At 37.7% G+C, this 243,793-nt stretch overlaps 2 protein-coding genes, 1 long non-coding RNA gene and 1 pseudogene across 4 annotated transcripts; 3 read left to right on the top strand and 1 right to left on the bottom strand.

The window, feature by feature from the left end:
• Nucleotides 1-61,092: 61,092 nt before the first annotated feature.
• Nucleotides 61,093-232,739, top strand: MICU2 (mitochondrial calcium uptake 2). 2 transcript variants are annotated; one of them, XM_037799783.1, is made up of 12 exons: nucleotides 61,093-61,307; nucleotides 109,871-110,015; nucleotides 155,654-155,685; nucleotides 155,779-155,854; nucleotides 185,429-185,476; nucleotides 187,309-187,391; nucleotides 203,154-203,219; nucleotides 215,590-215,687; nucleotides 226,981-227,152; nucleotides 229,684-229,792; nucleotides 230,296-230,453; nucleotides 232,053-232,739. In XM_037799783.1, the coding sequence occupies exons 1-12, from the start codon at nucleotides 61,098-61,100 to the stop codon at nucleotides 232,155-232,157; spliced, it is 1,302 nt and encodes a 433-aa protein (XP_037655711.1). In that variant the 5' UTR covers nucleotides 61,093-61,097; the 3' UTR covers nucleotides 232,158-232,739. The 2 variants fall into 2 exon arrangements, with proteins under 2 accessions (XP_037655711.1, XP_037655712.1); XM_037799784.1 differs by lacking the exon at nucleotides 185,429-185,476.
• Nucleotides 124,781-125,726, top strand: LOC119506712 (HIG1 domain family member 1A, mitochondrial-like). Its single transcript, XM_037799785.1, has one exon. It carries the CDS (start codon nucleotides 124,819-124,821, stop codon nucleotides 125,098-125,100), a length of 282 nt encoding a protein of 93 aa, XP_037655713.1. The 5' UTR covers nucleotides 124,781-124,818; the 3' UTR covers nucleotides 125,101-125,726.
• LOC119506711 lies at nucleotides 186,194-187,302 on the top strand (annotated as a pseudogene).
• Nucleotides 227,509-243,513, bottom strand: LOC119506714. Its single transcript, XR_005211055.1, has 3 exons — nucleotides 242,922-243,513; nucleotides 240,876-240,941; nucleotides 227,509-229,064 (listed from the first exon to the last, which is right to left on the bottom strand). It is a non-coding gene; the product is annotated as an uncharacterized LOC119506714 (long non-coding RNA).
• Between the last annotated feature and the right edge of the window lie 280 nt (nucleotides 243,514-243,793).

Genomic DNA, 243,793 nt, shown 5'->3' on the forward strand with positions numbered 1-243,793 from the left:
CTGGTTTCTCCTTTAAAACGTTTGCCAAAAATTAAGACCACAATAAGATATCATCTCACACCAATTAGATTGGCTGCCATTAAAGAAACAGGAAACTACAAATACTGGAGAGGATGTGGAGAAATTGGAACTCTTGTTCATTGTTGGTGGGACTGTATAGTGGTACAGCCACTCTGGAAGACAGTCTGGCGGTTCCTTAGAAAGCTAGATATCGAGCAATTTCACTTCTCCATATATACTCGGAAGATCTCAAAGCAGTGACACAAACAGATATCCACACACCAATGCTCATAGCAGCATTATTCACAATTGCCAAGAGATGGAAACAATCCAAATGTCCTTCAACAGATGAGTGGATAAACAAAATGTGGTATATACACACGATGGAATACCATGCAGCAGTAAGAAGGAACGATGTCGTGAAACATATGACAACATGGATGAACCTTGAAGACATAATGCTGAGTGAAATAAGCCAGGCACAAAAAGAGAAATATTGTATGTTACCACTAATGTGAACTCTGTGGAAAATGTAAAATAAATGGTTTACAGTGTAGAATGTAGGGGACCTAGAGATAGACAGCAAATAGTAAAGGGGGAATGATAATCTAATAAGAATGGATAAGCTATGGAGGGTAAACTTCAATGTTCTGGGAATGCTCTGGAACAACCATGGTTTGTTAATTTTGGGGGGGTATGGTAGGAACAAGTTGGCAGCAATGTAGTTATTTTTGGGTTGTTTCTCTTATTCCTTTATTTGGTTATACTTTATTTTATTGGGATAGGGTAGGAACATATTGGAAACAATGTAGGTATTTTAGGTTATTTGTTTTTCTTATTCCTTTGTTTGATTATGGTTTGTTAATTTTCTTGAAGTATGGTGAACATGTTGGAAGCAATGTAGTTATTTTAGGTTACTTGTTTTTTTTACAGGTTTTGGTTTTGTTTGAAATGTTTTTTTAATTATTATTTGTTTTTTTAATTTTATGATAAAGTTAAAATAACAATGAGTGTTTAAAAAAAAGTAAATAAGTGGATGAACGATGCAGGGAGGTGGGGGATGGAGTGTTTGGGGTGATCTTTTTTATTTTTATCTTTATTTTATTTTTTGGAATGATGAAAATGTTCAGGGATTGATTGATGAGTATACAACTATATGATGATACTGTGGACAGCGGACTATACACTTTGGGGGATTGTATGTTGTGTGAATATGTCTCAATAAAATTGCATTTAAAAAAAAAAAGTTTGCCACATGGGGCCAGGAGGCTGGAGAGCTGGTTTGATAACCTCTAAAGGGAAGAAATAGATGTTCCACAATCTTTCAGGGCTAAGGAAACGTACCTACCAGGCTTTCCATCAAAAACCTGGGAAGGAATAGACATTTGCACACTGGTGTTTATGGTGGCATTATTCATGATTGCCAGTGGCTGGAGGTGGCCTAAGGTTACATCAACTGATGAACGGAAGGGCGAACTGTGGTGTATACAAACAACGAAATATTGAGCAGCAACAGAAAAAAAATTAAGTCATGTGACATGCAATGAGGTGAATGAACCTTGAGGACATTATGTTGAATGAAATAAGCCAGAAACAAAAGGGCAAATACTGCATGGTCTCACTAATATAAACTATCTAATATGAGAAAACTCTGAGAACTGAATTCAAGAGCATAGGTTATCCAGGGATAGAAAGTGGGCAGAGATTGGGCAATAGATGATTAAGGAGTACAGAATGTTCAGTAAGGCTCATTGTTCAATAAGGCCTTAGATTGTAAGCTCTTACAGCAGTCACATTTATTCCTGAGTTTTAACTGATATTTCTAAATTCTGAGATGCTGTGCTCTTTGAGTATAACCCTGGAACTTTAGGTATCCGTGTGACATCTGAGACTCAGAGTTAGAGTCCTGCCACTTTGAAAGTCAGCATTACTCCATACAGCAACTGTTAAAGAAGCTGAAAAAGAGATCAGACTGAATGAAGCAGATCTGATTAGGACTAAGGTAAATCAGAATACAGGGTGTTCCACTTTGCTAGAGCTGCCATTATGCAAAATACAGGATATGAATTGGCTTTTATAAAAAGGGATTTATTAGATTACAAATTTATAGTTCTAAGGCCAAAAAGTGTCCAAAATAAGGCATCAACAAGAGGATACCTCCACTGAAGAATGGCCAGTGGCGTCCGGAACACCTCTGACAGCTGGGAAGGCACGTGGCTGGTGTCTGCAAGTCCTTTGCTCCAGGGTTGTGTTTCAGTTCCTCTCTTTCAGCTCCTGTGAATCCTTGCTTCTTTCTCCCAGGGCATTTCTCTCTAAGTGCCTGGGGGTCCTCTCTTAGCTTCTCCTGGACAAACTCTGGGCTTCATCTCCTAGCTTAGCATCTCCAAACATCCTTCTGTCTGCGTCTCCAACATCTTGAAGCATCTCTGTCAGCTCTGGCTCTGGCTCTGGAGCTCTCTTAAGTAGTCCTGTGGACTAAATGAGACCCACCCTGAATGGGTGGGGTCACACCTCCATGGAAATAATTCAAAGTTTCCACCCTAATCAACAGACTAATAAATCTGCCCCCACAAGATTGCATTAAAGAATATGGCTTTTGGGGATGACATAATACATCCAAACTGGCACACAAGGTAAAGAATGATATTGTCTATATTTTAAAACTTCAATTTCAATGTGAAACCAAAGGAAAAGATGTTTGTTTGTTCAAAATTAAAATTTCCTGTGGGTCACTATCTAATTTAACCTGTCTGGTCAGTTTGGTTAAACAATCTAATTACATGGAATGTAGAATAGGGAATGAGATCTTGTTATTCTGTACAGGTTAGTGTAATACGCTGATACATACTAGAGTATTTTGAACAGAAAATAAAAAAGTATTTGTGAAGTTCCTGTGAGGGACTGGGGGAAAAATGTGGAACTACTGAACTTCCCCACCTGGGAAATTCCTGATATTCTCTCAAGCATTAGAGATTCCCAATTAATAAGCCAAGCCCTTGATCTTGAGGCCTGCCTTTATGAAATTCATTTCTGCAATGGCAAAGCTAAGCCTACTTATAATTATTCCTAAGAGTCATCCCCAGAGAACCTCTTTTTTTTTGCTCAGATGTGGACTTTTTCTCTAAGCCAACTCTGCAAATAAAATAAAATAAATTACTACCCTCACCCATACATGGAACATGACTCCCAGGGGTGTAAGTCTCTCTGGCAATGTGGGACATGACTCTAGGGGTAATCCTGGCCCTGGCGTAATGGGATTGAGAATGCCTTCTTGACCAAAAGGGGGAAAAGAAATGAAACAAAATAAAGTTTCATTGGATGAGAGATTTAAAATAGATCAAGAGGTCTTTCTGGAGGTTACTCTTATGCAGCCTTCAGCCAGATATTGCAAATTGCCACAGTATGCCAAGTCCCAGCCTACAGTATTCCTGAAAACCCAAAGAATATCCTGGTCTCTATCTAAGCCTCTATGAAAGTTTTACTTAATAAGTTTATTTTTTCAGAAACTTAAGGCCTCTAGATTGTTCTAATGCCAGATAAGCCCTGAAACCCAAAGGACCAGTCTTTCCAAGAACATCAACCAGTTTCATTCCTCTACACCACTAGGTCAACAACCTTGTTCTGCACGAAGAAGTTAGAATGGTCATTGCTCAGATATCCCTGAAGACTGAGAGAATGATCAAATGAGAGGGAGGGGGTGTAACTGAGAAGTTAGGATTTAAGAAATGATTATGACCACGGACTCATCATATAGATTTTTTTTTAGTTTCTAGTATATTAGAACAGTCAGAAGGAAATTCCTGAAATTGTTGAACTGTAATACAGTAGCCTTGATCTTTGATAATGATTGTATAGCTATATAGCTTTTATCATGTGACATGTGATTATAAAAACCTTGTACCTGATACTCCCTTTATCCAATGTATGGTTAGATGAGTAATAAAAAAGACATGACTTGAAAAAAAACCTGGGAAGGCTACATCAACAAAGGTCAATGGAGTCTTAGGAAGACTGCATCCCAGCCCTAACTCATCTCAAAACCCGACTGGATTGAGATGGTCGTCCCCTCACCAATCAGTTTTAAAGAAGAAAAGGGATACTCCAGAGAAATATAACATCCTTTGGAGCTCTCAATTTTTATATAAAATGTCTGGCACGTAATCAACAATATCTATCATACATAGAGGCAATAAAATATGAATGATAATAATAAAGAGAAAACCCATCAAAAGATAGAAGCAGACCATATGATAAATTTATTGGAATTAGTAGACAAGAACCTAAAATGGCTGTGATTAATATGCTCAAGAAAATAGAGGGAAAGATGGATAAAATAAGTGAAAATATGGATAATTTCACCATATAATGGAAATCTATTTAGAAAAATGAACATTCTAGGACTGAAAGAAACCAATATCTGAAATAAAGAATGTAATGAATCAGTTAAACAGCAAAATGTATATAGCAGAAGATAGGATTAGTGAAATGGAAGAAAGATCAATAGAAAATACCTGAACTGAAGCATAGAGACAAAAACTGATAGAGAAAAAATGTCTAACAGAAACAAAAAAAAGAGAAAAGAAAGAATAGGGAAGAAGCAATCTTCAAAAACATAATGACCAACAATTTTCCAAAACTGGTGAAGGACATCAATCAGGTATTTAAGAAACTCAGTAAACCCCTCGCAGAATTAAGGACCAAACTAGCCCTTCCCAAAAGTGTAATGTGCAACCTCTTTAAGTGACTTCTTCTAGACAGCTTTTGCAGTTCAACAAAGTCTCTTTCACTGTGGCAGGGGAGCTGCTGTTCAGCTGAGCTGGTTTTTGGCATGGTGGTCAGCAATGTTTATATAGTATCCTCCAAAGGAGATCCAGAAAGTCCCTATGCTTGAAACTTCTCCCTCGAAATTAACTCAATTTTTTATTTTTTTAATCAGAGGGGAGAGGAGAGAACACAGACTAATTCGTGAACTGAACAGACCCAGAAGACACAATTAATATGAAATTGTGTATGAGCATTTACACAAGAATAATTGAATAGCATGATTTCAAAGAATAGGAAAATATGGCCAGTCTCAGCATACTACATCATTGTGAACAATGTTGGCATGACATTCTTATTTGCAATATACAGGAGCTACTTGAGGGTAAAGGAAGTAAAATCAGATTAAACATGCCAACAGTGGTTATACTTCCTACTACATATTGCTGTAATTTAATCATGTACATATTTTCATTGATCTACCATATTTGGGGTTGTTTACTTTAGTGCGCTATTGCTTACTTCAATGCAATGAACACACAGAAAAATAAAAATTGATTAGTATTTCTAAGCATACCCAAATATGGAGAGAATTCTGTATTTTGAACCACTTCTCATCCGAAAAACTAAGAGAAGATACAACTGACAGTGCTCATTATAAATCTTTGATGATAGCTGATTTTTTAATGTCCTTCAATTAAGTTGGATGAACTAAGTGACACTTCTTCTGTCAGCCTCAAGTATGCATCTGATTATGTGGATTTCAAGTGGGTTAGTTATCAGGGACTAACCAAAAGCCTAAAAATTCTATGGCTGTTTTTCCTCAGCAAAAATTATTGCAATGTAAACCAAATTTGAAAACATGAATTGCAGTGAAACATCAATGTCATGCACCTCAAAAAAAAAGGGGGACTTCACTTTGCTGAGTTTTAGAAAAAAACATTACACTACATGTTAAAATAGGGAGCCAGATGTTAAGTCTTTGCACATATTCTTTTCCACAGAACAAGATGAAAGAAATGCTCTCCCACAATTCATATACCCTTTATCCACAAAGGGAAAAAGAAAATGAGCCAAATGAGACTGGAAAAAGCAACTTCCTCAGAAATTCCCCCATCTGGTAGGACAGGCGGGCACTTTCATTGTTCCAGGGTGAATTTCCTCACCGGTGCAATGGGGACAGTAATACTTGCCACTCACTTGTTTTGGGAATAAAAAGAGATAAGCTATGGAAATTGCATGGAACAGTACCTGGTACCTACAAAGGGCTCAATAAATGGTCATTCTTATTAATGAGCAAAAAGTAGTATTACATAAACAGTAAAGCTATTTTCAAAAGGAAAAAAAAAAAGAGAGAAAATTAAGTTTATGAAAACTAAGTAAAAACCAGGAGAAATCCAGGAAAAAAACATCTAAATACAGATGATTACCACTACACAAAAACAATGTGTTTGTGCCTGGGGCAGGACTGGGGAGGAAGCCTGCAGAAGATACACCAAACTGCTGGCAGTGGTTCTGTTAGGGTCATGAACTTATTGTCGTTTTGGCCCTCTATTTTCCAGATTTTTCAATAGTGTGATTATATCACTTACATAATGAAAAAATACAGTTTGAAATTTGAAAGCTAAGTGATGCCTTTTTTCATAACAAATTGCATACTTCCTAACAGATGAACTATGCGGCATTCAGAATAGTGTTTTATATGCCGCAGAACTGTTTGCAGCGATTGCTAATAATGATTTCATTCTATTCATCATTTATCAAGAGCCATGTACTGAACTCCCCAGTCCTCATCACATCATCTGATGATAATAATGCTGATGGTTCTGCTATAAATCAGTTTGAGCCACTGTGTCAGTCAGGGTTCCACCAGAGAGGCAGAACCAGATAAGTAATTGGTTTACATGATTAAGTCCAGAATCCACAGGGCAAGCTGGCAGGCTGGACATTCTGGGGCAGGAGTTGAGGCTACTGTCCAGAGGCAGAATTTCTTCCACTTCAGGGAAATCTCCATCTGCTCTTGAGGACTTTCAACTGCTGGGTTCTAGAGCCAAGTTGACACATCAAACTAACCATCACAGTCACTCAGCCTTTGTCTTTACTTTCTCCTACTTCTTAGTTTATATAAAGCCACTAGTATCTCAGCTCATTTCAGACCTCAGGGAAAACTGTGCTTTCAGGAAATAATGCCCTCAGGTAAAAGGGAAATCCCTCACTTCCTTCCCAAGGCCTGCTCAGCACATGTTGGTGAGTTAGGGCACGTCACACTTAGCTGGACCATCCTGAAGACAAACACAGAGGTTTAAAAACTCCCTCGCTAGAGAATGGCTTAGAAAGTTAGGACAGCATGAAAAGAAACTAATCACAGCATCAAACGTGAAGAGGCAAAAGGTGGAGGCTAGCTGTGATTCCCACACCTAGGCTCTAAATTCTTTGTGATTGTTGTCCTTTTTTAAAACTTTCTTTTTATTGGGCAAACTCTTATGCAAATTTATTTTAGGCCCTGGTGCCTTAGAAATTTACATGACTGGCTTTATTCCTGCTTTAGGTATCAGAGGTTCCCAGCCGGGGTGCTTTGGCCCCCAGGGGACATTTGGCAGTGTCTAGGGACTTTTTGGTTGTCATGAGTGGGGGGCCTCGTGGGTAGAAGCCAGGGGTGCTGCTAAACATGCTACAATACAAACAACAACCTCCAAGAACCAGAAGTACCCAACCTAAACTCTGATCTAGACAATACTACCATGAATTCTGCCACGGATTTCAATCAAGTTCCTCAAAAACCGGGATCTGTGTTGGAAATAACCCTGCTGAGTTTTCTTAATCCTTAGTTTCCAGGCTTTGCTGAAATTGCTCTTTAAAATTTGGTCCCAGACTTTAGTGATTTTGAAAGGGTAAGATGAAGTAAACATAGCAGTTTTTAAAATAGCTGAAAATACTAATTTTCTGAGCTAATGAAAGTTGATTGTATAAAGCTATTAACCTTAAATATGTATACACATTAATGAATTTATAATGACACATAAATTATGCTATCAATTTAGAAGTTAATGTATTTCAAGTAAGTTATTCAATTTTCACTAAATATTTTCAAACTGAACTTACATTAAATATCATTTGCTTATTTCAAAAATCTATTTCATTTCAGAAGTGTAATAACGAAGAGAAAATTTCCTAGACTGTAACTGTAGCATCTTCCTCTACTATGAATCTAATTTACAAGTAATACAACACATTTTTTCTGTTAACACCCCCAATATGTTTGTCACTCGAAAAAAAAAGAAAAGAAAAGCTGAAAATCGTGTGTTTTTCATTGCCCATCAAGGGGGTGGGGCATCAGGGAAAAGGAAGAAAATCTGAAAATAACTTAAATATTCAGTAATAGAGAATCAGTTAATAGACTAGTTCAAACCATGCACTGGTGTTTCAGAAATCACTATTTTTGAATGTGGCAGATTATTTGTGCTATGGAAAGTTTTCTTAAATACCATTAACTGGGGCTCTGCCATTATTACATATATGAATTCTTTTATTTTTATGAAAATAAGGCAAAATAGAATTCATCAGAATCTATGTATTTGTAGGGTTGTACTATAAACTTTGGGTACATCCATGTAAGAAGTCGAGTATTTTATGCATACCAATCATCAATATTTTAAAAAAAACTACTTTTGCTCAGCCAAATGAGAAGACTGAATTTTCTTTCTATTCTTCCTATATAAAATGATAATGCAAAATTATTATCATATAGAGATTATCCAAAAGTATTATGTTGGTTTGTTGTTTTGTGTGTGTGTGTGTGTGTGTGTGGATTTTATGATGTTTGTATCATCAGCTTTTAAAAATTTATTTGTGGTAATTTATTTTTTCATTCAAAATAAATATTTACTTTTGCACCTAATTTTGTGTTTGTAACATTGTCTTCTTTTTCTTAAAGAAAAAGCTTCAAGCCCCACAAAACTTGGATCTGCCCCTGATTGAGCAACTGCCATCTGCCCAGCGACATATTAGGTTCTTGGGGTGCAGAGAAGAGTATGACAATTTTTTCCATCAAGTTTATAGTCCAGGCAAGGATGCAGATGGGTAAACCAATAAAGCCACTACATTGTTGCAGTTTCCATATATAGAAGATGTGAATCTCAGTCCACAAACTCAGATGCACAACAAGTATCAACTAATTTTCTTTATGTCAACTAATTCCAGCCCTGATCAAGAATGGTGGGAAACACCAACACAGTTCCTGCCAGAATTGCCCCAGATGTAAAGACACTTACCAGGTGCCTAGAAAATGGCAAAGAGCTTCTCATTTCTCTCCTGTCGCAGTTGCCACTGCCATTCTCGTGGACCCAGCCTTAAGGTCAGCCGCATTCCGCTTCCACGTACCCAGCACTCAGGCCCTGGAATCTTCGCTAAGGCTGGGACCCCAGTGCCAAGGGCCTGACTCCTTAGATACAGCGTGCAGCTGTGTATGAATTCTTGCGATGTACCCAGGCCTAGACCAGAGTCATAAAATAGAATAGTATAGCTGGAAGGAAACTTTGTGATCATCTCAGCTAAACTCCTTCCCTACCTCCTACAAAGATTGACATAAAGAAAAACAAACCAATGATTCAGATTTATTCTAAATTATCAATGGAGTTTTGCTTTCTGACATTTTGAAAATAATAAGCATTTAAATATCAAACTAGGAATTGATATCAACCACTAAAGTGAATGGGGAAATGGCTCACCTGTGTTGGTATAATAATGTACCGCTATTTCTTTTTTTAACTCGAGATTGCATAGAAGAGACTGATTTACATTCTGAAGTGTATTATTACAATCAAAGAAACCACAGGAGTGGCTCTCCATTTCTTGCTATGCATCAGAATTACTTGTGAAGCCACATAAAAAATACAAGCCCTGGGGACCCACCTCACAGTTACCACGGCTGATTTCCCACCCCCTTCTGCTGAAAACACTCACCTAGACCTTTACTTGAACTTTTGATTTGCTTTATTTTAGACTCATCCAAAGCAAAAAAAGGTTATTGGTCATGCAAACTATGATAAAAAGCACACAGTTTCAAGAACAATGTTTTCACAACTACTTTTCTCCACCTATAAAATGTAACTTTGGATCAGACAAAGTCTCACTAACGTCATTTCTGAAGTTAATGGCAAAGAAATAAAAATACAGAATGTTGATTTTAACTCAATCAATATCTAGGACCAGTCTTTCACAATTCAGTTATAAATGTATAATGTGTCTGTTAACAATACTTGTGCTGGTTTGGATATATTATGTTCCCCCAAATCCATGTCCTTTAATGCAATCTTGTGACGGCAGACATTAATCTTTTGATTGAGTGTTTCCATGGAGATGTGACTCAATCGACTGTGGGCAAGACCTTTGATTAAATTATTTCCATGGAGATATGGACCCCGCCCATCCAGGTGGGTCTTAATTAAATCCTGGGAGTCCTTTACAAAGAGCTCACACAGAGAGTAGAAAGGAAAAAACTCCCCAAGAGAAGCTGAGAAAGACATTTTGGAGACAGCCGTTGAAAGCAGACGTTTGGAGACGTTTGGAGATGCTAGCTCACAGTTTCCCTGGGAGAAACTAAGAGAGGACCCCCAGACGGTTTGATGCACAGGAGCTGAAGAGGCTAAGAGAGACAAACTCAGAGAAATTTTGGAGAACACCATTTTGAAACCAGAACCCAGGAGCAAAGGATCAGCAGACACCAGCCACATGCCTTCCCAGCTGACAGAGTGTTTCGGACACCATCGGCCTTTCTTCAGCGAAAGTATTCTCTTGTTGATGCCCTCATTTGGACACCTTTATGGCTAAACTGTGAATTTGTAACCTAATAAATCCCCTTTATAAAAGCCAATCCATTTCTGCTATTTTGCATAAAGGCAGCATTAGCAAACTGAAACAGCACTTAAACATTTGAATGCCACCCCATTAGCATTTAGAGCTCTGATATTAAGGATAAAAATATTCTTATTGTAACATGTGGTGTATGGAATTCCAAAGAAGTCTAAAAATACACTGATTTTTATCTCCAGGATATGAATTTTAATGACTAATCTGTTACTCTTGGACTTAAAAGTGAAGACAATAATTTACAATCTGTGACAGAATCTTTATGAGCAGACTGTAGATAAAATTCATTAAGATCCTTGGATAAAAGATACCAAGTAAATATAAACAATAAAGCTACACTAATCAAAATTATCAGAAAATTTTACTTTAGTTTTGCAAAATTAATTACTGAAATACATCACCACTATTAGGAAGGGTGATGAATTAATTCAGCTTAGATCTAATTCAGTAATTTATCAAAGAACTCTTCTTCCCACAAAGAATGGCTTCCTATAATGGACTGCCAAAGCAGAGGTTAGTATTGAACCCAAGTTTCTAGAAATTTACATGAAAATCACCTGGGATACTTGCTTAAAATGCACATTCCTGAGATCAATCCCATGGAGACTCTAGTTCAATCTGTCTGGGAGTGGAGCCTAAACATCTGCATTTTGAGTGTACACCCCCAGTGACTCTGAGTGCTGATCAGGGAACCCAATTTGGAGAGACACTGCAATAGGGAGTTGGCTTTGAATTGTTTCACCAGTAGTTGCTTTTGCTGATTGATTCACATTCCCTTACCTAGTTTTCTTCTTAATGCAGTGGTTGTCAAACCTAGCTGTACATTGTAATTACCTGGGACCCAGGCCCCACACTCAAAACTGTTGAGTTATTTGGTCTAGCGTGGAGCTTGGCATCTATATGGTATATTTAAAGCTCCCCAGGTAAATAATCCAACTAGAGGGTATGATCTCAGGTCAACAGGCCCCCAGCAGCCAGCCTGTTCACCAACATCTGACTACCTGAGCAAATGGCCTGGTAAGATCCCCAAGGCCGAGACCCCAGCTCCAGGGAACAGCTAGGTCTTAGAGATTAAGGACTTCCTGCCAAGGAGACAGCGGTCTTTCTAAACAGAAGCATCCCCATCCTAGACACAATCCCTAAGAGGCCCTTTGGAAACACTGTCCCCTAATCCAAGCCAATCAAATGATACAGCTTTTAGTAATAGAAAATGGGTTTTTCTAACTATGAACAAATATGTGTATATAATATTTACTTTTCAAATGTTTTATTAGATAAAGAAGTATATTTACATATAATATTTATTTAATATTTATTAAATATATATTCTTGGCTAGCTAAAGCAGAACAACTCCATGAGCAAGAGGGACCCTGTCTCTTTCTCTCTCTTTGTGTATATATATCTATATATTTATGCACATACATTCAGAAACAATACATATAATTACAAATGTAATAGAATCTTGTTATAATGTACTTCAATAATGTAGACGGTATGGAAGAAAAATGAAAGATCTCTCCCGTAGGTAATTATTGGTACTTGATGTGCATCCTTCTAGACCTTTTCCTAAGTACCTACAAACATTCACATATGCACACACATTTGTACACATATTCATAGGTTTGTTTCTTTACATGGATCATACCATACTTATTGATATGTAACTTGCTTTTTAAAAAAATCAGTACTATACCATGGATAACCTCCTCTATCAGAACACACAGATCTACCTCATTATTTTCAAATGGCCATTTCATTTTCTAAGTATTGATGTGCCATAACTTAACCATTTTCTCCCAAGAATGGGCATTTGGATTGTTAACAGTTTTTCCCTCTTCTAGACATTGCCCTGATGAACATGCAAGGTCCTTTCAAAATGGGCAGAGGTCCATCCTGGGAGCAGAACCCCTCTTGGCACAACTGCTGAGAGAGATGCTCCAGGACTGTGAATGAGCCTGGAGCAGTTCAACCCCGGGCCTTGCCAAATGGGCTCTCTGAGCTGTTGGATCCAGCACCTCACAGGAATTCCTGCCCAAAGAGCCTGTGCTCTAGCTGAGTCCTTGGTGTTGCAGTTCTCCCCACGAAGCTTTCCTTGCCTGTCTGTAAAATCAGTTTAGTTCGATGAACACAGATTAAGCACACTCATGTCCACAGCTTCATTCATCGTAGCCAAAAGGTAGAAGCGATCCAATTGTTTACCAACAGATGAATAAACAAAATGTGAACTATACATACAATGGAATGTTACGGAGCCATAACAAGGAAAGAAGTCCTGATATATGCTGCAGCATGGATGAATCTTGAAATCATTTTGTTGAGTGAAATAAGCCAGACACAAAAGGACAAATATTGTATGATTTCATTTATATGAAATATCTAAAATAGGCAAGTAGAGAGAGAGAGGAAGTAGATTAGAGTTTACCAAGGGCTGGGAGGAGGCGGAATAGAGAGTTATTGCTTAGTGGGCAGAGTTTCTGCTTGGGGTGGTGAAAAAGTTGTGTTACTGGATGTTGATGGTGGCACAAGATTGTGAATGTAATTAATGCCACTGAATTGTACATATGAAAGTGGTTAAAATGGAAAATTTTATGTCACTATGGAACCATGATTTTTTATCAAGTCCAAAAAACTAAACAAAATATGTGTATTAAGCTCCTACTGAGTGCATATCCCTGAACTACAAGCTTGGGATTCAAAGCTACCTGAGATGTGGTCCCTGACCTCAAGGAAAGCACCAAGATGCTGTGTGTTAGGTGACATTCTAGTAGTAGAAACCAAATACATGGAGGGGCGGGGGTGGTTTCAGCTGGCCCTGATCTTAGCCTGGGCTTGAATCTTTACTAATTATGCCTCCCAGGCTATTCTAAGTGCTATATTAGTACCTGCCTGACTTTCAAGAGATTAAATCACTTTAAAAACCTCTCAAACATTTCTCCTATGGGAGACAGGTTGACTGTACATCTTGTAAAAGCATAAACAATATGTTTATATACACAAACATATGCACATAAACATATATTACACACACATATATATGTATCACGCCTAGGGGTGATGTACATTCTGATCCAGCTTCACACCTGGATGTTGCATTACTTCAGATGGAAGAAAAATTTTTCCTCTTAGTTAGTGAACCCACTAACCTACTTACACATTAGAAACGCAACATATTCGTTCTCTAATGTACAGAATTATGCATGGTTTCCGTGGTTTACCATGTTCATCTCTTTGAGACAATGAATAAGCATTTGTGTATGTTAAATAAGTTTGCATCTGTTGCAAGTTTCAAAGATAGAATAAGGTAAAGCTTCAAGATACTTCATGACCATCTAGCCCACCCACTGCCAGTGTTCAGGAACACTTCCTCTATCTCATTGTTTCCCCCTCCATTGGAATTGCATTCCAATTCTCGGTTGCCATGCTTCCATTTCTTTGAATTTAGATGTCTTTCATAACAGATTGCTTGGTTCCTTTTGTACTTTTCTCAATGGAGTTGGTCACTGTCTTCTTGAAGATCACAATTCTTCATGTGTTTGAATGTCATCTCAAGTCTCAGGCCAACTGTGCCTTCCCAAGCTAAGGAACACTGATTTCCTTATTTCTTGTTCATTTTCCTCACCTTCCAACCTTGAATTACATTTTCAGCTTTCCTCTGAACTTACTTTTCAGTGTTGCTCCCCAACACACTGTGTTCACTGACATATCCCAAGAAGAGGCATAATACATAGTAGGTACTCAATAAATATTTGCTGAGCGGATGAATGAATGTTCCACCTCACATTTCTCTGTTCCAGGTCCGATTATATCTGATAAGTGTATTTATTAAGGTTATACGCCAAAAAATGAAATTCTTCCCCTCCTGATGAAGGTTGTGTTGATTATCATGATGCTTGAGTACACTTTACGCCCATGTGCTTGAATGCAAGGGGATACATTTTCAAGTTCTATAAAATACTTCTTAGGGCTATTTTCTAAAACTTTTTCATTCACTCAAGGCATTTTATATGGATTAGTCTTTATGTTACAGCATTGTTGGCCTTCAACCATGTTGCATTCCTGGTTTCTAAAAAGCAACATGATATTTTTGCTCCAAGTCCTGGTTCTGCCATTACTGATAAGCAAGCAAATTATTTAGCTTTATAGGCCAATGAACGTTGAGACTTGGATCAGAAACCAATTTTTGAACAAAAGGAAAATGCTAACACTTGTATTTTCCTTTGTGAATAATCATCTTCTGTTTGACTTTTGTTATAGAGCATTGTGATCTCTAGAAGAATGTCCTTGGCTTGAAAAATCTGTAGTAGATTGACTCTCAGATAAAATAAAAACTAGCCCCTTCACTTTTCCCTTTACTCTAGGTGGGTTTACTGTTGCTACCTTAGATTACACAGAGAGGAGGAAAAAAATTATAGAAGGAATCTGAACAACCACGAAGGCTCCATTAGACCTTGGCAGAGGCCCAAAGAGACCACCAAGCTTGCTCATAAATGCAGTGTCTAATAAAAATGTGATTATTATTATTATACATTTATGGAGCAGCAAAAATGCACTAAATTTAAAAAAATGTATGCACTAAATTTAAAAAAATGTATCTCCTGATGGGCGTGTAGAAACTGCTTGCTGTTTGTTTTCCCCAGAAGTTGGCACATTGTTCTCACTGCCTGACAGTTGCCGGGGCAGTCAGCATTCTGCACAAATGTGTGAAGCGTTCTGTGGACCTAGCAACCTGCCTGTACCCATCACCTTACCTTGGTACCACTTAATTATCAATTAAGTCCCATTCTATGGATTTAACCAATGTGAAACAAGGATGTTTACTGAGTCCACCGGATCTTTTTTTTTTTTTTTTTTCTGTTTCTCCAAAAAAGAGCATCATGTTGAGCTTTCAAAATGAAGAATTTGCTTCTTAGCCCCAAAAATCATATACAAAAGTGACTTAGTTTCCTAGATCTACTTCTCATTTAGAACCCACTGCAGGAAATCACTGCAATCTTCGGCAAACTCCCATTCTATTTGCAAAAGAGCAGCAACAAAAATTAGTTCCTTGGAGAATTTCAGAACTCCCCCAACAACCATTACTTTATAAGCACTTTATCAACTCTTAGCCGAAGTGTCTTAAAAATATAGCAAACATTTAATGAGTGAGAAACCACAACCTGTATTTCAAACTAGAAATAGGGGCTTTGTGAACTGCTTGCTTTCCCCAAATTCTGCAATGAAGAGTCAAATGAAATCAATTGAAAGCTCTTATTTTAAATAAGCTGAGGTCTGTTATTTTTCTTTGTGCTTCCTCCTCTTTAAAGCTACAAGTTACTGAAATGACTCAAGCCAAGGCAGAGCTAGTATTACAGGACCCAACTAGCCTGGGCATCATAGCCCAACACACCATCTATTTAAGGCCAGTTTTTTCGAAAGTTCCCCTCCCTTTTTTGCACCTGCAATTATTTTCATGCACAAATAATGTAAGTTGAATTGGTCATTTGAGAACTGAATTCAGCACTGGCTGCTTATTTTGACTGAATAAAGGATCATCTTCCAATGAAATATTTTATGACCAATTTTCGAGTCTCATGTGATAGCTGAAACAAACACCTAACCCTAAAAATGACAGCAAGGACCCTTTTAAAACACTGTATCCTAAACGTACTTGTGATTTTCTCCCATCCTCACTTTTCTAAGATGATAAATCAACAGGTATACTTATACACATTCAAAGAAACGAAAACAAATCCAACATCCCACATTTTTCTTCTTTTCCAAGCAAATATGTCCAGACTTGAGTCAATTATGCTCAAGAAAAAGTATTATGGTGAAAAAGATCCAGCTTATTTCTGAATCTTCCCAGTAAACAAATTGTCATCTTAATTTTTTACTTATATAATTTTTACATTTAAAAAAAAAAAAGCCTCTTTTGCATCACATTCAATACCTATGTGAGCATATTGTGCCAAAACTACCAATGTATTAAATTCAGTAAAAATAAATTAATCAAATCATTAAGAGTGGTTTCATGACTGAAAATTAAGTGGTTCTTCCCAGGGCTGAGACTCAGGTGAGGCAAGTGTGGTAGGGACCTAGGGTGCAAAATTTAAGAAGCACTTGCTCTCAGGTACTGACCCTGCACTTGCACGACCATGAGTGAGAGCCTCCCTAAGTTTTGCACGCTAGGTGTCTCACCCACTTCCCCCTAGTTCTAGCCTTGAAAGGGGTCAAGTCCATGCTGCTGCAATTGGGCGAGGTTAGGCATTCTAAAAGATTAGGTAAAGTTCAGCCACATTCTCGTAGATCACAGTAAACCATGCTGGGAATTTGAAATATGGTGACTCTCATTGCTGGGAACTGCAAGCACATTTATCACATGCATGGTGTTAAAACCTGTGCTGGTAAACAGGTTCAATCCTTTTAAATAGCATTGAACAGCTCTGACTCACAGCCGGAGTGAGTCCAACCCTCTCTGTGGATTTTCATTATGTGAACCCTCTTCAGCTCACCTGCCCTCCATTTCTCTGTCTAAAGTGTGACTGATAAATCAGAAGTCAGAAGCTGGGGGAGGGCAAGTGGTTTTGTTTTCCATTTCCAGCTTTGGTCTTGTTAAATGGGGTGCCTTTGTGGACAAAGGTTTTTTGAGAGGAGGCACGCTTCTTTTTTCACTTGGTATTCCACCCTTTTTCTGCAGACGGGAGGAGGTCAGCACCACATTATATCTGTTTTTGCTTTCTCAGGAGCTCCTCCACCTCTGGGTGACACGAAACCCACTTCTAGCCAACAAAGCCCACGTACTAGTCACTGAAAAGACGTTATCTCGGGCCTGTTGTTGCTCAATGAGATTAGTCTCTAACTAATGCACGCTGGCCTGATTGAAATGGCTCTCCTGTAATTGTTGCCATTATTGAGGCTACCATTAGGCCGTTGCCTAAAACTTCCTGGAGGGGCTCGCACTGGGGGCTCGGCGGCCACTCTTCACCCCTAGAACAGCGGGAGCCGCACTAATTTCCATTCTCCCGTCCATTAGGGAAGAGAAGCAGCTCATTAGAGGTCCTACCCTCTCAACTCCAATTACCCCTAGATAATGACAAAACATGGAACACACTAGAAACTTTCAGGGGTTCCAACAACCATTCCTCTCATTCGTGATCTCTGTTGATTACATCCACAGAAATAAACTCCGGACCCCCAAATCTTCTCACAGCCAGGCATGTCAACCTGATAATCAGCCATGTGAAGGCTGGGTCACGGTAATTTAAAGGAAGGCTGAGTGTTTTCATCTACAAATAAGACTTTGAGAGGAAATGTTTAGTATAATAGAAAGTTCTTTTTTTTTCAAATCCTCTTCATCATGCAAGGAAAGAAATGCTTCTTTCTTCTGTACTAACCTTTGACATTCATCTAGGAAATTTTAATATCTCTAACCTTTGTAGAAAACTGTAGAGAACATAAAATCTAACCTGAATATCCCCTCTGCATGTCTTTTTAATTTAGGAACAAAAAGGTATGGGAGGGGGAGCTGGGAGGGAAGGAAGTGTTTCCCAGGGAAGATGAAAATTGCAAAAATCTGCTCTAAAAATTGCATCTTTATCCATGTGCCTAAAACGTATGAGACCACTGGGCAGAGCCGAACCCCTGAGCGCAACAGACTGATTTTCTCACACTTCTGTTTCTTTGCTCTCTTATCTGCTCTGTTCATTATCTATGTTGCAAATTCATAATAAGTTTAAAAAGCCACAGTTTGCTGATTTTCAGATTTCTTTACCCACTATCTTTTGTTAACTGGACTTTCTTCAGTTTTCTACTGGATATTTCACTCCACCTTTTTGCCACTTAAGAGGGTTTGTGTGTGTGTGTGTGTGTGTGTGTGTGTGTGTGTATGCACACCACCAGCACCACATCTGGGGCAGACAGCTCCTTTCTTACTCCTGGGTGCGATCTGAAAAAGAGTCTCATATTACTCATGTTTAAACTTATTCTTGCTCATATCTCCTTAATGCTGTAACTGTTTGAATAAGAAAACCTATCATTCAATTCTCTCTCGATTTTAAATGAATCAACCAGATGTTTTCGGTGTTATGTAAATATTCTTTCAAATATGCAGAAGTATATTTTGGAGACTGTTATTGTGCTGACAGATCTTTTTCATAAGTACTAATGAAGGGGAGATTTTTGAAAATAATCCAAATAGCCGAGTGCCAATATATTTTAAAGACACTATGGGGAGACACATAGACATCATGGTTTTCTATTGTCCTAATCTACTGGAATGTAATAGGTCTTTCAAAATTACATGAAATCAGCTCTGTAAACAACAAAACTTAAGTCAGACTTCCATTTATTCTGAGGCAGCATGAAAATATAAATTGTTACTTCAAGAGACAAAATAAAAACAAAGAATATAGGCTCCCTCTCGTGGAGAGACCTAACATTACCACTTCTAGATTTCAGACTGTCACAGACGCATTTTTTTTTTTTTAAGTTCACCTTCCTAATTATTGCTCAAGTGAATACTTGAAAATTGCTAGATGAAGGCATTAGGGTTTCGTTTGCTCTGCAATCAGAAGCCTTGCCTCCCAAAATTCCAGCTTTGGGTTAATTTAACAAACTTACCTGTGAATTTTCATAGCCCCGAATTTGCTGAGGCTGCCATGGAGGTAGCGTTTCCTCTACTGGAATTTCAGACAAGATCTGGGACCCACCTGCCTTGGGGAGATTCCTGCTTGCCTCACATCAGGCTCTGCCCCTTCCAGGACGTACTGAAGCCATCGTAATAGCCTTATCACTTCATGTCTAATGGCACTGGCCTTTCCCTTTAGCAAACATGGTACGTCAATTTTATCTTCGTTATGTGAAAAAGAAAACTTGATATGCATAAATTTTGTGGTCATTCATCTGAGAGCAATAACAGAGCTGTGCTTAGTTTGGAAGACATATGACAGGGCAAGAGCTCTTTTCAGAGCATTTGGAATATTTTAATTGCTTAGCAACTTGTCCATCTCTCTCTTTAGACCATAACCTCTGTGAAGAAAGACGCTCTCTCCTCTTTTACTACCACACTCTCAGTTCCTTGCACAGTTTGCAGCTGTGATTAATAACTATAGGTTGCACAAATAAATCCCATTTTGATGTCCAAATTTTGCCTGCTGGAAATAGCAGCCAAGAGAACCATCTAGAGAGTAACATGCATGTGGTAACAGCAAGTATGTGAATAAACAGTGCTTGGAATCACAAGAAGTTCCCCCTTTCCCAGTCACCGGATAGCTGAGGCGACGGGAGGGAGAAAGCCAGGGCAGCTAAACCTCTGTGGGCAAAGTATGGCACGAAGTGCTCCAACTGTCGTGTTTGTCACACCCTAGGCTATAGTAAGAGAGCATTCAACAGGATCCTGAAGACAGGGCAGTGCTGTTTCGAGAACCTGACAACAGTATAGCCCAAAGAAGTAGCATCACTACTGACATCGAGGCATCAGGTACAGACTGGGCCCCCCAAATATTATCACCAATATGATCAGGTTGGTGACCACAAGATAAGGATGTCAATGAGGTAAAATGTTTTCTGAAGGCTTTTCAGGTACATGTAGGACATTCATTTTTGTATCATTATTTTTTATTATCAATCAAAAACGGCAGATTCATCTTCTTGCTACCTTCCATTTCAACAATCTGGGATGCTCAGTATATCAGAATTAATCAGTAAAGGCAGCTAAGGAAAAAAAAGTGCTAAAGATAGGACATAGAGCTTTCTTGATTATTTGGTAAGAATTAAACAAAACTTTCATCGTTAGCAACCTAACATGATGTGCTGTTTTTATTAGGATGCCTTATAGAATGCTAAATTATTAAGTCTCAGAACAAACTGGGGTCTGTAGACTCAGTTATATTGGAGGATGTGGTGCAAATAACTTGAAGTCTCTGGGTTCATTTCATTTCATTTGTAAAATAAGAAAGTAGACAAATAATTTCAAAGTTTTCTCCCAGATTTAAAATTGTTTAATTCCTTTAAAAATCTAGAAAGAAAGGCCAAATGTTTCACCTTTTCTTTTTATTATCAAATATATTGTTTTATTTGTTGTGTGCTCATAAGTCAACTATTATCCCACTGAAAATTAATTAGCTGGGGATGGAGGTTAGGTTTAAAAAGAGCAATATATTGACAACATAGTTTAATGACTTTTTCCACGAAAGGGAACACACCACCAAAGTTAAGAAAGAAATGGGGCTCAAGAAATGGGGGATAAGGAGGAAAATATGCTCCTTGTTCTTCAAGCCTGGGATCAGTTTTGTGCAGGAAAAGACTTGAAGATACAAGGCACTCCTGGTGGAGTATGGATCTGTGGGTTGCAACACGGAAAAGAGGAAGAAAGAAGGAATCTTTGAAATCAGACTAACTGGGTTTGAATCTTGGTCCTGCCATTACTTTGTGTCCCCAGGCAACTTACCTAACCTCTCTGTGCCTCAGTTCCCTCATGAGTAAAATGTAGTAACTAACCTCATAGTGCTTTGGGGAAGATTAAATGGGCTCATATATATGTAGCATTATATCAGTGCCAGGCCTGTGGTGATCACTTACATGAGCTATTAAACCAGACTTGATTTCTAAAAACAATGTTTTTGTTGTTGTTAGTTAGTATTTAAGAAATTTTCAAAATCTTATAGCCAAATGTTTCATGGAAAAGAGTACTTTAAATGTTGAAGGTCAGTTAAATAGCCATTCAAAAATGAAAGAACTTCTAGAGAATTCAAGCATTCATAGTGATACATGCAATGGACAAACAGGTCTTTTCCTCTTGTTATATGTACAAGTATTAGGATAATAGTACCTTTTTCCAAAGAGTTTGGTGTATTTTTGTAAGTACTTTCTTTAAATATCTTGACTAGAGGAAGGAATTGCAGTTAAAATACAATGTGCTTTGTAGGAAATAATTATGATTTAGTTTTACAACCTTAAAGTTTATTGAGGGAAAAAATTATATACACTGTCATCGTCAATATTATTTTTAAAAGCATCACATTTTAAGACAGACTTTGCTATTAATTATTATTATTAACAATAATAATACTAATTATAATCATTAGCCCTTGGCAGCTGCTCAGACAAAGAAACTAGAGACTCAATAAGCTTCTTCAAGTTTAGCATTTTCATGCAACATATAATTTTAAAATACTGAAAATAGATTTAAACACTAGTAATTCTATATTTGTTTCCTTAATAGTGTTGTGACGTAATAGATTTCTTCCCTTTTTAAGTTGTTTCTCCCAGCTGCAGAGATAGCAATTATTCAAAACTCTGTAACTCACATTGCCCTTGGAGATCCTAATAAATCTTACTAGAGTTTGGAGTAACATATATCATATTAACTTTGTTAATCTTGACATGTTTTATTATGCCTCTTAAATTCGGTTCATGTCACAGCCTAGAGAGAAATATATATATATATATATATAATAGAGTGATAGATACTTTCACAGTATAACACTATGTTCAAAAGAAACAGTCAGTAAAAGGAATAACAAAGGTAAATAATTTTAAAAGAATTAATACCATTCATGTTACCCATCCTAAGTTTTCTAGGATTAGTCATTGTACCTGAGTCCCATTATATCAACATTTTAAGAGGAATGTGAAAATCCTGAAGTGCTTCAAAAGATCAATGGTGAATGATATCATGGAGATCTTGTAAATTTTTCTCCAAATTATTTAACTTTCCCAATCCTGTTTGACTCAAAATTTTTTGGATATCTTCCTTTATACACACTATTCTGTGCTGCCTCTATCCAAACTCATGTCCACTGCATTTGCTTTCATTAAATTTAAAGAAAATAAACATTTGCTCTTGGGAAAATTAAATTAGGTAACATCTCGTTATCCCATACCTCAGCAAAAGTTGTCAACTGGAATTTTAAAAATCAAAGTGGGTTTTATGACATCTACTGGCTCTCAAATTTTAGTGTATATAAGAATGGCCTGGGAACTTCTGATCCAGCAGAGTGGGAGGTTAGATAGTTTGAGAAGCTCTCACCCTATGAAACAAATAAATTCTGCAGAACATACAATTCTTGCAGCACTGCTGGACTAGTAAGAATTAATGAGGTAAGTATTCCCAGGGCTCACCAATGTGTGACTTTCCTTTCTTGGGCATATGGAAGACTTTACTTCCCAGGCCCCTACAGCTGGAGGGAGTCATGTAACTCATTCTGACTCATGAAATATGAGCAGAATGACAAGTGTCACTTTTAAGTTGACAGAGTAAAGATTTCATCTATAATTCTCCATGCTCTTTTCCCTTTATGCCATGAAGGCAGAGCCCTCACATCACAATGGTAGAACATTAACAGCAAAGTAACCTTGATTGCTCAATCATAGCATGAAGAAGCTGTAGGTATTCCATAGGAGCTGCAAGTCCTCTGGTCTGCAACAGTCATTGTGTGGGTGAGAAATCAAGTTTTGCTTTTTTAAGCCACTGAGATTTTTTGGAATTGTTTGTTAACACAATGCAACCTAGTCTATTCTAACTCATAATGGAAATCCACAAAGGGAAAAAAACAAACAAACAATGAGCTATAAGAATAGGCAAAGCAGCATTGCCTGGAGGATAAATATTAGTATCAGACTAGCCAGTAACAAAGGCAAGAGAGTTGAGCAAGAAACACAAAGATTTATTTGGAGACTCTATGAGAGTCCAGTGAAAACGCTGGTGCCTGACACAAACAAACATCCTCAATTTAGATCCCCAGCTTTTCTACCTAGTAAGATCAACCAGATGTGAGCTCCCAATCAAAAATGACAAAACCCAAAAAGAAAAAATAAGTTACAATGAGTGAGAGTCAGCAGAAGCAACAAACATTGGAATTGGACTTTTAGGAACTTCAGATATTTAAATTAGCATCTGTGGTGGATAATTTCATGTGTCCACTTGGTTGGGTTATGCTGTCCTGTTGTTTGGTCAAACAAGAACTGACCTCAGTGTTACTGTAAAGGGATTTCATAGTCAGATTTTAATCATTAGTCAGTTGATTGCATCTATGGCTGACTGCATATACAATCAACAAAGGAGATTGCCTCCTGCAAGGAGAGAAGTCTCATCCAATCAATAGGAGGCCTTAAAGGGAGAACTGATGATTTTGGCAGTCAGGAAGAGGAATTTCTGTCTATACTTCAGTCAGCCAGATTCTCCTTTGGTATTCATTGTCACATTCATCAGAGTTCCCAGCTTGCAGCTTCTCCTGGGGAATTCAATGTTACCATCAAGTTCCCATCCAGCAGCATGCCCTATAAAATTTGGACTTGCCAATCCCCACCATTGTGTGAGCCAATTCCTATAATAAATCTCTTAATATTTATATGTATATATATATAATCTTGGTGGTTCTGTTTCTCTAGAGAACACTGACTAATATGCCACACTTAGACTATAAAATAATTATGCATACAATGCTTAAATGGAATTTCAAAAAAATTATCAAGCAATAACATATCATCAAAAATAAAATATTTATAATTTATAAATAAAAAATAAAACTTGAAAGAAATCAACTCAATGAATTAAACAGCAGAAAGAATAGGTGAAGAGACAATCAACAAACTGGAAGATGGATCTGAAGAAATACTCAGGATGCGGTATAGAGGAACAAGAAAGTGGAAAATTTGAAAGTGGCATTAAGAGATATGGGAAATAGAAAAAAAATGTCTAAAAGAAGGAAAAAACAGAGTGGATAAAAGACAACAGTTGAAAATAAAATTGAGAATTTTCCAGGACTAATGAAAGGCATGAATTCATAGATATTGGAAGGAAAACATGGATTGAGCAAGAAAATAAAAATAAATCCACACCTCAACACATTTTAATAAACTACTATTGACCACAGAGACTATCTTAACAGCAAAAAGGAAGATCACCTACCAACAATTACAGCAAAAATATAAATCACCAAGAACCAACAATTAGATAGTAAGCAGACTTCTCAGAAGCAATAATGGAAGCAAAAAGGCAGTCAGACATCTTCAAAATACTAAGAATAGATAATTAACAATCTAGAATTGTGTACCTAGAAAATCATTAAGCATTTGAAATAAAGATATGTTTGATAAATAAAAAACTGACTGTGTTTATCCACCAATAGACCTGCCCTAGAGAAACTTCTCAAAGATGTGTTCAGGAAAAAGAAAAATGATCTTTAAGGAAGGACTGAGACGCAAGAAGGAATGGTAGGCAAATAACTTGTTTAAAGTGCAGGAAAGTCTAAGTAAATGTTTTCTTTTGAATAAATAATAGTGTCTTATTTGTAAAAATAAGAAAACGGGTAAAATAAAATACTGGATGAAAATAACATGTAAATTGGGAGAAAATGATCAGGGCTAAAATGTTCTAAGAACTTGAATTGTTCAAAAGAGTGCTAAAATGTTAACTGGATGTTGAGAAATTATGTGTAGTAAAATATGTTGTATAATTTCCAACCAGTGGACAGAGAGAAAATGTATGAAATGAATAAATTTTTAAAATCAATATTTAATATTTAATATTTAATATTTAAAAAGCTGCAGCCAACAGAGATATTTTGAAGACAGCTGTTGAAAGTAGACTTTTGCTAGTCCAGAGTTTGCCTGGAAGAAACTAAGAGAATACCTCCAGATGCCTAGAGAAAAACGTCCTGGGAGAAAGCCATTTTGAAACCAGAACTCCGGAGCAGATGCCAGCCATGTGCCTTCCCAGCTAACAGAGGTTTTCCAGATGCCATTGGCCATCCTTCAGCGAAGGTACCCCATTGTTGTTACCTTACCTTGGAAACTTTATGGCCTGAAGACTGTAAGTTTGTAACCAAATAAGCTCCCTTTATAAAAGTCAATCCACTTCTGGTGTTTTGCAAAATGGCAGCATTAGCAAACTGGAACATAGCATAACAAAACTTATGGAATGCAGCAAAGGCAGTGATCAAAGGGAAATTTACAGCTGTGAATGCTTACATTAAAAAGAAGAAAGATCTCAAGTCAGCAACCTAACCTCACACTTGGAGGAATTAGAAAAAATAAGAGTAACTCTACCCTAAGTTAGTGGAAGGAAGGAAATAATACCGATTAGAGTGGAGATGAATGAAATAGAGAATAGAAAATGATAGAGAGAATCAACAAAACCAAAAGTTGTTTCCTTAAAAAGATCAATAAAATTGACAAATATTTAGCTAGTTTTAAAAAAGAAAAAGAGAGAGGACACAAATAACTAAAATCAGAAATGGGGGGTTGGGGGGTTGGCATTACTACATGCGTACCAAAATAAAAAGGAATATAAGAGGCTACTACAAAAAGTTTCCCATTATCAAATTAGATAACCTAGATAACATGGATAAATTCCTAGAAACACAAAGATTGCCTAAACTGTACTCAAGAAGAGATAGAAAATCTCAACACTCCTATAACAAGTAAAGAGATTGACTAAGTAATCAAAAACCTCACAACCAAAGCCCAGGGCCAGCTGACTCCACTGGTAAGCTCTATAAATATTCAAACAAAAATTAACACCAATTCTTCTCAAACTCCTCCAAGAATATGAAGAGGAAGGAACCCTTCCTAATGCATTCTATGAGGCCAGTATCATCCTCAGACCAAAGCCAAATAAAAACATGAAAAGAAATATTCCTTATGAATATAAATGCAAAAATGCCCAGCAAAACACTAGCAAACCAAATCCAATAGTGAATTGGAAGGATTATTCACCATGACCAATAGGATTTATCCCAGGAATGCAAGGGTGGTTCAACATAACAAAATCTATCTATGTAGTACACATTAATAGAATGGGGGAAAAAAAAACACATGATCATCTCAAATGACACACAAAAAAAGCATTTGACAAAATCCAGCACCCTTTCTTGATAAAAACACTCAGAAAAATAGGAATAGAAAGGAACTTCCTCAACATAATAAAGGGCATATATGAAAACCCCACAGCTAATATCATACTTAACAGTTAAGGACTGGAAGCTCTTCCCCTAAGATCAGGAGCAAGACAAGAATGCCTTCTATCACCATTGCTATTCAACATTGTACTGGAAGTGCTAGCCAAAGCAATTAGCCAAATAAAAGAAATAAAAGACATTCAAATTAGGAAATTAGAAAGGAAGAAGAAAAACTATCCCTAGTCACAGATGACAGAATCCTGTATATAGGAAAGCCAGAAGAAACTACAGAAAGCTACTAGAGATAATAAACAAATTCAGCAAAGCAGCAGGGTACAATATCAACACACAAAAATCAGTAGTGAAATTTCATAATCCAGATGTGAAACCAAGAAAACAATCCCATTTATAATAGCAACTAAAAAAATTAAATATCTAGGAGTAAATGTAACCAAGGGTGTAAAGGATTTGTATGCAGAAAACTACAAATCATGACTGAAAGAATTAAAGAAGACCTGAATTAATAGAAAGGTACTCTGTGCTCACGGTTTGGAAACCTTAGTATCATTAAGATGTCAATCCTACCCAAAGTGATTTACAGATTTAATATATTCCCAATCAAAATTCCAACAGCCTTCTTCACAGAAATGGAAAAGCTAATCACAAAATTCACATGGAAGGACAAGGGAACCTGAATAACTAAAATGATCTTGAAAAAGAACAAAATGAAGGACTCATACTTCTGGATTTCAAAACTTATTACAGAACTACAGTAATCAAACAGTGCAGTTCTGGCATAAGACAGACATATAGACATATGGAATAGGTTTGAGAGTGCAGAAATAAACCCACAGATCTATGGCCAATTGATTTTTAACAAGGGAGTCAAGTTGACTTCATGGGGAAAGAATAGTTTCTTTAACAAATGGTGCTGGGATAACAGGATATCCCCTTGCAAAGGGATGAAAGTGGACCCCTTCCTTACACTGTACACAAAAATTAACTCAAATGGATCAATGATCTACATATAAGAGCTAAAAATGTAAAACTCAGAATAAAACAGGAGAATATCTTCAGGACTGTATATTAGGCAGTAGTTTCTTAGACCTTATACCAAAAGCATGAACAAAAAACAGGTATATAGATTGGACTTTACCAAAATTAAAAACATACGTGCATTAATATCCAGAAGAATGAAGAAATCCTACAACTCAACCACAAAATTAAAAACAACCCAATTCTAAATGGGTAAAGGGCTTGAAAAGGCAATTCTCCAAGGAAGATATACAAATGGACAATATACCTGAAAAGATGCTCAATATCATTAGTCCTTAGAGACACACTTTAGAACCACAGTGAGATACCACTTCATACCCACCAGGATAGCTATTATTTAAAAAATAAATAAATAAAAGGGAAAAATGGCAGAGTAGGAATTTTTACAAACTGTTCCCCCACTGGGAAACTGAAAAAGCTGGAAAAAGAGACTGGAATTAACTAGGTGGTAACTCTGGAACCAGAATGGGTATTTAGAACTATAGGAGTGCCAGGGGAAGCCAGAGGCTGTCAATGGTTCAGCTTTTGTGAGTGAAAGCATGAATCAATGATCAGCTCTCATTTCTCGGCCCCATGGCAGTGGCAGCAAAAATAACTGCAATTGCAGCAATGTGTCCTGGATTCCAGGAGTGGCTGGTTGAAGTCAGGTCTCCAGAAGTTGGGGTTGAGGGTTGAAATCAATCTAAGGGATCATTGAGGGACCAGTGCAGAAGCTGGGCTCAGTTTTGGGCCTTGGGCAGCAGTGCTTCTGATCTCCCACCGACATCAACCTAAATGTAAAGAGCTAGTGCATCTTCTTAGGCTGTAACCAAGGGTGTAAAGGATTTGTATGCAGAAAACTACAAATCATGACTGAAAGAATTAAAGAAGACCTGAATTAATAGAAAGGTACTCTGTGCTCACGGTTTGGAAACCTTAGTATCATTAAGATGTCAATCCTACCCAAAGTGATTTACAGATTTAATATATTCCCAATCAAAACTCCAACAGCCTTCTTCACAGAAATGGAAAAGCTAATCACTGCTCTGGCAGTTCCATGAGGCCCAGCACCAATGTTGGCCATTTTTTTTTTTTTTTTTTGGCCCTTGAGGCAGGAATATCTTCTAGCCTCACACCAGCATCTACCAGGACACAAATAGCCAATGCACCTCTTTTACTTTTTCATCTTTTATTTTTTGGTTCACTGGTCTTTATCATTCTCTGTTTTGTACTTTGAGGTCTGGTGGATACCCGAGGGATGAGCCAGGATGCTGGCCTGGGTTTTGGCCTCAACTGTAGCAGCTTCTGGCTTCCCACTGGCACATAACAAGAGACTTGGAGAGGCAGGGCACCTCATTTTGTTTTGTGTGTGTGTGTGTGGTGTTTTTGTCTGTTTGTCAGTATTTTGTCCCTTTTTCCCTCTCTCTCTCTTTCTTTCCTTCCTTTTTTTTTTTTTCTTCTTCTTTTCTTGGTATATCAGACTGAAGAGTGGGAGAATTAGTGCCCACAACATTATATTCAGAATGTCCAGTTCTCAACAAAAAACTACAAAACATATGAGGAGACAGGAAAGTAAGATCCAGACACAGGAAAGAAAGAGTTAGAAAATACTCCGGGGATGTTCAGTTTCTGGAATTACTAATCAAAGATCCTAGAACCACACTCAAAATAGGATCAATGAACTACAGAAAAACATGAACAAATCACTAAAAGTAATCGAAAAAACAATCTATGAACAAAATGAGAATTTCAGTGAGATGGAAAGTATAAAGAAGAACCAAATGAAATTCTGGAACTCAAATGTACTATAACTGAATTGAAAAATTCAATATTTGGGTTAAAGAGAAGATTGGAGGAGGCAGAAGAAAGGATCAGTGATTGAAGACAAAACAATTGAAATTGTCCAGTTTGAGGAGCAAAAAGAAAAAAGAATAAGAAAAAAATGAACGGAACCTGAGGAACTTATGGAACATCATCAAGTTTATGCATCATGAACTATAATGCATCATAGGCAGAAGAGAGAGAAAGATAAAGGGCCAGAGGAAAAGAGAGATAAATGGCCAGAAAAAAAAATTTGAATAAATAATGGATGAAAACTTCCCAAATCTGATAAAAGAAACAAATATACAAATCCAAGATGCTCAACAAATGGCAGGCAGATGAACCTAGATAGCTCTACTCTGAGACACATTATAATCAAGCTGTTGAATGACAAAGATAAAGACAGAATCTTACAAACATTAAGAGAGAAACAATGCCTCACATATAAGGGATCCTTAATAAGATTAGCATTCAATTTCTCATTAAAACCATGGAGGCCAGAAGGCAGTGGGAGAACATATTTAAAGTGCTGAAAGCAAAAAAATTTTTACCCAAGAATAATATACCTGGCAAAGCTGTCCTTCAGAGACAGGGAGAGAAAATAAGACATTTCTGAACAAACAAAAACTGATGGTGTTTATTACCACTAGACCTGTCAGAGAGTATCTCAATGCTGTATAAAGAAATAAAGAATTCCAATGTAAGGAACAGTATAGGTAAATTTAAATGCCAGAATTGTTGCATTTTTCATTTGTAATGCTGTCTTTTACTTCTTATAAAGCTTAAAATTTAAATGCATAAATTTAATAAGGCACACAATGCATAAAGATTTATGCATTTTTATGACAAGAAATTTGTGACAAGAAATTTGTGACAAGTTGCAAAAATCCTCAACAAAATACTAGAAAACCAAATCAAATAGCATATTAAAAAGATTATACACCATGATCAAGTGGGATTCATCCCAGGAATGCAAGGGTAGTTCAATGTATAAAAAAAATCAATCAATGTAATAAACTACTTAAATAGAATGAGGAAAAAAACATGATTTTCTCAATAGATGCAGAAAAACCATTTGACAAAACCTAGCACATTCTTCTATAAAAATACTCTGAAAAGTAGGAATATAAGAGAACTTTCTCAAAATGTTAAAGGCAATTTTATGTAAAACCCACTGCTAACATCATATTCAATAGTGAAAGCCCGAAAGCTTTTCCCTAAGATCAGGAAGGAGCAAGACAAGGATTAACATCCTTGTCTTGCAATAGCAATTAGGCAAGAAAGAAAATAATAGAATTCATTCAAATTGGAAAGGAAGAAGTAAAACTATCTCTATTTGCAGACAACATGTTCTTATATAGAGAAAATTGAAGAACTACACACACACACACACAAAAAAAAAAAACTATTAGCATGAATAAATGAGTTTAGCAAGATGGCAGGATACAAGTTCAACACATAAAAGGACAAGTGTATTCCTATTTACTATCAATGAACAATCCAAAAAGGAAATTAGGAAAATAATTCTTAATAATTAAGAAAACAATATAATAGCACCTAAAAGAATAAAATATCTAGGACAAAATTTAACCAAGAATGGAAAATTCTTGTATACTGAAAACTACAAAAACTGCTGAAAGAAATTAAAGAAGACCTAAATAAATGGCAATACAGTCCATGTTCATGGATTGAAAGAGTTAATAGTGTTATGATGCCCATCTTACCCAAAATGATCCACAGATTCAATGCATTCCCTATCAAAATTTTGGCAGTATTTTTTGCAGGAATGGAAAAACCAATACTCAAATTCATATGAAATTTCAAGGGACCCTGATTGGCCAAAACAATCTTGAAAAACAAGAACAGGGTTGGAGGACCCCTACTTTCTGGTTTCGCTTTGTACTACAAAGCAAGAGTAGTCAAAAGAATGCAGTACTGGCATAAAGATAAACAAATAGATCAGCAGAACAAAATTGAAAGTCCAGAAACAGATCCACACATCTAGAGCTACCTGATTTTTGACAAAGGTGGTAAATAAATGCATGCAGTGGAGAAAGAATAGTCTCTTCAACAAGTGGAGTTTGGATAACTGGACATCCACATGCAGAGAGAATGAAGTTAGACCCCTACCTCACACCATATACAAAAACCAACTCAAAATGGATCAAGGACCTAAATATAAGAGCTAAAACTTTAAAACTCTTAGAAGGTAACATAGGAGCAAATCTTCATGGTCTTGGATTCAGCAATTAAATCTTAGATATGACACCAAAAGCATAAGCAACAAAAGAAACAATAGATAAATTTGATTTCGTCGAAATTTAAAACTTTTGTGCATCAAAGGAAATTGTCAAGAAAATGAAAAGACAACCTACAGAATGGGAGAAGATGGTGTCAAACCATATATCAGCAAGTGCTTAACATCCAGAATATATAAAGAATTTTTACAATACAGCAACAGAAAGATAAACCACTCAACTTTAAAAATGGGCAAAGGATTTGAATAGAAATTTCTCCCAAGAAGATATACAAATGGCCAATAAACACCATGAAAAATGCTCGGCATCATTAGCCACTGGGGAAATGCAAATCAAAACTACAATGAAATACCAATTCACACTCACTAGAATGCTTATTATTTTTAAAAATGGAAAATAACATGTATTGGAAAAAATAAGGACAAATTGGAACTCCAGTTCATTATTGGTGAGAATGTAAAGTGATGCAGCCACTGTGAAAAGAAATACGGTGTTTCCTCAAAAAGTTAAATATAGAATTACCATATGACCTGGCAATCCCACTTCTAGTATATACCCAAAGAGAGTGAAAAGAGGGTCACAAACAAATACTTGTATACCAGTGTTTAGAGCAGCATTATTTATAATAACCAAAAGCTGGAAACAACCCAATTATCCATCAACAAATGAATGGATAAACAAAATGTGGTACATACACACAATGGAATATCATTCAGCCATCAGAACACATGATGTATGAAACATGCTGCTTGTATTAGTCAGGGTTTTCCTGGGAAACAGACTCCATAGTGTATATATATATACACACACATATATAGGGGTGTGTGTGTGTGTGTGTGTGTGTGCGCGCGCGTATGTGTGTGTTTCGGTTTGCTAACACTGCCGAAATGCAATATACCAGAAATGGACTGGCTTTTAACAAGGTGGTTTATTAGCTTGCTAATTTACAGTTCTAAGGCCATGAAAATGTCCCAATTAAGGCATAAACAGGATGATACCTTCTCTGAAGACAGGCTACTGGCATCCGGTTTTCCTCTGTCAGCTAGCAAAGCACATGGCCACCGTCTCCTGGTCCTTCACTCCTGGTTCTCTTTGCTTTTAGCTTCTGGTTCCAGTGGCTCCCTCTGTCAACTCCTCTGGGGGCTTTCTCTCCAAGCTCTCTGGGTGTTTCTCTCTCTGAGCCCTCTTTGCCTTTTCTGCCTTTTATCCTCTCACAAAGGACTCCAGGAAAGGATTAAGACCCACCTTGAATTGGTTGGGTCACATCTCAATGGAAACAACCTAATCAAAAGGTCCCACCCACAGTAATGGATTAAAAGAACATGGCCTTGTCTTGGGTACATAACAGCTTCAAACCAGAACAATATGTAAATATGTATATATTATGATATTATGAGATTTATGATAGGACTTGGCTCACACAGCTATGGGGTTTGGCAAGTCCAAATTCTGTAGAGCAGGCTACAAGTCGGGAACTCTGATAAAGATTTCAGTGAATCCCCAAGGGAAACTAGCTGGCTGCAATAGAGATAGAGATTCTTCTTTCTGACTGCCTAAACAATTAATTCTCACTTTAAGACCTTCACTGGGATTGGATGAGACTTTGCTCCTTGCTGAAGGTCATCTCCTTTGTTGATTGTAGATGTAATCAGCCACAGATGCAATCAACTGACTAATGATTTAAATTCACAAAATATCCTCATAGTTACACACAGACTGATGCTTGTTTGACCAATCAACTGGACACAAAAATGTAGCCGAGTTGACACATGAACTTAACCATCATACTGCTACATGTAAGAACCTTGAAAACATTATGCTCAATGAAATAAGCAAGGCACTTAAGGGCAAAAATTCTGTGATATCACTTGTAAGAGATGATCAGAAATAACAAATTCACAGAGATAGAAAGCAGATTAGCATTTAAAGTGAGGGGTGGGGTGCAGGGCAGGGGAAAGGGGGAATATTTCTTTGTAAAAATAAAAATAGAATAAAGAAAATAAATGTACAGCACATAAATGAGAGGGCAGGTGGCCAGCCTTAAATACAGAGCTACCAATTTGAGTTTGCTCAGGCTCCAAGATTTGAATGATACTACATGTTGAGTTTGATTTTTGTCTTCACTTTGTCTTTGTTTGTTCATTTTTGCCAACTCCTTTTACATTTGTTCTCTCATTTGGTTTAGTTTCCATGCCTAATGGGACCCTACCATGGCCCCTCCTTAAGGGAGATGATACAACAATGATGTCAAATTTTTAGAATGCCATTTCTGAAAGAAAAACAAAAGCAGAGCAAATGAAACTATAAGGATTGAGGTTTCTTTTCCTTTTTAACTATCATGTTTTAAAAACTAAAAAAGATTTTCTCTCGATTTGGATAAGTCCCCCATTACTGTATTGCAAAGATAAAGCTGTGTTGTTGTCTTCTCGATGGGCAATGGGATATAGCATGGCTCATCAGAGTTAGAAGGGCCTTTATGGACCCTTCAATTTACCCACCTTGTGGATGAGAAGAGTAAATTGAAGGCAAGGAAGGAGATGAGGCCTGCCCCAGTCCCACAGTTAGTTGATGGCAGAGGGATGGAGAAAACACAGGTAGGTTCTTCCACAAACACCACACAGATTCACCTGTTTAAGCTGTCTTGTGGGGAACACAAAATAAACCTGCGGGTAGCTGAGCTTGTACCTCGGCTTGCCAGGCCTGGGCCAGGGGACCTGATATCACCCCCTGGGGAGGGTAGTGGGTACGGGCATTTAGTGCCCTCTGCAGCCCCCCCGAGCCTAGGGAGCGAGGTCAGGGCAGCTCCCTTTTCCTCACCCAAAATGCCACTGGCAGGGGAGGCTTGCCGGAGGAAACCGCCTTTCTCCCAACCGCCCTTTTCTCACTTCCTTATCTTGCCCACACACTCCCTTGTGCCAAGGCCACTCCTGCCACCGCCAGCGCGCATGCACCGTGGCCAGAACAACCCCCGCCCGCTGCAACGGCTCCTACGTCCTCTCAGAACCAATCCTAGCCCCTCTCCCTTCAGTATTGCCATTTAAGGCTACTTCACCTCTTTTCCAGCCCTACCCTTCTTACCAGCCTATATAACCTGTGATCACCCCTGAATAAAGCCTCTTTGGCGCATACTCCTACTGGATGAAGAGTGTCTTGTCCTTATCGCCGCCCTCCATACCTTGCACGCCTCCCGCCGAGGACCCGGCCAAGTCCTCCGCCTCCCCCTCGCCTCCGGGAAAGAGCCCCCGCCGCCGGTACCCTTTAAGCAGCCCCGAGAGCTGAGGGCTCAGCTACCGGCCGCCCCTCCCCCCAGAAGCAGAAACCCCGACCGCAACTGGTGCCCCGTGTGAGGAACGTCTCCACACAACAGTTCGGCAGGTCGCCTGCTCGCCCGGACGCCTCTCCAGCTTCCCGTTTCCTCGCCTGCAAGGTAAGGGCCGCCTCTCCTTCGCCGCTTCCGGAGCCGTGGGAGGTTCACTGCTCCGAAGCCGCTCCTCCCTTCCCCCCACGCTCTCTTCGTCCTCTTGTATGCGCACTTCTATGACCCCCGTTCCTCCTAACGCTCTCCCTCTTCCCCTCCATTACTTTGCTGTGGTTCTTTGTATCTTTGTTTCCTCATTTGGCGCCGTGTGCCTCTTTGCAACCGCCCCCCCCCCCGACTGCTCCCGTTGCCAAAGGGCACTGCTTTCCGCTCTCGCCGTCTCCTTCGGCCTCAAGGCCACGGTTTATCTCATTCTCTCTGCTCGGTAAACAAACCCCCCTCCTCCCCCCTCAGCTATGGGTAATCGTCTATCTACATGCCAGGCACCTCAAGTTCGTGCTCTAGCGGGTCTCCTAGACACGCATCGCTGTAAAGTGTCTGTCCGGCAGCTGCAGATATACTGGGACCTCCTGCTGCCCTTTAACCCATGGCTCACCACTTGCCATCTTTGGGACCCTGTTATTTATGATCGTCTTATTGATCGAGTCACCAACGCCATGGAACATGAGAGCAAGCGCTTCCCTCCCGGCTTGCTCCCCACTTTGATAACCATCCGCTCCTGCCTTCAAGGCTCCCTCCCCCCTGATAGAGGCCCCGTTAAATCCAAAGAGGCCCTATCAACCCAGCCAACAGATTCAGATAGCGATACTAATTCAAATCATGACTCGGACACGGAGTCCTTAGTCGAGCACATTAACAACGCGCTCGAGGTGACTCCCAAAAAGCAAAATAACACTGCGCCACGCCAAGATGGCGAACTTCCTCCTTCTTTTTCCATCGAGGGGAGGAAATGCTCTAGTGATAACGTCAGCCCTAAGCCCTGCCTGAAACCGCATGCGCTTTACCCCGCCCTTTCACAGGGCGGAGCTAGTCCGCCATCTTGTGCCTTGGGCCCTGCCCTTTCGTGGGGCGGAGCTAGTCCACCATCTTGTGCCTTGGACCCCGCCCTTTCACAGGGCGGGGCTGGTCCGCCATCTTGTGTCTTAGCCACGCCTACCGCGCCGCCATCTTACGACGCTTGGAGCCTCCCACTCCCGCCTCCCCCTTCAGCGAGCTCCCCCTCGGAACCGCTACCGGCAGCTGCCGCCGCTCCTTCCACCCTGCCGACTAACAACCCCTGGCTGCCTTCTGCACTTCAAGGCAATCCTTGGGGCAACGCTCCCCCTACCCCCACTCCCGCGCCAAGCCCTCTGCAAGCGCGTCCTCCTTTCTCTCGTGCTTTTCGCTGCTTTCCTCTTAACCTTGCCCCCACCCCACAGAAGCCGCATGACTGGTATCCCATTGACTTAGATACTATCAAGCAGCTTCGCAGGGCCGTCAAGGAGGACGGGTTAGGTAGCCCATACGCTTCCCAAATACTGCAGGATCTCGGCATGGACTATTGCGTCCCCCAAGACTGGGCCTCGCTTGCCTGTTCCATTCTTAACCCCGGTCAGTTTGTTGACTGGCGTGCTCACTTCCAGGCGGAAGCAGCTAAGCAAAGTGAACAAGACGCAGCCATTGGAGTCTATCATCCCCCCGAAGCCTATTTGGGCACTGGAGCGTTTCTAAGTGCGTCTGCTTATATTAATGTCCCTGCTACCTTCTGGACTGTCCTCAGAGGCATCGCCTTACGTGCATTTGCCAACTGCTCTGCCTGTCGGCCTAATAAATTCACCAAGCTCTTCCAGGAGCCGAGTAAGCCTTTCGCCACCTTTGTCTCCAGAGTCGAAGAAACCTGCGCTCGAAAGGTAAGTGATCCCCAGGCCCAATATTACATGTGCCCATCTTCAAATCCTGGAAAATCATATTGTAAATCCCCAAAGGACTATTACTGCCCGTACTGGGGGTGTGAAACATTAGCCACTGGCTGGAAACCTTCTGTCCCTGACAAATTTCTAAACCTCGCAGTAATCCCGTATACTTGCCAAAATTCAGGCTATCGCTATTTCAACAGGTACCTTTGTCCTAAAAGACTAATGCTCACCATACAAAACCCTGCCGATACGTCTTGGCTCTTAGGTAAAACTTGGGGCTTCCGAATTTGGCTATCGGGGTTCGATCGGGGAACCCTTATATTCATAAGAAAGGAGGCTTTAAACCAACCAAGGAAAAATACTGTTATAAAAAAGCCCTTTAACATTGGTCCCAATAAAGTCATTAACCCCCTTTTTCCACAGCTCTCCAGCCGTACCTTAGCTCCGACTAAACGCACTTCAACTACATCTCAAACACCACCACCCCAGCTTCCTCTGCCCCCTTCTCATTATTCCTCTCCCCTCCTCAGCCTCATCCAAGCCGCCTTTGCCTCAGTGAACTCCTCCAACCCCAATTTTACCTCCTCCTGCTGGCTCTGCCTCTCCACCTCTTCCTCACTGTACGAGCCCGTTGCCTCCAACCTCTCCTTTTCAGAAAGCACAGAAAACAACCCCTTGGAATGCAATTGGAATACCTCTGCCGTCCCCCTGACCTTTCATTCAGTCTCCTATACGGGAAAGTGCATCCGCCCTCGCTCCAGTAACTCTCCCGACCTCACTGCCTGTGCTAGCTACTCATCTCCCAGCAGCTCGGCAAAATTTCTCATTCCTCATAACTCCTCCCAATGGCTCTGCTCCTCTACAGGACTTACCCCCTGTCTCAGCACGAATATCATCAGTGAATATAAAGAAACTTGCCTCCTAATTGTCCTTATCCCTAGGGTCTTATACCACAGCGAAGAAGACTTCTTCCTCCGTCTGGAAAGAACTGCAGCTCCTGCCCTTCTACAAAAGCGAGAGCCCATCACCGTCCTCACAATTGCCTCCCTCCTAGGTCTTGCCGGCACTGGCACCGGAATCGCTGCACTAGCCAGTCAAGACTCCGCCCTAACTCACCTCAGGGCGGCTGTTGACGAGGACATTCATCACTTACAAAACGCTATTTACCATCTAAAAAATTCTGTCAATTCCCTCTCTGAGGTAGTGCTCCAAAACCGCCGAGGTCTTGACCTTCTCCTCCTCAAAGAAGGAGGCCTCTGCGCCGCCCTAGGAGAAGAGTGCTGTGTATATGCCAATTCCACAGGTCTCGTCGAGGACAGCCTGAAAAGAGTCCGAGAAGGACTGGAAAAGCGTAAAAGAGATCGTGAAGCCACCAGTTATTGGTCCAGTTTTTTCACTCCCATCCTCCCATACATCCTTCCTTTTCTTGGCCCCCTATTAATAATTATTCTAGCTCTCATCTTAGGACCCTGCCTCATCCGCAAAATTGTCCAGCTTGTAAGGAAACAAACGGATGCCATTTTTTCCTCGTTCGTGCAAATCCAGTATCAGCGACTCGCCACCTCTGACGCCCCCCACTCCAAGATGACAGCCAACCCTCCGCGACCTCAACGCCACCAGGCGACTCGCCAACCGCGAGGCCCTTCTCAATCACCTGAACATCGCTCTCGCCTCGAGTTCCAGCTTCTCTGAACCCCTAAACTTTAAACCCCTCACCTTCGCCCAGCCCGCTGCAGCGAAGCCATTGTCAAGCGCCCGGGCACCACACCAACACTGAGCTCCAGCCTCACCGAGCCACCGTCAACCCCTTTTTCCCTTCCCTGACCTCCCCCTTCCCTCACCCTTAGCGGGCCTCTCCGGTAAAGCCTCTTCCTCTAATTAGAAAAGAAAGGGGAATTGCGGGTAGCTGAGCTTGTACCTCGGCTTGCCAGGCCTGGGCCAGGGGACCTGATATCACCCCCTGGGGAGGGTAGTGGGTACGGGCGTTTAGTGCCCTCTGCAGCCCCCCCGAGCCTAGGGAGCGAGGTCAGGGCAGCTCCCTTTTCCTCACCCAAAATGCCACTGGCAGGGGAGGCTTGCCGGAGGAAACCGCCTTTCTCCCAACCGCCCTTTTCTCACTTCCTTATCTTGCCCACACACTCCCTTGTGCCAAGGCCACTCCTGCCACCGCCAGCGCGCATGCACCGTGGCCAGAACAACCCCCGCCCGCTGCAACGGCTCCTGCGTCCTCTCAGAACCAATCCTAGCCCCTCTCCCTTCAGTATTGCCATTTAAGGCTACTTCACCTCTTTTCCAGCCCTACCCTTCTTACCAGCCTATATAACCTGTGATCACCCCTGAATAAAGCCTCTTTGGCGCATACTCCTACTGGATGAAGAGTGTCTTGTCCTTATCGCCGCCCTCCACACCTTGCACGCCTCCCGCCGAGGACCCGGCCAAGTCCTCCGCCTCCCCCTCACCTCCGGGAAAGAGCTCCCGCCGCCGGTACCCTTTAAGCAGCCCCGAGAGCTGAGGGCTCAGCTACCGGCCGCCCCTCCCCCCAGAAGCAGTAACCCCGACCGCATAAACCCAAAGTGTCATGTAATGCTCCACCCAGTTCTCCCTCTCTCATAATCGCAACAACAGCAAAATGGAAAATAACAAATGTTGACAAGTACAGGGAGAAATAGGAACATGTTGAAGTCATTGAAAAAGTTTTGGTAATGGATGGTGGTGATGGTAGCACAATATTGTGAATGTAATTAATACCACTGAATTGTAGGTCTGAAAGTGGTTAAAATGGGAAATTTTATGTTGTGTAGGTGTCACCGTAATATAATAACAAAAATCAAGGAAGTGTGATATCAAACTAATAAGAATTCAAGAAAATAGAGCAAAAAAATCAGTGAAATACACAAGAAAATAATTTGGCTTCAAGTATCTTATGAGCTCCTTTGAGACTTATGTACACAAATGAAGATGATAATCATCAAAAGCTGGATAATTAGGAATGTTAGGAAAGAAGTAGAATTTGCCCTAGTCCTTAAAATTATATGGGTGGTGTGTGTTTTTTAAAAGTTATTTTTTAATGCTTCATCTCCAAAGTAGTTTGTTATTGGTGAATGTCAAAGGTAGGATACAAAACTTATTGAATTGCTCAGGAGAATTGCTAATCTTAATAAGTATTTGATAAAAATTAGAATTTTAAACATTTGTAATTTCAGTAGACAAGAAGGAAAAGTAGACAGAAGAAATATTTTATTAACAAAAGATAATCACATTATAAAAATATATTCAAAGCAAGACATTTTTACTCCAAAGACCATGGAAGTTCAGAACCACCTAAACCATATCCTGTAGATGTTTGACATTAGAAAAGGATTTGAAATGAATTTGTCAGCTCATAACTAGAAGGAAAAAAGTTCAGATGATTAAGAAGCACTAATAATAAGATACTTGGTTGTACCTTGGGTGTTTATATTTCTTTAAATCTTCTTCTAAATCAAGTATCACTTTTATGTGTAAAGTCATAGAATAGTAGTTGAATCTTAAAAAAAATATATATATAGCCTTCCATTTTACAAATAAGATAAAGGAGATCCAGAGGTATCAAAAAGACTCCATTAATTGCTGTGCTCTTACTTTAATAAATATTTTAGTTTAAAGAAAAAATTTAAGAGCAATTGTATTTTTATGTGGTGGTATAAAATTAAGCTCAGCTTAGAAAGAAGCCTTTGCTTGACCATGGTTGGCGTCAACCCTCTCATAACCAACCAATTTGCAATACTTATGCAGAATTTAACAAAGGCAAAAAGTTTCATCTGGGCTAGCTTTGCAAATTCTAAACTTCAAAGTGACCGCAAACATCGTATGATAATTACAGTCAATTCTTCATCTCATAGTTTTGTTCTCCTCTGAGGACATTTTCTTAGAAATTTATGTGGTCACCACCCTTTTTATACTTTTTAGGAAGAGATAGGCAGAAAGTATATACAGATATTTATGTACATCTCAGATATTTATTATAGAATATCATGCAACCACTAATAAGGATGTCAGACTACACTAATTGACATACAAGGCCAGCCAAAACAGATCTTTGAGTGAAAAAGTTGATTAACCAACAGCATGTATAATGTGATACCATTTATGATGTTTCAGGAAACCTAGGGCTTTCAATTATCACCACATTCCTAAACTTCTCTCGTTTTACCCCTTGCTTTTCTACAACTTCTTCCTCTGCCAGTATTGCAGTGAGTTATAGAGATATGATGCTTAGTGTCCTCCGTTCTTTAGAAATTATTTTGAAAATTGGATACATCTTTGGGTTAGACATTCTGCAAGGGAACTGGGTTTTAATACAGTCAACAAAAGTCCAGACTATCTAAGACATATAGGCACTTCAATCAGTGTATTGAAGTATCTTCAAGTCCTAGAACTACTCTTTAATCTCAACATGGCGCCCTAATATCTGTATTCATTGGAATTGAATTCCTGGTCTTCAGGCATTTTGAGTATCTTATATTTCCCTCCCATGTCTGAATATTTCTATTGGGTTGACTAGAGAGGAGATGCTTGTATGCTAGTGCCACCTATTGTTGAAAAAGTAGATGAGATTGTAACTCACTGTTCAGAGAAGAAATTGGATTAATTTTGACTTTAAGTCTCTCAAATGATAGAACCGCAACCTTATATTTCATTTATAGCAATAACACTGTAGAAGATAAGTCGTTTTACTTTATCTTCATATTTATTTAAGATTACAAAGACTGCTTTCATTTTTTCCACATTCAATTGGACCAGTTTTGTAATAGTATGCATAAGCACTTACCCCAAGCACAGAAAATAGATTAAGATCAAAATGAAGAAATAGTTAAGTTAAATAATGAAGTGTGCAACTTTTATATAGACAAAGTTGTCAGTTTTATAGTCAATTTTTTTAAAACGTAAGGCATATTGTATAGATACCAAGTCTTCAACTATTATAATGTTTCCATTTCAACTCTGAGAGTTGGCTTGAAATAAAAATTTAAAGATATTATTTTAAAATAAACTCTTTGTGGCTGCCTTCGAAATTCAAACAAAACCAAACACTCATTTGAAAGTTTCCATTCTTATTCTCCACTCCCAGGAACTAAAAATGTTAAAAGGTGAGAAAATAAGAATTGTGAGAAAGGATGAAAGGCACTAAGGTTATTTACAATCTCCTGTGATCCTTTCAACTTTGGGTTCTAAGAGAATCATCAACAGAATTGCCCTGGAACCGGGGGACAATAACCAACCTCTAAACAGTGCTTACTGCAGACTTCACCTCCTAATCTTGGAAGGGACATCAAGAGTCATTTAGGCCAACTTCCCACCAAAGTAAGAATGCCTTTTAAAGGATCCTCAACAAATGGCCCATCAGACTTTCCTTGGACACTTTCTGAGATCAGAGGTTTAAGTCCTCCTAAGGAAGTCAGTTCCATTGTTGGGCATCTCTAACTATTGGAAAATTTATCTTTCAAATTAAATAAAAATGGAAATGCAGGAAGCAAAATTATTTTTCATTTCATTATCTCCTCATTAGCTCTCTATTCTGATTGTTCCATGCAAATATGAAGATTATAATACTTTTATGTAAATATATTCTATAACTTTTCAATGACCCATTATAAAATATTAAAATCCCTCAATAATAAGACGTCCTTGAAGAATCAACTAATAATCATTTAAATTAGACCCTGAAGAGGATACACAGTTTTCCCCCTAGAATCCTTAAAAGTTTTCTTACTCTATTAAAGTCTTTCTATTTTATATGTTTTCATCCCTAGACTCCGTTATGTTTGGTTAATGCTATTGTTTTTGTGTCTAAGTATTTTTCCAATATGATAAGTTTACTTTAAATGTGGATAGTATATTGTGAAGTGTGGCCATCTCCTTTCTCTCTAAAAACCATTCTTTAGTTGTTAATATTATTGATCTCTGGGCACAGGAATACTACCCCTGGGTGTTCTTCAAAACTCCAAACATGCATTTTCACTACCTGCTGGACTTTTCTGTGACAATGTTCAAAAAATACTTCAAATACCACAAATCCAAAACAGAATTTTTTACTTCCCCCTTCCCCACATCCCTTATTGGCAAAACAAAAACAAAAACAAAAACTTCTGCTCCTCTGCTGCCCCTGTCTTTTTCATGTTGATGGCAAGATTCCAATTGCTCCATCTTTCTCCTCATCTTCAACATCATATCAGGTTCTCTCGGTTCTTCCTCCACGATGTGCTTCAAATTCCCCTATTCTGCGCATCCTCTGCTCCCTTACTAGATCAGGACTTTACTGCCGGACTCCTGGCAATAGCTTTCTAACTGACCTTCTAGTATGCCAATTACAAAGTTTTATGTTTCTCCACTAAATATAAAATTAAGTCCAAACCCTTCAACCTAGAATTCAAAGCTAAGCCCTTCATTCCTGGAGTGAACTGCATTATTTCCGCTACACTTCCCTTGAACCACATCCTCCAGAATATACTTTACCCTGTTCTCCCTCAACATTGTCACTCAGGGAGTTCTGATGGTAATGTCCTTCAAGGAGTATCTACTGATTGAGGTATTCTCCACTCTTGAGTTCCCAGTGCAAGCCCCATCACCTCTTCCAGGAGTACTCCAAGTCATAAATAATCCCTCCTTCCTCAAACATTCTCCAAATACTTTGAACCTCTATTGTCACATTTATCCCATTTTACTTTGTGTGAGTTATTTATATATATGAATCATTCTCTTTCCCACTAAATTGCAAACATCTTGAAAGCAGGGACTGTGTCCTACTTATATATGTATCATCCACAACTTCTAGCAAAATCCTTTGTTCATAGTGGGTGGCACTTTATAAATATTTGTAATAAGAACAAAAGTCTCATTAAAATCAGAGTAGATTGACAAATGTCATGAACCAACTCTTTGGGAAATTTTGAGAAGAAGGCCTTCCTGTTTTCTTAATTTATTTTGGTGTCTTTATATTGACTAATAAGATGTTGTAGATTGCTACCATCTGCTAAGGAAGGGACTAAGACAGGATGGGGAATTTGTGAAAATCAGTTCAAGGAAAACCTAGTTAACATCAGACATAAAGAACCTTACAAACCCTGCCCCACTATTTGTCCTCAGAATGCTGGGTTGAGGCTGTTTTGTTTGTAAAAGAGGAGTGACTTCATAAAGCACTAATAGCCTAATAGAAAATATGCAAACATGCTTTGGAAGTTCTTTGATCACGAAACATATTTCTTCCTTGCTCTTGGACTACAGAGAGACTAAATGGAAAGTGGAAAGGTGGGGGAAGACAGAAAGGAAGTCAGTGGTAGGCAAGAGCGGTGGGAAAGAATAAAAGACCTAAGAAGCAACTTAAAAGGACTAGAAGTGATTTACAGTCTGAGTGGTGTCCAGTGTGTCATCACTCTGTCCTCCGGTCGTGGGCTGTCTTTGATCTTTCTCACGGCTTGTTCCATCTGCTCCCTGGAAGAACTGGAAGGACCAAGGGTCAGAGTGATGCCATTTCTTCTCTTGTTAAACCCCATGCTCTCCCTGTATTCCTGTTTCCATACTACCTTCGCTGGTGCTCAAACCAGTGACCTGTATGTACATATACGTGTGTAGATATTTAAGGGGAATAAAAATGTTGAGTAATTGAAGAGGATCTTAGACAAAAGAAGGGAATTGCAAAAGTTTACTCGCTCCTTCCTGAGGTAGATTTAATCCATTTGGCCTAGATCTCTAAACAATGTCATTTGTCCTACTTAGAAAATATTTTGTAATATTAAGTCCTGACTGGGCAATTTCATTTATTAATGTTTAAAATCTCAACCAGAGGAAAGAAGCTGTCAGTGAAGATGAGAAGAAAGTAGAAGAGTCGGCAAACACTTGGCCTATGGTAGATACCTAATAAATGCTTGCTGAATGAATGAATGAATGGAAACAGAATAACAGAAAATGACATAAAACATAAAAGTAAAGCCTCTGACGCTGATCCCAGAGCATCAGAGTAAGGAACTTTCACAATCTGAGCTGAGTAACTGAAGAACTTGTCTACCACAGGAGTCACAAAATTCAAGAGTAGTTTGCCTAACATAAAAGGTGAATAAAGCTCTCTATATACTATTGACTTGCAGAAAGTATTATATGCTCAGGTAAGTAAGCAGATGTGTTCTGGAATGGATCTGTGATGTAATAATGCAAGCTCTCCACCACTCATAAAAATGTAGTAAGTCAAAATAATTGTTTATAATGTGAGCAACAAATTTTCTTCATCTTTGCTCCCCCAACCCCCACTTTACCTCTTTGTTTGTGTGTTGACTTTCAGTATTTATCAAATGTCTGCTCTGTGCGTGATTTTGTGCCATGGGTTGTCTTTCTCCTACTACAGTCCACGAGAACCTGCTCTTCCCCTACACCCACAGACCCTCACGGCCCTATCCTTCTCCTGCCTCCCTCCTCCAAAACGAAACCATTAAAAATGATTGGAACTGGCCCTCCCATTACCCTTCTCCTCCAGTGTAAACCCTGTCTACTGAAACATTTCTTCAATAACTTCTAATCACCACTTCAATCCTTCTCTGCCTCCTGTGCATCACTGTCCAACAGAACTTTCTGCAATGATGGAGGTGTTCTGTGTCTGTGCTGTTCTGCTTGGAGGCTCTAGCTACATGTGGCTGTTGAGCATTTGATATGCATCTAGCACAACTATAGAACTGAATTTTTTAATTTTTATTTAATTTTAATTAATTAAATGTAAGTAGCCACGTGTGTCATATTGGACACATGCTCTCTATGGGACAGCTCAGCTCTAGACTGTTTTTGAGGAAACTTCAGTCCTTTTCATTGCTTTCTCCCCCTGCTTCCTTACCCTCAAAGTCCAGTTTAACCAGGAAACAACTTACTAACCATCCATTTACATTCTAGCCATTCACCTGGAAATCTGCAGAATCTTCCCAGGTATTGAATAGAGAGCCTGCCCCTACAATGCCCATGAAGTAGCAAATATCGGGGGAATTCATGAAGATACAAAGTAACATGCCATCTAACCCTTCAGATAATCATTGCTGAAAGGAATTTTATCAGAAGAATTACCCAGCTAGCTACACCAGGAATTTTCATCTGATATTTCCAGGGAAATATCAGTCAGTTGGCATTTCTTAACAGCCACTACGTATAGGGTGATTTTCTAGACACTCTGTAAAAAGTAAAGAAAAAAAAAAAAGATGCTGATCCAGAATGGCTTTCATATAATTGGGAAAAATCTGTCATTCACAAAGAAATAATATATATCCCAAAAAAATCAGATATTTGAGATACATTTATTTGTTGCCTTATTTTTGTCTTGTTTATTTCATCTACTGCATTATCCTGTAAGCCGCTTAAAGACAGAAATCATGCCATTCCCAGGGCACATCGGGTCTTCAGTTGGCAGCATTAACTTTCACTGCTTGTTTTTAGTTTCCTAGGCTGCTCCTGCAAATACCATGAAATGGGTCAGGTTAGACCATGGGAATTTATTTGCTCATGGTTTTTAGGCCAGGAAAATGTCCAAATCAAGGCATCAACAAGTTGATGCTTTCTTTCCAAAGACTAGCTGCCGGCGATCCTTGGCCCCTTTGCCACATGGCAAGACACTTGATGGTGTATGCTGGTTTCTTTCTTCTCCTCCAGGATTTGTGGATTTCATCTTCTTGTTTCCCTGGATTTCTTTTCTCTTTCTCTGAATTTGATTCTCTTATAAAGAACTCCAGCAATCGGATTAAGACCGACTCTGGTTGAGGTGGGTCACACCTTAACTGAAGAAGCCTTATCAAAGTTCCTACTTACAGTGGTTTCATACCCACAGGAATGGATTAGACATAAGAACATGTCTTTCTTGGGTACATATAGTTTCAGACTAACAGCACAGGAATCACACAGTAGCCTGATAGAAATGCAAGCGCTACCATTCCTACTGAATCAGAAACTGCATTTTAACAGGATTCCCAGTCATTTGCACATATGGCACTGAAAAGCACTTATCTAAGTCATTCAGAATTGTTCACACTGAGTTGAGTAAATATTTGTGCTTGTTATAAGGATTTAAAAGGCCGGTATTGGGCCAGTATTACATGTTATGGGTTATTAAATTATTGGCAAAGAAAAAAAGCTTATCAATTAGCTAATTAATTATAACTTGAATTTAAAAGTAGTATATCATTGCAGAAAGAGTGCTAAATTTAGACTAGAATATCTGCATTGTCTCTTCCTGGCTCTGAAATTGTCTAGTTATCTAACTTTGGGTAAGACATTCATTTTGTGTAGTTTCAGTTATTTTGTTTTTGTTTTTTAATAACTATTCATTTAAATACAGAAAATAAGGGTTTTCTACTCATTGCTCCCAAGCTGGCATCACAAAAGAGTAATAAGAACTCAAACAATTTTTTGTATTTAAAAAAAGCACAACATTGAAATCATATGTTTAACCACGATACAGTTAGCCAGAATTTGCTTTTGAATTCACACATCTTCATTGTCTTCCTGATTAGAGAAGTCAAGATTTAAATTTTAGACACAGGAGAAATCTCTCATTTTTAAAGACTTCCGGAATTAATAGGGAACTGATATTTAACAGTCTTCACTGTAAATGAACCTAAATCCTTCAATCTTTAAGCTGTAGTTTGAGCTTGGTTTTTCATAGTCAAGGGAGATTAGAGACAGCAAGTCAACCTTTGCTGAAAAGAGCCTTTCATATATTCCTTACCAAGGATTAGTTGGCAGTTTGCTCAGAGACAGACCCTCCAGGAATGGTGCACAGGCTATTTGCAGGGGGAGGTAATGGAAGGAGGAAGTAGAATAGGCCAAAAACAAAGGCTATCCACTTCACACTACTGCCCAGGGTCAAATGTCATGCGATTCAAAGGGGAAAAAAGGGGGGGATGGACACAGTTCTTCCTATGCTTTTGATCAGCTTATTTCTTTTGTGGGATTTACTAAGAATTTGAAGATTTTTTCTTTTCGGCTTCAGTGACTTCATACAGTCACTACTTTGTAAAATCGAAAGCAGATCTGTCCCCAGGAAGGATACCTGAAGATCTTCAGGACATCAGTGTTCTAAGAACACAGAAATGCTATATTGCAATCCCAAACCACATTAAAAAAAAATGTGATTTTCCTTTAAGAGTTTGCATCTATACCCTCTACTTAAACCAAACATATTTTAAAGTTAATAAAAACTCTATCTGCCAAGGCAGTGAGTCTGAAACGTTTTACACAAGAAAATGTGTTATTTGGTTAAAGCATAAATGTGCAAAACTAAAAGATGAATAACAAGATATATAATTTGTATTTCTGGTTTTTTATTTACTGAATGAGCTGTTGGAAGAAAAACTGTCTCAACTATTAACTTACTATATTTTAATACCTTTTTAAATGTTTCAAATAGCGACTCCAGTGGAGCCTGTAAAAATAACTAAATTCCAAAGTCAAGTGGAGCATGAAAATTTGGTTTCATTTTCAAAACTGCACTGCTGAGAAATACGCTCTAAAAAGCAATTCTCATTTTACTCCCTTAGAGCTCCAACAGCTGCAGGATGAATTAGCAAATGTATTTAACCCAATCTGAAATTTAGAATTTTGATCTCTGAGGAGAGTATTTTTGAAGAGTTTCACACATGCTAGAAAAAGGATTTAGAACTTTGATAAGGGTTCAGAAAGAGAGAAGTACTGTGAAATTTTAACAAAGGGCTACCTTCTTTCCCCTCTCCCTAAGAATGCTTCAGATCTATGCTATACAATTTAATACTTTATATATGGTATTATGTATGAATGAGAAGTACGTTATTCCTGAATTTTATACACTTCTGGGCACATCATATTATAGTATACAAAAAGAAACGTTACGCAAACAAATTCAAATACATTTATTTGTTCACAAAAAAGCAAATGTTATACGTGCATGTATACATACATAGGCATATTTATTTATTTTTCCAATTATTTGTCTACAATAACCAGAGCCAGGGTGATTTTTCAAAGCCCATCCCAGAGGACCTGCACGGATCTCCAGGGAAGCGTGGAAATGGCCTTCCTTGCCTTCTGTCTGCACTGGTGGGCCTTTAAGAATAGCACAGCTGCCTTCACATCTACCACTGGCAGGCTTCAGATATCGCTAATGCCAGAGCCTTATCTGCACTTACAAGGACATGTAATTCATCATTGCCAGAATCTTTTTAAAAATCATAATACAGTTTTTCAGTATCTGTTCCTCTGCAGTCATGATAATTAGGGGATTTGCACTACGAAAAAAAAATCTGTTAAAAATATACTTATACAATTCTTACATAAATAAATAATGTCTCGTGCTATCTCACTACTTTGCTCCTTTTACTTTATTAAAAGATGTTTAGGAATTGGTTGAAATTTTGTAATTTAGATTATTATGGTTTCTTTGTATCTACATTTGAGCAAGAAATGAAATGTTTCTTTCAAAAAGATTGCAATATTCAATGAGATAACTTGAAATGAAATGTAGAAAAGCTTATATGAAGCAAAAAAACATGTACATCATGTAAATATACATGTACATTATGTAAAATCAAATATAGATTTGATTCTAACTTCAAATTGTTTAGTAGTATAATGTCCCTTTTCTTAAGTTCTCCAGTTTTTTAAAGCATGCTCCATTGGTCTCATCTAATTTCATTTTAAATTTCTTAACATTTTTAGATCAACACATATATGAACATTTTTATTAATGAATCTACCAAGAAATATTTTTTACATGTAATTGAGAGAGCTATCAAAAGTTTTCAAGTCATGGTGCAAATCTCAAGGAGTTTATATCCTAACTGAAAATGACAAAGCAGATAACAACAAAAGCCTATGTATTTTTAAATTTTATTATTTACTTATACTTGTTCTTTACCAAAAATTTTATCAAAAAAATATTCAGGCATTTAAAGAAACATTAAAAAGGGTTTTTGTTTGTTTTTTTAAATAAGAAAGTGTGGTGACAGGCAAAGAAAGGTAGGAAATCAAATTATGTATATCATAAATGTTTATTTAGCTACTAGAGTTGGCATAAAGTTGGCACTGAGGGAAACATGATTAGTTACAAGATGCAGAATGGACATGAATAAGAGAAGAGCAGACCAGGTGCCCAGGGAACTTTATTATTACTGGATCCAAAAGAAACTCCTTCTATGGATTCTGTCAGGGGGTACAACGTGACCTCAACCATAGTCTTCTAATAATATACTAGTGAGATGCATCTTGCTGCCCAACATTGTTTAGAGTAATGCCAACAAAAGACAGCAAATAATTGAGAGCTACCTTGGAGAATTTAGATAGGAAACATTAATAGATAGCCTGTGTATTAATCAGGGTAATTAATGCCAGTTCCTGTAAAAAGCCAAGCACAAAATCTCTCAGTAGCTGAACATAATCAAAGACAAAGTGAAATGGCGATTGTGTGTTTCTCTCTGCAGCTTTCTTCCAAGAAGCTACATCCTCTGGAACACTCCACTTCCAAGTTCCCTGTGGAAGATAATGCGGCAAAGCATGGAAGCAAGTACACTGCCTCTCAACCGCCTTGACTCTGAACTGACACCGGTTATCTCTACTCACCTACCACTGGCCAGAAATCAATGTCGTGGCCACGCCTCACCGCAAAGGAAGCTGGGAATGTAACTTCCTGTGCGCCCCGGAAGGGAAAGGTAAAATTGACGTAACATTGCCTCTGCCACGACTGAGAATTGCAGGCTTGGAAGTTTGGATTTGATCCCCAAATGCACGAGATCTGTGGTTTTGAAAGGGGAATGTACATGCTGCAGGGATGCACCAAATAATATTGGAACAAAATATTAAAACCTCTATGTGTTATCTTTTAATCCAAAAAAGGAAAAAAAAAAATGCATAGTCCGCATGTAAGATGGCGTCATGTCACGATATGCGAAGGACCCTGAGAAAAGAGGAAGAGTTCCCTGACCTAGAGGGGATGATCAAAGTGTCTTCCCTTGATCATGAGTTTTCAGAACATTGTCAGGGACTCCAGTTTATGGGTGTTCAGGTAGGTGGATTTACTGGCTACATTGTCTAGTTTTAAGAAAAATAACCTTGGCAATAGTGGATAAATGGCTTTCAATACCCCTATAAACACATTGCAGAAAGAAGACAATACTAAAATGCACACACTAATGAACAAGGAGAAAAAATAGCCGGGCTCATGTTTACATACTCGTTTTTTATGAGATACAAACAACGATCTAATCAGATAAAGTCAGCCAAATGAAAAGAATTAGAAATTATCAAGAAGATTATTTGAAAAATGGATTTATGTTCACTATCATTAATGGTGACCCTAATCCTAACTGTATATAGTGCTTCATGATATTACATGTAGGTGGCATGAAGCCATGACAAGAATTTAAAACTATCCAGAAAATGAAGATTTTTGGTGACTTTTGTTGGAAAGAACAAGTGAATGACATCAGGGAAGTTGGAAAATTAGGAGCCACACTCCAACAAAAACTTTTCCTAATGGTTGAATGGAATTGTAATATAAATATCCTAACTGTATTTGGGGCCCCATGCAGCCAGAGTGCGAGTCCTGCAAACCGAGTCCTGCCTTCACCCACGATGTGCTCATCGGCAAGTGACACCGCCAGGGAGAACTCAGAGCAGCAAACAGATCTTTGAAAATGTCCCAGACATGCAACTTCCTGCAGCAACCAGGGGAAGAAGCTGTCCATCCTCACCGTTAACCCCAACATCCAGGAACTGGGGATGCCTCTGCCCCAGCCTGGGGTCAGAAGGTGCACTCCCGAAGGAGTTGCTTCCAAAAACAGCTATGGTGACATCCGGACCTACCATGCCCAGGTCCAGATTTCAGGATCAGTTCCCCTGTGCTCCTCAGTTGGCTTGTCCTCCATGCCCTGCTCCAGGGCCCTCAGCGGGAAGGGAACACTCACTGTTCACCCAGCTTGCCCAGCCCTGCCAGCCACCCCAATCTGCAAAATGTCTCTGGCTTTCTGGGAGATGAGGGGGCCCTCAAAAGTGCTAATTGGTCACTTGAGCCTCATGTTCAAGTTCAGAGGGCTTAGGTGGAAACAGGCCAGACCTCCTCCCCTCCCCCAAGGCATCTCCTTGAAGATCAACTTCCTGTCATCTGCCTCCCATGCATCCCAGAAGTAGCCCCATCCCTCCAGGTAGAGAAAGAAGCTGCTGAAGAGGACTGAGAGTCTGCTGCAGGTGATCATCCCCTGCTCTCCTGGCCTCAGTTGGACAATTCATGTGTGCGGAGTGGTGCTGCTACTTATATGTTGATATAGAATTTTAGCCTAAAGATAGTCAACCACCTAATCCACTCAGTAGACAGCTTGGGGATGGGTTTCTCTCTTCTCTTTTGGGGGCGGGGGAAGAAAAGTGTAATGGAATTTGTTTTTTTTTAATTTTGTTTTTTAAGAAATAATAAAAAATTTGAAGCTTTTCCACAAACTTAGTGACTTTGTCCTTTGCTCACTTGACTATCGTATTCTGGGTATCTAGAGGTGCACAGACTTGAGAAGTCCACTGAAATCTTGGGACCAAGGAATATCTCATTGGATTTTTTTGGTTCTCCCCCTATGCTTTCCCTTTGTCCATCTGGGTGTGTTATCAGTCTTAATCTTCCTGCTGTCATCATCTTTGATTTGCTTGAGATGTACAATTTACAGTTGAAAAAGAGCAAAGAAAATGTTCCAGTTTGCCAATGCTGCCATCATGCAAAATACCAGAAATGGATTGGCTTTTATTATTAGGTTACAAATTTGCAGTTCTAAGGCCATAAAAGTGCCCAAAATAAGGCATCAACAAGAGGATAACTTCACTGAAGAAAGGCCAGTGAACACCTCTGTCCACTGGGAAGGCACATGGCTGGCATCTGCTAGTCCTTTGCTCCCAGGTTGTGTTTCAAAATGGCTTTCTCCAAAATGTCTCTGGCTTTTTGTCTCTCTTAGCCTCTTTTAGCTCTCTGCTTGGTTCTACTGGGGCATTTCTCTCTAAGCATCTGGGGGTCCAATCTCTCCTCACTTCTCTCTCTCAGCTCCTCTACATCCTTGCTTGTTCTCCCAGGGCATTTCTCTCTGAGCATATGGGGGTCCTCACTTAGCTTCTCTGAGACAAACTCTGGGCTTCATCTCTTAGCTTAGCATCTCCAAACATCTTTCTGTCTGCATCTCCAAGTGTCTCCAAGCATCTGGGTCTGTTATGGGCTCTCAGCTCTCTTAAGGACTCCAGTCATCTAATTAAGACCCACCTGGAATAGGCGGCACCTCCATGGAAATAATCTATTGAAAAGATCTCAACACAGATGGGTCACATCTCCATGGAAACAACCTAATCAAAAACAACAAGATTGGATTAAAAGATCATGGTTCTTCTGGGGTCCATACCAGTTTCAAACTGGCACAGAAAAGGAAATTTAAATATTCTGTCTTGGTGGGATATACCAAACTTTGGAAATATTATAACTGACTTTAAAATCAAATTCCCCGACATACATAATCTGTTTCAAAAATGTAATTTCTGAGAAAATCTTGTTTGCAAATTCAGACTTTGCACACTCATTTGGAAGTGCATTTCATTACAACACGGACCCCGCTCCTCGTGATGGGGAAGCATTACATGGCACTTGGATGAGAATTTCTAATCCACTTTTTCTCATTACCTAATGTCCCTCCAACTTTCCTAGAATTTTGTACAATATGTGCAACTTTTCTTCTCAGTGAAGTTTTGTGTATCCATTGGATTACAAACCAAAAAAATTTGGTATGTGGGTTTTGTTTTTAAGAGTCTTCATTTCTTAAAAATCCATAATGAAAATTTTAGAAAAAAATTATATGATATCTAGCAATTGCTTCAAAATAATTTAGTTGGGGGAAATGGAGGCAGGATAGATGAAACAAGAGTTAGTAATTATTGAAGTTGAGTTAAATGTACATGGAGGTTCATCATTATATTCACTCCAATTTCATATATGTTTAAAATTTTTCACAACAAATGCTTTAAATATGTGAATATAATGATTTTATTACTTCAGCTAATATTACACTCACTCCTACTTGGATCAATATATTTATGTGAGGTATCTTACTGAGCTATGACAGTCATTAAAATCTAATATCTAAATTAACTGAACACAAAAGCAGACCTTTATAATTGCTATCTCATGAAACGTAAGCCAGAATCTTCCAAATCAATGAAGCCCACTGATTTCATTTAAGTACTATTAACATTTTTAGAGAGAGCATAACATTTGTTACCTTTAATAATAAAAATTTTATTTTATAAATATTGTTTCATCTTTATCTCACCTTTTACCTTTTTATGATGTGTTTCTAATGTTTAGTTGTAAATGTGTCAATTTAAGAAATAAATGAACATACCTAAAAGGGGATAAATGCTTAAAAACATTTTATACATAGAGGAGGACAAACAAATGTTTGGAGACCACCACATTTGACCAAGAACCATGAGAGAAACTCTGTTTAATTTGTCTTTGAATCTTCAAGCAGTGGTCCTAAGCTTGCATATAATTCACACACAAGTTTGTTGAATGAAAAAAAAAAAAAAGCCACTTTGGAGTGGCATAGAATCACAATTTTAAAACTGGAAAAATAAACTGAAACCAATCTTCTCATTTTCCAACAAAGAGACAGAGGCTTAGAAAGGTTAAGTCACCCAGCTAATGGATATATGGTGAAAGAAACATTTTCAGGAAGATTGATCTGACATAGATATATGGGATGTTTGGAAGAGAAAAGGACTAGGAGGAAAGGCACATGTTAAGAGACTATTGCAATAATCAAAGCATGAGGTAATGAGAGCTTAGACTGGGATGATGGGAATGGAATGAAAAGCAGAGGAGGATCTGAAAGACATTGAAAATGTGACTCTTGGCAGTGCTTTTCACTGTCATTAAGATTTAATCTTGACTTATTTCTACACATGCCAGCATCAATCATGATACCCAGATATTTTTACCCATGGTCCCAAACTACACAAAAAGACATGATTAGCAATTCTTTTGACTCATCTAGGGCCTCTGAAAGTGATTCACACCCTTCATGCTACAGAATTATCCACTGTTAAATATGGTTCAAACTCTATTCCAGGCAATGATTCTTAATAATGTCCATTCATATGCCATTTACTCTATTAATATAAGATTGAGTCCAACCTCTTTCACTTATCTTTTTTTTTAGCAGACTGTTTCAGTTTGCTAATGCTGCCATCATGCAAAATACCAGAAATGGATTGGCTTTATAAAGGGGATTTATTAGGTTACAAATTTACAGTTCTAAGACCATAAAAGTGTCCAAATTAAGGCATCAACTAGTAGATACCTTCACTAAGGAAAGGCCAATGGCATCCAGAACACCTCTGTCAGCTGGGAAGGCACGTGGCTGGCATCTGCTGGTCTTTGCTCCCAGGTTGCATTTCAAAATGGCTTTCTCCAAAATGTCTCTGGGCTTCTGTCTCTCTTAGCCTCTTTCAGCTCTCTGCTTGGTTCTACTGGAGCATTTCTCTCTAAGCATCTGGGAGTCCTCTCTTAGCTTCTCCTGGGCAAACTCTGGGCTTCATCTCTTAGCTTAGCATCTCCAAATGTCCTACTGTCTGCATCTCCCAGTGTCTCCGAGTGCCTGGGTCTGTGTTGGCTCTTGCCTTCTCCTGGGGGCAAACTCTGAATTACATAACTTAGCTTCCCTCCAAAATGTCTCTCAGATTCTCTGAGCTCCTTCTCTACATGAGCCCTCTTAAAGGACTCCAGTCATCTAATTAAGACCCACCAGGAACAGACAGGGTCACACCTCCATGGAAATGATCTAATCAGAATGTTTCACCTACAGTTTGGAGTGTCACATCTCCATGAAACAACCTAATCAAAAGGACCCACCCTAATCAAAGGACTAATAAGTCTGCCCCCAAAAGATTGCATTAAAGAATATGACTTTTGTCGGGGGTATAATAGATTCAAACTAGCACACCATCCAAAGTGCAAAATCAGTGGCTCTCAGTATAATCACAGAACTATGCTTTCATCACCACAATCAATTTGAGAACATTCCCATCGCTCCAGAAAGAAAAATCCTATACTCCTATACTCCCTTATTGACAGTTAGCATTGGTATAGTACCTTTGTTACAGTTGTTGAAATGTTATTACTATATTACTGTTAACTATAGTCCATAGTTTGCATTAGTTGTATTTTTGCCATGTAACACCCTATCATTAACACCTTAAAATGGTGACATACATTTGTTTAACTTATCGTTGAGATCCTCCATATTTATTCTGCTCGATCTAATATAATCAATCTTAACGCATGCTATTCTGTAATATAACAGTGAACAATCTTTCAGAATCAGGATAGCAATTTTTCTTTATCTTCCCCACACACTAAGGTCAAAGATGCATTTGAGCTAAAAATCTCTTCTTTTAAAATAGAAATACAATAGAGTGAATGACTTTGATAAGAAGAGCAAGTTGATCCCTTTATTTTCCAAGACCATTACCCAGAGGGGATCAAAGTTTTGGTTATCAGTAGGAACAAAGATGATTTAGAGAAGCACATGTGATAGTGGGGTAAGAAAGGCCAGGATAAAGTTTGGATAGGCAGAAGACAATCACTGGGCAGTGATGCAACTCAGCCACAAGGTGTGTGGGGATGCCAGAAAGGAGACGTGAGTAGCCCCAAGACAAATGGGTGTAAGGTCAAGAGGGCTGATAACTGCTTCATATAATGCTGAGAATGACTGCCTGCCCCCCTTTCGGCCCCCAAGCCATTCAAGGCCAGCCTTTCTGCTCCAAGCCACATAGAACACTTTTCTCCATCCTAAGCACACCACATCTAGTTATCCTACACGCTGTCAGTCATACTTGGACAGCTGTCCTCAGACTCAACATATTTAAACCTTTCCACTTTCCAAGTTCCAGATCATCTCCTCTCTTCCCTAAGTGCTTTTCTGACTGTTCTAGTCTATCACAGTCTGTCCCCTCTGTACACTGAAACAGTTAAAGGCTGTCTCGCACTGGTTTGAAATTGAGGTCTAGTCTCTCCAGTGAAAATAAAGCTCCTTGAGAACAGGTTTTCTGCCATATCACTTTTGTCCCTCTTACAGAAAAGGAGCACAGAGCAAGTGAATTAAGAATGCCATGTTTTAGAATATTCATACTTTAAAACTATCAGTATGTCTATACTGTTTTTCTCCAATTACCATTTAAAACACCATAAAACTTATAGCTTTAGAAGCAGTTCCTTATTTGGGAATTGATTTATAAACTATATGGTCAAAAATACATCCTAGCCAAAGACTTTATCTACAGCTGGTAATGAAGAAATGAACAAAGCTAAAACCTAAAAAGACCAATATAGTCAATGTGCTCAGACAAATGTCAGCAGCTGCCAGGGAAGATTTCATACTTAGGATGGTTACTTGGCTAGAGATGAGTTCTATTATAAGAATTTGATTCCTCTGCAAAAGAAAAGTTTGAATACATTGAATCTTAAATGAGAGTGCTAGAGGCCCAGGCACATGACACAAATAAACTAATTACAAAGCACAGTTTTTCCAAGTATACTCAAAGATTTTCAGCAAAAGAAAATCATTGAAAATGAGGTTTTTGTCTTGGAAAATAAAGTACACCAAGGGAAAAAATATATTTCTGTATGCTTAACACCCACAGAATGGAAATAGGCACCACAATTGTGATATTTATTCCCTTACTCATATAATCATTCACCGAATATCCAATATATGCCTGGCATATTGTGCTAGGTGCTGGGGAAACAGAGGAGAATATCTCCTTCTCCTTAAGGATCTCAAACTGTGGGAGAAAGACAACAATGTTTTTAAATGTGCCAAATGCTATAATGGAAATATTATATTCTATCTTGGGCTTGGGGCCATGAATGAGTAATAGATCTCTGGTTTCATTTAATGGCTAGAGGAATGATGTGAATTAGGCTGTTTGAACAGACAAGGAAAGACTATGGTTTCTGGAGAAAAACAATAGGCTAGAAGGTAAGACATTCAGGATGTCAAAACATATTCCAGAAATTCTATAATCACCCGTGGACAGAAACAAGCTAGACATCAATAATCCAGGAAAGTAGGACACATCCCAAGAATTAGAAGAGGTAAAAAACAGATCACAGCTGTAGGAGGTCAGGCAAGATATGAAAGAGCAGAAAAGTCCCAGAGATTCAGACAGGCTAGAGATCTGGAGTTCAAGTTGTCAGGCACATTTTCAGTCAAGCTCTTTGTGATCAGAGAGGAGTAAGCCAAATCCTGAAGAAGGTAAACTCACATCTGTTTTGAGCCCATCATGTGCTAGGTATTTGGCTAGTCACTTCATATAGAATGTCTCCTTTAATCCACCAAACCATGAGAGGGTTGATTACCGATGAGAAAACTCAGACTCAGAGAGATGAAGTAACTTGCTCAAAATCACACTGATCATCCTGGTAGAGCCAGAATTCAAACCCTGTGGTCTGGCTCACAAGTCTGTGCATGATGAGTCTAGTCTATTTACTTCCTGCCTGGGAAAGCACATTGAAAGTGGTTTCAGCAGCTGGGGGGAAAGTGAAAAGCTCTGACTGCAGATTAATTTAGACAAACTGGCTAAGAGAAAGAGAACATGGGCTAAGGGTGGATCATAAGAAAATCATCCAGGGAACTTCCATTAGGTGGTCAAATTAAATTTAACATGACACTTGGTGTGGAGCGTGTTGCCATATAGTGCATCATGGGAACTCAAGCTTAGGCACAACAGAAACTTTCAGTAAATGACCATCTGATTACTTACATAGCACAAAGGGTCCAACAGAGCAGGGGAAGAGATTCCACTGTGGCCAGGGTCCCGGGGAGGCCAAAACTGCTCAGCTCAGGGTCAGTGAATGGCAGCTCCACAAGCCCCACTTTGTGTCAGAGAGAAGAGACAAATCTGTGCCGCCCAAGGATATCTATCCACCCCAAGGGGAGAGGGCCCTGCCATTGAGAATTCCTGTCCTGATAAGCAGCTGGGCTACTTGTTCCTGGTTCCTGGTGTAACGAAAAGGTCAGGGCCTTTTCGTTACACCTAACATCTCCCCCCAGTTATAGAACAGAAACAGACTGAAACAGCTGTGCACAATAGGTAAGGAGTGGAGCTGGGGTAGGCGAGGGATGGAGATGGCTGTTGAGGATATGTCTGTAACATCCCAGCACTTGGGTTTTTTGTTTGTTTCTTTTGTTTCGTTGCAAACTTCAAGGTGGCAGTGAATTTATGATTAGGAGCTGTTCCAGTTTGCTAGAGCTGCTCTTATGCAAAATACTAGAAATGGATTGGCTTTTATAAAGGGTATTTATTAGCTTACAAATTTGTAGTTCTAAGGTCATGTAAGTGTCCATACTAAGGCATCAACAAGATGATACCTTCACTGAAGGAAGGCCAATGGCTTCCAGAACACCTCTGTTAGCTGGGAAGGCACATGGCTGGTGTCTGCTGGTCCTTTGCTCCCAGGTTGTTTTTCAAAATGGCTTTCTCCAAAATGTCTCTAGACTTCTGTCTTCACTCCTCTCTCTCAGTTCCTGTGCATCCTTGCTTCTTTCTCCAAGGGCATTTCTCTCTAAGCATCTGGGGGTCCTCTCTTAGCTTCTCTGGGGCAAACTCTGGACTTGATTGCTTAGCTTAGCATCTCCAAACGTCCTTCTGTCTGCATCTCCAAGCGTTTCCAAGTGTCCATGCTTGTGTGGGCTCTAAGCTCTCTTAAATACTCCAGTGAACTAATCAAGACCTACCCTGAATGGCTGGGTCCACAACTTCATGGAAATAATTTAATCAGAGTTCTCACCCACAGCTGAGTGGGTCATACCTCCATGGAAACATTCAACCAAAAAATCACACCCTAATCAAGACTAGTAAGTCTAGCCCCACCAGATTGCATTAAAGAACATGGCTTTTCTGGGGACATAATATGTCCAAACCGGCACAGGAGCCTTGGCATCTTTGACATTGGCTCTAGGTTACTGCATACCCAAGTAAAGCTTCTAACAGCTTGGGACATTTTAGAAGTTGAACAAGAGTTTATTAAGTAAATTTAGTCAAGAAAAGTGAAGACCAGAGAATGGAGGACCTAGGTTGCAAAAAAAAAAACAAAACAAAAAACAAAACAACAAAACAAAAACTGAGTTTTCTGCCTCTGCTAAGTCAATTCTTATCACCTCAAATAGACTGGGGTATCCTTCCAAGCCTTCACAACAGAAATCATTTGGGTCTCCAACGACAGGGAGCCATGCAAAGCCATGGATGGGATAATAGTCTACCATCAAAGACTTTATGGGAACAGAATTTAAATTCAATATACAGCAAATAATGATTGCCTGAAATAGAGTGGCTTTGCCTGGGAGCTCATAAGAAAATACTTCAGCAAAGTTAGAAGGCTGGGATAGGATGTGCTTTAGCGGAAACGAAAGAACAGTCAAAAATATGAACATAGGCAGGGATAAACATGATTGATGGGGAAGAGACTGTTAAAAAGAAGTTTTCTTAATTGCTTAAGTGACATCAATAGGAGAACACACATAAACACACCGGCACATAACTTATATTCTTAACAAGGGTTGTTTACCAGGATCTGGCAAACTAATTGGCATTATTTAAAATGACTTGTGATAAGGTATCTGCACCTCATGAATACTGTTTTATTAAACAAATACTGTTTTGTTGTTGTTAAAAAATATATAGGAATACAGCACATCATAGTTTTCAGGAAAACATAATCTTTCAGTTCCAAACCCCAGCCACTTCTGGGACGGGAGTCCACTCAAGACCATGCCCTTCATAAAGGTAAATCACCCCAGGTAACATAATCCTACAGCCCCGTCCTCAGAGGTGCCTGTCTCACACCCCCGGTGCTCTCCTCTCCAGTGCCCTCTCAGGGCCCAGACAAAGGTTGACTCTCCCTTATAGACCAACAGAATGACACTTAGCCTTGTGGAAAAGGTGGGTGTTCCTACACAACAGAAGGCACTATCTTGTCTTGGCTTTGAGGAGGCCCCTTGGAGTTGTCTGTTTTGACGTTTTTCAAGTTATCCCAAGCTCATTCAGAGAGAAGATGTGCCCTTGGCTAACTAATCCGAGCCTCACCTCAGCCACAAACCAACAGCCGAGAGCGGGAGGAGGAAGAGGAGGTGGTCGCGTATCTCGCGAGAGTCGGGCAGCTATGTCGAAAAGGCGGTATCCCGCAGTGCGAGGCGCACTTCCGCAAAGATGGCGGCGGCCGCAGGGCTCGGGGCTCGGCTGGCGGCCTGGGGCGGAAGGCTGCGGCATGGGCTGATCACCAGCACACGAACCTCTCTGGGTCCTGGGCCCTTGGCGGCGGCAGTGGCCGGAGTGGCCCTGACAGGAGCAGGAGTAGCCTGGTACGGCGGCCGCGTGAAAGCCGCGGCGCTTCCGGGCAGCGTCACGGTGTTAGCACAGGTAAGGGACGACGTATTCAACGGCCGGAGCCAAGCCCCTCCCTCCTTTAGACGCCCCTTGAGAGGAGGGGTCTGGGGCGGGGCGGCCAGCTGTCTTCTGGAGCTAGGGTAAAGGCTCAGCTGCGGAAGACCCCTGACAGGAGGATTTTCCTTCCTTGCCGTGGCCCCCACCAAAGGCCCGTGACAGCAGTCGTGTCATGAGCGGGAGATTCAGCCTCCCTGGGAAAATCCCCGAGAAGCTAAACACAAGAACAAGTCGACGACACAAATTTGGACGTGAAGGCGTCTTAACTCTTTGAATTTGCTGATTTTTTTCGCTATACTTTGTATCTCCGTAGTTGGTGAAGTGGTACGCTGAGATTTGGGGTCTGGGGTTGTATGTGTCCAGTGACCCCACCAGGGGAACGTCTTCGCATACCTTTGTTAACCTTTATAACTACAGGTTTTACGATTGGTTCTGTGTATAGCATAGTGAAGTTATCCGAATAGATGGCTTCTTTTTAATCATGAAAATGTCAACTATAAACACTAACTTGTTGATAATTTCCAGATATTAAGTCAACTGTAAACATGGTTACCTGAGCGTAAACATAAACCTTAATGAAGACTGCAAATGCTAAGCCAAAAATATTCTAAAACCTCGATAAGTAAAGTACTTCAATATAGATAATATTGCCATACAAAACATTTGAAAGCTTGAAAGAAAAGTACTACTTTTAAATATTTTATGGACATTTTAGTTTTAATAAGGTTTTGTATGTGAATTTTGTTGAAAACTAAAAGCTGTATCTTATTCTTTCTCTGTTTATTTGTTAGCTTTACTTTGTGCCTTTCTAATGAAAATCTCAAGGAATATTCAGGTAGAGCAAAAGAGAGAAAAGTAGATCTTGCAAATTAAAATTAAGTATTGGCAAATGATATTTTAAACATGTATTAAATTAAGATCCACATAGATACTACATGCAGTAACTCCCCTCCTCACATCATTTCTGTTCACTGGTGGAAGAATCTGTTTCCTTGTGTTTTCTAGCCTTTTTATTAATCTTGTGTCAAGCAATCCAATTTATTATTCATCATTGGTTTCTCTGCTTCTTTTCTCAACTCCTTAATCCATCCTGTTTAGGACCCTTAGTTAATCTTCCCAAAATGTCACTTGAACCACATAATGTACCTTCTTCTACGGAAACCATTAGTGCCTCCTACTGTGGGATAAAATCCACATTTTTAACCTTAGTCATCAGAGCCATCTATTGGCATATTCTGACCTTCTGTTATTCAGACTCACTTTCCTAACAGAGTGAGTCACTTAAACTGTCCCCAGACCATGACTTGAATTTTCCCACCTTAGCAATTTGTAGACTCTGAATTCCATTCATCCAGTTTTTCACCTATGTGTCAAATATTGTGAGGGCTATTGAAAATCCAGATACATAAGATATAAATTCTGGTCTTAGAGAAGTCACACCTTCAAAAGCCTTTGTGCCCTTGTCTCCTGCTTCACTGGCCAACTAAAATGCCTATTTCCTGCAGTGACTGACAGCATCCATATTTATTTATACTCCTAGGTTTAGCTCAAATCCTAATTTGCTTTAGTCAAATAAAGCCGCCTTTCCTTCGTTCAGTCTTTTTTTGATAAATGCTATGAGAAGTATAAGCAAGTACTTATGTATCTTTCTTTTAGTCTCACCAGGTTGTTTGCCCTGAAGGAAAGCATCAAAATTATAATGAAAGCTACTATGGTTTCTGGTCTTAGTGTGTACCACAATGAAAAGCATATACAGAAACCTGCAGTTTTAGGAATGTAAGTTAGGAAAAATGGATTTTAAAGTCATTGAACAGGTTTTTTTGTTTTGTTTTTAAAATTTTGATTGTGGCGACAGATACGCAACACAGAATTTCACATTTTAACCACTTATATGTGTACAGTTCAGTGATATCAGTTCCATTTGCAGTGTTGAGCTACCGTCACCATCATCCATTAGCAAACCTTTTTCATCACACCAAGCAGAAACTCAGTACCTATTTCTGTTGTTTTAAGGCACCCAGTTTGTGCTACTTAGTTATGGCAGCACTGAGAAACTAAGATACCTTGAATTTCCTTGCTTCTGTTAACAAAAACAAACCAACAAACAACCTAGTTGCAGCACTATCGCGAAGTGTGCTTTTCCATTTTTCTACACAGGATAACAAATCAGGAACACAGATGGTTCATTAAAAAATATTGAGTAAAGTGCTAAAACGGATATCTCTCGATGGCCACACATTTCATAATTCTTCCTTCCCTGGGATACTCAAAGATGGTTATGTTCGTACTGTGTAACACTGCCCCATAGACATAGGTTATTGATTCAGAGGATGCACTTATTTCCCAAATTTGGCCAATCACAGTCTTTCTTACAGGAATTTGAAATTTGGAACACAGTCATACAGAACCTGGGGAATTATTGGAGCATATTCCTGTTTGTTAATAGCACTGTCAATAGCCATGAACTTCTCCTGAAGTTCATAGAGCTGTCTTTGTTCCTTCCCTTCTCAAGAAGAGCTTTGGTTTAACTCCCTGATTCTATGAAACATCCCAGTATCTTTTCAGAAAATTTCTGCTGCCTTCTCAAGTCCCTTAAGATAGCTGAGTTAGTTTGTCTTGATTAAAACTCAAAGAATCTTAACTAGTACAATATCTGTTGTATAATGCTAGTCACGGGAATACTAAGAAAGTGCTAAGAAAGCGGTTATGATTCCCCATGAATGTTAAAATCAAATGGTAGAACAAAGGAGAGTCTAAAGTTGTATGTAATGGTGCCTAAGAGTCTCCCCCTGAGTACCTCTTTGTTGCTCAGATGTGGCCCTCTCTCTCTCTGAGCCATCTCGACAGGTGAACTCGCTGCCCTCCCCTCTACGTGGGACCCGACTCCCAGGGGTGTAAATCTCCCTGGCAACACAGAGTATGACTCCCGGGGATGAATGTGGACCCGGCATCGTGGGACTGAGAGTATCTTCTTGACCAAAAGGGGGATGCAAAATGAGACAAAATAGTTTCAGTGGCTGAGAGATTCCAAATGGAGTCGAGAGGTCTCTCTGGTGGACATTCTTATGCACTATATAGATAACACCTCTTAGGCTTTAATGTATTGGAATAGCTAGAAGTAAATACCTGAAACTACCAAACTCCAAAAAAAAAAAAAAAATCAAATGGTAGAGGCCAACATTAAAGAAATGCTTAAAGAATTCTGCAAATTGCCAGGTAGTGGGTGATGATACATACAAATGAGCCTAATGGTAAGACTAATTTGGCGTTGACTGAATGACTCAGTGATGGTCCCTACCGCGGTTGGGATTGTCCTGAAATAGACTTAGGCAAGACTAGCTGGAGTGAGAAGAGAAGTGAGTCAGGGAACAAAGATTTACTTGAAAATTTTAGATAAGCTTTTCTATTTCCAAGTCTAATGATAAAATTTACTTTCTCTCTTTTTTTTCTGCCCCTACTTCTAGATGGTTTCTGTTCTAAATTGCAGAAATGACTCCTGGGCTTCTAAAAACTTTAACCAGTATAGTGTTTTTAGGTTCTTCCCCCAGCACTTTCCCAGGTCTCCCCAATCTAGTACTTTCAACCTAGCTGAAGTAACTTGGAAAATGTTTTATCATCAGTTGTTTTGCAAGATCTGATACAGCATTTGCTTGATCTGCTGTTGGGCCAGTTTAAGACAGTGGTTCTCATCCTTTTGCCATCACGGGGTCCTTTGAAGATGACCACACATTCTTCTTAGCAACAGTGGCTTAATATAGTTCAAGCTGAGGGGGCCTGTAATTTGAAAATCCTCCGGGTTTCCTTAGGAGAGGGTCCTTTAACCCCTCCCTCACCACCACCACTTTGGGGGCATGAGTGCATACCTGAGAATCAATGAGATCGATATATCTCAGAATTTTGGTTTGTCGTTGATAAGTTGCCATCTCTTGATATCATTTTATTTTATGCATTGGTGTAGTTACAGTTATTTTATTCAGTATTACAAGATGGTAAAATCTTCCTGATATGGATCTATATTAATAGTGATAATGTCTTTCATTTTCAACCATCACACTAAGTGATTTTTTTCCAGTAAAGATAATGACTGTATGTCAATTCAGCCATACATTTTCTGGTTTCCCTTGTGACCAACAGCTTTGTGTGGGTCCATCAGGAAATAAGGGTAGAATTCAAGGTTGTGAAACAGAAAATAAATTGCAATCTTCCTTCTTCCTTTCCTTTCTCCCTTCCACAATTATTGAAGTGCCTACACTGCAGTTGGTATGTAAAGTGTGGGGATTTGAAATACAGTCTTGGGAAAAGTATCAAGACTTTAGTAAAGGGAGTGAATTGAAAATTAGTTAGGGAGCTGTTGCAAAAATCAAGAGAGATTTGATAATGACTAATTAAGTGGATGAGTTTGAAAGACATTTGGAAGATAAATTTGTAGAGTCTGGGTTACAGAAGTTTTCTATAATCGGTAATGGTATTGTTTCAAAAGTAACTACTCCCTCTGGACTGAGGGAGCATGAAGAATGAAGGCAGTAAGGACTCAGGAAAGCTCCTCCCTCCACTTCCAAGGCTGAGACCAGCTTCTTTTAAGAGGGCAAGGCTACCATGAAAATAGGCTGCCATTGTTGAGGAAACTTGCCATATAGCACAGGCCAGATCCAGTCTGTAGAAGGAGATTGCCATTGCTGGAAGATGTGAGCTGCCTGGGCTGATCTATAGACTCACCCTGCTGGGTGGAAGGACAAGGCTGGGGCTACCGCAGAAGAGGTTACCGGGGGGTGTGCCTACCTGAGGGCTTCCAGATTTCCCATGGAAGCAGCTCGCTAGAGCTGTTTGGAAGTCGTCCACCAGGTGGGAAGCTCCTTGCATCTGCCCACTGTTGCTGACTGGGAGTGGCCCCAGGGTAGGGAGAATATGGCCTGATGCTGCTGCTAAAACTGGTTGTGTGGGCCACGGGGCTCCTACACTGAATTTAAAAAGGAATACTGGAACCTGGTAATCAGCCCTTTGTAAGGCATGCCATTCTGTTTGCATGCACGGAGATCATATGGTCTAACATATCTACTGTCATATACCTATAGATATACTTTATCATTATTTGCCTTTAAGTTCAGAAACTATTCTTTATATTCTAGTTGATGACATATTGCTAAGTATTTAAATGTAATTTGTTAAAATATCAAATAACTAAATACATCCTCATTAAAATGGATTTAATTTAGAGTATCAGAGCACTCCTATACTTTTACAATATTTCATTAGTTCTGGGACACACTTTTTTTCCCCCACATTTTAGCATATCTGTAATCAGGATGCATCTTACAGCTGGTGATACTTTATAATCCTTTCTGGCCAGGTGGAAGTCGTTGACCTAGTTGTCATTGCCTGAGAATGTGAGAAGGTGGTCATATTTTCATCACTTCAATTGAGATATGTGCATTGTTTGGCAATACATTTATCCTTAGGAGAAGGGAAATCTTAGAAGTATCTCAAAGAAACATGAAAGAAGGCTTAGCCTTAGCTCAGGGCAAGAGAAAGAAAGGCAGAACTGGCTAAAAATTGTCAGGAAAAGAATCATACTTTGTCACTGTGGTCAACTCATGATGGCTAAATTGACATGGTTTAAGGATTAAGACATAATATTAGAGGTCTTCCTAAATAGATACCAATACTGGCTTAAAAGTCGTAAGTCTTTTATTTTACTTATTTTTATAACCTACCTGGAATTTGCATTTGCGGTTTTAGTGAAGGAAAAAAATTATAGCAGAGTATTATATTCCTGTCACTGTCTCACACTATAAAACTTAGTTGATGTGTTTAGAGTAATTTTTAGGTGATCACTTCTCTAGTTAGCTGTTATAATAATTTACTATAAATGCTAAATAACTTTGAAGTCGTTTAGTTAATAAATTTAAGTTAGTTGCCTTCATGTTGGGGGATATTAAAATATCAGTCAAACAGTGCAGTGCTAGGTTTGGCTTTTTTGACTCTATCAAAAAAGAAAATTAAGATCCAAGTGTGCTGGTTTGTATATATTATGTCCCCCAGAAAAAACCATATTCTTTAATGCAGTCTTATGGGGGCAGACATGTTAGTGTTGATTAGGTTGGACTCTTTGATTGAGTGTTTCCATGGAGATGTGACTCAGTCAACTGTGAATGAAACGTTTGATTGGGTAATTTCCATGGAGGTGTTACCTCGCCCATTCAGGGTCGGTGTTAATTGGATCACTGGAGTCGTATAAAGGAGTTCACAGACAGAGGACCTCAGAGCAACTGAGAGTGACATTTTGAAGAGGAGCTACGCTGAGAGAGGACAAAACACCCCAAGAGCAACATTTTGGAGAACGCCATTTTGAAACGCAACCTGGGAGCAGGCGGATGCCAGCTATGTGCCTTCTGAGCTAGCAGAGGTTTTCTGGACGCCGTTGGCCTTTCTCCAGCAAAGGTACCTGTTGTTGATGCCTTACGTTGGACACTTCATGGCCTTAAGACTGTAACTTTGTAAACATCAAATCCCCTTTATTAAACCCAATCCATTTCTGGTATCTTGCAAAAAGGCAGCATTAGCAAACCAGAACACCAAGACTGAAATTCCATCTACTTTACACCCATTGTTAGTTGTCAATGTTTTACTATAGAACCACCGTTCTAAAGTACTAAGGCAGAACTACTCAGTGTTTATTCATCATTTTGCTAACAATACTTAGCTTGGTGCCTGGTTCATAGTAGGTACTTGATGAATAATTGTTCATTGAGTAAGTAAGTGAATAAATGAGCAAATGAGTAAATGAATGGAGTGTGCTCAGCTAAAGCCATGCTTAAAATGGTTAAATTCAGTTCAAAATTAGTGTGCTTTGCCCCCAAAGCTTTAATTTATCTATATTGTTATAATGCAAGTTTGTGATTTCAAAGCATTTTTACCTGTCACTGAGCAGTGGGTAGTTACTTTGCAGAAAGTCTCTCAATTTAGATTTCACTGATGTTTCCTCGTGGTTTATGCATTTTTGTCAGGAATACCACAGTAGCGATGTTTTGTTCTTTTCAGTACATGTTGTGAGGCACATGATGTAAATTTGTACTGGTGATATTTTTATCATTTGGTTAAGATGGTACATGCCAGGTTTCTCTATTTTAAAGTTAATTAAGGAGTATTTATACTTATCAATTAGTAAGTATTTTGGGAGGAGATACTGTGTGGCTTTGTAGAGCTTTCCCTTCTCCACTTATTTATTTATTCATTTATATCTGTGGAGATGCACAAGTCCAAATTCCATAGGACAGGATGCGTGAGTCCAAATTCTGTAGGGCAGGCAGAGAGCTGGCAACTCCAGTGAATGTCTTCGATGAACTCCCCAGGAGAGGCTGGCTGGCTGAAGAAAAAGAAAATTTTCTCTCTTCTCCCTTAAAAGTCTTCCACTGATTGGATTAAATCCAGCTGATTGAATTCTCTCATTGTGGAAGACACACCCTTTGTTGATGTAATCAGTCACGGGTGCAGTCAGTTGACTGATGATTTAATAAACCAGCCTTCTGGTTTATTAACCAGCCACAAATATCCCTGCAGTAACAATTAGGCCAGTGCTTGCTTGACCAGACAACTGGACATCATCACCTGGCCAAGCTGACATGAGACCCTAACCATTACACTTCTACCAACTTTAATGCTGTGGTTTTTTAAAAAACTGCATTTAAATGTTTATTTATGCAGACTTTGGTATTGAAAGGATTTAAGGTGGCTTAGAAAAAGTCTACTGGGAGTTTTGATGCTTGTAAATAGAGAAGAAAATGGGAAAGTAATAAAATAAAAGCCATAAAGAATATTAGAAGATATGCTGTAAGATCCTGTATCATGCTTGAGATGAGTCACAAATTTGCTTTTAAATTTAGCAGCAAGTTCAAAGCAGGGAGCAGGCCAATTGCATGCTTCATAGTATCCAGTTGCTCACCAAGTATAACCATTTCTGGGAATAAAACAGTATTTTCTCGTATTTCCTGAAGAGGATATTGTAGCATCTTTATAAGTATAGCAGGAAATTTCATACTGTGGTGTTTTATAATGCCTTTTAAAATAGCACATTTGCATAACCAAAACTCATTAGATAAGTGGCAAAATGATACACCTAGCAATACAATATAGTCAAGGGAAGACAATGCTCTTCATGTGGTCAATTGTGTCTGTTGATGCTAAGAGGTTATATAGAATAAGAACAGAAAATTTAACTTTGCATGTGGCAACAGGGAAATTGTTGGTGATCTTGATGAGTTTCAGTGAAATATTGAGGACAGAAATCTAATTGGAACACATTGAGGAGAGATTGTGAAGTTAGAAAGCAGAGAAAGTGAGTAGAAGTTTTGCTGCGAAGAGTATAAAACAGTCACGAGTGGACAATAGATATGAGACCAAGGATAGGTGTTTGTTTTTTGTTTTGATTTGAGATGGGAGACAGTAGAGGATATTTGCCGAGTAGGGAGGTAAAAATTGTTACAGATCTGAGGGTTGATGTTCCTGTTTGCTAATGCTGCTGTTATGCAAAATACCTGAAGTGGATTGGCTTTTATAAAGGGAATTTATTAGGTGACACATTCAGAGTTCTGAGGCCATAGAAGTGTCCAAATTAAGGCATTAACTAGAGGATGCCTTCAGTGAAGAACGGCCAGTGGCATCCAGAACAACTCTCAGCTGGGAGGGCACGTGGCTGGTGTCTGCTGTTCTTTTGCTGCCGGGTTGTGTTTCAAAATGGCTATCCTCAAAATGTTTCTGGGTTTCTCTTAGCTTAGTATCTCCAAGCGTTTCTGTCTGCATCTCCAAGCATCTCTAGGCATCAGCCACCTCCCAAGTGTCTCTCCAAAAGTCTCTCTCAGCTGCTGTCTGTGTGCGCTCCCTTTAAAGGACTCCAGTAAACTAATCAATACCTACCCTGAATGGGTGGGGTCAAATCTCCATGGAGACATTCAATCAAGAGGTCACACCCTAATCAAAAAGATAATGTCTGCCCCCACAAGATTGCATTAAAGAATATGGCTTTTGGGGGGACATAATATATCCAAACCGGCATAGGTGATGATTTAGGTTGAAGTCTTCGAGAAAGGAGGTTATATATGGAGTCAAGTAGAAGGATTTGGACTTTGATAGTAGCAAAGATGCTTCTTCCATTTATCAGGAGTGAATGCAGAATGGTGTAGCTAATCCTAGAAACTGGCTAGAGCCCTAATTCCACATTTTCCTTCTGTTAAAAAGAAAAAAAAAAAAAAAGCCCAAAGAACCTGATTGTGAACTGCTCTGGAAAATTAGGAGGTAGAGTCAGGGAAGCATAGAGAGGAGTTGGGCCATTCAGAGGGCTCTGCAATGACTGCTGTAGGGGAACACAATTAGGGGAAGAGGGGATTACTTAGAGTTCGTGAAGAATGAGAGCTTAGAAGCAACAATTGTGGACCAATTGCCACAGACTTCTTATAGCTTACTTTTTGATGTATCAGTTCACTGGGTTTTAAAAATGTTGCTGTAAAGTGCTAACAAGTTTCTTTTTAAGAAACCTTGGTAGTATGAGTTTAATACAAGGAATGTATTGCATCTTGGCATTAAATCTAAAAATTATTAAAATTCTAAAATAGTAAGAGAGTACCAAAGATGGTTTGTTTTTCTTTGATATTTAAATTAATATTTTGAACTTATATTTTGTGAGTAGAACCTGACTAAAACAAATGGTCACAAATTTTAAATAACTAAGAACTGTGAACCATTATGCTTAAACAGTCAGAGGAAATATATTGATTTAGGAAGAGCATTTGCAAGTTTCATTAGATATAGGACTCTCTTTCTATGTTGCATATCAATGAAAGTTTTAAAAACCCAAATAATTAATAAGATAGAGCTATTTTAATTTGCTATAAGAGCCCTAAACAAATTATAAAATTAAATTAAATTGGATTTGCTTTCTTGTATTTGGAGCTGTCTCACTATATTTGTGGTGATTTTTTTGTGAAAGAGGGAAAAACTATGTTAAAATGTTAATGAGTAAAGCTAGAAGTTATTGGAGCATACGGCGAATGTATTTGTGTGCAGTGCACTGGGTTTAATGATAGTGCATTTAAAATTAGTATGCCAAGGGCAATAAACTTAACAGCAACATACAGAAGTTTAATAACCATGAAACAATGTCAGCCCGATGAATACTAAAGCTTTCTTAACAACAGTAAAGTAAGAATGCAAAGAAGTTTTTATACTTTATTGCCTTAGGTAAAAATGTCTGTAGAAACAGATAAGTGATGACAAAGCTTTGATGTTAATGAACCCAAATGGAAGTGAAAAATCAAAGTGGGTAAATGGCTAGGTGAAAAGAAAGATGACAAAGTTATACCCTGTAATTAGGTATAATTTGTGCTTTTGTGCTTTTGACATAGTTATTTGTCCTGTGTGAATGAAAGGTTCTTATTTTCCTTCCTTGTATAATAAAAGGAAAGTACTTGCATACCCTACTGTAAATGTGTAAAAGTACTTTTCTGGGAGGGGGGAGTTGGCAAGGAGAAAAGGAAAACAAAGCATAGTATAAAAACAAAAGCATATTTTAATCTTTTCCATTTGCGGTTCTTTTTGTTCAGCGGAACCCAAGTTAAAAATTATTACTACTATTTGCTTTTTTCTTTAAAATATATGTTCTAGTAGATAATGTATAATATTAATCCTTCTGTTACTGTGAATTTGGGAGTTTTATGAATTATGACAGTGCATAAATATTTTCTAAACCTCTAATAGTAGCAGTATAAGAATTTAAAAGTGATATTCATAGTTTAAAAAGTAGTAAATACTTGGTAAATTAAACGAATACAGCATATATTCTTTTAATAATATACTCTGCATGTTAGTTTATTATTAAATGTTTTTAAATTATGAATCATAGTGTAGAGATAATATTTAATGAATCATATTTAGAAAATTTTCACCGATTTTTGTGAAAGTTCCATAGATATTGGTATGCAAAATAAAAGTTCTGATTACTAGTAATTAAGTAATAAAGTAAGTTTATCCACATTTGTATCATATGCTTTATGTGTTATCTACTAGGAACTTTATATTTAAGTGTGATTCCTGTTAGAAACTACAGTTCCAGGCAACGTCTCCTCAGTCTCTCATCATTTAGATGGTGTGTGCCCCAGAAATGCAAACCATTTTAAAAATTAGGAAAAATGAACCTCAAATAGGAAAGTACAAGGTTTCTCCACAAATTGTTTTAGATATTCCAAATATGAATGACTTTGTATACCTACTGTTTGGGATTATCATGTCATTTTCCCCATTCAATGATATATGCATAATCAGGAAATATATAAAATTAAAAATGATAAATGGGTTGATTTCTGTGTGTGTGTGCAAAATAAATATCAAGAGAGTGAATCACACTGTTAAGTGTTATAAAGAAAAAATATCTTTCAGTTTAATTTGGTCATAATTGCCCAGTTAAGAACCAGGTCAAATCAGATCCCTAATATGGCATCTGACTCTGTTCAAACCCACAGTCCTGGGGAGTTCTAGAATGCTTGGAATTTTTTCAGGGTTGAAGTTTAGGTCAGGGGATTGTTCTTGTGATGGTGTAGAACTGCTTTGAATGTTGCTTCAGGGGGTGCACCATAGACAGAACTTATGATTGCCATACTGCAAAGGAAAATCATTGAACAGCTGAGCACCTCCTAAAGGCTCATCTAATTATCAATCCTGCATACATTGAAATGTATATGAAAGAATTACCTGTTCAGATAGTTTTTACTCTCAGACAAGCCAGTAAGATTCTTTAATGGCAAGTCAGAAAACAAGGATTTTAAGGAAGAACTGGAATTTAACTCGGAAATTATTGCAGTAAAAAAATAAGTATAATGTGTTGCAGAGATACACTTTTCCTTTTTAAAAACTTTATAGTGATAACTTTCGAGTTTTGGTCTGACATGTAAAATGCTTGAAAGTCATCACTCTCATGCTCACAAGAAAAAAGCTGAAAGCGCTGAAATATCAATGGCTAATTTTAGGTCCATCAGATGGTTGGGGTCACAAGGCAAATTACTGCCTGATAATGACACAGGTGAATCCAGAGACACACAGCTTATTGGGAGTAGAAGCTGCCCCTGGAACCAGCAACTGTTAGAAACACTTACAGGGTAATTGACTAATTTCCGAGACACTAAGCCAAAGTAACTTGAAAGAGAAAAACTCCTGGTGACCTAGGCTTAGGGAACATACACTTGCATTGAGTTTTACCCCCAGTAGGCCAATAAGTTCTGAGGATGAAGATTGGAGAACAATCTTCTTATGCTTTTGGACCAGGGGAGGGGAAAAGTAACCATTTTGAAATATACCCAGAGCATTCTGTTCTTCTTAACAAAGGCCTGCCCACAAGAGAAAGGATTTTACCAGAGTCTGACTGACCTGGGGAAAGGGTACCCAGTGTTAGCTCTCTCTTACCTTTACAGTTAGGAAAGGAAAATACCCAATTCCAGCCCCTTTTGGTCTTCCTGTCTCACTTATGGGAGGTGGAAGAATTTTGAGAAATATTTGTGAAGGTCACAGCCCAGGAGTAGAGTGTCACTGGAAGACTGAGACCTAATCATAGGATTATAGAATGCTCCCCCTTCCCCGTACCTTACCACCACATCAATAGGTCTCCTTTATAATAACAAGGAATTACAACTGGAAGAACTGCAAAACTCAGGCCCTCTTTAAAAAGGATTCTCTAGAAAAACCCAAAGACAGCAGGGGAGACAAAAACAAGAACACTAGAGGAAATTTTAGCCTCTGACACTTATAGCTATAGCAAGTACTGAACTCCTAGCCAGATAAACATAAAAACTCACTCTAAAAGCCTATTTACCTCATTCCCTTTATCAAATACATCCTGTCTATCTTTCAACCAAAAATTACAAGGCATGCTAAAAGGCAAAAAAACATTGAAGAGACAGAGCAAGCAAATAAATGTGAAAATAGGAAGTGATAGAAGAATTGAAGGACACAAAAGCTATTAAGACTTGGCAAAGACTAAGTTGAAAAATGGCAGACCGAAGTTCTGCGTTATCAGTAGTTACTTTAAATGTAAATAGGTTAAACTGCAGTTAAAAGGCAGAGATTGAAAATCTCAGAAAATCTACAACTAAGCTGTTGGAGCTAATCAATTCAGCAAAGAGGCAAGGTACAAGATCAACATTAAAAAATCAGTAGTGTTTCTCTTCACTACTAATAAAGACTCTGAAGAGGAAATTAAGAAAAAAAATTCCATTTTACAAGGCAAACTAAAAGAATTGAGTATTTAGAATAAATTCAACCAAGGATGTAAAAGACTTATACACAGAAAACTACAAAACATTGGTAAAATAAATCAAAGAAGACCTAAATAAATGGAAGGTTATTCCATATTCATGGATTGGAAGACTAAATATTGTCAAGATGTCAATTCTACCCAAATTGGTTTATATATTCAGTGCAGTCCCAATCAAAATTCCAACACCCTTCTTTGCAGAATTGGGGAAGTCAATCATCAAATTTATATGGAAAAGTAAGGGGCACCAAATAGCCAAAACCATCTTAAGAAAGAAGAACAAAGTTAAGGATTCACACTTCCTGATTTTAAAACTTACTACAAACACACAGTGGTCAGAACAGCATGGCAATGGGAAAAGGACAGCCATATAGACCAATGGAATAAAATTGAGAGTTCAGAAATAGACCATCACATCAATGGCCAGTTGATTTTTGACATGTGGACCAAGTCCACTCAATTGGGAAAGAATAGTCTCTTCAACAGAGTGTGCTGGGAAAACTGGACCTCCATATGAAAATAATAAAGGGGACCCCCTACCTCACAGAATATAGGAAAATTAACTCAAAATGAATTAAAGCTTTAAATGTAAGAACGAAGACTATAAAATTCCTACAAGAAAATTTGGGGAAGCATCTGCAGGACTTTGTGTTAGGCAGTGGTTTCTTAGACTTTACACCAAAAGCATGATCAACAAAAACTAAAAATAGATAAATGGGACTTCATCAAAATTTAAAACTTTTGTGAATCAAAGGATTTCATCATGAAAGTAAAGAGAAAATCTACAGAATAGAAGAAAATATTTGGAAAATATTTTCCTCAAAAATATTTGGAAACCAGAAATATGATTTAATATGATTTAATATGGTTTAATATCCAGAATTCATAAAGAAATCCTACAACTCAATGACAAAAAGACCAACAACCCAATTAAAAAAATGGGCAAAATACCTGAATAGACATTTCTCTAAAGAAGATATACAGATGAACAAAAAGCACATGAAAAGATGCTCAATATCATTAGTCATTAGGGAAATTCAAATCAAAACAGTGAAGATACCATTTCACATCCACTAGAATGACTAGTAAAAAAAATAGAAATAACAAGTGCTGGAGAAGATATGGAGAAATAGATACACTCATTTATTGTTCTTGGGAATGTAAAATGGTGCAGCTGCTATGGAAAACAGTTTAGCAGGTTCTCAGAAAGCTAAGTATAGCATTACCATATGATTCAGCAATCCCACTTTTAGGTATATACTCAAAAGAATTGAATGCAGGGACTTGAACACATTTGCATACAGGTGTTTACAGCATTATTCACAATAACCAACAGATGGAAGCAACCCAAGTGTCCAGCAACAGACAAATGGATATACAAAATGTGGTGTGTACACAAAATGGAATCTTAAGCAGCTGTGAAAAGGAACAAAGTTCTGATACATGCAACAACATGGATGAACCTTGAAGACATCACATTGAGTGAAATAAGCCAGACAAAAAGAAATATTTAATGATCTCACCAATATGAAATACTTAGAATAATCAAACTCACAGAGTCAGAAACTACAGTACAGGTTGCCAGAGTTTGGAGTGGGGGTAGAAAATGGGGAGTTAATTCTTAATTGAGTTTCTATTTGGGAGGAATACAAACTAAAACTGCAGTGAGGTACTACTACCTGATTAGCATAATTTTTTGTGTTACAGTACCAAGCATTAGCAAGTATGCAGGGGTTGACAGGAATCCCAGCAAGTAGATAGCTAAATAAATTAATGAAACTACTTTGGAAAACTGTTCAACATCATCTAGTAAAGTTGAGAAATACATACCCTATAACCCAGTAATTCCTCTTGGGTATTTAACCTACAGTGATGTACATTTATATGCATCTGGGTACATGCACAAAAATGTTCATATCTGCATTATATGTCATTTACTCCATTATCTTCTACATTAAATGCTGCTGTGGAGGAATCTGAGGTCATTCTGAATTTTTCCCTATACGTTGTAAAGAATTAACTTTACACAAAAGAGGTCTGGCCTTTGTTCAGGCTCCTGGGGGAGGAACCTCTAAACCTTTGGAATTTCCAGAGTCATAGGAGTTGCCTTTGTTATTTATGGTGGGTCCCAGAGCACACCTGATAGTTCATGCTAACGGGATGACTCACGGCAGGGCCAGCCACAGGGTGGTCTTAGTGTGGGGGCCGTCTAGGCCAGAAAGTGCAGCCCTGTGATTAGGGGTTTGTGGTTTTGAGCCTTGTCATATCAGCCCGACCTCTGGGGAGTGGTGGGGCACTGGAGGTTGAGTTCAGTTACACACCCAGTGATTCAGTTAATCATGCCTACTTGATGAAACCCCAGAAAAACTCTGGACACCGAAGCTCAGGTGAGCTTCCTTGGTGGACAGTGCGTATCATTGTGCTGGGAGGACGAACGGCATGTCCTCACTCTATGGGAAGAAGACACAGAAACACTGCGTTTAGGGACTTGCTAAATCCCAGACTTGCTCTGTATGTGTCTCTTCTTTGGGCATCTTCTTATTTGCATCCTTTTTTAAAGCTGTATAATAAAACTGTAATCATAGCACTTTTCCTGAGTTCTGTTGAGTCAGTCTAGCAAATTATCGAAATGGGAGGGTTACTAGGAACCCCTGAATTGAATTCGTATCCAGTTGGTCAGAAGCGAGGGTGACAGTGGGAACCTCCCTGAACTTGCAGTAGTTTCTTAAGTGAGAGCAATCTGTGCCCTTAATCTGTGAAGCCTGGCCTTATCTGGGTAGTTTGTGTCAGAACTGCATTATACCCTGCTTGTAGTTGATTTGCTTTTTCAGCCTAGATGCCTATATCTGATTTTCCTGGATCATGGTTTGCTCTTCTGAAGCTCAATTCTTTCTTCATTTCAAGAAAACTCTCTTGTAGCATATCCTTGAATATGTTTTTGCATTTTCATTCTCTTACTTTCTCATCTTTGAACTCCTATTTTTATAGAATTCATGTTCTTAAGATGTTTTGAAGCTCAAAATAATTGTGAAGTGTTAGCTTCAGTGTCTTAAGGAAACTTTTCTTTTAGGTTAGTCTCTGTCTTTTATACGTTTTATTTCCCTTTTTTTTGCATGGAGGTGGGGGACCTAGAGGGCTAAAATGTGCTTGCATATTTGCCATGCTGTTTCTCTTATATAAGCTTTATTTCTCTAATTTGTTGCAGATAACTGCTTGATTTTATTTCCACTGAATAAACACAACCAGTTTGTTTTTTCTCTTTAAGGTACCATGTGAGGACTGGATATTTGTGCTGTATTTTTCTGTAGCATGAGGGAATTGAGGAGGGGTGTCAGATGAAGTATGTAGACTTTGGTAGAATACTAGGATCTTTCTTTCTATTGTGAGATATGGTTAAATATCCTAAACCGGAGTTCATGTCACTTGGCTCAGTTCAGCAAAAATTTATTGAAGACCTTTTATCTGTCAGTCACTGCTCTAGAAAAATTCTTTCCCTCATGAAGCTGATGACCTAGTGGAAGAAAGAGTCAGTAAACACAATAAAGTATAATGTATACTAAAATCTGGTATCACAGAGAAAAGTAAAGCAGAAAGGGGACACTGTGTGTGTTTATGCATGTATGTGTATCAGCAGGGGGTTAGTTTAAAATAGTTTGAGCAGGTAAGGAAGGTCTTACTGAGAAGTTGAAATTTGAGCAAAGACTTGAAGAAGATAAGGGAGCCAGCCACATGGCTATCTGGGGGAAGAAGAGTACGGTGTTCCTATGGGGGATAACCTTGGCCTCAGGATCAGTTTACCAATGCCATATTAACTCAGGAAACTTCCCCTCCCAGTTTTCCTTTTCTTTTTTTTTCAGCAGCCACCAGCCTCACTATTCCTTTGTCAGAAGAGGACACAGAAAGATACCTCCTCAGATGTGGAGGTGTGAATGATTATTTGTCAGATATTTTCTTCTTATCAGTGTGGCTTCCAAGATGTACAGTGGGATTAGGAGAGCAGTTTGTCTGTTCCATACATGAAACTTGTTCACTAGTATTTGAAATTTATTACATCAGGCTATGTACCTTTTTTTGTCTGGTTGTTGATGTTGAGGTTTGTTTACTTGTTTTGTTCATTGTTTTTTCTTATTTTGATAGGTGCTCTGTCCACCTCTCCAACTTGATTTGGTGTCACTCTCCTCTTCACTATCTCCACCCCAGTCTCACCGGCCTTTCTAACTCGCTGCAAGCACCTTAGGCTTTGCATTTACTGCTCCCTCTGCCTGTATAGTCTCAACCAAATAGCATGCATGTCTGGCTCCTCCCTCTCATTGAAAGCTCAGTTCAAATGTCGTGTGCTTCCATCGCCATCCGATTTAAAACGGGCTCTCCAGTCTCTCTCCAATATATTACTCTATTTAATTTTTAATCACTATCTAAAATTATCTTGTTATTCATTTGCTAACCTGTGTATCTGTTTCACCCTATTAGAATGACAGTTCCTTGAGAGCTGTGTCCCACACTACTTTACAAACAGTAGGTCTCAGTAAATACATGGTGAATATTTTACTGTTTTTATGAGAGGAAACATCACTGATACTCACTTTTGTGCTACAGATTAAGTGACTTGAGTTTATTTAAATACTCCACTTATAGTATGTTTCTCTGTATGTTGAATGTGTGAAGAGGGAGAGAAATAATGAAATAATCAAAATGCTTATATGGATTCATTTTATATAATTGGGAATCTATATTAGAAACAACCATTTTACCTCATAGTTTGGGTCCTTATTCTTCATATGTGTGGAGCAAATTGCTACATGGTATGTCATGGAACACAGGCTCAGGCACTACAGAAACTGTCAGCAAATGACCACTTTATTACTTACGCAGCACAAAGGGTTCAAAAGAGCAGGGGAAGAGATTCCATCATGGACAGTCCCCTGGGGAGGTCAACTGCTTGGTTCAGGGATGGTGGGTGGCAGCTCAGCAGGCCCCACTTTGCATCAGAGAGGAGAGAGCTGCTGGAAGCTGTAAGACATTTTTAGACGACCTGGGATGAATAGGTTTCTCATTTTTATACTTACTCATGTTGGGAAGCTTTTTTTTTCCTCTCTTAAATTTTAAGAGGCACTTCTGCTGTATGTGGAAAATTGATTAGGTTTAATGCTCAGCTCAGTTATTTATTAACTGAGATTAATAAACTGAGATTAATAACTTAATTGAGATAATTAAGTTCATTAACTACATACTCTACAATGATGGTAAAAGAAAAACTTTCCATTCATTTTAGGATCTCACAGCTTTATTGATTGATTAATGAATTAGGAAAAGGGAAGTTCATACAGAGTGAATGCAGAAGCACGTGAGGAAATATTCTGATTGACATTAAGTTTCCATTTTCAGTAGGGGAGTATTACAAAGTGGACAGCAGATAAACATTAATTAATACGGTAAGCTTGTTTGTTCTGATGAGCTGTCTCTACTGGACCAAAACTAGTTTTATAACCGTGTGTTAGTTATCAGCAACCCATAGGGTATGCTCCGCTTTCCCAGAAAACCTTTGCAGGTCAGTTGTTTTTGTCTTCTGGAAAAGCCATTCTCGAACAGGGGCCTTCTCCTGGCAATGCCCAATGCAGGTGGCCATTTTATTTTACTTAACAATGGGTAGTACTTAAAATTGAGGCATTTTATTTTGCTAATCATTATTATATTTTACCAAATTATCATTCATATTTGCTGATTCACTTTTGCCATTTATTCTTAATCTTTGCATAGGTTGTGAATCTGTTTGAGAATATGATAAAAGTTATGGACCCATCTCCTGAAAAATCCATATGTGCATTTCACATATGATTTCAGGGAGTTATGAACACTGGAAGTATGACCATGTAGCATGGGGTTAGGAGCCTGTGCTCTGAATTTTTACATCACTTCCTTTGTCCTTTCCTGGTTATTATGTTCTTCCTTCTTCACATTATAAAATGTTTTAAGTGTTCTATCTAAATTCTTTCCCGGTTCACACATTGCTACTAGCTTTTGGGTGATATTACTCTCAGATCGGATAATTTATGATGTTTGTCTCTTACCTTCCAACAGTTCTTCTGTTCTGACTTTGTACGTTCCCTGTCCTAGCCCAGTGTTTTAGTTTCCTGGCTGCTAAAACAAATACTATGAAATGGATTGGCTTAAACAACAGTAATTTTTTGGCTCACGGTTTTAAGACTAGTAGAACTTTAAAATCTAGGCATCATCAAGGCAATGCTTTCTCCCAGAAGACCGGTGTTCTGGGACTGGCTGTTGGTGATCCTGGGGCCTTGGTCCTTGGTTTTTCTGTCATATGGTGTTCCAGTTTGCTAAAGCTGCCAAGGCAAAATACCAGAAATGGGTTGGCTTTTATTAAGGGGATTTATTAGGTTACAAGTTTACAGTTCTAAGACCATAAAACTGTCCAAACTAAGGCATCAACAAGAGAATACCTTCACTGGGGAAAGGACAATGGCATCTGGAACACCTCTGTCAGCTGGGAAGGCATGTGGCTGGCATCTGCTGGTCCTTTGCTCCCAGGTTGCATTTCAAAATGGCTTTCTCCAAAATGTCTCTGGCCTTCTGTCTCTCTTAGCTTCTGTTCAGCTCTCTGCTTGGTTCTCTTGGGGCATTTCTCTCTAAGCATCTGGGAGTCCTCTCTTAGCTTCTCCTGGGCAAACTCTGGACTTGACTTAGCATCTCCAAACGTCCTTCTGTCTGCATCTCCAAGTGTCTCCAAGCGTCAGCATCTGTGTTGGCTTGAGCTCTCTTAAGTACTCCAGTGAACTAATCAAGACCTACCCTGAATGGGTGGGGTCCACATCTCCATGGAAATAATCTAATCAAAAGGTCTCACCCAGAGTTGGGTGAGTCACATCTCCATGGTAACACTCAATCAAGAGGTTCCAACCTAATCAAAAGACTAACAACTCTGTCCCCACAAGATTGCATTGAAGAACATGGCTTTTGTGGGGGGCATAATAGATTCAAACTAGCACATGCAGCAATGCATGTGGTGGCCTCCTCTGGGTTCTGTTGACTGCTCTGGCTGTTTCCTAAGGCTTCTTTCTCTGTGGCCTTCCCTATAAGGCCTTCAGTAATATGATTTGGACCCATCCTGATTCAGTTGGGCCACACTTTAACTGAAGTAATCTTATCAAAAGGTCCTATTCACAGTGAGTTCACACCCACAGGAATGGGTTAAGATTAAGAACATGTTTTTCTGGGTTACATAACTCTAAGCCACCACACCCAATATACATTCTGTTACCCCTATTTTTAATCTTACCCTGTTTACACTTTTGTAAATGGAGCAGAATGCCTTTGTCTATCACCACGTGCCTCTTCCTTTAAATAATAAGGATCCATTTCTCAAGGTAGCTTCTTCTACTTTATAATATTCAGCCTCTAGCCTGAAAGTGAGTTCGGTTATTCAAGGTTCTTAAAGTCTGAGAAGTCTACTTATGAACAAATTTATAGGAAGTTATTAATACTGATAATTATTTATATTATATAAAGTTTTACAAAATTTATAAGAGAATATCTCAACAAGGGCCCTGTGGTAGTTTGAAACCATATGTACCCCAGAAAAACATGTTCTTAAAGTTAATCCATTCCTGAGGAGGCAGGGCAAGATGGCGGACTGGTGAGCTGTATGTTTTAGTTACTCCTCCAGGAAAGTAGGTAGAAAGCCAGGAATTGCATGGACTGGACACCACAGAGCAATCGGACTTTGGGCATACTTCATACAACACTCATGAAAACGTGGAACTGCTGAAATCCGTGAAATCTGTAAGTTTTTGTGGCCAGGGGACCCGCACCCCTCCCTGCCAGGCTGAGTCCCGTGGGAGGAGGGGCTGTCAGCTCCGGGAAGGAGAAGGGAGAACTGCAGTGGCAGCCCTTATCAGAAACTCATTCTACTGATCCAAACTCCAACCATAGATAGACTGAGACCAGACACCAGAGAATCTGAGAGCAGCCAGCCCAGCAGAGAGGAGACAGGCATAGAAAAAAACAACACAAAAACTCCAAAATAAAAGCGGAGGATTTTTGGAGTTCTGGTGAACATAGAAAGGGGAAGGGCAGAGCCCAGGCCCTAAGGCTCATATGCAAATCCCAAAGAAAAGCTGATCTCTCTGCCCTGTGGACCTTTCCTTAATGGCCCTAATTGCTTTGTCTCTTAGCATTTCAATAGCCCGTTAGATCTCTGAGGAGGGCCCTTTTTTTTTTAATCCTTTTTTCTTTTTCTAAAACAATTACTCTAAGAAGCCCAATACAGAAAGCTTCAAAGACTTGCAATTTGGGCAGGTCAAGACAAGAGCAGAACTAAGAGAGCTCTGAGACAAAAGGCAATAATCCAGTGGCTGAGAAAATTCACTAAACACCACAACTTCCCAAGAAAAGGGGGATGTCCACTCACAGCCATCATCCTGGTGGACAGGAAACACTCCTGCCCATCGCCAGCCCCATAGCCCAGAGCTGCCCCAGACAACCCAGTGTGACGGAAGTGCTTCAAATAACAGGCACACACCACAAAACTGGGTGTGGACATTAGCCTTCCCTGCAACCTCAGCTGATTGTCCCAGAGCTGGGAAGGTGGAGCAGTGTGAATTAACAAAGCCCCATTCAGCCATCATTTCAGCAGACTGGGAGCCTCCCTACACAGCCCAGCAGCCCAGAACTGCCCTGGGAGGATGGCACTCACCTGTGACATAGCACAGTCATCCCTCAACAGAGGACCTGGGGTGCACAGCCTGGAAGAGGAACCCACTTGCAAGTCTCAGGAGCCATACGCCAATACCAAGGACGTGTGAGTCAGTGGCAGAGACAAACTGTGGCAGGACTGAACTGAAGGATTAGACTATTGCAGCAGCTTTAAAACTCTAGGATCACCAGGGAGATTTGATTGTAAGAGCCACCCCACCCCCCGACTGCCCAGAAACACGCCCCATATACAGGGCAGGCAACACCAACTACACACGCAAGCTTGGTACACCAATTGGACCCCACAAGACTCACTCCCCCATTCACCAAAAAGGCTAATCAGGGGAGAACTGGCTTGTGGAGAACAGGTGGCTCTTGGATGCCACCTGCTGGTTAGTTAGAGAAAGTGTACTCCACGAAGCTGTAGATCTGATAATTAGAGATAATGACTTCAATTGGTCTACAAATCCTAAAAGAACCCTATCAAGTTCAGCAAATGCCAAGAGGCCAAAAACAACAGAAAATTTAAAGCATATGAAAAAACCAGACGATATGGATAACCCAAGCCCAAGCACCCACATCAAAAGACCAGAAGAGACACAGCACCTAGAGCAGCTACTCAAAGAACTAAAGATGAACAATGAGACCATAGTACGGGATACAAAGGAGATCAAGAAGACCCTAGAAGAGCATAAAGAAGACATTGCAAGACTAAATAAAAAAATGGATGATCTTATGGAAATTAAAGAAACTGTTGACCAAATTAAAAAGATTCTGGACACTCATAGTACAAGACTAGAGGAAGTTGAACAACAAATCAGTGACCTGGAAGATGACAGAATGGAAAATGAAAGCATAAAAGAAAGAATAGGGAAAAAAATTGAAAAAATCGAAATGGACCTCACGGATATGATAGTTAATATGAAACGTCCGAATATAAGACTCATTGGTGTTCCAGAAGGGGAAGAAAAGGGTAAAGGTCTAGGAAGAGTATTCAGAGAAATCGTTGGGGAAAACTTCCCAAATCTTCTAAACAACATAAATACACAAATCATAAATGTTCAGCGAACTCCAAATAGAATAAATACAAATAAACCCACTCCGAGACATATTCTGATCACACTGTCAAACACAGAAGAGAAGGAGCAAGTTCTGAAAGCAGCAAGAGAAAAGCAATTCACCACATACAAAGGAAACAGCATAAGACTAAGTAGTGACTACTCAACAGCCACCATGGAGGCGAGAAGGCAGTGGCATGATATATTTAAAATTCTGAGTGAGAAAAATTTCCAGCCAAGAATACTTTATCCAGCAAAGCTCTCCGTCAAATTTGAGGGAGAGCTTAAATTTTTCACAGACAAACACATGCTGAGAGAATTTGCTAACAAGAGACCTGCCCTACTGGAGATACTAAAGGGAGCCCTACAGACAGAGAAACAAAGAAAGGACAGAGAGACTTGGAGAAAGGTTCAGTACTAAAGAGATTCGGTATGGGTACAATAAATGATATTAATAGAGAGAGGGGAAAAATATGACAAACATAAACCAAAGGATAAGATGGCTGATTCAAGAAATGCCTTCACGGTTATAACGTTGAATGTAAATGGATTAAACTCCCCAATTAAAAGATATAGATTCGCAGAATGGATCAAAAAAAAATGAACCATCAATATGTTGCATACAAGAGACTCATCTTAGACACAGGGACACAAAGAAACTGAAAGTGAAAGGATGGAAAAAAATATTTCATGCAAGCTACAGCCAAAAGAAAGCAGGTGTAGCAATATTAATCTCACATAAAATAGACTTCAAATGCAGGGATGTTTTGAGAGACAAAGAAGGCCACTACATACTAATAAAAGGAGCAATTCAGCAAGAAGAAATAACAATCGTAAATGTCTATGCACCCAATCAAGGTGCCACAAAATACCTGAGAGAAACACTGGCAAAACTAAAGGAAGCAATTGATGTTTCCACAATAATTGTGGGAGACTTCAACACATCACTCTCTCCTATAGATAGATCAACCAGACAGAAGACCAATAAGGAAATTGAAAACCTAAACAATCTGATAAATGAATTAGATTTAACAGACATATACAGGACATTACATCCCAAATCACCAGGATACACATACTTTTCTAGTGCTCATGGAACTTTCTCCAGAATAGATCATATACTGGGACATAAAACAAGCCTCAATAAATTTAAAAAGATTGAAATTATTCAAAGCACATTCTCTGACCACAATGGAATACAATTAGAAGTCAATAACCATCAGAGACTTAGAAAATTCACAAATACCTGGAGGTTAAACAACACACTCCTAAACAATCAGTGGGTTAAAGAAGAAATAGCAAGAGAAATTGCTAAATATATAGAGACGAATGAAAATGAGAACACAACATACCAAAACCTATGGGATGCAGCAAAAGCAGTGCTAAGGTGGAAATTTATAGCACTAAACGCATATATTAAAAAGGAAGAAAGAGCCAAAATCAAAGAACTAATGGATCAACTGAAGAAGCTAGAAAATGAACAGCAAACCAATCCTAAACCAAGTAGAAGAAAAGAAATAACAAGGATTAAAGCAGAAATAAATGACATAGAGAACAAAAAAACAATAGAGAGGATAAATATCACCAAAAGTTGGTTCTTTGAGAAGATCAACAAGATTGACAAGCCCCTAGCTAGACTGACAAAATCAAAAAGAGAGAAGACCCATATAAACAAAATAATGAATGAAAAAGGTGACATAACTGCAGATCCTGAAGAAATTTAAAAAATTGTAAGAGGATACTATGAACAACTGTATGGCAACAAACTGGATAATGTAGAGGAAATGGACAATTTCCTGGAAACATATGAACAACCTAGACTGACCAGAGAAGAAATAGAAGACCTCAACCAACCCATCACAAGCAAAGAGATCCAATCAGTCATCAAAAATCTTCCCACAAATAAATGCCCAGGGCCAGATGGCTTCACAGGGGAGTTCTACCAAACTTTCCAGAAAGAACTGACACCAATCTTACTCAAACTCTTTCAAAACATTGAAGAAAATGGAACACTACCCAACTCATTTTATGAAGCTAACATCAATCTAATACCAAAACCAGGCAAAGATGCTACAAAAAAGGAAAACTACCGGCCAATCTCCCTAATGAATATAGATGCAAAAATCCTCAACAAAATACTTGCAAATCGAATCCAAAGACACATTAAAAAAATCATACACCATGACCAAGTGGGGTTCATTCCAGGCATGCAAGGATGGTTCAACATAAGAAAATCAATCAATGTATTCAAACACATTAACAAGTCAAAAGGGAAAAATCAATTGATCATCTCAATAGATGCTGAAAAAACATTTGACAAAATCCAACATCCGTTTTTGATAAAAACACTTCAAAAGGTAGGAATTGAAGGAAACTTCCTCAACATGATAAAGAGCATATATGAAAAACCCACAGCCAGCATAGTACTCAATGGTGAGAGACTGAAAGCCTTCCCTCTAAGATCAGGAACAAGACAAGGATGCCCACTGTCACCACTGTTATTCAGCATTGTGCTGGAAGTGCTAGCCAGGGCAATCCGGCAAGACAAAGAAATAAAAGGCATCCAAATTGGAAAAGAAGAAGTAAAACTGTCATTGTTTGCAGATGATATGATCTTATATCTAGAAAACCCTGAGAAATCGACGATACAGCTACTAGAGCTAATAAACAAATTTTGCAAAGTAGCGGGATACAAGATTAATGCACATAAGTCAGTAATGTTTCTATATGCTAGAAATGAACAAAGTGAAGAGACACTCAAGAAAAAGTTACCATTTTCAATAGCAACTAAAAAATCAAGTACCTAGGAATAAACTTAACCAAAGATGTAAAAGACCTATACAAAGAAAACTACATAACTCTACTAAAAGAAATAGAAGGGGACCTTAAAAGATGGAAAAATATTCCATGTTCATGGATAGGAAGGCTAAATGTCATTAAGATGTCAATTCTACCCAAACTCATCTACAGATTCAATGCAATCCCAATCAAAATTCCAACAACCTACTTTGCAGACTTGGAAAAGCTAGTTATCAAATTTATTTGGAAAGGGAAGATGCCTCGAATTGCTAAAGACACTCTAAAAAAGAAAAACGAAGTGGGAGGACTTACACTCCCTGATTTTGAAGCTTATTATAAATCCACAGTTGCCAAAACAGCATGGTACTGGGACAAAGATAGACATATAGATCAATGGAATCGAATTGAGAATTCAAAGATAGACCCTCAGATCTATGGCCGACTGATCTTTGGTAAGGCCCCCAAAGTCACTGAACTGAGTCATAATGGTCTTTTCAACAAATGGGGCTGGGAGAGTTGGATATCCATATCCAAAAGAATGAAAGAGGACCCCTACCTCACCCCCTACACAAAAATTAACTCAAAATGGACGAAAGATCTCAATATAAAAGAAAGTACTATAAAACTCCTAGAAGATAATGTAGGAAAACATGTTCAAGACCTTGTATTAGGCGGCCACTTCCTAGACTTTACACCCAAAGCACAAACAACAAAAGAGAAAATAGATAAATGGGAACTCCTCAAGCTTAGAAGTTTCTGCACCTCAAAGGAATTTCTCAAAAGGGTAAAGAGGCAGCCAACTCCATGGGAAAAAATTTTTGGAAACCATGTATCTGACAAAAGAGTGATATCTTGCATATATAAAGAAATACTACAACTCAATGACAATGGTACAGACAGCCCAATTATAAAATGGGCAAAAGATATGAAAAGACAGTTCTCTGAAGAGGAAATACAAATGGCCAAGTAACACATGAAAAAATGTTCAGCTTCAGTAGCTATTAGAGAGATGCAAATTAAGACCACAATGAGATACCATCTAACACCGGTTAGAATGGCTGCCATTAAACAAACAGGAAACTACAAATGCTGGAGGGGATGTGGAGAAATTGGAACTCTTATTCATTGTTGGTGGGACTGTATAATGGTTCAGCCACTCTGTAAGTCAGTCTGGCAGTTCCTTAGAAAACTAGATATAGAGTTACCATTCGATCCAGCGATTGCACTTCTCGGTATATACCCGGAAGGTCGGAAAGCAGTGACACGAACAGATATCTGCATGCCAATGTTCATAGCAGCATTATTCACAATTGCCAAGAGATGGAAACAACCCAAATGTCCTTCAACAGATGAGTGGATAAATAAAATGTGGTATATACACACAATGGAATAGTACGCGGCAGTAAGAAGGAACGATCTCGTGAAACATATGACAACATGGATGAACCTTGAAGACATAATGCTGAGCGAAATAAGCCAGGCACAAAAAGAGAAATATTATATGCTACCACTAATGTGAACTTTGAAAAATGTAAAACAAATGGTTTATAATGTAGAATGTAGGGGAACTAGCAGTAGAGAGCAATTAAGGAAGGGGGAACAATAATCCAAGAAGAACAGATAAGCTATTTAACGTTCTGGGGATGCCCAGAAATGACTATGGTCTGTTAATTTCTGATGGATATAGTAGGAACAAGTTCACAGAAATGTTGCTATATTAGGTAACTTTCTTGGGGTAAAGTAGGAACATGTTGGAAGTTAAGCAGTTATCTTAGGTTAGTTGTCTTTTTCTTACTCCCTTGTTATGGTCTCTTTGAAATGTTCTTTTATTGTATGTTTGTTTTCTTTTTAACTTTTTTTTCATACAGTTGATTTAAAAAAGAAGGGAAAGTTAAAAAAAAAAAAGAAAACAAGGAAAAAAAAAGATGTAGTGCCCCCTTGAGGAGCCTGTGGAGAATGCAGGGGTATTGGCCTACCCCACCTCCATGGTTGCTAACATGACCACAGACATAGGGGACTGGTGGTTTGATGGCTTGAGCCCTATACCATAAGTTTTACCCTTGGGAAGACGGTTGCTGCAAAGGAGAGGCTAGGCCTCCCTATAATTGTGCCTAAGAGCCTCCTCCCGAATGCTTCTTTGTTGCTCAGATGTGGCCCTCTCTCTCTGGCTAAGCCAACTTGAAAGGTGAAATCACTGCCCTCCCCACTACGTGGGATCAGACACCCAGGGGAGTGAATCTCCCTGGCAACGTGGAATATGACTCCCGGGGAGGAATGTAGACCCAGCATCGTGGGACAGAGAACATCTTCTTGACCAAAAGGGGGATGTGAAAGGAAATGAAATAAGCTTCAGTGGCAGAGAGATTCCAAAAGGAGCCGAGAGGTCACTCTGGTGGGCACTCTTACGCACAATTTAGACAACCCTTTTTAGGTTCTAAAGAATTGGGGTAGCTGGTGGTGGATACCTGAAACTATCAAACTACAACCCAGAACCCATGAATCTCGAAGACAATTGTATAAAAATGTAGCTTATGAGGAGTGACAATGGGATTGGGAAAGCCATAAGGACCACACTCCACTTTGTCTAGTTTATGGATGGATGAGTAGAAAAATAGGGGAAGGAAACAAACAAACAAACAGACAAAGGTACCCAGTGTTCTTTTTTACTTCAATTGCTCTTTTTCACTTTAATTATTATTCTTATTATTTTTGTGTGTGTGCTAATGAAGGTGTCCGGGATTGATTTAGGTGATGAAGGTACAACTATGTAATGGTACTGTGAACAATCGAATGTACGATTTGTTTTGTATGACTGCGTGGTATGTGAATTTATCTCAATAAAATGAAGATTAAAAAAATAATAATAAAAAAATAAAAAAAAAATAAAAGTATCTGCAAAAGTCCATGAGAGCATGGATATCTTAGGAAATATGTCAAAATTTTGTAAAAATGGAGTGGGAGGTTTTAGCAAATTCTTAGCAGGTCTGAAATGATTTGCTCTGTGTTTCACAGATTCAAAGCAGAGCTTTGCTTGAACATGATTTACTTTGCAAAACATTATATAATCAGATCTGTATATTATTATTATTGGTGATTTAATTTATAAACATCAGTGGAAACATGAATGACATGCAACTTAGTAACTTTTGTTGTAAGCTTTACGTGTTTTGCCATGGCTTGGTAAAATCTCTGGCTTATCTCCCACTCATCTCTTAAAATAAATTTTAAAAGCAGAATTTTATAAATATCATATTAAGTTCTGCCAATGAACTCCAAGCTGAAGCTGAAAAAAATCAATTAAAACCTAAATCAACCGTGGTATAAGGCTTGAAAGTCATCAGCTCATTCATTCAGATTTGCAGAAGTCGGGTAAGAAGCAGCTGGTATAATCCAGTCTGAGGATTCTGTCTGTGACATTCCATGGTTTCTATGATAGGCAAAAAGTAAGGCAATATCCTTTGGTACAATTAACATTCCCACCACCTGTTGATGGATTTTTCTCTTTCCCCTTATTATAAAGGCATTTTAAAAGCCTAAAGTTATTAACAAATGCAATTATTTGTGAATATAAAAAAAGGAAGGAAAGGGCGTTTGTTTATGTTTGAATGCATACTTTAATGAAATTGTTTATGGCAGAATACATACCCAGGTATCTAAAGATATTTTAATAAATTGTTAATAGGGTTTAAACTATTAAACCAAACTTTTGCGTATTAATTCAAAGGCTGAAATCTATTTTAAAACTGTTATTTTTTAATATCACACTTTGAATTAGGGATTGATTACCATTCATAAAGATCCATTCATTCCTGGTTCACTTTTTATTTTTTAAACCATCTGTATGTACTAGGGACTGAGGATACAAAAAAAAAAGATAGTTTCTGTTTTTGAGGAATTCATTGTGGTAGGGGACAGATAATTCCAGTGCAGTCACTGGGGCTCTGATAAATGTTATTCAGGGTTCTATAGTTGCATACAGGGAGGACATCCATTCCAAAAGGGGTATGCAGGGAAGGACTCCTGGAGGTGTTAAATCTGAGTTAAATGTTAAGGAATAAGTGAGCCAAATGGAAAGAAGGGCAAGGAACAACTAGCCATATTCTGTGCTTCATAGACACTACTTTTTGTGAAGTAGTTTTTTTTACAATCAGAAGCATGTGAGTACTTAATCTGTCTTCTGGAAAGGTATGCAGTGAAGTTTTATTGAAGTTCATCAAATGTAACTAAGTGAATACTGATTCTAAGGACAAATGAATTTTAGAGAAATCATGATCAGAAGTAAGCTTGGCATCTTTAATTAGTGCAACATTGGTTTTGTACAAGACCGGTTCATAAATTGTGGAATTTTAAAAACTAAATTTTTGTTTTTAGTAAGAAATCTGTATCTGCTCCTGCATTCAAGCTTTCATTTACTGTTTTTCCATTTATCAGAAAGTTTTAAAAGAAACTGTTCGATTTTTGTTTTGGCTAAAATCTCTGTTTCTATGCAGTAAGCAGTCATTGGTTTTTAAAATAACTCCAATTTCTGACCAAATTTTGTGTAAGGTTAGGGTATTATTGGGCTTAAGAGACTTGGTGGTAGAGAGGCAAACTGCCATTATTATTCAGCCACAACCTTTAAAAAGCCACCTTCATTATGAGTTTCCTGTAAGCTGAGAAGAAAAGGAGGGAACAGCCATTTGCTGGGGAATAGGGATGTGGAAGTCTGAGTGGGTCACAGCAGATATGGGACCATGGGAGAAAGGCAGTGCAAAATACTGTATGGATGAATCACTTTCTTTCTACAATCCCAAACTAGAAAATACTTATATCTACAGACTGCACCTGTTCGCTTAGAAGGGATGGGAGGAAGGAGAGAGGGATCCTTTAATCCATTCCTTCTTTGCTCTCTACAGTGTTATTATATATTGTAAGATTCAGTATCCTAAATGTTCTTAGCCCTAGTGGTAGCCTCTGTCCTCTGATAGCAGTACTTTCCAGGCTTGCTGGAATTTCCCAGTTTCTAGGAGACTTTTGCATGGGTATGTGAGGTTCATGTTTTGTTCGTGAGATTAGATCATAGCTTTATATCACATATGGTTCCTTGTTACTGCTCTGGATCTACCTCTCCATTGCCCAAAGAAGATGGATCACAGTCCAGATAAATTTACTGATTCAAGACCTGTGACTAGTTTTCTATTTAAATTTAATTATACAGTCTTGAAAAAATTAGTCTTGTGAATATCTCATTTTGAAAATTAAGAAGTCACAGGGTCATGGTTGGTAAATAACATTGGATAAAACATATATCAGAGTTTGAAGTTTATCGTGGTTGGACATACATATTTGCTAAAACGGTGGTTGCTCATTTCCTGCTTCCATTACAGCACTTACCACCTCCCCCTCACTAGAAAGTAAGTGCGTCTTTCATCATTTTATGTCCAGTTCGATGCATGGTCAAAGGAAACATGTATTGTTTATTAAATATATTGATGTTGAATCATTGTAGAAGGAGTTCACAAGTACTATTTTACTCTCTCCTGTATAGAGGAATAAGCTAAAATTTCTTAAGAAAAATGTTACTTGGTTATGGTCGCAATGAATGGTACTGGTGATACTTTAGGAAGGGTACTGAAATTTTAAGTTGAAGCTCTAGCCTTTTTTTTTTTCCTATGTCTTCTTTTTTTTCCATTCATGTCTTTATTACTCATCTAACCATACACCGATAAAGGGGGTGTCAGTCACAAGGTTTTTACAATCACATGGTTAAAAAAAGCTATATAATTATACAATCATTTATCGAAGATCAAGGCTACTGGGTTACAGTGCAACAATTTCAGGTATTTCCTTCTGGTGTTCTAATACACTATCAACTAAAAAGAAATATCTATATAATGATTCAGTAGTCCTAATCATTTGTTAAATCCTAACTTCTCAGTTACACCTCCTCCCTCTCATTTGATCATTCTCTCAATCTTCGGGGATATCTGGGCAATGACCATTCTAACTTCTTCATGCTGAAAAAGGGTGTTGACATTATGGGGTAGAGGAATGAAACTGGTTGGTGTTTTGGAGAGAGTGGTACCTCTGGGTTTCAAAGCTTATCTGGCATAGGAACAATCTGGAGGCTTTAAATTTCTGAAAAAATAAACTCAATAAGTAAAACTTTATAGAGCCAAGGGTATTCTTTAGGGTTTTCAGGAATGCTGTTGGTTGGCGCTTGGCATACTGTGACAATTTGCAGTATCTGGCTGAAGCTTGCATTAGAGTAAGCTTCAGAATGACCTCTCAACTCTATTTGAAATCTCTTAGCCACTGACACTATTTTGTTTTCTTTCTTTTCCTCCTTTTGGCCAAGAAGGCATTGTCAATCTGACGATTTCAGGGTCAGGCTCATCCCTGGGAGTCATGTCCCACATTGCCAGAGAGACTTATACCCCTGGGAGTCATGTCCCATGTAGGGGAGAGGTAGTGAGTTTATTTGCAGAGTTTGGCTGAGAGAGAGAGAGGCCATGTTCTAGCCTTTTTTTTTTTTTTTTTTTTTTTTAATCACTTGAAACCCAATTCTAACTTTTTATTTAGAGCATAAACAAAAATTTGTATTGTCATTATATAACTCCTAGAAGGTAATTAAGGAGAAAAGGAAAATAGGTATTCTGTACAGTGACCTAATAAGAAGAAAAGCAATTACTAGAAGAGGAGATGCTTATTTTCTTTAGTCATCAGTAGCTACTCTTCTCTAGACAGAATTCTGTGTTTTTGTTTTTAAATAATCTATATAGGCATATACCATTTTCTTTTACCATTATGACGTCTAATAATAGCCATTCTACCTCTCTTCCAGCCTCTGGAAACAAGTCTGGACTAGGCCATCACTAGATAAGCTAATACTCAGAAGCCAGGGAGTAGTTCCCAGAGCTTCCAGGATCCTAAGGAATACCTTTTGTCTCCTTGGCTAATAATCACTTTGTAGAATTTATTGTGAAGCATAGCTTATGCAGTGAATATTTCTAATTTCAGTATTTTGTTCATATACAATAAAATCTCCCTAATTGAAAATAAAGTAGAAAAGTTCTGTCCAATGTGTGAAAATTTCCAATTGTAAAGTTTTAAGGGGTGAACTTATTCTTTCAATTATATGACAAAGAGTTCAAAGACAACAAAGCAATTAAGTTTTATCCATGGTATTACAAATGCCAAAATAAAGGCCCTGAATGAATGAGGTTTTACTGTATTTGTCTAATGCAGTGTATATACATTGGAGGTATTAGCTGTAACATTGTAAGGAAGGCCCTTTCTTTTTTTCCACTTTCTTCCTGGGAAATGCAAAGACCTAAGAATGTTCAACAAAGAACAGAGAACTTATTTTTTCCAATTTGTCATTTCATGGATAAAAAGTAGAGACAGAATGGTGAAGCACCTGTTGCTTTAAAGGCAATAAACTAGCGAAATGTTTTAACAGAAGTCATCAGCTTTCAAAGATCTCTTTTATCCAGTTCACATCACTCACTGCTCTTAATTCCTTTGTCACATTTTTTACTGCATTACAAGTAATCCTTGAAATCCATGGAACATTTTATATATAACGAGAACCATGTGGATGGATCTCATGTGTTCAGCATAGCCTCAAATTCCAGCATTTCTTCTGCCCCTCCTTTCCCTTATATTTAGCTTTAAATGCAGGTATGAGAAGTAAATAACTATGGTAATAGGGGAATTTATCCCCCACTCCCACCGCTTTCTACCTGTGAAGACCCCAAAATTCGTTCTAGGGTGGGTTTAGGATAACAGAGCCACCAATAAGCCATAAGCAGCTCTTTGATCTCTGCCACCACATGCTGTGCTGAGTCCTGTCTTTCCTCCTCGCCGGTTCCTTCGGCAGCTGCTTCTCTCATGCCAGCTCAGTGGTTGTTTATCTGGAACGGTATACATTGGTCAACAGAGCAGATTTGTAGAAGTACCTTAGGAAATCTCGTTTTTCATACAAAAGTTAAGATTGATATTGTTTATCCCATTGCTGCTGGCAATAACTACAATAAACAGGTTGGGGTGGAAGTAGGCAAAAAATTCTCTCTAGCCCTCTGTGTTGAATAGCTTGAATGCCGTTATCCTTCTTGCTTTTATTTCTCTCACATAATATGTAAGGGCAGTATGTGTCTTTCAAGAATAATAGAGATGAATTATGTCCAGTTCTCTACTATGTCTTTTTTTAAAATCAGCTCTTTAGAGAACATTTTTTAAAGGTTGAATCCAACAATAAGGGCACCATAATTTTAACCTCACTTAGATTTTATAGTGTCTACCTTATTTAGATTTTCTGAAAGAGACTAAAACTGATCAGTCACTCTGAGATGTTCTAGGATTATTCAAAACCTAGACTGTTTACACATAGGGAAGTACGAAATAGGGAAGCAAATTGAAGTCTTTCTCAGATTCAATAAAATTTTTTCTGCTGTAATTTTGAAATACATGTTTGATTCGCTCTTTCTGTTAAACATAGCAGTATCCATATGTTGAATTTTTGGTGTCTGTCATCCATGTAGAGATTCTTTCCCTAATTGATTTCATCTTTTTGTGCTTTTCTTTTGCCTTCTATGTGATTTCTTTCCAATCCTATCTTCCATGTATTTACCGCAGTGTTGATTCTAATCTTTACTGTTTCTTTTTTTTAAAATTTAATTTAATTTTTTATTTTGAAATAAATTCAAACTTACAGGAGCAGTTGCAAAAATAATACAAACCCCATACGCAGAACTCCAGCATACCCCAACCCCCCTCCACTGATACCCTGATCTGCCAACTTTTTTTGTCACTTTACCATTTCTTTCTTTCCCTCCCTCCCTCCCTATCTATCATCCATTATCTATTGCTCTGTCTTCTGAACATATGAGAGCAAGTTGCATACATCCTTGAACAAATAATATAATTTGCATATACATTTCCTATGAACAAGAATATTCAGTTATTTAATCACATTAAGTATAGGTAAGAAGTTCAAGAAATTTAACATTGATATAAAGCTTACATTCTATATTTCATTTTTTTCCTAATGTCCCAATTGTGTCCTTTTGAGCCTTTTCTCCTCTATTCTTAGGTCTCATCCAGGATCATCTGTGGCATTTAATTGTCATTATCTATTTAGACTGTCTTTTTTTTCAATTGTGGAAACATATCTACAGCATAAATCTTCCCATTCCAACCCCTCCCAAACATTCCATTTAGTGGTATTAATCACATTCACAATGTTGCGATGCCATCACCTTCCCACCATCCATTACTAGAAATTTCCCTTCACCCCAACAGAAACCCTTCACTCATTTCTTATTAACTCTCCATTGCCCCTTCCCCCACTTCTCGTAACCCATACTCTGCTTTTCATCTCTACGATCATATTCTCTGATACTTTCTTTGTGTTTACCATGGGGCTTAAATTTAACATCTTAAGTCTGTAACAATCTTATTTTCTTTGATACCAACTTAACTTCAATCGGACACATAAACTATGTCCCTATACTTCTCCATTCCCCCACCTTTATGTAGTTCTTGTCAAAAATTACATATTTTACATTAAGTCCAAAACCACTGATTTATCATTACACTTTATGTATTTTAGATCCTGTAGGAAGTAAATAGTGGAGTTACAAATCAAAAATACGGTAGTATTGGTATTTATATTTACCATGTGATCTTTACTGGAAATCTTTATTTCTTCATGTGGTTTCAGTCAGTTGTTTAGTGTCCCTTCCTTTCAGTCTGTACAATTCCCTTTAGCATTTCTTATAGAACTGATCTACTGGTGATGAAGTCCCTCAGCTTTTGATTATCCGGGAATGTTTTCGTCTCTCCCTCATTTTTAACCTCCAGGTGTTTATGAATTTTCTAAGTCTCTGATGGTTATTGACTTCTATTTGTATTCCACTGTGGTCAGAAAATGTGCTTTCAATAATTTCAATTTTGTAAAATTTATTGAGGCTTGTTGTATGTCCCAGCCTATGGTTCATTCTGGAAAAAGTTCCATAATCACTAGAGAAGAATGTGTATCCTGGTGATTTGAGATGTAATGTTCTGTATGTCTGTTAAATTTCTCTATCTCTCTCTTCCTTTCTTTGTTTCTCTGTTGGTAGGGCTCCCTTTAGTATCTGAAGTAGGGCAGGTCTTTTACTAGCAAAATCTCTCAGCATTTGTTTGTCTGTGAAAAATTTAAGCTCTCCCTCAATTGAAGGACAGTTTTGCTGGATAAAGTATTCTTGGTTGGAAATTTTTCTCTCTCAGAATTTTGAATATGTCATGACACTGCCTTCTCGCCTCCATGGTGGCCGCTGAGTAGTCACTACTTAGTCTTATGTTGTTTCCTTTGTATGTGGTGACTTGCTTTTCTCTTGCTGCTTTCAGAACTTGCTCCTTCTCTTCAGTATTTGAGAGTCTGATCAGAATATGTCTTGGAGTGGGTTTATTTGGATTTATTCCATTTGGAGTTCACTGGGCATTTATGCTTTGTGTATTTATATTGTGTAGAAGGTTTGGGAAGTTTTCCCCAACAATTTCTTTGAATACTCTTTCTACACCTCTACCCTTCTCTTCCCCTTCTGGCATACCAATGAGTCTTATATTTGGATGTTTTATTTTATTATATCCCTGAGATCCATTTCAATTTTTTCAATTTTTTTCCCCATTCTTTCTTTTGTTCTTTCATTTTCTGTTCTGTGGTTCTTGAGGTCACTGAGTTGTTGTTCAGCTTCCTCTAGTCTTGTATTATGAGTATCCAGAATCTTTTTTAATTTGATCAGCAGTTTCTTTTATTTCCATAAGGTCATCTATTTTTTTATTTACTCTTGTAGTTTCTTCCTTATGCCCTTCTAGGGTCTTCTTCATGTCCTGTATATCCTGTGCCATGCTCTCATTGTTTATCTTTAGTTCTTTGGTTGCTCCAAGTACTGTGTCTCCTCTGATGTTTTGGTTTGGGTGTTTGGGTTTGGATTATCCATATCGTCTGTTTTTTCCTTCTGCTTTAAAATTTTCTGTTGTTTTTGGGCTCTTGGCATTTGCTTTACTTGATAGTGTTCTTTTAGGATATGAAGGATTATTGAAACCCCAATCTCTAATTTGTCAGATCTGCAGCTTGGTGGCGTACACTTTGTCTAACTAACCAGCAGATGGCGTCCACGAGTCACCTATTCCCCTCAAGTCAGTTCTCCCCAACTTTATCTTTGTGGTGTGTGGGGGTCTGGTTCTTGTGGGGTCCAATTGGTGCACCAAGTTTGGGTGTGTTCTTGGTGCTGTCCACCCTGAAAGTGGGGCGTATGTCTGAGTGGTTAGGGAGGCAGGGCAGCTTTAATAATCAAATCTCCCAGGTGTTCCTGGAGATTTAAGGCTGTTGCAAGAGTCTAAACCTTCATTTCAGTCTAGCCACAGATTGTCTCTGCCGCTGACCCACAAGTCCTTGGTATTGGCATAAGGTCCCTGGGATTTCTGAGTGGGTCCCTCTTCCCAGCCATGCCCTTCCAGGGCCTCTGCTGGGGGAATGCTGTGCTACCTCACAAGTGCGCGCTGTCCCTGAAGGGAAGCCCTGGACCGCTGGGCTGTGCAGGGGCGTTCTCAGCCTGCTGTAAAGACAGCCGAATGGGGTGTGTTCACCTCCCCCTTTTTGCACAGCTCCGCCTTCCCAGCTTCAGGACAACCAGCTGTGGGCGCACGAAAGGCCACTGTCCACTCCTGATACTGTGGCGTGTGCACGGTGTCGCGGGAAATACTTCCCGTCACACTGGGTCCCTTGGTGTGGCTCTGGTCCGGGGCTCCGGCGCCGGGCAGGAGTGTTCCCAGCCCTCTGGGAAGATGGCTGCAAGGGGTGTGGTTTTTTTCTCCTTTTGGCTAACCTCTGCCCTCCCTGCTTCGAGAGAATTAGCAGTGGGTCCACGAAAGGCTATCTTCCGTGCCAGATAATGAGGCGTTTGCATGGCCCATTCCTGCCACATTTTACTGTGTAGTTCTCACTACTGTATCTGCAGCCGCTCTTGGGTTTTTTTAAAAAAAGAACTAGTCTGCCCGCAAACGCTAACCCATGGTTTCCCCACACCGCAGCGTGGCTGCCGGACATTCAGCAGGTTCACTCACTTGTTTCAGAATGCAGACTCCCGGTTTCACCAAGTACACGGTCCCTGTGGATTTAGCAGACCTTGTCCAGCTGGTACGTTTCTGGAACTGGTGTTCTGGGTCACTCTCTGGCTTTTATCTAGTATTTTTCACAGAGGTGTTTTTTTGCCCTGTGTCTCCTAGCCGCCATCTTAGATTCTCCTCTTTACTGTTTCTTAAAGTTTTTTTTTTTGTAAGTTTTATAATGGTGTTTTCTTCCTTTGCTTCTTTTATTTAGGTTGGCAAGCTCCCTTTTCAAATATTTCACTTGTCTTGCATTTCATCTTTGCTCACTGGTGTTAAAAAGTCCATTATCTCGTTTATGTTTCATATCTTTTTTTCCCTGTTTTCTTTCAGAATGTGATTTTCATTGTCATTTGTTTCCTACTGCTCTTGCCTTAATTTTTCCTGCAGAATTTTGCATACACTCCACCTTGGGTTTTAAATGAGATATTCTAATCAAATTTCTTATTTGCCAAAAATAATAGAAATACTGAGGACTGGCGGTTTAGTATGCTGAGCCCTCTATCATGGGATTTGCCCTTATGAAGCTCGTTACTACAAAGGAGAGGCTAAACCTGGTTATAAGTGTGCCTAAGAGTCTCCCCGAGTGCCTCTTTGTTGCTCAGATGTGGCTCGCTCTCTCTAGCTAACGCAACTTGGCAGGTATTACTGACAGGGTGGCACAGGAATGAACCACAGACACAAAATATAAAGTTCTGGGAGCAGAGGGCTCACAACCTTGAAGGCAGAAAGCACCTCTGCTTGCTCCACAGCGTATTTATTAGCTTCACTTTCTCACAGAAAATAGGGGAGTTACTAACAGGCTAGGGAAAGCAAGATAGGGAAGTTAGCAAAACAGGGAAGTCAAAGACAGACCACCCAAGACTTGCATGCTTCTGGTATCAACAGTGCGGGAGCTAGGGAAGTCAAGGACGCATTCCCAGCTCAGGCTATTTTCCCACAGGCAGGTGAACTCACTGCCCTCCCCACTACATGGGACCTGACTCCCAGGCATGTAAATCTCCCTGGCAACGCAGGATATGACTCCCGGTGTTGAATCTGGACCTGGCATCATGGGATTGAGAACATCTTCTTGGCCAAAAGGGGGATGTGAAATGAAACAAAATAAAATTTCACTGGCTGAGGGAATTCAAATGGAGTTGAGAAGTCACTCTGGTGGACATTCTTACGCACTATATAGATAACCATTTTTAGGATTTAACGTATTGGAATAGCTAGAAGTAAATACCTGAAACTACCAAACACCAACCCAGTAGCCTGGACTCTTGAAGATGATTGTATAACAGTGTAGCTTACAAGAGGTGACAGTGTGATTGTGAAAACCTTGTGGATCGCACTCCCTTTATCCAGTGTATGGATGGATGAGTAGAAAAATGGGGACAAAAGCTAAATGAAAAAATAGGATGGGATGGGGGGGATGATTTGGGTGTTCTTTTTTACTTTTATTTTTTATTCTTATTCTTTCTGGTGTAAGGAAAATGTTCAAAAATAGATTGGGTTGATGAATGCATAACTGTATGATGGTACTATGAATAGTTGATTGTATACCATGGATAATATGTATTGGGCAGAATAAGGTTTTTAAAAATCCCTTCTTTTATCAGTAAATCATATAGTATCTTACATAAAAAAAATAATGTGAATAGGTATCTTTGACTCTTTCCCTTTTGATCTAAGCACTTTTTTTCTCTCTCTCCATTAAAATATTAGATAAAAAATAGGATGTTAATAGTTCATAACAACTGTTCAACTGTTTGACTGCCTGAAGGATCTAGGAAGAGCTGAGCTATGGACTGTTGCAGATGGGAACATGTCTGTGTCCTAGATCTCCTGCCTGTTCTGTGATGTTGGGGTTTATCCCATCCCCGGGGGATGGCCTTTGGGTTTCACTTTGTTCCGCATTTTGGGGTGCCTGCCACTCTAGGAAAAAGTACTCACAGTTCATAGATTTTCAGTTAGTGTGGCCATGAATTTTCCCCTGCCCTAAAAAGCCATTCTTGGCTAATACCAGTCCCAGCTAATACAGTTGTTAAAGGAAATTATTTTTTATCCATCATCTAGCTTTTGACAGGCCACAGGAGGGAAAAAATGGTAAGCATAGGGCCTGTAGTTATTGCAGTGAGTGACAGGAACTTCAAGTGGGAAATTTTGTACTTTTTTTGGCCAAATTGGGAGTTATCAGTGACAGCACTATACCCACTTCCTCAGTGCACTTTATTCCATTTGCTAGGTAATTGCATGATGATGACAATGTGAAGTGCTCCTTAGCAGTGTGCAGGCACAGATCTACATTGTTGCCCTCATCGGTGAGGTAACTCAGAATTTCATCTCCGATGCTATTACACTGCACTGTTCTCACTGGAAAAAGAGACAGTCTTCAATCCTGGTGTTGTCTGATAGTTTTGTTGAAATTATTAGTATCCAGAAGACCCTTCAAGAACCTTGAAGACTTCATATTGAGTGAAATAACCCAGACACAAAAAGACAAATATTATATGACCTCACTGATTTGAAACAATTAGAATAAACAAACTCATAGAGTCAGAATCTAGAACATAGGTTACCAGAGGAGAGAATGGGAAGTTAAGGCTTAAAATGTACAGGGTTCCTATTTGGAATGATGGAAGTGTTTTGGTAATGGATGGTGGTAATGGTAGCACAACATTTGAATGCAATTAACATTACTGAAATATATATCTGAATATGATTAAAAGGGGAAATGTTAGATTGTATATATGGTAACAGAACAAAAATTAAAAAAAAAAAAATCCATGGAACTACACTGCACAGTGAACACTAAGTTAAACCATGGACTTCAGTTAATAGTACTATTATAAAAATGTTCTGTCATTAATGGTAACAAATGCTCCCACACCAATATAAGGTGTTGTTGGTGGGGTGGTGTATGGGAATCCTGTATTTTATGCATGATGTTCTGTAAACCCACAACATCTCTAATAAATAATATATAATAAATCAAGTTTAAAGTGGGAGGTTAGAAATTAGCTTTAATATTGCCGTTTTTGCTTCATTTTGGTTTTGATTTTTTGTCAGGTTAGGGGAGGGAGGTTTTAAGATTTTTCACTTTCTTCTTTCTCACCTATTTATAATTTTTTTTTTTTTTAATGAATCTGATTTTATTGAGTTAACTCTCAGGAAGGTACATTATACCTTTTAGTTAGAGGAAACTAGCATAGAGAAAGGACTGTTCCAGATTTCATTTCCAGGTAGATTCCTATACAAATTGAGAATAAATCCAAAAATCTGAAGAAGAAAAAAAGAAACATAAAACTTGGTTTATGCAACAGATCCTGTAATGCCTGGAGATTCCAAAACTTCCTCCAGTGCTGATGTTCTCTCCATGGGCTAATAATAGCCTCTAGTACTTACAGGGATTTTAAGCATGAACAGCAACATTTATACTGAAATTTGTATCCTAAATAAGTTGCTTAACATTATGGCTTGCTTTATAACACATTTTATCTTTGTAAAGAATTGATTTAGCTATGGGAAATAAGTCACATTTCTCTGAGATCCACACACCTATGTGTGGGCATACTGCATTGTTATTCATATACATGCTTTTCCTGTAAGTGAATACCTCATTATATCTAAGAATGGGCTAGTGGTAAAGCCTTTAAAAAGTGTTATGTTAACAATTTTGGAAAGATGAAAGGATTTGCCTCTTGTGGTCTAATTTTATTTGACATTTAATAGTATTTATATGACAGCCCCAAGATATGTCCACTCAAATTTTTCTGAAAGGCATTCTGTTTTCACTCACAGTTCTAATCATTTTCTAGTTTATATAAACATAACTCTGGTATTTTACATAACATGTATTCTACAAAATGCTTTGAAAAGATAGTAGAGTAGACAGTAATGCCTAATTTATCCAACATCGAAGAGGTGTGAGGTGTTCCATGTAAGTGAATTTCCAAGATAACTAAAATTGCCCTTGTACACAATAAAATATTTTTTCTTATGATTTACATTTAAAACATTTAAACTGTGTCACACATTTCCTACATTTCGAGCAGAATACTTCCTATATAATTAATAGTTTCTCAGTGACTGAGGGATTATCACCATGAATAGAGCTTGAGGCTATTGTGATAACATTAATTGGTCCTAGACTATTGTATCTGTGTCTGCTTTGTATTTTCTCTCCTATTTCACTGTCAGACTATTAGGTTTCTTTTTCGTCATTAGTATACTTGACTCTGGCATTTATAATTTAATAATCTTAATATGCTATAGATTTTGAAACTAAATAACCAAGTTTATTAGAATGATACATACACTGAGAGTAAGCACTGAAACATGGTATGAGATATCCCATAGAATTAGCCATATAGGCTTCAATGTCTTACATATATGTTGACTGTTTTTTAACTTAACAAAAGAAAATGTCAAAATCCAAGATATTCTTTCCAGTATAGTATGCCAGCTCTTCTCTTCTGTCCATTTTTGTCATAAACTCCAAAGGCACTCTTCACCATGGATCTGGCTGCTCAAATCTCAGAATTAACTTTAGTATACTTTGTTCTGCTATTGTACTCTGTTGTGGTGAACTCCTACTGATCCTTTGAGATTCAGTTCAAAGATCTCTATAATGCCTTTCTTGACTCTATAAGGTAGTTAATTGATCCTCTCTGTCCTTTCATAGAATTTTTATGTTTCTATTAGACCATTTAATAAAATGATGGTAATAATAGTAATAGTTAGCCTTTTAGAGTACTTAATATATAGTGGGCACTACACTAATGGCTTTCTGTGTATTATTTCATTAAAAGCCCTTTTTTAAAAAAATCTCCATGAGGTAAATACTGTTTAGTTTCTCCGTTTTATAGATTTGTTACCTGGGACAGAAAATTATATAGCTTGCCCAAGGTTCGGGGGTGGGATTTGAATCCAGACAGTTTGGCTCTTTATACCAGTTTTTCAGATCAGCCAGCTGGAGAATAGAGATGGGAGTGGTCCAAGGTCACATACCATAAGTAACAGAACTGGAATTTGAATCCCGGGCAATGTGGCCTCAGAGCCAGTGCTCTTAAGACTATTTATTTGCTACCCAGCATTCCCCTTTCTAAGCTCCTTGAAGGGGAGACCTCATATTATTCATCTGTGTATCCCCAGAACAGTGACATGTAACAGGTTCTTACAATGTTTGAGAATGAATTAATGGACATTTCCACTGCCAATATGTACCAATACTAAGCTAGACATTTCTCTTTGCATTGTTACTCTCAGATATGACTTTGTTTTATGGCTGTTGTTACTCCTCCCCACTTTCTCCATCCAAACTGGTATTCTAACAGCACTTTGCAGTGTCTGCAAGCCATTCTTTTAGCTTTAGCCAGGTTTACAAGGGCCAACCTGATGAAGCACCAATATACCAATGTGAGAAAGAGAAGGCAGATATTAGAGAAAGGGAAATGTGTACCCAAAACAATATGATTAGTTTGAGGAATAGGAAAACAGCAGCAGCAACAACAACAAAAAAAGCCCTCCAAAGCCTGAGAGAAAAAGAGGAAAAGAAAAGGAAAATGGGAGGAGTGAGAGAGCATGTATACACATGAGCAAGAGAACCCAAGGATGAAAGAAAGAGTGAAACAGGGTGGGACATAGCTTACATTTTCCACCCAAGGCTTGTTGTAAACTACACTTTTAATTGTTCAGGGTAGTGACAGATAATTTGGAATGCCATAAATGAGTAGCATTTGAACATTAGCCACTTGTTCACAATGTTTAGTAGAAGCAGTTAACAAGCAAACTAGTTGACCAAGTGTGGTATGGAACTCAAAAGTTCCTACTTCTGGTCTCTTAGACAGAGCTGTTGGACTAGATCATCTCTAGGTCCCTTAAATTTCCAGGTTATAAATATCAGTTGTTCCTGCTGTGTGCAAGGCAGCAGGCTAAATGCTGTGCTCGATGTAGTGAAACAAAGATGAAATTTGTGCCATCAGAAGTTTACCAGTCTAGTTTGAAAATTAAAGAAAAAACAGACAATTTGATTTTTATTTCGGTATATTCTTGGAAATGATATAATAAAGTATATTTTTTTCCTTTTAGGACCAATATTGTGGCTATGATTGCATTCTTGACCAATGAAAGCATTAAATAAGTCTGAGATGTGATCAGAATAGTTATAAAAACAAAGTAAAGCAAGAATAAACCTTACAGATATGTAAAAGATTAAAAATGGCAAATTTAACGTCGTAATTCTAGGAAATAAGCATAAATATACCATACATATTGATTATATTAGTGGTCCTTTAAAATGTACTTTTAAAATTTAACTTTATGATAAAGATGACTGTTCTGGTTTGCTAATGCTATCAGAATGCAAAACACCAGAAATGGATTGGCTTTTATAAAGGGGATTTATTTGGTTAGAAAGTTACAGTCTTAAGGCCCTAAAGTGTCCAAGGCAACGGGGTACTTCATTGAAGGATGGCCAGTGGCATCCGTAAACCTCTGTTAGTTTGGCAGACATGTGCCTGATGTCCGCTGGCTCCCAGATTGCATTTCAAAATGGCGTTCTCCAAAATGTCAGTCTCGGCTTCCAACGGCCGTCTTCAAAATGTGTCGTTCAGCTGCAGCTAGCCATGAGCTCCTCTGTGTGAGCTTTTATAGGGCTCCAGTGAACTAATCAAGGCCCATGCTGAATGGGCGGGGCCATACCTCCATGGAAATGATCTAATCAGAGCTATCACCTACAGTTGGGTAGGTCACATCTCCATGGAAATGACTTAATCCAAAGTCTCCAACTTAATCAACACCAATACATCTGCCCCCACAAGATTGCATTTAAGAATATGGCTTTTTCTGGGGGGGGACATAAATATATACAAACTGGTACAATGACTGAAATAAAACTGACATATTGACTCATCAACTTGAAATTAGAAAGACTATAGTAATTTCAGAACAATCCTTTATTTTCCTTTTTATAAATTTCCTGTAGCAAGGAAACATTACTCAGAACATCCTACTAACTTTACATTTGATTGAACTAGGGAAGTAATACATACAATTTAGAAAACTGACAACATTTAGACCAGGACCAAAAGGATGGCTAATTCCAGTTCTCTTGTTTGTTATTTATTCTCTAGAGCCTAGCTTAAATCCCACTCTTTCCATGAAAACTCCCCCAATTATCATTACCTTCACTGTATTCTCTGTTTCCTAATTTATATCATTCTTAAAGGAACTGGTGTAGGATAGTGGTTGAGACCGGAGTTGGTGTTGTACTGCCTGTAGTATCATTTACTTGCTCTGTTGATCTAGGCAAGCTGATTAACCTGGACAAAATCTGGCCACTTCTTTTGTAAAATGAGGATGATAAAAATGGTGTTTCCCTATTAGGGTCATTCTGAAGATTGAGTGAGAATATGTTTGTAAAGCTGTTAGCACCCTGCCTGGCATACAGCACATGCTTAATAAATATTAGCTGTTATTGTATTTACTAATACACAATTGCCCCCTCAGTTCATATGTGTTCCATCTCATCCTAGACTGTCTTCAGTTTAATAGGTGCTCAATTAAGTTTTACCTTAGAAGAGGAAGGTGGGTTGGGATGAGGCTCGAGAGTCCAGTAGTAAGAGATGGTGACTTGGGGCATCTATACATTTCATAAGGGAAATGGTAGGGTTAGAATCTACAGTGGTGAGGACCTCCAAGTGATAGTTGTGCACCTAATAAGCAAAGTTGGAGAGATAGTCAAGGGGATTAGGAAAATGAGAGACATTATTAGTGCTGGCAATGGGAGTCGAAAGGTTTCAGGGTGGTAGAATAGGTTTATTTATACCATGGAGTAGCAGGAATTAAAATTACAGGTTGAATTGGGGTTATGTTGGTAGAAGGGTTGTTGCAAGGTACTGTGCCATACTATCTATGGTGGAGAGAGTCATGGTGGTAGGACAAATTTGGAGGTCATTTCTATGTAAGTAGTCTCTAAATTCATGGTCTATAATTCATTGTGACAGCTTCAAGCTCAGACGTTGACTTAAGAAAGGCAGCTTTGATTTCATATTCTCTACCTTTACCAAAGGATATTTGAAGAGGATATTTAACCAAAATTGAAAGGGATGACAAACCACCAAGTCAACCAACCAACTTGACAAAGTAGTACTTTCCTAGATAATTGACACTTCTGCAGACCCTTTAGAAATACAAAGTTTGTGTGAGTTATAGACACATGACAGGCATATAGAAAATGGAAACCATGAGAGAAATTTTTAGAGTCTAAACCTCCTAGAAGAAAAAACAGGATGTCTTTGAAATTAGTGTTCATGTTTTTCTGAAAGAGAGTGGGAGTTTTATGCTTTTACTTTTTGGTCATTTTACATATGTTAGGACCGGGAAAGGGTAAGATTTTTGCTATAAGAAAGAGGACAAAATGAAACACAGAAAGGACTAGAGCTAGTGAAATGGTCCATCTTGTTTTAAGAGCAGAGAGGAGGGGATACATGAGTCAAGTTTCTAAAGAAGAATTTATATATTTATTTATACAAAAAAGATTATGTTGGTAAAATATATTTTTTTTCAGCACTCATAAACAAAAGAACCAACATTTGTTTTAGGATTTGGAAATATACTGTTTCTGTATAGATTATTTAATGGTGTTAATCTCTCTAATAGACTTTTTATTAACATTGTATAATATAAAAATTCTCTGTACTACTATGTATATATATGCCCATGGTCAGTTCTTCTAATATACTGATTTCTCTCTCATATCTAGGACTTTAGAATACTCTTATTCACCATCTGCTCCCTGTCCCCATGCATATACTTTCTGTAAATTCACCATCACAGTATTTGTTACATTCTGGTTGGAATTAGTGTGTTTGTCTTCTTTACTACTGTTTTCCTACAGATTTTCAATAATGATTTGTTAAATAAAATATGTTACTGCACATAGATACAGATATCTTGCTACATATATATTTGTATATGCATATATATATCTGCCTCTTCTATTAAAATGTTCAGAAAGTATTAATAAAATTTGATTTCCTGATTATTAGGATAAGAGTATGGACTCATCCCATTAAAACATGTTCCTGGAGTTATTTTATAGTAGTAATTTAAGGGGAAGGAAAAGGAACGACAAGTTCTAGAGAAGATAGGGTACAGGTCATTGTACTGTTACTGAGTATTCTTTGTATGTCCAGTGTTCTGGTGGGTCCTATTCAAAAATGCAAAAGAGGTATAGAACTGACTGCTCATGGAAATCCAACTGAGAGAGAAAATTAATATGAGACAAAGAACTGAGATCAGACCAAAAAAAGGAGCTGTTGACAGCTTTGAATTTGGAACAGTTTAAGCAACTGGAATTTACATTTTCCCCATTTCAATTCAAGTCAGCACTCCCTGTGCATCACTTGCATGTCAGGGTAAACAGCTGGATCAATACTAAGTGTGAAGATTAGTTGATATGTCCAGGAAGAATGTTGTGGTCCAAGTTAGAGAAGTGCCTTAGGAAAGCAATCCAGGGTGACAGTGTGTGCTGTTGGATTTCACAGATAATATTCACATTCGTCAAGATTATTGTGTTGACACAGGTTTCAGCATTAACCAGTGTGTATCTTTCTGCAGTCTGCCTAGTCCGCCTTGCCCAGTCATGTGTAGAGTATAGTGGGGTAATTAAGAGGTTGAAACACTTTGAGTCGGAGTTATTGTGCGGACTAACGAAATAATCTATGTTAACGGCTTAATTAGTACAATGCCTAACATATAGTAAGTGCTCAATGAAAAGTTAACAGTAAACATTTCAGTATTGTCTGTCAACAGCGGGGTCAATATCTGGGTGCCATAGCAGGATATACAGACTCCTACACTAACAACATTTAACCCCTTTCTGTTCTTTTAGCACTTTCCACCCCATAATTCTCTCACTTATTTTTCAGAAAGCAGAGCTGTTTGTCAGATATATTTTATCTTTGGGAATGCACAGCTTTTTGTGATCTGTTGCTTGCTCTTCTCTGATCTGATCTTCTGCCAAGTGCTTCCTTACCTGGTCAGTCTGTTAACAGTGGCCTTCCCGCTGTTCCTTGACACACCAGGCTTATCACTCCATGGTCTGTTCTTGCTGTACCTTTGCTTCAAGTGCCCTTCCTCCGCAGAGCCCCCTGCTAACTAGCTCCACCTCATTTAGTCTCTTTAAGTGTTACTTCTTCAGAAAGCCCATCCCTGATTATCCTGTCTAAAATAGTATCCCTTATCCCTGTCTGATCCTGTTTTCTATTTCTTCATGGTGCTTTTAACAATCTGACGTTATTTTGTACATTTATTCACTAATTGTCCTTTTTCCTTTCTGGAACTTAAGTTCTCTCACGGCAGTTGTGTTCACTGCTGCGTCTTCAGTGCCTAAAGCAGTGCTTGGTAGCATGGTAGGCACTCAGTATTTGTTACATGAATGATTTAAAATTGGGGGAGTTGTTAGACTTAAGGGCTGAAATTATACCTTAAAAATTATTTTAGTAGTAGCTAACTTTGGAAATAATACTGAAAAAAATCTTAATTTTTTTTTTTCCTTTTAGAAAAATGTTGACTCTGGGGAGACAGTAGGGAAACTGTGTCTCCGAAAACAGCGCTTCCTGCAGTTTTCTTCATTGGAACATGAAGGAGAATATTATATGACACCAAGGGACTTCCTCTTTTCAGTAATGTTTGAGCAAATGGAACGTGAGTTTTTTATTTTTTAAATGAAAATGATTAAACATTAGGACTAAAAAATCAGCTTTTCTTCATTTTAATTATATCATTCTTTGTACCGTGCATGTACTTATTATTTAACCTTTTCATTCCTTGAGAACAAGTGAGTTTAAACTTATATGTATCTATCTTAGAAATAGTTATTGTATATATGGGTTTTTCTATAGAGAAGAGGAAAAAAATAGATAAATTTTTAAATGTCACTAAATATATTATTAATAGCATAATTAATTTGTCCGGGATATTAGTTTTGGGCAGTAATAGGGTTTTAATTTGAGCAAAAAAATGAAACTAGACTGTGCAGTCATGAGGGCCTGATAATGAAGTCATGCCATCATATGTAAACAACCCTGACAGATTTGCTGAGAAGCAGAAATTCAAGAACTGTTAACTACATAATTTGATTTCATATGTCGCCAATTCTCAATTCTTTCAAATGATATCAGAAATTCTTAGTTTATTATCTAAACTAATCCCTTGTGCTCTGCAGATAGTAAGCATGTCCCCTGTCCTCTGTGCCCCATATTGCGGCAGGGTTCTATAAAAACCTGCCCTATAAACAGCTGTATTTGGAACAGCTGAAATGGGGCTAAAGCATGGTGAGGACTAAGAGAAGTATAGATTGAATTGAAAAAATCTGAGAGGATTTAGGGAGGCTTTCCAAATATTGAGGGATGGAGTGAACAAAAACAAAATGAATGATCATGGCATGTTCTAGGAAAAATAAATTCATCAGTCAATGGAATCAAAGGATTGTGTTGGGGAGTAGTGAGAAATCAAACTGAAAAACAAACGAACTACATTGTACAGCGGATTTCAATGATCCTATCCAACCACCAGAGGAGTATATATTTGTCAGGAACTTTATCTTGAACCAAAGAGGGAGCAATGAAGGTTTATGAACAGGAAAATAAGGTCGTAAAAATATATTTAGTTCATTTTGATACAGCTTCTTTGGAGAGAATGTTGGCAATATGTATCAAAAGCCTTAGAAATATTTATTCCCTTTGACACAGTAAGCTCACTCCTAAAAACGTAGTCTAAGTAAATAATCAGAGAGATACAAAAAGATTTCTTTTAAAAAGTATTGTATATCATATGAGTCCCATTTTTTAAGAAACCTATGAAAGAAAGGAAGAAATTTTTAAAATGTTGGCTGTTTTTTGAGCAAGTAGCTTTGACATTGAGAATACCTTTTAGGAAAAAAATGTTCTTTTGTTTGGAGAAATACCTCAAGGGATCTATCTAGTAAAGAAAGTTACTACTCTTTGGATGTGTATGGTAGAGATTTAGACAAAGATGGGTTAAATTTGTCTACATAATGAAGAAATAGGAATTCTGGAGCTGTCAGCTGGCATCTTGAGAAGGGAATAAGAGCGCTAGAAGAGAACCTTAGGAATGAATGGTCTAGAAGAACAAGTGGCAAATTCAAAAACTTGAAGGATCAAGCAGAAAAAAAATTAGTGTGTGAGTTGACTCACACACTAATTCCACTCCATTGCTGGACTGGAAGTGAGCAGCCTGTATGGCTTAACTAGAGAATCATGGCCTTGTTAGAGCATTCATACTAAACATTTTTACGAAATTCTCTGCTACTCGCCTAAATATTTTTATAAGCCTAATCAGGCCTGTAGACCGCAGTTTGTAACCACTGGTCTTTAGAGTTAATGCAGTTCCAGTAATCCCAGTGTGTGTGTGCATGCGCGCGTGCTTATGTTCTTTGGCAAGCTGATTTGAAAATTTATATGAAAGAACAAAGGGCTTAGACTAGCTAAGACACTCCTGAAGAAGAAGAAAATGGAGAAGTTGTCCTACCAGGTAATAAGACTTATAAAGCTATGGTAATTAGCATAGAGAGGTATTTGCATGGGAATAGACAAATTGACCAACAGAATAGAATTGATAGAGCCCAGAAACACATGGGCAGATATGGAGCTTTGATATGTAATAGAGGTGGCATTGCAAATCAGTGGGGAAAGGAAGGTTTATTCAACAAATGGTGCTAGGAACAATTAGATATTCATATGGGAAAAAATGTAACCTTCCTTTCACCTTTCTTTATACATTTTACACAAAACTCAATTCTAGATTAATAGAGTAGTGATGCATACAGTTGTGGGGACTGAGAGTAGGAGGTTGTGTTGTCTAAGTGTACAGGTTCCTTTTTGAGGTGATGAAAATGTTCTAAAATTGACTGTGGTGATGGTGGCATATATCTCTGAATATACTAAAAAGCACTGAATTATACACCTTAAATGGTGAATTGTGTGGTGCATAAATTATATGTGTGTTTGTATTGAAACTGTATTTTTTAAAAATAATGGAATGTTAGACACAATGTAGGGTAGTGGTTACCTCTGGCAGAGAAGTGGAGAGATGGAATGGAGAGAAATGCATCAGTAGATATAAGTTACTGTTAATGTTCTAGTTTTGGGGTTGAGTGATGAATTTAGGGATATATGTTATTACATATAAGTAGAATCTTTTGATATATAAAACATATTTAAATTTATAATAAAATGTAAAAGAAATGTAGTAGGTAGGAGTTCACATAGTAATTAATGAGAGAAGAGCATGCCAGGCACAGGATACAGATTTCACATGGTCACCTTCTAAAGCAATCGGACCTATTCAGAGAAATGGCCAAATGGTTCAGTATGAGGACATATGGAGGAGTGGCAGAAGGTGAGGCTGGGGAAGTAGGCAGGGGTTAAATTGTGAAGATGATCCTTTGATGCCATCTTAAAGAAGTAGCTCATCTTGAATGTGACAGAGAGCCTCTGGAGGATTTTAAGCTTCAGAGGCAAGAGGTCGCACCTGTCCAGGCCGGAGGAAATCAGGATCTCAATTAAGGCAGTGGCAGTGTAAGTGTGGTGAAAGACAAAGACATTTAAGAGTAGTTTCAGAGTTGGAATCAGTAGACCTAGATGACTGATTAAATGTGGGGGGAAGGAAGTAAGAGAAGTCTAGAATGACTTCACTCAGCATTGATTCCCAAGCCCTGTGCTGGGTACTGGTGATAGAAAAATTAACAAAACAAATCTTATAATCTGTTTAAATAAACAAGTATAAAATAATGCATAAGTACTGTGCTTGAAAAATGCCCCGTACTTCTAGATTTCTAGCAGAAGCCGTTAACCAAGGTAGAAAATAATACCATGAATCAAGGATTCAAGGTTAATAGGATTTATAGTAACTCTGTACCCTTCTACATTCATTTATTCAGCAGATATTTATTGAGTGTCCATTCTGTTCCAGGCACACTACTAGGTGCTTGGAATGGCAAGAGAGTAATATGTGATCCTCGCCTCCGTGTAAACAGATGAATAAAATAAGACAAAACAGATTGGTAATAGAAGTATGTATTTGGTACAGCAAGAGGCCAAGAAGGGAATGGAGAGAGAAGCATCTCAGGAAAGACTTTATAGGAAAAGTGATGCCTGACACCAGCCTTAGATTATTAGATGTTTTCCAGGTGAATAAGGGGAAGCCATTCCAAGTAAAAATAAATAAATAAATAATTGTAATGGAGAAAAAGAGGTGAGAAAGAGCACATTTGGGGCACTAACCATGAGTGAACCTCCTATGCTTGGGGCAGGGTGTCCATTCTCTGCACTCCCACCCCCATGCCAGCCCCTCCTTCATCACATTTTAGTAGTTCCTGATGAGTATCTAGTTAGCTGTGAGCTGCCCTGCCCATTTTCTAGAAGTAATGAGAGACCAATCGGCAATGTATTACTAGACTTCCATAGTGCTCACCAGGGGGAGGTGTTTCTAAGAATTCTTTTTTGAGCATCTAAAAGGACTAGGTTTTCGTGGAATATACTTTGGGAAGTACTGGGTTAATTTATTTATGCAACAGGGAACCTTTGCATAGGAAAAAGGAATTTCTTCTAGAACTCTTATTTCATGTCTATAACCATATTGCTTCATCTCTCAAATATTGTTTTTAGAATACTTTACTGATGACATGTCTTCAGTCTAAGAAACAGACCATCCGCTGCCTTGTCAACAGATAATATTGCATAAAGACCTTAAAAATACAAAATTAAACCTCCCTGATGACTTGTAGAGTAGCATGAAACCAGATGGAAATAATAAAGACTTGTCTTAAAAACTGAACAGTAGAAAGCAGAGTGCTTTTCAAGTTTAGGGAATAGTAAGGAATAGAAAACAAATTTGATTGGAAATATTAAAACTCAAAGATGATTCTTAAATTTTAAAGAAGTCATAAAAATTTTAATATCAGATACTGTTGAATATTATAGTTAAGAGATTAGTTCTCATCTAGATATTATGTCAATTTATATTAAAGCTGTTCTCAATAGGTTGAATGCACAGTTTCAGAAAGCAAAAATATTTCAGAAATCTAAATGTAACTAAACCTGATATCTCATAACAGAAACTTACTCTCTGCCACAACCGTAAATTCCTTATTCCTGCTATATGTTACTTTGTTACTATCCTACACATGCATAAAACTTTTAAAATAACCTTTCAAGATCTTTTTTTTTCCTGAAGGCAAGGGCTTTTGCATATAGATATATGACTCATCTTAGATTTTTAGAGTTTAGAGATATTCGGAGTACACAGAGATACTGTTTATTAAGGGACTCTGGTTGCCTAAGTGCCAGTTAAAGGCCCAACTCAAATTTATTTTCCTCTCTAATTTTCTCCTAAAATTTTTGAATTAGTCTGTAGATTTTAGAATCAGACATAGCAGGTAGATTTGAACCCCAGATCTCCCATTAAATATCTGTGGGTCTTGGAGAAAATTTTGAGATAATATCTGGGTTTTATTTTCCTCATTTGTGAAATAAGACACTAATATCCCTCCTTAGGGCCAAGTTCCTGACATAGTACCTGCAAATGGGATGTGGCCAGTAATAACTAGTATCATTATCTGAGCCCAGCACTTTCACAAACCTCGATTTTATTATGGGTCACCTCCTTAAGAGAACCACATGAAAATTTTAAAAAACATATATAGCAACATTTTTTAAATACTATAAACAGTGTTAAAAGGCAAACCTAAACTGGGGTAAAAAGTGTTTCCAAGGTATTTGTAGGACTTTAAGAGGGTTAATATATATATAAGCTTTTACAAATCAGTAAGAAAAAATGAGCAAGGATATGAAAAGTAATTTCCAAAGAAAGAAAATAAGGATGTGATAAGTGTATGAAATAATGGTCAGCCTCATTGGTAATCAAAGGAATACATAGTAAAACTACGAGATACGTCTTTTTGACAGATGAAATGGTAATACTCTGTGTCAGCAAGTGTTTTGGAAATGGACCCTCCCATATATTCTGATGAAATGTAAGTTGGTGTAACTTTTCTAAAGCAAATTTTGGAAATTTAAATCAAAATCCTTTAAAAAGTGCTTTGCGTTGATACAGCAATTTTATTTCTAAGATTTCGTTTTGATAAATAATTGAGAAAAAGCAACAAAGATTTAGCTATAAGGATGTTCGTGGTAATTTTGTATGTCATGACTGAAGCTCTGAAACAGTTTACATGTTCAATAATAAAGCATTGATAAAATGATTATATCATGCAGTCATTAAAAATTCTCTGTACAAAGATGTTTCTTGGCATTGAAGGATGTTCATATACCCAATTAAGCAGGTTAGAAAAAAGTATACATAAAGTAATATTCCATTTTTTCCCCTATGTATATATTTTTATGAATAAAATAGGGTCTGCCAAGATATTAGCCAAATTGAATAGTTTACTGTGGCTTATGGAATTTTCAGTGTTTATATTTTTTCTCACATGATTTTTTAATTTATCTGCAATAAACATAACGTATAAAAATGGAAAAGTTAAAAACAGTTGTTAAAGATCTACATTTAAAACAAAAATGAAGGAAGAAGAGCTAATTACAGAGATTTTAAAAATATGCCCAGTGACCAAGGATGAGAGCACATTGTCATGGAACTGACAGTGGGTTTGGTCAATAGTATGGAGTTACAGAAATGTCCAATGGGATGAGAACTGGGAAACAGCCTGTTGGATTTGGTCACTAGTGTGGGTCATTAGAACTTTTGGTAGATCAGTTTCAGAAACTTGGTAGGAAGGTAAGGAGAACATGAGGAAGAAATGAAAATGGCAGGAATCGATTTTTCTTTCTTTTTTTTTTTGTTTTTAAGAATTTTGGTTCTAAACAGAGAGGATGCTAAAATGAAAAGAAAACAAAGTATAATGAAAGAGTTCTTTAGAAATATTTTAAAGCCAAAAAACCCTTGATGATCAGAAATGTCTATGCTATATTCTTTTACTATAATTTATGCATTTTTTTCACATTAGAGTTTCAAGTGGAGGCTGTTAGAAACCTGATCAGTACCCTCAAATATTAACATATCATAAACTTGTAAATAATGTGTATTAATCTGTTTTCTCTTCACCTAACTCAGTGGTTTCCTTTGACTTTCTCTCACTAAGCCTTTTCCTCCTCATCTGACATCAACTATTTTTCACTCTTGTGCTTAATGTAGTTAGCACAACTTTCCCCCTCATTTATGTCTTTTCACTTTATCTAATTTTTGCTTTAGTTTACCTTATTTTATGCGCAGGTCCATGTGTTCTTCTAAAATCAAGTTGAAAGTTTCCATGGCTTTCTTCTTTGTTTCAAGTTTTTATGCAACTCTCTACTTAATCAATTTAGTTCCTTATAACATTTCCACTTGTTTTATTCACTGGAATGCAATTAAACTCTATCAGAAGGCATTTAACTAAATCAAGAATTCAGTAATTTTGCAGGCCAAATAATACATCCTTTATGCAGACAATATACTTTATCTTCATTTTTCATCACGGATAAGAAGAAAAGTAATCTTGGTTGCATTCCTACAGATCATGATGAACAGCAAAACAAGGAAAAACAGGGCCAACCCACTGACCCATGTTCTTCATGTATAAACAGTAGAAAAATAAAACCATCTGAGATTTTTTGGATCCTAAACTAATTTTTACCTGATAGCCATCGTTCTGGTTTTTTGTTTGTTTGTTTGTTTGTTTTGTTTAACAAATAATACACTTTATTAATAATAGTAGATGAGCCTTATTTAAATGATCTCTCCATGCCTCTTTCAAGTGGAGGCTGGCTGCTCATTTTCCCTCATTTCATGCTAGGTTGGGGGAGATCAATCTCATCCTCAATTCTCCATTGCACTCTCTTAAAAACTATGAAAGTGTGCTCCTTTGAGACTTAGGTTATTGAGCTGACACACTGTTTTCCCTTTCATGATGCTATTTCCCTGCTAAATTCCTTTAGACCTAGAATTCTTTAGAGTGCCTCAATTCCAGTTTCTCTTACCTTCATTCTTACCATTCACATCACGTCCTTTATCTGGAATTGTTCCAATTTCAGAATCACAAATTTCAGAATCTCACTCACTAGCAACAACCTGTTATCCATCCAGTTTACTCCCTTTCTGATACCCAGTACACCTCATAAAAACTTCTAGCGTCAACTATTCTATTATTCCCAAGCTCTCAGCTCCTTCTGGATCGTCTTCCTTCCTTGGAGCTACTTGGTTTGTTATTTTGTCACTCTTTTAATAGCTACTTTCAAATATCTTTCCCCTATGTCCTTCTACCGAACATAGCCTACTATGAGCTATTGGAGAAAGTCACGTAATTGTGCAGGTTGAAGCCACCAAATGTGTGGTCTTCCGCTTCACCTAGATTCCCCCAGTCATTAAGTGGAAGTGGTGCTCCTCACCCTGCTAAGGCTAATTCCTCCACCCCCTCCTCTAGTTCCATCATTCTTTCTGTCTCTAGTGTCTCATTCTCTTAAACTTACAGATATTCATAGGTCTTTGCTACCTTGAAAAATCACTACTGCAATTTCACTTCTATTAGCTATTTTTCTTTTCTGCCAGATTTTTTTAGAGCCATCTTATTCCTTCCTTTTTTTTCTCACAATCCATTTACTTTGCACTGTACTACATTCTGCTTCTTACCTCTCTACTGCTTCTTAAGAGTACTAATAACCTCCAAATTACCAAGACCAGTGGCTAAATGGCTACTTTTTCTGCTCACATCTCAGTGGACCTTTTAACAACCTTTACCACTGTTGACCACTCCTTCCTTGAAACTCTTTTCTCCCTGGGCTTCTGTGATAGAAAGTTCCTGTTTTTGTTCTTTGTTTTGTATTCATTCCTTTCCAGTGTGATTTTTTTGGTGTGTGTGTTTGGTGGTAGGTTTCTTCTGATACTGCTCCCTTCATCGATCATCCCTGATCTATTTTTATTGTCTCTCATGATTTCAACTGCTTATGGGGTTGTGACTTTGTGTATTTCCATCTGTAGTCCAGAACTCTTTGTGGCCATCAGAAGTACAAATCTTGCTACATATAAGACACTTACTTACACTTGTGTATTATCCTTATAGACACCTGAAACTCAACCTGCCTGAAACTGAATTTGTCATCTTTCCCATCAAACTTTTTCTGTTCCTGTGTTCTCTTTCTCAGTGGTGGCACAGCCATAATTGCTTTCCTGAGTCACACAGTCTGGCTGGGATTTTTCAGAGGTATCTTCATCTCTTTGATCTCTTATAACTAATCCATCACCAAGGCCTGCTTCTTCTACTCCATAATTTTTCTTTTATCTGTCCCTTCCTTTCTTTCCATTTTAACTTCCTTTGCCTTAGTTCAGGCTCTCAGCACTTTTCCCCTAGATTATTGCAATAGCTTCCTTTCCTTTAGTTTGGACCTCTGTTGTCTATACCAGCAGATCTATCCTCTCATTCTCCTTAAAATTATTCAGTGGTTCAGTAGCTTTTAGCTTAAAATTCTGGGCTCTCTTGCTCTGAGTTTTTCCTACTTATGTCCTCTGGATTGCACCCTTTACTTCAGTCATACACAGCAACTTAAAAACCACTCTTCAATAAGAAAACTATATCCATAAGAAGGCAATGGCATATCATTGTCATGAGAAAAACACTTAAATTTTATGTGGAGAAAATGTCACCACAATAGTCAAACTTCTTGTGACTTTTTCTTAAGGTAATTGTTCCGGTTTGCTAAGGCTGCCATTAAGCAAAATACCAGAAATGGATTGGCTTTTATAAAGAGGGTTTATTTGGTTACAAAGTTACAGTCTTAAGGCCAGAGAGTGTCCAAGGTAAGGCATCAGTCATAGGGTACCTTCACTGGAGAAAGGCTATTGGCATCCAGAAAACCTCTGTTAGGTGGGAAGGCATGTGACTGGCATCTGCTTGCTCTCAGGTTGCGTTTCAAAATGGCATTCTCTAAAACGTCTGTCAGCTTCCAACGTCCGTCTTCAAAATGTCTCTCTTAGCTGCAGATGCTAGCTCCTTCTGTCTGAGCTCTTATATAGGGCTCCAGTAAACTAATCAAGGCCCGTGCTAAACAAGTGGGGCCACATTTTCATGGAAATATTCAATCAAGAGGTCACACCCTAATTAAAGGTGTCACTCACAGTTGGGTGGGCCACATCTCCATTGAAACACTCAATCAGAAGGTTCCAATTTAGTCAACACTAATAAGTCTGCCCCTACAAAACTGCATTAAGGAATATGACTTTTTCTGGGGGACATAATATATACAAACCAGCACAGTAATTTTAGCATGCCGCTTGTTTCAGTATAATATAATGTTTGTTGTATTTTCCTCTACATTATAGTTTTAGTGAATTAATTTTGGCATCTTCAGTATTAAAGTTTGTTGAAAATGTATTTAGGAATACCATAATGTGTCATTATATTATTAGAAAACTACATATGCTTGTGGTCAAGCATAATTTTCCTTTTTTACCTTAATGACCAGCATTCCAATATTCTGTTATATAATGTTTACAACTCTATCTTAGAGCAAATGCTGTTATAATAGCATAGATAGAAGGGCTATGCATGTCTTTTTACCTTAGTAAATTTTGCTGAAGGATACTTTATTTCCATTCATTTAGTAATACAGAGCTACATTTTTATGTAGCTGATCAAACCAAGGCAAGATAAACAGAAGTGGGTAAAGTATATGCCAAGACCATCCTTCACCCCATTTGGAGGCTTTGTAATCATAATGGAAGTATAGGGAAGACTGCTAAAAAGCCAATACACATAACAGTGATGGGGCTACTGTCTCCTCGAGCCACAGCCTAACGTTCTGTGCCTCTGTCCAAAGACCGTTTTCGTAAGCATGCTGTCTGCTGCCACTCTGCTTTTTCATAAATCCAAGTTGGATGAGTACTTGAGGTCAAACTAAAGAAATTTAACATTAAAATATAAATTATCATTTGCCCCACCACCACCACCACCACTCCCATTATTGCCTCTCTGACCTCAACTCCTTTTACTCTCTTAGCTCACCCCAGTCCAGTCATGCTGGACTCTTGGCTTCTCCTCAAGCACCACAGACATGTTTGCATCCTAGGGCCTTTGTACAGGATGTTCCCTTTGCTTGAAACACATTCTCCAGATAGCTGCTTTGCTAATCCCTTCACCTTTTTCAAATCTTTGCTTAAATGTCACCTCCTCAATAAAGCCCATACCTTATTTAAAGTTCCACCCTCACACCACCACCACCTCCCTCCCATTCCATTCTGCTGCCCTTTCAATCTCTCTTACCTTGTTCAGTTTTTTCCCAAAGCACTTAGCACATTTTAATGTATATAATTTGCTTACTTTTAAGTTTATTGTTCATTGCCTCATCTTCTCCACCTGAAATTCCTGTTCCATGACCACAGGAAATTTTGTCTGTTTTGCTCAGTGACATAAACCAAATGCCCAGAATAGTAATTGGCACATAGTAGGTATTCAAGTGGAGATACCGAGTAAGCAGGTCATTATACAAGTAGGAGAGAGACTCGAACTGGAGATGTAAACTTAAGTTTCTTCAGCGTATGAGTGCTAGGTAAAGCTAGGAGGCTAGATGGTATCGCAAAAGTGATAGAAAAAAAGTCAAAGGATTGAGCCCTGAGGTATTCCAGCATTTAGTGGTTGGAGAGATGAGTAAAAAAAAACAGTAAAGAAAAGCAAGAAGAGGCAACTAAAGAGATAGGAGTTAAACTAGGAATGTATGGTGTTTTGAAATCCAAGTGAAGAAGATGTTTCAGGGAAAAGGAAATAATCAACTATGAAAATGCCACTGAGAAGTCAAGTAAGATGAGGACTAAGGATTGGCCATTGGGTTTGCAACATGAAGGTCATGGCAACCTTGACAAGGTTTTAATGAAATGGTGTGAATGAGACAGCCTGACTGGAGTGGGTTTCAGAAAAAATGGGAAAAGAGAAAATGGAAAAAGTAAATATAGACAACAAAGGGGTTTGCCTTAAAGAGAAGGAGAGAGATGAAGCAGTAGATCAAGAGAGGATTTTTTTTTTAAGATGCAAGAAATAATAGTATATGTGTTAACAGGTGAGAGAGGGAGGAACTAACAGTGCAGGAGCTAGAGGGGAGGATTTCTAGGACAAAGTCCTTGAGAAGCTAAGAGAAGAAAGAATCTTAAGTACACTAATGGAAGCTTGGCAGTAGATGAGAGCATGGACAGTTTATCCATAATAGCAGGAGAAAATGCAGACTACGTGAATATCTGTTGGGAGCTTGTGGAAATTATCATCTGTCCATTTCAATATTTTTCAGTGAATTTGGAGGTCAGGTCATCAGAGAAGAGGATGAAAGTTTTGGAAGTTTGTGGAAACAGGTCTTCTAAATCAGTAGGAAAGTGAATGGATTGAGAAAGATGATTGCTGATAGGCTTATTAAAGTCCCACTTAAGCTTGTTAATTATGAATTTAAAATGAGTCTGATCAGCATGATTGTACCTCTTTTTCTCCTTCATGTTCAGCTGCACAACAGCTGATGTGGAATATGCACAGAGTTGGATCAGACCAGATTTGGGGTCAGTCAAGACCATACAACAAAGTGAAAGAGAGGGAGGATGTTGATACGAATGCAAGGGAATAATTATAACAGTTGAAAGAAAGAAAGAGAGAGAGAGAAAAGAAAGAAAAAGAAAGAAAGCTTAACCTTTTGGCATTAATAATTTACTGTGAAAAGGTTATAATTAGGGTGACTATAAAATTTATTGTGGTGCACATGCTGGCAATGCTCATATGTCCCAGTCATTGTGGATTTACCTTGGACTTTTGAAATTCCAAAAATGAATCTTAAATGTAAAGATTACTGCAGTAGGGGAGAACCTAAGGTGGCGGCTAAGAGAGGCAGGGCAAAAAATACCTCCGTGAAAAATACTAGATAAAAGCCAGAAAGTGACCCAGAACACCAGTTCCAGCGATGCACCAGCTGGACAAGGTCTGCTAAATCCACAGGGACCGTGCACTTGGTGAAACCGGGAGTCTGTGTTCTGAAACGAGTGAGTAAGCTGGTGAATATCCAGTAGCCATGCTGCAGTGTGGGGAAACCGAGGGTCAGTGTTTGGAGGCACTTCTCCTCAGTATTTGTTCTTTAAAAAAACCCAAAAGCGGCTGCAGATATGGCAGTGAGAACCACACAGTGAAGCGCGGCAGGAATGGGCTGTGCAAACGCCTCAATATCTGGCATGGAAGATAGCCTTTCGCACACCCACTGCTAATTGTCTCGGAGCGAGGAAGGCAGAGGTTAGCCAAAAGGGGAGAAAAACCACGCCCCTTGCAGCCATCTTCCCGGCGGGCTGGGAACGCTCCTGCCCGGCGCAGGCGCCACAGCCCAGAGCTGCGCCAAAAAAACCCAGTGTGACAAGAAGTGTTTCCAGCAACACACACACATGCCACAATATCGGGCTTGGACCATAGCCTTTTGTGCACCCACAGCTACTTGTCCCAGAGCTGGGAAGGTAGAGCTATGCGAAAAGGGGGGAATTAACACTCCCCATTCAGCCATCCTTTCAGCAGGCTGGGAACACCCATACATGGCCCAGTGGCCCAGAACTGCCCTTGAGGGATGGCACACACTTGTGACATACCACAACCTTCCCTCAGCAGAGGCCCTAGAAGGGCACAGCTTGGAAGAGGGACCCACTCGGAAATCCCAGGGACCATACGCCAATATCAAAGACTTGTGGGTCAGTGGCAGAGACAATCTGTGGCAAGACTGAAATGAAGGTTTAGACTCTTGCAACAGCCTTAAATCTCCAGGAACAGCTGGGAGGTTTGATTGTTAAAGCTGCCCTCCCTCCCTAACCGCTCAGACACACACCCCACATTCAGGGCAGACAGACCAACACCGCATCCAAACTTGGTCCACCAATTGGACCCCAGAAGAATCAGACCCCCACACACCACAAAGACAAAGTTGGGGAGAACTGACTTGAGGGGAATAGGTGACTCACGGACACCATCTGCTGGTTAGTTAGAGAAAGTGTACGCCACCAAGCTGTAGATCTGACAAATTAGAAATTAGGCTTTGAATAATCCTACATATCCTAAAAGAACCCTATCAAGTAAAGAAAATGCCAAGAGACCAAAAACAACAGAAAATTTTAAAGCATATGAAAAAACCAGACAATATGGATAATGCAAACACCCAATCAAAAGATCAGAGGAGACACAGTACCTAGAGCAATTAATCAAAGAACTAAAGACAAACAGTGAGAGCATGGCACAGGATATAAAGGACATGAAGAAGACTCTAGAAGAGCATAAAGAAGAAATTACAAGAGTAAATACAAAAATAGACGATCTTATGGCAATAAAAGAAACTGCTGACCAAATTAAAAAGATTCTGGATACTCATAGTAGAAGACTAATGGAAGCTGAACAGTGAATCAGCAACCTCGAGGACCACAGAATGGAAAATGAAAGAACAAAAGAAAGAATGGGGAAAAAATCAAAATGGACCTCAGGGATATGATAGATAAAATAAAACATCCAAATATAAGACTCCTTGGTGTCCCAGAAAGGAAAGAGAAGGGTAAAGGTCTAGAAAGTATATTCAGATTGTTGGGGAAAACTTCCCAAACTGTCTACACAATGTAAATACACAAAGCATAAATGCCCAGTGAACTCCAAATAGAATAAATCCAAGTAAACCCACTCCAAGACATATTCTGATCAGACTGTCAAATACTGAGGAGAAGGAGCAAGTTCTGAAAGCAGCAAGAGAAAAGCAAGTCACCACATACAAAGGAAACAACGTAACACTAAGTAGTGACTACTCAGCGGCCACCATGGAGGTGAAAAGGCAGTGGCATGACATATTTAAAATTCTGAGAGAGAAAAATTTCCAACCAAGAATACTTTATCCAGCAAAACTCTCCTTCAAATTTGAGGGAGAGCTTAAATTTTTCACAAACAAATACTGAGAGATTTTGCTAATAAAAGACCTGCCCTACTTCAGACACTAAAGGAAGCCCTACCAATGGACAAAGAAAGGAAAGAGAGATATAGAGAAAGGTTCAATACTAAAGAGATTCAATATTGGTTCATTAAAGGACATTAAGAGAGAGTGGGGAAAAATATATCTGACAAACATAAACCAAAGGATAGGATGGCTGATTCAAGAAATGCCTTCACAGTAATAACATTGTATGTAAATGGATTAAACTCCCCAATTAAAAGATATAGATCAGCAGAATGGATCAAAAACTATGAACCATCAATATGTTGCATACAAGAGATTCATCTTAGACACAGGAACACAAAGAAATTGAAAGTGAAAGGATGGAAAAAGTGTTTCATGCAAGCAGCCAAAGGAAACAGGAGTAGCAATATTAATCTCAGATAAAATAAACTTTAAATGCAAGGATGTTGAGACGTCAGTGGAAGCTCAAGACGTGTGGTCGGTGGTGGAAGATTCTTCAACCAGTCATGTCAACCGATACAGATGTTTCTCTGTCTTCATATGATGAAGATCAGGGATCTAAACTTATCCGAAAAGCTAAAGAGGCACCATTTGTCCCGATTGGGGTGGCAGGTTTTGCAGCAATTGTTGCATATGGATTATACAAATTGAAGAGCAGGGGAAATACTAAAATGTCCGTTCACCTGATTCACATGCGTGTGGCAGCCCAAGGCTTTGTTGTGGGAGCAGTGGCTCTTGGTATGGGCTATTCCTTGTATCGGGAATACTGGGCAAAACCTAACCTTTAGAAGAAGAGGTGCTGTCGTGCCATCTTGGTGTTGATGGTATTTGTTTTATTTAAACACCTCAAATTAAGGTTACACATATATGCTGAAAATAAAACATTTGAGTAGGTTCAGATAACAACATGGTATTTTGAATATTGGCTTCCTTTCTTTCCGGCTTGATTTGCCTGGTGACCAAATTATTGGTGACAAGTTCACTAACTAGGTCATTCAGGGAAGTCAAGTTAGCACAAAAGAAACATGTCATCCAAATTCTCTTGATAATGGTAAAATGTCCACATTCTTAAACTCTCATGATGAAATTAGTTCTAAAAAGGACAGCAGGTCAACCCTGAAGTACTTCGAGTTGCTGCAGAATATCACATTGTCTGGTTGTTATGTGCTATTTACCCCAATCAATTTTTTTCTGCCTACCTTCTAAACTTGTCTAGTGTCTTGGTGTATAGGGCTGGTTTAGTCTCAAAGAACTCAGAAAAGTGCATGGACTATAACATTGTAATGCCTCCTACAACTGAAGATGTGTGTGTGTGTGTATGTGTTTAAGCTAAACCTAAAAACCTGGTAACAGCTGCTTACAAGTAGTATTTGTTGTAGAATCGTATTTATAAATAAACATGAGGATAACTTAATTATGGATTCTAGTTTAGTTCTGTAAGATTCAAAAATGTTAAACAAAATATATTACCGGTGTTTTGTATTTACGAGCAAGTTGGCTTGGCCACGCATTATACACAAACGTGACATACTACAGAATGCTTTGTTGCACTTGTGAAATTCTCTTGTCTGACTTTACATTCCATGGTGATAACATGGTAAACATATTGTTATTAAAGTGAGTAAACCCAGAATAAATAAATAAATAAATAAATGCAAGGATTTTATGACAGACAAAGAACACCACTACATACTAATAAAAGGGGCAATTCAACAAGAAGAAATAACAATCTAAATGTTTATGCACCCAGTCAAGGTGCCACAAAATACATGAGGCAAACACTGGCAAAACTAATGGATGCAATGGATGTTTCCACAATAATTGTGGGAGACTTCAACACATCACTCTCTCCTTTAGATAGATCAACCAGACAGAAGACCAATAAGGAAATTGAAAACCTAAACAATCTGATAAGTGAATTGGATTTGACAGACATATATAGAACATTACATCCCAAATCACCAGGATTCACATTCTTCCCTAGTGATGACGAACTATCTCCAGAATAGACCATATGCTGGAACATAAAACAGGCCTCAATAAATTTTAAAAAATTGAAATTATTAAAGCACATTCTCTGACCACTATGGAATACAATTAGAAGTCAGTAGCCATCAGAGACTTAGAAAATTCACAAACACTTGGAGGTTAAACAACACACTCCTAAAATAAATGGTTTATAATGTAGTATGTAGGGGAACTAGCGATAAAGAGCAATTAATGAAGGGGGAATGATAACCCAAAAAGAATAGATAAGCTATCGTGTGTAAATTTAATGTTCTGGGAATGCCCAGGAATGACTATGGTTTGTTAATTTCTGATGGGTATGGTAGGAACAAGTTCACAGAAATGTTGCTGTATTAGGTTATTTTCTTGGGGTAGAGTAGGAACATGTTGGAAGTAAAGTAGTTATTTTAGGTTAGTTCTCTTTTTCTTACTCCCTTGTTACGGTTTGTTTGAAATTTTTTTTACTGTATGTCTTTTTAAAAAAATTTTTATTTAGTTAATTTTTTAAAAAGTTAATTAAGAGTTAATGACAATCAATGCAATATATGATACTGGAGTGGATCTAAGAATGGAGGAGAAAAGCTCAAGGGGGGCATAAGGAAGAATTGGAATATAGAATTTAAGCTTTATATCCATATTAATTTTCTTGAATTAACTGCAGTTAAGTTAATGACATAAGTGAATACCCTTGTTCATAGGAAATGTACATGGAAGTGTTATGAGTTCAAGGAGTATGATATAGGCAACCTGCTCTCAAATGTTCAGAAGATGATAAATGGGTAGGTAGATAATTGATAGAAAGATAATAGATATAGTTGAAAGAAAGAGGGGGGGGAGAGAAGGAGGGAGGGAGAGAGGAAGGAAGAAGGAAGGAAGGAAGGAAGGAAGGAAGGAAGGAAAGGAAGGGAAGGGAGGAAGGAGAGAAAGAAAGGTACTGCAAAGGTAGCAAAATGTAAAATTGGTAGCTATGGATATCTGGGGGTGGAGGGTGTTGGAGTTCTCTGTATGGGGTTTGTATTGTATTTGCAACTGTCCTATATGTTTGAAATTATTTCAAAATAAAAATTATGAAAAAAAAAGATTACTGCAGTTAAAATATATAGCTCTTGAAGATGGTGGAATAAGGAGCTCCAGAATTTAGTTCATCCTCCAGGGCAGCTAGTAAACAGCCAGGAACTGTCTGAAACAACTGTTTGAGGACTGCAGAGACCAGAAGAACACCATACACAATCCAGGGAAGAGTGGGGTAGATGTTTCCACACTGTAGAGCCCATCCCCCACTCGCATGGCAGGCTGCATGCGATTCTATTCCCTGGCTGGAAATAGAAGTCCTCGTTCCTGAGAACAGGAGAAGTGGGTAGCACAGCCAGGTACCAATTGGGGCTTTTGATTAGCAAATTCGGATTGCTGGGTTCCGGCTCCAAGGACAGCTAAAATTTGAACAACCTATCCAGGACAGAAAGCAGTCAGCAACCTTTGCTTCAACGCCATCCCTGGCAGGGGAGGGAGCAAGTCAGATTTAGAGACATAATAACTTCTTGGGAGTCAGGGAACAGTTTGCTGAAAGGCAGCTCTTCCCCAGGAAAAGGTGGGGGTGGGGGGTAGCAGGCACCAATTGTGGCTTTTGATTAGGGAAAGAAGTGGGGTTGATTAAGAGACACAGTGCCATCTTGGGGTAGTGGAGAGTAGTTTGCCAAAGAGCATCATCTGCTGGGCAGCCCAGGAAAGCACAGATTCGGGGAGCTGTCAAAAAGAAGATGGGTGTCCTTCCAGGTCTCCCTCCCCCTCACTCCCAGGCACTTTCAAACCAATCTACAATGCCTTCGTAGAGCTGTTTTGACTGGGAAAAACTGACTTGGAAAGTCCTCTCCAGAAGGACCCTCCTCGTAGTATTGGCCTCCCAGGTAAAAGCAGCTAGAGGTAATGAAAGGAGCATTAAAAACATAGAGGCAAATAAAAACAAACAAACAAACAGATCAGCATTCCTGGAGGAAGAACAGAGGAAAGGAAGCTTTCTCCTGGGGTTGAAACAATTGCACAAATAGTGCTATCTCAAAAATTGTACCATATATCCCAGGCAAGAATCAGATATATAAGAGCTGAAAAAAAAAACCTGATAAGTTAAATACAAGCTATTCTAAAGGTCTAGAATAAGTTGAACCAAGTGTCAAAGAAGAGCTTTAGCACAAAGCCAATCAGCAAGAAAACCCTAGGCAAGGGAGAGAAACTGACCTCCAGAGTAAACTCGTCAAGAAAACCAGATGCCAAGACACCAGCAAAAAATTACAAGCCATACTAAGAAACAGGAAGATATGGCCCAAAGGAACATATTAAAACTTCAGAAGAGACACAGGATTTGAAAAAACTAAACAATGATGTTCAAACAAATCTCCTAAATCAATTCAAGGAGATGAGGGGAAATATGGCAAAAGAGATAAAGGATATTAAGAAGACACTGAACGAGCATAAAGAGAATTTGAAAGCATGCAAAAAAAATTTTATGGAATGAAAGGCATGATAGAGGAGATTAAAAATACACTAGAGGCATACAACAACAGATTTGAAAAGACAGAAGAAAGGATCAACAAACTAAAGGATGGGACGTCTGGCATCTAATAGACCAAAGGACAGTTATTGAAAAGAGTGGAAAAAACCAAGGAGGGTCTCAGTGAATTGAATGACAGCACCAAGTACAGAAATATACGCATCATGGGTATCCCAGAAGGAGAATAGAAGGGAAAAGGGGCAGAAAGAATATTTGAGGAAATAACAGCTGAAAATTTCCCAACTTTTTTGAAAGACATAAATGTACATGTCCAAGAAGTGAAACATACTCCAAACAATAAATCCTAATAGACCTACTCCTAGACACATACTAATCAGAATGTCAAATGCCAAAGACAAAGAGAGAATTCTGAAAGCAGCAAGAGAAAAGATCATATACAAGCAATGCTCAATAAGACTAAGTTCAGATTACTCATCAGAAACCATGCAAGGTATGATATATTTAAGGCACTGAAAGAGAAAAATTCCCAGTCAAGCATTCTTTATTCAGCAAAATTGTCCTTCAAAAATGAGTGAGATCTTTTTCCAGTCTTTCACTTTCAACCTTTTTGTGACCTTGAATCTAAAGTGAATCTCTTGTAGACAGCATATAGATGGATCATATTTTTTATCCATTCTGCCAGTCTTTGTCTTTTGACTGGGGAGTTTAAGCCATTAACTCAATGTTATTACTGTAAAGGCAATACTTTCTTCAACCATTTTATCCTTTGGCTTTTACATGTCATATCTTAATTTTGTCTCTCTCTCTCTCTTTTTTTTTTCACCTGTTTAGTTACCTTTACTGATATTGTTCATTTCTATACTCTCCTCCAAACCTCTCTCTCCCGTCTTTTCCATTCAGCCTGTAGCACTCCCTTTAGTATTTCACATAGAACAGGTTTCTTGTCAATGAACTCAATCAGTTTCTGTTTATCTGTGAATATTTTAAACTCTCCTTCATTTTTTAAGGACACTACTAGGTATATACCCAAAAGAATTGCAAGCAGGGGCTCAAACAGATATTTGCACACGAATGTTCATACCAGCATTATTCACAGTTGCCAAAAGATGGAAGCAACCCAAGTGTCCATCAGCTGTTGAATGGATAAACAAAATATGGTATATACATACTATGGAATATTACTCAGCAGTAAGAAGGAATGAAGTGCTGATGAATACAACAACGTGGATGAACTTTGAGGACATTAGGTTGAGTGAAATAAGCCAGACACAAAAATACGAATATTGTATGGTCTCACTAATATAAATCAATTATAATGAGTAAACTCATGGAGTCAAAATCTAGAGTAGAGATTACCAGAAGCTAGAATGAGGTTAGAGAATGGGGAGCTGATGGTAGTTTATGCAGAATCTTTGATAAGATTGATAGTAAATGTTTAGAAATGGATAGAGGTGCAGGTAGTACATTATTGTGAGTGTAATTAACAGCACTGAATTAAAGGGGAAGTTAAAGGTCACGTATGTCACTAGAAGGAAAGCTAGAGGATAAAACATGGAACTGTATAACATATTGAACCTTGCAGATGATGACTGTGGTTAATAGAACAAATATAAGAATTTTCTTCCATGAATTAGAACAAATGTATGTCACTATTACACAGTGTTAATAATAGGGTAGTATATGGGAATAAATACAAGAAATATAAACTATGGATTATAGTTAACAGTAATAGTCTTTCATCAATTGTACAAAGGTGCCATACCAATGCTAAGTGTCAATAATTGGGGGGGGGCATATAAGGAGTATGGGATTTTTCTTTTTAGAGCAATGAAATGTTCTCAGATTCATTGTGGTGATAAATGTACAACTCAGTGATTATTCCGAATGCCCTTGATTGTACACTATGGATGGATTATATGGTGTTTGAATAAATCTGTATTTTTTTAAATAAAATTCTTATATATATGTGTATGTGTATATATGTATACACACACACACACACACACACACGCACACACACACCATATATTGCCACTATATAGCTGTTGACTTTGGACTAGTATCCTAAACCCTCTAAGATTGTTTACTGCTCTGTAAAAATGAGTGTCATTTCATCCTTTCTAATCAAATATGATAACAGAATTTCCCAAACTTCCTTAATAGTAAGTTCACTTGAGGACTTGTTAAAAATCTCAAGTTATGCTTTTAACCCTGCCCCCAGCCTCAAGCTTTTCATTCACATGGTCTGAAATGGGCCCATGGAATCAACATCTCTGACTCCCTATCATCTCTCTCCATCTATGTACCTACCTACTACCTACCTACCTGCCTCTCTCTCTCTCTCTTTCCTATATTCCTGTATTTTTAACAAACATGCCCAGGTGATTGTTTTGATCAAGCAAGTTTGAGGAGTCTTTTAACAACATGTGAAGATGCTTTGGGATGTATCTGTCAGTGTAATTGTGACACAGGGTGGCATATTGGAGTTATACAGGGCTGGAATCAACTGTCTCTACCACTTAACTAGCCTTATTGTGATCTTAGGTAAGCGACCTAACATCTCCTGTCTCTCTTTCCAGATCTGTAAAATAATAGAGATGAACCTTATAGTATTGTTATGATGATTAAATGAAATCCTACAGCTACTATAGATTACAATTAATATTCCCAATTAAAATACTAAAATTAAAAGACTAAACCCTTTAATGCACAAAATTCATGCTAAGTTTCAACAGTACTCATCAGAAAGACATTCTCAGCTGAATATTTTTAATTAACAATATTAACACATTATTTTTTATAATTTGAGATTATAATACTGTTTTGTAACCTAATTTTTTCTATTTAATGCATCATGAGCAGTTTCTTGGTCAATTTTTTTGTCACTGTTTTTCTAAAATGCTGTTTTTAATGACTACCACCATAGCCTTTTTTAATAATGCCATACTTTAATTGGTTCCCTTATGTTAGAACATTTAACTTGTTTATAATATCTCACTATTGTGAGTAATGCTCTAGTGAATATACATTTTCATAAATCTTTGATTAACTCATTTCATAGGCTAATTTTGTAGAAGGGTTATAAAATAAAAACATTTTAATAAAGGCTTTTGAAGTTTATTGCCAAATTGCCTGTGAGAAGAAAGGATATGTAGTGATTTCTACTTCTTCCTCAACTGGAAAATTCATCATCAATTTTTTAATAATAAATTCTGTTTTATTTCATTACATTTAAGCAGAAACCTCTTTTTCAAATCCTTTCTTACTGCCTATTGAATTTTGCTGTGACTTCCTAGAAAGTGAGGAAGGTCCAGGCAACAGTTATAGTTAGGTCCAGTACTACGAAAGTCAAATACAATGTATGAAAATATGAATTTGAAAAACAGATGGATTAAGGGCAGAATATTTAAATTTTAAAAGAATTCCTTATTTAAAAAAACGCTTAAATTAATTCACTGTGCATTGGAATTTGCAGACAAATCACGAACTGTTTGATGAAGAGGCTTAAGGGCCTTAGGTAGTTGTTGGTGTTTTTAAGGTGCAAATTTGCATTGATGAAGGCTACCAGCCCAAGTTTTACCTCCTAATATTTCTGGATCCATTTATATACACATAAGTATATATATTATTTTTCACTGTTCATATGAGCTCTCTTAAAAATCTCACACCTTTTGAAAAATAAAAATATTTTATTTCATTACATTTAAGGAGAAGCCTCTTTTTCAATTCATTTCTTACTACCATTAAAGTAATTAAAAAAAAAACTGTACTTTTGCTCTGGCTTTCTAGAATGAGAGGACAGGCAAAGAAATGTTCAGGTTCAGTTCAGACACTTAGTTCATTTTTCTAATATTTCTTCTAAACATCTTTTTAAACCTGACTGTGTCTTATTAATTCAAAACTGTCGTACAGAAGGCACCAGATTTCCTTCTGCTATTTGAATTTCTCTTGAAGCATTGCTGAAGTTTTTCAATTTACATTCCTTTTTGTGTAGTACAAAGACATGACCTCTGGATTTAGACTACTTCCTTTTATTTTTATTGTTTTTTTATTTCTACTGTGGCAACATATGCAACATAAAATTTCCCACTTTACTTTCAAATTTATAATTCAGTGGTATTAATTACATTCATAATGTTGTGCTCCTATCACCACTATCCATTACCAAACTTTTCTATCGCCAAATGATATTCCATTGTATAGATATACCATATTTTGTTTATCCATTCTTCAGTTGATGGATATTTAGGTTGTTTCTGATTTGGGGCTGTTATGTGCGGTCGCAGTTGATTCGTCTGGGGGAGGGTGGCGGCCGGTTGCTAAATTCTAGGCTCCCAGGATTGCTCCGAGGGTACCGGCGGCGGGGGCTCTTTCCCGGAGGCGAGGGCGAGGCGGGGGACTCGGCCAGGTCCCCGGCGGGAGGCGTGCAAAGTATGGAGGGCGGCGAGAAAGGAACAGGCGGGACACGGTTCTTTTAGGGTGATGAAACCAAGAGAGAGAGTTTATTAGGGGAGAGTACAAGCTTATATTGGGCGGTTTAGAGGGCGGGGTAGCTATAAGGGTTAAAGGCTTGGATTGGTTCTGAGAGGGCGCGGAGGTTGATTGAAAAGGGGGCGGGAGTTGCTCCGGTAACGGGGAGTGGGTGGGCAAGGTAAAGGGGGCGGTTTTCTCCGGCAAGCCCTCCCCAATGGTTTTTACTTTGGGGTGAGGAAATGGGGCCTGCATTCGGCTCCACTTTCTCAGGCCCGGGGGGCCGTGGAGGGCGCAACCACCCGGGCCCCACTACCTTTCCTAGGGGCTGATCAGTTCCCCTGGCCCAGGCCCGCCAAGTCAGAACTCGATAACAGTGTCCCGCAGTTATGGATAATGCTGTTCATGTACAAGTCTTTTATGAACATATGTTTTCACCTCTTTTGGGTGTATTACTAGGAATGGAATGGCTGCATCATATGGCAACACTGTTTAACTTCTTGAGGGACCACCAAACTTTTCTTGAGCAGTTGTACCATGTTGTATTCCCATCACCAGTATATAGGAGTTCCAGTTTCTCCACATTCTTCCTAATATGTTATTTTCCATTTTTGTTTTTTATTATTTTAGCCATCCTAGTGGATGTGACATAGTATCTCATTGTGGTTTTGATTTACCGTTCCCTAATGACTAAAATTATGTTGAGCATTTGAATAGCCTCTTCAGACAAATATTCAAATCCTTTGCACATTTTTAATTGGATTGTCTTTTAGACCTTTACTAGATATATGATTTGTGACTATTTTCTGCCATTCTGTGAGTTGTCTTTTCACTTTCTTGATAGTGTCTGTGATGGTTTGAAGCTATGTGTACCTCAGAAAAACATATTCTTAAACTTAATCCTTTCCTGTAGTGATGAAACCATTGTAAGTAAGACCTTGTAATGAGGTACTTCTGTTAAGGTGTAGCCCACTTCAGTCAGGATGGGTCTTAATTCTATTACTGGAGTCTTTTATAAGAGAATAAAGTTCAGACAGAGAGAAAGAGGGCCAGAAAGAGCAGCCAGAAGATGAACATCAGCAGAGCCAGAAAAGAGGGCAGAGACCAGGAGATGCCACCTGTGCCTTGCCACGTGACAAGCTAAGGACCAAGGATTGCCAGCAGCCAGCCCCACAGCACCACAGTCTTCAGAGAAAAAGCATCACCTTGGTGATGCCTTGATTTGGACTGTTTCCCAACCTCAAAACCATGAGCTAATAAATTCTCCTTGTTTTATTCCATCCCTTTGCCTGATACATGCTTGAGCAGCCACAGAAACTAAAACAGTGTCCTTTGACACACAAATTTTTTTTTTTAATTTTTCATAAAGTCCAGTTTGTTTTCCCTTTGGTTCATTGTTCTTTTGGTTTCGTACCCAAGAAACTGTCAGCTAGTCCAGGGTCATAAGATTTATACCTATGTTTTCTTGTAAGAGTTTTTCTAGCTCTTTCTTTTAGGTCTTTGATCCATTTTGAGTTAATTTTTATACATGGTATGAGATTAGGGTTCATAATCATTCATTCACATGTGAATATCTGGTTGTCCCAGCACCATTTGTTGAGACCTTTATTTCCCTATTGAATTGTCTTGATTCCAATTTCAAATTTTAATGGTTTTCCTGAAATATTTGTGTCATTGGTTGTTTTTTTTTAATTTATTTATTTTTATTGAGATTGTTCAGATACCATACAACTATCCAAAGATCCAAAGTGTACAATCAATTATCCACGGCACCACCATACAGCTGTGCATCCATCCACACAATTATTTTTTTTTCAATTTTTAGAACATTTTCACTACTCCAGAAAAGAAACAAAGACAAAAAAAAAAAGGAAACTCATATCCTCCCATACCCCTAACCATGCCCCCCCCCCCATTATTGATTCATAGTTTTGGTTTAGTACATTTGTTACTGTTGATGAAAGAATGTTAAAATACTACTAACTGTAGTATATAGTTTGCAATAGGTATGTATTTTTTCCCTATATGCCTCTCTATTATTAACCTCTAGTTATAGTGACATACATTTGTTCTAGTTCGTGAGAGAGATTTCTAATATTTGTATAGTTAATCATGGACGTTGTCCACCACAAGATTCACTGTTTTATACATTCCCATCTTTTAACCTCCAACTTTCCTTCTGGTGACACACGTGACTCTGAGCTTACCCTTTCCACAACCTTCACACACCTTTTAGCACTGTTTCATTACATGCTACCATCCCCCTGTCCAGTTCCAAATATTTAAGTTCACCCTAGTTGAACATTCTGCTCATAATAAGCAACCACTCCCCATTCTTTAGCCTCATTCTATATCCTGGTGTTCTAGTTTGCTAATGCTGCAGAATGCAAAACACCAGAGACGGATTGACTTTTATAAAAAGGGGGTTTATTTGGCTACACAGTTACAGTCTTAAGGCCATAAAGTGTCCAAGGTAACACATCAGTAATCGGGTACCTTCACTGGAGGATGGCCAATGGTGTCCGGAAAACCTCTGTTAGCTGGGAAGGCACGTGGCTGGCGTCTGCTCCAAAGTTCTGGTTTCAAAATGGCTTTCTCCCAGGACATTCCTCTCTAGCAAGCTTGCTCCTCTTCAAAACGTCACTCACAGCTGCACTGAGTTCCTTCTCTTTGAGTCAGCTCATTTATATGGCTCCACTGATCAAGTCCCACCCTGAATGGGTGGGGCCATGCCTCCATGGGAATATCTCATCAGAGTCATCACCCACAGCTGGGTGGGCACATTCCAAGCAAATCTAATCAGCACCAAAACATCTGCCCCACAAGACTACATCAAAGATAATGGCATTTGGTGGACACAATACATTCAAACTGGCACACCTGGTAACTTATATTTCATGTCTATGAGTTTACATATTATAATCAGTTCATATCAGTGAGACCCTGCAATATTTGCCTTTATGTGTCTGTCTTATTTCACTCAATATAGTGCCTTCAAGATTTCTTCATCAACCCATTTCTTTTAAGATGGTTTTGTTCAAACACTATACATTCCGTCCTAAGTAAACAGTCGTTGGTTCCCTGTATAGTCACGTATTTATGTATTGAGCACCATCACCACTCTCTATATAAGGCCATTTCTTCCACAAAGATGGAGGAAGAGTCAAAGAAGGCAGAGAGGCAAAAGTAAAAGGCAAGAGAAAGAGAGAAAAACAAACAAAACTTGATAGCTAAAAGGTGACAAAAGGAAAGATGGCATTAACCTAAAGTAGAATAAAGAGTCAGACAACATCACCAATGCCTGGAGTCCCATACCCTTCCCCTATTCCCCACCCCCCCCATATGCATTTAGCTTTGGTATATTGCTTTTGTTACATTAAAGGAAGCATAATACAATGTTTCTGTTAATTCTAGCCTCTAGTTTGCATTGACTGTATTTTCCCCTCAATCCCACCCTATTTTTAACACCTTGCAATGTTGACATTCATTTTTTCTACTTCATATAAAAACATATTTGTACCTTTTATTACAATCATTGAGCATCCTAGGTTTCCCTGAGTTACACAGTCCCAGTCTTTATCATTCGTCTTTTGTTCTGGTGTCCTGCATGATCCCAGCCTTCCTCTTTCAACCATACTCACAGTCATCTTTGTTCAGTGTACTTACATTGCCGTGCTACTATCTCCCAAATTGTTTTCTGAACCTCTCACTCCTGTCTTTTCCTTTCTGTCTGCAGTGCTTCCTTTAGTGTTTCCTGTAGAGCAGGTTTCTTGTTCACAAACTCAGTCATTGTTTGTCAGAGAATATTTTAAGCTCTCCCTCATATCTGAAGGATAGTTTTTCTGGATATGGGATTCTTGGTTGGTGGTTTTTCTCTTTCAGTATCTTAAATATATCACCCCACTTCCTTCTTGCCTCCATGGTTTCTATTGAAAAATCCACACAGTCTTATCAAGCTTCCTTTGTATGTGATAGATCGTTTCTCTCTTGCTGCTTTCAGGATTCTCTTTTTATCTTTGATGTTTGATAATCTGATTTGTAAGTGTCTTGGCTTAGGCCTATTCAGATATATTCTGTTTGGGATACGCTGTGCTTCTTGGATCCGTAATTTTTTTTTTTAATCATTTTATTGAGATATATTCACATACCACGCAGTCATACAAAACAAATCGTACTTTCGATTGTTTACAGTACCATTACATAGTTGTACATTCATCACCTAAATCAATCCCTGACACCTTCATTAGCACACACACAAAAATAACAAGAATAATAATTAGAGTGAAAAAGAGCAATTGAAGTAAAAAAGAACACTGGGTACCTTTGTCTGTTTGTTTCCTTCCCCTATTTTTCTACTCATCCATCCATAAACTAGACAAAGTGGAGTGTGGTCCTTATGGCTTTCCCAATCCCATTGTCACCCCTCATAAGCTACATTTTTATACATCTGTCTTCGAGATTCATGGGTTCTGGGTTGTAGTTTGATAGTTTCAGGTATCCACCACCAGCTACCCCAATTCTTTAGAACCTAAAAAGGGTTGTCTAAAGTGTGCGTAAGAGTGCCCACCAGAGTGACCTCTCGGCTCCTTTTGGAATCTCTCTGCCACTGAAGCTTATTTCATTTCCTTTCACATCCCCCTTTTGGTCAAGAAGATGTTCTCCGTCCCACGATGCCGGGTCTACATTCCTCCCCGGGAGTCATATTCCACGTTGCCAGGGAGATTCACTCCCCTGGGTGTCTGATCCCACGTAGGGGGGAGGGCAGTGATTTCACCTTTCAAGTTGGCTTAGCCAGAGAGAGAGGGCCACATCTGAGCAACAAAGAGGCATTCAGGAGGAGACTCTTAGGCACAAATATAGGGAGGCCTAGCCTCTCCTTTGCAGCAACCATCTTCCCAAGGGTAAAACTTATGGTAGAGGGCTCAACCCATCAAACCACCAGTCCCCTATGTCTGTGGTCATGTTAGCTACCATGGAGGTGGGGTAGGCAAATACCCCTGCATTCTCCACAGGCTCCTCAAGGGGGCACTACATCATTTTTTTTTCCTTGTTTTTCTTTCTTTCTTTTTTTTTTTTTTAACTTTCCCTTCTTTTTTAAATCAACTGTATGAAAAAAAAAGTTAAAAAGAAAACAAACATACAATAAAAGAACATTTCAAAGAGACCATAACAAGGGAGTAAGAGAAAGACATCTAACCTAAGATAACTGCTTAACTTCCAACATGTTCCTACTTTACCCCAAGAAAGTTACATAATATATCAACCTTTCTGTGAACTTGTTCCTACTATATCCATCAGAAATTAACAGACCATAGTCATTTCTGGGCATCCCCAGAACGTTAAAAAGCTTATCTGTTCTTCTTGGATTATTGTTCCCCCTTCCTTAATTACTCTCTACTGCTAGTTCCCCTACATTCTACATTATAAACCATTTGTTTTACATTTTTGAAAGTTCACATTAGTGGTAGCATATAATATTTCTCTTTTTGTGCCTGGCTTATTTCACTCAGCATTATGTCTTCAAGGTTCATCCATGTTGTCATATGTTTCACGAGATCGTTCCTTCTTACTGCCGCGTAGTATTCCATCGTGTGTATATACCACATTTTATTTATCCACTCATCTGTTGAAGGACATTTGGGTTGTTTCCATCTCTTGGCAATTGTGAATAATGCTGCTATGAACATTGGCGTGCAGATATCTGTTCGTGTCACTGCTTTCCGATCTTCCGGGTATATACCGAGGAGTGTAATCGCCGGATCGAATGGTAGCTCTATATCTAGTTTTCTAAGGAACTGCCAGACTGACTTCCAGAGTGGCTGAACCATTATACAGTCCCACCAACAGTGAATAAGAGTTCCAATTTCTCCACATCCCCTCCAGCATTTGTAGTTTCCTGTTTGTTTAATGGCAGCCATTCTAACCGGTGTTAGATGGTATCTCATTGTGGTTTTAATTTGCATCTCTCTAATAGCTAGTGAAGCTGAACATTTTTTCATTTGTTTCTTGGCCATTTGTATTTCCTCTTCAGAGAACTGTCTTTTCATATCTTTTGCCCATTTTATAATTGGGCTGTCTGTACTATTGTCATTGAGTTGTAGGATTTCTTTGTATATGCAAGATATCAGTCTTTTGTCAGATACATGGTTTCCAAAAATTTTTTCCCATTGAGTTGGCTGCCTCTTTACCTTTTTGAGAAATTCCTTTGAGGTGCAGAAACTTCTAAACTTGAGGAGTTCCCATTTATCTATTTTCTCTTTTGTTGCTTGTGCTTTTGGTGTAAAGTCTAGGAAGTGGCCGCCTAATACAAGGTCTTGAAGATGTTTTCCTACATTATCTTCTAGGAGTTTTATGGTACTTTCTTTTATATTGAGATCTTTGGTCCATTTTGAGTTAATTTTTGTGTAGGGGGTGAGGTAGGGGTCCTCTTTCATTCTTTTGGATATGGATATCCAACTCTCCCAGCCCCATTTGTTGAAAAGACCATTATGACTCAGTTCAGTGACTTTGGGGGCCTTATCAAAGATCAGTCGGCCATAGATCTGAGGGTCTATCTCTGAATTCTCAATTCGATTCCATTGATCTATATGTCTATCTTTGTGCCAGTACCATGCTGTTTTGGCAACTGTGGCTTTATAATAAGCTTCAAAGTCAGGGAGTGTAAGTCCTCCCACTTTGTTTTTCTTTTTTAGAGTGTCTTTAGCAATTCGAGGCATCTTCCCTTTCCAAATAAATTTGATAACTAGCTTTTCCAAGTCTGCAAAGTAGGTTGTTGGAATTTTGATTGGGATTGCATTGAATCTGTAGATGAGTTTGGGTAGAATTGACATCTTAATGACATTTAGCCTTCCTATCCATGAACATGGAATATTTTTCCATCTTTTAAGATCCCCTTCTATTTCTTTTAGTAGAGTTATGTAGTTTTCTTTGTATAGGTCTTTTACATCTTTGGTTAAGTTTATTCCTAGGTACTTGATTTTTTTAGTTGCTATTGAAAATGGTATCTTTTCTTGAGTGTCTCTTCAGTTTGTTCATTTCTAGCATATAGAAACATTACTGACTTATGTGCATTAATCTTGTATCCCGCTACTTTGCTAAATTTGTTTATTAGCTCTAGTAGGTGTATTGTCGATTTCTCAGGGTTTTCTAGATATAGGATCATATCATCTGCAAACAATGACAGTTTTACTTCTTCTTTTCCAATTTGGATGCCTTTTATTTCTTTGTCTTGCCGGATTGCCCTGGCTAGCACTTCCAGCACAATGTTGAATAACAGTGGTGACAGCGGGCATCCTTGTCTTGTTCCTGATCTTAGAGGGAAGGCTTTCAGTCTCTCACCATTGAGTACTATGCTGGCTGTGGGTTTTTCATATATGCTCTTTATCATGTTGAGGAAGTTTCCTTCAATTCCTACCTTTTGAAGTGTTTTTATCAAAAAGGGATGTTGGATTTTGTCAAATGCTTTTTCAGCATCTATTGAGATGACAATTGATTTTTCCCTTTCGAATTTTTAATGTGTTGTAATACATTGATTGTTTTTCTTATGTTGAACCATCCTTGCATGCCTGGAATGAACCCCACTTGGTCATGGTGTATGATTTTTTTAATGTGTCTTTGGATTCGAATTGCAAGTATTTTGTTGAGGATTTTTGTATCTATATTCATTAGGGAGATTGGCCGGTAGTTTTCCTTTTTTGTAGCATCTTTGCCTGGTTTTGGTATTAGATTGATGTTAGCTTCATAAAATGAGTTAGGTAGTGTTCCATTTTCTTCAATGTTTTGAAAGAGTTTGAGTAAGATTGGTGTCAGTTCTTTCTGGAAAGTTTGGTAGAATTCCCCTGTGAAGCCATCTGGCCCTGGGCATTTATTTGTGGGAAGATTTTTGATGACTGATTGGATCTCTTTGCTTGTGATGGGTTGGTTGAGGTCTTCTATTTCTTCTCTAGTCAGTCTAGGTTGTTCATATGTTTCCAGGAAATTGTCCATTTCTTCTACATTGTCCAGTTTATTGCCATACAGTTGTTCATAATATCCTCTTATAATTTTTTTAATTTCTTCAGGATCTGCAGTTATGTCACCTTTTTCATTCATTATTTTGTTTATATGGGTCTTCTCTCTTTTTGATTTTGTCAGTCTAGCTAGGGGCTTGTCAATCTTGTTGATCTTCTCAAAGAACCAACTTTTCGTGATATTTATCCTCTATTGTTTTTTTGTTCTCTATGTCATTTATTTCTGCTTTAATCCTTGTTATTTCTTTTCTTCTACTTGGTTTAGGATTGGTTTGCTGTTCATTTTCTAGCTTCTTCAGTTGATCCATTAGTTCTTTGATTTTGGCTCTTTCTTCCTTTTTAATATATGCATTTAGTGCTGTAAATTTCCCCCTTAGCACTGCTTTTGCTGCATCCCATAGGTTTTGGTATGTTGCGTTCTCATTTTCATTCGTCTCTATATATTTAGCAATTTCTCTTGCTATTTCTTCTTTAACCCACTGATTATTTAGGAGTGTGTTGTTTAACCTCCAGGTATTTGTGAATTTTCTAAGTGTCTGATGGTTATTGACTTCTAATTGTATTCCATTGTGGTCAGAGAATGTGCTTTGAATAATTTCAATCTTTTTAAATTTATTGAGGCTTGTTTTATGTTCCAGCATATGATCTATTCTGGAGAAAGTTCCGTGAGCACTAGAAAAGTATGTGTATCCTGGTGATTTGGGATGTAATGTCCTGTAGATGTCTGTTAAATCTAATTCATTTATCAGATTGTTTAGGTTTTCAATTTCCTTATTGGTCTTCTCTCTGGTTGATCTATCTATAGGAGAGAGTGATGTGTTGAAGTCTCCCACAATTATTGTGGAAACATCAATTGCTTCCTTTAGTTTTGCCAATGTTTCTCTCATGTATTTTGTGGCACCTTGATTGGGTGCATAGACATTTACGATTGTTATTTCTTCTTGCTGAATTGCCCCTTTTATTAGTATGTAGGGGCCTTCTTTGTCTCTCAAAACATCCCTGCATTTAAAGTCTATTTTATCTGAGATTAATATTGCTACACCTGCTTTCTTTTGGCTGTAGCTTGCATGAAATATTTTTTTCCATCCTTTCACTTTCAGTTTCTTTGTGTCCCTGTGGCTAAGATGAGTCTCTTGTATGCAACATATTGATGGTTCATTTTTTTTGATCCATTCTGCGAATCTATATCTTTTAATTGGGGAGTTTAATCCATTTACATTCAACGTTATAACCGTGAAGGCATTTCTTGAATCAGCCATCTTATCCTTTGGTTTATGTTTGCCATATTTTTCCCCTCTCTCTATTAATATCCTTTATTGTACCCATACCAAATCTCTTTAGTACTGAACCTTTTTCCAAGTCTCTCTGTCCTGTCTTTGTTTCTCTGTCTGTAGGGCTCCCTTGAGTATCTCCAGTAGGGCAGGTCTCTTGTTAGCAAATTCTCTCAGCATTTGTTTGTCTGTGAAAAATTTAAGCTCTCCCTCAAATTTGAAGGAGAGCTTTGCTGGATAAAGTATTCTTGGCTGGAAATTTTTCTCACTCAGAATTTTAAATATATCATGCCACTGCTTTCTCGCCTCCATGGTGGCTGCTGAGTAGTCACTACTTAGTCTTATGCTGTTTCCTTTGTATGTGGTGAATTGCTTTTCTCTTGCTGCTTTCAGAACTTGCTCCTTCTCTTCTGTGTTTGACAGTGTGATCAGTATATGTCTTGGAGTGGGTTTATTTGGATTTATTCTATTTGGAGTTCGCTGAGCATTTATGATTTGTGTATTTATGTTGTTTAGAAGATTTGGGAAGTTTTCCCCAACAATTTCTTTGAATACTCTTCCTAGACCTTTACCCTTTTCTTCCCCTTCTGGGACATCAATGAGTCTTATATTTGGACGTTTCATATTATCTATCATATCCCTGAGGTTCATTTCGATTTTTTCAATTTTTTTCCCCATTCTTTCTTTTATGCTTTCATTTTCCATTCTGTCATCTTCCAGGTCACTGATTCGTTGTTCAACTTCCTCTAGTCTTGTACTATGAGTGTCCAGAATCTTTTTAATTTGGTCAACAGTTTCTTTAATTTCCATAAGATCATCCATTTTTTTATTTAGTCTTGCAATGTCTTCTTTATGCTCTTCTAGAGTCTTCTTGATTTCCTTCATATCCCGTACTATGGTCTCATTGTTCATCTTTAGTTCTTTGAGTAGCTGCTCTAGGTGCTGTGTCTCTTCTGGTCTTTTGATGTGGGTGCTTGGGCTTGGGTTATCCATATCGTCTGGTTTTTTCATATGCTTTATAATTTTCTGTTGTTTTTGGCCTCTTGGCATTTGCTGAACTTGATAGGGTTCTTTTAGGGTTTGTAGACCTATTGAAGTCCTTATCTCTAATTTATCAGATCTACAGCTTCGTGGAGTACACTTTCTCTAACTAACCAGCAGGTGGCGTCCACGAGCCACCTGTTCTCCACAAGCCAGTTCTCCCCTGCTTAGCCTTTTTGGTGAGTGGGGGAGTGAGTCTTGTGGGGCCCAATTGGTGTACCAAGCTTGCGTGTGTAGTTGGTGTTGCCTGCCCTGTATATGGGGCGTGTTTCTGGGCAGTCGGGGAGGGGGGGTGGCCCTAACAATCAAATCTCCCTGGTGATCCTAGAGTTTTAAAGCTGGTGCAATAGTCTAATCCTTCAGTTCAGTCCTGCCACAGTTTGTCTCTGCCACTGACCCACAAGTCCTTGGTATTGGCGTATGGCTCCTGAGACTTGCAAGTGGGCCCCTCTTCCAGGCTGTGCACCCCGGGTCCTCTGTTGAGGGATGACTGTGCTATGTCACAGGTGAGTGCCGTCCCCTCAGGGCAGTTCTGGGCTGCTGGGCTGTGTAGGGAGGCTCCCAGTCTGCTGAAATGATGGCTGAATGGGGCTTTGTTAATTCACTCTGCTCCACCTTCCCAACTCTGGGACAATCAACTGAGGTTGCAGGGAAGGCTAATGTCCACGCCCAGTTTTGTGGTGTGTGCCTGTTATTTGAAGCCTTTCCGTCACACTGGGTTGTCTGGGGCAGCTCTGGGCTATGGGGCTGGCAATGGGCAGGAGTGTTTCCTGTCCACCAGGATGGTGGCTGTGAGCGGACACCCCCGTTTTCTTGGGAAGTTGTGGTGTTTAGTGAATTTTCTCAGCCACTGAATTATTGCCTTTTGTCTCAGAGCTCTCTTAGTTCTGCTCTTGACTTGACGTGCCCAAATTGAAAGTCTTTGAAGCTTTCTGTATTTGGCTTCTTAGAGTAATTGTTTTAGAAAAAGAAAAAAGGATTAAAAAAAAAAAAAAAAAAAAGGGCCCTCCTCAGAGATCTAATGGGTTATTGAAATGCTAAGAGACAAAGCAACCAGGGCCATTAAGGAAAGGTCCACAGGGCAGAGAGATCGGCTTTTCTTCGGGATTTGCATATGCGCCTTAGGGCCTGAGCTCCGCCCTTCCCCTTTCTGTGTTCACCAGAACTCTAAAAATCCTCTGCTTTTATTTTGGAGTTTTTCGTGTTGTTTTTTTTTTTCTATGCCTGTCTCCTCTCTGCTGGGCTGGCTGCTCACAGATTCTCTGGTGTCTGGTCTCTGTCTATCTATGGTTGGAGTCTGGATCAGTAGAATGAGTTTCCGATAAGAGCAGCCACTGCAGTTCTCCCTTCTCCTTCCCAGAGCTGACAGCCCCTCCTCCCACGGGACTGAGCCTGGCAGGGAGGGGCGCGGGTCCCCTGGCCGCAAAAACTTACAGATTTCGCTGATCTCAGCAGTTCGACATTTTCATGAGTGTTGTATGAAGTATGCCCAAAGACAGATTGCTCTGTGGTGTCCAGTCCACGCAGTTCCTGGCTTTCTACCTACTTTCCTGGAGGAGTAACTAAAACATACAGCTCACCAGTCTTCCATCTTGCCCCCTGGATCCGTAATTTTATTTCTTTCATAAGAGACGGGAAATTTTCATTGATTATTTCCTCTATTATTGCTTCTGCCCCTTTTCCCTTCTCTTCTCCTTCTGGGACACCAATGACCCATACATTCTTGCTTTTCGTTTTAAGTTCCCGGAGACGTTGCTCATATTTTTCCATTCTTTTCTCTATCTGTCCTTTTGAGTGTAGGCTTTCAGGTGCCTTGTTCTCCACTTTCTGAGTGTTTTCTTCTGCCTCTTGAGATCTGCTGTTGTATGTTTCCATTGTGTCTTTCATCTCTTGTGTTGTGCCTTTCATTTCCATAGATTCTGCCAGTTGGATTTTCAATTTCTACCCTTATGTATGTCCTGTGTTTTCATTATACAGTTTATCTCTTTTGCCATATCTTCCCTAAATTTTTTGAATTCACTTATTATTAGTTGTTTCAATTCCTGCATCACAGTTGAAGTGCAAGTTTGTTCCCCTGACCGGGCCATAACCTCATTTTTCTTGGTGTAGGTTGTAGTTTTCTGTTGCCTAGGCATGGTTTCCTTGGTTACTCCAATCAGGCCTCCCCAGACCAGAAAGGGCTAAGGTCCCAAAAGGAAGAAATATTCAGTATCCGGTTTCCCTGAGGATGTGTCTTAGAAAATTGATACACCCTCTGATGCCTCCGGTCACTGTGCTTTTCTGCCCAGCAGGTGGCACCTGTTAGCCTATAATTCTTGACTGGTGTAAGTTCTGAATGAAAGGCAGGTAGTAGAGCTGGGCCCCACCCCTTTCCTCTTAGAGAAGATAGACACCCTAGGGGGAGGTCATTAGCATTTCAAATGGTCTCTCTCTACCTGTGCAATAGCCTTGTCTGGGTCACAGAACTGGGAACTGAAAATGGCTGAGGCCTTCTCCACTGAGTTGAAAAAGGAACAGAGCTAGTCCAAGGCGACCCCCTGGCTCTCCAAGGTCAGTCGTTACCCAAAGCCTCTGTCTACTTGTTGGGGATTCGTACCTCATAGTGAGCAGTTCACACTTGCTAATTAAAACCCCAGTTGGAGCTCAGCTGAGCTATATTCACTTGCTGGGAGAAAGCTTCTCTCTGGCACCACGAGGCTTTGTAGCTCGGGCTGTGGGGGAGGGGTCTCCCGATTTGGATCCGTGGTTTTTAACTTACAGATTTTATGCTGTGATCTCTGGCATTCCTCCCAATTCAGGTTGGTGTATGATGAGTGGATGGTCACTTTTGTCCTCCTGTAGTTATTCCGGATTATTTACTAGTTGTTTCTGGTTTTTTTTTAGTTGTTCCGGGGGACTACTTAGCTTCGACTCCTCTCTATGCCGCCATCTTCGATCCTCTTCCCTGTGTCATTGGTTTTTAAATGTGGTTATTAGGCTTAGGCTTAGGGTTATGCTTAGGATTAGATCAGGGTTAGGGTCACTAATAGCTTTATGCAGTCGTTGCTCTGGGTTTTCTTCCCCAGAGGTGTTTAGGTTCAGTTACATCTCCACAATAAAACCTATATTTTAAATACTCTTGTTAGTGTGTCTTGTTCTTTATTAATCTGACCACTACTTATGCTTCCTAACAACTTGTTAGTTGTGTTTGAAGTACTTTTCTTTGCTGTCAGTTTCATTGTCCTATATTACATAGTCCATTGTGATTTCAGGTTGTTCTGAATTTCCTTTTGTTTTAAGTTTATGCTTCAAATTTCTTACGTTTAAATACCAACATTTGGCAGTCAGTAAAAAGTGTTTGTAAAAAGTTGGAACCATCATGTACTGGTGGTAGGAATGTATAGCTACTTTGGAAAACAGTTTGACAGTTTCTCAAAAAGTTAAACAAAGAGTTACCATATGACCCAGGTATTCCACTCCTAGGTGTATACCCAAGAGAAATAAAAACATATGTCCACACAAATTCTTGTACATAAGTGTTCATAGGAGCATTATTCATGATAGCCTATATGTCCACTATAGATGAATGGATAACAAAATATGATATATCCATATAAAAGAATTTTATTTGGTAATAAAAAATAATGGAGTACTGAAACATGCTACACATGGATGAACCTTAAAAGCATTATGCTAAGTGAAAATGGCCAGTTTACAAAAGACCACACATTGTTAATTCCATTTATATGAAATATTCAGAATAGGAAAATCCATTGGGACAGAAAGTAGATTAATTGTTGCCATGAGCTGCGGAGTGGCAGTTAATGGGTTTTTCATTCTTCTGAAGGTGACAAAAATATTCAGAAATTAGGTTGTGGGGTAGTTGTACAATTCCGTGGCTATACTAAAAACTACTGAATTATACAGTTTAAAGGGTGAATTTTATGGTGTATGAAGTATATCTTAAGAAAGCTGTAAAAATACATAAGTTTAAAAATTCCAATTCTTTTTCCCAATTGAAAATAGAATGTTTAAATTGTCATACTTTAAGGGAAAAAAAATGAAAAATGACACTAAAATAATAAAAACCTGGTTTTTAAATTTTTTCTGATATCAGAGAACTCACTGTGGATCTCAGCAGGTTTGTAAACCAACACATTTATCTAGTGCAATTCTAACAGGATAGTGAACTGATTTGTGGGAGCCAGCTGGTTTTTATAATATCAGAATTTTTAGAAGCACAGATTGGTAATAAATTCATTTTCAAAAAAATTAGCTGTGTGGGCTTCCAAGGACTCTCCAAGGAACCTCATATTCCCATTTCCTTCAGTCAAGCCAAAAATCAGCACCTTGTTGGACCTGTGCCAGGAGCATAATCTGCTCTCATGGCATTTAAACACTTTGCAAAAGTCCTAAGTTTTCCTGTCACTCTCTACACATAAACATTTTCCACCCTCTGGACTTTCTTGTAAATACAATGTGCGCACACACATACACACACACACACACACACACACACACCTTCCTAAGATTGAGCCCAAGAAAAGTTTTCTAATTGTCAAACTGCAATATCACACGTATCTTAAAACTTATTTGTCACCTGGCTCATCACCAATCCCCCACCCCCAACTGGGAAGTATTATTTTCCGTACTGTTTGAGGAGAACAGATTGAAAGCCCAGAGGCTTAGAGATAGAATTGACCTCTCCTGGAGGATATTCAGGAAGGATGCATCCTTTGTCTTTCTTATATTCTTCAGACATTCTTGTGCCTATAATCAAGTGCTTCATTGTTGCTGTCTGTTCTGGTTTGCTAATACTGCGGTTATGCAAAATACCAGAAATGGATTGGCTTTTATAAAGGCGGTTTATTTGGTTACAAATTTATAGTCTGAAGGCCATGAAAATGTCCAGAGTAAGGCATCAACACAAGTATACCTTCAATGAAGGAAGGCCATTGGCATCCAGAAAACCTCTGTTAGCTGGGAAGGCATATGACTGGCATCTGCTGATCCCAGGTTGTGTTCCAGCTCCTCTCTCAGCTCCTGTGCCTTCTTCAAAATGTTGCTCATGGGACGTTTGTCCTCCCTTAGCTTCTCCGGGGCAACATGTCAGCAAAAGTCTGCTTTCAAAGGCCATCTCCAGAATGTCTCTCTAAGCTGCAGCAGCCAGCTTCTTCTGTCTGAGCTCTTATATAGGACTCCAGTGATTTAAATCCAAGACCCATGCTGAATGGGTGGGGCCACATCTCCATGGTTGCAATCAAAAGGTTCCAACCTAACCAAAACTAATATGTCTGCCCCCACAAGATTGCACCAAAGAACATGTTATTTTGGGGGACATTATACATCTAAACTGTCATACTGTCACTGAAGCACTTTTTCCCTCTGAATGGTATAAAAAGGAATCACTAAAATGAAGGGATGTTATAAGCAAAACTAGTAAAATATAAGTTAAAAAAATATCATTCTTTTCATAATCCAAGTCCAAAGCATGCTTAAATTAACTCTGTAGCATATTTCTAAAATGGAGGGCTCTAAATCCTTTCTGGTTGTGATACCTGGTTTTTGAATTTCAAAAGAGTATGCTGTATACAACCTACTCTCAAATGTTTAGAAAATAGATACTTCAGTAGATAGGTAGGTAGATGGATGGATGAATGAGACGGCTGCTAGACGGATAGGTAGAATGATAACAGGAAATGTGGCAAAATGTTAAAAGTTTATGGATCTGGGTATCTGAGTGGGTGATATGTTGGAATTCTCTATATGGGTTTGTATTATTTTTGCGTATTTGTATATTTTGCAAGTGTGAAATTATTTCAAAATAAAGGTTTTTTAAAAAGTTATTTCTTAAGGTTCGATCTCCAGCAGTCTTCTCTCCTCATTTTTTACCTTCTCCCTAGATGATCTTATCCACATCAATGATTCTTCTCTTCCCTGAACATCAATTTTCATATCTAAATCTCTAGGCCAGATTTCTCACCTGGGCATCAGATCCATATGTCTACCTGTCTTTTGGATACCTCCTGGAAGTACCAGAGCCATCTCAAGTCAGCAGTTCTAAGTGTGCTGCAGATCCTACCCCACCCCCACTCACAATCCCATGCCCACCTGATCACTGGTCCCTCTTTTAATGCATAGCAGCATCAGTGTCTGTCTTGTTTGTTGCTGTACCCCCAGCCTAGCACAGTGTGTGGCACAAATGTTTATTGAATTAATTAATAAATATGTCAACCAAAACAAATTATATAGTAAAATGATAAATTGTAATCTATTCATTTATTAGTATTTTTATTGTATGCAAGTTATGTAACAGGCATTAAGTTAGACCTTGGGGATATAGCGGTGAATTAAACAGACACTGATTGCATTGATGGAATTCACAGTCAAATACAGGAGTCTCAATAACAGACTATCTCAAGTGTGGTGAAGTTTCAACATTGAGATCAATCAGGGCTGGAATAATGACAGAGGACTTTACAGAGGAATGAGAAGAATGGGTAGAATTTCCTTAGGTGAAGAACAAAGGGACAATATTCCAAATAGGGGGATGCTGTAGCAGATTTTATTTTCCAAAAATGGCAGCCACAGTGTTTCTGGTCTCACATACTCTTCTAGAACCTTGCCACTCCCCACCAAGAGGGAGAGCCTGTATCCCCTCCCCTTAATCCTTTGCCCCTGCCTCAATTAGTGTGGAGGTGGCACTGTGAGACTTTCAAGGATAGATCTTCAATGTCCATACAAATATATAAAGCCAATTGCTAATATCCTACTTAATGGTGAAGGATTGAATGCTTTGCCCCTAAGCTCAGAAACTGGGCAAGGGTGTCCACTCTCACCACTTTTATTCAACCTTATACTGGAAGTCCTAGCCAGTGCAAAAAGGCAAGAAGAAATGAGGCATACAGATTTAAAGGGAATAAAACCATCTTTATTCACAGAGAGTGTGATTATCCATATAAAAAGTCCCAGAGAATCAACAAACAATAAAGTTACTAGAACTAATAAGTGAATCTATCAAGGTCAAATCTAGTGTATTTCTTTATATTAGCAATTTCAGATGCATTATGCTAAGTTTCTGCCTTATACCTTCCCCCTCACTCACCTGCACATGACCTGACTGCCTACTCATAGAGAAAATAGAAGTCATTAGATGGAACTACTGCAGCTTCCTGATGGCATTCTCCTCTCCTTCCCTCTAATCATAGGAGAGACTTACTTACAGGGTTTACTCTCTGTCCCTAGACCATTCTGAGGCCTTCCCATCTCAGAAGTGATTCACATGATATTTCCTTAACTGGAATGCTTTTAGTCCCACTTTTCTGAACTAAGTTGTAATACTCCTGCAGATCTTACCTTAAACATTTCTTGTTTGTAGAAGCTTTCCCTGCTTCCTTCATGCCACATTATGCCCCCATTATATATTCTCTTAGCTGCTGTACATCTCCATTGTATCAGTTTTTCTAGTATAATTAAATAATTCATTGTGCATAGCATTGTTCTTATTAACTATTTCTCAGTGCTTGAATTTGCAAAAAAAAAAAAAAAAAGTCGCATTTCTTATTTTATTCCTCCAGAAATAATTTAAATCTATTTCAAGACCCTATTTAGCAAAGTTGTCAAGGAGGCCAGTTTTAGACGTTTTAAGAGATTGTCATTTGTCTCTCTCTAGGAAAAAATACCAACCAGAGGATAGCTTTTACACTCAATACTTAAATATTCCAGCAGAAATGAAGAAGACATTTGCCCCCTTTTTTGGCTCCAGTTACCACATTTATTAGTGTATAATAATATACACTTTTATTAGTGTATTGGAAGTTGAGTTGTTTTGTTAATGTGTCATTTTCTGCCTTGGTTTCCATAATAGCTGTAACTAAATACAAGCAAGTATTGGAGTACTAATTCTAACATTGATGCCAAGTTCCACATATTTATGAAAAGGGTATGACATGATGGAAATGTTTCTATTGTCAAATTCTTTTATTTATCAAAAGAACACTTAATCTCCAGCAAGATGAAATTGAATTAGGTACTTTTGATAATGTTTTTATAGTTATGATTATAAATAACTTTATTTTGGCTAGAGGCAAAGATTTATTTGATCTGGAACAATACTTAATATTTATTAATGCAGTTTAACTTATTTTAAGTATTAAAATCTGTTCCCCAGTAACAAGATGTGCTTGTAACTGGATTTTACTTCATAAATCCTCTGTAAATAGTGAAAACCACATGGTAAACTCCAGAATAGGTGGAGACATTTGGAAACATTCTACTTTTTGAGCCAAAATTCCATCATAATGCTTGAAGATCTGTTCCCCCCCCCGCCAAAAAAAAACCACAGTGTATTTTCCATTCTTTCATACTTGTACAATGAAGCCTCAACTCTAGATCTGCCTTATTTTCTGTTAAGTTTTTCGCCCTATTTTGTCATTTCCATATCTAAGCGCATGAATATATATGAACTAGTTATGCAAGTTTAAATATTTTATGCATGTGAGTATAAAACTAGTCAGAGAGAGAGAGGGCTGGAGTCCTCCTCCCTGCCCTCACGCAAGTGAAACGTAACAACAACAAACAGAGAAAGCTGGAAGAAAAATTAGATGGTTCACAGATAGAAAAACATGGCCCCCAAGTATTTGGGTTTATCTGATATGGCCTGGAATTGTTATTGCTGTTAAAAGGACATGGGTCAAGATGTTCAAAAATAGATTGGGATGATAAATGCGTAACTGTATGATGGTACTGTGAACAGTTGATTGTACACCGTGGATGACTGTATGGTATGTGAATATATCTCAGTAAAACTGAATTTAATTTAAAAAAAAAAAAAAGACTTCTAAATCAAAAAAACAAAAAAAAAGGACATGGGTCCTGCTCCTCAGACAGCAGAACTGTAGACCACTTATTTTGTTGCTCTGGTCCTTTCCTGAGCCAGCCGTGAATGGGTGGCATAAAGGTAGCCATGCCTGGGTAAGATGACTAGCTCCTGAAAAAACCCTTCCAGAATGGTCTGGGTTTGAAACATTACAACCCCTACTCTCATTCAGGGGAGAGGAAGGCAGGAGAGAATAAGTGTTGACTACAAGTATCTCTCCCTTGTCTTTCCTTTTTTTTTTTAATCTGAAAAGGAATTTTACATAAAAGAGTGGCTCCTATACTTTTTATGAAAGAAAGAGGATCCCTTTATCATTTTCTAATCATTGAGTCCATATTGAAAAAGTGTTTTTTACAAGATAAATTGCATTAAGTACATGATTTTTCCGTTTTTGTGATAATCAAATACATATATAAGTACCAGCCAAAACTTGAAATCAGCATGAAATAACCAGTGTTAACCTTTTTTTTTGAATTAGAGAAGTTGTAGGTTTACAGAAAAATTATGCATAAAATGCAAAGTTCCCATATATCACCCTATTATTAATATCTTGCATTAGTGTGGTAGATTTGTTACATTCATGAAAGACAATTTTTATAGTTGTGCTATTAACTGTAGTCCATGGTTTACATTAGAGTTCACTGTTTTTGTTGTACAGTCCTGTGTTGTTTTTAAATTTTTTTTTCTGGTAGCATATATACAACCTAAACGTTTACCTTTTAACCACATTCACATATATAATTAAGTGCTGTTAATTACATTTACAATGTTGTGCTACCATCACCACCATCCATTATTGTGTTTCCTTTTTGAATTATAATCAAAAGCAATAAAACTGTCTCCAAACCGTATCATGTGTATTTATTCAATATCTGTAAACTTTCTTAAGGTTTGAAAGTAGTTCACAGATTCTCATTACTACTGTCATGGAGTTCAAGCAAGTAATGCCTGTTTTTTAAAAATCAATATGCAAAAAGAAGTTCTTCAATGCCCATATCAGGACCTAATTCCTCTTGCCCATTCCTGTACTTAATTTGTCACATACATAAAATGGGGACATTACTTTGTTAACCACTGAAAGGCAAAGATGTGGATGAGAAGACATTCTGAAATCTTTCCTATTTTTTATCCATTCATTCATTCAACAAATACTTATATATTAAACATGAACTATATAAAGGTAAGACATATATGGAGTCTGCCTCAGTAGGTTTTACAATTTAGTTCTTATCTGTGATTCCAGGATATATTATTTAATTAGTTCATGACTTTATTGTCAAATTTTATTCTCATCATATTGAATTTTATTGGCCTAGCTGTTTGGCAGCCAGACTTCTAGCTGTGGGGACATAGACATTACCTTCTTTACTTATTCAGTTTTGAGTAGAAGGATTTTTTTTTAGGCACAATTTTTTTTTTTAAAGACATAATTACCAAATAAGAATCTGGCTAGGAAGCAGATATATGACCTCTTGATAATCTTATTTCTAAGAAATCCTTAGAAAGCATTCATAAAGGAATACTTGATCATCTTGTACCTACCAGATGTCCATTGTTATTTTCTAATATTTTTCAAGTTTGATACCAGCATTAATTTCTTTTTAAAAAACTGACTGGACTAACCATAACTGTCTAAAAATAAGCAAGTACATGGTAATGAATAATTTGTGATATAGCTTTATTTGTGATATAGCTTTAAGAAAGCATTAAAAGACATGTGAATTACAATTAGTTTTTTTTTAAGTTAATAGAATATTCAAACATAGGTAAAATACATATATTACAGTTCTCTGGGGCTTATTATCAGTATTACATTACCACATATTTCTGTATACACATTCATACAGATACAGTTTTGTAGATTAAATGGTAACTTTGTCTTTTTGATCATCTCATGATACAACAGCACCTAACATTAGAATCTAGAATTCTTTGTTATTGACACATAATATTATATTCACAATATTGTGCTACCATCACCACTATCCATTATTGTGTTTCCTTTTTGCATTATGCTCAAAAGCTATAAAACTGTCTCTAAACCATATCGTGTGTATTTGGTTAAATAAAATACGTAGTGTGGGTGACACATAATAGTTTTTCACTGAATGAAAATTATCCCTAAATAGTAACACCTAAGCTTATAGACAAGGTCATAAAGGTTTCTAAAAGTTATTTTATAAACTTGATTTCTTTCTAATGAAAGGGAAAATAGTCATATTCGGAACTAATGTCTTGACTATTAATTTGAAATTACACTTGACAGTTTTATTAACATCAAATAATAAAATTTGTCTCCAATAAATTTTCAGTCAAAAGTAAGCAGTCCAAATTCCAGAAAAGACAGAACTAAAAGCACTCATTTTCTCTGAATATGTCACCTGAATCTTCATAGACTGTGTAATTGTGAGGAACTTCAGAGTTAAATGATTTTGAGAGCAAGAAGGAAAGTTTGTGATGCAGTGGCTTATGTGTAAGATAGAATAAATGAAATATTTTTCAGTATTGTTCTAGATGTGTAAAATGGTTGAGGCTATGATCAGAATAAGTCCTAACAAAAGAAACAATGATTGCTGTAGAATTATAGTAGATGAGAAGAAAATGATGTAAGCAGTAAAGATGAATGGCTGAAAATCTGAAAGAATTTAAAATTTTATCCAATGTTACCCAATAGGAAATTATTAAAGGTATTATTGCTTTAGAACGGGCAGTCATATTGGCTAGCTTTTTAAATTTGACTGAAGAGTTATAAAATTAAGATAACTTTTTAAGGTTTAAAAGGGTAGCTTTCTAAAACATGAATGTGTTTTTTAAAATCAATGAAAGCAAAAAGAAACTTTTTAATAATCATGTGAAGAAAAAAATCATGTTTGACAAGAATTTAGGGTGTGAAAAGGGCTAAGTCAAAGCTGGTTATAAGATTTCATATGTACAAAATTGGGTAAGTAAAATTGAAACCAGGTCTTGCAAAAAAACTACATAATCTTTGGATTTAGATTTAGATGTATCTGGTTCATAAGTTAGGTTTTAAAATATTAGCTAAAATTGCAAAATCTTTGTTTTTATAAACATTTGTTTGGTTCCTTTTTTTCCTAGTGTTTTTCTTTCTTAGTGGAAGTTGAGTTTTACCGGTTTTACCAAGAGATATGGGTACTAAATAATATTTCTTCCTTCCTATAGGTAAAAGTTCAGTCAGGAAGCTGACAGAAAAGGTAAGCAATGTGTTTTGTTTATTTTCTTTTTTTGCAAAGAGAAAATGGCCTTTTTAAAGATAAATTGAAAGATCTTAATATCTGTATTCAAAGGATATCGAGGATGTGCTGGCAGGAATCCAAACAGCTCGTTGTGGATCAACCTTTTTTAGAGACCTTGGTGATAAAGGTATTTTGATTCGTTTTCGAATTTCTACTTATGCATTTTATTTAACCAAAGGAATTAAGGTATGAGATTTGCAACTGTACATTAGAAAATATGCAGTAGAGAATGTGCATAGAAAATGGATCATGTTATTTAATAGATGTTTTAAAACATAATGGGAGGCGGGGCAAGATGGCAGACTGGTGAGCTGTATGTTTTAGTTACTCCTCCAGGAAAGTAGGTAAAAAGCCAGGAACTGCGTGGACTGGACACCACGGAGCAATCTGTCTTTGGGCATACTTCATACAACACTCATGAAAACGTGGAACTGCTGAGATCAGCGAAATCTGTAAGTTTTTGCGGCCAGGGGACCCGCGCCCCTCCCTGCCACGCTCAGTCCCGGGGGAGGAGGGGCTGTCAGCTCCAGGAAGGAGAAGGGAGAATTGCAGTGGCTGCTCTTATCGGAAACTCATTCTACTGATTCAAACTCCAACCATAGATAGACTGAGACCAGACACCAGAGACTCTGAGAGCAGCCAGCCCAGCAGAGAGGAGACAGGCATAGAAAAAAAACAACACGAAAAACTCCAAAATAAAAGCAGAGGATTTTTAGAGTTCTGGTGAACACAGAAAGGGGAAGGGCAGAGATCAGCCCTTGAGGCGCATATGCAAATCCCGAAGCAAGGCTGATCTCTCTGCCCTGTGCACCGTTCCTTAATGGCCCTGGTGGCTTTGTCTATTAGCATTTCAATAACCCATTAGATCTCTGAGGAGGGCCGTTTTTTTTTTTTTTTTTTTTTTTTTAAATCCTTTTTGCTTTTTCTAAAACAATTACTCTAAGAAGCTCAATACAGAAAGCTTCAAAGAATTGAAATTTGGACACGTCAAGTCAAGAGCAGAACTAAGAGAGCTCTGAGACAAAAGGCAATAATCCAGTGGCTGAGAAAATTCACTAAACAACACAACTTCCCAAGAAAAGGGGGGTGTCCGCTCACAGCCACCATCCTGGTGGACAGGAAACACTCCTGCCCATCGCCAGCCCCATAGCCCAGAGCTGCCCCAGACAACCCAGTGTGACGGAAGTGCTTCAAATAACAGGCACACACCACAAAACTGGACGTGGACATTAGCCTTCCCTGCAACCTCAGCTGAATGTCCCAGAGCTGGGAAGGGGGAGCAGTGTGAATTAACAGAGCCCCATTCAGCCATCATTTGAGCAGACTGGGAGCCTCCCAACACAGCCCAGCAGCCCAGAACTGCCCTGGGGGGACGGCACTCACCTGTGACATAGCACAGTCATCCCTCAACAGAGGACCCGGGGTGCACAGCCTGGAAGAGGGGCCCACTTGCAAGTCTCAGGAGCCATACGCCAATACCAAAGACTTGTGGGTCAGTGGCAGAGACAAACTGTGGCAGGACTGAACTGAAGGATTAGACTATTGCAGTAGCTTTAAAACTCTAGGATCATCAGGGAGATTTGATTGTTAGGGCCACCCCCCCTCCCCGACTGCCCAGAAACACGCCCCACATACAGGGCAGGCAACACCAACTACACACGCAAGCTTGGTACACCAATTGGGCCCCACAAGACTCACTCCCCCACTCACCAAAAAGGCTAAGCAGGGGAGATCTGGCTTGTGGAGAACAGGTGGCTCGTGGACGCCACCTGCTGGTCAGTTAGAGAAAGTGTACTCCACGAAGCTGTAGATCTGATAAATTAGAGATAAGGACTTCAACTGGTCTACAAACCCTAAAAGAACCCTATCAAGTTCAGCAAATGCCACGAGGCCAAAAACAACAGAAAATTATAAAGCATATGAAAAAACCAGACGATATGGATAACACAAGCCCAAGCACCCAAATCAAAAGACCAGAAGAGACACACCACCTAGAGCAGCTACTCAAAGAACTAAAGATGAACAATGAGACCCTAGTACGGGATATGAAGGAAATCAAGAAGACCCTAGAAGAGCATAAAGAAGACATTGCAAGACTAAATAAAAAAATGGATGATCTTATGGAAATTAAAGAAACTGTTGACCAAATTAAAAAGATTCTGGACACTCATAGTACAAGACTAGAGGAAGTTGAACAACGAATCAGTGACCTGGAAGATGACACAATGGAAAATGAAAGCATAAAAGAAAGAATGGGGAAAAAAATTGAAAAACTCGAAATGGACCTCAGGGATATGATAGATAATATGAAACGTCCAAATATAAGACTCATTGGTGTCCCAGAAGGGGAAGAAAAGGGTAAAGGTCTAGGAAGAGTATTCAAAGAAATTGTTGGGGAAAACTTCCCAAATCTTCTAAACAACATAAATACACAAATCATAAATACTCAGCGAACTCCAAATAGAATAAATCCAAAAAAACCCACTCCGAGACATATACTGATCACACTGTCAAACATAGAAGAGAAGGAGCAAGTTCTGAAAGCAGCAAGAGAAAAGCAATTCACCACATACAAAGGAAACAGCATAAGACTAAGTAGTGACTACTCAGCAGCCACCATGGAGGCGAGAAGGCAGTGGCACGATATATTTAAAATTCTGAGTGAGAGGAATTTCCAGCCAAGAATACTTTACCCAGCAAAGCTCTCCTTCAAATTTGAGGGAGAGCTTAAATTTTTCACAGACAAAGAAATGCTGAGAGAATTTGCTAACAAGAGACCTGCCCTACTGGAGATACTAAAGGGAGCCCTACAGACAGAGAAACAAAGACAGGACAGAGAGACTTGGAGAAAGGTTCAGTACTAAAGAGATTCGGTATGGGTACAATAAAGGATATTAATAGAGAGAGGGAAAAATATGGCAAACATAATCCAAAGGATAAGATGGCCGATTCAAGAAATGCCTTCACGGTTTTAACGTTGAATGTAAATGGATTAAACTCCCCAATTAAAAGATATAGATTCGCAGAATGGATCAAAAAAAATGAACCATCAATATGTTGCATACAAGAGACTCATCTTAGACACAGGGACACAAAGAAACTGAAAGTGAAAGGATGGAAAAAAATATTTCATGCAAGCTACAGCCAAAAGAAAGCAGGTGTAGCAATATTAATCTCAGATAAAATAGACTTCAAATGCAGGGATGTTTTGAGAGACAAAGAAGGCCACTACATACTAATAAAAGGGGCAATTCAGCAAGAAGAAATAACAATCGTAAATGTCTATGCACCCAATCAAGGTGCCACAAAATACATGAGAGAAACACTGGCAAAACTAAAGGAAGCAATTGATGTTTCCACAATAATTGTGGGAGACTTCAACACATCACTCTCTCCTATAGATAGATCAACCAGACAGAAGACCAATAAGGAAATTGAAAACCTAAACAATCTGATAAATGAATTAGATTTAACAGACATCTACAGGACATTACATCCCAAATCACCAGGATACACATACTTTTCTAGTGCTCACGGAACTTTCTCCAGAATAGATCATATGCTGGGACATAAAACAAGCCTCAATAAATTTAAAAAGATTGAAATTATTCAAAGCACATTCTCTGACCACATTGGAATACAATTAGAAGTCAATAACCATCAGAGACTTAGAAAATTCACAAATACCTGGAGGTTAAACAACACACTCCTAAACAATCAGTGGGTTAAAGAAGAAATAGCAAGAGAAATTGCTAAATATATAGAGACGAATGAAAATGAGAACACAACATACCAAAACCTATGGGATGCAGCAAAAGCAGTGCTAAGGGGGAAATTTATAGCACTAAACGCATATATTAAAAAGGAAGAAAGAGCCAAAATCAAAGAACTAATGGATCAACTGAAGAAGCTAGAAAATGAACAGCAAACCAATCCTAAACCAAGTACAAGAAAAGAAATAACAAGGATTAAAGCAGAAATAAATGACATAGAGAACAAAAAAACAATAGAAAGGATAAATATCACCAAAAGTTGGTTCTTTGAGAAGATCAACAAGATTGACAAGCCCCTAGCTAGACTGACAAAATCAAAAAGAGAGAAGACCCATATAAACAAAATAATGAATGAAAAAGGTGACATAACTGCAGATCCTGAAGAAATTAAAAAAATTATAAGAGGATATTATGAACAACTGTATGGCAACAAACTGGATAATGTAGAAGAAATGGACAATTTCCTGGAAACATATGAACAACCTAGACTGACCAGAGAAGAAATAGAAGACCTCAACCAACCCATCACAAGCAAAGAGATCCAATCAGTCATCAAAAATCTTCCCACAAATACATGCCCAGGGCCAGATGGCTTCACAGGGGAATTCTACCAAACTTTCCAGAAAGAACTGACACCAATCTTACTCAAACTCTTTCAAAACATTGAAAAAAATGGAACACTACCTAACTCATTTTATGAAGCTAACATCAATCTAATACCAAAACCAGGCAAAGATGCTACAAAAAAAGAAAACTACCGGCCAATCTCCCTAATGAATATAGATGCAAAAATCCTCAACAAAATACTTGCAAATCGAATCCAAAGACACATTAAAAAAATCATACACCATGACCAAGTGGGGTTCATTCCAGGCATGCAAGGATGGTTCAACATAAGAAAAACAATCAATGTATTACAACACATTAAAAACTCGAAAGGGAAAAATCAATTGATCATCTCAATAGATGCTGAAAAAGCATTTGACAAAATCCAACATCCCTTTTTGATAAAAACACTTCAAAAGGTAGGAATTGAAGGAAACTTCCTCAACATGATAAAGAGCATATATGAAAAACCCACAGCCAGCATAGTACTCAATGGTGAGAGACTGAAAGCCTTCCCTCTAAGATCAGGAACAAGACAAGGATGCCCGCTGTCACCACTGTTATTCAACATTGTGCTGGAAGTGCTAGCCAGGGCAATCCGGCAAGACAAAGAAATAAAAGGCATCCAAATTGGAAAAGAAGAAGTAAAACTGTCATTGTTTGCAGATGATATGATCTTATATCTAGAAAACCCTGAGAAATCAACGATACACCTACTAGAGCTAATAAACAAATTTAGCAAAGTAGCGGGATACAAGATTAATGCACATAAGTCAGTAATGTTTCTATATGCTAGAAATGAACAAACTGAAGAGACACTCAAGAAAAAGATACCATTTTCAATAGCAACTAAAAAAATCAAGTACCTAGGAATAAACTTAACCAAAGATGTAAAAGACCTATACAAAGAAAACTACATAACTCTACTAAAAGAAATAGAAGGGGACCTTAAAAGATGGAAAAATATTCCATGTTCATGGATAGGAAGGCTAAATGTCATTAAGATGTCAATTCTACCCAAACTCATCTACAGATTCAATGCAATCCCAATCAAATTCCAACAACCTACTTTGCAGACTTGGAAAAGCTAGTTATCAAATTTATTTGGAAAGGGAAGATGCCTCGAATTGCAAAAGACACTCTAAAAAAGAAAAACGAAGTGGGAGGACTTACACTCCCTGACTTTGAAGCTTATTATAAAGCCACAGTTGCCAAAACAGCATGGTACTGGCACAAAGATAGACATATAGATCAATGGAATCGAATTGAGAATTCAGAGATAGACCCTCAGATCTATGGCCGACTGATCTTTGATAAGGCCCCCAAAGTCACCGAACTGAGCCATAATGGTCTTTTCAACAAATGGGGCTGGGAGAGTTGGATATCCATATCCAAAAGAATGAAAGAGGACCCCTACCTCACCCCCTACACAAAAATTAACTCAAAATGGACCAAAGATCTCAATATAAAAGAAAGTACCATAAAACTCCTAGAAGATAATGTAGGAAAACATCTTCAAGACCTTGTATTAGGAGGCCACTTCCTAGACTTTACACCCAAAGCACAAGCAACAAAAGAGAAAATAGATAAATGGGAACTCCTCAAGCTTAGAAGTTTTTGCACCTCAAAGGAATTTCTCAAAAAGGTAAAGAGGCAGCCAACTCAATGGGAAAAAATTTTTGGAAACCATGTATCTGACAAAAGACTGATATCTTGCATATACAAAGAAATCCTACAACTCAATGACAATAGTACAGACAGCCCAATTATAAAATGGGCAAAAGATATGAAAAGACAGTTCTCTGAAGAGGAAATACAAATGGCCAAGAAACACATGAAAAAATGTTCAGCTTCACTAGCTATTAGAGAGATGCAAATTAAGACCACAATGAGATACCATCTAACACCGGTTAGAATGGCTGCCATTAAACAAACAGGAAACTACAAATGCTGGAGGGGATGTGGAGAAATTGGAACTCTTATTCATTGTTGGTGGGACTGTATAATGGTTCAGCCACTCTGGAAGTCAGTCTGGCAGTTCCTTAAAAAACTAGATATAGAGCTACCATTCGATCCAGCGATTGCACTTCTCGGTATATACCCAGAAGATCGGAAAGCAGTGACACGAACAGATATCTGCACGCCAATGTTCATAGCAGCATTATTCACAATTGCCAAGAGATGGAAACAACCCAAATGTCCTTCAACAGATGAGTGGATAAATAAAATGTGGTATATACACACGATGGAATACTACGCGGCAGTAAGAAGGAACGATCTGGTGAAACATATGACAACATGGATGAACCTTGAAGACATAATGCTGAGCAAAATAAGCCAGGCACAAAAAGAGAAATATTATATGCTACCACTAATGTGAACTTTGAAAAATGTAAAACAAATGGTTTATAATGTAGAATGTAGGGGAACTAGCAGTAGAGAGCAATTAAGGAAGGGGGAACAATAATCCAAGAAGAACAGATAAGCTATTTAACGTTCTGGGGATGCCCAGAAATGACTATGGTCTGTTAGTTTCTGATGGATGTAGTAGGAACAAATTCACTGAAATGTTGCTATGTTATGTAACTTTCTTGGGGTAAAGTAGGAACATGTTGGAAGTTAAGCAGTTATCTTTGGTTAGTTGTCTTTTTCTTACTCCCTTGCTATGGTCTCTTTGAAATGTTCTTTTATTGTATGTTTGTTTTCTTTTTAACTTTTTTTCTCATACAGTTGATTTGAAAAAAGAAGGGAAAGTTAAAAAAAAAAAAAAAAGAAAGAAAGAAAAAAGACAAACAAGGAAAAAAAAAAAAAAAAGATGTAGTGCCCCCTTGAGGAGCCTGTGGAGAATGCAGGGGTATTCGCCTGCCCCACCTCCATGGTTGCTGACATGACCACAGACATAGGGGACTGGTGGTTTGATGGGTTGAGCCCTCTACCATAGGTTTTGCCCTTGGGAGGACGGTTGCTGCAGGGGAGAGGCTAGGCCTCCCTGTATTTGTGCCTGAGAGTCTCCTCCTGAATGCCTCTTTGTTGCTCAGATGTGGCCCTCTCTCTCTGGCTAAGCCAACTTGAAAGGTGAAATCACTGCCCTCCCCCCTACGTGGGATCAGACACCCAGGGAAGTGAATCTCCCTGGCAACGTGGAATATGACTCCCGGGGAGGAATGTAGACCCGGCATCGTGGGATGGAGAACATCTTCTTGACCAAAAGGGGGATGTGAAAGGAAATGAAATAAGCTTCAGTGGCAGAGAGATTCCAAAACGAGCCGAGAGATCACTCTGGTGGGCACTCTTACGCACACTTTAGACAACCTTTTTTAGGTTCTAAAGAATTGGGGTAGCTGGTGGTGGATACCTGAAACTATTAAACTACAACCCAGAACCCATGAATCTCGAAGACAGTTGTATAAAAATGTAGCTTATGAGGGGTGACAGTGGGATTGGGAATGCCATAAGGACCAAACTCCACTTTGTCTAGTTTATGGATGGATGTGTAGAAAAGTAGGGGAAGCAAACAAACAGACAAAGGTACCTAGTGTTCTTTTTTACTTCAATTGCTCTTTTTCACTCTAATTATTATTCTTGTTATTTTTGTGTGTGTGCTAATGAAGGTGTCAGGGATTGATTTAGGTGATGAATGTACAACTATGTAATGGTACTGTAAACAATCGAAAGTACAATTTGTTTTGTATGACTGCGTGGTATGTGAATATATCTTAATAAAATGATGATTAAAAAAAAAAAAAAAAAAAAGGGAATGAAGGAACTTTCCAGGGCGATGGAAATGTTCTGTATCTTGCTTTAGGTGGTGGCTACACGGTGTACACATTCAATAAATAAACATCATTAAATAATAAAAAAAAAAAAAAAAAAAAAAAAAAAAAAACATAATGAAGGGGGATGATTTGGGTGTTCTTTTTTACTTTTATTTTTTATTCTGATTCTGATTCTTTCTGATGTAAGGAAAATGTTCAGAAATAGATTGTGGTGATGAATGCATAACTACATGATGGTACTGTGAACAGTTGATTGTACACCATGGATGACTATATGGTATGTGAATATATTTCAATAAAACTGAATTTAAAAAAAACATAATGAAATACTCATTAAGGAGGAAGTGCCTTTCCCAAACTTTTTGATCAATTACACATAAATTTTAAAACATCAATGTTAATTAAAGCCTAGAGAGGGAATGAGGCAGAGTATCTATGGTAAGAAGAGGAGCTTGGAGATAAACAAAAGGTTAAGGGAGTGTCGGTTTATGTTTGATGGAGAGACTTGAGCATGTTTCATGCTGTTGAGAGAGAGAGAGGTGAAAAACATAGGATAAAGAAAGTATGAATATTACAAAATCCTGGAAAACGTGAGAAGAGTTTGTCTTAAGAATTCAAATGGGAGGATTGGAATTATGCAGGGAGAAAAGCTTTTATTAGTAAGAAACGGTACTTACTGTAAAGATCTTTACAATTTCAGTGGCAGGAAATTGAGGCAGTTCTTTTTGGGTGGCTTTGGTTTTATTTAAAAAGTAGGAGATGGGGCGGGGCAAGATGGCAGACTGGTGAGCTGTATGTTTTAGTTACTCCTCCAGGAAAGTAGGTAAAAAGCCAGGAACTGCGTGGACTGGACACCACAGAGAAATCTGTCTTTGGGCATACTTCATACAACACTCATGAAAACGTGGAACTGCTGAGATCAGCGAAATCTGTAAGTTTTTGCGGCCAGGGGACCCGCGCCCCTCCCTGCCAGGCTCAGTCCCGGGGGAGGAGGGGCTGTCAGCTCCGGGAAGGAGAAGGGAGAATTGCAGTGGCTGCCCTTATCGGAAACTCATTCTACTGATTCAAACTCCAACCATAGATAGACTGAGACCAGACACCAGAGACTCTGAGAGCAGCCAGCCCAGCAGAGAGGAGACAGACATAGAATAAAAACAACACGAAAAACTCCAAAATAAAAGCAGAGGATTTTTGGAGTTCTGGTGAACACAGAAAGGGGAAGGGCGGAGATCAGGCCTTGAGGCGCATATGCAAATCCCGAAGCAAAGCTGATCTCTCTGCCCTGGGCACCTTTCCTTAATGGCCCTGGTTGCTTTGTCTATTAGCATTTCAATAACCCATTAGATCTCTGAGGAGGGCCGTTTTTTTGTTTGTTTGTTTGTTTTGTTTTTTTCTTTTTTTTTTTTTTTTTTTTCTTTTTTAAATCCTTTTTGCTTTTTCTAAAACAATTACTCTAAGAAGCTCAATACAGAAAGCTTCAAAGAATTGAAATTTGGGCACGTCAAGTCAAGAGCAGAATTAAGAGAGCTCTGAGACAAAAGGCAATATTCCAGTGGCTGAGAAAATTCACTAAACAACACAACTTCCCAAGAAAAGGGGGGTGTCCGCTCACAGCCACCATCCTGGTGGACAGGAAACACTCCTGCCCATCGCCAGCCCCATAGCCCAGAGCTGCCCCAGACAACCCAGTGTGACGGAAGTGCTTCAAATAACAGGCACACACCACAAAACTGGGCGTGGACATTAGCCTTCCCTGCAACCTCAGCTGAATGTCCCAGAGCTGGGAAGGGGGAGCAGTGTGAATTAACAGAGCCCCATTCAGCCATCATTTGAGCAGACTGGGAGCCTCCCAACACAGCCCAGCAGCCCAGAACTGCCCTGGGGGGACGGCACTCACCTGTGACATAGCACAGTCATCCCTCAACAGAGGACCCGGGGTGCACAGCCTGGAAGAGGGGCCCACTTGCAAGTCTCAGGAGCCATACGCCAATACCAAAGACTTGTGGGTCAGTGGCAGAGACAAACTGTGGCAGGACTGAACTGAAGGAGTAGACTATTACAGCAGCTTTAAAACTCCAGGATCATCAGGGAGATTTGATTGTTAGGGCCACCCCCCCTCCCCGACTGCCCAGAAACACGCCCCACATACAGGGCAGGCAACACCAACTACACACGCAAGCTTGGTACACCAATTGGGCCCCACAAGACTCACTCCCCCACTCACCAAAAAGGCTAAGCAGGGGAGATCTGGCTTGTGGAGAACAGGTGGCTCGTGGACGCCACCTGCTGGTCAGTTAGAGAAAGTGTACTCCACGAAGCTGTAGATCTGATAAATTAGAGATAAGGACTTCAACTGGTCTACAAACCCTAAAAGAACCCTATCAAGTTCAGCAAATGCCACGAGGCCAAAAACAACAGAAAATTATAAAGCATATGAAAAAACCAGACGATATGGATAACACAAGCCCAAGCACCCAAATCAAAAGACCAGAAGAGACACACCACCTAGAGCAGCTACTCAAAGAACTAAAGATGAACAATGAGACCCTAGTACGGGATATGAAGGAAATCAAGAAGACCCTAGAAGAGCATAAAGAAGACATTGCAAGACTAAATAAAAAAATGGATGATCTTATGGAAATTAAAGAAACTGTTGACCAAATTAAAAAGATTCTGGACACTCATAGTACAAGACTAGAGGAAGTTGAACAACGAATCAGTGACCTGGAAGATGACACAATGGAAAATGAAAGCATAAAAGAAAGAATGGGGAAAAAAAATTGAAAAACTCGAAATGGACCTCAGGGATATGATAGATAATATGAAACGTCCAAATATAAGACTCATTGGTGTCCCAGAAGGGGAAGAAAAGGGTAAAGGTCTAGGAAGAGTATTCAAAGAAATTGTTGGGGAAAACTTCCCAAATCTTCTAAACAACATAAATACACAAATCATAAATGCTCAGCGAACTCCAAATAGAATAAATCCAAAAAAAACCCACTCCGAGACATATACTGATCACACTGTCAAACATAGAAGAGAAGGAGCAAGTTCTGAAAGCAGCAAGAGAAAAGCAATTCACCACATACAAAGGAAACAGCATAAGACTAAGTAGTGACTACTCAGCAGCCACCATGGAGGCGAGAAGGCAGTGGCACGATATATTTAAAATTCTGAGTGAGAGGAATTTCCAGCCAAGAATACTTTACCCAGCAAAGCTCTCCTTCAAATTTGAGGGAGAGCTTAAATTTTTCACAGACAAAGAAATGCTGAGAGAATTTGCTAACAAGAGACCTGCCCTACTGGAGATACTAAAGGGAGCCCTACAGACAGAGAAACAAAGACAGGACAGAGAGACTTGGAGAAAGGTTCAGTACTAAAGAGATTCGGTATGGGTACAATAAAGGATATTAATAGAGAGAGGGAAAAATATGGCAAACATAAACCAAAGGATAAGATGGCCGATTCAAGAAATGCCTTCACGGTTTTAACGTTGAATGTAAATGGATTAAACTCCCCAATTAAAAGATATAGATTCGCAGAATGGATCAAAAAAAATGAACCATCAATATGTTGCATACAAGAGACTCATCTTAGACACAGGGACACAAAGAAACTGAAAGTGAAAGGATGGAAAAAAATATTTCATGCAAGCTACAGCCAAAAGAAAGCAGGTGTAGCAATATTAATCTCAGATAAAATAGACTTCAAATGCAGGGATGTTTTGAGAGACAAAGAAGGCCACTACATACTAATAAAAGGGGCAATTCAGCAAGAAGAAATAACAATCGTAAATGTCTATGCACCCAATCAAGGTGCCACAAAATACATGAGAGAAACACTGGCAAAACTAAAGGAAGCAATTGATGTTTCCACAATAATTGTGGGAGACTTCAACACATCACTCTCTCCTATAGATAGATCAACCAGACAGAAGACCAATAAGGAAATTGAAAACCTAAACAATCTGATAAATGAATTAGATTTAACAGACATCTACAGGACATTACATCCCAAATCACCAGGATACACATACTTTTCTAGTGCTCACGGAACTTTCTCCAGAATAGATCATATGCTGGGACATAAAACAAGCCTCAATAAATTTAAAAAGATTGAAATTATTCAAAGCACATTCTCTGACCACAATGGAATACAATTAGAAGTCAATAACCATCAGAGACTTAGAAAATTCACAAATACCTGGAGGTTAAACAACACACTCCTAAACAATCAGTGGGTTAAAGAAGAAATAGCAAGAGAAATTGCTAAATATATAGAGACGAATGAAAATGAGAACGCAACATACCAAAACCTATGGGATGCAGCAAAAGCAGTGCTAAGGGGGAAATTTATAGCACTAAACGCATATATTAAAAAGGAAGAAAGAGCCAAAATCAAAGAACTAATGGATCAACTGAAGAAGCTAGAAAATGAACAGCAAACCAATCCTAAACCAAGTACAAGAAAAGAAATAACAAGGATTAAAGCAGAAATAAATGACATAGAGAACAAAAAAACAATAGAAAGGATAAATATCACCAAAAGTTGGTTCTTTGAGAAGATCAACAAGATTGACAAGCCCCTAGCTAGACTGACAAAATCAAAAAGAGAGAAGACCCATATAAACAAAATAATGAATGAAAAAGGTGACATAACTGCAGATCCTGAAGAAATTAAAAAAATTATAAGAGGATATTATGAACAACTGTATGGCAACAAACTGGATAATGCAGAAGAAATGGACAATTTCCTGGAAACATATGAACAACCTAGACTGACCAGAGAAGAAATAGAAGACCTCAACCAACCCATCACAAGCAAAGAGATCCAATCAGTCATCAAAAATCTTCCCACAAATAAATGCCCAGGGCCAGATGGCTTCACAGGGGAATTCTACCAAACTTTCCAGAAAGAACTGACACCAATCTTACTCAAACTCTTTCAAAACATTGAAAAAAATGGAACACTACCTAACTCATTTTATGAAGCTAACATCAATCTAATACCAAAACCAGGCAAAGATGCCACAAAAAAGGAAAACTTCCGGCCAATCTCCCTAATGAATATAGATGCAAAAATCCTCAACAAAATACTTGCAAATCGAATCCAAAGACACATTAAAAAAATCATACACCATGACCAAGTGGGGTTCATTCCAGGCATGCAAGGATGGTTCAACATAAGAAAAACAATCAATGTATTACAACACATTAAAAACTCGAAAGGGAAAAATCAATTGATCATCTCAATAGATGCTGAAAAAGCATTTGACAAAATCCAACATCCCTTTCTGATAAAAACACTTCAAAAGGTAGGAATTGAAGGAAACTTCCTCAACATGATAAAGAGCATATATGAAAAACCCACAGCCAGCATAGTACTCAATGGTGAGAGATTGAAAGCCTTCCCTCTAAGATCAGGAACAAGACAAGGATGCCCGCTGTCACCACTGTTATTCAACATTGTGCTGGAAGTGCTAGCCAGGGCAATCCGGCAAGACAAAGAAATAAAAGGCATCCAAATTGGAAAAGAAGAAGTAAAACTGTCATTGTTTGCAGATGATATGATCCTATATCTAGAAAACCCTGAGAAATCGACAATACACCTACTAGAGCTAATAAACAAATTTAGCAAAGTAGCGGGATACAAGATTAATGCACATAAGTCAGTAATGTTTCTATATGCTAGAAATGAACAAACTGAAGAGACACTCAAGAAAAAGATACCATTTTCAATAGCAACTAAAAAAATCAAGTACCTAGGAATCAACTTAACCAAAGATGTAAAAGACCTATACAAAGAAAACTACATAACTCTACTAACAGAAATAGAAGGGGACCTTAAAAGATGGAAAAATATTCCATGTTCATGGATAGGAAGGCTAAATGTCATTAAGATGTCAATTCTACCCAAACTCATCTACAGATTCAATGCAATCCCAATCAAAATTCCAACAACCTACTTTGCAGACTTGGAAAAGCTAGTTATCAAATTTATTTGGAAAGGGAAGATGCCTTGAATTGCTAAAGACACTCTAAAAAGAAAAACGAAGTGGGAGGACTTACACTCCCTGACTTTGAAGCTTATTATAAAGCCACAGTTGCCAAAACAGCATGGTACTGGCACAAAGATAGACATATAGATCAATGGAATCGAATTGAGAATTCAGAGATAGACCCTCAGATCTATGGCCGACTGATCTTTGATAAGGCCCCCAAAGTCACCGAACTGAGCCATAATGGTCTTTTCAACAAATGGGGCTGGGAGAGTTGGATATCCATATCCAAAAGAATGAAAGAGGACCCCTACCTCACCCCCTACACAAAAATTAACTCAAAATGGACCAAAGATCTCAATATAAAAGAAAGTACCATAAAACTCCTAGAAGATAATGTAGGAAAACATCTTCAAGACCTTGTATTAGGAGGCCACTTCCTAGACTTTACACCCAAAGCACAAGCAACAAAAGAGAAAATAGATAAATGGGAACTCCTCAAGCTTAGAAGTTTCTGCACCTCAAAGGAATTTCTCAAAAAGGTAAAGAGGCAGCCAACTCAATGGGAAAAAATTTTTGGAAACCATGTATCTGACAAAAGACTGATATCTTGCATATACAAAGAAATCCTACAACTCAATGACAATAGTACAGACAGCCCAATTATAAAATGGGCAAAAGATATGAAAAGACAGTTCTCTGAAGAGGAAATACAAATGGCCAAGAAACACATGAAAAAATGTTCAGCTTCACTAGCTATTAGAGAGATGCAAATTAAGACCACAATGAGATACCATCTAACACCGGTTAGAATGGCTGCCATTAAACAAACAGGAAACTACAAATGCTGGAGGGGATGTGGAGAAATTGGAACTCTTATTCATTGTTGGTGGGACTGTATAATGGTTCAGCCACTCTGGAAGTCAGTCTGGCAGTTCCTTAGAAAACTAGATATAGAGCTACCATTCGATCCAGCGATTGCACTTCTCGGTATATACCCGGAAGATCGGAAAGCAGTGACACGAACAGATATCTGCACGCCAATGTTCATAGCAGCATTATTCACAATTGCCAAGAGATGGAAACAACCCAAATGTCCTTCAACAGATGAGTGGATAAATAAAATGTGGTATATACACACGATGGAATACTACACGGCAGTAAGAAGGAACGATCTGGTGAAACATATGACAACATGGATGAACCTTGAAGACATAATGCTGAGCGAAATAAGCCAGGCACAAAAAGACAAATATTATATGCTACCACTAATGTGAACTTTGAAAAATGTAAAACAAATGGTTTATAATGTAGAATGTAGGGGAACTAGCAGTAGAGAGCAATTAAGGAAGGGGGAACAATAATCCAAGAAGAACAGATAAGCTATTTAACGTTCTGGGGATGCCCAGAAATGACTATGATCTGTTAATTTCTGATGGATGTAGTAGGAACAAGTTCACTGAAATGTTGCTATATTATGTACCTTTCTTGGGGTAAAGTAGGAACATGTTGGAAGTTAAGCAGTTATCTTAGGTTACTTGTCTTTTTCTTACTCCCTCGTTATGGTCTCTTTGAAATGTTCTTTTATTGTATGTTTGTTTTCTTTTTAACTTTTTTTTTCATACAGTTGATTTAAAAAAGAAGGGAAAGTTAAAAAAAAAAAAAAAAAGAAAAAAGACAAACAAGGAAAAAAAAAAAAAAAGATGTAGTGCCCCCTTGAGGAGCCTGTGGAGAATGCAGGGGTATTTGCCTACCCCACCTTCATGGTTGCTAACATGACCACAGACATAGGGGACTGGTGGTTTGATGGGTTGAGCCCTCTACCATAAGTTTTACCCTTGGGAAGACGGTTGCTGCAAAGGAGAGGCTAGGCCTCCCTGTATTTGTGCCTAAGAGTCTCCTCCCGAATGCCTCTTTGTTGCTCAGATGTGGCCCTCTCTCTCTGGCTAAGCCAACTTGAAAGGTGAAATCACTGCCCTCCCCCCTACGTGGGATCAGACACCCAGGGAAGTGAATCTCCCTGGCAACGTGGAATATGACTCCCGGGGAGGAATGTAGACCCGGCATCGTGGGATGGAGAACATCTTCTTGACCAAAAGGGGGATGTGAAAGGAAATGAAATAAGCTTCAGTGGCAGAGAGATTCCAAAACGAGCCGAGAGATCACTCTGGTGGGCACTCTTACGCACACTTTAGACAACCTTTTTTGGGTTCTAAAGAATTGGGGTAGCTGGTGGTGGATACCTGAAACTATTAAACTACAACCCAGAACCCATGAATCTCGAAGACAGTTGTATAAAAATGTAGCTTATGAGGGGTGACAGTGGGATTGGGAATGCCATAAGGACCAAACTCCACTTTGTCTAGTTTATGGATGGATGTGTAGAAAAGTAGGGGAAGCAAACAAACAGACAAAGGTACCCAGTGTTCTTTTTTACTTCAATTGCTCTTTTTCACTCTAATTATTATTCTTGTTATTTTTGTGTGTGTGCTAATGAAGGTGTCAGGGATTGATTTAGGTGATGAATGTACAACTATGTAATGGTACTGTAAACAATCGAAAGTATAATTTGTTTTGTATGACTGCATGGTATGTGAATATATCTCAATAAAATGATGATTAAAAAAAAAAAAAGAGAGAAAAAAAAAAAAAAAAGTAGGAGATGGTACAGTTAAAGTTTATGAGGAAAGGAGAAGGTTTGAAATAGTTCCTGGTATAAGAAGAGGGAACTAACCAGAGAAACATAGAAAGTTTGTTGAGAAATCTTAAGAGATCAGAAGAGGGTGTAGATCCTGAATGAACAGGCCACCAATCAGTGTGATTGTTCATTATTTTTAGCAGCCTACATGTAGAAATAGAAATGCTGGACAGTTGTTGTGATCTAGGATTAGGATTTTGCTAGGAAAGTGGATGGAAGAAGAGTTGTGGGCTAGGGAGGGAGTTGGCATTGTTGAGGACAAGAGAGGTTTTAAACATGAGACACAGAGTCTAAGCAGGATAATAGGAAAGAGAGTAACATAGGAAGAGAGATGAAAGGAAGAAAGTGGAAAAAGTCAACAGAGAGATGTGCCAGTGAGGTTGAAAAACAGGTGCAGTAGGAGTCCAAGAGCAGAAAATTGTGGTCATAGAGTAAGGTATGTGAGTTTGCGATTTTAGAGATGAAGCAAATCCAGGTGATTTCAAGGTTCAGGGTGTGATCATGGAAGTTGATGGTCCAAGTAGGAATAGGTGGCAAAGTTAATTCAATGAAAGTTATCAAGGATCTGAAAAATAGGATATTGTCATGCATATGTTGAAATCACTAGGACAATGACTTGAGTAAGAAAAAGACAGTAACCAGGGGCTGAAGTCTTCAGTGAGTGAGGGGGAAGGCTGCTAGATGACCAGAGAAGAGAAGTAGAAGCCACGGCTGCAGAAGGGACCAGGCAGGGAGCCTGGATAGAGGGAGAAGAGAAGAGCCCCTGAGAATGGAGCAGCACATTTTAGGAGACAAGCAGAAGAAGAGGGAGGCAGCCTTTAAGGATGCTTGAGGAGTGATCAGAGTCAGGGAGTCAGTTGAAGAAGTGCCCTCAGCAGTGTGAGTGGTTAGTATCTCCAAAATAAATGCATGTGATAGGTAATGGCACTAATGATTACACGTATTTACTGGGGGCTTCCTATGCCTCAGATAACGATATGGAGCCCTTTGCGTGTAGTAGTGCGTTTAATTCTCACAGCAGTCTCTGAGAAAGGTGCTGTTGCTTAATATTCCTGTTCTGCAGATGAGGTAACTGAAGCACAAGGAGGCTAAATAGACTGCCCAAGGTCACCAGCAGCCAATCAATACAGTTCATAAATACATTATCTAATGCAAGCCAGATAACATACTCAGACAAATGTCAGACAAAAATTTCACTTCAGTAAATATCATTTGAATAATTTACATATGTTTGCACCATTTTACAAATAGGCAGAGGACCTCCACTGGTCCTTTTTATCTAAGAACAAGACTGTATTTGACAAATATAGAAAAAATGTTCACCGGGAAGTTGACGATAAATTAATAACAGGTAATGTTTTTTCCTCTTGTCTGAAGAGGAATTTGGAGAATTCAGAAGTAAATGTAATTTCTAAATCCATGTTTCATAGTCCTTATGTTGAATACAGCACAGTTTTTATAGTTATTTCATGAGATTTACATTCTCAACTCAACATTAATTTTTTTCCTTGCAATTTTATTGAGATATAGTCACATACCATACAATCATCCAAAGCGTACAATTAGTTGTTCACAGTATCATCATATAGTTGTACATTCATCACCACAGTCAATTTTTGAACATTTTCATTGCTCCAAAAAAAAGGTAAAAAAAAAAAGTAAGAATAAAAATAAAAAAGAATAACCAAAACATCCCATCCCCTCATTCCCCAATTATTATTATTATTATTATTACTTTGTTGTTCTCATTTTTCTACTCATCTCTCCATATGCTGGATAAAGGGAGTGTGATCCACAAGGTTTTCACAATCATATGGTCACACTGTATAAACTATATAGTTATACACTCATCTTCAAGAGTCAAGGCTAGGTTGCAGTTCAGCAATTTCAGGTATTTCCTTCTAGCTGTTCTAATACACTAAAAACTAAAAAAGGATATCTATAAAATGAGTAATAACCTCCAGAATGACCTCTCGATTCCATTTGAAATCTCTTTGCCACTGAAACTTTACTTTGTTTCATTTCTCTTCCACCTTTTGGTCAAGAAGTCTTTCTCAATCCCACAATGCCAGGTCCAGAGACGTCCAGATTCAACATTAATTTTTAAATGAGAATAAGTATGTCACATAACACTCCATAGTGAAGGAAAACAAAATATAATAATGTTGGCATCTGAACCCCAAAAGGAAATACTAATCGAAATGCTTATTGATAAATAGCCACTATGGCTCATCTCATGGTGGCTCAATAGTTAGTGGGCTACCCTTCACTTATACTCTACATGCTTTGGTTCTTTATACTAAACTTTCTAGTTATCTTTATACCACTCCCCCCATCCTCATCACATTCCTTCCAATCATGACACCAAAACATTCCTATATACTTGAAGAAGTTAAAAAAAAAAAAAAGCTCCTTAGTTTTTTTATAGTGGGAATTTAGTGGGAGGTAGTCTGTGGTTAGTGAATAAGAATGTATGTTTTGGAGCCAACAGACTTAAATTAAAATTTTTCCTCATTTTATGACCTGGGGAAGTTATTTAATCTCTTTCATCCTCACTTTCATCATATTTATAACAAGATTGTAATGACTTTCTTATGGGATTGTTAGAAGAATCATGTGAAAGCATTTTATTCACGTTTATAGTATCTGGTACTCAGCCCTCAAAAATGTGGTTAAGAGCATGAGCTGTAAGCCTGGTTTGGGTCCCCGCTCTAATAATTAACCCGTGTGACCTTAAGCAATTGACCTCTCTACTACTAAATTCGCAGGTTTATTTTCCTTAAATACCCATTTTCTAAAAAAGACGTCGTATGGTTTTACTTTAGGAAATTGTCATTAATATGGCCCTTCAGAGTGGATTTTAGGCACAATGTTTTAATCCCAAATACCAATATTTAGATTGATGCTTTGGCTTTGAGACATCCTTTCATAGCATATACTTTTCTGAAAGCATTTTGAAATGTTAAGAAAAATACTATATTTACCATTTGTGAAAGGTTAGGTAATGTCTAATGATATAAACTCAGTTTTATGGTTATTTGATTTTTTCCCCCTGAAATAAAGAAGGATGAGGACAGTTTTATAATAATTTTGACCTAATTCAGAATATTAGAACTGGGAATAGGTTAATTCAGCATTTACATAAAGCACTCTATAAATATAATGTGATTTTAGAAATTATTTTCAAGGCAAATTCATAAAATAAAACCTGAAAAGAAAAAGTTTAAACCATTTTAAGAAAGAAACATTTAGGAAGTAAGAGATTAGTCTGTAGTACTTAAAAGAGAGACCCATTTTTAAGGACCTTAGAAGCACAATTTACTTCTGAAACGAAATACTATTTTCCCAGTACCTGTTGAACAACATCCCACTCATCAGCTGTCTTACTCTGCGAAAGTAGTCTGATGCCACTAAGCAGAGTTTCTCACTCTCTCATTGTCTGCATTTATTACACTGTAATGTCATTTGTCTTTTCTAATTAAACCATAAATTTTCTGAGAGGAAAAATTATGTTTGGTCATTTCTTTTTATTAGAGCCATTACAGGCTTATAGAAAAATCATGCATAAAGTACAGGGTTCCCATGTACCCCCACCCTCACACACACCGTTTTCTCTGTTTGGTCATTTTTGTATCTCAGTTGCCTAGCACATTGCCTAGCACATAGTAGATACATAAAATTAATTACTTTGCATGCTAATTACATACTATTCTTACCCATTTCGGTGAGTCTCTTGAGTATTTTTGTTATACAACTTTAGTTGGCCTTTCTATGTATTGAAAGTAAGAAAACTACATCTTTTAAAAAATATTCTACAATTAAAACTTTTCACTAAAAAATATTCTACAATTAAAATATTAATCTTCTTCCCAGCTAGGATTAATTGCCATTATGCTATTATCAAAATTAAATCCATTTAACAATAATGCTTTCATAAATTTTGGAGAGACTGTATCAATTGTTTATCAACATCTGTATAGAAACATGAAATTATCATCTCATTTTTATTTCTCTTTAAACAGAATTCCTATTGATGTAAGCTAGTTTTAAGATATACTAGATGAAATTTCTGCCTCCTCGTGATCAATATTTTACCAGATTAATACTTGAAGATTTGCAATTGCTATTATATTTTTCCTTTTTGTAAACTAGATATTATTTATATTCTTAATTAATGAGATTATTTTGTTATTACCATATTTAATATAGTATACAATTATTTCAAAGTAAATTACCTGTAAAATGCAGAAACTTAATTGAAGTAAATAAATCTGATTGTTGCAGTATTGAACACAAAACTTGTTTTTTAATTTCTCTGCCCTATTATTGATTCCAAGAACATGTGTCTAAAAATTATGTATTCTATACTCAGAATCATGAGGATACCTATTAAAATTAGTAAAATTCACGTGACGTTTATCCTTTGCAGAAAGGGATTTAACACACTTTTAAAGACTTTTTTTCTAACATAATGGAAAAAAGAACTTGCCTCCAAATCTCCTCCTTACCTGCAACTGCAGCCACATTCCCTGTCTTCCCTGTGGTTGTAGAAATGCTGTTCTTTCTACAAGAAGCTGCCCTTCACTTGTGCTCCAGCCTCGCCTCTTGCTGCCTCAGAACTTCCCTACGCAGGTGTTATGCCCTCTCTCTACCTTCTCTCCAGTCTCTTTCTCTCTTGATATCTTTGTAAACTTATAAGCATCTCCCATTCTTAAGAAAAAAAGGTTCTTCCTTTAACTCCACTTCTCTCACCAGCAGTCTCCTTACTTTCTAATCCCTTTTCGTAGCCAAACTGTGTGTTCTCTTCTCTTACTCACTTTCCATCCGTTCTTCAGCCCACTTTAGCCTGGCACCCACCTTCCTTAGACTGACCTCCTTGTTATCAGATCCAGTGAAGACATTTTTTATACTCATCTCTCATGATCTCTGCTGCAATATTTGATGCTATTACCTACTCCTACCTTCTCAAAACAGTCTCATCTTTTGGCTTCTGGGGCCCTGCGTTTTCTTGTGGGGTTTTTTTTTTCTTTTTCTTTTCTTTTCTTTTCTTACTATCCTGGTTGTTTCTTCTCTATCTCCTTTGTAGGCTTATCTTCCTCTACCCAAGACCTAAAGCAGGGATTTAAAACTCAAATATTTACATGGTGGGGTGTATGCGTATAGGAAGCAACTGGGTGTGACAGTAGAGGTGATGAAGCATCTGGTGAACCAGGCAGCATACACCCCACCAAAGGCCACTCAAATTCAAAGTTTTTTAACCATCATGCTAGCAAGTTTGTAACCCCTGCTAAAATGGTGGGGTTCTTTAGACAGGCCCTCTCCTGTACCCTGTCCTCTCTAGATGCTTTCTAGTGATCCTGTCCATATTTGAATATTGTCTATGTACCATACCCTCCAAACTTACATATTCATCCCGAACCTCTCCTTTCAGTTACACATTTGTATATCTAATCTCCTACTTGGATATTCTATGAGCATTTCTGATAAAAATCAAATTACAACTAGAGCAACAACATGGATGAATCTTACAAGTTTATTGCTGAGCAAAAAATCACAAAATGATTACATTTAAGTAAAATTCAAAAACACATCAACCTAGTCTGTAGTGTCAGAAGTTGAGATAGTGGATGCTTCTTTAAAGATCCTTTAAAAATAATATGTAGTTTCTACCTTCAGAATAAATCTTGAATCCAGCTATTTCTTGCCATCTCTGTGCAACTACCCTATTCTAAGTCATTATATATCTTCTCTGCATTTCTATAATAATATCCTAACTGGTCTGCCCTCTTCCACTCGTTGCCGCGCCAGCTTATTCTCCATGTAGTAACAAGAGAGTTCTTCCTAAAGGAAATGAAATCATATCAGTCTTCTGCTTAAAACCCTTCAGTGCCTTAGCATAAAATCTGTTGCAATAGAATAAAGTCTAAACTTTTTATTTGCATGACCTATCTTTCTAGCTTCGTCTCATGTTATTTAACTCCATCCATTTCACACACACACTGGCCTTTCAATTCTTTGAACAAACCAAAGTGTTCCCCAGCTCAAGGTCTTTATTTCCTTTGCTTGGAACCCTGCCCCCTGCCACATGGCTTGGTCCTCATCTTTGAGGTATGAGCTTCTGAAAGGTCCTCCATAACCATTCTTATTAAATGGAACATACTTCTGTGACCACCAGCACATCAGGCATATCTACGTCACCACAATACCTTGTTTGTTTCCATTACAGTCTTTATAACAAGTTGCAACTATATATTTGATTACTTGCTTATTGTCTGTCTTCCCCACTGAACTGGAGGGTAGGGACCATGTAAGTGTTCTATCCACTATATACTTGCATCCTGGTATAGTATGTGGCACAAAATAGGTAAGAATGAACCAGGTTGTACTAGTTTGGTCAGAGCCAAATTCCTGAATGGAACAACTTTTAAAAAGTCCCTTACAGTGATCTTCTCTCAGGCACTAGTCATTACTAAGTCCCAGAGTTATTGAAGAGACCAGACTTTTGCTGAATCCCCTTCCTAAGTTTTGGCAGCCAATGTTTGACAAACTTAAGAATCAGCTATCTACTCTGATAAAGTTCAACCAGAACCTCCTAAGCTTAGGAATCAAACAATTAGATCATTATAATGGGGTGAGTTTGAAAGAAGGAGCTGACAAGTCAATCCCAAAAGAGCAATGAGGACTTCTATATCTCACAGGAGATAATTGATGAGACATAACAAACTTTGAAGAAAATGGGGAGGCTACATGGCAAATGAAAGGTAATATTTTTGAGGCATAAAGTATGATGTGGGAGTTGGCATTTCAAAGAGCAGTAAGCAGACTAAGATATTCATTTTCTTGGTATGAAGAAGATGGTGAATAGTGATAAAGCTTATATGAAAGAGGTTAATGGAAGCTTTGAAAGCACCAGTTAGAATTGAAGAGAAAGGCAGAAAGTTATTCCAGTTTCCAAAACTGTGTTTAGTTACAGTCTTGATTCTCCACACAAGAGAAAAACAAATCTAGTAAGTGTTCTTTATTGTCTTCTTGGAATTGAGGCCACTGTTCTCTCAGTCCAGCCTCTACTTCCAGCAGCAAGAGCTGTGTAGCAGTTTTCTGACTTAGCAGATGAGAAGTTAGGAGAGGTGTTCTCACCACCTCCCTTTCTGAAATCAGAAAATTCTGTTAGAAGTATAGCTAAATCTGGAAATCTGTGTTTCTGGTCTCTGAAAAGGATTGTGAATCTATATTTCTGTACCAACTTTATTACTCTTCCATGATGGGGGGTAAAATAGATATTTGTTTTCAGAAGATACTGAGGAAGATTGTCAGTAACTTCTTTTGTATTTATTTTCTTCAACTTTGAATTACACATATTTCTTATTCTACCAGTATCTTTCTAAATATCAAGGAGATAAATGCATCAGTGTGTTTACACGTTTTCCTCTTAGAATAGTTCTCTCTCTGTGTTCTTTATGAAGCTGGAGAACTATTTATATTCTCAGAATGAATGGGGGCATTATATAGTTCCAGGATTTCTTGAAGTAGTATTAAAAGCTAGTGTTTCTGGTTGACTGGGAGAAGACCCTTAGTGATAGACTTTTAGAAAACTAAACAGAAAATGGAAGTCCACAGCAGAAAGTTTGTTTTGTTCATTCCCTGCCCCCCTTTAGTTAAAAGATACTCATGTGAGAAATAGAGGAAAGAGAATGATTGGATGGATGGATGGATGTATGGATGGATGGATGGATGCTTTCTGAGGAACTGAAAGCAATAAAAGACTGCCAGCATAGATAATATAGATAGCATGTATTTCAAAGTCAGGGAGAAAGGAATAAAAAGGAAGGTGCAGGAGGAAAATTCGAGTTAACCTCCCTACCATTCAGATGAAGAATATAAAGAACAGACTTCATTAATAAAGGACTGCCAGGGAAATCAGGACTAAAAGATAAGGCTTAACAATGACAAGAAAATTAAGGATTTGACAGAGGGAAAAGATGAGGGGTAAAAGGCGGAGTGGCATAATTATAGAAGTTAGAACATCATGAAGGGGAAAGTTAGAACTATTATCTTACCATTTGTCCAGACGCTGGCTTCCTTTATTAGGCAAATCCAGGTGCCACACGTTCTCTTGGTTCCTCTGAAATGCACTGTCCTTGCTCCCTTTGTGCCTCACTTTCTGTCATTGGCTTTTCTTCCTCCCCCTGACCATTGCACACTGGTGCTTCCTAGGATTCTGTCCTTGGCTTACTTTACTGCTCTTCTCCTTCTGCCGCTTTGGTTTTTGCTTCCATGTATACTAATGACTCCCATAGTGTCTCCAGACCAGGCTGTTCTCCTGAGCTGCAGACATCTTTATCCAAACCAGCTTTTGTTTCTCTCTGTTTCCTTGGATTCACCTTGTCTCTAACTGAATTCAACATCTTCCCCCAAACCAACTCATTCTGTATATTCTTGGTCTCATTTGGTAGGTACACTTCTCTCTTCCAGCTCAACTAAGTTAGAAACTTAGGAAGTATCTTTGAAACCCTCTTCTCTCTGTTTCCCCTTCTTACTTCCATATGCAAACACAAAGTCTTTCCAATTTTGCCTTCTAGATATTTATTGGATCCATCCTCTCTTCTCCCTACTTCTAGAGAACTTACAGGAAACTGAAAAAATGCCTTTGTCACTTAATAAGTAAAATCTGAATCCCTTAGTCAACCTATAAGCCCTTTGTGGTCTGAGCCCTACGGGAACTTGCCTTCTCCCCTCTTATCATTCTACATACAAGGTGCCATGTTACCTTATGCTTTTGTCCTTTGCACATGCTGTCCCCGCTGCTTGTACTGTTCTCTGTCTCCTACTTTCTAACCTAGCTTCCCCTCCCAACCCCCTGCTGAGTTGGAGATGCAGCACAAGTTTCACCTCTTTTTTAAACTGTTTTGACTACCTCAGTGAGAAGAAGCAGTTCCCTTTCCTGTGTTCTCATTAATCTTTATATATCCCTCCAGTCATGTTGCGTTGTAATTGCTTGTGCTTGTATCATCTGTTTCCCTCTTAGACTGTGAGCCGCTTGCAGCAAAAGGTTCAGGTCTTTCTTTTATAAACTTCTGAGGTCTAAACACAGTGTCTGGCACATGGTATATGCTCAATAAATATTTTTTCACTGAGCAATAAATGAAACAAAGAACAACTAAATTAAGTATTAAATTGTGAGGAAGCCCAGCACAATGAGAAAGCTGAGCCTTTTGTATACCTTGACTATAAAACCTCATGTGATCTGATAGTAGGTAGAAAAAATTAGTGTGTATAGCTGCCATAGGAAAAAACAACCATTATTCTTCATTTTTTCTCTAAAATACATGGGTTGAAATATATATTTCCAATTTAAAGGAAAATATCAGTGTCAATATTTATTTTATAGGAAATATTCAGTAAACGCACATTTGTCAAGTATACTTTATTGTTGATATTAATGAAATCATTTGAAGAAGAAAAGAATATAAAAGTAGCTACATTTGCAATATTTTAAAATATTCCATTTTGCCACATATAAGAACCACCAAAATTTATACTATATCATAAGTAGCAGAAGGTAGTACATCCTTGAAATAAGAAAATAATTCATCCACTGTACATTATTATAAAGAAAAGGCAATTTTAAGTGATAATATTATATTTTTTTAAAACTGAGTTGAATTCTCAACATAGTATTATCCTCTAGGATGTACTGAATATAAACTATAAGATACGGCATAAGATATAAATGCATTCTCATGATAGATGTGGTAATCAACCTCTTTGAGAACTAACATTCTCAAAATTGCTTGCAGTAGTAGATCATTTTTTAGCATGGCTCTAACTTTAAAATATTTGTAGCAAAGCATAGTACAAAGAGAATTTAGTTGTTTTTTCTAGTGGTTTCTTTGACAAAATTTCAAATATAAATTAATTAAAATATTTTCCTATTTGATATGTAATTTTGAAACATTTCCATTTAAAGCATTTATTTTACAAAATTAAATGTAGCAAAGATGTATTAAATTGTTTCTCCTGTAAGTATTCTAAAGCATCAGTTTTCTTTAAAAGCATTTTTAGAGGGCATATTCCTAGAATACTGTTGTATAACTATATTGTTTATTCATAATCAGTCTTCATATTATAGGGTGCTATTTTGACACTGTCAACTCTGCTCATTCAGGCTTTTTATGTAAGTCAGTATTTCAAAGAAAGACAGTGGAATTTTCATTTTCCAGAAGTTCACCCTTGCATAAAGCATATGTTGTACCTGCATCTAAAGAAGAGAAAGTGAGGTCTGCTGTTGGCACTGAGCCCAGCAGTAATACCAGTGCAGTCTAGCGGTTTGGCCACTTTTTCACAGTGCTATCTTCCTTTGAGAATTAGATAAAAGCTATTCTCCACTCTTTTGAGGCTGCCAAGGGATGAAATACTTTGATCCTTCAACTAACAGTAGAGCACTTCACCTGGGTACAAAATATGACAAAGCACATTTAATTTATTCTCCCTTCATATAAACACTGAATATTTTTAAGAAAAATATCTGAAGACTTACTAGACTTGTTTGTTTAAAGAGAAGTACACCTGTTCCAAAATAACAAAGTTGGTAATGCAGAAAAATTTTTAATTCGTTTAGAAACACTTAAAAGATAACCCTGAAGCTACTTATAGCTAAAACATTGCGTTATTGAGATGTAAAATCCCTTCATAACTTACTCTGAACTACATTTGACCTGGAGTTCCTGCTTTTATTTGATTGAGTTCTCCTTAGTAGAAGGATAAATACATTCCCACTGCCGCCACCCAATTCAGGCCTCTTTTCCTTGTATCTGAGCTGCCATAAGAGCTTTATTTCTCATTACTTCTTCCACATGAACAGTATTTCAAACAATCATTTTTTAATTTTCATATTCAGCTTCATCTAAACTGATATCACTTATACCATACCTGCTTAATTAAAATTTTTACCCATCATTCAAAGACCATTTTTAGAATGACTCCCACTATGATACCTCTGATCTTCTAAACTCTGGAAATGATTTCACATTTTTCTAAACTCATGTAACTGTTACTGTCACTATCTCTCAGTGGTACTTAGCATTTTCTGTAAACGTTTGCATTTTGGCTTCCTGATAGAAGTATGCAATGTTACCTATGAAGTATTCTTGCCAAAATTCAAACTGATTCTGAGCATACCTCTGGATCTACCATCTGTAGGAAATATGGAAGTTATAGGAACATGTGAAACAATACCAAGGAGATGCAATCAACAAAATTTACTAGAATGTAAGAAACTTTACAGGTCAAATGACCAAGCTTCTTCAACAATTAATTGAAAGAACCCAACAAGGGGAGAACCTAGAGATTAAAAGAGACATAAAACAATGTAAGTTTACAATGTAAGCACCTTCTTTGGATCCTGATTTGAACAAGTTTAAAAAAAAAAAGTGAAAACAGGGACATTTTAACACTTACATGAAATTTTGAAGATATTAAGGAATCATTGATAAATTTTAGATGTGGTAGCTATATTTGATTTTGAGATTTTGGTTTTTTAACAATCCTTTTAGAGATATAGCCTATGAATTTTTCACTGTGAAATGATATGATGTCTGGGATTTATTTCAAATAACGCAGTGGAAGATGGGGAGAGAGGTATAAATAAAACAAGACTGGTCATGAGTTGATGACTATTGAAGTTGAGTTTCATTATATAATTCAATATAATTATAATAATCTCTCTACTTTTTTGTATATGATTGAGGTTTTCCATGATAAAAACTTTTTTTTATTGTGCATTTTGCTATATTAAGAACAAAACTTATGATTCAGACGGAAACATTTTTTAGCTTATCCAGAAGCCATGATTTGTAACATATTTTTCTTTGTTTATTGGAATTCTATGGATTGCAAGCAACATAAAACCTGACTCAATCTACTTAAGCAAGTAAGGATGTTTCTTAAATGGCCAGTCATAGTTTCAAGCTGGCTTAATCCAGGGCTCAGTCATCACCAATGTCCATCCTTCAGGCTTGCCAGTTAAAGATGGACTCCATCTCAGGCTCTGAGCACTGGCCCCGGGCAGCCCCAGGCACTCCCTAATGGCCTCACGTTCCTAAGCATACCGCTCTCACATCATCAGAGCAGAACTAAAGGAAGTCAGTGATTCCACATTCTCAGCAGAAGTCCTGAGGACCTCTCTGAGTGACCCGATGTGCAGATCCTGGCCCTCCCTGAGCTAGCCCCTGCAGTCAGACAAGGCACCCTGCTTATTCTCTTGAGCCTGAGCCACCTCCCATCCCTGAACCAGTTCCCACAGGACTACAAGGACTGGCTTAGTAAGTACCTTCCAAGGTGAAGGTGGGGTCAGTCCTACCCAAACTGCATGTTTGAGAACAGGGAAGTCATGGTTCCCAAAGGCAAATCAAGTTACTGTTATAAAAATATAATCATTACATTTAAAATAATACAGTATGACTTCTGGTATACCCAAATCTCTGGTATTTCACCGAATTTATAAATTTGCTTCACTTGAAATGTTATAAATGGTAAACTTGGAGTAGAAATTACTTCAAGTGCCTTCTAAATAAAGCCTCTAGTAAGCACCTTTTATTTGCTAGCTAGTATTCATTCTCCTACTTAATGGTAATAGAAACCTGATGAAAAATAGTCATCTTTTTTTCATAGGTATTAGTGCTATACTTCAACTCTCTCTTATAAAAGTTTTCTACTGTACCAAAGAGTGGTTATTTCAAGGAAAAATATATTTGTTTTTAGTTAGGTAAAGTTTCAGTATTAATATCTCTATATGATTAATTCTTAAATATCTAAAACTTACTTTCTGGTGTTTTTATTTTATCTCTTTCAGGGCTGATTTCATACACTGAGTATCTTTTCTTGCTTACAATCCTCACTAGTAAGTATCCCATGATTTTTCTCAATGATCATATAGAATGGGAAGGATTTGGAAAGTTTGGTTATTTGTATCTTCAAAATCAAAAACGTTATTGGTACCTTAGTTTCTGTGTCTACACAGCAATAGTGTTGGTTTGGATTATCACGTTGGGTCTCCCCTGTCTCCTTGCACTGTGGCTTCCCTTAACTTTGTCCCCTTAATAGAAGGCTCATTAAACAGAAGAACGTTAGAGGTAGCTTTCATTTAGGGATATTAAAAAACCCTCATCTGACATTCTACAAAATCCCTGACCTGTGCTCTTTAAAAGTGTCAAAGTCATGAAAAACAAGGAAGACTAAGAAACTATCCCAGACTGGGGGAGACATTGATGACTAAATGCAACATGGTATCTTGTATTTGATCTTAGAATGGACAAAGCAACATTAGTGGAAAAACTGGTGAAATCAGAATGAAGTCTGTAGCTTAGTTAATAGTGCTGTACCAGAGTTAATTTCTTAGTTTTGATAAATGTACTGTGGTTATGTAAAGTGTTAACACTAGGGGAAGGTGGGTGAAAGGTTTACAGGAACTTTGTACTATCTTTACAGCATTTAAGTAAGTCTAAAACTATTTCAAAATAAAATGTTTTTTTTAAAAAACCTCCTCTGAGGAAGAGAAGTAAAGAGTAATAATCTGGCTCTTTTTCGTGGCGCCTCGGAGGTGGTCGGCTGCCTCAGCATGAAGCTGAACATCTCCTTCCCAGCCACTGGCTGCCAGAAGCTCATTGAAGTGGACGATGAATGCAAACTTCATACATTTTATGAGAAGTGAATGGCCACAGAAATTGCGGCTGATGCTCTGGGTGAAGAGTGGAAGGGTTATGTTGTCCGAATCAGTGGTGGAAATGACAAAGAAGATTTCCCCATGGAACAGGGTGTCTTGACCCATGGTCATGTCCGCCTCTTACTGAGTAAGGGGCATTCCTATTGTAGACCAAGGAGAACGGGAGAAAGAAAGCGCGAATCTCTTCGGGGTTGCATTGTGGATGCCAATATGAGTGTTCTCAACCTGGTTATTGTAAAAAAAAAAGGAGAGAAGGATATTCCTGGACTCACTGATACTACTTTGCCTCGTCGCCTGGGGCCCAAAAGAGCTAGCAGAATCCGCAAACTATGTGTTTGTTGTGAGAAAGCCCCTGAACAAAGAAGGTAAGAAACACAGGACCAAAGCGCCCAAGATTTAGCGTCTTGTTACTCCATGTGTTCGGCAGCATAAATGTCGGCATATTGCACTGAAGAAACAGCGTACCAAGATAAACAAGGAAGAGGCCGCAGAACACGCTAAACTTTTGGCCAAGAGAATGAAGGAGGCCAGAGAAAAACGCCAGGAGTAGATTGCCAAGAGATGGACACTGTCATCACTGAGAGCATCTACCTCTGAGTCCAGTCAAAATTAAGATTTTCTAAGAATGACAAATAAATAAGATCAGACATTTAAAAAAAAAAGAAGAGTAATAATCTGCATGAGAATAACTGAGGTATTGTAAAAAATAGGAGAGCCCCTGGTAGAGCTAAAGAAAAAAATTCAGTTATCAATGAATGCTGCTGTGAAGGGCTGAACACTCCATGGCAGAGCAGCAGCACCCCATAGGGAAGGAACAAAGCCCTGCACAGCAAATATGTAGCGGCTTTTGAAAATTATTATCATAAGAAGAGAGAATATTTTTTTTCTCTGTTTAGGCATTTCCTCACATAGTTGCTGACAGTTACTTCAGATTTGAAGATCTATAGACCTGCAAATCATTTGTAGGTCACCAAGACTTAAATAATTATTCACATTTCACTTCATTGCAGAACCCCACACTGGATTTCATGTTGCTTTTAAAATGCTGGATGCAGATGGCAATGAGATGGTTGAGAAAAAGGAATTTTTTAAGGTAAGTAGATTCCAGTTATTTTAGGTTTATATTAGACTTGATCATAATAAAACACATTGATGCTTGTGTGGTAACTTTACATTTCCATAAAAGTCAAAGTTATATACACTGTTTATATACAAAAATCAAGAAATAATTTGTACTATTCAAAAATATTAAATTTTCTATGATACAACCTGGAGAAAATCAATTATAAAAATCCAAAAGGAGAAATAAATGAAGTAAGCTTAAGAATCTACATTTTTTAGGGTTTTTTTTCCCAATGATTTCAACAAATGATAAGACAGTAGAAAAGGCTTCATAGGCCTTTTATATTACTTTATAATATATGTTAAAGATATGTGAAATTATTCTTCCATCAAAAAAAGGGGGGTGTGGTGGGAAAATAGAAATTTAAGCCCTCATAAAGAATAGGAAAAGGTAGAAAAGTCACAATAGGTATAAATTGGAATAAATTTTCCAGGAATTTGCTAAGGCTAACATTTGAAGAGCTGAAAATATGTTTAAATGATATTTCCCAAAAAGTAACTAGAACACCAAACTAATAAATTTCACTGCATTCTCAAGAAAGTTAATGGTAATATCAAAATATACCTCAGTGTACATAAAATGTAAGCATTTCATCTTTTAGAGTACTCTGTGGAAAAAACAATGATGAAAACATGTAGATAGATACATAGCACAGTACTTAGCACATATGAGCTACTTAGAAAAATCCTCAGTGAATTTGTGAATTCATGGGTAAATGACAATTTTATTACACTTTTAAAAAGCCTTTGAGATGTGGAGCGAATGGAACTCTCAGACATTGTTGGTAGGAATGTCATATGTACAAAGATTTTTAGAAAACAAAATTGGAAGCTTGTTTTAAAGTTAAATATGTACTTAGCATAAGACCTAGCAATTCCACTCTTATCTTCCCAACCAGTTATACTATATATAATTTATTCTTTTCTTGATAACTCAGGACTATCATTATTAAAATCTATTTCACAGTGATGGAATAGTTAGACTTTCAGAATATATTAAGGGCATGTTGGGTTACTTACCCTTACATTGAATGGTCTTAGACTTTTATGCTTTTAATTCATGTATCTGGCTTTCTTTTTTCTTCCTCACTGTTAGGATATTACCAGTCACTTCTCACTATTACCAGTGTGAATGAACAGCTGATTTTCCTGTCAATGCTAGGCATCTAATTTTTCTTCTAATCTCCTGTGTACAGGGAAAACAGACAACAAAGCTCATTCACATTATATGTAAAGTATAGAGTCTATGCTTTAGACTTGCACGGTCCAGCACAGTAGCCAGTTGCCACATGTGGCTACTGGGACTTTGAAACATGGCTAGTGTGACTGAGGAACTGAGTTTTTTATTTTATTTAACTTTTATTTTCTTATAAAGTGGTAGAAGTCACATTTAACAGAAAGCTATAGAGAAAACTACATTATTTAACTGCTTGAAGAATATTTGGAATGTTTCATGTATTCAAAAGTATGTTAGATGAAAGAGATATGGGTATGAAAACATTTGTTTCATTACAAAGCAAATATGAACAAATGTTAGCAAATCTACTTGTTTCCAAAGAAGTAGTGCTGGTAAAGTTTATCACTGTGCAGCAACTGGTTTATGAAAACAAGCCTACAAATTGACTAAGGAGTTGAAAACATGTGTGAATAGACAAAATGGAAAGAACCAAGAATTTCCAGGTATCATGGCTTTTACTTGGGATCTCTGGTAAAAATTCCTCAAAAGCAGGGAGAAAAAAAAATATAGACAGTCATCATATGTATATCTTTGCATTCAATTCTGTTCACACTAGAGAAAGCAAAAATAATAATATTGCTCTATTTGGTATGAACAGTGATTAAATAACCATTATTTATGATACCTTGGGGGAAATAAACTCAGCTGGATGTTTATTGAAATGGAAGAAAAGTCTGTTATTTAAGTAACCTGAAGCTGAAGTCAACTTTGTAAATTTTGGAGTACTGTAAAGCATTGTTTTTATTGTTATGCAGGACAGCTAAAGTATAAACAGAAACATCTTAAGAACTGAGATTCTCTAATGTAAACTATACATGACTGTCAGGAAAATCAGCAGACAGCAGTTGTGTAGATAATTGCATGTAAATGTTCCAAAATCCATCTCTGAATTAAAAAGAGAAGAGATTGAAAGTAGGCAGGCTCTTTCGGCTACTACAGTAGTCCACTTTACAACCATCAATGAAAAGTAGGAAATGGAATCAAGAGATAGTGTGAAATAGACTCTATATAACCTAATTTCCATTAGATTAGAGGAATGAGGGAAAAAGAAGAAGCAATGGTCATTCCTTTTTTCTGGCCTACCTGACTAGAAATAATAATAGTATTGATTGATAAAATAGAAAAATAAAATAATTCTTACTGAGAATTGATTCTGTCAGACATATATTTTATATTACTGAATCTTTACAGCAACCTGCAAAGTAAGTAGTGTTATCAAGAAAATTGAAATGGGTCATTGTTGAAAACCATGATTTGATTTCAAGTCCATCCAATTCAAAGGCCCTACTCTTTAAGAGAACAATCTTTACTCTGAGCTTGGAAATGTTGAACTTGATTAACTGACAGGACATCCAGTATAGATTAACAAGTCTAGCAAGCAATTGTACTGGTAGGACATTGTATGGAGATAAACAGGTGCAGCAAGCAACTGTCTAGAGATTGAGAATGTTGCCAGACTTAAGGAACATCTTGACAGAGATGATAGTTAAGTCATGGGCATAAGGGACCTTAAAGGGAGAGGATGCAGAGGGAAGAGGGCTAACACCAGAGGCTTGGAGAACAGTTTTATTTAAGAGGGCAAACTGAGGTTCAGGAGCCAAGGAACGAAATTAAGAAGGAGCAGAGTAGTAAGCTCTGAAATGTAAGAAGAAAATCCAGAAAATGCAGTGTAATGGAATCTCAGGAAGAAAAGAAGTTTTCAAGTAGGGTAGGGACTGAGTAGAGAGACCCTTAAATTTCATAGGTCAGTTTGAAGAGTGGTAGGTCCAAGGCATGGAGCAAAACACTTAAGAGGTGGGAACAGAAAGTGCAAAACTGGTGGCAGCGAGTAAAAAACTACTCTTTTGAGATGTTTGATGGTTAAGGAAGGAGATTAATTTGAGGAAGAAAATGTATCAGACTGCACAAAGTAGGACCTGCAATAGCAGTGTCATAAGTCACAAAGTACCATTACTCTCCAGCTACCTCGGTCTACCTCACAGACAAGTAAAGGATATATTTGAGGTTGTTATTATTCAAGTGGAGGTTAATATATATGTAAAGGTTGTGATTTATAAAGGTGAAATTCTGTTAGATTAATCAATCTGTTAGAGTTTGTACGTAGCATAATTCACTTCAACCAGGTTGAACTGGTTTCATTCCTGGGGATCACAAGATATAGGGAGCCAAATCTTAGAAGTCCTGTACCCACTGTGTCCACATCCTTAGAACAGTAAGTTGGAAATAACTTTACAAAGCGGACATAGCAGAGCCCCTGGTAATACCACTTCTATATTTATCAAGACAAGAGTTTTGATGCACTATAGTAATGTTTGATAAGAAAAGCATATGTAAAGGGCAGGCTTTTACTTGAGCTTGTCTGAATGTTTCCTCAATAATATTATTTCACCTACTGCTCTTCCCATATTAAGTGTTAGAAAAGTAATGAGAATTACATTACTACTCAAAATATGAATGTAACAAAGTGATTTGAACATCAAATGCAAAAGTAATAATGAAATTTATTAATGTAAAGCCTTGTGAAAATGTCCCAAAATACAAATTGGCTCGGTTTGTTCCTTTTGTGTTTTTTGGGACATTCATGTACTATTAACATTAAGGTCTATGAATTGTGTTGGTGAGTATGCTGCTTACTTCTTTATCCCAAGAACAAGTAAAGTAGCAACTGTCTGCATGAGCTGGTCTCTATCAGATAATAATAAACAATACCACAAGTGATCAAAGCCATTATTAGTTAATCTATTTAATCTTGTTTTTCTGTTTATTAAAGAAGTTGTGGTTTTACAGAACAATCATGCATAAAATACAGGATTCCCATACACCCCACCACCACCAACACCTTGCATTGGTATGGAACATTTGTTACAATTGATGATAGCACATTTTTATGATTGTACTATTAATTAAAGTCCATGGTTTAACTTAAGGATTACTGTTTGTGTAGTAGAGTTCCATGGGTTTTTTTTTTTTAATTTTTTATTGTTACCATATATACAATCTGACACTTCCCCTTTTAATCATATTCAGATATGTATTTCAGTGCTGTTAATTGCATTCACAATGTTGTGCTACCATCATCACCATCCATTACCAAAACATTTCTATCATTCCAGATAGAAACCCTGTACATTTTAAGCCTTAACTTCCCATGTCCTACCCCCTTGCCCCATCCCCTGCTAATCTATATTCTAGATTCTGACTCTATTAATTTGCTTATTCTCATTGTTTCAAAAAAGTCAGATCATACAATATTTGTCCTTTTGTATCTGGCTTGTATCACTCAACATGAAGCCTTCAGGTTTCTTTAATGTTGTCACATGTATCAGGACTTCATTGCTTTTTATGGCTGAGTATTGTACCATTGTGTATATACTGCATTTTATTTATCCATTCATCAGTTGATGGACACTTGGGATGCTTCCATCTTTTGGCAATTGTGAATAATGCTGCTATGAACATCAGTATGCAAATATCTGTTTGAGCCCCTGCTTTCAATTCTTTTGGGTATATACCTAGTAGTGGGATTGTAGGGTCATATGATAATTCTAGACTGAGCTTTTTGAGGAACTGCCAAACCAACTTCCACAATGGCTACACCATTTTACATTGCCATCAGCCATGAATGAGTGTTCCTGTTTCTCCACATCCTCTACAACACTTGTTATTTTCCATTTTTTTTTAATAGCAGCCATTCTAATGGGTATGAAATGGTAAACCATAGTGGTTTTGATTTGCATTTCCCTTATGGCTGATGATGTTGAGCATTGTTTCTTGTGCTTTCTGGCATTTCTTTATCTTCTTTGGAGAGATGTCTGTTCAAGTCTTTCACCCATTTTAAAATTGGGTTTGTCTTTTTGTTGTTAACTGGAAGGATTTCTTTTTATATACTGTGGCTCTTAATCCTTTATCAGATATGTGGTTTCCAAATATTTTTTCCCATTATGTAGATTGTCCATTTACTTTCATGATAAAGTCTTTGAGGAACAAAAGTGATTTTTTGGTGATGTCCCATTTATCTATTTTTTTGGTTGTTGTTGCTTGTACTTTGGGTGTAAAGACTAAGAAACCATTGCCTAACACAAGGTCCTGAAGATACTTCCCTACATTTTTTCTTCTAGGAGTTTGATAGTTCTACCTCTTATATTTAGGTCTTTGATCCATAGTGAGTTAATTTTTGTATATGGTGTGAGGTAGGGGTTCTCCTTTTTTTTTTTTTCTTTTTTTTTTTTTTTTTGCAAATGGAGATCTGGTTTTCCCAGCACCATTTGTTGAAGAGATTATTCTTTCTTTCTCAATTGAGTAGTCTTTGCCATTTTGTCAATAATCAGGTGGCCATAAATGTGAATGTTGATTTCTGAGCTCTCAATTCTATTTCACTGGTCTATGTGTCTGTCCTTATGCCAGTACCATGCTATTTTGATTACTGTGGCCTTATAATAATTTTAAAGACTGGGAAGTATGAGTTCTTCAACTTCATTCTTCTCTTTCAAGATGGCTTTAGTTATTTGGGGCCCCTTCCCCTTCCTTGTGTTTGATGATTGGTTTTTCCCTTTCTTCAAAGAAGGTTGTGGGAATTTTGGTTGGGATTGCATTGGATCTATAAATTGCTTGCTGTAGTATTGACATCTTAATGATAGTCTTTCAGTCCATGAACAGAGAATGTCCTTCCTTTTAATTAGCTCTTTGTTTAGCAGTGTTTTGTACTCTTCTTTATTCAAGTCCGTTACAACCTTATTTAGATTTATTCCTAGATATTTGATTCTTTAAGTTGCTTTTGCTGATTTCTTGTTCTGATTGTTCACTTCTTGGGTATAGAAACACTACTGATTTTAGGGTGTTGATCCTGTATCCCATAACTTTGCTGAATTCATTTGTTACCTCTAGGAGCCTACGAGAATAACTGGCTACAAAATGTTTATGCTTCTTCAAATAGAAATATTACTATGGAACTGAACATACAGCACTGTAGTATTCAAAGTACCCTAGAATCTGCTGTAAACCTCTCCTTGATTCCAAATTGAAATGTTTAAGACTGCAAGATTTTTCTGGCACTAAATCCACTTGGATAGACTTCAGGACAGACCCTCATTATTTTAAATGCCACACCATATTGAAATAAGCCAATATTGAAATAAACTTCCTACAAAATTGTTTTTTCAGTAGACTAATCCTATTTGCTATTTTGTTTTATTTTGTTTTGTTTGTAACCTTATGACAATAAGACTGAGTGAAGACTGTACTAACTATATTAAATGTCTTACAATAAAAGTAAAACCTGTTTTGAATTTGCTACAAAAATGTGTAATCAGTATTTTATAAATAACGTGTTATTCAATTTTTTAAGTTGTTCTGTATATGAGAATTTTCAGTTCTTAGTTCAGTTAATCTCTTTGAAGTATTTAAGAGTTATATCATCTTAGAGCTGGAAATGATTTAGATATCATCTTGTATATTTTGCTCATTTAGTGGATGAGGAAACACTAAGGCTTAGTCACTTAATCAGGGTGAAGCTAAAACTGAAACTGGATTCCTTTATTTCTGGTCCCTTTTCTATTGTACCCAAAAAGATAATGGTAGTCTTCATTATAAAGGTTTAAATTAAAGGTTCAATTTAAAATAATTTGCCTCCTTGACAATCCTTTCAGATTCAGAAATAAATTGTTCCTTTTTCTTCCTCTTCCCTTCCCTTCCTGAGCAATTAATCCCTAAATCCATTAGGTAGAACAAAGCACTGTAGGTGTTCCATGTGGAGGGGTGGCCTGGCATGGAGTCAGAGCCTGAGGACGCTAAGGAAAGCAACCCTTACAAGGGTAGCTGTCATGGAGTGGCAGGGCCTGCACAGAATGAGGAGAGACGGGGTGGTGTAACCCTGTCTGGGAAACTTAAGTGGGGTGAGGAAGGGGTACATGGCAGAGGGTCAGCCTTGCATGAGATGTTGGAATCCAAACAGATTAAGGAGAGTGTCTCCATAGTGGGTGTAACTTGGAATAGGGATTCCAGGGACAGGGAGGAAAGGGTTCCACACAGGGGAGGGGGTAGTGCTGGAGATGGCAGAATGATTACAGAGGTATAGAGGGACTGCTCAAGTAAGTAAATATGTTAAGGATAATGGAAGCCACATTTCTTACTGTTAGAGAAGAGAATTACATTTATGGAAAGGGATAAAACTAAAATGATTCCAGTGGTATTGAATCAGAATTGGAAGTATCAGAGTGAACTCATGGTTTTCAAAATATGCAGTTAGATAAACAAATACATAGTTTAGTTTACGTGTGTGTGTGTAACATACATATGTATTACATATGTATATTCTGCACTGACAGAGCCTGCAAACAGTGACTCTCCAATAGCAATGAACACACCTAGTACCCATAAATTGGCTTCTAAATACCGTTCTCCACTGAAAAGAAACAAGACTGCTTGGGACAAATGCTTGATTTTAGTGCTAGGGTAGAGAAAGTACAAGATGAACCTCAAACATTTAATTGTGACAGAAAGCAAGGAAATGTTCAAAGAATGATGGGAACTTGTCAAAAAGTACAGTAACCAGCTTGAATGGGTTCTGCTGTCCAAATCTGGACAATTTGAGCACTGCAATAATTAATGATAGTAACAGGTTATAACACATTGAATAAAATAGGAAAACATGAGTCCCTACTTAGATCAATGGATGGATAAGTAGTTAGATGGAAATCTTGATGGGCAACAAAATATTTATATAGTTTCAAAGTACCTGCACCCAAAATACTTATTAGTTTCAAAGGGGGAAAGAGTAGCTTTACAGTGGTAAAGCCTGGCAAACATCACCCTTAATCAAGTGATCAAAGTAAAACATCATCAGTGTTCTGGTTCGCTATTGCTGCCGGAACGCGAAACACCAGTAATGGATTGGCTTTTATAAAAAGGGGTTCATTTGGTTACACAGTTACAGTCTTAAGGCCATAAAGTGTCCAAGGTAACACATCAACAATCGGGTACCTTCACTGGAGGATGGCCAATGGTGTCCAGAAAACCTCTGTTAGCTGGGAAGGCACGTGGCTGGCGTCTGCTCCAAGTTCTGGTTTCAAAATGGCTTTCTCCCAGGACGTTCCTCTTTAGGCTGCAATTCCTCCAACATGTCACTCTTAGTTGCTCTTGGGGCATTTTTCCTCTCTTAGTTTCTCCGGAGCAAAATCTGCTTTCAATGGCTGTCTTCAAACTCTCATCTGCAGCTCTTCTCTCAGCTCCTATGCATTCTTCAAAGTGTCCCTCTAGGCTGTAGTTCCTCTTCAAAATGTCCTTCTCAGCTGCACTGAGTTCCTTCTGTTTGTCAGCTCATTTATATGGCTCCAGTGATTTAATTTAGACCCACCCTGAATGGGTGGGGTAACACCTCCATGGAAATTATCCAATCAGAGTCATCACCCACAGTTGTGTGGGGCACATCTCCACAGAAACACTCAAAGAATTACTATCTTCTAATCAACACTGATTTGTCTGCCCACACAAGATTGCATCAAAGATAATGGCATTTGAGGAGACTTAATACATTTAAACCAGCACAATCAGTAATGGAACAAATTGAAATTGTACATCTCCTGAGAGAATGCAGTGAGAAGCAGGCTATCTTATTTCCTGTGAAAGATGCATAATCTGAATTTAGTCATGAAGAAACATCAGACAAATCCAGACTAAGGAACATTCTTCAAGATAACTATCCTATGATCTTCAAAAGTGCCAAGATCAGGAAACTATATATAAAAGAAAGATCTGTCTGGAACTATTCCAGACTGAGGAGTCTAAAGGGATATGATAACTAAATGCAGCTTGTAATTCTGAACAAAATCCTTTCACTATAAAAGACATTAGAGTAATTGGCAAACTTGAATGAAGTCAGAGGATTAGATGTTAGTAACGTATCAGTGATCATTTTCTGATTTTGCTGATTATATTTTGTAAGTTATGTAGGAGAATGTCCTTGTTCATAGAAAATACCCAGTAACTCAGCAGTATCCAATACAGAAGCCACTAACCACACTTTCAGACACTGGAGATCACAGATGGAAACAGTTCTGTCATCACAGAAAGTTCTATCGGACAATGCTGCACAAAAGTTTTGGGGATAATGGGAACTCATAGAGTGATTTATTCTCAAATGATTCAGGGGAAAAAGGTTTTGAACTGCACTAACCATTTTCCTATAAGTTTGAGATGATTTCAAAATTTTAAAAATATTCAAAAGTTAATTAAGTACTTGAGTCAAAAGAATGAAGTTACTCATGATCTACCTTGTATTTAAATAAGAAAATATGAAATCCATCACTGAAATAAAATAGTAGTGCTCAGACAACATTAATAGAAGTTTATATACACACCAAAGACTCAACAAAAGAAAGATGAGTGGCTGTATTAATAATATCAGATAAAATAGATGTCACGACAAGAAATATTACCAGAGATAAAGAGGAACATTTCATATTGATAAGAAAGTCAGTACATCAGGAAGACATGGAAGCAGAGCAACAAAATTCATGAAGCAAAAACTAACAGAATTAAAGGGAAATATTGACAAATGCACAATCATAATTAGCAATTTTTATACCCACCTCTCAATAACTGATAAAATACCTAGACAAAAATATAATTAAGGATAGACTATCTAAATGACACTATCAACTACCTTGATCTAAATGACATGTTATTTATACCCAATAAATTGCAGAATACACATTCTTTTCAACTACATATGAAATGTTCATCAAGACTTTAAAACAACTTTCAGTAAATTTCAAAAAATTGAAATCTTCCTATTTTCCTACCGCAACATCATTAAATTAGAAGTTAATAATAAGATACCTAGAAAAGTCTAAAATATGTAGAAATTAAAATAATATATATCTACATAACCTGTAAGGAGACATTTCTTTTCAAAGGACATGCTAATGGCCAATAAGCTGTGCAACATCATTAGCCATCAAGGGAATGCAAATCAAAACCACAATGAGATACCTCTTCATACTCACTAGAATAGCTGTGATCATAAAGACAGTGAAAATGGTGAAGATCTAGAGAAAATGGAACCTTCATGCATTGCTGATCAGAACATAAAATGGTGCAACCACTTTGTAAAACAGTTGAACAGTTTCTCGAAATGCTAAACATAGTTGCCATATGACCCAGTAATTCTACTCCTAGGTTTACCCAAGAGAAACAAAACATAGATCCATATAAAAACTTATACATAAATGTTCAACATTATTCAAAATAATGTTGTTATGAACATTAGAAACAAACTGTAGAAACAACCTAAGTACCCAACTGAAAAGTTGATGAACAAAATGTGGTATATCCATATAATGGAGTACTATTCAGAAATAAAAAGGAGTCAAGTACTGATACTTACTATAACATTATTTTAATAAAGAAAAGCCAGTCACAAAATGCACATATGGTATTATTTCTTATATGAAAAGTCCAAAATAGGCAAATCAGAGAAATAGAAAGTAGATATAGTCATTGCCTAAGGCTGGGGGGTGTTAGAGGAAATGAGAGGTGACTGCTAAAGGATATTAGCTTTCTTTTAGGGGTGATGGAAATGTTCTAAAATTAGATTGTAGTGATGGTTGTACAGTTCTGTGAATATACTAAAAACCATTGAATTCTACACTTTAAATTGTTTAATTTTATGCCACATGAATTATATCTCAATAAATAAATTGCCCATGAATTAAAGAAAAAAATCACAAGGGAAATTGTAGTAATTACAAGTCAAAGGAAAAAATTATAATTTCTAACTAAATAATAATAAAAATACAACCTAAGCTTTTGTGAGCTATAACTCACAAAAATTTTATAGCTTTAAGAAATAATATTAGAAATGAAGAAAAGCATACAATCAACAAACTAGAATAAGGTGAGCAAATTAAATCCAAAATAAGCTGAGGAAGGAAATAATAAAGAGCAGAAATCAATGAAATAGAAAATAAACAAATACTAGAGAATATTAACAAAGCTGAAACTTGTTTCTCTGAAAAGATTAATAGAATTCATAAACTCTACCAAGATTGACTAGCAAAAAAAAAAAAAAAAAAAAAGTGGACCCCAATTACCAATATTAGGGATGAAAATGAGATCTCACAACAGAACCTACAGATTCCCAAAAGATAAAAATGGAATAAGATGAACAACTTAGGGCCTATACATTTGACAACTCAGATGAAATAGATGAATGCTTTAAAAACAAAATGTACTAAAACTGACAAGACAGGAGATAGAAATATGAGTGGCCTCTTATTAAAAAAAAAAAAATTTTTGAATTTTTTATAAAAACCTTCCCACACAGAAATGTCTAGGCCCAAATGGTTTCTTGGTGAAATCTGTCAGGCTTTTAAGAAAGAAATAATGCCAAATTTACACAAACTCTCAGAAAATACAAGAAAAAGGAACAGTTCCTTCCCATTTTGTAAGACCAGCAAAATCCTGATAACTATAACTTGACCAAGAACTAAAAAGAAAAGCAAATTATAGACCAATGTTCCACATGAACAAAGGAAAAAAATACTTAACAAGGTAGAGAAAATCAAATCAATAAATATATAAAATAATAATACATCATGACCGTGAAATTTAGCCAAGGAATGCAAAATTAGTTTAATAGTTAAAAATCAATCAGAGCATGCCCTCCCCCCATGTGGGATCTGACTCACAGGGGTGTAAATCTCCCTGGCCACATGGGATATGACTCCCGGGGATGAATCTGGACCCAGCATCGTGGGATTGAGAACATCTTCTTGACCAAAAGGGGGATGCAAAATGAAACGAAATAAAGTTTCAGTGGCCGAGGGATTCTAGATGGAGTTGAGAGGTCACTCTGCTGGGCATTCTTATGCACTGTATAGATAACCCTTTTTAGGTTTTAATGCATTGGAATAGCTAGAAAGAAACACCTGAAACTATCAAACTGCAACCCAGTAGCCTTGACTCTTGAAGATGATTGTATAGCAATGTAGCTTACAAGAGGTGACCGTGTGATTGTGAAAGCCTTATGGATCACACTCCCTTTATCCAGTGTATGGATGGATGAGTAGAGAAATAGGGACAAAAAACTAAATGAAAAATAGGGTGGGGAGGGGTGTTTTGGGTGCTCTTTACTTTTATTTTTTATTATTTTTTTCACTTTTTCTGGTACAAGGAAAATGCTCAAAAAATAGATTGGGGTGATGAATGCACAACTACATGATGGTATTATGAACAATTGATTGTACACTTTGGATGATTATATGGTATGTGAATATATCTCAATAAAATTGAATAAAAAAATCAATCAGTACAGTCCATCTTGTTAACAAAATAATGGACAAACTGGTATGATCATGTCAATAGATACAGACAAAGCATTTAACAAAACATAATTCCCCTTCATGATAAAACTTAGCAAAGTAAGAATAGAAGAGAACTTCCTCAGTCTGATCAACAGCATTTACAGAACATTTGAGATAGCATCATGCTGAAAGATGAAATGCCAGATGCTTTCCCCTTAAGATCAGGGACAAGGCAAGGAGATCTGTTCTCTCACCTCTTCTATTCCACATTTTACTAAACTAGGGATAACTATAATGAAAAACAGATAAAACAAAAAATGGAAAGGAAGAAGTAAATCTTACCCAATTCACAGATAGCATTATTATGTGTAGGAAATACTAAGGAACTAACACTAAAAACAAAAACCACTAGGATATAGTTTATAATATAGAATGAGTTTATAATTTATATCATAGAGTGAATTTCGCAAAACCTCAGAGTAGAAGATCAGTATGCCAGACTCATTTGTATTTTCATGTACTAAGAGCAAACACTGAAAATGAAATTAAAATTAGTTCCATTTAGGATGGGATCAGATAACATAAGGTAATTAGAAACAAATATAACCCCCTTCAACCTGCTCCTCCCAAAAAAAAAACACTGACACACTGAAACATTGCTGGTGTAAATTTAAGGAGGCCTAACTAAATTGAGAGATTTACCATGTTAATGGATTTGAAGATTCAACAGTGTTACAATGTCTTTTTTTCATGGATTGGTCTAAAAATTCAAGTTATCCAAGCAAAATCCCAGTAGGCTTTTTTAATAGAAATTGACATGCTAATATTAATGTGTCTGTGTTATGGAGGATGTAGAATTCCCCTAAATCAATCTTGAGAAACATGAACAAAACTGGAGAATCTCACACTACCTGACTTCAAGACTTACTACAAAGCTACAGTAATGATGACATTGTGACACTGGCACATTTTGGCAGAAAATATAAGAGAATATCTTCAGGATCTAGGGTGGGAAGAATTCTTAGGGTGCTGAAAGCAATAACCATAGAAGAAAAATAAATTAATCATCAAAATTAAAACTTCTGCTCATCAAAAGACACAATTAAGAAAATGAATAGGAAACCTTTAGACTGAGAGAAAATATTTCCCACATAACTGACAAAAGACTTGTATCCAAAAAATATAAAGAACTCCTACAACTTAATAGTTACAAAAATAAATAGATAAAACCAATTTAAAAGTGGAAAAACAGGCAAAAGACTAGAACAGACACTTCACAAAAGAAAATATACAGATGGATGATAAGCACGTGAAAAAGTGCTCCACGTGAGTCATCAGAAAAATGCAAGTTAAAATCACAGTGAGATCCTATGACACACCCAGCAGAATGGCTGACATTTAAATGACTGACAGTGAGTATGTAAAGAAACAAGAAGTCTCATACATTGCTAGTGGGAATGTGAAATGTTACAGCCACTTTGGCAAAAGGTTTGGTAGTTTCTTACAAAGTTAAACAAACCTAACTCTTCCCCTTCTAGGTATTTATCCAAGAGAAATGAAAACAAATGTCCACAAAAAGTATTGTACAAGAACGTTTATGGCAGTTTTATTCACAATAGCCACAAACTGGAGACAACACAAACACTTAACAGGTGAATGGATAAATACAACTCAACAATAAAAAGGAATAGACTACCAATATGCTAAACAACATGGATAAAGCTCAAAAAACATGCTGAGTAAAAGATGGTACACACAAAAGAATCATGCTACATGATTTCATTTATGTGAATACACCAGGCACTAACTTAGGCTGAAAAATAAATCAGAACTCTGATTCTGCCTCTGTGGGGATTCAGGAAGAAAGGATTGACCAGGAAGAGATGGAAAGAAACTTTCTGAGACAACAGAGATGTTCTATACAATGATTAGAGTATGAGTTACTTGGTTATATCCATTTGTCAAAATTATATGGCTCAGACTTGTGTATTTCACTATATGTAAATTTTTCCTGATAAAAGAATGAGCTGTAAAAAATAATTGAGAGGGTGATGGGGTATGGGAAGAATAGATGAACTAATGGCAGAATATTGGTCATTGTTGAAGCTGAGTAATATGTACATAGTGGTTTATCATAAATTGTTTACTTTGTTTATGTTCAAAATTATCCATAATAAAAAAAATTTTAAGGTGGGGTATGAAAAGGGAGAGATGTTAGGGTATTGAATTTGGTATTACAGCACTTGGTTTTCAACTTTAAGAAATAAAAGGTAAAACAAATATAAAGTTTTTCAATGTTTTCCTCTAAAATAAGTGTGTGGGGGTAAGAGTAAAGGAGAGAGTTCAAAAGTTTAGCTGAGAACTTAAGAGAACTAGAGATAAACCATTTGCCTAAAACCACAGGCTTAATAAAGGCAGTTAATTTGGAATTTAATTGCAGAAGTACTCAAACTATTAAAAAAGAAATAGCCTAGAAATATGGGTGAAGATTTTCCTCCTAATTCATTTGAATCCTTAGTTAGAGATTTTGTCTACATTTGATTTCTTTAATCCTTTTTTTTAATTTGCTTTCGTACGAGGATTGGTACAAATGACTCTGAAAGGTAGGTAAGTTTTTTATGTACTCAATTTCAAGCTACTATTGAAAATTTCAATTTCATAATTAGTTGAAGTGTAAGTCTTTATATTATTTTAATGCTTTATAAATGTATAAAGGGAAAAGGGAGTAGGGAGAGCGTGACATAGTAACTTTTTAAGAGCTATATCCTTAAAAATGTGGGCACAAAATATCAGTGATAAAATTGTTTATGTGAAAAATGAATTATGAATTAAAAGTCTCTTAAAAAGAAGACCAGGGTAATCATGAAGTTTTTATGGTGTTATGCCTTTTGAACATGTTTAAATTAAGTAAGCTAGTTTTCTTAAGGGAAAAAATGAGCTAAATTGTAGTAATGATGATAATGTTAATACTTTCAAATATATTTTCTCCTTTGACTCTTACATAATGGAAGGGTAAAAGATAAAAATTTTAGGAATTATAATGGAGAAAGAATTCTATTTATATTTAACAAATACTGGATTTATTTTATATTTTATATAAATATATATTTTATATATTATATTTTATAATAAATTTTAGGACTAGTTTTTTTAGATTGTTTTGAAAAATTCAAACTCATGTTTATAATCTTTTTAGCTGCAGAAGATCATAAGTAAACAAGATGACTTGAAGACAACTATAACTGATATAACAGAATGCCAGGTATGAACAAATGAACTAAATATTTTGAAACATGATATTTATAATGGCTTCTCTATTCTATTAGTTCAAATAAATATTCCTAGATAGCTGGTAAGATTTATTTGTATAGCTACAGTTTCATATGGTTTAAACTTTAAAAGGTGCACAAGAGATGTTTATAGAGCAAAATTTTCCTCCCAGCCACCCAGTTCTCCTCCCCGGACAATTAAATACATCTATATATTTTTCCCTTTTTCATGCAAACAGTAGCATACTATACATTGTTTCACATTTTTTCTTTTTTTACTTACTATATCTGAAAGTCTCATTCTTTTTTAATGGCTGCATAGTACTTTTATGCAGTTTATGTAACCATTTCCTATTGAAAGATGTTTAACATACATCCAGTGTTTTGCTATTACAAATAGTGCTGCAATGAATAATCCCATAATTTCATCATTTCTCACATATGTGAATATATCTGAAGGATAACTTCCCAGAAATTGAATTGCTGGGTCAAAGGGCATGAACGTTTTTAAGGTTACTAATAAACTTTGATTAATATTGACAAATGCTTGCCATAGAGATTGAACCAATCTTCATTCCTACCAGTAATTAATCAGTAAATTTTCAGTGGATAATCTTTCAGTCAATTATAATTCCACAAGTGTACTTTCTATAAGATTTTCTTAAATTTTCAAATCATTTTCTCTTTTAGATTGTCTGCTGTAAATTTTGCAAATTATTAAAATCACAGTTCTTTTTTACATTTCATTCCCTTTGAGTAATCCTCTTCTGGACTTCTTTCTAGGCTGTATATATCCTGTGTGTTCCCATTGTGCCCTGTGTACTCTGTTTCAGAACACGTATCATGCATTAGTATAATTGTTAATTGTCTGTGTCCTTCTCTAGAATGTAAGCATTATAACTCTCTTTAAAATTCTGTGAAGTTAAGACACAGTCCACAAGACCACCCTCACTTCTGATACCAGTTGCAAGTTCATGGGTCCCCATGACCACCTTCAGGTTCAATAATTTGCTAGAAGGACTCACAGAACTCACTGAAAACTGTTGTGCCCATAGTTATAGTTTATTTCAGTGACAGAATAGAAAATGAAATGGAAGAGATGCATGGGGCAAAATCCAGGAACGTTCCATGCATGTAGCTACCAGTTGTCCCCTCCTAGTGGAGTTGTGGGAGCACTAACTTTCACAGCAACTATGTATGAAAATAATTACAGAGTATTGTCAACCATAAAAGCTCACCCAAGCCTTGGTGTCCAGAGTTTTTATTGGGGCCCAGTCATATAGACCTGGTTGGCCACTCACATGGCTGACCTCAGTCTCCAGTCCCTCCAGAGGTCGAACTGATGCCACATCACCCAGAGTTTCCACCTTAAATCACATCGTTAGTCTAGCTGGAGTGCCCAAGGTCTCCAGGTAAACAAAGACACTCCTATCTTAGATAACATTTCCTAGCAGGCAAGGACAAAGGCCAGATTTCTCTTTGGGTAAGGTTATTTGCCATATAGGTTGTAACCACATAGCCTGGTTAAACATCAGGCATACCCTTCATGCTGATTAATTTTTTTTTTAATTTTATGCAGTAAATATTTTTTAATGAATAAATGAACATCTAACCACATTGTTTCCAAATATTTGCTATTAAAAGTCATGCTACAATGAATATCCAAACATGTAAATTTAGATTAGGTTTCTGCAATTGAGGTTGTAGGTCAAAGGACAAATATTTTTAAAGGACTTGATACATATTTCCAGTTGCTTTCTGGAAAGGTTATAACAATTTACAGCCCCTCCAGCATTGAATAAGCATACCCCTATTTTATCAGTCTTTTTGTTTTGTGTTTGTCATTTAAGCTATTTAAGCTATGTCAATTTGTTAAAGACAGAAGGTATTTCAGATAATCTTTTTGAAGATAATTAATATAGGCCATCTGTATTTCTTATTCTTTACATTTTCTGTTCATATTCTTTTTTCATATTTTAAGAGTATAAGAGTATTAACCTATTCTCTATCAAAATTACTGAAATATTTTTCAGATATGTTTTTGTTAATGATGTTTTGGTTATAGATGTTTATATTTTTAATGTAGTCATATTTATCTGTTCTTTAATTTTATTTATTGTTACTTTAATTCTTTAAAAGGCCTTCCTTCCTTTAATATCAGTTAAATACTAACCTGTATTACTTTCTGGTTTAGTTGTAGTTTAATTTTTTACATTTAATTTTTTCATTCATCTGGAATTTTACTTAAAGCCATCCCTAGGTACATTATAGTACTTTAATTTTTTACTATTATAAATGGACTCTTTTTTTTTCCCTTCACAGTGTTATTGCTACTAAATAAGAAATCTGTTTTATTTTTAGTGTTTTTGCACTGGTCTGTTTTAGAATTCTCTTATTGTTTTTATTTTTTCTGTTGATTTTCTTGGTCATTCTAGGTATAAAGTCATGTTATCTCTAAATAATATTAATCTCAGTTTTTCCTTTATATATTAAACTACCAGAAAAATATGAAATACTAATGTTAATGGTCATATTATAACCTTAATGAGACTGCTTCTAGTTCTATTTTGTCTTTTAATGTAGCTATTGGAAATTTTTATAGGAAATAAGAAAAAACATCAAGCATGACTAGCCTGCCCCCATTTGTATGGAAGTCCTAATAATGGATTAAAAAATCCACATCTATAATTTTAGCCATTACTTTATATTTATTAGATTGCAGAATAATATCTTTAATAATCAATAACATAAAATATATCGGTTAGCTCCATTAAACCCATCTTTTCCTCCCTGTTAACTAAAATCAAAATGATGTAGTATAAAGTACTGGTGAAGCCACGTAATAGCCACCAGAAGGATGTGTCCAACCTAACATTGAGATTCTGATTCCCCTTCCCCCAAAGAACTGATAGGATAGCCATGTTGTTTGTTAGTTCATTTAGTACCTTGCCTGGAATAAATCTTTGAAGCCTGCCTCCCCTACAACATGAGGCTACTTTTATCTCTGCCTGATTTTTTTTCTCGTTTTTATTTTTCACCTGACTTCCAAGGGCTCAGATGTGTAGCTCAAAAGGTTCCCTGCTCTGCTGACGGATCTGTTTAAGGGCTGGAGACATGTTCAGATTCAGACCCTCTTTAAGTCTGCTCCTGCTTTTCACTTTTCACCGCTCCCTCTTCTAGGCACATGTGTGCAGACTTTGTCAGCCTGGGACATGTGGGTGGCTTGAACTGGTTCTGGCCTCTGCTGTGCAGGCAGCACATCAATCCTTTATGGCTGCCTCACCTCCTGAAACAATCTTTTAATTCCCTGGCCATGTGTCTGCCCGCTAATTACCACAGACAGGCTTGTTTCCTCAGTTGATGGAGCCACTGGTGCTCTCTGTTTGCGTGCCTGGAGATCACTAGTTTAAGTCAGGTGAGCACCCTGAGCTGCAGATTTGGGCAGCCTGCCCTCCCCAGTTGAACTTCTTTATGGACAGAGCACAAGGGGACAGAAGCAGCCCTGGGTGAGAATGCCACAGATTGAGACACCTGCAACTCAGTGGTGTTCACGTTGGTTTGGTCAAATTCCAGAGCTCTGAAATGGTCAGTTTTGACCATTTTGTCCAGCTAGTTGCTTTGAAGGGAGAGAATTTGTCAACCTTCTCACATCATCTCATGGGGTATCAGAAGTCAGTTAGCTTGTTTTTATTGATCATTAGGTTTACTTGGCTTTCAATTAACATGGTAGGGAGTTCTGAAAACAAATACCTCAGGTAAACCAACATATTTAGTATAGTGTAAAATTTTACCTAAAAAGATGGGATAGATATAAGATTGATAGAATAGATATACCAACCAATGGAATTGAATTGGGAGTTCAGAAATAGACTGTCTTATCTGTGGACAGTTGATTTTTGGCAAAGCGACCAAGTCCACTCAACTGAGACAGAACAGCCTCTTCAACAAGTTGTGCTGGGAGAATTGGATATCCATATCCAAAAGAATGAAAAAGGATCCCTACCTCACATCTTATACAAAAATTAACTCAAAATGGAATCGGGCAAGATGGCGGCATAGAGAGGAGTGGAAGCTAAGTAGTCCCCGTGGAACAACTACAAAAAACCAGAAACAACTAGTAAATAATCCAGAATAACTGTGGGGGGACAAACAAGACCATCCACTCATCATACACCAACCTGAATTGGGAGGAATGCCCAAGAACACAGCATAAAATCTATAAGTAAAACCTGCAGAACCAAGTCGTGAGACCCCTTCCCCCATAGCCCGAGCTGCAAAGCCTCGTGGTGCCACAGAGAAGCTCTCTCCCAGCAAGCGAATACAGCTCAGCTGAGCTCCAACTGGGGTTTTAAGTAGCGAGTGTGAACTGCTCACTACAGGTACGCATCCCCAAAAAACAGACAGAGGCTTTGGGTGACGACTGACCTGGGAGAGCCGGAGGGTTGCCTTGGACTGGGTCTGAAGGTGACTATCTGTTTCTTTTTTGGCTCAGTGGAGAAAGCCCCAGTCATTTTCAGTTTCCAGGGCTGTGACTCTGGGAAGGGTGGAGACACCACAAGCAGAGAGCAAGACCATTGAAATGCTAATGACCTCCACCTGAGGGGTCTGTCTTCTCTAGGAGGAAGGGGGTGGGGCCCTTTCCATTCAGAACCAGACCCCAGAGCCTGGGGGAACACGGCCATACCTCCTCACACCAGTCAAGAATTATAGGCTAACAGGCGTCACCTGCTGGGCAGAAAAGCACAGTGACCGGAGGCATCAAAGGGTGGAGCAATTTTCTAAGACACACCCACAGGGAAACCAGATACTGAATATTTCTTCCCTCTGGGACCTGAGCCTGTTCTGCTCTGAGAAAACCCGATTTGGATAACCAAAGAAACCATGCCTAGACAACAGAAAATTACAACCTACACTAACAAAAACAAAGTTATGGCCCAGTCAAAGGAACAAACAAAACTGAGATACAGGAATTTAAACAACTAATGCTAAATCAATTCAAAAAGTTTAGAGAAGATATTGCAAAAGAGATAGAGGCTGTAAAGGAAGAACTGGACATGTATACGGCAGAAATCAAAAGTTCAAAAAACCTGCTAGTAGAATCTATGGAAATGAAAGGCACAACACAAGAGATGAAAGACACAATGGAAACATACAACAGCAGATCTCAAGAGGCAGAAGAAAAAACTCAGGAACTGGAGAACAAAACACCTGAAAGCCTACACGCAAAGGAGCAGATGGAGAAAAGAATGAAAAAATATGAGCAACGTCTCCGGGAACTCAAGGATGAAACAAAGTACAATAATGTACGTATCATTGGTGTCCCAGAAGGAGAAGAGAAGGGAAAGGGGGCAGAAGCAATAATAGAGGAAATAATTAATGAAAACAGAAGAGATATGAAGAGGCCTATGCCAAGACACTTAATAATTAGATTATCAAATGTCAAAGACAAAGAGAGAATCCTGAAAGCAGCAAGAGAAAAGCAATCCATTACATACAAAGGAAGCTTAATAAGACTATGTGCGGATCTCTCAGCAGAAACCATGGAGGCAAGAAGGAAGTGGTGTGATATATTTAAGATACTGAAAGAGAAAAACCGCCAACCAAGAATCCTGTATCCAGCAAAGCTGTCCTTCAAATATGAGGGAGAGCTCAAAATATTTTCTGACAAACAGACAATGAGAGACTTTGTGAACAAGACACCTGCCCTACAGGAAATACTAAAGGGAGCACTACAGGGTGATAGAAGACAGGAGTGTGTGGTTTGGAACACAATTTTGGGAGATGGTAGCACAACAATGTAAGTACACTGAACAAAGGTAACTATGAATATGGTTGAGAGAGAAAGATGGGGAGCATGTGAGACACCACAAGAAAGGAGGAAAGATAACGACTGGGACTGTGTAACTTGGTGAAATCTAGAGTATTCAACAATTGTGATAAAATGTACAAATATGTTCTTTTACGAGGGAGAACAAGCAAATGTCAACCTTGCAAGGTGTTAAAAATGGGGAGGCATTGGGGAAGGGATGCAATCAGCATAAACTAGAGACTAACTAATAGAATCATTGTATTATGCTTCCTTTAATGTAACAAAGGTGATATACCAAGGTGAATGCAGATAAGAGGGAGGGATAGGGGAGGCATGTTAGACACTTGACATTGGTGGTATTGTCTGATTCTTTATTCTACTTTGATTTAAGGTTATTTTTCCTTTTGCTGCTTCCTAGCTGTCATTTTTTTTGTTTCCTCTTTCTTTTGCCTCTCTACCTTCTTTGACTCTCCCTCCTGTCTTATGGAAGGAATGTAGATGCTCTTGCTTAGTATGACCAGAATGTTCCATTAGGATGAACTTAAATGTTTGGAAATGAACAGGGGTGTTGGTAGCAAGATGTGAGAATAACTAACAGCGCCGAATGGTGTGTGAATGAGGTGGAAAGGGGAAGCTCAGAGTCATATATGTCACCAGAAGGAAAGTTGGAGGTCAAAAGATGGAAATGTATAAAACTGAATCCTATGGTGGGCAATGTCCACGATCAACTGTACAAATACTAGAAATCACTTCATGAACCAGAACAAATGTATGACAATACAATTAGAAGTTAATAATAGAGGGGCATATAGGGAAGAACTATATACCTATTACAAACTATATACTACAGTTAGTAGTATTTCAACATTTTTTCATGAACAGTAACAAACGTACTATATCAATACTAGGAGTCAACAATTGTGGGGGGGTTGGTTAGGGATAGGGGAGGTTTAGAGTTTCCTTTTCTTTTTTTCTTTTTTCATCTTTCACTTAATTTCTTGTCTGGAGTAATGAAAAGTTTCTAAAAATTGAACAAAAATTAAGTGTGATGGATGCACAGCTGTATGAGGGTACCCAGGGGCAAGTGATTGTACACTTTGGATCTTTGGATAATTGTATGGTATCTGAACAATCTCAATAAAAATGGAAAAAAAAAAATCAAAAAAAAAAAACTATATCAATCTATATCACAAAAAAAAAAAATTAACTCAAAATGGATTAAAGACCTAAACATTAGAGCTAAGACCATAAAACTCTTAGAAGAAAATGTAGGGAAATATCTTAAAGATCTTCTGGTAGGAGGTGGTTTCCTAGACCTTACACCTAAAGCACAATCAATGAACGAAGAAATCGATAAATGAGATCTCCTCAAAATTGAATACTTTTGGGTGTCAAAGGACTTTGTCAAGAAAGTAAAAAGGCAACCTATTAAATAGGAGACAATATTCAGAAACCACATATCCAATAAGGGTTTAATATCCAGAATATAAAGAAATCCTACAACTGAACAACAAAAAAGACAAAAATCCCAATTTAAAAATGGGCAAAAGACATGGATAGACACTTCCAAAAAAGAAATACAAATGGCTAAAAAACATGAAAAGATGCCCAACTTTACTAACTATTAGGAAAATGCAAATCAAAACCACAATGAGATACCATTTCACACCTACTAGAATGGCCATTGTTAAAAAAAAAAAAAATACCCACAGAAAACTACAAATGCTGGAGAGGATGTGGAGAAATAGGTATACTTTTTCCCTGTTGGTGGGAGAGTAGAATGGTGCAGCCGCTCTGGCAGGCAGTTTTGCAGTTCCTCAGGAAGCTAAGTATAGAATTGCCATATGATCTGGCAATCCCATTACTAGGTGTATACTCAGAAGAACTGAAAGCAGGGACACAGATAGACATTTGCACACCAATGTTTATAGTGACATTAGTCATGATTGTCAATAGATGGACACAGCATGTGCCAGTTTGGATATATTATGTCCCTCCAAAAGCCATGTTTTAATACAGTCTTGTGGGATATTTGGATTAGGTTGTTTCCATGGAGATGTGACTTACCCAACTGTAGGTGATAACTCTGGTTGAATTGTTTCCTTGGAAACTATTTCCATCCCATTCAGCATAGGTCTTAGTTAGTTTACTGGAGTCCTTTAAAAGGGCCTGACAAGACCAGACGCTTGCTGACGCTGATACTTAGACATGCTTGGAGATGCAGACAGAAGAATGTTTAGCTAAGAGATGAAGCCCAGAGTTTGCCCTGGGATATGCTAAGACAGGACCCCCAGGCACCTAGAGAGAAACATCCTGGGAGAAAGAACCAGGATTGCACAGGAGCTAGAACGTAACCCAGGATCAGCAGAGCCAGTCACATGTCTTCCCGGTTAACAGAGGTTTTCTGGATGCCATTGGCCATCCTTCAGCGAAGGTATCATCTTGTTGATGCCTTAGTCTGGATACTTTTATGGCCTTAGAACTGTAAATTTGTAACTTAAATCCCCTTTATAAGAGCCAGTCCATTTCTGGTATTTTGCATAATGGCAGCACTAGCAAACTGGAACACAGCCCAAATGCCTATCATCTTGACGAGTGGATAAACAAACTGTGGTGTATACATACAATGGAATATTATGCACCACCCCGGTGCATACCATACTATGTACCAAAGCATGAACTAGAGTGTAGTTTAATGACGCTCATACTAATGACACTGAAAGCTTAATAATTAACTAGTTTCAAAACATGAAAAATAAAGGTTAATATTTTGAAGACTCTACCCTTTTTCTTCAGAACCTATAACCTGTAACTTTTTAGTGAGGAACATAAAAGAAGACTGAACTAAATGTAAAGACAGACTTTATTCTTAGATAGGAATAATGAATACTGTAAAGAGGCCACTAAATTAATCCATGAATTCTGTACTATCCAGGTCAAAATTCAAAGTGAGTGATTTTTTTTTTTTTGGGGGGGGGGGTTGGTAATGGTGGGGAAGAAGTGGATGCCAACAGGTGGTGTTTTGAAAGTTGGCAAAATGATTCTAAATTTCAGTGGTAACAAAGCACTCTCATCCCTCTCACTGGGGTGGTGTCAGCGGAGAGCTAGTGAGAGTTAGGACTTTCACCACCACCCCAGTGCTAATAAGGCCACCTTCCCCTTTCCTGCCTTCTGTTGTGTCAGAGGAGACCCTGAGGAAGCAGTAACAAGGCACGCCACCCCCTTCTAGCCAGAGCATTGTCAGTGGAGGCCAGGTGTGGAGCTGAACTCCCACCTCTCCCCAGCAGTAACAAAAAGCCTCCTTGGGTATTGACGGCGGCTCAGTGGAGAACATGGTCTTTTCCCTTCACCTAGCAGGGTGGGACCATTTCCCAATTTGTTGTATGAAACTAATATTGTCCTAATCTCAAAACCAGACAAAGAAAGTATAAAAAGAAAACTGCAGACCAGTATTCCTCGTGAATATAGACAAAATTCCTTAACAAAATATTAGTAAATAGAATTCAGCAAGATGTAAAAGGACTATACACCTTGACCAGGGAGGCAGGGTGTCAGTATTTCAGAGTCAATCAGTGTAATCCACCACATAACAGGCTATAGAAGAAAAATCACATGATCTATCCATGCAGAAAAAAACATTTGACAGAATTCAACACCCGTTCAAGATAAAAGCTCTTAGAAAAACAGCAATAGATGAGAATACCCCAACATGCTAAAGAGCACCTATAGTGAACATTATACTTAATGCTTTTTGCCCAAGATTAGGAACAGGCAAAGATGTCTGCTGTCACCACTCATTCAACATAGTGCTGGGAGTTATAGCTAGTGTAATAAGGCAAGATAAGGTATACAAATTGGGGAGGGGAGTGGATAAAACTATCCCTACTTGCAGATAATGTTATTGTCTACATAGAAATTTCCAAATAATCTGTAAAAATGAACTCCTAGAACTAATAAGTGATTTTAGCAAAGTTGCAGGATACAAGATAAACATACCAAAATGAGTTGCTTTTCTTTATACTAGGAAGAAACACATGAACACTGAAATATAGTGTATGATACAATTTAGAATCACTCAAAAAATAATGAAGTCTCTTCAACAAATAGTGCTGGTACAGCTGGATATCCACATGCAAAAGGATGAAGACGGACTCCTACCTCACAACGTGCACAAAAATTAAGTCAAAAATGGATCAAAGATCTAAATGTAACAGCTAAAACTGTAAAACTCTTAGAAGAAAACATGGGGGTAAATCATCATGACCTTGGATTTGGCAGTGGATTCTTAGGTAGGACACCAAAAGCACAAGCAGCAAAAGGAAAAATAGATGAATTGGACTTCATCAAAATTAAAAACCTTTGCGTTATCAACAGACCACTATTGGGAAAGTGAAAAACAGCCTACAGAATGGGAGAAAATATTTGCAAATCTTAACTCTGATGAGGGTCTAGTATCAGAACTCACATATAAACATACGTAAAATTTATCTATGGAACATATACATAAAGAATTCTTACATCTTAACCTCAAAAGACAAACCACCCAGTTAAGAGAAGGAAAAGGACTAAGCATTTCTCCAAAGAAGATATACAAATGGCCAAAACAACATGAAAAGATGCTCAGTATTGTTAGTCATTAGGAAAAATGTAAATCAAAATGTATGGATGGCTGTAGTCACAAAAACAATAATAATTGTTGGTGAAGATATGGAGAAATTGGAGCCTTTGTGCATTGCTTTTGGGAGTAAAAAATGGTGCAGCCACTGTAGAAAACAGTGGTTCCTCAAAAAGCCAAACATAGAAATACTATATGACCCAGCAATTCCACTTATAGTAATATACCCAAAAAAATTTAAAACAGGTTTTCAAATAAAAACTTTACAAAATATTCATAGCAGCACTATTCATAATAGCCAAAAGGTAGAAAAACAAAATGGATAAACAAAATGTGGCATATCCATACAATGGAATATTATTCACACACACACACACACACACACACACAGTCCTAATATATGCTACAACATGGATGAACCTTGAAAACATTATGCTAAGCGAAAGAAGCCAGACACAAAAGGACATGTATTATATTATATCATTTATATGAAATATCCAGAATAGATAAACCCAGAATGCAGGTTAATGGTTGCCAGGTGCTGGGGAGAAGGAGGATTAAGGAGTGACTGCTTAATGGATATGGGGTTTCTTTGGGGGCAATTAAAATGTTTTGGAGCTACATAGAGGTGATGGTTTCACAAAATTGGGAATACACTAAATGCCACTGAATAGTATACACTTTAAAGTGGTTAAATTTATGTTTTGTGAATACCTCAGTAAAAATTTTTTATTGAAAAGACAAATTATGAAACACTTAGGTATAAATCTAACAAAACTTTTACAGGACTTACACACTGCAAATTACACAACCCTGATGGAAGTAATCAAAGAAGACATAAAGAAATGTAGACACATAACATATTCGTGGATTGGAAGACTCAACATAGTAAAGATGTCAGTTCTCCCCAATTTGATATAGAGGCTTAACATAATTCCTATCAAAATCCCAGCAAGAATAGGATAAAACATGAGACTGTATGACATAGCAAAACCTGTTATAGATGATGACTATGGTTAATTGTACAACTATAAGAAAATTTTTACATGAACTAGAACAAATGTACATCATTATTACAAGGGGTTAATAATAGGTGGTATTTGGGGGAAAATACAATTACTGCAAACTATGGGCTGGTTGACAGTAACATTGTAATATTCTTTGATCAATTATAACGAAAGTACTGTACCACAACTAAACATCAATAATGGGAGGTACAATGGGTATGGGATTTTCAAACCCAATATCTGACAAAGGACTGGAATCTAGAATATATAAAGAACTCTTCAAGGGGGCAGGATTAGAAGACTTACTGGACCATCTAACACCTGAATCTACTGTTACTTTCTCTGACTGTCATTTTTCAAAATATATGACTTAAAGTTGTACCTTCTTTCATTGTTTGCTGCTGATCATTTTTTGTTGCTTACTTTCCTATTAAAGAATAGAAAAAGAATCTGTGAGTCTGCTTCCCTCCATTACCTTTAAATGGAGTGCTCACTTATTAATTTTAGAATTAGGAAAAGTAACTGTTATCTAGTTATTTCTATCATTCAGCAAAAGCTCAAAGACTTTCCTGCTCTAATGTTGTCAGAGCTGCTTCATTAGAAAAAGCCTAGAGATCACGTTTTGAAATAACATTTATTTCACTGTTCCAGGATCTCTTTTTGGCCTGATCTAAGATTTTATTCACTGCTGAATTTCACCTTGAATAAATTTTAGCCCTCGTTATTTTCTTGTGCTTGAGAAACAGTGATTATAGAGTGGCATTATGCAAAGTAACAAAGAGAAGGAGAAGGAATGGTGACATCTCTTTTTACCTTTTTTTTTGTATACTACAAGAATCATTTGTGGATGATAGTAATTTATCATAAGAGTTTCAGGATCCATTTTTGTTCTTGTTTATAATTATTTGAAATTATTGTATAATTTTTTATAGGAACCAAAAATGCAAGAATCTGAAGTTAACACAACCCTTCAGGTACATTTCTTTGGAAAAAGAGGAAAAAATAAACTTCATTATAAAGAATTTCGAAGGTAAATGCCAATATTTATATTCATTTAGGGAAATTTTATAGGTAAGAGATGAAGAAACTACTGAATATTTTCATTTCCCAGAACTACAGACCATAAAACTAAATACTACTTGTAGATCTATATACTAGTTATCTCTGAGAACTAAACCTGCAAAATATAAACTAAAGTTACTATACTCAACACATATCTAATATATTATGAAAAGTAATATCTGTTTTATAGAGTACAGTAATTATTTTTAGTAACTTAGTATTAGCAGCTGATGGAGATGTGCCCTTGTATCAGTTAGTTCTTAATGCAAAACAGACCAGCCCAGTTAACTTAAAACAATGATCATTTATTCTTTTCATGAGCCCTGGGGTCAGTGTGGCTGCTCTCCTGCTCTGGGCCAGGATTGGCTGAAGATGACTGGACTCGTTCATGCTTCTACAGTCAGCTGATGGCTGCCTGAAGCTGGCTGGTGTAGGATGTTTGGGGGCGGCTCACCTCTGCTCTGTGTGTTAAGATAACAGTGGGAAAGAGACTGTATCCTGAAAATACAGGAGTGAATGGGAATAACCAGAGGAGTGATGTCCTGAAGAGGAAGTACAGGAATACAGGTGGAATTCAGAGTACAGGTAGATATATTAGCCCTGAACAGAAGGGACTCCCCCTTTGGCAGAAGGGAGAATGGGGCTAGGACAGGGGTGGGTGCTGTTACAATTCTGGAGTATTGGCAAGAAAGTGAGAGAATTTCCTAAATAAGTTTCACTGGGAAGTAGGAGTAAGGACTGTTAGAAATCCAGTGGGATAGATTTGTAGAAAGCAGAAAAGGGTTGAAATAACCACCGGGTAAAGTAAAACAAGAAGATAATTGGTTTCTGTTTCCTCATGATGGAATTAGAAGGATATTGATACTGATCTTCTTTTTTAGGACAGGGATTTAAAAGAAAATTCTGTAATACCAATTATTAATGGTGGCTATTCTAAGTTTCATGTAGAGTTTTTATAGATTCAGAGATGCCTGTAAGCAAAGGTGTGCTGATAAATCAGTTTAACTATCAGCTTTCTAGGAAAAACCCACATTTGTAGCATTTGCCAATTAGTAGTGTAAATATTCTACCAAGCTACCACCGTAATGTCACCAAGAGTAGGGGTGACAGGTGCACAATGGACTCTCACAGCTGGTACCAGCCAACTCCAGTATACTACTACCTAAAGCCCTGCCTTTGAAAATGCAAGGTAAAGAAAACAGATTTTTCCCACTGTTTTCTATTAATCCACTAATTTATAAGCTATTTTATTTGTTCAGAATGGGTCAGGTGACTTTATCTACCTTGAATTCATATATGTAGGTATAGTATCATGTTCCAGATTTTCATGTCAAAACAGGCACATAATTTTAAACTCAGAAAAGATTATCATCATAAAATGTACCTGTTTTTCAAATGTAGTATAAGTAGTTAAGATAAAAATAGCTTAAACCATTTAATATATAATTTAATAGCAATTAAGTTTATATTTCCAGCCTCAAATAGAGCCTAGATAAAAGAAAAGAACAATTTTAGTAGTGTTTTTATACCATATTTTCAACTTCCTCAATTAACTATATGCTCATTTGCGAGTAAAGTGTTCTTTTAACAACCCTAATAAGACTAAATTGAATGTTGTCACAGTCAACTATAAGTACAATAAATCTCAGTAAAACAAGGACAAAGTACATCAGAAAACGATTTTGTTGATCTGTCAGTCCAAGCTTGAATAATTCAAGTTTTAGGTAAACTTCTGCTTTGACCCAGAAAGACACATGCATTGATAAACTGTGTATCCAGTGCATTCTGAAAATGTTATAAGTAACACACCCTCATCTACCACATAGATAGAAGCCTAAAATCCAGATAAGTTGCTCTTAAGGTTTATGGGATAAATTTGGAATCTAAAACAAGTAATTTTTTTTTTATCAACAGTGGCAGTTTTCTCGCACTGAACTGGAATATACCTCTTTTTTACCCTGTGTATATTGTGACATGCCAGATAATGCACATTTTTTAACAGGTGGGATAAAGGTGAATAAAGGGATCTGTAACATATTAAGACTCATGAAGATAATACTTTTCACATGATTCACATTATAAATAATTCAAGTGCCACCTTTCTGGGTTCTTCTTCAAAGAAAATATATTTTAATTCTGTGTTCTTCCAACTTATACCTTTCCAAAGAAGCCATTGATGACAGTTTGATCAAAGTGTCATGTTGTTTTTATAAGAAGGGAATGTTGAGTCATATAGACATAGGTTATTGCACAACAAAATTATAAATATTTTTAGGTAGACCTGAGCTTTTGCTGTAAAGTTGTTGATTGCATTGATCAACTTCAGTATCTGAAAAATATTAGGAGCCATCAATTACAATTAACATTATAAAAAGCAGTGTCCCAAATGAATTTTAAGTTTCTCTGATTATTGGTAATTTTTCTAGATTGGAAAAAAATTGTTTTCCATGCAAGTTCATTTTCTATAGATGTATTAAAGCAATGTTTTACATCATTTTAAAGTCTTTAAATTTATCAAAATATAGGTTGCCAGGTGTTTTACACAAACATATGGAGTTTAGGGAGTCAGAGAGAGGCAAGCAATGGATTTAGTCAGCTTCTCTGCATCCTTCCTCAACTCTGTGCACAGCACCATGTTCCATGCCACTCACCGTGTCAAGAGGCTGCCCACTCAGTAGGAAATGATGAAGGTGCTGTGTAATCCCAGCAAACATCTCCTTTCATCTCGATTCACTTGGGCTGCATGCTCATCTATGACGCAGCATCTTTAGCAGGGAACATGGAATACGTTGAGTGATTTAAGTCAGTCAACATCCATGCCTTGGGGCTGGAGGCTAAATTAATCCCATCGAAACTAAATGACTTGAGTAGGAATGGGTCACAGGAGGAGGGGTGGGGATTCCTATATTGGTTTTCTATTGCTGCCATAACAAATTACCCCACCAATTTATTACTTTATAGTTCTGTAGGTTAGAAATCTGAAACAGGTCTCACTGGGCTAAAACCAAGGTGTCAACAGGGCTGTTTTCCTTTCTGGAGGCTCTAAAGGAGACCCCATCTTCAAGTCTTTTCTAGTTTCTAGGGACTGCCTGCATTCCTGGGTTTATGGTCCCTTCCTCCATCTTCAAAGCCAGCAATGGTGATGTTGAGTCCTTCTCACATTGTATCACATAGGCCTCCCCTCTGCCTCTCTCTTCTACTTTTAAGGACCCTTGTGATTACGTTCAGTCCACCTGGATAATCCTGTAGAATCTTCCCATTTTTTACTTTTTATTTTGAAGTAACTTCAAAATTGCAGGAAAGTTGCAAAAATCATACAAAAACAATACATAGAACTTCAATATGCTCCCTCTCCCAGATACCCAGATTTACCAACTTTTAGCATTTTGTGACATTTATTATTTCATTCTATCTATCTATTTCTAAACATTTGAGAGTAGATTTCATACAGCATGCTCCTGTAACACTTAACTCTTCCTGGTACATTTCCTGAGAACAAGGACACTCACTATTTAACCACCTTAAGTACAGCTATCAAGTTCAAGAAATTCAACATTGATATAAAGCACCCAGTCCATATTCCAATTTTTTCACTTGTCCCAGTAATGTCATTTTTTTTTCTGGGTTGGAAAAAAAATTATAATGTTTATTTTAGTAACATACATACAAGCTAAAATTTCCCTCTTTAGCCACATTCAGATATATAATTCATTGGTGTTAACTACATTTACACATTGTGCTACTATCACCATCCTCCGTTACCAAAACATTCCCATCATCCCCAACCGAAATTCAGTGCCAATTAAGCTTTAGCTTCCCATTCCCTCCCCCCTCCACAGCCCTTGGTAACCTGTATTCTAGTTTCTGACTGTGAATTTCCTTGTTCTAATTATTTCATATCAGTGAGATCATACAGTATTTGTCCTTTGTGTCTGGCTTATTTTACTCAGCATGTCTTCAAGGTTCATTCATGCATGCTGTTACAAGTATCAGAATGTCATTCCTTTCCATGGCTGCATAATATTCCATTGTGTGTTTATACCACGTCAAGGTTCTTAATCACATCTGTAAAGTCCATTTTTCTATGTAAGATAACATAGTCACTCACAGATTCTGGAAATTAAGCTTTTAGCACTACAACAGTCTTGGCAGTCTCCAAGGTTGAGAATTATTAAAGCAAATTAGAAGTGAAGGTAAATGGAGTAGAAGTCAAAGAACTTGAACAAGCTACAAGTGATAAAGTTCCTCAGAACAGTGGCAGGAATTGGAATAATAAAGAAGACTGTAATGACATACAAAGACCACAATCAATAAATTGTTTCACAGGAAACAAGGAGAGGCATAGAGAGTTTATTCAGATGGCATGAGCTTCAAATTAAAAGCATTTTTTATGTGGTTGAAAGAATAGTGGTCTGGAAGAGGCAATGGGAAGCAAAAAGTAGGTTTGATATTTACTGGTACTAAACAGGAGAAGGAGAATAAGTCACTTCAGTTTGAGAGAGCTGAGGGAGGAACAGTGGCTTGGAGGAAAGCCATTTTCCAGTGAAACAAGAAGGTGAAGAAAGTATTCCATGGAAAGGTTGGAGGATTTTAATGAAAGAAGATTGCAAAATAGTAAGAGTATGAGAAGATAAAAGACTGGAGAAAGGGTATATTGGCTGAGAATGACAGGAGTAAGGCACATGAGAGGACTGCTGTGCTAAGTTATTCTGTCCCGTGAAGGATGAAGTTCCATGCCATTAGGAGAGGCCTAATAAAGCTAGCAATGTATGATCTTAACTCAGGGTTCAAACAGATCACCACATAGTTTTTCAGTGCTTTTTAAGAATATTCTCCCCACAGAATTTTGCTCTTTGAAATCATCAGTTACCCTTGATAGGAATAAAAACTGGTAATTTTAACACCAATTTAAATTTTCTTTTCTTTCATATTTGCCTTATTAATTATTAATTCTCTTTTCCCCAGCTATTGAGGATTTAATCTTTATAATGATACAGAAAAATCCTTGACTTTTTCAACTTGAAAATGATAAGGCTTCGTTAACACCAATTTGGTTAAACTTCTTGAATCAAATTATGAACTTAACTTTCAAGAACATTTTGTGACTATCTGTTAATTATTAGACAGGTTGAAATTCAAGATTTTTATAATTTCCAGTTTGTTTCAGGAGTCCCCAAGACTATTCTCAGGCTCAGTGATACACTAGAAGGACTCACAGGACTCAGAAAAAAGCTATAACTAGGTTATAGTTTATTACAGGAAAAGGATACAGATTAAAATCAGCAAGAGGAAAAGGTGCATAAGGCAAAGTCCAGGAGAGACCAGGTGTAAGCTTCCAGGTGTCCCTCCCGTGACATTTCACAAGGACATGCTTAATTCTCTCAGCAACTATATGTGACAACACTTGAAACATTGCCAACCAGGGAAGCTCACCCAAACCTTAGTGTCCAGGGTTTTTATTGGGAATCAGTCATGTAAGCATGTGATACCTGCCTAACTGACATGACTCAATTTCCAACCCCTGAAGGCCAGACTGATAACAGCGTGGCACAAGGCTCAGGCATACAGAAACATTCCCATCAGGCAGGATATTCTGAGGGCTCAGAGATTCTCTGCCAGGAGCTGGTCAAGGGCCAGTCCTTTCTTTGGAATGTGCAGGGTTTGAGCATCTCAAAACTGTGAAGTTAACCTGTTGCTGGACAGTTTTCAGAAGATAACATAAGAAGCCATGGTTCATTTTGAACAACTAAGAAAAAATTACAGACATAGTTACAAATTGGGGACTGAAATTTAACTTAATGTTGTGTTGTGTTGTACTGTTATGCTGTTTTCTAGAAAGAAAAATTGAAGGTCATGAATATCCACAGTGAAATCCTGCTAATTTTTGGTGAAAGTAAATAATAATAATAATACATTGGTGAAATAAGGGATGGGAATCATCCTAGTCTGAGAGTAAATACAGATTCTCTTTAGCGTGCAAAATATTTCTCTCTCTAGTCTATATTGTATTCATTTATTTAGGATCCTGAGTAAATAAAATACATAGATAATTAAGAGAAGTTCAACAATTTTGTGGAAATTATTATGTACCTCCAAGAAAATGACACTGTAAAACCAATTCAATCTGGTATTTCCACAGGCATCTTTTCCATCTAATATCCAGTTCAGGTTTTTTTTTATATTCATTTTATTGAGATATATTCACATACCATGCAGTCATACAAAACAAATCGTACATTGCATTGTTCACAGTACCATTACATAGTTGTACATTCATCACCAAAATCAATCCCTGACACCTTCATTACCACACACACAGAAATAACAAGAATAATAATTAAAGTGAAAAAGAGCAATTAAAGTAAAAAAGAACACTGGGTGCCTTTGTTTCTTTGTTTGTTTCCTTCCCCCATTTTTCTACTCATCCATCCATAAACTAGACAAAGGGGAGTGTGGTCCTTATGGCTTTCCCAATCCCACTGTCACCCCTCATAAGCTACATTTTTATACAATTGTCTTCAAGATCCATGGGTTCTGGGTTGTAGTTTGATAGTTTCAGGTATCCACCACCAGCTACCCCAATTCGTTAGAACCTAAAAAGGGTTGTCTATATTGTGCGTAAGAGTGCCCACCAAAGTGACCTCTCAGCTCCTTTTGGAATCTCTCTGCCACTGTAGCTTATTTCATTTCCTTTCATTTCCCCCTTTTGGTCAAGAAGATGTTCTCCATCCCACAATGCCGGTCAAGATTCCTCCCTGGGAGTCATATTCCACATTGCCAGGGAGATTCACTCCCCTGGGTGTCTGATCTCACGTAGGGGGGAGGGCAGTGATTTCACCTTTCAAGTTGGCTTAGCTAGAGAGAGAGGGCCACATCTGAGCAACAAAGAGGCATTCTGGAGGAGGCTCTTAGGCAAATTGTAGGGAGGCCTAGCCTCTCCTTTGCAGCAACAGTCTTCCCAAGGGCAAATCCTGTGGTAGAGGGCTCAACCCATCAAACCACCAGTCCCCTATGTCTGTGAGCACATTAGCAACCATCGAGGTGGGGCAGGCCATTACCCCTGCCTTATCCAGCAGCTCCTCAAGGGGGCTCTACATATTTTTTTCTTTGTTTTGTTTTTTTTTTTTTAAATCTACTGTATAAAAAATTTTTTTAATTTAAAAAAACATACAATAAAAGAACATTTCAAAGAGACCATAACAAGAGAGTAAGAAAAAGACAACTCACCTAACTACTTGACTTCCAACATGTTCCTACTCTACCCCAAGAAAGTAACCTAATATAGCAACATTTCTGTGAACTTGTTCCTACTATACCCATCAGAAATTAACAGACCATAGTCATTCCTGGGCATTCTCAGAATGTTAAATTTATCCACGATAGCTTATCTGTTCTTATTGGATTATCGTTCCCCCTTCCTTAATTGCTCTCTATCACTAGTTCCCCTACATTCTACATTATAAACCATTTGTTTTACATTTTTCGAAGTTCACATTAGTGGTAGCATATAATATTTCTCTTTTTGTGCCTGGTTTATTTCGCTCAGCATTATGTCTTCAAGGTTCATCCATGTTGTCATATGTTTCACGACATTGTTCCTTCTTAATGCCGCATAGTATTCCATCGTGTGTATAGACCACATTTTATTTGTCCACTCATCTGTTGAAGGACATTTGGGTTGTTTCCATCTCTTGGCAATTGTGAATAATGCTGCTATGAACATTGGCGTGCAGATATCTGTTCGTGTCACTGCTTTCCAATCTTCCGGGTATATACCGAGAAGTGCAATCACTGGATGGAAGGGTAACTCTATATCTAGTTTTCTAAGGAGCTGCCAGACTGACTTTCAGAGTGGCTGAACCATTATACAGTCCCACCAACAATGAATAAGAGTTCCAATTTCTCCACATCCCCTCCAGCATTTGTAGTTTCCTGTTTGTTTAATGGCAGCCATTCTAATTGTTGTGAGATGGTATCTGATTGTGGTCTTAATTTGCATCTCTCTAATGGCTAGTGAAGCTGAACATTTTTTCATGTGTTTCTTGGCCATTTGTATTTCCTCTTCAGAGAACTGTCTTTTCATATCTTTTGCCCATTTTATAATTGGGCTGTCTGAACTATCGTCATTGAGTCGTAGGATTTCTTTATATATGCAAGATATCAGTCTTTTGTCAGATACATGGTTTCCAAATATTTTTTCCCATTGAGTTGGCTGCCTCTTTACCTTTTTGAGAAATTCCTTTGAGGTACAGAAACTTCTAAGCTTGAGGAGTTCCCATTTATCTATTTTTTCTTTTGTTGCTTGTGCTTTGGGTGTAAAGTCTAGGAAGTGGCCGCCTAATATGAGATTTTGAAGATGTTTTCCTACATTATCTTCTAGGAGTTTTATGGTACTTTCTTGTATATTGAGATCTTTGATCCATTTTGAGTTAGTTTTTGTGTGGGGTGTGAGGTAGGGGTCCTCTTTCATTCTTTTGGATATGGATATCCAACTCTCCCAGCCCCATTTGTTGAAAAGACCATTATGACCCAGTTCAGTGACTTTGGCGGCCTTATCAAAGATCAGTCGGCCATAGATCTGAGGGTCTATCTTCGAATTCTAAATTTGATTCCATTGATCAATGTGTCTATCTTTGTGCCAGTACCATGCTGTTTTGACAACTGTGGCTTTATAAGAAGCTTCAAAGTCAGGGAGTGTTAAGTCCTCCCACTTCGTTTTTCTTTTTTAGAGTGTCTTTAGCAATTCAAGGCATCTTCCCTTTCCAAATAAATTTGATTACTAGCTTTTCCAAGTCTACAAAGTAGGTTGTTGTAATTTTGATTGGGATTGCATTGAATCTGTAGATGAGTTTGGGTAGAATTGGCATCTTAATGACATTTAGCCTTCCTATCCCTGAACATGGAATATTTTTCCGTCTTTTAAGGTCCCCTTCTATTTCTTTTAGTAGAGTTATGTAGTTTTCTTTGTATAGGTCTTTTACATCTTTGGTTAAGTTTATTCCTAGGTACTTGACTTTTTTAGTTGCTATTGAAAATGGTATCTTTTTCTTGAGTGTCTCTTCAGTTTCTTCATTTCTAGCATATAGAAACATTACTGACTTATGTGCATTAATCTTGTATCCCGCTACTTTGCTAAATTTGTTTATTAGCTCTAGTAGCTGTATCGTCGAATTCTCAGGGTTTTCCAGATATAAGATCATATCATCTGCAAACAATGACAGTTTTACTTCTTCCTTTCCAATTTGGATGCCTTTTATTTCTTTGTCTTGCCGGATTGCCCTGGCTAGCACTTCCAGCACAATGTTGAATAACAGTGGTGATAGCGGGCATCCTTGACTTGTTCCTGATCTTAGAGGGAAGGCTTTCAGTCTCTCACCATTGAGTACTATGCTGGCTGTGGGTTTTTCATATATGCTCTTTATCATATTGAGGAAGTTTCCTTCAATTCTTACCTTTTGAAATGTTTTTATCAAAAGGGGATGTTGGATTTTGTTGAATGCTTTTTCAGCATCTATTGAGATGATCATTTGATTTTTCCCTTTTGATTTGTTAATGTGTTGTAATACATTGATTTTCTTATGTTGACCCATCCTTGCATGCCTGGAATGAACCCTACTTGGTCATGGTGTATGAGTTTTTAATGTGTCTTTGGATTCGATTTGCAAGTATTTTGTTGAGGATTTTTGCATCTATATTCATTAGGGAGATTGGCCGGTAGTTTTCCTTTTTTGTAGCATCTTTGCCTGGTTTTGCTATTAGATTGATGTTAGCTTCATAAAATGAGTTAGGTAGTGTCCCATTTTCTTCGATGTTTTGAAAGAGTTTAAGTAAGATTGGTGTCAGTTCTTTTTGGAAAGTTTGGTAGTATTCCCCTGTGAAGCCATCTGGCCCTGGGCATTTATTTGTGGGAAGCTTTTTGATGACTGATTGGATCTCTTTGCTTGTGATTGATTGGTTCCAGTTCAGATTTTGAATTTATTTTTTCTTAAGTCTCATTTTTCTTTAACATACAAATAAATTCTATAGTGAGATAGATTGTTTATAATTATAATTAAATAAAAATAGGATTATAGAGCATTTGAATTTGTCTTCCTACTTTTTAAAAAATGTTAGATAATCTATTTTTTACTACATGAAGGGAAAAATTGTCATAAATATGGGCTTTAGACTCTTCGTTGGCTCCTTCTTGATGTGAAGTTCTGTTTTATTTATAATTAAGGCATATTAGTTCTTTAATCATATGTATTTCTTAGTAATCAGTATTATTCCCTATGGGTTAAAAAAGCATACTAGTACTGCAAAGATTAGCTTTCCACACAATCCTTTGTACCACTTTCTTCAGGAATTCAGTTTCCTTCTTCAGTACTTATTATAAATTCAAATCTCTAAAAATGGTTGCCTAAAGATGACATAATTAACAAATTGACCATCTTCCAAATCATTTGTGACATCCAGAGATTGTCTAATATATTACCTAACGTCAGAGCAAGCCAAAGTTTTACAAAGTATAACAATGTTCAGTCTTCCAAAGAGCTGTGTGTGTAGGATAAGCATCTCCAGATTTCAAGGCAGTTTTATTAGCATAACTTACAGTCAGTACAGGATCACAGCACAGTCAACTTTAAGACAGCCAACCCGCTAACAATGAACTAATTATTGATGTCTTACAACTCATCTGAGCTGGATTAGAGTATTTGCATTTTAGGTTAGTCAAGTTGCTTCTTCATGTAGGGGCCAGAGAAGATTATAAAAGAGGGAAAAAAAAGTTCTCAGGATAAATCAGAACACAATTTGAGACACTGTGACATAGCTCTGTATGCTAGGAAACGACTGCCAGAATAGCTTGATTTTATGAGCTATGCCACTTGGAGCAACAGCATTGGACAGGTTATGAGGTTAAACAAGAAGGAAAAAAATGTGTGGGCCCTGCAAGTAGTCTCTAATGTCACAGAGAAAAGCATGCTCTTGGTAAAAAAAAAGGACTGCTAATTCCAAATAGTTTTTTTCCGAATTCATGCCTGCCAAGGCCACAGTGCATCACCGGTGATTATATTTTTCTTTCTTTTTTCCTTTCCTAGCTACAGTATTGCTATTAACTGTAGACAAAGCATAGATTTAGAGAACACCTGAATGATAGAATTTTCTAAATGAATCATGGAAAATCAAATCAAATTAATAATTATAATTATTTTAATGCATTTATACTGTAAAGGTTCAATGCCACTGTGTCACTTATATTGATTTTGTATTTTAACTTCCAGATTTATGGAAAATTTACAAACAGAGATCCAAGAAATGGAATTCTTTCAGTTTTCTAAAGGTTTAAGTTTCATGAGAAAAGAAGACTTTGCAGAGTGGCTACTTTTTTTCACCAACACTGGAAATAAAGACATTTATTGGAAAAATGTGAGAGAGAGGTTGTCAGCAGGAGAGGTCAGTATATCCTTTTATTATACATGTGTAAAGATGGAATAACTTAGACTCATTTATGTAATTAAATCAAGTAACTTCAAAATTAACCAGACTCTGCTCCTCTCAATTTTTCATTTAAGTATAGTATTATGTTGAGGAATGTTCTCTGCATGCTATTTGCCTACAAATGAATTATTGCCTAGGATAAAATCACTATAGCAAAGTATTTAAAACCATGAGTTGTGTATATCAAGTAAAGTCAGAAATAACACAGGAATATCCACTGTCATCACTATTATTTAATATTGTCCTGGAAATCATAGGCAATACAAATTAACAAGATAGAGAAAAGAGTTTAAAAATTTGAAAGGAGGTGACAGTTGTCTTTATTTGCTTATTATGCAATTGTATGCCCAGAGAACTCAAGAGAATCAAATTGAAAAACCATTAGAAACAAAAAGAATTCAATAAAGTGTCTGTTACAACCTTAATATATTAAAAGAAGTAGCTTTCCTGTATACAAATTATGTTCGAAAATGTAATGTCATGCATGTGGGTAAATATAAAAAAGTATGATCACCAAAATATTAATAAAGATTAACATGTTGTGTTGAGATTTCAAGTGATTTTTTACTTTCTTGCTTTATGCCTTTATGGATTATTTTCAAAAAAATTTTTGCAATGGGCAAGAATTATTTATATAATTTTTTTAAAACTACTTTCATTGTGAGGAAAAGATAAAATATTATGGAAGATTCCATTTATAATTGCCATAGAAATATATAATAATTAGAAATATATCTAATAAGAAATATGGAGAAATCTTTAAAACTGATGGATATAAAAGAAAACATCTAATTATTATACAGACATTTCCTATTAATAGATAGGAAGTCTTACTATTATAAATATAGCAGTTCTCCCTTAAATTATTCTATACATGTAATGGTTATATTAGTCAAAACAGCTTAGGTTTGCTGCAGTTACAAATTAATCCCGAAATCCCCATGTCTTAGCACAACCAAATTTATTTCTGAATCCTGCTGTGTGACCATTGTGGGCTGGTGGGAGGCTCTGCCCTCAGAGTTCCTCAGGAACCTAAGCTCTCTGCAGCTCTGCCATCCTGTAGCTCCACCATCTGGCAAAAGCACTATCCTCCTAAACTGTGGCAGGAAAAGGGAGGGCAAGTCACATACCAAAAATTAAATGTTTTGGCCCGGAAATATGACATGACACTGGGCTATTGGCAAGACTAATCACATGACCCCACCTAACTGCAAGGAGACTAAGTATAGCCTTCCATATGTGCAGGACTCAGAAGAGAACCAGATATTGATGAACACAAATGGATTTCAATGAAAATACCACTGGATTTTTGGGAGGGAAATAGTCAAGCCACATAAAAGTTACACAGAAAGAATGCCCAGATATTAAAACGTTTTATCAAACCTTGGTGATTAAAACAGCTGGTTACTGACAGTAAATTTGACATATCAAGTGAACAGAATCCAGAAATAGACTCAAATATGAGAATTTAGTATATGTAAAATAGTATTTAAGATTAATTATGGCAAAGAAGAATTATTAATAAGTGGCATTAAAATAATTGATGGCCATCTAAAAGGGGGAAATAAAGGTAAGTCCCTAACTCACTCATTACTCAGAAATAAATTCCTGATGGAATAATATATATTGAGATCTTAAAAATAAGTAAGTGTTAATAATTGTGAAGTATCTGAGATTTCCCTCTACTTTTGAGTTAGTCTGCCATGATATCATGGATGCTGGAACTCTTGGATCAGAGAAAAAAACTCTTTCATCCATGGCATGGCAGCAGCATGAGCGTCTCATGTCCGTGTCGGTTCTCCCTTCTTCCCACATCCCGAGGGCAAGGCAGAGGGGCCCAGGTAGATGAAGAGAAATCTGCAAATGACTGATGAACATATGAAAAGCGTTTAACTTCATTCACATTTAAAGACATGCAAATTCAAACAAAAGAAAACAAAGAGAAAATTTTGTTCAGGTAGGGAGGAATTTACTTTCAAATTTAAAATTTTCACACTTTTGCAATGGAAAACCTAGTTTTTTTAAATTTGTGGGGGTTTTTTTGTTTTTGTTTTTAGGAGCATAGGTTTGAAGTGGTCATATGGGTGCAGGTTCAAATCCTGATTGTTCCACTTAGTGGACTGTGGGCAAGTTCCTTACCCCTGAGGGTTCCTTACCTAAGGCTTAGAGACCCTCAGAGGCGCCCAGCCAACTCCAAAACCCAGGGCTCTTCGTGCTCTGGCCACTCATAACACTAAGCAGAAGGCAAGGAGGGGGACCACTGACCGGGGCCACCCCAGTCACGCAGCCCTGCCCTGATTCCTCCTCACCGCTAAAATCTCTAAACCTATTATTATTCTGTGTCTCAAACTTTTTAATAGACTTGCTTAGAAAGCTCTAAGTTCATAAACTGTATGATAGGAAACAGGACTCGTACTTACATTCATAAGGTTATTTAATCTATATACAACATTGTAGTGAAAACTTGTTTTTGATATTTTTATTAGAGCATCTCTTTGGATGAGTTCAAGTCATTTTGTCATTTTACGACCCACTTGGAAGACTTTGCCATTGCCATGCAAATGTTTAGTTTAGCTCATCGCCCTGTCAGACTAGGTAAGTTATATGACTCATTTAAGTTTCATCTTCTATAAACAATTTCAGTCTAATCTTCAACCAGATGATACCAGAGAACTAGTTATCAGTAAAATAATTGATTGGCTTTTCATTCAGTGTAGTTACTATTCTGAACTTAGAACACCAACACTTCCATTTAACAGTTGCTTTCTTTGTTTTTACTTTCTCATTTTTCCCCTAAAAAGGAGGAGGACATATTTAAATATCTTCATTTAAAATACTGACTAAATTAAAGCAGATTGCTTATCTTAGAGATGCTCCCACAATACTTTTTAAACAGATTTATGATTTGGATGTGTTCTTGATGAGCATTTTTGTTTTCATTTTCATTTTTGTTTTACTTCCCAAATAATTAAAATGTAGACTAGTTTTTACTTCCCAAATAATGGAAATTTAGATTAATTCCATTTGGACTATCTCACATGGTTGATGAAACATATTTTATGTTTTCTTTTCCATATTTTATGTTTTCTTTTTCTTAGCGGAGTTTAGGAGAGCTGTGAAAGTAGCAACAGGACAGGAGCTCTCAAACAATATTTTGGACACTGTGTTCAAGATCTTTGATTTGGATGGTGATGAATGTCTTAGTCATGGAGAGTTCCTCGGCGTGTTAAAAAACAGGATGCATCGAGGCTTATGGGTAACAGATTTTGAGCTTTTAAATAACTACATATTTACATGTAATTAAATGAATAGTATTAAACCTAGCATTTTGGTAAATGTGTAGACTTATAAATTGAGTTTTCTTCATTTATGAAGAGATTATGAGCTTTAGTTGAATTGAAACTCTGAAGTATCTTGTTCATATGGGATTCAACATTTTTCTTTGCCTTTTTTTTTTAATAAATCTGAAACTAATCAGAAACCACCTATTCAGAACTCATGGCTTAGAATTTGACTTTATTTTCCAGAGTCAGACATACCTAAATTCAAATCCCTGCTCTACCACTTATTAACTGCTGAATTTGCAAAGCTACTTGATTTTCTGAGCCTTCAGATTCCTCATCTGTAAGTTGAGGAAATGAATAAAATCTACCAAAAAAGGATTGTTGTGAGAATTAAATGTAAAGTAGTTAATATAGTGGCTGAGACACATTAGGACTAAGTTAAACATTAGCTGTTATTATTCACTCAAATTCACATCTTGATCTGTAACTGTGGAAGTAATCAAACTGAGAATTGTGTTCAGATTAGAATCTGCTAGAAGCACTCTCATGAAAGCAGTCTGCAAGAAGAAAACTAGGTCCCAAGTGAATCTACACAGTAAGTAAATAGTTGGGCCATAGAGGAGGGAGTGAAAGGGGGAGAAAAAGGGAGAGAGAATTGTGGGTTCATAAAGACAAAGCGATTTACAGCTTACAAGAGTAAATTCAGTTTCTGCTACATACATCATTTATAGCAAAATGAATAAATATGATTTCCATTAGCAAACACGTTTTACAAGCTTGTAGTCATCCAGCACCTGATAGGTAATGATCATATTCCTAGAAATTAAGCCAAACTTGCAGTTAACAATTTTATATACCTGGGAGCCTCCTGCCCTTTCTCAATAAACGTTGAAAAGAAGAGCTGTAAGTCAATGACAGGAAAAAAGAGCATCTGTAAGCTAAAAGAGACCTGTGCTTTTTGCTGGCTGATTGTTGCCTCAATATCATGGTCACCGTGATCTCAGTGTTTTCTAACCTTTCCTTTTTCATTTTGTGAGAAGGGTAACAACCATATAGTCCTTTAAATCACAAAGCATTTATGTGAAGTAGATTATTTCTACTTAGTTTCTCATCAAATATTTTGTGACCTATAGTTTCTTTCTTTGTAATTTTAACCAAGGTTTCGTAAAAGTTTTAGGCCTATCATTTCTATTCCATATAGCTAAATAAAGTCACCAGAAAAGAGAAACATTTGAAAGTATTATAAAAGGAAAACATTACAAAATAATTAAAATTTAAAACCAAAATATGAACAAAGTTTGCCCAAAGTTTTCATTATCTTCTTAGGGAAGAATCTTTACTAATTTGTAGTCCACCTCAATTTCTTAGTTATCCTGAAGGCATCCTTATATACATTCACTTTATCTTTTATCCTTATTTTAACAGTTCTGTAGCAATCATCTTTTACCATAATCTACCTCAGCAAATACTTTTTGGAATAATGTAGGAAATAAACAATAACATAAAGTACACATTAAATGATGTTCACCCTAAAAGAGAACGACCCCTTAATTTTTGCTTTTGGCTAACAGGTACCACAACAACTAAGTGTACAAGAATACTGGAAATGCGTGAAAAAAGAGAGCATTAAAGGAGTAAAAGAAGTTTGGAAACAAGCTGGAAAGAGTCTTTTTTGAAACAGATAATATGGGAATTACATTGCTCCAATTCCCAGAATTTGGGATTTTTGTAAAGTACTAGACGTTCATCTTCTTAAGTCTTCATTGATTTCCTTTGAAATATATAGATGCCTTTTACTTGCTTTCTGGTTCAATAATTTCTTAATGGATTTCAATGAAGAAATCATTAGAAAGGAAAGAAAGTATTCTTTTTAAAAAACAGCTTTTAGTTTCTGTCAAAAGGCCTAGGATCGAAGTAATGTTTTGTACTTTGATAAGATGGAAAACCTAGTTATTCACCAATTTCTTAGTCACAATCACATGATATGCTCTCTGGACGGGTAAACAAGTACTTATGGGAAGAAAAGTACTTGATGCATAGGCCAGTATCAATTCCAGAAGTCCAGATGTTCCTAATATGGCAAATTAAGTTAAAAACTCATTTCAGGTTTTCTAATCTGTATGTTATATCTCCTATAAACTTCTTGTGTGTTCTATTTCTGTTAGCTTAGTTGTATGTTAGTTGCCTTAAAAATAGTATGTAAATTTCAGTATTCTAGTAAAAACAGAATAAAGTATTTATAAAGATTAAAAAATTAATAAGGTGATTTTTATTTTGTGTTTTTTTAAAACTACATTGTTGTTTTTTAATGTAAATACACTCATCTCTTGCCATGCTCATTACTTGGTGTTCTTAAAAACTAGTGGAGTTGGCAAAGTTTTGCTCACAAGGTCAGGGTATGATGGGATATACAGGGTTGTAGAAAAATGTTTAAAATGGCAATAGAAACTGTGTGTGGGGTGGGGTATATGGGACCTCTACTTTTTGCATGATTTTCTGTAAACCTACAACTGCTCTAATAAAAGGTGCTTTAAATGGCACCAGAAATTAAGGTAAATATAAAGTGGCATTTTTTAAAAACATAAGGAACAAAAATTATGTTTTTAAAAAATGTTTCTCCAAAAATAAAATTGCAAAGCAAATAATGTAAAACATGTTCCACTCCCTGGATAAAGGGCTGATTCTAGGGCTGGGGCAGGGAAAATGCAAGGTGAGCCTGGAACATCTTGTGCCTGAAAGTAAAAATTTCCTCAAAAGTTAATGGAGACAGAAAGATACAAGTGCTGAAGAAAATGTGGAGAAAGAGATGTACCTGTTCACTGTTGGTAGGGAAGTAGAATGGTGCAGTCCATCTGGAGGGCAGTGTGGTGGTTCCACAGAAGGCTAATTATAGGACTGCCATATGATCCTGCAACCCTGTTATTAGGTATATACTTGGAAGAACTGAAAGCAGGGACATGAATGGACATTTGCACACTGGTGTTTATGGCAGCATTATTCACAATTTGCAATGGATGGAGGTGGCCTAAAGTTACATCGACTGATGAACAGAAGAGCGAACTGTGGTATATATATACGATGAAATATTGAGCAGCTGCAACTGGGTGACTGAAACTTGAGGACAGTATGTTGAGTGAAATAAGCCAGAAATGAAAAAATATGGACTAAATATAATGTGGAATCTCTGAGAATTGAACTCCAAAGCATAATTTATCAGAGGATGACTTATTGTAAGGGTTCCTAGATTGTAAGCTCTCAAAGCAGTCACATCTATTCTTGAGTTGTTACAGTTATTTCTAAATTCTGAGATACTGAGCTCTTTGTGTATAACCTGGTCGTTCCCTGGGACTTTGGGTTTCTGTGTGACATCTGAGACTCAGAGGTAGAGTTCTGCAGCTATGAAAGTCAGCATTACCCCATACAGCAACTGATAAAAAAGATGAAAAAGAGAAACAGACTTCAATTAGAGTTATGAATGAAGCTTATTTGGTTAGAACTAAGGCAAAGCAGACTAAAGGGTAAAGGACAATACTGACTGTGTTTTAAAACTTCAACTTCTGTGTGAAACCAAAGGAAGAGATATTTGTTTGGTGAAAAATTTCTATTCTCTGTAGCACACTATCTAATTTAACTTGTATGGTCAGTTTATTTGAATACCATAATTACATGGAAACTTGAATAGGGAGTAACATCTTGTTGGTTTGTACAAGTTATTGTGTTGCCCCGATACATCCCAGAGTAATTTGGGCAGAGAATAAAAAAGTATTTGCAAATCCCCCTTGAGGGTCTGGGGAAAAATGTGGAAATATTAAACTTCCCCACCTGAAGAATTCCTGATACTCTCTCAAGCATTGGGGGCTACCAATTTAACAGGCCAAGCCCTCAATCTTGGGGCTTGCCCTTATGAAACCTATTTCTGCAAAGGAGAAGCTAAACCTACTTAAAATTGTGCCTAAGAGTAACCCCCAGAGAACCTCTTTTGTTGCTCAGATGTGGCCTCTCTCTCTAAGCCAACTCTGCAGATAAACTCACTGCCCTCCCCCCTATGTAGGACATGATTCCCAGGGGTGTGAGTCTCCCTGGCAATGTGGGACATAACTCCTAGGGAAGCCTGGCCCTGGCATCATGGGATTGAGAAAGCCTTCTTGGACCAAAAGGGGAACAAGAAATGAAACAAAATAAAGTTTCAGTACCAAAAAGGAATATTTAATGATCTCACCAATATGAAATACTTAGAATAAGCCAACTCACAGAGTCAGAAACTACAGTACAGGTTACCAGAGTTTGGAGTGGGGGTAGAAAATGGGGAGTTAATTCTTAATTGAGTTTCTATTTGGGAGGAATACAAATTAAAACTGCAGTGAGGTACCACTACCTGATTAGCATAATTTTTTGTCTTACAGTACCAAGTGTTAGCAAGTATGCAGGGGTTAACAGGAATCCCAGCTAAGAGATTTCAAATGGAGTCAAGAGGTCATTCTGGAGGTTATTCTTATGCATTAAACAGATACCCCTTTGTAGTTTTGGGTGTATTGGAATAGTAGAAGGAAATACCTGAAACTGTTGAACTGTAATCCAGTAACCTTGATTCTTGAAGATGATTATATAACTAATAGCTTTTACACTGTGACTGTGTAATTGTGAAAACCTTGCAACTGACATTCCCTTCATCTGATCTATGAACAGATAAGTAAGAAAACAAAGACAGGAAATGAAAAAACAATAGAGGGTATAAGGGGTATGAGATTTTTTGGGTGTTTTTGTTTTTTGGAGTAATGAAAATGTTAAAAAATTGATTGTGGTGATGAATGCACAAGTATATGATGATACCATGAACTGCTGATTGTATATTTTGGATGATTATCTGGTATGTGAATATATCTCAATAAAATTACATTAAAAAAAAAGTTAATGGGGACATGTCAAAAGCACAGGAGGCAACTTGAAAAGGCTCCCCCTGGCCAAATCTGGGACTATTTAAGCATCAAAATAATATCAGTAGTGGGTTATAGCCCTTTGAATGAAATAAGAATCTATGAGCTTACACTGAAAATTGCTTGATTATCAGGGACAAGGGAAAAGCACTTCCTTACAATTGTTAAAGGATAAAGCCTGGAAGTTTGTTTATCTGCTAAATTGGAAGACTCTTCCTTACAGAATAATGTTGAGATTGACAACTGGTAAAAGCTTTTGTCCATCCAGAGTGTGAATTATTTAAAGATTAAGAGATTCAACTTGTATGTGAAAAAGATTCCTTTTAACTTGCTTTTGGTAACATTAATAAAAACCATCTTGGAATCATGTTCTTTTGTCTTTCTAATTCCCTGGCATAGATATATTCAGATTTTTTAAAAGTCCACAATGTTTGTATTGCTAGTTACTCTTAATAGTATCACTTCAGAATTATCTCATAAATGGCAAAGTTGCATCCTAATCCAGTTACAATACCAGCCTGTCTTGAAAATAAAACCTTGTATTTGAATATTTTTAAAAAAAGCTTTTGTCCAAAAATATTTATTTTGCAAATGATTAAAAATTGTGTGTTCCAACTCATTGTTTTAGAAATAATTATTGAGATAACTAATTTTTAAAAATTTCTCCCTTTAAAATCAGAACAAGAGAAAAGGGTAGACAAGAGAGAAGGGTGGGAAAATATGGGTGTGTGTCATCCACCATTTCCCATCCCACTCTCCTCACCTGTCTGCCCGGATGCCCTTATGGGTAAAGATCAGGGGTATAAAAATCCAAAGGTTGGATAGAGCTGCTGGTGTCTTCCCAGTCCCACCATACATTTGCCCCTTCTCTGCCTCCCCTTTCCATAGCACCCCATGAGCACTATACTCGGGCAACTTAAAACTCCTGGCCCTTCCCCACATACCTATGTGTTTTGCATATTTCCCTCCCTGCAAGCCTTTACGTATGTGCTTTCCTTCTGACAGGGATGCTTTTCCCTCTCTCCTCCTGGTGAGATTGTCAACATCTGTAAATTCTAGACACCAAGATGCTGCTCACGTGGCAGGTTGGTCTCTAGTAACCGTTAGCAAATCAAGCGCAGGAGCAGCACCGTATTCACCTGTATAAATGCCAGCCCAGCTGGCACCTGCCTTAAAGAAGGCTGCCCACGGATATTTGTTGAATAGAAGTAAGGAAGAGAAGAGCACAAAGGGACACAGAAGGAGAAAGGCTGAGGGAGGAAAAAAGAAAGAGAATGAGGGAGGTAAGGCTTTTGAACCCCACAAGCCGGTCATTCCATCAGAAGTAGCATCCAATCGCGAATTAAAAGGTCCCTGTGTTGAGGGAATTGATGGTCTACAGCCAAAGGTAGAGAGCTCGCCAGAACCATTTTAAATATATCTATATAACTACAAATGAAGTCAAAGAAGAAAAGGAGACCTTAAAACATTATTTAGGGTATTGAGGAAACAATTTTCAATTTTTCAAAACCAAAGGGATAGCATTCTAATACCAAAAAAAAAAAAAAAAAGAAAAAATCTTGACAATGAATGACTCACTTTTGTCATTACCTGATGATTGCTGCAAAATGACTTGGTCCCATTTGAAAAGAATATGGATATTTGTATCAAATAAGCAAATTAACTTTGCCAGTGAATCTTTAGGAGCGTGGAAGCATTTGCCTTGAAAGTAGCTGGGCTCCCTAATGATCCCAACTGAACCTCCAGTCCTCTATTTCTGTACTATCCTTTTGTTGAATAAATGATCATTCTAATTCTCCTGTTATATTGGTGCTTAACTTGACTTTCTCTGCTGGTGCCTTGGGGGCTGTGGGGGCGGATTCGTGAGCCCCACGTTCACTCCTCCTCTCCTCCCGGCCCCCACGCTCAGGGATCTCATTCACACCCATCATGACCCAAACTGACCTGGTCCTCTCCACCCCAGACCCCCTTTCCCAAATCTCTTTTCTTCGCGTGTCTCTCCACACAGACCAAGGCCCCAGGCCATAGTCCTGTGCCCTTCACTCCCTTAACCCCTCTATAGTGAATCAAACCCTGTCAATTCTGCTTCCTCAAAATCTCTCAAACAAGCCCTTCCCCTTGCAACCTCATTGCCACTTAGTTCAGTCCATGATCACTTATACTTAGTGTGATCACTAAGTATATGTTGTATTCTGTGATACAACAGAATCGAAATTGTATTCTGTGATACAACAGAATAAGTTGTATTCTGTGATACAACAGAATCGAAATTGTTAGACTCGATTCAAATCTCAGCTCCCCCCACTCATGAACTATATAACTACATAACCTCTGACTTCTCCATGCCGGGTTTTCTCATTTAAAAAGTGGGAATGATTACAGTTCCTATGTCATAGAGTTTGTGTAAGCATTAAATGAGACGATATATAAAATATATCTAAAGCAGTGCCTGGCAGGGAGTAAACCCTCAGTAATTGTTATATATTAATTATTACTGTAATTATTTCAAATCCTTCTTCACACCAGATTGATCTTTCTAAAACAGAAATATGATCACTTCACTGCTGACAATCCTGCAACCCTGCAAATAAATTTCAATTCCTCTATGCTCTTGCCCACACAGCCGTTACACGACGGCAAGGCTGAATTACGGGCCATTACTCCAGTTGGCCATGTTCTCACTCTCCAGATATTTTCACTTGCTAGTGCTCTTGAAGATGCTCTCACCTGGCTAACTTCTTAAAGTGTTACTTCATCTACGAAGTTTTCCATTTTTCACCCTATCTTTCCCTCAAACTAATTTCAGGATTCCCTCTCTTAGCTCCCTCAGCATCTTCCTGTCCACCCCTCTTTCTCAGACCTTACCAAAGTGTAATGGATTTTTTTTTATTTGCCACTCCCACTCAACTGTGACCTCGTTAAGAACGAGAACTCTTAACAGTTTTAACATAGTCTTCTCAATACCTGGCACATAGTGATTATGCAAAAAACATTTGACATATAAATGAATGAATGAAAGGAAAATGGAAGCGAGTAATATCCCCATAGGAAGATCACCTCTCCCGATAGCTGTTCTGTCACAAGACTGGGCAGGGAGGAGAGGGTAGCAGTGTTAGGAGAGCTACAAGACAGCTCTGGTTTGAGCTTTGGCCTTGGACTTGGAAGTTGAGAGGAACTGGCTGGATATGGTTGGAAAACAACAGGTGCTGGGGAGTAAGACTAAATTGAGATGCCCTGAAAAACCTTGGAAATAAGCATAATCTCAGGGAGTTAAATAGTAAAAGCAAAACATAATGTATAATATAAACAATGTTAATCACAGATTGAGAAAAACTATTTGGAAATGTCAAAAGCCAACTACATGTAGACTGATATCCAGATCAGTGGTTCTCAACCTAGTCAGCCCCAATATCCCCACCACTACCATCATCATTTTTTTAACTTTATCAAAAAGTAAAAAACAATAATTTTAAAAAAACTACATTTCAAACAAAACCAAAACAGAGGAATAAGAAAACCAAATAACCTAAAACAACTACGTTGCTTCCAACATGTTCCTACCCTACCCCAAGAAAATAAACAAACTGTAACCAAACAAAGGAATAAGAAAAACAAATAACCTACAATAACTATATTGCTTCCAACATACCATCACCATTTTTAACAAATATTTTGTAATTTCCTCTTCATTATCTTAGATGAAATTCATAGGTAGCATAACCTTCATATACACATATTTTTAAAAATAAAGCATGAAATGAAATATAAATAAAAATTAAAAGAATAATTTATAGTAAAATAACATGTTCTATATGTATATGCTCAGAGACTACTACACTAGAACACAAACAAAAAATTCTCTGTATATGTCTAAAACCTCCCTAGGGTCAGTGCCACCTAGAATAGATCTCTAACCAATCAACAGCAACAACAAAATAAATGAGGAACTCAATAGAAAAATAAGCATTTAATCTGAATTTTGGTAATTCACCATCGAGAGGTGAAGTGACAGGCAGGAGATGGATCTGAATGACTAAGAAAGAAATGGTTGAGCTTACTGTAATCAGAGAAATGCAAACTAAAACAAGATACCAGTTTACACTTAGATTGGCAAAACATAGAAATCTGATAATATCAAGTGGCGTGGACATGGGGAAAAGGATTCCTCAGGTACTGCTGGTTAGAAAACAATCTGGCAGGGGTTAGTGAAATTACATATGTGTTTAGCTTGGAGCTCACTCTTGGATATGTAGCTCCAGAGAAACAAGCACAGATTACCTGAGGGCACATACAAAGATGTTCCTGCCAGCATTGATGGTAGAAATGGGAAGTTAGAGGCAACCCAAGTCTCCATCACTAAGGAAATGCTTAAGCAAAACGGAGTGAGTCCATTCTGTGCAATTCTGTAGAGGAACTAGAGCTATGAACGGGAACTACTTACAGCAACATGGACAAATCTTCAAAATATAATATGTTTGAAATGTAAGAAACAAAATCTATAGCAAAGACTATTTATATAAGTTAAAAATACATATCTGTTAAAAAACACTATATGGAAGGGGGAAAGGAGAGGAGAGAATGGCAATGGGAAATAGGAATGAAAGGAAAAGCAAATCATAATAAAATAAAATAAATAGTCATTGCTTACATCAATGATGATAGAGTGCCTCCAACTAAGGAATATGATTAAACCAACTTTATGTACCTGAGGTCCAATATAAACCAAAGCAAACAGAATAACAACGTAAAGGATCTGAACTGAAGAATGGCTTTAGATGAGAATTTAATAGAATATACTAACATAATTAAAGAAAGTTTGTCTTGGGATCTTAAGTAGTTCAATCAACAATCTATTTAGGTTACTTCCAGAGGCTTCCTGTAACACTAGAGAAAAGATAAACCCTTCCCAAGGCCCCTCATGACCTTACCCCGGGTCCTCTCCAGCCTCACCTCCTGTCCCTCTCCTTCTCACTGAGCCCCAACCCTCTCCCCTGCCATCTTGATTTTCCTGGAACCCGGCAAGCTCACTGCTGTCTCAAGGTCTCTATCCTTGCTATTCACTTGGCCTCTAATGGTCTATTTCTGGATCTTCCATGCTTTCACATCATTCAGGTCTCTGCTCAAAAGTCTCATCAAAGAAACCATCCCATACCAGTCTCCATCACTCTCCATCCTCTCACCCTATTTTTCTTCATAGAATATTATCAGCTTAAAGTGCATTCTTTCTGTATTTTTTTATTTGGTTATTTTCTGTCTAGATTATTAGAATTTAAATTCCCAGAGAGGAGGGAGCATTTCTTATTTACCACTGTGTTTTCAATACTTGAAAGAACATCAAGCTCACAGTAGATGCACAATTCAGATTTTTGAATGGTTAAATAAATCAATGAGAAAGAGCTATGAGTCATCCGCGAAAGCACAGGAAAAGATACCAGCAGAAACAAGCAATGCAACACTCACCCAAAAGCTTTCCAGAGAGAGGGAGGCTTATCAGTGGAGTACTCTCCTTTCATGACATACCTGTGCCTGCCAGAAGATAAGCACATTAGGTTAACAGAGCTTGTTGCTATTAAACACTTTAATGACATAGTCAATGTCCCTTGTTCTGATTTTATGCCCAACAAGCAACCATCTGATAATCTGGATCCATATGGTCTGCTTACAGGGAAGGGATACTCTAGCCAGACCAACCTCTCCAGGCCATGCCGTGACCTTGATGAGGGCCTTTCCACATGTATGCACTAGGACTCTTGGACACTCTGACAGCCACCTTGAAATCGGTTTGACAAAAGAAGAGTTTCTCAGAAGGATATAGAGGTGTGTCATCTAGTCAAATCCTGGGAAGGTCAGGGGAGGGGCTGGGACTCGGAATCACTTGAAAACCACCAGAGCTATTGCCATTCTTTTCCCTGCTGCTTTCTGCGGATGAGTTTCATTCTCTTTCACTGCACAAGCACTGGAGAAGGACTAACTCTGCTCTCTCTGGCCATAAACTCAAAAATCTCTAGGAAAGGTTTTGATTGGTTGACCCATCTGGCTTAGGATCCATCCTAGACCAATCAACTGTGGCCAGGAGGGTAGGATCTACAGGAGTGTGGCAGCTCCATGACCCCACACAGCTGGAGGACAGCAGGGGAGGGGTATTGTCTAAAGGAAGAGGGTTACTACTCCCAAAGAAAGATGGGAGCTGGACAGACACACAGTAAATTCTTTGAAATTCCACACACTAAGATTAGTTTAGGCGTCTGCAGGGCAATGCAGACTAAGCATAGCAGATGGCTGTAGGGTTTTTCAGCTTAATCTGGGCAGGGCAAGCTAAACTCAACACCAGAGGATCAGTGTTTCACCAAAGTGAAAAACAAGTGTCAGGAACTTTCAAGAAGTTGGCTGCCTGGACAAAAAGATACCATTGAGCAAGTTGTTCCAAGAATTTTATATACTTAATCCTTTTTCAACAATACATTAACAGCTATGTAAAAGATTTTAATTTGATGTGCGTATTTTATATTCGTCTCCTCTTACTAGAGTATGTTTTAGACTTATTGGGGGCCAGGAGTTGAGATAGCAAGATTTGGATAAGTGGAGAGGAGACAGTAAGGCCCTCAGCAGCCAGCCCTTCAAGTCCTGGGTTTCCTTTTCTAAGCTCACAAGTACCCCATATTCCCTGCCACCCCTCATCTTGTCCATGTGATTTATAAGCAGGGAGGAAGAAGAAAGGAGAAAAAGCGCGCCTACTCTTAAGTGCTAGGCCCTCGAACCCTTTTCTTAATATGTGGCACATTTCTCTGTATTGTAACCTCTCTGTTAGTATTGTGGCACTTGACGAGAAGTACAACCAGTGTCAACAAATGCACATGTTAAACAACTGAGCTGTCACTCAAGTTCATTAGGGAGAGGAGGTTTACACGCTCAAAAAGAGGCCTCCTGACCTTCGAAGGGTTGGCATAGGCTGTGATTTGTTTAGCCCCACATTCTCCGAGCTTTGCCTCTTAAGTAGCAGATATTTTCCTCTAAATTGCAACACTTAAGTGTATTTTTAAAGAAATTTCTCTGATATTCCTTGGGGAAGCACAAGGCAAACTGCAAAATCAGAGGTTGATGCAAATAAGCAAACAGATACATAGACAAAGGCAGCAGAAGATGGAGTTAGGAATGAAATTTTTTTTAACAGAAACTGCATGTCCTCAAAAGCTGGGGTGCAAATAGACACCAATCCCTCCAATTCCATGGAATAAACAAGACAAAAAGGATAAAATGCAGGAAGAAAAATCGTGTTGAGAAAAATTAAACGAATCCCACTTATCACTCATTTGTAGTAGCATCACGGTTCATTTAAAGAAAAAAGAATTAAATATAAATGTTCCACAAGATGGCACCCTTGCTTTTCCAAAACTTTTTGTCTTCCGTTAGCCTCAAGCATGATCTTTAGCAAAAAACAAGCATATGCTAAAGAAAATATACAGAAAATGATATATGTTAGAATTACATATTTCAAAGATGACTTACTTACTGAACGAGAGCCCCGTGGGGCCTTTGGCCTGACGCGCTGTAGGTAAGTATTTACCGGCTCCCAGAGAAATGAACACCGCGTTTTACTGCAGTTACCTTTAACATGTGATGTTTGGGTTTCGCTACCTCGGTGAGGGAGGAAATTAGTCTTAGGAATCTCTATGCAACACCATAGCGTTTGGATATTTTATTTCTTCAGCATCATCAGCATCAAATCGTAATTGAAACCTGGTCTGTGCAATCCACAGGAGCTCGACTTCCTTCTGTGAGACCCCTCTTTTCAAGAGGATGGAATGGGAGAAAATATTTTGCTTGTAACCCCTGGATTCACAAATAAAATATTTAGACACTCAGTATCGGAAGAAAAATATATAACAACTCTTTACGGTTTGCAGAATGTCGTACGAGCTGTCCCCAACTAGAAAATTTTACGATTCAAAGAGAACTACAGGAATTTTCACTGCAGCATCATTTCAAATAAGCAATAATAATAATAAAAATCTGGAAACATCTGGAATGTTCAGAACCATGGCAATGGATAAATGAAGTGTACACTGGAATTCTGGGCAACTGTCAAAGTGAAGGAATCAAATTGTCTCTCAGTTCCCACGCGACCCTCCTTTGCAGACGCTGCTTTAGGAGGCAGGGACGGGTCTCTGGAAACCACCTTTCTTTCCCCTTTGCCTGAGGTCGCGTGTGAGGCTCTGCAGGGAGGGGGCGCTAGGGGGACCCGCAAGGTGGAGGAGGCGGGCGGCTCCCTCCTGTTTGTTTGCAGTCCTGCCAGGGTCACACGGGGACAGCCCTTCTCCCTGGCGGCAGCAGTCGGTGCCGGGCTCCGGCTTTTTGTTTTTTTGTTTTTTGGGGTTTTT

This window comes from Choloepus didactylus, chromosome 12, assembly GCF_015220235.1.
Source record: "Choloepus didactylus isolate mChoDid1 chromosome 12, mChoDid1.pri, whole genome shotgun sequence".
Classification (NCBI taxonomy): domain Eukaryota; kingdom Metazoa; phylum Chordata; class Mammalia; order Pilosa; family Megalonychidae; genus Choloepus; species Choloepus didactylus.

Excerpts from the sequence above, each read along its gene's own strand:
- MICU2 (XM_037799783.1), top strand. The coding sequence starts at position 61,098 with ATGGCGGCGGCCGCAGGGCTCGGGGCTCGGCTGGCGGCCTGGGGCGGA. Across the intron at positions 203,220-215,589 it reads CTGATATAACAGAATGCCAG|GAACCAAAAATGCAAGAATC; the intron begins GTATGAACAAAT and ends AATTTTTTATAG. Across the intron at positions 215,688-226,980 it reads CATTATAAAGAATTTCGAAG|ATTTATGGAAAATTTACAAA; the intron begins GTAAATGCCAAT and ends TTTAACTTCCAG.
- LOC119506712 (XM_037799785.1), top strand. The coding sequence starts at position 124,819 with ATGTCAACCGATACAGATGTTTCTCTGTCTTCATATGATGAAGATCAG.